The 288,358-nt window shown below is 36.6% G+C and overlaps 3 protein-coding genes across 3 annotated transcripts in view; 2 read left to right on the forward strand and 1 right to left on the reverse strand.

The window, feature by feature from the left end:
• Nucleotides 1-64,306: 64,306 nt before the first annotated feature.
• On the reverse strand, nucleotides 64,307-103,045 carry LOC132559563 (oxygen-dependent coproporphyrinogen-III oxidase-like). Its single transcript, XM_060224193.1, has 14 exons — nucleotides 102,975-103,045; nucleotides 101,065-101,156; nucleotides 88,560-88,620; nucleotides 88,180-88,260; nucleotides 86,158-86,208; nucleotides 84,630-84,704; nucleotides 83,937-84,058; nucleotides 82,656-82,722; nucleotides 81,698-81,823; nucleotides 80,951-81,062; nucleotides 80,061-80,140; nucleotides 66,542-66,621; nucleotides 65,484-65,613; nucleotides 64,307-64,425 (listed from the first exon to the last, which is right to left on the reverse strand). The coding sequence occupies exons 2-14, from the start codon at nucleotides 101,148-101,150 to the stop codon at nucleotides 64,339-64,341; spliced, it is 1,158 nt and encodes a 385-aa protein (XP_060080176.1). The 5' UTR covers nucleotides 101,151-101,156; nucleotides 102,975-103,045; the 3' UTR covers nucleotides 64,307-64,338.
• Nucleotides 103,046-103,435: 390 nt separating this feature from the next.
• On the forward strand, nucleotides 103,436-201,410 carry LOC132559564 (syntaxin-binding protein 5-like). The gene is made up of 29 exons (XM_060224195.1): nucleotides 103,436-103,579; nucleotides 103,716-103,813; nucleotides 124,979-125,060; nucleotides 126,619-126,719; nucleotides 134,845-134,979; nucleotides 148,805-148,868; nucleotides 156,416-156,499; nucleotides 159,875-159,998; nucleotides 164,545-164,620; nucleotides 168,563-168,717; nucleotides 170,217-170,289; nucleotides 170,702-170,849; nucleotides 171,071-171,138; nucleotides 171,382-171,422; nucleotides 171,582-171,784; nucleotides 172,324-172,488; nucleotides 174,533-174,681; nucleotides 175,293-175,381; nucleotides 176,366-176,481; nucleotides 180,925-181,840; nucleotides 188,950-189,069; nucleotides 189,764-189,886; nucleotides 190,833-190,964; nucleotides 191,933-192,033; nucleotides 192,729-192,819; nucleotides 197,663-197,867; nucleotides 198,638-198,762; nucleotides 199,290-199,411; nucleotides 199,722-201,410. Exons 1-29 carry the CDS (start codon nucleotides 103,436-103,438, stop codon nucleotides 199,857-199,859), a joined length of 4,188 nt encoding a protein of 1,395 aa, XP_060080178.1. The 3' UTR covers nucleotides 199,860-201,410.
• A 73,394-nt stretch (nucleotides 201,411-274,804) lies between these two features.
• The window catches only part of LOC132559567 (palmitoleoyl-protein carboxylesterase NOTUM-like), a gene marked incomplete at its 3' end in the record, with an annotated part of 38,184 nt that continues 24,630 nt past the window's right edge, over nucleotides 274,805-288,358 (forward strand). The window contains 1 exon segment of the mRNA XM_060224198.1: nucleotides 274,805-275,067. Within this exon segment, the coding sequence (XP_060080181.1) occupies nucleotides 274,805-275,067 (263 nt within the window).

The following is a 288,358-nucleotide window of genomic DNA, read 5'->3' on the forward strand; positions in this document are numbered from 1 at the left end:
ATACATTATCTGTATAATAATGATTATAATAAAACTTCCATCAAAAACTCCAACACTTCCTTAACTTTCTGATAAATTCTTTTTTTTTTTTTTTTTTTAATATCATACAATTAATTCTTTCCTGATTTAGCAACTTTGAGAAATACTTTACAGATTTCAGGGTCATTAACTCTCACAAATGATATAATTATTGAAATTTCAGACAAAACTATAATTTTGGTGATTGATTTTCTCTTTTCTCTCCCAATTGTTGTAATTACAAATTATCATGTAATGAACAATCAAGACAGAGTGCTGGCCCATGATTTAACATGAGAAACAGGATTATCTGTCTATTTGTTGTTTTTTCTAAAAATGTCTCTGTCATGTACTGTACAATTAAGATACTCACCTCAAAAATATTAAATTACAACAAAGGGACAGGTAGACAGTATGAATTCCTGATACCCACCTTTTTTTCTGATGTTCATTATAATTTGTGATGAGGAATTAAACACATGAGACAACTCTATTAAGCAAGCAAATAATTCAATGATTCAATAATATAAATTTCTTTATTTTTTACCCTAAATGCAGGGTCAATAGCTTTATGCCATTCAGGAACAATCACAAAATTGAATTTTTTTTCCAAAGGACACTTAATACAAAAATAACCATCATATCATTTACCCCTATATTTAAACCTCCCTTTTTCTCCCCAGGGTCCACCAATAATTTGAACCCCTATTTCTTTCTCTGGAGTGCTGTTATTTTTTTTCAAATCTGCATTTTTTTCCCTTCGTAAATTATCTTCATTTTTGTGCTCTCTCTAGGATGCCATAATCATTTAAAATTCCATTTTATCTCCTAAGTGGTGCCCATCTTCCCATTGAAGCTGTATATATTTTGAAAATCTCACTTTCTTGTCTGTATGCTTTCCTATTTACATGAGATTTTATTATGTCAATCCAGGGGTGGTTCCTTTTTCAACAAAATTGTCATCACATGATTAAGGCCTGCAATACCACCCTTAAATTTGTTACCAAACTTCATTAAATAATCCTAAAAGGACATGATCTTAATAAAAATCTGTTGACACTGGACTAAAAGGTATCATACCATGTCCTTAAAATGAAAAGTTGATGGACAAAACACCTATATCACACACATGCCACAAAGTACTCAAACTTTCAACAAATTGAGTAAAATCTTTGTCATAAACCGTAAAACAGATACTGTATACTGGAATGTATTCACCCCAAGTTATTTTCACTTTTGTACCATTACACACAAATTCATCTCATGCTCATTTCTCCCTCTGAGTATTTCATAGAAATGTTATATAAGAGAATCAAAGAAGTAAAAATTAAAGTGGGGTGAAAATTTCCTAGTATGCAGTAGTAGAATGTTTTAATGTCTTTATATATCTTTATCAAGGTAACAAACAAAATCTCAAATTAACCGCTGACAGATCCTAATAGCTTTTATATGACAATTTGTTCTTGATATTGCCTTCATGCTAAGTTTGATGAACTCACAAAATACCAAATCATATACAACAGGATCTTCAAAACATTTCACAGTCCTTATAACGGAAATATTAAATGAGGACAGCAGAGAGAATTAGGTTACTGCTGAATCCAGCAGCTGAAATATTCTTTTTTAATTTATTTGTCACTCTCTTCAAATGACCTAGCTAACAAATTTAGAAGTGGTAATCATTTGCTGTAGAGTATGCTAATGCTTCTATAGGTATTCATGTCATTCAACTGATGCTCCACAGAATTATTATATCATACTAGTCTATAATGTCCGCCAAGGTCTGTCCTGTCTGAATCTAACTAGATATTCACCCCACGGCAATGCAACACAAGCAAGGCCTCTCAATTAAGTGAATCCGTTAACACCAAAATTAGATTGCTTACTTGGAAGTGTACTTTCCATCTAGAATTTATGTCAGTCTCGACTACTTTTGGTAAATATGTGTCTTATGTTAGTATTATGGTGTGGCAATGAGAGATCAGCATATAGCAATAGTTTAACACTTAGTTCCAACAGCTGTCAGCCAGAGGCATCAATGCCTTCTCCTACCTCTGCTCCAGCCTTTATCAGCTGTGATGATAAACCCCCACAAACAACATTACATACAATACTTATCTTATCATAGTTACAATATTGATATTTCTCCAAAAAAATCTCCGAGAAGCATTCACAACTATAAATTATAGCAGAACATGAATCCAATTTTTTTTGTAATCAATCTTGTTATGAGATCTCTTAACTGCATTTTGGTTAGCATCCAACGATGTAATTCTGACTTGAATGAGCCGGCCCTTCTGTGAAGTTAATGGTGTTGATTTATAAATAGTTGTCCTTCTTCCATATTATCACTACCACAGAAATAACCATTGACTTCATTCTGTTTAATGTACTGAGAACATTCCAGAATGGCTTACATAAGTCTTAACATCGTGTAACCCACAGAAGTCTTACGTTTATAAACATATATCTAATACAGTTGATATACAGCTAAGTTGTATAGTGTTATTCATACAAAAGCATCCTAAAACTGTCTTTATCTAACTACAAGTATTAAGACTTGAAATCTTCGACACAAGATCCTAGGTGCATGGTTCAATAACCCTACCTATGGCAGTTTAAGTTTCTTAAGAAGTAAGAAATGTTCAGTCTGTGTTCACATGATTATATCCTTAAACAAGACACTTTACTGTAAATGACTCCCGTATGTTGTTCAGTAAAGCAGTCAATGGCTATTTCAAAGAGAACCAAACTTAAATTTGCCATAGATGTCAATCACAAGTCAGCCTTGACGCTGTGTATCATTACACACCACAAACCACTCAGTGTGTAGTCTGTGTACCATTACACATCAACACTCAGTGTGTAGTCTGTGTATCATAACACAACAACACTCAGTGTGTAGTCTTTGTACCATTACACACCACCACTCAGTGTGTAGCGTGTGTACCATAACACACCAACCCTCATTTTGTAGTCTGTACCATTACACACCACCACTCAGTGTGTAGTATGTGTACCATAACACACCAACACTCAGTGTGTAGTATGTGTACCATAACACAACAACACTCAGTGTGTAGTCTGTGTACCATAACACACCAACACTCAGTGTGTAGTCTGTACCATTACACACAACCACTCAATGTGTAGTGTGTGTACCATTACACACCAACACTCAGTGTGTAGTCTGTGTACCATAACACACCACCACTCAGTGTGTAGTCTGTGTACCATAACACACCACCACTCAGTGTGTAGTGTGTGTACCATTACATACCAACACTCAGTTTGTAGTCAGTGTGAGATTACACACCACCAATCAGTGTGTAGTCTGTGTAAGATTACACACCACCAATCAGTGTGTAGTCTGAGTGTTGATGTGTAATTGTACACATACTAGACTGAGTGGTGATGTGTAATGTCACACAGACTAGACACTGAGTGTTGGTGTGTAATGTTACACAGTCTAAACTGAGTGGTGGTGTGTAATGTCACACAGTCTGGAATGAGTGTTGGAGTGTAATGTCACACAGTCTAGAATGAGTGTTGGAGTATAATGTCACACAGACTAGACTGAGTGTTGGTGTGTAATGTCACACAGACTAGACTGAGTGTTGGTGTGTAATGTCACACAGACTAGACTGAGTGGGTTGAGTGTAATGTCACACAGACTAGACTGAGTGTTGGTGTGTAATGTTACACAGACAAGACTGAGTGTTGGTGTGTAATGTCACACAGACTAGACTGAGTGTTGGTGTGTAATGTCACACAGACTAGACTGAGTGTTGGTGTGTAATGTTACACAGACAAGACTGAGTGTTGGTGTGTAATGTCACACAGACTAGACTGAGTGTTGGTGTGTAATGTCACACAGACTAGACTGAATGGATGGAGTATAATACTATAGAGACTACATGCTGAGTGGTTGTGTACAATGATGTGTTACATAACACGTCTACCTTCTCTGTAGTCTGTGTTTTATCCAGGTTAAACGTTCAGTGTTTCACAATGAATATGTTAACACTGTCTCTGAAATTTGTGTAAGCGGGTTTATTTCAAATGTGTAATCTTAATATCAATACATGTTTGTTCAATTTCCTGAATTATAATTGTGTACAAAGCTGACAAAAAGTCAAGTAATTTAACATAATGATTTGACAATTGATTTAAGATAGGTTACAATATAGCTGTGATTTCAGCACAAGGGCAAACCAAATCAATCATGTACCGTTACCGACCCTGTCTGATCTATGATCTCACATTGCCGATGGTGATAAGACCAAAACTCAGAAACAAATTGAAAGTGATATAAAAATAATCAATTAACTGCTGGCATCATGAAAGTTTAATTTTGATGTGAGAAGAACTGCTCTGATAGTGTGATTGTAACACAGGGAATAGTGAGTTTGGTTCTTACTTGAGAGTTCTCACAAAATTAGGAAATTTACAAGTAAGTTAAATACTTTAGAAAAAAAAAACCTTGAAAGTAAATAATATGAATAATATATTTATCATTCTGCTGCAAATAAAAACTCATATTTACCTTCAATATTATCAGGTCTGAAGTCTGTGTGGAAAATATTATCCAAAGATGCAAAACAAATATATCCCTGTTTGGAGAAGAAATTGACACCAGTTCTATAACTAACTTGCACACCAAACATCCATCTTAAACTGTCACCATCTAGGTCTCTGTCCACAAAGCATGGCCTTTTATTCCTGCTGATGAAGCTCAATATTTGTCAATGTTTACAAAAGACTGCCAGGGAGAAATAAATGGTATTAAAGTTGTAGGTGGACTGAGGACCAGTGGAGGGAACTAGTACTACCTCCACAGAGAGAGCCGGTGAGCATGTGTCTCCTTGTATGCTTATGAATCAAGCTTTGAATACTGCCTCGGATCAATATCGGTAAATTGTACACAATGCTATCTGGTTTTGCAAAGAGCGAAGACAGTGCTACACATAGGATCAGCCTCTAAACACAGGCTGCTAGAGCAGCATTAGAGGACTGCGATAGTAAGGTCGTCTTACATCTAAAAGGATCCAATTAAAGACTTTCCACCATCCAAGCCTGGTCTACATCCAAAGTTGTAATGTTATATTTAACCTGTATCACACACAACGTGTAAGCTTGTAGATTCAAAGATGATGTTAATAATTGAAATATTACTTTTATCTTAATTTGAAAAGAATAGATATTAGGATAGCTGACCTCTGAATCAGTTTCTTAACCTAAATTATCCAGTTAGTTTTGCATGCAGTGCTATAACGTACCACATCAGGTTATGTCAATATAGACTTTTTCCACATGTGGTGACACTAGATTGCCATATCTAAGGTTCAGTATATATTGAGTTTCTCCCCATGTGGCAATGTTAGACTCCATTTCTGAGGCTCAGTAGATTTGGCATTTCTCCACATGTGGTGACACTAGACACCATATCTACGGTTCAGTACATACAGAGTTTCTCCACATGCGGTGACACTAGACACCATATCTACGATTCAGTATATACAGAGTTTCTCCACATGTGGTGACACTAGACACCATATCTAAGGCTCAGTATATATGGAGATTTTCCACATGTGGTGATACTAGACACCATATCTGAGGTTCAGTATATACAGAGTTTCTCCACATGTGGTGACACTAGACACCATATCTGAGGTTCAGTACATACAGAGTTTCTCCACATGCGGTGACACTAGACACCATATCTACGGTTCAGTATATACAGAGTTTCTTCACATGTGGTGACACTAGACACCATATCTACGGTTCAGTATATACAGAGTTTCTCCACATGTGGTGACACTAGACACCATATCTAAGGCTCAGTATATATGGAGATTTTCCACATGTGGTGATACTAGACACCATATCTGAGGTTCAGTATATACAGAGTTTCTCCATATGTGGTGACACTAGACACCATATCTAAGGCTCAGTATATATGGAGATTTTCCACATGTGGTGACACTAGACACCATATCTGAGGCTCAGTATATACAGAGTTTCTCCACATGTGGTGACACTAGACACCATATCTACGGTTCAGTATATACAGAGTTTCTCCACATGTGGTGACACTAGACACCATATCTAAGGCTCAGTATATACAGAGTTTCTACACATGTGGTGTCACTAGACACTATATCTGAGGCTCAATAGATATGGAGATTTTCCACATGTGGTGTCACTAGACACCATATCTGAGGCTCAGTAGATATGGAGATTTTCCACAAATGGTGACATTAGAACACCACAAGAGGTTATCTAAATATGAACTTTTACGAAATGTAGTGAAACTAGATCACTACATCAGGCTCTGTAATTATAGACTTTCTTGACATGTTGTGACACTTGATCATTACTTTTATCACATAAGGTTGTGTATATATAGACTTTCTCCATATTTGGTACCACAAGGTCAGTTAATCAAGCTCTGTAAATATGGACCTTCTCCACACGTGGTGCCATTAGAGTACAACATCAGGCTCCATTAACATAATGCTTCTCCACATGTGGCAGCATAATGTGGACCCCTTCAATATGCATGATACCAATGCCTTATAGTGTATGATAATCTTTCCTTTGGTATCATTAGAAGGACTACACTTTTATAATGACATACTATGAAATTTTCTTCCTTTATCATCAACATTAAGCTAACTAGTAAGTAACAATGACTTGTTATTACACAAAGCTCAGCTATATTGACTTAGTCAACATGTTTATTAAAAATCTTTTTCTAATTTATCAAATGATTACAGGATCTTTAGAAATAAACTTGTAAGTCTTGGACCGGCCTCAAAAACTTCTATCGTTGGATAACTGCACTGCGGGGAGACAGCAAAGCATGTGGTTTTCTTTGCAGGCTTTACATAATTGGAATGTCTGGTTCTGTCCCTATCATCTAACACAGACTATACAAGTTTAATATGTAGTATGTATATCTTATAGTATACTTTTTTCTTACACGAGAGGTTCAGCCAACCTGTAGGTATGGCAGTTTCAAAAGGTCTAAAGGATCTGTACAACAGCACCACAGTTGTTTCTTTTTACATCCAAATGACAAAGACAGTGACAGCTATAGAGGTAAAAAAATAAGTCTCTCAGTTAGCTATACTTACACAGCATTTATCAGGTTTCATAATTTAATAACATTTTTCTTCTGGATTCATGACAGTTTTTTTTAAAAACTAATCTTTGCAGTATAAAACAAAAAGTGCTGGAGCTCATAACATAGATATACCCTCATCTGCCGATCTTTTTCTTTTCTTAATTGACAAAGTTTGATCTCTGACCTTTGATCCCTTACAGATGACCATTTGAATCTTATTGATCTTAATGTTATGTTACAAAAGTAGACATAAAAATGAGTTTTACCAATAAAAAGTATAATCTAATACAGTGTAATAAAACTTGATGGTTTGATACCACAGAGTAAAGAGGGTCTACACCCCCACCTTCACCTTTTTATTCCATTACCTAGTGGATTGTAAAATAAGGTCATCCTCCAATGTTATTTACATTTTTAGATATACAACATGAAAATAGATTAAGACTTATTTTACTTTCACTTTAGGCCAGCATTTACTATTTTAGATCTGCTGGATAAAGAAGTGGACATGTCTGTATAGTAAGGAACCATATACTAGCCATACACTATGGAAAACACCAATTGTCATAAACTAGACGTAGTGGAGCTGTATAGGTTACTGGTGTGTGGAACAGAACATCCCAATTCATACATAACAAAACAGTTATTACATCCAATTTTAGGAAATAGTCTCCATGACTTTATCTGGCTATTAGGAGCGGCTCGTTTATGAGGGAAGGCGATTTCCTGTCCCTCCCAATTTGACCCTCTGCAACAGTTATTACATTTCTCTGCAATAAAAACCTTTCCACTACAACAGCAATTAGGTCTTGTTTCCCTAGCCAATCCACTGTACTCAGAGCTATTATACCCCAATGCCACACGTCCAACACTGGCCATACACATATACATAATTATGCTGACCAATATACATTTTAGTTAATCATATCCTATTTAATTAACATAATAAAGGGATCATGGACACTAGTTATCAAATCTTTACACTATTTTGATGATGTTACTATTTTGATGTTTAAAGGTGAACATATTTTCTGTCAGTAAGTAACACCATACTTAATTTGTCTACTCCAGACACAATGCGTTCAATGGCCTGGACAAGTTTGCATACTGTCAACACTAAATTTCAGCTAACTTAGAGTCAACTCCAAATACCTAACCTAAAGGTCACCTCCAGACAAAACCACACAAATACATCAGACTTATAAAATCAACTCCAAATCTCAGCTTAATGTCAACTTCAAATACTTGTGGCTAAATATCACCTCCAAACAAAGCCAAATATATGAGACTTATCATACAAATTCCAGATCTCATCTTCATGACAAATACCAGGGACTTATTGATAACTCCAAATATGACAATTCTTTAACAGATGTATGTACAAAGTTTCAATAAAAATACTGAGCTTAACACTAATTCCAGATAATAATCTCAGCATCAAATTTAAATACAAGGCATAATACTAACTCTAAATACCACATTTGATGTCAACGAAATTGACCAGCAATCCCATCGATTTCAAACACAAGTCATAACATCAATGTCAAGTGACTAGGCTTAAGTTGGCAAATCTAAATTTCATTCTTTAGTTCATCCCTAATTATGGTAATTCCAAATACCATGCTTAATGTCAACCCCAATACCAAACTTGTAGCCAAAGGCTAACTCAATATCCCACTACTCCCACATCAAAGTTATGTAAGAAAATCATTAAAGGGGCCTGGCTTCCAGGAAAATCATTAAATATGAAATAAATCACACATGTACCTAGTAGCCTCAACATGTGTGACGCTTCATGAAAAATTGGTTTAGAGAATAGGGACTATCATACAGGAAAAACCTCTGTACACAAATGAACAGATTGATGGAAAGTCAGAGGACAGATGGGTAGACAACCTTAAGTCAGTATACTCCTTGTCTGAATCTTGTTATCAATTCTACACAACAGACAAAATGTCACCTAAAATTGATCTTTAATAGGATTGATTCAAAATACCAAGGTAAACATAATTTATTTAAATACGTGTTCCAGCAACTGGATTTCTAAATCTGGAAGCATCCTACTTAATTGCAAGTTTGTGACTGGACCTTTCACTGTGTCTGTGGAATGATTTTGACACTATTTACTTAAGCAACAAGTGCCGTAAATCCCCTGAAGCCAACCTCTACAAGAAAGGACCATATTCGTTACCGACCTTCTCTCAACAATCATCCACCAGATCCTGGTATCCATACCTTCTTACCATGGTGCTGTCAGTAGTACAATGATGGCCTGATCAGTTTCTATTATCCCATTCTCTAGACACTCATCTTCCCAATTTCAATATTTCAAAAATTGACGAAGTTTGTCCCTTTTATTACCTTTGATAAAAAAGCACTTTTCATGATGCAATATCAACCATCCTTCAGGACAACTTGACAACACTTAAAAAGACATGCTCCATGTTCACCGTTCTCGGGCACAGGCTATGTAACAAGACATGTCTATGTTCACCATTCTCTGGCACAGGCTACGTAACAAAACATGTTTCATGTTCACCATTCTCTGGCACAGGCTACATAACAAAACATGTTTCATGTTCACCGTTCTCTAACACAGGCTACGTAACAAAACATGTTTCATGTTCACCATTCTCTGGCACAGGCTACATAACAAAACATGTTTCATGTTCACCATTCTCTGGCACAGGCTACATAACAAAACATGTTTCATGTTCACCATTCTCTGGCACAGGCTACATAACAAAACATGTTTCATGTTCACCATTCTCTGGCACAGGCTACATAACAAAACATGTTTCATGTTCACCATTCTCTAACACAGGCTACGTAACAAAACATGTTTCATGTTCACCATTCTCTAACACAGGCTACGTAACAAACCATGTTTCATGTTCACCGTTCTCTGGCACAGGCTATGTAACAAGACATGTTTCATGTTCACCGTTCTCTGGCACAGGTTACATAACAAGACATGTCTATGTTTACCATTCTCTGGCACAGGCTATGTAACAAGACATGTTTCATGTTCACCGTTCTCTGGCACAGGTTACATAACAAGACATGTCTATGTTCACCATTCTCTGGCACAGGCTATGTAACAAGACATGTCTATGTTCACCATTCTCTGGCACAGGCTACATAACAAAACATGTTTCATGTTCACCATTCTCTGACACAGGTTACATAACAAGACATGTCTATGTTCACCATTCTCTGGCACAGGCTACATAACAAGACATGTTTCATGTTCACCGTTCTCTGGCACAGGTTACATAACAAGACATGTCTATGTTCACCATTCTCTGGCACAGGCTATGTAACAAAACATGTTTCATGTTCACCATTCTCTGGCACAGGCTACATAACAAGACATGTTTCATGTTCACCATTCTCTGACACAGGTTACATAACAAGACATGTCTATGTTCACCATTCTCTGGCACAGGCTACATAACAAGACATGTTTCATGTTCACCGTTCTCTGGCACAGGCTACATAACAAGACATGTCTATGTTCACCATTCTCTGGCACAGGCTACATAACAAAACATGTTTCATGTTCACCATTCTCTAACACAGGCTATGTAACAAAACATGTTTCATGTTCACCATTCTCTAACACAGGCTACGTAACAAAACATGTTTCATGTTCACCATTCTCTGGCACAGGCTACATAACAAAACATGTCTCATGTTCACCATTCTCTGGCACAGGCTATGTAACAAGACATGTCTATGTTCACCATTCTCTGGCACAGGCTACATAACAAAACATGTTTCATGTTCACCATTCTCTGGCACAGGCTACATAACAAGACATGTCTATGTTCACCATTCTCTGGCACAGGCTACGTAACAAAACATGTTTCATGTTCACCATTCTCTGGCACAGGCTACATAACAAGACATGTCTATGTTCACCATTCTCTGGCACAGGCTACGTAACAAAACATGTTTCATGTTCACCATTCTCTGGCACAGGCTACATAACAAGACATGTCTATGTTCACCATTCTCTGGCACAGGCTACGTAACAAAACATGTTTCATGTTCACCATTCTCTGGCACAGGCTACATAACAAAACATGTTTCATGTTTCACCGTTCTCTAACACAGGCTACGTAACAAAACATGTTTCATGTTCACCATTCTCTGGCACAGGCTACATAACAAAACATGTCTATGTTCACCATTCTCTGGCACAGGCTACATAACAAGACATGTTTCATGTTCACCATTCTCTGGCACAGGCTACATAACAAAACATGTTTCATGTTCACCATTCTCTGACACAGGTTACGTAACAAAACATGTTTCATGTTCACCGTTCTCTGGCACAGGCTACATAACAAAACATGTTTCATGTTCACCATTCTCTGGCACAGGCTACATAACAAAACATGTCTATGTTCACCATTCTCTGGCACAGGCTACATAACAAAACATGTTTCATGTTCACCATTCTCTGACACAGGTTACGTAACAAAACATGTTTCATGTTCACCGTTCTCTGGCACAGGCTACATAACAAAACATGTTTCATGTTCACCATTCTCTGGCACAGGCTACATAACAAAACATGTTTCATGTTCACCATTCTCTGACACAGGTTACGTAACAAAACATGTTTCATGTTCACCGTTCTCTGGCACAGGCTACATAACAAAACATGTTTCATGTTCACCATTCTCTGGCACAGGCTACGTAACAAGACATGTTTCATGTTCACCATTCTCTGGCACAGGCTACATAACAAAACATGTTTCATGTTCACCATTCTCTGGCACAGGCTACATAACAAGACATGTCTATGTTCACCATTCTCTGGCACAGGCTACATAACAAGACATGTCTATGTTCACCATTCTCTGGCACAGGCTACATAACAAGACATGTTTCATGTTCACCATTCTCTGGCACAGGCTACATAACAAAACATGTTTCATGTTCACTGTTATCTGACACAGGCTACGTAACAAAACATGTTTCATGTTCACCATTCTCTGGCACAGGCTACATAACAAAACATGTTTCATGTTCACCATTCTCTGGCACAGGCTACATAACAAAACATGTTTCATGTTCACCATTCTCTGGCACAGGCTACATAACAAAACATGTTTCATGTTCACCATTCTCTGGCACAGGCTACGTAACAAAACATGTTTCATGTTCACCATTCTCTGGCACAGGCTACATAATAAAACATGTTTCCTGTTAACCATTCTCTAACACAGGTTACGTAACAAAACATGTTTCATGTTCACCATTCTCTGGCACAGGCTACATAACAAAACATGTTTCATGTTCACCATTCTCTGGCACAGGCTACATAACAAAACATGTTTCATGTTCACCATTCTCTGGCACAGGCTACATTACAAAACATGTTTCATGTTCACCATTCTCTGGCACAGGCTACATAACAAAACATGTCTATGTTCACCATTCTCTGGCACAGGCTACATAACAAAACATGTTTCATGTTCACCATTCTCTGGCACAGGCTACATTACAAAACATGTTTCATGTTCACCATTCTCTGGCACAGGCTACATAACAAAACATGTTTCATGTTCACCATTCTCTGGCACAGGCTACGTAACAAAACATGTTTCATGTTCACCGTTCTCTGACACAGGTTACATAACAAGACATGTCTATGTTCACCATTCTCTGGCACAGGCTACATAACAAGACATGTTTCATGTTCACCGTTCTCTGGCACAGGTTACATAACAAGACATGTCTATGTTCACCATTCTCTGGCACAGGCTATGTAACAAAACATGTTTCATGTTCACCATTCTCTGGCACAGGCTACATAACAAGACATGTTTCATGTTCACCGTTCTCTGACACAGGTTACATAACAAGACATGTCTATGTTCACCATTCTCTGGCACAGGCTACATAACAAGACATGTCTATGTTCACCATTCTCTGGCACAGGCTACATAACAAAACATGTTTCATGTTCACCATTCTCTAACACAGGCTACATAACAAAACATGTTTCATGTTCACCATTCTCTAACACAGGCTACGTAACAAAACATGTTTCATGTTCACCATTCTCTGGCACAGGCTACATAACAAAACATGTCTCATGTTCACCATTCTCTGGCACAGGCTATGTAACAAGACATGTCTATGTTCACCATTCTCTGGCACAGGCTACATAACAAAACATGTTTCATGTTCACCATTCTCTGGCACAGGCTACATAACAAGACATGTCTATGTTCACCATTCTCTGGCACAGGCTACGTAACAAAACATGTTTCATGTTCACCATTCTCTGGCACAGGCTACATAACAAGACATGTCTATGTTCACCATTCTCTGGCACAGGCTACGTAACAAAACATGTTTCATGTTCACCATTCTCTGGCACAGGCTACATAACAAGACATGTCTATGTTCACCATTCTCTGGCACAGGCTACGTAACAAAACATGTTTCATGTTCACCATTCTCTGGCACAGGCTACATAACAAAACATGTTTCATGTTCACCGTTCTCTAACACAGGCTACATAACAAAACATGTTTCATGTTCACCATTCTCTGGCACAGGCTACATAACAAAACATGTCTATGTTCACCATTCTCTGGCACAGGCTACATAACAAGACATGTTTCATGTTCACCATTCTCTGGCACAGGCTACATAACAAAACATGTTTCATGTTCACCATTCTCTGACACAGGTTACGTAACAAAACATGTTTCATGTTCACCGTTCTCTGGCACAGGCTACATAACAAAACATGTTTCATGTTCACCATTCTCTGGCACAGGCTACATAACAAAACATGTCTATGTTCACCATTCTCTGGCACAGGCTACATAACAAAACATGTTTCATGTTCACCATTCTCTGACACAGGTTACGTAACAAAACATGTTTCATGTTCACCGTTCTCTGGCACAGGCTACATAACAAAACATGTTTCATGTTCACCATTCTCTGGCACAGGCTACATAACAAAACATGTTTCATGTTCACCATTCTCTGACACAGGTTACGTAACAAAACATGTTTCATGTTCACCGTTCTCTGGCACAGGCTACATAACAAAACATGTTTCATGTTCACCATTCTCTGGCACAGGCTACGTAACAAGACATGTTTCATGTTCACCATTCTCTGGCACAGGCTACATAACAAAACATGTTTCATGTTCACCATTCTCTGGCACAGGCTACATAACAAGACATGTCTATGTTCACCATTCTCTGGCACAGGCTACATAACAAGACATGTCTATGTTCACCATTCTCTGGCACAGGCTACATAACAAGACATGTTTCATGTTCACCATTCTCTGGCACAGGCTACATAACAAAACATGTTTCATGTTCACTGTTATCTGACACAGGCTACGTAACAAAACATGTTTCATGTTCACCATTCTCTGGCACAGGCTACATAACAAAACATGTTTCATGTTCACCATTCTCTGGCACAGGCTACATAACAAAACATGTTTCATGTTCACCATTCTCTGGCACAGGCTACATAACAAAACATGTTTCATGTTCACCATTCTCTGGCACAGGCTACGTAACAAAACATGTTTCATGTTCACCATTCTCTGGCACAGGCTACATAACAAAACATGTTTCCTGTTCACCATTCTCTAACACAGGTTACGTAACAAAACATGTTTCATGTTCACCATTCTCTGGCACAGGCTACATAACAAAACATGTTTCATGTTCACCCTTCTCTGGCACAGGCTACATTACAAAACATGTTTCATGTTCACCCTTCTCTGGCACAGGCTACATAACAAAACATGTTTCATGTTCACCCTTCTCTGGCACAGGCTACATAACAAAACATGTTTCATGTTCACCATTCTCTGGCACAGGCTACATAACAAAACATGTTTCATGTTCACCATTCTCTGGCACAGGCTACATAACAAGACATGTTTCATGTTCACCATTCTCTGGCACAGGCTACATAACAAAACATGTTTCATGTTCACCCTTCTCTGGCACAGGCTACATAACAAAACATGTTTCATGTTCACCCTTCTCTGGCACAGGTTACGTAACAAAACATACTCCTTGTTTACTCTTCTATAACCTTTACTTTTTTTCATACAAGCTTTGATCTCCATACATATCGGCTTAATGCTTCCAGCCATTGTCTACTTATACAATGTATGTAAAAAGACAAAGCCTTTATAAGAGGCATTTATTATACTGGACATACCCCTCTCCACCATTTACACAAAAATTATTTCCTTTCACCTAAGCATGCTTTATACCTAAATGGGACAAAATCCAGGCACTACTTCAGAAAGAGAATAAATTTGAAGTATTTGCTCTATTTCCTCTATTGGTTTATGCACCTCCCACTCCAGAAGGCTAAAAAAAATACAAAATTGCTTTGCCTTCCCCAAGGATGCTTTGGACAAAATCTTATTATTCCTACAGAAGGAGGATTTTAAATCACATAATAAAATTCCACTTTTGGGTACCACTGCTCAGTCCTCTGTGGTCTGACAACCATCATTTATAAAAATTTTCATTCCCCTTCTCCATGAATGCTTCTCACAAAATTTGATCAACATTCATGTCTAGTGATTTTTATCAAAAGTTGGTGGAAGAAAGATGCCAAGGATAACAGACAGATTTAGGATGACACATCATGGCATAAGCCTTGTAGCAAGATACATCAAATATACCTCCGATATCAAAAGGTATTCACTGACTTTTTAGAAGGGAGGAATAAAACAGGTCCCTACTTCCATATCTATATATTTCCTGTTGCACCAGATGACTTTCCTCTCAAAACTGGCCCTGATAACTTTAGAGTGGAGGGAACCATTTCACTAGGTAACTGGTGTGTTTGGAGGGAACCATTTCACCGGGTAACTGCTGTGTTTGGAGGGAACCTTTTCATTAGGTAACTGTGGTGTTTGGAGGGAACCATTTCACCAGGTAACTGGTGTGTTTGGAGGGAACCATTTCACCATGTAACTGTGGTGTTTGGAGGGAACCTTTTCACTAGGTAACTGGTGTGTTTGGAGGGAACAATTTCACCAGGTAACTGGTGTGTTTGGAGGGAACAATTTCACTAGGTAACTGTGGTGTTTGGAGGGAACCATTTCATTAGGTCACTGATGTGTTTGGAGGGAACCATTTCACCAGGTAACTGGTGTGTTTGGAGGGAACCTTTTCATTAGGTAACTGGTGTGTTTGGAGGGAACCATTTCACTAGGTAACTGGTGTGTTTGGAGGGAACCTTTTCATTAGGTAACTGGTGTGTTTGGAGGGAACCATTTCACTAGGTAACTGGTGTGTTTGGAGGGGACCATTTCACTAGGTAACTGTGGTGTTTGGAGGGAACCATTTCACTAGGTAACTGTGGTGTTTGGAGGGAACCATATCACTAGGTAACTGATGTGTTTGGAGGGAACCATTTCACTAGGTAATGCTGTGTTTGGAGGGAATCATTTCACTAGGTAACTGCTGGTAACTAGGATCCATTCGACCTGGTGACTGCTGTCCTGAATGTGAATGGTACCATTTTACCAGTTAACTACAGTTAAATCACAAACTTCCTTAACAAAGCTTTCTCCATCCCAGTCATAAATAACATGAAAAAACACACAAACTACTTTTTTAACTTGATGATGAGGCAACTTTCCTTTAACAACAGTTGCTCAACAATCAGGCCCCTAGGTAATTTAGAAGGTGACATTTGTGAATACAGCTGCTTCTGCCATTGCTGATTACATCACGATTTGCTGATCACACTCTTTGCCAAAATGTCATAAACAATTCTTGTCATGAAATGTTTTTATAACTGATTAAACTTCATTTTGTAAAACACAAGGGAGACAAGTTGTCACACATCAAATTTCCTGTCATTAGCATGATTAACCTGACTGAAATATTTTTAAAGCAGAGAAGCTAGAACAGAAGGAACATCAGATGAAGGGCATTTCATTCCTGTTCAAGTATCATTAATAACACCCAAAGGAATGAATGAATGATCGTTCTATAAATAGATGTCTCTTAACACTTATTCAGGTATTAACATACATAAATAAAAATTTTAATGTGTTAAATTCAAATGTGTATGTGATTGCAACAATAAAAGAACACTAGAATAGGACAGTTCCTACTTACAAAGTATTTCCATTGTCAAGATTTCTAAAAATAGTGAATTACTGATGTAGCAACAATCTAATGAATTACTGATGTAACACCAATCATAATGAATTACTGATGTAACACCAATCTAATGAATTACTGATGTAACACCAATCTAATGAATTACTGATGTAACACCAATCTAATGAATTACTGATGTAACACCAATCTAATGAATTACTGATGTAACACCAATCTAATGAATTACTGATGTAGCACCAATCTAATGAATTACTGATGTAACACCAATCTAATGAATTACTGATGTAACACCAATCTAATGAATTACTGATGTAGCACCAATCTAATGAATTACTGATGTAACACCAATCTAATGAATTACTGATGTAACACCAATCTAATGAATTACTGATGTAACACCAATCTAATGAATTACTGATGTAACACCAATCTAATGAATTACTGATGTAACACCAATCTAATGAATTACTGATGTAACACCAATCTAATGAATTACTGATGTAGCACCAATCTAATGAATTACTGATGTAAATCTAATGAATTACTGATGTAGCACCAATCTAATGAATTACTGATGTAAATCTAATGAATTACTGATGTAGCACCAATCTAATGAATTACTGATGTAAATCTAATGAATTACTGAAGCACCAATCTAATGAATTACTGATGTAGCACCAATCTAATGAATTACTGATGTAGCACCAATCTAATGAATTACTGATGTAGCACCAATCTAATGAATTACTGATGTAGCACCAATCTAATGAATTACTGATGTGCACCAATCGTAGCACCAATCTAATGAATTACTGACACCAATCTAATGAATTACTGATGTAGCACCAATCTAATGAATTACTGATGTAGCACCAATCTAATGAATTACTGATGTAGCACCAATCTAATGAATTACTGATGTAGCACCAATCTAATGAATTACTGATGTAACACCAATCTAATGAATTACTGATGTAGCACCAATCTAATGAATTACTGATGTAGCACCAATCTAATGAATTACTGATGTAAATCTAATGAATTACTGATGTAGCACCAATCTAATGAATTACTGATGTAACACCAATCTAATGAATTACTGATGTAACACCAATCTAATGAATTACTGATGTAACACCAATCTAATGAATTACTGATGTAGCACCAATCTAATGAATTACTGATGTAAATCTAATGAATTACTGATGTAACACCAATCTAATGAATTACTGATGTAGCACCAATCTAATGAATTACTGATGTAGCACCAATCTAATGAATTACTGATGTAAATCTAATGAATTACTGATGTAACACCAATCTAATGAATTACTGATGTAACACCAATCTAATGAATTACTGATGTAACACCAATCTAATGAATTACTGATGTAACACCAATCTAATGAATTACTGATGTAACACCAATCTAATGAATTACTGATGTAGCACCAATCTAATGAATTACTGATGTAACACCAATCTAATGAATTACTGATGTAGCACCAATCTAATGAATTACTGATGTAACACCAATCTAATGAATTACTGATGTAACACCAATCTAATGAATTACTGATGTAGCACCAATCTAATGAATTACTGATGTAACACCAATCTAATGAATTACTGATGTAACACCAATCTAATGAATTACTGATGTAACACCAATCTAATGAATTACTGATGTAACACCAATCTAATGAATTACTGATGTAAATCTAATGAATTACTGATGTAACACCAATCTAATGAATTACTGATGTAACACCAATCTAATGAATTACTGATGTAGCACCAATCTAATGAATTACTGATGTAGCACCAATCTAATGAATTACTGATGTAAATCTAATGAATTACTGATGTAGCACCAATCTAATGAATTACTGATGTAGCACCAATCTAATGAATTACTGATGTAGCACCAATCTAATGAATTACTGATGTAGCACCAATCTAATGAATTACTGATGTAGCACCAATCTAATGAATTACTGATGTAACACCAATCTAATGAATTACTGATGTAACACCAATCTAATGAATTACTGATGTAGCACCAATCTAATGAATTACTGATGTAGCACCAATCTAATGAATTACTGATGTATCACCAATCTAATGAATTACTGATGTAACACCAATCTAATGAATTACTGATGTAGCACCAATCTAATGAATTACTGATGTAACACCAATCTAATGAATTACTGATGTAGCACCAATCTAATGAATTACTGATGTAGCACCAATCTAATGAATTACTGATGTAGCACCAATCTAATGAATTACTGATGTAGCACCAATCTAATGAATTACTGATGTAGCACCAATCTAATGAATTACTGATGTAGCACCAATCTAATGAATTACTGATGTAAATCTAATGAATTACTGATGTAGCACCAATCTAATGAATTACTGATGTAGCACCAATCTAATGAATTACTGATGTAGCACCAATCTAATGAATTACTGATGTAGCACCAATCTAATGAATTACTGATGTAACACCAATCTAATGAATTACTGATGTAGCACCAATCTAATGTTAATCTAATGAATTACTGATGTAACACCAATCTAATGAATTACTGATGTAACACCAATCTAATGAATTACTGATGTAACACCAATCTAATGAATTACTGATGTAGCACCAATCTAATGAATTACTGATGTAACACCAATCTAATGAATTACTGATGTAACACCAATCTAATGAATTACTGATGTAACACCAATCTAATGAATTACTGATGTAAATCTAATGAATTACTGATGTAAATCTAATGAATTACTGATGTAACACCAATCTAATGAATTACTGATGTAACACCAATCTAATGAATTATTGATGTAGCACCAATCTAATGAATTATTGATGTAGCACCAATCTACTGAATTACTGATGTAACACCAATCTAATGAATTACTGATGTAAATCTAATGAATTACTGATGTAACACCAATCTAATGAATTACTGATGTAGCACCAATCTAATGAATTACTGATGTAACACCAATCTAATGAATTACTGATGTAACACCAATCTAATGAATTACTGATGTAACACCAATCTAATGAATTACTGATGTAACACCAATCTAATGAATTACTGATGTAGCACCAATCTAATGAATTACTGATGTAGCACCAATCTAATGAATTACTGATGTAACACCAATCTAATGAATTACTGATGTAGCACCAATCTAATGAATTACTGATGTAGCACCAATCTAATGAATTACTGATGTAACACCACTCTAATGAATTACTGATGTAACACCAATCTAATGAATTACTGATGTAGCACCAATCTAATGAATTACTGATGTAGCACCAATCTAATGAATTACTGATGTAGCACCAATCTAATGAATTACTGATGTAACACCAATCTAATGAATTACTGATGTAACACCAATCTAATGAATTACTGATGTAACACCAATCTAATGAATTACTGATGTAGCACCAATCTAATGAATTACTGATGTAACACCAATCTAATGAATTACTGATGTAGCACCAATCTAATGAATTACTGATGTAACACCAATCTAATGAATTACTGATGTAAATCTAATGAATTACTGATGTAACACCAATCTAATGAATTACTGATGTAGCACCAATCTAATGAATTACTGATGTAACACCAATCTAATGAATTACTGATGTAACACCAATCTAATGAATTACTGATGTAACACCAATCTAATGAATTACTGATGTAGCACCAATCTAATGAATTACTGATGTAGCACCAATCTAATGAATTACTGATGTAACACCAATCTAATGAATTACTGATGTAGCACCAATCTAATGAATTACTGATGTAACACCAATCTAATGAATTACTGATGTAACACAATCAATCTAATGAATTACTGATGTAACACCAATCTAATGAATTACTGATGTAATGCACCAATCTAATGAATTAATTATCTAATGAATTACTGATGTAACACCAATCTAATGAATTACTGATGTAACACCAATCTAATGAATTACTGATGTAGCACCAATCTAATGAATTACTGATGTAACACCAATCTAATGAATTACTGATGTAGCACCAATCTAATGAATTACTGATGTAGCACCAATCTAATGAATTACTGATGTAACACCAATCTAATGAATTACTGATGTAGCACCAATCTAATGAATTACTGATGTAGCACCAATCTAATGAATTACTGATGTAGCACCAATCTAATGAATTACTGATGTAACACCAATCTAATGAATTACTGATGTAGCACCAATCTAATGAATTACTGATGTAGAGTTAATCAGAGAAGCTATTGATGCTGGACTTAGGTATCAAAAATACAAAGAAGAAAATTGTTAGATATTGATGGTCTTGATTAAATATTCTGATAATTACATGCATCAGAGTTGACAGCATCCAGCTAGAGTTCACAGGTCCAGGAATAGAATCTATATCCGACCCAAAGCAAGTTTCTTTTCTTGTCATACATATGTAAATTGGTGGTTTAATTATCAACTCTCATAACACCAAATAGCAAAAGTTAAGCTCAACATGCTCATGCTATTGTTCTTGGTTACAAGTACTAAACATTTTTAACGACACCCTAATGCAACATTTCAATGCTTTTTGTATTACTCCAAATGAAACTGCATGCTGAACAAATTAATCAATGCTCGACTCACTTAACAGATTTTACCATATTAATCATAATCACACAAAGATTGGCTGTGCCTGTATGAAAACATCATTACTTAACATTAACCAGTTCCCAAAAGAAGGCCTATTCTCTGGAGACAGGCATTTATATAGGAAAACCAATTGCATGTGACATGTTTCTTCATCTATTGATTTGATCACATAATCTTTCTTTTTACAAATTGCCATCTTGTTTTTCAGATTATCTTGGTGGGCTCGAAACAAAAGCTTCCTCTCTAGATGTCAGCTGGCCTTGGCTATACACAAGACTTTCACAATAATCTTTTGTTGGCTTTTAACCATGGAGACTTCCACCACAAGAAATATCTGCTAACATCTTGAATCTTCAATCACAAGAGAGTTCCATTTGACTACAATTTATGCATTGTTTCCTGTATTTTCCTCTATGTATGCATTATTCTGAAATAAAATGGCCTGTTCTATATAGGACTGCACACATGTTGATAGACAGAAGAGATCAACCAGGCCCGGCCAATACAGGCTGAAAGACATGTGAAGATAAAACGTGACCTTCAACATGACATCATTTATTTCCCGATTAGTTTGACAAAAATAAGCTGTAACTTAAATGTTACATCTTTGCATCTGTTTGCGGAAACGTATAATAGCAAACCATTCCAACGTGTGAAATATGTCATCACACCCAAGCGAGCCGTGTAACCTTGGCCGATTGCACATGCATCAACACGGTGTTATTTCGATCATTTATATGCATGGAACATCAAAGTTAAAACAATCAATACAACAGAATATTTTAATAGTTTAGTTTTTCACCTAGTGATATAAATTTCTGGCTTCACTTGAGATTTTTAATTTCTACTCTATTATCAACACAAAATTCAGAATACGAACCCTGCCCTGAAATTGCTCGGTAATAGTAGGTTATATATATGAATTTCTTTCTTAATTTGTAGTTGGTAAATAGTCACCGAGGATTTCTGTTTGTCATATACAAAGTCATATAAGAAAGTGTGCGAAATTCAGTAGTTGGCAAATATTTTTACAGTGAATCAAAATCATAGAGAATATATATTTTATGCCTTTACGCATGGATACCATATGATAGCCAAAGTCCCCCTGAACTAGCCAAAAATGGTAAAACTGGAAAAATTAGCTTTGAGAAATTTTAATAAACAATAGTATTTATATAGTATTTACAAGTACTATTTCAACCTCACAAAAAAAAATTGGTTTCGAACATCTAGTTTTAGGAATTTGAGAAACTTGGTTGCATTTTTATCAACATACACTTTAATAACAATTTAATTATACTTCTGGAATCAAATCACTGAAACTCACTCCACACACTTAATTATATTGTTGGAGTCATTCCCTAAATCTCTGCACCACACTTTATCATACTTCTGGAGTCATATCACTGAAACTCAGCACCATACTTAATCATATTTATGGAGTCAAATCACTGAACCTCAGCACCATATTTAATCATATTTATGGAGTCAAATCACTGAACCTCAGCACCATACTTAATCATACTTCTGGGTGAAATCAGTGTAACCAAAAAAAACACTTTATTATACTTCTGGGGTCAAATCACTGAACCTCAGCACCATACTTAATCATACTTCTGGGTGAAACCAGTGTAACCAAAAACAACACTTTATTATACTTCTGGGGTCAAATCACTGAACCTCAGCACCATACTTAATCATACTTCTGGGTCAAATCAGTGTAACACAGCACCACACTTAATTATACTTCTGGGTCATATCAGTGTAACACAGCACCACACTTAATTATATTTCTGGGTCAAATCAGTGTATCACAGCACCACACTTAATTATATTTCTGGGTCAAATCAGTGTATCACAGCACCACACTTAATTATACTTCTGGGTCAAATCAGTGTAACACAGCACCACACTTAATTATACTTCTGGGTCAAATCAGTGAAACTCAGCACCACACTTAATTATACTTCTGGGTCAAATCAGTGTAACACAGCACCACACTTAATTATACTTCTGGGTCAAATCAGTGTAACACAACACCAAACTTAATTATACTTCTGGGTCAAATCAGTGAAATTCAATATCGCATTTATTCATACTTCTGGGGTCAAATCAATTAAACTCAGCACCACACGTATTCATACTTCTTGAGTCAGCTCTATACATTGAGTGTTCTGTCAGAATCACTTTCACACTAAGTTATTTTTGATTCATCTGCTTTTGTATGATGTGAAAATTTCATTGCAATAATCCTTTAACTTGATTAAAGCTCATTACACATTGCTACTATTGTCCTTCTGTGTTAAAACTGCCAATGAGTCTGTTAGGTAGAATAAATCTAATCAAATTTATAGGCGACAGGATTCTAGCAAAGAAATGTCAATGTAACTTAATCTGGCTAATTTGGTACAGATATACAACAAAATTACTGCATGTGAACAGGTTTATTGACAAAAAAAGATATAGACATTTGTTACCATCATATATATTCATCTTTTCCTATCTGTGAAAAACTAGAAGCTCATTAGCTAGATAAAAATAACTGTCGGCAAATTCACTATATAGCCATATACAGCATTGTTGGAGAGGTTTCAACTACACACTATCAGCCAATTAACTGTTCACTCAACATATATTTTCAATTTGAACTTTTTTCTGCTAACAAGGAAGTCGTAATAAAGATAGGTTTCAGCCCATCTAAAACTAATTAAAACATGAAGAAAATATCCCTTCGATAGCATCAACTGGCTGTCTGCTATTTTCAACAAAACAGCTTGTTGAGAAAAAAAAACAAATTAAATTTTGTCTGAATTATACATTTTTCATTGCTTTATGCATGTGTATCATGTAATTATAGTACAACTAGTTCCTTTTTTAAAGTATGGTTAGCATACATTACATAAAGCTCACATGGAGAACAGCTGCTAGCATCAATAATAGGGATTATTTTTAATATGAACAGATGATGTCAGGTGGTTGTTAAACTTCAAGATTCTGAAAAAATCCCAGGAATAAAGATTGGCGATTGTTGATACACACACTCAGTATACTAATGTGATTACTGATAAACAACCTGAACAGCATCACATACCACCCAATACAATAAAGGTATGGTGTACTCAGATTTTGTGGATACAAGTTTTGAGTTATGTTCACACCTTTGCATATTATGGCACTGCATTACTTGATTTGCATAGTTTGTCACCCATTTTATAATACCATAATAACATAATAATAAATTTGTTAACCCTAGATCCCATTTTGTAATACTGTGATATCTGTTAACCCTAGATCCCATTTTGTAATACTGTGATATTTGTTAACCCTAGATCCCATTTTGTAACAATGATATTTGTTAACCCTATATCCCATTTTGTAATACTGTGATATCTGTTAACCCTAGATCCCATTTTGTAATACTGTGATATTTGTTAACCCTAGATCCCATTTTGTAATACTGTGATATTTGTCTCACAGTTCCAGTTTTTTCAAGGAAGGAAATACTCAAAACGTTGCCATGTAAACAGGGAAGGGAGTGACCAAAAACTTGTTCTGTATACAGCAAGGGGAGTGGCCAAAATCTTGATCTGTATACAGGGGAGGGAGTGGCCAAAATCTTGTTCTGTATACAGGGAAGGGGGTGGCCAAAATCTTGTTCTGTATACAGCAAGGGGAGTGGCCAAAATCTTGTTCTGTATACAGGGAAGGGAGTGGCCAAAATCTTGTTCTGTATACAGCAAGGGGAGTGGCCATAATCTTGTTCTGTATACAGCAAGGGGAGTGGCCAAAATCTTGTTCTGTATACAGCAAAGGGAGTGGCCAAAATCTTGTTCTGTATACAGCAAGGGGAGTGGCCAAAATCTTGTTCTGTATACAGCAAAGGGAAAGACCAAAATCTTGTTCTGTATACAGGGAAGGGAATGGCCAAAATCTTGTTCTGTATATGGGAAAGGGAGTGGCCAAAATCTTGTTTTGTATATATGGAAGGGACTGACCAAAACCTTGTTTTGTATACCAGGAAGGGAGTGACCAAAACCTTGTTCTGTATATGGGAAAGGGAGTGGCCAAAATCTTGTTTTGTATATAGGGAAGGGACTGACCAAAACCTTGTTTTGTATACCAGGAAGGGAGTGACCAAAACCTTGTTCTGTATACCAGGAAGGGAGTGACCAAAACCTTGTTCTGTATATGGGAAAGGGAGTGGGTTTTGTAATGGAAGTGACAAAAACCTTGTTTTGTATACCAGGAAGGGAGTGACCAAAACCTTGTTGTGTATACAGGGAAGGGAGGGAACCTAACCTTGTTCTGTATACAGGGAATGGAGTGACAAAAACCTTGTACTGTATGCAAGGAAGGAAATGACAGAAACCTTGTTCTGTATATGGGAAAGGAGTGACAAAAACCTTGTTCTGTATGTAGGGAAGGGAGTGACCAAAACCTTGTTCTGTATTCAGGAAAAGTGTCCAAAACAGTTTCTCTGATATCTGTAAAGGGTGACATTCTAGTTTATCTCATATGTTAAACATCTACATTTTCCAAGTGGTTGTATGCACTCCAAGGCAGGACCTCCCCTATCATGTTCCATGGGGTAGAAACCACCTACTAAAAGGAAACTTGAATGCCCTAGTGCGTTCAAGGGAAGATAAACCAAGCAAATAAATATACATGATTGTAAAACAGTAACTTACAGATAATAATTTAGACTCTAAAATAAAGGCTTGATTGTAGATCACCACTGGGATCGAAGACAAACTCTTATACATCTGACACTTTTGTACCGGTATACAGAACCAACATCTGTAAGCACTGCAGCTATCTTCCTGAACATTGAAATCTATTGTTATAGAGAGAAATATTGTTATGTTGGGTCTCTTAAAGAATCAGGTGCCATATAAAATTCCTCTGAGGTCCAGTTGGTGTCAAACTAAAATGTCACTTTTACCAGAAATAAAACACAAATTGATACTTGTCTGACATTAGTGTAAAGGCCAGGCTACTTTTCATATCAGTGTTCAGACCATCTGTAAACTCAAAGTCTTTTTTTGCTTTTTTTTCCCCTGGTCATTAGCAACAGGGATTTTTTGGTAAAATGGAAGAGAAAGGAGAAAGAAATATCAATTGTTGGGTTATATGTCCACATCTAAGAAGTAGTACCTGATCAGGTATTTTTATGTATGACTTCATTGGGTAAAAGTAATCAACATATTCAATTTGGCATGGGGCTGAATATAATGTCCCAAACATATGTAGGTAAGATAAACACAGCAGTCATGATGAAAAAGTCAACATTTGCCGTTCTAAGACTCTATCTATCGTTTTCACTGACACATTAATAAGCATCATCAATGTTTGGTTGTTCTTGTCATATATAAAGTGATCTCTGAATTGGAACTTAATTTAAATCAAATCCCTTCAAGAAACAACTTAAAACAGCCTATAACCTTCCTATTAAATCATCTATTTTTTTCCCTTCTTTTTTAAACAAAGACCTTGTCGTATACTGCTTCGTTGTAACTGAATATTGAAAATATTCTATACAGAAAAACAACAAATATTGAAAGCTGAAAAAAGGTAAAGCTGATTTCAAAACAAAATCTGCCATAGTTTTCCTCTATAATTGGACAGAAACATGCAGCACATGGAAGTCCTTCACCTGGCTTGATGCCATATTTGGTAATTGACATTGTAAGTGGTTTCCAGCCACGAGACTATGGCCCGACTACACTGTATAGTGTTTGAGAGTGTTTGCTGGAGCCACTGTACCGCCACATTTTATTCTTTTAAGCTATGTTTGTGATGGTATTTAGAAAATATTTTATCCGTTGGATAAACATATTCTTTATGCAATCTGTCCTCAATCTATTTTCTTTTTTTTTCTTTTTGTCTCTCTTTTTTATTTACAAAAATTCTATGTTTAACAAAAGTTATCAAATTATTGTTCATTAAAGATATAGAAACCAAATGTATTACTTAATAAGAGTAAAACCTCAAGTAGCGAGTCTAATGAAACAGCTGTTCTTAGAAGTATGCAGAATAGATAGGACTCCTAACATACAGTCTTCACACTGCGACAGTATCAAAACCCAGTTAACATGTTTATTATACCTCTTTATACAGAATTTAATAAATTCTTCTGTGCCCAAAATAAAGTAGAGTAGGATTTTACAGACATATTCACACAAATGAAAAAGAAATAAGCTGGGGAAACGAAAAGAGAAAAACTGTTCACTCTTTCAATTTGATTTCTTTATTATTCAGAAATATTTCACATTTTTTCTTTGTGAAAATCCACAAAATCCCTTTATGCTTTGCAACAAGAAATCGATCTGTCTTACTCCTGCTTGGATTTCATGTAGATCTGAAATGCTTTTCTATTACAGTTTCATATAAGCCCCACCACTTCACAGTTGCTGTAGACAATGGTACTAAACGGCATCAGGAAATGAGGTAAAAAGGCGTCAATCTACATTACAAACCCAGTCTACGACAATACATTTTACTTACTTTAATTCCAGTAGGTGTTTGTTAATTCCTCCCATGGGAAGAAGACTTACCAGCAATACAAATTGTTATGCAAAGAACATTAAACATTTTAACAACTCAAGGTTATAGGAGAACACATCAGCATAATTTTAAACCAGTAAGGGCATTTAAATAGTAAAGGTAATAACCTGTGTCAGGATGAATTTTTTAAGGTAAGGAGGGGTCAACAGCACATCAGAAATGCAAATATGTGTCAGAAGACAGGAATATGCATCATATTCAACAATATCAAAATCTATTTGTGATGTTTGGTTTGGTTTTGTCTAAATCACTTGTCCTCCTATCAACTGCCAGAGTATTTTGATGACAGCCTCCTGATGTTGGCAAGATGAGTACGTGTGTTGCATGTGTGTGTTTTTGAAAGTGATATGTTCTTATAGTCTTCTGGAGCAGAAATGAAGCCTACTTTATAGTGCTACCAAATTGAAGTACAGAGGCAAATGCCTCCAGGAGGACATCTCATCTAGCCATATAATATTACACTAACAACCGGCAAACCAGTCATAACCCTACTGTCATGCTGAACATTAAACAGGAAGTAGTAACTACCATTTTTAAAGACCTTGTAAGTCTCGATCAGGGGAGATAATCTAAAATCTTTGAAATGTTTGGTACATAAGGAGACATCAGTAACAAATTAAATAGTTTCTTACAAATGTTGTTGATGGTGAATTATCTGGACTAGGCAGCTACAACGCTGCTATCATCAGTGGGCACTGTCATGTGACCTTGACTGTTGCAATCATCAGTAAACATAGTCATGTGACCTTGGCTGTTGCAATCATCTGTATATATAGTCATGTGACCTTGACTGTTGCAATCATCAGTATATATAGTCCTGTGACCTTGACTGTTGCAATCATCTGCATATATAGTCATGTGACCTTGACTGCTGCAATCATCAGTATATCTAGTCATGTGACCTTGGCTGTTACAATCATCAGTATATCTAGTCATGTGTCCTTGGCTGTTACAATCATCAGCAGATATAATCATGTGACCTTGGCTGTTACAATCATCAGTATATATAATCATGCGACCTTGGCTGTTACAATGATCAGTATATATAATCATGTGACCTTGACTGTTGCAATCATCAGTATATATAGTCATGTGACCTTGGCTGTTGCAATCATCAGTATATATAGTCATACGACCTTGGCTATTGCAATCATCAGTATATATAGTCATACGACCTTGGCTATTGCAATCATCAGTATATATAGTCATACGACCTTTGCTACTGCTGTGATATTAACATGCTGAACAATCAGTTTACACAAACACATCACACAGCAGAAATTAGTAGGATATCTGATTGTGTATGGATGCCAATTACTGATTTAGAGTCCCTCCCTTTCATCTATGTATGACATACAATTTAACTAATCTATGGGAAATGTTTTATGTAAACAATGTTCTAGTTTTGTCTGGTAAAATCCAATTACTGAAAAATTCATCAAGTCTCCAAATAAAAATCACAATAAACAGAAGTAGGTCTGTAAAAATATCAGACTTATTACATGCATAAAACTTTTCTATTAACAGTTGACAATCCATGAAAAATCACCATTTTCATCAAAAACAGAATAAGTGTAACAGTGTTTAAACAGAAGTAAAATTCAAACCCACACAATTAGTAGATCAACGGACTTAGATTCATGGTACAAGAACCAATCTTGCAGCCAATGGCAGTGAAAATACAAACAGTAAAACTGAAATTGAACTCTACTTTGTATGAGGAATGAAAGGACATTAACTGTGGGCATGGCTATAAACTCACGTTATCAGTATTCACAATGGAGTAACCGAATCGGTCAAATACAGAAACCTCACTCCTCTACTGAATGTTCCTGTAACATGCAATATATCTATCAAGGTATAATTACATGCTAAACACTATACACTTTGGATGAGTTTCAAGGAATTTGGAGCAATTCATAGGAATGGTTTTACAAAGAAAACCTAAGTTTTATCATAGAATGATATTTTCATTTTATTTGCACAGCCATTAGATAAACTAAAATAGATATTAAATTATAAAATGTGAACTTCTTCCAGATGAAAACAGAAACTGAGATTTTCATTATTATTTCACTTAACCAGGAACCAATATCAATATTCCAAATGACGTAAATTCTTGTATTGGAAAACATCACCCTAGCCCGTTCCTGCAATTTCCTCTATTCCGTTAATAGGTAAAACCTATTCAAAATCAAAATTGAAAGAATTCATCTCAAAAGGTCAAATATGGATGAGTAATTTTTTATTCGTTTCAAAATTGAAGTCTAATTTCAAACCTTTAAATGGCTATGAAACTTACATATCTACACACAAATGAAGATTACTTAAAAACAAACGACAAAGGAAAAAAGAGATCAAAGAGGGATCTTGGTGCCCATCATTGTTTGATCGTTATATGTTCTTTGAAAGTTGGATCTTTTTAATTCTGTTCTCTTCTCTGTTTTTGCTCTTAATGATAAGACATTTAAACATTCCTTTGCAGAAATAAATGATAATTTTTACCTGCCAAACCCAAAATGGTCCCCTGGAAGCCATTTTGTTTCTTCTGTTCAGTTCCAAAAGCAAACAAGCACAAGGAGAGATTAAAGGGAACATAATCACGTAATTTGAGAGATATCCATTCAGTACTTATTCAGAAATAGCAATAACAATCTTTACTGGGCAAAATCTAAAATGGCTGTCTGTCAGCCATTTTGTTTTTCTAATCAGTTCCAAAATTACATGGGCACAATTAGAGACTTATTTATCAAACCCAAATTTGAAGGGGATCAACTAGGGACCAAGGGGAGCCTAAAAATGAAATTTAAGAAAGAACCAGTTCTCAAGAAATAGCAACAACAAAATTTCAAAGTCAAAATCCAAGATGGCCGCCTTTCGGTCACTTTGTTTCCCTGATCAGGTCCGAAATTACATGCACACAACTGGAGACCAAGGGGAACCTATTTATGAAATCTTAGAATGATCCATAACATACTTCTCAAGAAATAACAAACTTTCAAAGTCAAAATATAAAGTGGCCACCTGTCAACCATTTTGCTTTTTTGATCAGACCCAGAATCAAAGGTGCACAACTAGGGACCAAGGGGAACCTACATACACAATTTGAGAAATATCCATCAAGGACTTCTCAAAAAACAGCGATAAAAAAAATTGTTTATGGACAGACGGAAGGACAACTACCACGGACGCAGAGCGATCTGAATAGCCCACCACCTGGTAATTGAGGGCTAAAAATACAAGCCTATTAAATACTACATATATTCAATTATGACTTATCTTTTTCATGAAATAGATTACGTTTTAAAAAATAAATCTAAACATGTCCTTCAACAAATAACCTTGAAATAACCCTGAAATACAAAAGACGCTGCCTCAGGTAGCCACCTTGATATTCTTGGATTATAGGGGAACTGCTGTACGTGCATGATTAGAGGATGATCTATCATAGTTGTGCTGTCTTAGAAACAGTAATATATAGAATCACAAAGAGATGGATGGATCACAGATAAAAGAGGATTTGATAGGAATTAAACATCTGAAACATGATATTTTGTGCTCAAACATTTTGAGAACAAGACCTTTAAATCAGCTTCCTCTAAATGTTATTATATTAAACAGTGAGAAGACTGTTAATCCTGTTATCAGTCTCCATTACACATAAAAATGAAGATAAATCACAATACAGGTATAAAATGATTTTACCAATTGTTTATGATAAGACCACAAGTTTAGAGGGCCAACAAATTCACTATATTTGGTTGCTTGACAGCTAGAAATCCTCCCAGTACCAGAAAACTGTTTAGAAGCACAGACGTTTTTTTTTTAATTACCGGTGTATTCTATTACAAAACAGATTCAATACCATAGACTTTGCTGCCCATATGGGCTACCTTCATGAAAGAACAAATCTTAGCACCAAGCCCAAGTGGAATTGTTGTTGGAGAGGTGATTGAGTCATGATTTCAATTATGATGGCAGATTGTACAGTAGAATCAGTGTGATGGGATCAGTATTTACAGGTCAATAACTGCATGCCTTGAATTCTAATTATGGGGACTTTTTATATACAGAGATGTCTGCCACCTAACTTTGTTACCTGTTTGATAATGTGTAAGATTTTGGTATCTTGGGTGAGACCCAATCTGAGGCCCGTCACCCTTGATCAGACTGACTCTCACACATTATGGTTTGAATATGCGACAGATTACACATTCCTGATGACAATTAGACAGTCACAAAGCCACAGGTGACCTTAATTAAGTCTGGCTCAGCACCAATTTTCTACACTCTTTTGCCAATTTTCACAAATCATAGAGGTACAAGGTTTTTGATAAATTGCATTATGAGGCTTTCAAAACCTTGACTGTTTTAGAAATCTGTAATTATGGTGATTCTCCCACTAAAAAAACAAATTTATGACAAAATTTATTCCATTTTGTACAACAAATAAATAGAACAGGACATTTGGTAAGGAAACATTTGATAAGTAGAGGTACATTTTATCAGTCTGGCGGGTAGATGCAGACGGGGATTACCATGGAGACAGCATGGTCATATGACAGAATATTGATTTTAAAGGCTTTCAGATCAGACAACAGAAAAAGATTGATAAAATGAAATGAATTGTTTTTTATCAGTTGTCAGAAATGATTGTTTTTAGAAGAGATGGTAAAGGAGAGGGAACAAAATTCAATTATTTAACAGGGATTGTCATTTTTTTCTGAAAGAGTCGCATAACACCCACAGATTCTCTGACCTATTTCTATCGTGACCATTAACACTTCTCTTGTATGCAAACCCATTTACCCAACAGAATGACACATTTTCATTTTGCATCTTTTAAAAAGCATATTTTCAACATTTAATTGGTAACATGTTAGTCTGTGTTACAACAGCTAATGATGGATGACATGCCAAGATTTGATCTGAACAATTTTGTAGAAAATCAGAAAAAACAGTCTTACCAAGCACTCTGACAAAAAACAAACTGGAGTCTCTAGCATGATAGTACATGGCTCTACCAAATTCAACACAACAAAATGAGAACATTAACAATATTCTCCATAACTATCACACAAACATTCATATATCTTTTTATAAAAAGTATTAACCATATCATCACCAAGACAGAAAACTTAATACCAAACAACCAACCAGCTGTATCTGTGCTTATGTAAAGTTCATAATGTGTAATTGTGAGGTACATAATTTGCATTTATAAGGTTCACCATACGTTTGTGTGAAGTTCATAATGTGTTTGTCTGAGGTTCACCATAAGTTTGTGTTAAGTTCATAATGTGTTTGTCTGAGGTTCACCATAATAATGTGTGAAGTTCATAATGTGTTTGTCTGAGGTTCACCATAATAATGTGTGAAGTTCATAATGTGTTTGTCTGAGGTTCACCATAAGTTTGTGTGAAGTTCATAATGTGTTTGTCTGAGGTTCACCATACCTTTGTGTAAAGTTCATAATGTGTTTATGTAAGGTTCTTAATGTGTTTGTATGAGGTTCAAAAGATTTAAATCTTCAATAAAAACAGCTGGTATTTATTGGTTAAATGACTGCAAGAACAATTTAAAGAGTCTAAATGGTAAGATTTCATTATTTTTTCCCATGCATTTGATTTTGGACAAGCATGGTAATACTTAAAATTAGACCCTTCACAAAACAAACTCTGAGAGAAATTGATCAAGTTTATCAGCTTCAAACTTATACAAGTCAACACTTGTTTTGTCTACCACCCATTGCTGCTTTGATCAGAGATAGCCGAGTTCATCTGTGACCTTTCAGAGCCTCATGTTAACCCATTGTTTGGATATGATTTCTTACTAAGTATAATCATGCAATTAGCCAAAATTAGTTTGTCAGTCATGTTTCAATTCTTACTCTGTAAAATGACCTCTTCTTTCACTCTATATGCTTGACAGAGCAAAATAAATGAATTTGAATTAATCTGAATCTAAAGTTGCATGCACAAAGACATTGCTTACAATCTCCGAATTATAATATATGAGTAAGTGTTGGGTAGCTCCCATTCTATTCTAATTTTTTGATGTTGTTGATAAAATGGTTTTGCAAACTGTAAAATATTATAATTAACAGAAAGTAAACAATTTTAACAGATATTTAAATGTTATAAATCTTTTTATTAGTAATGAAATGAATATCTAACCATTTAGTCCCTTTAAATGCTCTTGCAGCAAACACCATGAAATGTTCGACACAATATTTCACATACCACAGACAAATCTTTCTAGGTACATATAAGTTGTTCTGGTTTGATCTTATAGTGATAAAATTTGTCTATAATATATGTATATCTTTATGGATTTTTCAGAAAGATAATCACTAAAACCTCTGTACCTGAAAGATGTAGGTGATCAACAGCTGTTTCTTGTCCTTAACTTGGGTCCGAGTCACTGATGCGACAATTTTATCGTCAGTTCCCTCCTCAGATTGTACTGGTCTGTAGACTTTCCTGGAATATCTATATGATAAGACCAATACCTTCACATAGATAGAGTAGTAGGTCTATATCTACCCAATATCTTTTGTCTTCATATCCCTCCAGGGTACGGAGCACGATCCGCGTCAACAGATAAATGACAACATGTGGCCCTTTATGACAAAATACTCAACATCATTCTAGCCAAGTGAAACAGATGCATATTATATCTGTAGAATTTCTTTTCTTTACTAGTATTATACTATTGTCAATACTGATTGTAGTTTATTACAATATAAATGATCATAATTCTATCAATACCAGGTCAAAGTGATAAACTCTATTTCAAATCATTATTGTTACTATCAAACAATATCTTTCAATTCTCGGGCAGGGTTGTATTTACCTACAGTATGTGAGGTGTTTAGTAATATATTCTGGTGTTGTATTTACCTACAGTATGTGAGGTGTTTGTTAATATATTCTGGTGTTGTATTTACCTACAGTATGTGAGGTGTTTGTTAATATATTCTGGTGTTGTATTTACCTACAGTATGTGAGGTGTTTAGTAATATATTCTGGTGTTGTATTTACCTACAGCATGTGAGGTGTTTGTTAATATATTCTGGTGTTGTATTTATCAACAGTATGTGAGGTGTTTAGTAATATATTCTGGTGTTGTATTTACCTACAGTATGTGAGGTGTTTAGTAATATATTCTGGTGTTGTATTTACCTACAGTATGTGAGGTGTTTAGTAATATATTCTGGTGTTGTATTTACCTACAGTATGTGAGGTGTTTGTTAATATATTCTGGTGTTGTATTTACCAACAGTATGTGAGGTGTTTATTTATATATTCTGGTGTTGTATTTACCTACAGTATGTGAGGTGTTTAGTAATATATTCTGGTGTTGTATTTACCAACAGTATCTGTCATTGTCATTTGTTGAAACAAGTGAGCTTTCACAAAAATATTACAGATAAGTATATGTTAAATATGAGCTAATTGTTACTGATGTGGCCTTGAAATGTATAGTCTTTCATTTAAGTCTGTAATTGCACTGGCTTATTATCATGACCCTATACTTCTTTATGATTTCCATATATCTGACCTATGTAAACTTAATTAACTCGATAGCCCTTTATCCCACTACATTACTTCCTTAATATCCTGATGCTGTACTCCTGGATTTTCAAAATATGCTGTGTTAAGATCCTAACAATAAAATTATTTGACCCATGTGACCTTGAAAGGAGGTAACGATCATTCCTTTAAGTAAACTTTCTAACTAATTTCATCCCAGCCTGTTTAAATGGCTTACAGCCAAGACAATATACCTCTACTGACTGTTATTCAGAAAATCTCATTTAAATAGTTTGACCCTTATGACCCCAAAAAAATTTTGTAATCAATTAAAGTTTTATGAGGGAAATCAATTAAACATATCATACAGTATTAAAGACATGTTAACTGATTATATGTTACCTCATTATGAATGCTGTATGTCCTTTGTTTCCATGCTTCAGGTGCTTTTGGAATAATTTATTAATAAACATCATACTGGTATCATGATGCAAGGCATTCTGGGTAGTCAGATGTAGTTAGTGTTTGGTTATCTTTAACATTGTCTAAGTCCTTTATTTACACAGAGTGATTATCATCCTTCAGGTTTTAGAGAATTTAATCCCTTTGATGTTAGATATAGGTCAACACCTTTTTTATCAAACTCTGTCAGAAAGAATTCTGAACAGCCATCGTGGCTTTAAACAAAATGTTTCTGTAAGAAGTAGCAGACTTTTGACAACATACATGTGACAGACTGGGGATAGACAATGAAAGCAGTGCCACTGCATAAGTTAACTTGGCCTTCGAACAGGGGAGTTGTTTCTGTGAAACATAAGGGGATAACCACATTGTTTAACAGTCACAGAACTTTTTTCTTAGATGTGAAAAATACCAGTGATCTTGACCCTGATAACACTAATTGTATGCAGACAAGATCAATCTCAAGACTGGTTAGCCAATACCTATGCTGTTGGGAAACCAACTCTTTATTACTGTAACAAAAAACTAGCCACCAATCAATCTCTACCAACCACAGTCATACTTACCGCACCATAACCTCAGAAGTGGAAGGTCAGTCTATAAGACATCTTTTCAAGAAAGATCAATCTGCTCACCATCTTTTTGAGTAAGGTCAATCTGCTGGCCATCTCCTTGAGAAAGGTCAATCTGCTGGCCATCTTTTTGAGAAAGGTCAATCTGATGGCCAGCTCCATTTGCCAGCCATCACCTTAAGTAAGGTCAATCTGATGGCCAGCTCCTGGAGAATGGTAAATTTGCCAGCCATCACCTTGAGTAAGGTCAATCTGATGGCCAGCTCCTGGAGAATGGTAAATTTGCCAGTCATCACCTTAAGTAAGGTCAATCTGATGGCCAGCTCCTGGAGAATGGTAAATTTGCCAGCCATCACCTTGAGTAAGGTCAATCTGATGGACAGCTCCTGGAGAATTGTAAATTTGCCAGCCATCTCCTTGAGAAAGGTCAATCTGCCAGCCATCTTTTTTAGTAAGGTCAATCTGCTGGCCATCTTTTTTAGTAAGGTCAATCTGCTGGCCATCTTTTCTTAGTAAGGTCAATCTGCTGGCCATCTTTTTGAGTAAGATCAATCTGCTGGCCAGCTCCTGGAGAGTGGTAAATTTGCCAGCCATCTCCTTGAGAAAGGTCAATCTGCCAGCCATCTTTTTTAGTAAAATCAATCAGTCAGCCATCACCTTATCAGATTAAGTAAGGTCAATCTGCTCGTCATCCTTTTTAGTAAGGTCAATCTGCTGGCCATCTCCTTGAGTAAAATCAATCAGTCAGCCATCACCTTGAGTAAGGTCAATCTGATGGCCATCTCCTGGAGAATGGTAAATTTGCCAGCCATCACCTTGAGAAAGGTCAATCTGATGGCCAGCTCCTGGAGAATGGTAAATTTGCCAGTCATCACCTTGAGTAAGGTCAATCTGATGGCCAGCTCCTTGATGAAGGTCAATCAGTCTGCAATTTGCCATCTCCTTGTAAGAGCAATCCAGCTTCCAGCCAAATTCTTGCTTTATCTTTATTAGCAACTTAATAAGTTTTTTTTTCTCTTTCAGAGCCTGAACATTTGTTTGTCTTGCAACCAGCCTTAAGTATGACAAACATTGATTTCTGTACAGTGTGCTAAGTTGACACTAAATGACCAACTTCCACATAAGACATCTATACAAGTTCTCCGACAGAAATGACTCAAAGTTTTAAGGATATTCTAGATCTGTAATTACGGTATAAAATCATTCAATAAACAAGAATAAAATGTTGCAGCTGTAAGAGCTATGGTGTTTGAAGTGGTGTGCCTAACAAATGGCACCCTCCAACAAACTACCAACCACTGAACATAAACCACAGAACGTCCTGAAGGTATTGATCACCAAAAGCTCTTTTTCTAAACTGACATTTTTTTCATCATTTCACTGTACTCTTAATTTTCTTATCATTTAGAATAACAAGGATTAACATGAAAAGTCAACTTCAAAATTCCCTTTTTAAAAGTCATGACAACCGGACCACTGACCCCTTCCTTAAATCAACCTGGCATTGATATGCTCTGAGCATTATTGCTTCATTACTGTTTCAAGTAAAATAAGAAAAAATGCAGCTTATTGCCTAAATTTGTAACTATTAAGACTTCAAAATAATATGGTGTTTGCTTTTAAATAAGAAGGAGGTAAGTGTAGAATTATGTACACAAATGCCTGTATAGATTAATATAGGAGAATCTATTGAGGCAGAATTGACAAGCTGACTTTGTCTAGTGAAGCAGCTGCTTGGTGTCCTACAGGGTATACAATGTCAATGAGCACCCAATATGTTAACTGTGCCGTCTAGAAAACCCTTACAAACATACTCACTGCATCAATACGGTTTGGGTAAATGTATAGTGTACATCCACAATAGGGGGCAATACATTTCCATAAATATACACGGGCAGTTGAGGCATTTCTCTTTTATTGATCTATTTAGACAGCAGGATCAGAGTCTGGACTACAAATATTGACCATCAGCTGTCACCAGAATGCCCCTTGCACAGATTATAGGGCTCACAGCTTGTAATATAACATCACTGTATTATTAGAACATCCCATTTGTCCTTATATAGGTTTTCAAGTAAGTTTTGGAAGTAAGAAATCAGTTTTGGTTACTGACAAGGGATGATAAGAATGTTGATGGTCAATAACAGCATAAGATAATGATCAGAATACTAGAGGTCACCAGTGGTAGAGGACAAAGGTCATAGTATAGGAGGTCACTGATGGTAGAGGACAAAGGTCATAGTATAGGAGGTCACTGATGGTAGAGGACAAAGGTCATAGTATAGGAGGTCACTGATGGTAGAGGACAAAGGTCATAGTATAGGAGGTCACTGATGGTAGAGGACAAAGGTCATAGTATAGGAGGTCACTGATGGTAGAGGACAAAGGTCATAGTATAGGAGGTCACTGATGGTAGAGGACAAAGGTCATAGTATAGGAGGTCACTGATGGTAGAGGACAAAAGTCAGAATATAGGAGGAAATTTATGGTTGGGGACAATAATCAGAATATTGGTGATCAACAGTGGCAGAGGACAATGTTAAAAGCATTGAAGGTCACCAATGGCAGAGGACAATGGTTAGAATATTGGGGATCAACAGTGGCAGAGGACAATGTTAAAAGCATTGAAGGTCACCAATGGCAGAGGACAATGGTCAGAACACTAAAAGGTCACTAGTGACAGGGAACAATAGTCAAATATTCAAAGTAAGCAGTCAGGAAGGACATTCATTGGTCAGAATTATATGGGTTTTTTTTTTTTTTTTTTCTGATGAATAATTCTATAAATTATTAACAAGAAATTCATGGAACAATTTAACTTCTGCCTTCATCCTATGAACCTGCTAGTGTTCAAAATAAGTTGGAAGAAAGTTGAGAAAATAAATTATTTATTGAAGAACATGCAAAGGTTGTAGAACCAATAAAAACTGTTCATTATTAAGATTTCAGTATAAAACAAGAGGCCCATAGGACTTAACAGTCACGTGGTTATAAAGATCTATGATATAACAGCAGCTGTACGAACATTAAATGATTTAATCAGTTTAGAATATTTTAGCAGTTAAAGCTATTAACATGCTTCATTTCAAATTCAGAACATTAGATTCCAACAAAAATTCAGGAAAACCATGCTTGTACAATCATGTTATAAACTGGTCCCCATGGCTGCCATATAGAAATTTCTACAAGGTGATATAATATATCACTTAGTCAGCTTCCTTTCCCTAACATCCTCAGTTTTCAGCTCAATGGAAACAGAAAAATTTGAGAAAAGATTGATCTTTAATTCATTTTAAATGGCAACCAGACCAACCCAAAAAATAACAACACTGAATCAAGACAATTCAGTAAAGTTTTGTTTGAATCCTACTGGTGGAACTTTATAAGAAGTTTAAAATGTGAAATGTTTACGCTTAGCGCACAACAACAAACAAAACATCATGGCTAATAAAAGAGAATTGGTTTCCTTGAAATTTCAGCGATGGACATTCTCATTTTTACCAATACCAAGATTTTATTGTCTTGCTTTCAGAATCTAATTTTGATGGTTTCGTACAGTAAAAAAAATCAGATTTCAGATTTGAGTCTGGAGCAAGCACAGATTCAAATAAGATGACTTTGAAAGATAGAGGTTACAAAAATAACAAGATCCCTGGGGAATCATAGTGCCTACCATGGTTTGATCATTTGTTCATCGAAAGTTTAATCTTTTCCCATCTTTTCCAATCTTTCCTTTTCTTTGCTATTAACTTTATGAAATTTGAGAACTTCTCTGAAGAAATAGCCAGTCAATATTTTGTTTTTCTGAGAGTCCCATTATCAGAACTGCACAACAAGAGACAAAGGGGAACCTACATATAAGAATTTGAGACAAATCAATCCTGTACTTCTCAAGATGGCCACCCACTGGCCAATTTTTTTCTCCAATCAGACTGAAGATTCCAGTATCTCCCAAGGAATAGCGATAATAAATTTCAGGACACAGCTACAGACCATGGGGAATCTACAAAGGAAATTTGAGGATGATTAATTAAGAACTCCAGAAAAGAAAAAAAAAAACTTTTAACTGTCAAAGATGACATAGGGACAAAGGAGTTCCTGCAGAAATAGTGATCACAAACTATTACAGTCAAAATTTAAGATAGCCCCCTACCGACCATGTGTTTTTTTTTTTATCAGTCCTTAAATGTGAAAATGTCTGTCAGCCATTTTGTTTTCTCTAGTGAACTCAAAATGACAGGACAAAACTAGGGACCCCAGTCGACTCCAAATTCAAAAGGCAAAACTAGGACCAAGGGAAGTGTGGGTGTCAAATTTGAAAAAAGTTCCAGTATTTCTCAAAAAAAAAAAAAAAAATAACAAACATTCAGATTCATAATCAAAGATGACTGCCTGTCAACCATTTTGAATTTCTGATCAGTCCCAAAATCAACAGAGAACAAGTAGGGACCAACGATTCATCCAGTACTAGTGTCAAAATCCAAAGAGCTGCCGGTCAACCATGTTGTTTTTTTTTATCAGTCTGAAAATTAGACAATGAACAACTAGGGACCAAGTTGTCCTACATATGAAATTTGAAAAAGATCCATCAAGTCCGTCTTAAGAAATAGCAACAACAAAAACTGTTTAACGAGAGATAGGCAGGTCACAGACCACAGAAGCAAGGCAATTTGAATAGATGGCGGGCTAAAAAACAAAAAATATGAAAATTCAGGGAGGAATAATGAACCTAGAAATTCCAGAAATGCTTTATCGATTCTATAAGACAAAAAAATATTGAAGGGACTGTTTAGCATAGGTTTAATACAGTCCATATAATCCCATGGTACACTGATAAAGGAGAACCATTTTTTTATGCTGCCTTTTTATCTTCATTGATTTTATTTTATATACATTTATATACATAATCCAATCCAGACAAATGAAAAATATCTGAAAACCATGCGCATAACAGATGATATAACCAGCAATGAAATTACTTCAGAGCCAGGGAACTATTGGATTAACGATACAGATTATATGTATCAATTGACAAATAGTATCACCCACGCTAAATAGCGGACCATTTGTATAACTTCGCACAATTCTGATTATATTTACCAATTTGGAGAAAGTATTAAACCAGCAATGAAAACCTACCAATGATAGAGTTTTCATGAACATTATTTGTACACTTTTAGCTTGTACTCATTTGAAGATGTGAAATAACAAGGACTTTTTCAAGATTTTCAATTACCAATTCTCTTTAATTGTAATCTGAATGTAGATCCAGGTTTAAGGAAAATCTGTACTTTGTTGTAAAGAAATAAATCTTCCTGACATATTGGTTAATGTAACATAACAGCTAGTAAAATTGCTCATTTTAGTATTTAATTTTCAAGTCTACATTTCAATCAAAACTTTGCAAACTCCCATAAAGTACTGATAGTGCATAAATATCATTTAATTGGCTATAGTTGAAAGCTCTCCATCACAGCATGTCAGCAAACAAACATTAGGATCCTCAGATGTTTGCTTATTCAGCAAAATGAATGAATTTAGAAAAGTGACCCATTTGATCTTGAAACTGGTAAATACATTTGATAAAACTGTGCCAGCATGTTACTAGCCAAAAATCATGACCACTGATCTATTGGTTTCTATATAAAGTAAAGCTGGTGTCAAAAGGACGGATGACAGACTAGCCCACATCGTCTCACTTCCCTGCTATCAGTGGTCTCACTGTGGAAACATCGTGATAAATGTCCTTCCATAAGAGGGTAAAGTACATGTTAGGTCAAGTTTTTCCAATATTACAAAAAACTGAAGATAAACACAGTTATGCAGTCACTAAGGTAGTGCGTTTATACTGATTAATCACAAAGAATGCTGCCATCTTTATGATCATAACAAATGATCACCACATCCCTATAAAAATTGCTTTTATCTTCATTATTATTATATGATTTAAGAATTATATACTTCTACATTCAAGACTACCATTTTACATTTCATAGGCCTAGCATATCAGTAAGAGAATTTACATGTTTAAATCCAATAATACTAATTTCTGAGAATCTCTTCATTGTCCAAAAAGAAAGAAAGACACGGTTATCTAAGGGAGATTACTCAGTTTTTCTAAAAGTTTCTCAGAGCAATATATAATGCTACAGTTTCTGACAGACAAATGTGGAGATGTTTCCTGTTGTTGCCAATCCTACCACTTGTGACTGACAGGAATCCAGACATTTCCTGTTGGTGGCTAGCTCTAGTATTCAGACCATTAGCTACATTTCAATTCAAGGCATTAACTGTTAAGTAATTAATTTACATATATGAAGTATAAAGTGGGTAGACTGGCATTAATGTCTCAAGAAATGCATTCATTTCCTGAAAAGCTTTAACTTCCTCACCCTGACATGGCTGCCGATTTCTATAGATGGATGCGTTTCTAAGAGTTGAGCAGTGACATAAAACTTCCCTATTTGTACCATTTCCTCAGCACCGAAAAAGCCAGAAAAAAGCAACAACTGTCAGTGCTGAGAAACCATATATATAACCCTGGTGACCTGAGATACCCAACAACCAATCTACACTTTGGTTATGGATGAGCAGTAGAAGGCAATGACAACATTTACCATCTTACATTATTCAGGTGTCTTAATATACCTAGTCAGCTTAATGACATCTCTTCATCACAACATTTTTAGACCCTTGCTCGCACCAAAACGAAAATCTACTTAAAACATTGCACTGCCATGAGAAGTTAATTGCTCATAGAAGATTTTAATTTTTGCAACTGAAATTTCAAGATATTTCCTAGATAATTTCTCCCAAATGTGGCAAACTGCATCAGCCATGCAACACTAAAGCACTTCTAGAAAACTTCACATAGGTTGATGGAATGTCGTGAAATGGATGAGACACAGAGGACTATTGAGTACTTACCATCAAACTGGTAATTACCAGAATAACCCCATACAGGCAGCTTTGCTAATACATTGAAGGATAAACATTCAAGAAAGACGTACTTAAAGAATAGAAATGCATATGAAGTTAATCAATTAAGAGAAAATGATGAAAGCACTATGTACATTTCATCCTCTGTAACTTTTGTATACCCCATTCTGTAAACTGTTTGTTTCTTGAATTTGTTGACTGATAGGCAGTTAAGTCAAAAGTAATTGGAAAATTGAACAAAATTAGATCTTTTGTCCCTCTCTCTCTTTAATTACTAAGAGATGTCACTTTTGTTCCTCTGTCTGTAATTACTGAGAGATATCACTTCTGTTTCTCTCTCTGCAATTATTGAAAGATATCACTTTTGTTTCTCTCTCTACAATTATTGAAAGAAGTCACTTTGGTTCAAATGTCTATAATTAGTTCAAAATATCACTTTTGTCCCTCTGTCGTTAATCATTGAGAGATGTCACTTTTGTCTCAATGTCTACAATGATTGAGAGATGTCACTTTTGTCTCAATGTCTATAATGATTGAGAGATGTCACTTTTGTCTCAATGTCTATAATGATTGAGAGATGTCACTTTTGTCTCAATGTCTATAATAATTGAGAGCTGTCACTTTTGTCCATCTACCTATAATTCTTGATAGATGTCACTTTTGTCTCAATGTCTATAATTAGTTCAAAATATCACGTTCATTCCGCTGTCTAAAATTATAGAGAGATGACACTTTTGTCATTCTGTCTGGAATTATTGTGCATGTCACTTTTGTCTCAATGTCTATAATGATTGAGATGTCACTTTTGTCTCTCTGTCAATAATAATTGAAAGCTGTCACTTTTGTCCCTCTCTCTATAATCCTTGATAGATGTCACTTTGTCTGTTAATAATAGAGAGGTACACTACATTGTATTTGCCTCTTGAGAGATGTCAACATCACTAGAAACACTGTGACAGCTCAGTGAAAACATGACATGGAACTGATGAGCTCTGTGCCTTACCTTGTAATACTTTACTATAAAAATGCAGTCAGATTTAATCTTAACACTGATTGTATTTTTTTTTTTTTTTTTAAACTCAGTTCCAGATATTTGAAATATGAGCAAATGTACTACAGGATTGATTTTTTAATTTGTTCAGGACAGGAAATTAGAGCAAGATTTTCTGCTGAAACAGCTCTACATATTACAGAAGATAAGAGACACACTTACATGATTCTGATGACTTTCCAACTGACTGAGCACTGATGACCTGGCACAGAGAATATCCCTTGGAGATGTATTTGTTAAGCCTGAAAAAATTGTTCTAAATACAGAGATGTCCATGTAATAAAATTCTGGTCCACACTATCTGCTGATAGGAAAGAACCACTTCCCACAGATTTGGTGTCAGGATTATCACATGTCTATATAGATGTACAAGTATTACTGTCAGTAAACTGCTTTATTTTGTGCTCATTTCATTTGGTTTTCATTCATTAATACCATACCAAATCAAAAAACTTCTAATGCATCTGTAGAGAATTAGTGATACCCAATCTTTGGTTCATAAATATTTCAAGATGGCCATTTTGTTCTTACTATCCTTAAAAGAAATTTAGCTATATAGCTAGGTTCCAAGGGAAATCATGGTGTGAATTTGCAAAATCCATCTGAAGGGTCCTCAGAACTTATGATATATAAATAAAAGAGTTATACATGGATAAATGAGGAAAGGTTACCTGATAAGACTTTAATTGATCTTAAGATGATTTTCTAAATACATTATACTAGTACAAGTTGAAATATCAAGTGATATTTACATTATTTTTCATGATCTATCTACATTTTTTTTAAAACTGGGCAAATATCCACCTGAACTAATAATGATACTTTTATACTCCTATAAATCTGCACTACATTCCCTTAGCCCAATACAACTTCACACTTAATCAAACCATGGAATGCATCAAATCCTGTAGACTTAGCACATGCATGTTACATATCAAATTAGTTCTCACATTAAGCTCTCACATTATATGGAACCTCTCACATTATGGAAGCTCTCACATTAAGGAAGCTCTCACATTAGGGAAGCTCTCACATTATGGAAGCTCTCACATTAAGGAAGCTCTCACATTACGGAAGTTCTCACATTATGGAAGCTCTCACATTGAGGATATTTTATACCAAATTTAGGTAAATCCATTCAACATTATAGACTTAACAAGAGGCCAATTGGATCTGTATCAGTCCTCGTCACAACAATGATTATGATCACTTCCATAACACTCAGGATGCATAGTACATGTGGTTTGATGTCTAGTTTTGCATGTCAAATAGCTTTCAAATTCAATGTTCCAGAAGAAATTAGGATCAAATAGTTATCGGTACAGAAAATCTGGAAAATTAATTATGTTATCTATCCCTTAATGGGCCCCGCCACTCTTCACTTTTCACCCAATGATGCCTCTGATCAAATTTGGTCAAAATCAAATCAGTCCTTTTGCCTGACTACTAATGGGATTTTGAAAAAAAAGGTGACAAATAGTTGGATAGATGATGGATGATGTGCCACAGCATAAGCTCACCATTTGACACCGGACTTGTGTCAGTGATGTGTCGGTGAACTCAAAATGATCTGAATTGCTATATACTTTATGATAATATATAAATACATGTATCATCAAGTGATGCCAGTAATTTCCCGTGACATCATAGTCAAATATAATTACTTTGCAGTATATTGTATAATCAGGTAAAGTCTAAAATTGCTTTGCTGCCTTCCTTACCTAGTGATTTCTTGCCTTTCCTAGACAGCAACATAAAACCTTTAAAGCAACATAAAGTTACCATTCTCTGCTGACATAGGTTACAGAAATTTGTGAGTTAGAGTTTTATCACATCATAAAACATTGTAGCCAAAAAAAACCACTTTAAACATGGAAGAGATTCTGCTGACAACAAAGGGCAGGTTACTCTGCATTGGCTGTGTGTAGTGAAATGCGGGTTATCGTAAACTAAAGCTAATGAGACTTCAACAAACTCAATCTGATTATCAATTACAGGTTTAGAACTGACCTTACCTTCCCGTATCTACACATGTACAAACATCCATGCTAGTGCGGCTTCTCCGTCAGCAACAACAGTTGGAAGGGTAGGTTGTTTATTACGTTCACCAATGATGTGATGATTTAATATTCCTCTGGCTCAGTTCCTATTGTCAGCCCCTGTCAACATTACTATAATAGGGGTGCCACTAAATTCTGTTAAAAATTATCCTGATAAAATCCCGCCCACCGAGGTCCAATAACTCTGATTTTCCATCTCTCATATTCCCCATACTGGTTGAATGCAGAATTCAAACATTTTTATGACTATCATTACTAATTTTACAACTCAACTCAATATGAATTTTTCTCCATGTAAAGGAAGTTAGCTTCCATGAAGAAGGGCCCCAGATGGCCTTTATGGCTTACCAAGACATTCACGTAACCATATTGTCATTAAAAGTAATAATACCAAGTTTCAATTTACATTAACTATACCTACGTCTCAAATGGGATGAATGGTTAAAAAGTTGAAAGCGGGGAGGTGGTAGGGGTGAGGGGTGTGGGGCTTCTTTCCTTGTTACAATTCAGTCTTAGACCTAAGAAGTAAGCCAAAAAATTGTACATACGGTGTAGGTCTTCATTTTTTCTAAGGTATGACCTAATTAGTCTTTATCAGCAGCACTTGATCATGGGGCATTATCCCAACAGACAAAGTAAATACAACTTTGTTTCCCCTCTAACCACATGGTAGCATGAAGAAGGATCTGTAAAGATACATGATGGACATGTAAATTAATGAAACATATTTATCTGATAGGATATCATGGTGACATTCATCTGTGAGGGTACCATGGAGACAGGTCTATCTGTAAGGACACCATGGAGACGGGTTTATCTGTAAGGACACCATGTTCACATATTTAACAGTAAGAATCACGGACATTGATTTATTATCTGTAAGGATACTATGTTCACTTGTGTATCTGTTAGGATACCATGGAGACAGGTTTATCTATAAGGATGCCATGGAGACAGGTTTATCTATAAGGATGCCATGGAGACAGGTTTATCTATAAGGATGCCATGGAGACAGATTTATCTGTAAGGATGTCATGGAGACAGATTTATCTGTTAGGATACCATGGAGACTAATTTATCTGTAATGATACTATGGACACAGATTTATCTGTAACATTACCATGGTGACAGATTTGTCTGTAGGATACCATGGTGACAGATTTATTTATAAGAATATCAAGGACACAAATTTAAGGTAACAAAGACAATTTTGTACATGAGGATGTCACCAGACAAATTTACTGAAGAGGATTAGTGGCAGGAATTGATTCTAAAAGAAGCTAAATCATATGAAATATACTGGTCTCAGGTATAACCAAACTGTGTATTTGCATTGGTGTCTAAATTGATCTAAATATGGACCCTGATATCAATTAAGTATTAACAAGGCCAGATAATAACAAATTCTTTCTGACAGCACTTGTAAATAATCCAAATAAAACATGGAAATTCTGACCAAATGCTGTTTGATCTGTGCCTCATGTGGGTCTTTATTGAAGATACAACAGCACTTTTGCTCAAAGAGAAAAAATAAATGTCACCAAAGCCCGTGGTTACATGTGCTATAATAGAAGAAGAATCCAGATAAAATTGTGCTGCAGGTTTAACAGAAAATGAACCAAATCATCTCCGCTATGTTGGAAGAATATGAGATCATAGAAAATCAGGACTGATCAATGAAATATGAAATTTCATATCGTTGTCAGCAGCATCATGCTAGTTCAGCAAAAAACAAGTTTCAGTACATTAGGGTCAAACCAAATCACCTATCTATAACTTTAACTCCAAATCTGTCTGGATCTGTGATATCAAATACACAATGGCTAAAAAAGGCCTTATTGGATCAGAACATAGTACAGCTTCCTGTTTTGAATCTTAAACCAAGACGTTTGTAAGATTTTATTCAGGAGTGAAAATGCATTATTCAACTGGATTATACACAAAAAATATTCAGGCTGTCCCGATATTTTTATTAAGCATTTATACTCCATTTTAGTACATTTTTTCTTTTGAGGAATCTATTTCTAACATTAAGGAGACTGGACCCTATGTAATACACAAATAATGTTTCCACACATGTGGTTATATAACTTTCTTTTTGTGTATCGTGCATTTTACAATTTCTTAAAGTGCAAAAGAACTCTTCTATTCAAAGAATATGGAAAATATGTCGCAATAGCAATAACAACCGCAGGAAGACATGAGAGGAGACGGTTTATTCTTTGTAATGATCATAACGAAAGTAGAATCTCAATAACTGTCATAACCATTCATATTCCAAGCTAATGTTGTCGACCCATGATCAGGCACCAGAAGTAACTGTGTAGGACGAGAGAGATACGGAAATTGACCACAGTACCCCTACTGTATTCTCGGACTGGAAAGAGAAATTTTGATTTGAGGAATTATCTGTGTTAGCAGAGGCAATATACAACCTAAATATGAACTGGAAAAAGAACAAAAATGAAGTTATAATGGTTTATATTTTTACAGAAGACAACACCTGAATACAAGTTATTCCTTGGTTGTATGATTGTAATCAGGTGGTTGGTACAGGCACACTAGGACGCTGTTTAATACGATGAATTTGTGAGGGCCCAATACATACATATGTACAAAGATCATTGTTTATCATATTGTTACAAAAAGTGTCAAACAGTGTATTAATTAGGACTATATATATGCAACAGGTAGGTGTTATGCAATAATGCTACCTACTCAATTTGAATGTTTTAGATTTTCAGAAAATCATATTCATGCACATGGTAGAATAATCGTTATATAAAGCTTCCAGAAATCTAGAAATCAATTGTGAAAGGAAGGAGTCTGCTTAAGTTAAACACATCATGAGGTGCCTGCCTTTTAGGCAAAACCAACAAGTCGCTTTTTCTTCTGTTATTTATTTACAACAATTAATGAAATCCTTAATTTTTTTGCCAGGTGCATTGTATGGATTACCTCCCTTCACTCTAGCTATGGCTAAAAGTACAGGCAGCCAGGAGAAAATGATGGCGATGTTACTTCTCTGGTGTATAAAACTTAAATCTCACCTTAAAAAGAAAGGAACTTGATAAACTCACAATACCCCAGTAAGTCATATCAGATCAGTTTGGAAAACTGAAAATCTTCAAGATAAGAGGCAAACATGACCTTACACTGTCATGTCAGAGGACCAAGTCTCCAGATAAACTACACATCAGAGAAAAACAAAACTGTTGGCTATTCTGATTTACCAAAACATTTATTAAAAAAATAAAAGAATGAAGGGAAGGAAAAAGTATGCATCTTTCTTGCTAGCATTTGCATAAGTGGTAAATTTCAATTAATTTCTGGCAAGACTTACAATGTATTGTATTTCAATTTTCTGGTATCACAAAATGTAACATATCTTGACATATGAGTCATGATACATTTTCTATAGGCACTACGCTGACAACATATAGCATAATGAAATTCAATGGAATATCACTTTCCTGGAAATGGTACATTGCATATGTCACTGACTGCTTATGATGATAATAAACCTAGTTTTGATCAACCATTAGAAAAGGAATCAAACAGGTCCTTTGTTAATGAACTAGACTTGAATCCTAAGTCCTCTCTCATCTCCATTATGGAAGCTATTGTCCCCAGCATTTGAATATTTCCAATAATTTTGCTGTCACAGGAGAATTGATAAAAATCTAAACTTTGATCAGAAAATCTGCGAATCCATTTAATATCAGAATATCCAACAAGCTCTGATTCTCTAGGGATTCATCTAAATTTGATTTTCTTCATTTCCGTGGTGAAGTGAGTTGTAGTTGAAATATTCTGATCCAATCCTATTATGCAGAGCAGTAAAATATGACAACGATGAAGAATATCATGAACTGAGTTCACTAGTAAGACAGTAGCCCACCACAAGGGAAAAGGCACTTACTTGGCCTAATTTTGGGTGTGTGTATAGCAAAAAACTTATCAAGCAGACTAGTAGGCATTGCTTTAAGTCATTTTAAAGTGGAGACAACTTGTATGTCTGTTTACTTATTATTTCATAATTCCAATTGGGTAATATTCAATACAGAATACTCTGTATAAAACTTTAAAAAAAGGGAGGGAAGACAAGACTTTTCATTGAAATATCATAAATAATTTCAGAAGATTTGGTTTTAAGATTTGAAGTGATTGTGATAACAAATATTACCTAAGCACCAACCAGTGGTATTAACTTGTCCTTAAATCACCATTTGATTTGGTTATCTGGTGTCTTCAGTCACATTGTCTGTATCTATTGTCACCATTATGATTAAGTGATATGAAGATGTAACATCTGAATTCTCTTTTTCTTTTCTTGACAACAGTATAGATCATAGCAAACAAGAACCATTGTGCAACTAGAACACTTTTGTATGGAACAAGTTATGCCTGTCACATGCCAAAGTATAATAAAAATATGGAAATGAAACATTGATTTTCTAATAAAAACTCATAAAGACAACAGAAATTTGTGTCATTATGATAAATCCTATTATAAATGTAAAATAAATCGCTTTTTACGCCATTGTTATAAAGCTTAATAAGTCTAAAAAATGATTGGTCAAAAATTATGAGAGAAGATCAAGACAATACTAAAGGTGAACTTCAGACAAACAAAGTTCCGGGCCAAAGTGATAAGGCCTATTATGTTTCCAGGCAACTGGCCGAAAAGTTTGGAAGAAGAAGTTCTCACAATTAGTGAAATTTTAAGATGACTGGAGTCAAATACAAAAATACTAAGAACATCCCATCAAAAGTTTTGACAACATGTGAAATATGAGGTGTATTTACTGCATAAAAATGTACCCTCCTGTTGTAAGAACAATAACAACAATAATTTATCTGTTAAAATACCATTAGAATTACTAGAAACACAGAGACATGTGAAATACCAAACTAGGGCTCATTTAAGTATTGATTTCATTTCTATATTAAATCAGGACAGTCTATTAAGTTCCTATCATTGCATTCTATTGCTAATCTCTAACACTACTAATGCGTTTCAGTTGAATTAATTTCCCATTTCAATTTATTTGTATTTTGTTAATGTACACTACAACTGAATCATTTTATGCTAGATTGGTAAAATGTGTTTATCAAAATCACATCCATAACAGATGAGCCATGTTACCATAACAATGAGTTCAGGTGTACTCCAGCACTACCTCATCACAGTAACGAAACATTTTACAAAACCTTGGTAGGAAAATAATGGATGATTCAAAGGTCAAACGTCTGAAGAAAATCGTTTTATCAAACTGCTACAGCAAACAGTTCAAAAGTTTTCTAAACATATAACGTCTGGGGTAATTGAGCCATCTCTGAATGAGTTTGGATGTACTTCACAGACTTTATTAAGGAAGATTTCACAAAAATGACACCACAAAAGAGAATAGAGTCACTGTAATACAATGGAATATGTACATAACATACACTTCTCACTTAAATCTGTCTGGATTAAACCCTTCAAATAAACACCTAAAGGTAGAATGCTTTTCTTTCAATATGTGTACATGTAAGCTGTGTCTGATTAAACTCTCCTTCATAGACTCCATCTTGTCACATAGAGAGCATTTGTATCTATTAAGCTGGAAGATGTTGAACAAAACAACAGCAAGTATTGCATATATAATATTTTGTCAATTATTTCTCTGTATGGAGAGGAAACATTTCTTACTTTTATTGACTTTCTTTTCCAATCATCAGCCTTGTTAACACAAATTCTTTCAATCAGCAGAATTTCTGTCTACAAAATCTTATTGGAAATCATGTAGATCTGAATAAGGCATCAAATGAACACACAAGAAGCTGTATATAGAATACCAACTGTCATTAAGATCTCTGACTGGCTTCAAAGATAAGACTAAATGTCTTGTTGGTATCAAATTACCAAAGAAATAAATCAACTCAGTGTTAGAACTCAAAACAAGAGGCCTAATGGGCATGCATCACTCACCTGGTATTCAATATTCATAAAAAATACAATCAATCACAAATACATTAACACAAGCACCATTGGCATTCAGAGTTGGCACATCCAATCAATTTTAACCAATTTCCACAGCAAACATTAGCTTAGCTTTAAACAGTGGCAGTTATGATGTCGATAAAAGGTTATATGTCTTTTTTTTATTTTTATTTTTATTTTTGTTTGTTTGGAATTTTTGGGAAATGTGTCAGTCTTTGACCTAGAAACACCTTTCTGACAGATACTCTGGTCCTTAGACTTTTGGTTTACCAGAAAAAGTCTTTTACATCTGTGACCTTGAATATGGTTAAACATCATTTCTTTTTTGGCAAATTTTGTCTCCAGCTTCATTTCAGAGACCTACCTACAAAATATAGTGCTTCTAGCACTTTTGTTTAATCAGAAGAAATTTTTTCAAAGTTTTAACAAACTCGCCCTATTTGACATTGAATAGTCAAGATCAATTCTTTTCGCAAACTTTGTCAGGCTTCATCCCATGAACCCACTAGATAAATATCATGCTTCTATGTCTTTTGGTGAATCCGGAAAAGTTGTTATAAGTTTACAAAAACTCTGACCCCTGTGACCTTGAATATGTGTCAAAGAACTACAGCCCCTCAGGGATGGTGAATAATTCTTCATCCTTCATACCAAACATCTATCACTTATCAACAAATCACCAATCATACCACATTTCTATCAATCACCCAGCTAACACACTTCTACCAATCACCAAGCTAACACACTTCTACCAATCACCCAGCTAACACACTTCTACCAATCACCCAGCTAACACACTTCTACCAATCACCAATCACCCAGCTAACACACTTCTACCAATCACCCAGCTAACACACTTCTACCAATCACCCAGCTAACACACTTCTACCAATCACCCAGCTAACACACTTCTACCAATCACCCAGCTAACACACTTCTACCAATCACCCAGCTAACACACTTCTACCAATCACCCAGCTAACACACTTCTACCAATCACCCAGCTAACACACTTCTACCAATCACCCAGCTAACACACTTCTACCAATCACCCAGCTAACACACTTCTACCAATCAACCAGCTAACACACTTCTACCAATCACCCAGCTAACACACTTCTACCAATCACCCAGCTAACACACTTCTACCAATCACCCAGCTAACACACTTCTACCAATCACCCAGCTAACACACTTCTACCAATCACCCAGCTAACACACTTCTACCAATCACCCAGCTAACACACTTCTACCAATCAACCAGCTAACACACTTCTACCAATCACCCAGCTAACACACTTCTACTAATCACCAATCACCCAGCTAACACACTTCTACCAATCACCCAGCTAACACACTTCTACCAATCACCAATCACACAGCTAACACACTTCTACCAATCACCCAGCTAACACACTTCTACCAATCACCCAGCTAACACACTTCTACCAATCACCCAGCTAACACACTACTAATATAGCATACAACACTTCTACCAATCACCCAGCTAACACACTTCTACCAATCACCCAGCTAACACACTTCTACCAATCACCCAGCTAACACACTTCTACCAATCACCCAGCTAACACACTTCTACCAATCACCCAGCTAACACACTTCTACCAAACACCCAGCTAACACACTTCTACCAATCAACCAGCTAACACACTTCTACCAATCAACCAGCTAACACACTTCTACCAATCCCCCAGCTAACACACTTCTACCAATCACCAATCACCCAGCTAACACACTTCTACCAATCAACCAGCTAACACACTTCTACCAATCACCCAGCTAACACACTTCTACCAATCACCCAGCTAACACACTTCTACCAATCACCAATCACACAGCTAACACACTTCTACCAATCACCCAGCTAACACACTTCTACCAATCACCCAGCTAACACACTTCTACCAATCACCCAGCTAACACACTTGTACCCATCTCCCATCTTACACTCTTGTACCAATCACCCAGCTAACACACTTGTACCAATCACCCAGCTAACACACTTCTACCAATCACCCAGCTAACACACTTCTACCAATCACCCAGCTAACAATCACAATCACCAATCACACAGCTAACACACTTTACCAATCGCTAACACACTTCTACCAATCACCTGGCTAACACACTTCTACCAATCATCCGGCTAACACACTTCTACCAATCAACCAGCTAACACACTTCTACCAATCAACCAGCTAACACACTTCTACCAATCACCCAGCTAACACACTTCTACCAATCACCCAGCTAACACACTTCTACCAATCACCCAGCTAACACACTTCTACCAATCACCCAGCTAACACACTTCTACCAATCACCCGGCTAACACACTTCTACCAATCATCCAGCTAACACACTTCTACCAATCAACCAGCTAACACACTTCTACCAATCACCCAGCTAACACACTTCTACCAATCACCCAGCTAACACACTTCTACTTTCAGCCTAGCATACAACACATGTACCAATCAATAAGCAATAACCAAACTTTTACCAAAATAACAATCCATCACAGGAAACTTCTACAATTTTGGGCCCATTGTACCAAACTTCTGAAGAAGCAGTAATAATCTGGTGTTGTCAACGTGTCCCGATCCTGAGGCATAATTGGAGGACTGACAAAGTTATCGTTCTGTGTTCTGGTGTAATATCTGATAATTTCTTTAGTTATGATGATATAAGCATCATAATTCTGAGAAAGAATTGTCTGTCTTGTGATGTAATTACGATTAGAAGAGCGACTGTTCGCCTGTGATAAGGTCCCATTATTTAAGCATTAGAGACTCTATTCTGGACATGAAAACACAATAAAACGGAATGCTAATACACGCAAACTACATGTTTAATCAATATGCGGGCATCACGTTTCTTGCTTTGCATGCAGCCATTTATACAGACTTTATATAAATTGCACAAATAGCAATATTTCAATCATCAATACTTGTAATTAAGTTTCAAAAACTTCATTTTACCAAATAATTCAAATATTTTCTGAAAGAAATTAGATGTTTATTGAGAAAGGAAAGCTCTGTTTTTATGTAAATTTGAATATGTGGTACAAGCCTCCCCATCCTTATGATAATTTGTCTCATATATATACAAATGTCTCACAAGAAGCAACATTTTGGCTGCTTAAGAAGACATAAATATGGTCATAGATTACATAAACAGGCCTGCAACGCTAAAGTTCATCTGTCTATTTTTCTGCTTTATACTACCTTTTGGCATTGAACTCTTATACAAGGGCTGATTTCCATTGCATTAATATAGACTGCAACTAACCTTCAGTTGTGTTATAGTATATTGAGTGTACTACAGAGCTCCCAAACCATTGTATTGACTTACATGCAATGAATAGATAAAAAAATCCCTGGTACATTCTATGTCACACTGAGGTCCTAAAACCTTAGTCCAGACTTGAATCCGGTCAAAGACCAAAAATTATCTCTTATAGTACAAACTTCAAGTAAATTCGGGAATGCCATAAAATATATTGTCTTTCACAGTAATTTAAGGCCAGTGCCTTGCCTTTAGGTATATATCATCAACTGCACAATGTCTTTTATTTAACACTGCCTTTACATTGGCTTTCACAACTTAGAACTTAAAATTATAGCCGTCAGTTTTCTTTTATAAAAAATTCCTCAAATATTTATTTAGAAAATGAAACATCTCATCAACATTTCATTAAGAATTCATTAATTTACATTTGTCTCATTGTTAATGTGTCATTCTCTTGTTTAATATTACAGGCAGAAAAATTCTATTGAAATTCTTGGAAAATATGAAGTGGCTTTATATAGAGTCAGATGTAACAAATAGGGATGAGATATGTAAAGGCTGGGGACACAAAGAAAAATGGTACAGGAGGGAATAAAAAAGTGATGGATAAAAAATCTAGATTTTATGTAGACATGATCATGCAGGTACATAACCAATTTGATGCCGAAAGTAAGCTGAAGTACTGGAATTAGGAGATGGACAAGTGGAAATATGTATGGATTAAAATTACAGCGAGAACAACTTCCTGTCTACTTATAACAGATGACCTTCATATAGCCAGTAGCTAGTGGTTAGTCACCACTTTGGCATATAATCACATTTGGTAAAGAAAATTTATTGTCCAGTTGACTTTAGTGCCTGGCATCTGGTTCTGGTAATGTTTTAAACTCAATCATATCTCTAACTTCTTCTTCTGAGGATATGCTAACCTTCAGATTATCCGCTGACTTCATGATCTATTTCCCAAAAAGGTCCTTATCTTTGGCATTTAAAAACCTACAATATCAAATCCCCTACTCCTACTCACCCCTTCATTCCTAATTTTGAAGACACAAAAAAATAAATTTTCACACATTTAAGTTTGTAAACCTTAAATCTTCACCTTCATAGAACTGCCTGTCGTTTCAACCAATTCGATACCAAAACAACAACATATTGTTAAATGTGATTAGCTAAAATAAAAGATTATTCTTCTGAGATCTCGTAAAATAAATCCCTAATATTCTCACTGGGTTAACAGATAACATTTCAAAGCCTTAGTGTGATACAGTTAAATTACGCTGAAGGCATTCAATCATTAATAAACAAATATCACTACCCACACGTGAGAGACTAACATTATTAATGTTAAATGGTAATGGGCATTACAAAAGTTTTGAGTCAATTACAATGATAGCTGTAAATGTTTGTTATTATCATAATACTTTGTTTCTGAGGGTAATATACTCATTGTGCACAATTACTTCATAGGGCCTTCATTTAAAATACATCAATACGATATGCATAACATGATTGAGAAAACTCTCGAGACAAAATGTACTTTACAACTTTCTGCAATCAATCATAGGAACGTTTGAATATAAGAACAAGTAAATTATGCGAAAGAACAGGAAAAATACACATTCCTGTCAAGTGTCCTGACCAGAAATCAAACCCAGGTCTCCAGATTCCAAATAAGTATGCTCAATCAGCTGAGTGACAGAGAACATCCTTAACAGCACATCCACAACCCTTTCACAATTAGATATCTTACTCGTACAATATAATGTAGCTTAACTCAATTTGATATGAAGACTTTCAAATGCATGCGTTTCAATCTATAACTTTTATTCTTGTGACAAAATGAACAGCTCTTGCATAGTTACTAACCTGATTGTTTACAAAAACTGGTAGGCAGCTGTGATTACAACAAAGATGAGCAGAACACATCCACTTTATGTAGAGATTACCAAAATATGATACATTGCTGTTAATATTTCTCGAATTGCAATGTAAAATATAGTATTACAATCAGTCAAGTTATCATAGCCATATGTTTGGGTTTTTGCTTGATCAGTTGAGGGTAGGACTAGTAAGCTAGAGGTAAAAATTTTGATCCTTCTTGGAGGCAATGATATAACTAATAACCTCAGCTACATATATAGCATTCAACCTCAGCTACATATATAGCATTCAACCTCAGCTACATATATAGCATTCAACCTCAGCTACATATATAGCATTCAACCTCAGCTACATATATAGCATTCAACCTCAGCTACATATATAGCATTCAACCAAAAACTATAAAAGATCGTCTATGCTTTTCCATCCATTGACACCACATATAAACTGAAATCAACTTGTTCCCACGGAGTTTGTGCCACAAAACAATTCAAAATGGTCTTAATGATTAGCTGCCTTTCAATGACTTACCTATATAACAACTTCCTGTTTCAGTTGCTCGCATACGGAATAATCATAAAAAGTGCACCAAAAGACATTTACAAGGGCCTACTCCCGAGTTCTGACCAATGGTCTACCGTTAATTAGGTAGGGAACAATAGGTGGTGTAAAAGGTTGCTCCCAAGTATAGCAATCAATTAGAATTAACTGGAATGGCCGACACTAATTAGATAATTGGTGGTGTACTCACCTAGCTAAGCCTTAATTATGTTGGCAGGTGGTCAGTCTGACCAATTTGACAAATAAAGCAAGGTAACTTATGACCTACCTTGTGGGATCTCTAAACTTGGGAGACTACCCCAACTTTGATCCATACCATCGGGAGGCGGAGATGGGGAGTGAAAATCGGGAAACTCTCGACTGAATTGGGAAAGTTGGCAGGTATAAATATAGTATCACAATCAGTCATCATGTGGCTATGTTTGGGTTTTTGCTTGATCAGTTGAGGGTAGGACTAGTAAGATAGAGGTAAAAATTTTTATTCTTCGTGGAGGCAATGATATAACTAATAACCTCAGCTACATATATAGCATTCAACAAAACTATCAAAGATCTTTTATACTTTTACATTCATTGAAACCACATTGAAACTGACATCAACTTGTTCTCTTGGAGTTTGTGCCACAAAACAATTTAAAATGGTCTTAATGATTAGCTGCCTTTCAATGACTTACCTATATAACAACTTCCTGTTCCAGTTGCTCGCATACGGAATAATCATAAAAAGTGCACTAAAAGACATCAATCCAAAAAGCAATTTCATATACCATTTGTTGAAAGTTAAAATTTACAATCAAGCAATAAAAGTCATATCGCATGTGGAAACTTAATTTCCTACTCATAACATAAAATTTTACAACAGAATTTAACCGCTCAAAACCAGACCATAAAAGTAAAGTTAAGAATTCTACTGCATCTCCTGCTGTCATAGCTATTTTAGTGACAAAGCTGCAGTGCAGTTTACATCATATGGACAAGTGTAAACTTGTGCCTTGAGCTGAAAAATTGCCAGTGATATATCATGTATGTGTAGTCTACCTGTGTGATGTGTTGTCCACTACCTTTACACTTACACTTACCTTTTTACAAGTCGGCTGCTTTATAACTCCTCTATTACAAAATGCCAACATCTACGTCTAAAAATCAGGCCTGTTCGTAGAGATATTTTCTAAAATGAAACCCCATTCTACCATATAATTCCCTTCAGTGGTATATCTTTGTAACTAAGGCAGTTTTCATATTCACAATATATATGAAATGTCGATATAGTCGGAAACAATTCAATACACAAATAAACTAAGCTGTTATAGCATTTGTAAGTACTAGTAAAAGCATGGGGATTCTGTGACATGGGTAAAAACTAGTCAGGTTCACCACTACTTCAGAAGAGTGCTGTGATATTTTACTGTCTTTAATCCAAAATCAAATGGAATCTAGGACACTTCATAAATGATGTATGGTATTTTCAGATTTTTGTGACAATAAAATCTTTACAATGCTACACAATAATTTTCTATGAGTATTTTGCTTTACTCAGATTGTTGAGCACTGCTATGTAAGTCTTGAAAGCTAAAATGATTAAAAATTATGAAAATTCCAAATCCTATTTTTTCTGTCAAAATCAAATTGTTTCATGATATGCTTAATCTTTTGCCAGTCCACAACAGTAATAAAGTTGTGATTTTTCATACAGACTTGGTCAAAGATCCATTATCACCAATTCCTATGACTAAAAAAGGTAAAACTGGCGAGATACAACATATTAAAGGAGATAACATCCTTGATAACAAGAGTATCAGTGAAACTGATGAACGCTTCCAAAAAGTGACTTTATTGGACAAAATATTTTAATAAGGAGTAATGATTCTGCAATCAAGGGTTTCCGGTTCTGAATTCAGTACACTGCACAGAATGACCAATATAGGCACCAAGTTTCTTTATCGTAGTTTAAATGCAAGCATTAGCAAAGTTATAATGCAGACAGGAAATTTTAACAAAGGGCAATAATTCTGTAAATGTAAGGGCATGGGCCCTGAATGTTGTACACTGTGCATTGTTACTATGACCATTGTATACATCAAGTTTCATTATCCTAATTTAAATGCAAGCAAAGTTATGCTCCAGATATGAAATTTTAACAAAGGGCAATAACTATGTATTTGAGAGGTCATGGGCCCTGAATTTTGTACACTGCACATTGCCTTAGTATGACATGTGTAATATAGCAACTATATGCTGCCCCAAAAATTGTTCAGGAAGCATAATAAGGAAAAGCTCATTGTAATATTACATAAAACAGATTGTTCTATGGCATCAACCAATTAGAGGAAGTGCCTGTTATATCATAAAATATTTAAATTTCATCTTAGTTTCGCTTTAATAAATCAAATGATTAGGCCTGATTAAAATATATTCATATTTGACAGTGTTGATGAAATTTGTTAAGAACATAATTGGAACCAAAAGCGGAATAAAATCAATATCCCATGTTGATGTAGTTCCTCAATAAATCCAGATGTCAGTGACTTACTACCATTTCTATTTAATTCATTGCTTGGCTCTACTGTATCAAAATCTATTGTGTTAAAATTGTTATTCACTTGTGTGTCATTTGTACTAGATTTGTATCAGTTTTCCTTATAACCATCATCAATATATTTCCCTAATATTATAGGAAGTGCTGTAGATCAGGCTGTATCAGCGCAGACTGACAGAGAAATAAGCCTGAAGGAAGAATATCAAACAAGAGGCCAAGTTGGCCTGTATTACTTGCATATTGTTATTAAACGTTGAATAATAAAACACAACACATAAATAATGATCATTTACTCGGTCTATACCAACGAGTCAGCATTTATTCACTAGAGGGCACAGTTTTAAAGTCATCAATTGATCTCATCTATCATAACCTGCCAAAGACAATCACTGTTCATATTTATAACAAAGTGTTACTTTCATACTGAATCACACAATGATACTGGCATTCTTAACAGATTACATATTGCCCATACACCCTTTTTATTACTACACATACAACTACCTACTATAATTTGTAAACCAATACTGCTCTGTTAGGAATCTGAAACTAGATGTCATTGTTTAAAAGCTACAGAAAGCACCTGCCTTTAATTGATACTTGTTTTATACAGATAAAATTTTATTCATTGTTCTCCAATTATCAGGAAAATAATGTTCTATACTGAACTTGAAAACTACTACATACTTAAATACTTTTGATCTAAGGTTGTATCAAGCCAAGCGTCTGGCCATATAATATTACTATAGAAACATACTCTATTCATACACATTTGATAACCTTCCCTTTCAACAATCCAAGCTTAATCATTATACTGAAGCATGTAAAGAAATCCATTGTACATTTGATGGTAGTCATTTATTTATTCTTATTATCAAGTCACAATTACTGTACACTTTCCATTCTCTACCTTAAATTTTGCAAGGGCACACAACTCAAAGGAATTAAGGAACTTGGCATTTCATTTAATTGTTAAAAGAAACAATTTTGTTTTGAATCATTTAAATGACAATAATGACTAATCACATGATCATGTCAATCACAAAATATCATGGCAATAAAATTCATCCAGAAGCAGATGTTTATTGATGTGATATGTTACCCTGATGACCACCAGAATAATTCAAGGTTATTCATTGGAATGATTTAGCACACATGGCTGCCATTAACTAAAACCCAATATCCTTTCTGTTGAAGGGATTGTTTAATAATTCTGCATTTTAGGAAGTGTTCAAAGGTCATCATATTTTAACACACTGCAAGCTAAATGTTATTAAATACTAACCTCTCAGTCTTTCATGAGCAGTCGTTTAAAGATTAAAGAAAGAAACCGTGACCTCTACGACTTCAAAAATGGCTCAAGGTCATGGTTGATACCTCATTTCAGCACACTTTACAGCACATATCCTTAGATAAAATATACACCTATAGAAATGTTTATTTTCATTAAAGTTGAAATAAAATGAAAGATGCAGCACCACAGTAAAAGATTCATGACAGATGAGATGATAATATTTACCATCAAGTTAAAATAAACTCTAAAGTCAATAACAAGCTGTCAAAAATTCATAAACTTTCCATCTATCAAATGTCATGCATGGTCAGTAAAACAAAACAAACAGGTAACATGTTCATGGTTATCTCCTAGAACCTCACCAAGACAAGTTTATCCACTGTTGAGACATCGAAAACAGTCTTTTTCTGAAGCAACTGTAGTCACAGAGAATCAATTTCCAAGACGACAGTAGTCAGAGAGTCAATCTCCATGACAACTGTAGTCAGAGAGAGTCAATCTCCTTGACAACTGTAGTCACAGAGAATCAATCTCCATGACAACTGTCAGGGCTCTCGATCTGCCCGATTTGGGGCTGAATATCCCAATGCAAAATGGTGTCTTTTTTTCCCAATTTAGACCCCAAGTTTTCCCAATTCTAAGGGCCCCGGGCCCCAGTCCCAAAATGGGGTGTGAGAGCCCTGACTGTAGTAACAGAGCGTCAATCTCCAAGACAACTTTAGCCAAAGAAAGTCAATCTTCTAGACAACTAGCCAAAAAGAATCAATCTTCCACCAAACAGTTGTCACAGAGAATATTCCAGACTATTGCAATCACAGTGATGAACTGGCTTAGAAAAGTTCTAGGAAGAATGGATGGATTAAAAGTAGAACACAACTTGATATAAAAATATACGAACATTGCATTGAGTCCAACTGTCCATTATCTATAGCCATTTTCACATTCCAGTTTTGTGTAAACCTTGGGAATATATTCCACCTTGGCAAAACTGCATTTGAACAAATAACGGTCTCTCTTCAAGGCATACAAATCCCATGCCAACAATTTTGTAAAGTTTATGTATCCGTTTCCTTGGTGACGGCATTGAAGGCATCCACATAGTCTGTGAAATCCACTGTACATATATATCTTTTAAAACACCCATACAGTCCTGTAATCAAATCTATTTCTCCCCATCTTCCTTTAAGAAAATATTCTGATTAAATAAAATCCATTAAACACTGTCTGATGAATTCATTCAAGATCATCATTAAATGCTCACTCAAATCATTTTTGTCACATGACAATAAAAAATGCTTGTCATAACAGGCCACCATCAACCTCTCATTTACTGGGTACCATGACATTTGATTTATTGGATGTCAAGCCTAATTATCTGTCCTATGATGACATATCCAAACTAATTCCAGTTACATCTAATCAACTGCACTTGTTCTGTCATATGACGTCCTTCTTGTGATAACAACGAATCCCTGGACTTTGCAATCATATCCTGGTCATCAGATTCTATAGCAAATAATTTCTAATCCAAGGAGCAAGCTGTTCAACTACCATCACACCAGACTGTGCATCAGACCCAGTCCTGTGGATTTTTGAGTACATTCAATAGCTCTTCTTCCTTGGAGCCTGCACTGGGGGAGTGGCAATACTCCCATTTCTGTAACATACAGTAGGAATAACATTAGTACATAGTAATACCCTGTAACGTTTAACCATAAAGTAACTAATTCTTCACTTACACCTAATCACCCTTCAAATACACCCAGCAACCCTATGTATATACCCAGTAATCATACACATACAAACAGTTACCCCCTCCTACATTCAGTAACCCTACATATAAATCCAGTAACCCAAAACATACACATTGCCCATTATCCCTAAATATACACCAAATTACCCTATACATAACCTTACAACCCTACACAGAGTCACCCAATGACCACAGTCGTACAGACAACAGCATTGTACATACACACAGTAACCCTTGCATACAGTGACCATGCCAACATCCATTAACTTATACATATGTAACATTACACATATACTCAGTAAACCTACATACACACTCAGTAACACACTCAGTAAACCTACATACACACTCAGTAACACACTCAGTAAACCTACATACACTCTCAGTTACACACTCAGTAAACCTACATACACACTCAGTAACACACTCAGTAAACCTACATAACCACTCAGTAACACACTCAGTAAACTTACATACACACTCAGTAAACCTACATACACACTCAGTAATACATTCAGTAAACCTACATACACACTCAGTAACACACTCAGTAAACCTACATACACACTCAGTGAACCTACATACACACTCAGTGAACCTACATACACACTCAGTAAACCTACATACACACTCAGTGAACCTACATACACACTCAGTAAACCTACATACACACTCAGTGAACCTACATACACACTCAGTGAACCTACATACACACAGTAACACACTCAGTAAACCTACATACACACTCAGTAACACACTCAGTGAACCTACATACACACTCAGTAAGACTTACATACACATGAGCTTTCTACTGATACATCCAGAATTTCCACTTATGTCAGCTTAGCCATTGACAATTTTCAATTCAACCTTATATATGGTAGGTCCACCCAGTTACCTCTGATTGTATGTACAGTAAGCATAGTCCAAGAAAACCAACAATTTGTGTCACTAATACTTACTGCATGTAGAGGTAGGGACATGAGTATACTTTCAAATCTTGCCCCTGGTGTCATCAGCCCAAACTTGGTACCTCTGTCATAGATAAGGTTAAACTCCACGTACCTCCCTCTTCTCAATAGTTGCCACTGTCTATTGGGAGGGACAAATTAAATGGTTGATGTAAAATTTTGAATGGCAGAAGGGAGATTACTCTCACATGTTTTAACGAAAACCTCATAAGACATCTGTAAACAATTTCATCAATCTCATTTGAGCTTAATATCTTTTATAAATTTAAAAATGATTTGTTTTTTCTATTATTCTACCTCACATTATCATTGATAGCAAAATAACATCATTATACCAATTATTCTTAAAGACATTTGAGTATTACGGTTGACAATTTTTGACAACCAAGTAATGCTTTAATAGCTACACTAACCTGATAAAGAGTTTGCCTACATGCAAATTATTTTAAGCTCCTTCACTTATTTCACTTAGAAATGGAAAACATTCACTATTCGTCTGTTACAGGTCTCTAGAATCATGTATTTGTATCAAAAGTCAATGCCTCGGTCTGCTAGAGATTCAATATGGGACATGTGGCATGATTTGCAGTCAAATGATCAAGAGAAGACCCTCTAGCTGAGCCATATTTTGCAGTTAAAATTTACCAGGGTCACATACTTCCTATTTCAGAGAGAACTCATCCTCCTGGTGGTTATAGCAATGCTTGTAAGACATGGATAAATATAATTCCCTAGGTTCCTAGAGTCCCTATATGGGCACCAATCTAACTCAGGTCTTCATTTATGTAAGAATCAAACCTGGGATCATCTGCTATGCTAGACTTCCGCAAAACTGGTCAAGTGAAAGTGGGAGATCTCTCTAGCTGAGCAGCATTTTACCAGAGTTATATTAATAACAGTTTACAAAGGGGCACAACTCTTGCAGATTTACTCTTAAATTTATTTACCAGATTTCTACACCAGACACCATAGCCATATACAGACTAATTCAATTAACATTTTCTTACATAAACGTTATTATTTTTTCCTGCCCATCCTACCAAGCATACCTGTCTGCATACGAATATCCATCATTTTTGTGTTTCTGAACAATGGGTAGATAAGATGGTAGCACAGCTTCAGCACAGCTCTGCAACAAAATAATATAAAATATAAAAAAGGAAAACTCTTGGAGATAAAAGCAATGCAACTATTTTCAGTAAATCCTTTCCATTAATAACAATAAGAATTAAAACTAATATACTGCATGTACACAAAAAATCAATGACATTGTACAGCAACAGTACAAAATCAACTATGTAACTAATTTACACAATGTACATACAGCCCCAGTACAAAGATAAACAATGTTATTAACCTAAATAATGTAAATATTGCCCCAGTACAAAGATAAACAATGTTACTAATCTAACAATGTACATACAGCCCCGGTAAAAGGATAAACAATGTTACTTATCTACACAATGTACATACAGCCCCGGTAAAAGGATAAACAATGTTACTTATCTACACGATGTACATCCAGCCTCAGTACAAAGATAAACAATGTTACTAATCTAACAATGTACATACAGCCCCGGTAAAAGGATAAACAATGTTACTTATCTACACGATGTACATCCAGCCTCAGTACAAAGATAAACAATGTTACTAATCTACACAATGTCCATCCAGCCTCAGTACAAAGATAAACAATGTTACTAATCTACACAATGTACATACAGCCTCAGTACAAAGATAAACAATGTTACTAATCTACACAATGTACATACAGCCCATGTACAAAGATAAAGAAATCTACACGATGTAAAAACAGCCTCAGTAAAAAGATAAACAATGTTACAAATCTACACAATGTACATACAGTCCCAGTACAAAGATAAACAATGCTACTAATCTAACAAAGTACACAGCCACAGTACACATGTCAAAATTCCAACTTATCCACACATTTTAGTTCTCAGCTTCAGTACAAAGGCATAACATATCTACCATCCCACCCAAATGTCAAACCTATGATATCTATGGGCTCACTCACTTTTTAGTTTAAATTCCTTTCATTTCATTACACCTGATTTACAAGGGAATGGACCTTACGACAAGTGTAGACTTATAACAAGCAAAATGTAGAGTAAACAGTTTTACATTTCTTATTCAATGTTTTTGTATTGTTTAAACACAAAATGATTCTTTTTTTAATACAAATGTTGTATATATGCCTAATTAAGTGTTTGAAACATTTAAGATAGTGATCTTCTCATTTAAATACTCAACAATTCAAACTCCAGATTTTAGATAGATAAAACTTTGATTGTGTACCCATTAACTTGTAACTGTATTGATCAACCCTGCCTATTACAATGGGTTTAGATGTAACAAAAGCTTCGCAGGTCCAATATATATTTAAAGGTATATCAGGTTATCTTTCTTCTGTATATCTATCATAGTACACTTGGTTGCCAAATACGTACATACCACCTCAAGTGCAGTACGTCTCACGGTGAAGAACTGACTTAATTTCTCGAACGAAGAATATAAACTCAGAAACTCTCATTGAAGGAACAAGCATGTGTTTGTAGAAGTCATCAGATTTATAAACACTAAATATATAAGACAAAAGGAAGGATTTAATTTCTTACAAATTTCAAGCTGATATTTTGGAGTGAACTTAAGGATTTGAATAAAAATTCAAATATGGCTTATCGAAAACCACTGCCACTTCCTGTGAGAGAGAAGGGTAGCTCTCTCTGTCCTTTCCATAAAGGCAAGGAGACTGTGTATTTCTGTCAGGAGGTTGCCTGTGATGGAGAACTTATTTGTGCCAAATGTCTTCAGTCCAGACACAAGGGTCACAAAGTGTCATCTCTGGATGAGCTTGTTGCCATCAGACAACGCAAAAAAATTCAAATCTTCATTAATCAAGCGGAGAAAATTGAACAACAAAAGATAAGAGCTGAAATGAGGTATGTTGAGGGCATACTAGATGAGAAAAGAAAACTGTTTCCAAATATTATCTACAAAATAAGACAACAGAATGCAAAACTGAAAGAGGAAGTTGACAATATGACACAGCCTTTAATAGAAACAGTGGAAAAGCTGGAGACAGAAACCATGGACCTGTTACATAAATACAAGAAGGAGTTAGTGACAATGTATGCCAAAATCACCTCTTTGCTACATGACTGTAATAAAGCCATGCGTGTTGGAAGTAATGTTCAGGTGTATGACACCCAACGAGATCTATACGGGGCATTCAACCTGCCCTACTTCCCAAGTCTACGAGTGCCTGTGTTTGAGCCAATCAACTACCCTCAAGAGCTAATTGAAGCTGCCACTGGCACAATAAGGATCAAGCATGATATGGGCCCAGAACCGACAGAACCATCTGAAACAGGTGATGAACTGGCATTGGCAGAGGTTCAAAGTCAGGCAACTGATGATGACCAAAGCCAATCACTTGATGCACAGTCCATTAGGTCTTCACTGTATGAAGAGATCCAAATATTATCTGAATTCAACTACCCATATGAAATAAGCAAAATTTGTCCAATATCAGACCATGCCTGGGTATCACACTGGGAAGGGAAGCGACTCCTTATGCTCAACCAGGCTGGAGAGGTGAAACAACAGATGCAAACATCAGTTGAGGTATGGGACATCACCAAATCTCCAACAACAAACAACCTATGGATGTGTAGCCGCGATGACAACTCTGTGCGAGAGCTGACCACCACACTGGCCAAGGAGCCACGTCTCCGGTTCAAGTGTAGCCGTGAACCATGGTGTATCTGCTGCACAACTGACAACAAAGTGTTAGTGGGAATGACAAAGGAGATACGGTTGTACAATCTCCAGGGTAAGGTCATTCACGCAGCCACCATCGATAGGGAAGGGGAGAGAATTGTTGTCACTCCCCGCAGCATCACACAATGTCGTATTACTCGCAACGTTGCTGTAGCAGACTTTGATTGGGTTGAAGATGAGGGCAAAGGCAAACCACGAGTTGCAGTGATGGACAACCAGCTTAATCTTCTGTTCTACTATCGCCGTAAGACAAAGAAACTTCCAGATGACTCTCTACTCAGACCAACACCATTCGAGCCCTGGTCTCTTTGTTATGACAGTAAAGGGGACCTGATAATCGCAGACTTTAACAACGACTGTATACTGTTGGTAAGTGGGGAAGGGCATTTCCTCAAGACCCTGCTGGTTGACTGGACCAATAGCCCTGTAGCCTTAGGTATACAGTCGGACAACATCATCTGGGCTATCTTCAACTATGAAGATGTCAAAGTGCTCAAATATGAAGACACAGGGGTTTTTAAATGAATGGTGTTCCCTTTAAAGACACATTATTCTCAAAAAAATGCATCATATGGACAATGTAGACTTCACAGGAAGAATAGCCTCCCCTTGGATTTCCTTTGTCTTAACAAGGTTCAGCAAAAAGATTCATGTAGTTTATGCTTACAATGACCTAATATAGACAAATCCAAAAACAGCATTAACAAAACAATGATAATGTGTGTGATAGAATAGAAGTTGTTATAATACAAGTGTAATGTAAGTGTGACATTTCCAAAATGACTGATATTGAGTGGTTCATCTAAAGCATTTCACATCTGAATCAGAGAATAGATTATGCTACCATTTTAGTATTAAGACTCTTAGGACATTGATTGGATCTTAAAATGTATGAATTAATTAAACACAAATAAAAAGCTGTTAATGCAGACTCCATGTGTTCATCTTTGGAATCAATGTATATATTGTCTTTGTGGCAATGTAGAGACATTCAGTGTGTATATTGTCTTTGTGGTGTTGTAGGGACATTCAGTGTGTATATTGTCTTTGTGGTAATGTAGAGACATTCAGTGTGTATATTGTCTTTGTGGTGTTGTAGGGACATTCAGTGTGTATATTGTCTTTGTGGTAATGTAGGGACATTCAGTTTGTATATTGTCTTTGTGGTGTTGTAGGGACATTCAGTGTGTATATTGTCTTTGTGGTGTTGTAGGGACATTCAGTGTGGATATTGTCTTTGTGTGGCATTCAGTGTGTATATTGTCTTTGTGGTAATGTAGGGACATTCAGTGTGTATATTGTCTTTGTGGTGTTGTAGACATTCAGTGTGTATATTGTCTTTGTGGTGTTGTAGGGACATTCAGTGTGTATATTGTCTTTGTGGCAATGTAGGGACATTCAGTGTGTATATTGTCTTTGTGGCAATGTAGGGACATTCAGTTTGTATATTGTCTTTGTGGTGTTGTAGGGACATTCAGTGTGTATATTGTCTTTGTCGTAATGTAGGGACATTCAGTGTGTATATTGTCTTTGTGGTGTTGTAGACATTCAGTGTGTATATTGTCTTTGTGGTGTTGTAGACATTCAGTGTGTATATTGTCTTTGTGGTGTTGTAGGGACATTTAGTGTGTATATTGTCTTTGTGGTGTTGTAGGGACATTCAGTGTGTATATTGTCTTTGTGTGGCATTCAGTGTGTATATTGTCTTTGTGGTAATGTAGGGACATTCAGTGTGTATATTGTCTTTGTGGTGTTGTAGACATTCAGTGTGTATATTGTCTTTGTGGTGTTGTAGAGACATTCAGTGTGTATATTGTCTTTGTGGTGTTGTAGGGACATTCAGTGTGTATATTGTCTTTGTGGTGTTGTAGGGACATTCAGTGTGTATATTGTCTTTGTGGTGTTGTAGGGACATTCAGTGTGTATATTGTCTTTGTGGTGTTGTAGGGACATTCAGTGTGTATATTGTCTTTGTGGTGTTGTAGGGACAATTCAGTGTGTATATTGTCTTTGTGGTGTTGTAGGGACATTCAGTGTGTATATTGTCTTTGTGGTGTTGTAGGGACATTCAGTGTGTATATTGTCTTTGTGGTGTTGTAGGGACATTCAGTGTGTATATTGTCTTTGTGGTGTTGTAGGGACATTCAGTGTGTATATTGTCTTTGTGGTGTTGTAGGGACATTCAGTGTGTATATTGTCTTTGTGGTAATGTAGGGACATTCAGTGTGTATATTGTCTTTGTGGTGTTGTAGGGACATTCAGTGTGTATATTGTCTTTGTGGTGTTGTAGGGACATTCAGTGTGGATATTGTCTTTGTGTGGCATTCAGTGTGTATATTGTCTTTGTGGTAATGTAGGGACATTCAGTGTGTATATTGTCTTTGTGGTGTTGTAGGGACATTCAGTGTGTATATTGTCTTTGTGTGGCATTCAGTGTGTATATTGTCTTTGTGGTGTTGTAGGGACATTCAGTGTGTATATTGTCTTTGTGGTGTTGTAGGGACATTCAGTGTGTATATTGTCTTTGTGGTAATGTAGGGACATTCAGTGTGTATATTGTCTTTGTGGTGTTGTAGGGACATTCAGTGTGTATATTGTCTTTGTGGTGTTGTAGGGACATTCAGTGTGTATATTGTCTTTGTGGTGTTGTAGGGACATTCAGTGTGTATATTGTCTTTGTGGTGTTGTAGGGACATTCAGTGTGTATATTGTCTTTGTGGTAATGTAGGGACATTCAGTGTGTATATTGTCTTTGTGGTGTTGTAGGGACATTCAGTGTGTATATTGTCTTTGTGGTGTTGTAGGGACATTCAGTGTGGATATTGTCTTTGTGTGGCATTCAGTGTGTATATTGTCTTTGTGGTAATGTAGGGACATTCAGTGTGTATATTGTCTTTGTGGTGTTGTAGGGACATTCAGTGTGTATATTGTCTTTGTGTGGCATTCAGTGTGTATATTGTCTTTGTGGTGTTGTAGGGACATTCAGTGTGTATATTGTCTTTGTGGTGTTGTAGGGACATTCAGTGTGTATATTGTCTTTGTGGTAATGTAGGGACATTCAGTGTGTATATTGTCTTTGTGGTAATGTAGGGACATTCAGTGTGTATATTGTCTTTGTGGTGTTGTAGGGACATTCAGTGTGTATATTGTCTTTGTGGTAATGTAGGGACATTCAGTGTGTATATTGTCTTTGTGGTGTTGTAGGGACATTTAGTGTGTATATTGTCTTTGTCGTAATGTAGGGACATTCAGTGTGTATATTGACTTTGTGGTGTTGTAGGGACATTCAGTGTGTATATTGTCTTTGTGGTGTTGTAGGGACATTCAGTGTGTATGTTGTCTTTGTGGTAATGTAGGGACATTCAGTGTGTATATTGTCTTTGTGGTAATGTAGGGACATTCAGTTTGTATATTGTCTTTGTGGTGTTGTAGACATTCAGTGTGTATATTGTTTTTGTGGTGTTGTAGACATTCAGTGTGTATATTGTCTTTGTGGTGTTGTAGGGACATTCAGTGTGTACATTGTCTTTGTGGTGTTGTAGGGATATTTAATGTGTGTATTGTCTTTGTAGTGTCGTAGGGACATTCAGTGTGTATATTGTCTTTGTGGTAATGTAGGGACATTCAGTGTGTATATTGTCATTGTGGTAATGTAGAGACATTCAGTGTGTATATTATCTTTGTGTTTTTGTAGGGACATTCAGTGTGTATATTGTCTTTGTGGTGTTGTAGGGACATTCAGTGTGTATATTGTCTTTGAGTTTTTGTAGGGACATTCAGTGTGTATATTGTCTTTGTTTGTAGGGACATTCAGTGTGTATATTGTATTTAGTGTGTATATTGTCTTTGTGGTAATGTAGGGACATTCAGTGTGTATATTGTCTTTGTGGTGTTGTAGGGACATTCAGTGTGTATATTGTCTTTGTGGTGTTGTAGGGACATTCAGTGTGTATATTGTCTTTGTGGTGTTGTAGGAGACATTCAGTGTGACATTGTCTTTGTGGTGTGTGTAATATTGTCTTTGTGGTGCTGTAGGGACATTCAGTGTGTATATTGTCTTTGTGGTGTTGTAGGGATATTTAATGTGTGTATTGTCTTTGTGGTGTCGTAGGGACATTCAGTGTGTATATTGTCTTTGTGGTAATGTAGGGACATTCAGTGTGTATATTGTCTTTGTGGTGTTGTAGGGACATTCAGTGTGTATATTGTCTTTGTGGTGTTGTAGGGACATTCAGTGTGTATATTGTCTTTGTGGTTGTCAGTGGTATATTGTCTTTGTGGTGTTGTAGACATTCAGTGTGTATATTGTCTTTGTGGTGTTGTAGGGACATTCAGTGTGTATATTGTCTTTGTGGTGTTGGACATTCAGTGTGTATATTGTCTTTGTGGTGTTGTAGGGACATTCAGTGTGTATATTGTCTTTGTGGTGTTGTAGTGACATTCAGTGTGTATATTGTCTTTGTGGTGTTGTAGGGACATTCAGTGTGTATATTGTCAGTGTGTATATTGTCTTTGTGTGGCATTCAGTGTGTATATTGTCTTTGTGGTAATGTAGGGACATTCAGTGTGTATATTGTCTTTGTGGTGTTGTAGGGACATTCAGTGTGTATATTGTCTTTGTGGTGTTGTAGGGACATTCAGTGTGTATATTGTCTTTGTGGTGTTGTAGGGACATTCAGTGTGTATATTGTCTTTGTGGTGTTGTAGGGACATTCAGTGTGTATATTGTCTTTGTGGTGTTGTAGGGACATTCAGTGTGTATATTGTCTTTGTGGTGTTGTAGGGACATTCAGTGTGTATATTGTCTTTGTGTTAATGTAGGGACATTCAGTGTGTATATTGTCTTTGTGGTGTTGTAGGGACATTCAGTGTGTATATTGTGTGTATTGTCTTCAGTGTGTATATTGTCTTTGTGGTGTTGTAGGGACATTCAGTGTGTATATTGTCTTTGTGTTGTTGTAGGGACATTCAGTGTGTATATTGTCTTTGTGGTGTTGTAGGGACATTCAGTGTGTATATTGTCTTTGTGGTGATGTAGGGACATTCAGTGTGTATATTGTCTTTGTGGTGTTGTAGGGACATTCAGTGTGGGACATTCAGTGTGTATATAGGGACATTCAGTGTGTATATTGTCTTTGTGGTGTTGTAGGGACATTCAGTGTGTATATTGTCTTTGTGGTGTTGTAGGGACATTCAGTGTGTATATTGTCTTTGTGGTAATGTAGGGACATTCAGTGTGTATATTGACTTTGTGGTGTTGTAGGGACATTCAGTGTGTATATTGTCTTTGTGGTGTTGTAGGGACATTCAGTGTGTATATTGTCTTTGTGGTAATGTAGGGACATTCAGTGTGTATATTGTCTTTGTGGTAATGTAGGGACATTCAGTGTGTATATTGTCTTTGTGGTGTTGTAGGGACATTCAGTGTGTATATTGTCTTTGTGGTGTTGTAGGGACATTCAGTGTGTATATTGTCTTTGTGGTGTTGTAGGGACATTCAGTGTGTAAGTTGTCTTTGTGGTGTTGTAGTGTGTAGGGACATTCAGTGTGTATATTGTCTTTGTGGTAATGTAGGGACATTCAGTGTGTATATTGTCATTGTGGTAATGTAGAGACATTCAGTGTGTATATTATCTTTGTGTTTTTGTAGGGACATTCAGTGTGTATATTGTCTTTGTGGTGTTGTAGGGACATTCAGTGTGTATATTGTCTTTGAGTTTTTGTAGGGACATTCAGTGTGTATATTGTCTTTGTGGTAATGTAGGGACATTAAGTGTGTATATTGTCTTTGTGGTTATGTAGAGACATTTAGTGTTTATATTGTCTTTGTGGTGTTGTAGGGACATTCAGGGTGTATATTGTCTTTGTGGTGTTGTAGGGACATTCAGTGTGTATATTGTCTTTGAGTTTTTGTAGGGACATTCAGTGTGTAATATTGTCTTTGTGGTGTTGTAGAGACATTCAGTGTGTACATTGTCTTTGTGGTGTTGTAGGGATATTTAATGTGTGTATTGTCTTTGTAGTGTCGTAGGGACATTCAGTGTGTATATTGTCTTTGTGGTGTTGTAGGGATATTTAATGTGTGTATTGTCTTTGTGGTGTCGTAGGGACATTCAGTGTGTATATTGTCTTTGTGGTAATGTAGGGACATTCAGTGTGTATATTGTCTTTGTGGTAATGTAGGGACATTCAGTGTGTATATTGTCTTTGTGGTGTTGTAGGGATATTTAATGTGTGTATTGTCTTTGTAGTGTCGTAGGGACATTCAGTGTGTATATTGTCTTTGTGGTGTTGTAGGGACATTCAGTGTGTATATTGTCTTTGTGTGGCATTCAGTGTGTATATTGTCTTTGTGGTAATGTAGGGACATTCAGTGTGTATATTGTCTTTGTGGTGTTGTAGGGACATTTAGTGTGTATATTGTCTTTGTGGTGTTGTAGGGACATTCAGTGTGTATATTGTCTTTGTGTGGCATTCAGTGTGATTGTCTTTGTGGTGTTGTAGAGACATTCAGTGTGTATATTGTCTTTGTGGTGTTGTAGAGACATTCAGTGTGTACATTGCCTTTGTGGTGTTGTAAGGACATTCAGTGTGTATATTGTCTTTGTGGTGTTGTAGGGATATTTAATGTGTGTATTGTCTTTGTAGTGTCGTAGGGGCATTCAGTGTGTATATTGTCTTTGTGGTAATGAAGGGACATTCAGTGTGTATATTGTCTTTGTGTGGCATTCAGTGTGTATATTGTCTTTGTGGTGTTGTAGAGACATTCAGTGTGTATATTGTCTTTGTGGTGTTGTAGGGATATTTAATGTGTGTATTGTCTTTGTAGTGTCGTATGGACATTCAGTGTGTATATTGTCTTTGTGGTAATGTAGGGACATTCAGTGTGTATATTGTCTTTGTGGTGTTGTAGGGACATTTAGTGTGTATATTATCTTTGTGTTTTTGTAGGGACATTCAGTGTGTATATTGTCTTTGTGGTGTTGTAGGGACATTTAGTGTGTATATTATCTTTGTGTTTTTGTAGGGACATTCAGTGTGTATATTGTCTTTGTGGTGTTGTAGGGACATTCAGTGTGTATATTGTCTTTGAGTTTTTGTAGGGACATTCAGTGTGTATATTGTCTTTGTGGTAATGTAGGGACATTCAGTGTGTATATTGTCTTTGTGGTAATGTAGAGATATTTAGTGTTTATATTGTCTTTGTGGTGTTGTAGGGACATTCAGGGTGTATATTGTCTTTGTGGTGTTGTAGGGACATTCAGTGTTTATATTGTCTTGGTGGTGTTCTAGAGACATTCAGTGTTTATATTGTCTTTGTGGTGTTGTAGGGACATTCAGTGTGTATATTGTCTTTGTGGTAATTTAGAGACATTCAGTGTGTATATTGTCTTTGTGGTAATGTAGAGACATTCAGTGTGTATATTGTCTTTGTGGTAATGTAGGGACATTCAGTGTGTATATTGTCTTTGTGGTGTTGTAGGGACATTTAGTGTGTATATTGTCTTTGTAGTGTTGTAGGGACATTCAGTGTGGATATTGTCTTTGTGTGGCATTCAGTGTGTATATTGTCTTTGTGGTGTTGTAGGGACATTCAGTGTGTATATTGTCTTTGTGTGGCATTCAGTGTGTATATTGTCTTTGTGGTGTTGTAGGGACATTCAGTGTGTATATTGTCTTTGTGGTGTTGTAGGGACATTCAGTGTGTATATTGTCTTTGTATATTGGTAATGTAGGGACATTCAGTGTGTATATTGTCTTTGTGGTGTGTGGCATTCAGTGTGTATATTGTCTTTGTGGTCAGTGTTAATGTAGGGACATTCAGTGTGTATATTGTGTTTGTGGTGTTGTCGGGTCATTCAGTGTGTATATTGTGTTTTGTGTGTCATTCAGTGTGTATATTGTCTTTGTGGTGTTGTCTTGTAGGGACATTCAGTGTGTATATTGTCTTTTTGTGGTAATGTAGGGACATTCAGTGTGTATATTGTCTTTGTGTAAGTGTGTATTGTCTTTGTGTGGACATTCAGTGTGTATATTGTCTTTGTGGTAATGTAGGGACATTCAGTGTGTATATTGTCTTTGTGGTGTTGTAGTGGCACAGTGTGTATATTGTCTTTGTGTTTGTGTGTGTCTTTGTGGTAATGTAGGGACATTCAGTGTGTATATTGTCTTTGTGGTGTTGTAGGGACATTCAGTGTGTATATTGTCTTTGTGGTGTTGTAGGGACATTCAGTGTGTATATTGTCTTTGTGTGGCATTCAGTGTGTATATTGTCTTTGTGGTAATGTAGGGACATTCAGTGTGTATATTGTCTTTGTGGTAATGTAGGGACATTCAGTGTGTATATTGTCTTTGTGGAATGTGGCATTCAGTGTGTATATTGTAGGGACTTTGTGGTAACATTCAGTGTGTATATTGTCTTTGTGGTGTTGTAGGGACATTCAGTGTGTATATTGTCTTTGTGGTAATGTAGGGACATTCAGTGTGTATATTGTCTTTGTGGTGTTGTAGGGACATTCAGTGTGTATATTGTCTTTGTGGTGTTGTAGGGACATTCAGTGTGTATATTGTCTTTGTGGTGTTGTAGGGACATTCAGTGTGTATATTGTCTTTGTGGTGTTGTAGGGACATTCAGTGTGTATATTGTCTTTTGTGTGGCATTCAGTGTGTATATTGTCTTTGTGGTAATGTAGGGACATTCAGTGTGTATATTGTCTTTGTGGTAATGTAGGGACATTCAGTGTGTATATTGTCTTTGTGGTGTTGTAGGGACATTCAGTGTGTATATTGTCTTTGTGGTAATGTAGGGACATTCAGTGTGTATATTGTCTTTGTGGTGTTGTAGGGACATTCAGTGTGTATATTGTCTTTGTCGTAATGTAGGGACATTCAGTGTGTATATTGTCTTTGTGGTGTTGTAGGGATATTTAATGTGTGTATTGTCTTTGTGTGGCATTCAGTGTGTATATTGTCTTTGTGGTAATGTAGAGACATTCAGTGTGTATATTGTCTTTGTAGTGTCGTAGGGACATTCAGTGTGTATATTGTCTTTGTGGTAATGTAGGGACATTCAGTGTGTATATTGTCTTTGTGGTGTTGTAGGGACATTCAGTGTGTATATTGTCTTTATGGTGTTGTAGGGACATTCAGTGTGTATATTGTCTTTGTGGTGTTGTAGGGACATTCAGTGTGTATATTGTCTTTGTCGTAATGTAGGGACATTCAGTGTGTATATTGTCTTTGTGGTAATGTAGAATAGCTGTTTATCAATTGTAAGTTATATTTCAGGATATAAAGGGTTTTAACTAATTTTTTCATACATACAATATGATCACAAATGTTTCTGATTCTTATCAGCATTCTGCTTAACATAAAGCTTTGTAAGAAAGGAAACCTAAGACAGGAAACTTTTTAAAATATTTTTTATCTTAACCACTTTTTTAAACTTTACGTATTCACCAATTTTTTCACTATTACAGACAAATCAATACCATGAAATTCACTATCTGCACAACAGTAAAATCTACCATCCTCAATCTATTATTCTACTGCCTCATACTGGCTGGAATTTGTTAGATTGTTTTTGTGGCCTGAAGTGACATTGAAAAATGTTGGCATAATGGTTACCGATCATGAGCAAAATTCTCTCAAAACAACCCAAAACCTTGTTTTCCAGACAGTGTAGTTTGAAAAAAAACTGCCTTTCATTAATAGTAAAAATTCCAATTTCTAATGGCAAACTGCACACAAGTGAATGCATAGAGTTAGATATTTATGACCACTAGTTAAACAGGCTGATTACGTAATCACTAAATATAACTAAATGTCATGCAGTTAGACAATAATTTAGTCTTTGACTGGGAGATATGGCATGTACAAATTTAATACTGGTTATACTGGAGAATGTCAGTCAGCCATTATCTTATTTCCATCATTTGTCATATCATTTCTAAATTTCAATACAATATGTTAAATACATAAGCTAAAATCTAGATTGAGACTTAAAAATTTAGCAATGTAACCATACTTCCATTTAAAACAAGGAAAATGAGCAAATCGCTCACATGTTCTGCACCTTATATAGTCTATTTATGCAAATTTGAAAGTGCATTCCCCAAACCTGCGCCAATACCTTAGCTCAAAGCCTATTAATTATTAAAAATAATTTCTTGACACATTTGACCCGTGACCTTGAACAGAGTTGGTAGTCTTTCATCAAAGCATTCTATTGGCCCATTATTAAGACTCTCTTGAATTTAAACAACCGTATTAACTTTTAATCCCTGTGTGCACCAAGCTACGAATCAGTGCCGTGGGCATTAGGTTATTGAGTAGTTGTTTGAAAATTTTACACAATGGGTCTCTTAGACCTTGAGAGTGGACAAAGATCAGTTATTTTACTGAACTTAGTAGCTCTTCATCCTTACATGATATGGGTACAACATTAGAGCCCATAGCCATTTGGTCATTGTGAAGATGTTGTTTAAAGATTTTGTACCCTTTTGACTTTTAAAGTGTGTCAAGGTCATTCCTTGGAACAAATTTGGTAGCTTTTCATCCCAATATGCTGCAACCCCAATATCAGTATTTGGCCTTTTTGTTTATATAGGAATAGTTGTTTAAAGGGAAAAGTTGACATCAGACAACAAACAGACTGATAGATGAAGGACATGCCACAGCATAAGTTTATTTGCACTTCATGCAGGTGAGCTAATTAATAAGTTAAAACAGGTTATAATTACCATGAAACCTTTCACCACTTACTGTTACAAACTTGAAAATCTCTGCTTGTGTTCCATTATCGAGGTCATCAAAGAAAATGCCACCGACTCCTCTCTTCTCACCTACAAAATGTAACAACACTTGTTCTTCAGGTTACAATGGGCACTGGTTTGTAAGAACCTTTTTTCATTAAAGTTTCAATTAAACAAAAGCTAAATAAAGGGCATAAGTTTCATCTGTGAGAAAATGATGGGTAATGACATTCAAATGTTACTGGTGTAACAAGTAATAACAAATGTATGTGATAGTCACCTATAGTGTATTTGTTCTGTTTATTAAAATACATGCTGGTTTATCATTCTGTCAACAGCCAGCCATGTTTTGAGATTGTGTCTCCTTATAGTTACTACAGTTGCTTAATGGATACCTCACTGAACATCATAAGGGAGGACATTTGCATACTGAGCTATTGGACCCCCAACCCCATTTCCAACCATTGTATGATTCAATGCCCATCCCTCCCCCCACTTTCAACCATTGTATGATTCAATGCCCATCCCTCCCCCCACTTACAACCATTGTATGATTCAATGCCCATCCCTCCCCCTACTTCCAACCATTGTATGATTCAATGCCCATCCCTCCGCCTACTTCCAACCATTGTATGATTCAAAGCCCATCCCTCCCCCTACTTCCAACCATTGTATGATTCAAAGCCCATCCCTCCCCCCATTTCCAACCATTGTATGATTCAATGCCCATCCCTCCCCATACTTCCAACCATTGTATGATTCAATGCCCACCCCTCCCCCCATTCCACAAGCTGTACCATAATTCAATGCACTTGCCACCCCCCAAAACCTATTGTATATAATTAATTCAAAGTGTGCTATGTATATAATTCAATAAGAGATAATGCTACATGAACTTACCCCTGTGTTTGATTGTGAAGTAATCGTCACACCATTTTTTAAACTTAGGATAGTAGTTTTTACTGTGTTTATCGCAGGCTGTCTTCAGTGTTTGGTGAAAATGGATGACATCCTGTAGATAAAAAATGGACACACCATCTGTTTAATTACTGATTAACATATCCTCTCCAATTTTCAGATTGGAGTAACCTGTGTTTTGTCCTCCTACTTGTACAAAGACAGTAATGTCTTATTCTTCAGTTAAAAATGTATACAAATTACGAAGAAGAAAATGATCTTCAGGGTTGCCAGCTGTCAGATCTCATTTCTTTTTTTTTTTTTTCAATTATCAAATTTTTTCAAATTATCTCTCTTCATATCATATGATGCAATGTACATATATGGCTACACCAAGGAGTATAACTATTGGTCTGAATATTCTGGATGTGCCATGGTTTGAGGTAAAAAACTGAGCATCAGACCAAAAAAAACAAGTTAAATAGGCCATACAGATGTACACTGATAGCTGGAAACCTAAATTTTTCTATAAACCAGTAGTAATTTTCCATAGACCAGAAATAGGTATGGCCCTAAAACTGATCCTTGCCTTAGCCTGTAAGTTTTTATTTCATAGACTGTTTACACACTTTTAAACTTTCAGATTAATATCATACATACTGTAGAGATTGACTACTTAAATCATGGTAAGATGTAATCTGTAAGCATAACGAGTCAATCAGGTAAATGGGAATTGAAGTCAATACTTACCTTCTTATCCAGGTATGATGGTGTAAGATCAGTGCCACCTCCAAACCACCACTGAGTTTTACCTGTCTTATCTGTTACCTCAAAGTAACGGTAATTAAAATGGATTGTTGGAACATTAGGATTTTTCTACAAAACAAAGCATAGGAAAAAATTAATATGCATCTTTTTCTCATCAAGCACTTTTACAAATGAATCACACAAGGATTCTTTTATCTGAGAGATGGGGCAGTGATCTTAAGCATAACATTATCATTCATTTTCTTAAGCATAAATAGCTCTACATCAACAAAAGGTCGGAAGGGCCTGAATCACTCCCAAAGATATATATTACCTAAAAAGTTTTTCAAACATTATCTCTGCCTCATCAAGATGTTTTCTACCAAATTATTTAAAATATTAACAACAGTATCTATGAAGACTGAAAATGGACCACAATCACCATGGTTTTTAACTAAAACTGTCCATGGAGAGAATTGAGGCTAAAATCAAGGAGCGCAATGGTACCACATAATCTCCAAATTGAAAAGAAGACTTTTTCAGCTCAATCAATTTTTCCCAAGCATGCTACAACACCAATTCCATGACTCAGGGCCCATTGACTTTTGAAAAGAGGAAGTTTCAAGTTTTCAAAACATTTGACCCCTGTGATCTTGAAGGTAGGTCAAAGTGATTCCTTAGAACAGACTTCATAGCCCTTCATTCCAGCATGCTGCAGGCCCATATCAAGAGCCTGGGCCTCTTGGTTGTTGAGAAGAAGTTATTTAAAGGGAAAAGTTGACGTCAGACTACAGATGCTGTGCAACAGCATAAGCTCACTTGCCCTACAGGCAGGTGAGCTAAAAAGCATCCTGTAAATAGGTAGAGAGAAAGAAAGTTGACGACTGTTATTTATTGTTTGGTTAAGATGTCTTCTAATAGAAAATTCAGATTGTGTAACATTAGTGACCATTAAACATACCGGATGTATTACAGCACTGATTCCAGTTGCAAAGAAAGGTAAAGTGGTGCCCTCAAGAATCTTCCCTCTAAAAACAAAGGAAACATATGTCAAGCTGAATATATCTTACTGCCTTCTGCATACCAAATTCATATGTCAATAATTGCACACTTGATAACAATATCACCTATTTCTACTCTGTTCAGTAGTATTTTTAAGAAAGAATCCTTTTTATATCTACTCTTGTTCTGTAGTATTTCCCAAAACAAAACTATTTCAACATCTATTGCTGTTCAATACCTACTACTGTTTAATAGCATTGCAAATAAGTACCAGGTTGTTACTATTTCAATATCTACTCTTATGTGTTTGTCCCAGCGGCTTCTTGCAATTCACAATTAAAAGAAGTTGTTTGACAATTTTGAATACATCATACTCATGTTCTTAAAACATTGGTCAATTGTCTTATTAAAATGAAATGTTCACTGATTCCAGGCTATCAATCCTGAAGACTAGCTTTAGCAAAAACTGCAACTACATCTTTTGCCTCAGAATTTTCGAAATCTTATTAAATAAAAAGTATGATAAGCAATCAACATAAATATAGAGGATCATGATGATATATTTAAGAATGCAACACTTATGTCATTCTAAGATACATATAAGTTTGATGATGAAATTCAATTCTAAACAGAATATCCCTGACATAAAGCTGAATGAGTTTTGTTTCCACCCTTACCACTATATCCCTGAAGTTCTATTTCAACACATACCAATACATCTATGACTAAAATGTTGTAAATGCAACAACAGTTAAACAATTTGAATATAATCTAGATGAACATTGGAAAAACCAGCCACAGAAGTATTGTTTCAAAGAAAGAATTAAGCTGTGAACTTTATTTTAGTATAAATTGTATAAAGAGCTGACTATCAATGGATTGCTAATCCTGTACATAGTTTCTGTACCTTGTCAGAATAAATCTATGTATCTATGTAAAAGCTCAATGAAGCTTGTTGATGAAATTCCACTCTAACCACTATATCTTTGACATTAAGCTGAACAAAGAGACAATATCAATGCACTAATTTGCTTACACACCACCTTACAAAGTAGCATACTTTCTCAATTTACAAATAAACTGAATCAGTTGTCACACACTTCAGCAGAACAATCCTTCCTGCATGAATTTATCTATTATTTTATGATCATTATTATCCAGCAGTATAAACAAATGACCAAATGAATGGACTGACCTTGTTTCAACATTCCCTGTGAACTTGATTAGTGGAGAGTCTTACCTTTCTGCTCTCATTTGCTGAACAGCACCTGGAGGTAGATTGCCATGAACAACAGAAATATTCACTCCAGCTTTCTCAAACACATTTCCATCCTGAAGGACACAGGATATTCCTCCTCCTCCCTACAGAGAGATATCACATTGAATCACAATGACATAAGGCTGAAACACAAAAATTACCTCAAGGACAACAGGCCATACAACACAGCAACAACATTCAACACAAAGACAACACCTACTACAACACAGACAACACTAACAAGAGCATATGTATGAACAACGATCACTTAAACAGGGACAACACTCATTACAACACAGAGACAGATAGAACACTCTCTAAAACAAAGGGGAAATACCCATTACAACACAGGAGAAAAATGCCAACAACACATGGACAACACTCACTACAACACTGTTACAACAATAAATACAAAAAGGGACAAAAGCCACCTCAACATCGGTACAACAATAACTAAAACATAGGAAAAACACCAACAACAAAAGGACAAGACTCATCTCACAACAGTGTAACACTCATTTAAACAATTGGTACAACTTAATTTTCATGATCTATCAAGAGGAAGAAGGTGATTTTGACATGCACTTGATAGTTACACAGGATGAAGCCAAGATACCAGTAATTTGAGTAAGCTATAACAGAAGACAATGATGGGAGAATCTAGTTATAGCTTACCTCTTTTCTTTGCCATCGGTCCACCAAGAACTTTTTATCACCATCTATATCCTCCAGGGCTTTACATATTTCTCCCTTTAACAACAACATTGTTTCATATGACAAATCACACATGCAGTAAACTTTCATATTATGATATTATCAATGACTTAACTATGATGTTACTATCTAACAACAGTAAATCAATTATACTTTTCTAATTTAAGCCGACATAAAGGGAAACTGTTCAAGGAATTTAGATTTACATGGTAATTAGCAGAATTTGACATCAAGTATGTTTGTCTAGGTTTCTTTACTATTGAAGATGCAAGTCTGATAAGTATTAAAGTTTTCATAATAAGCTGCATAGAATGTTTTCATAACTCTGACCTCTGTGAATTAAAATAAGGTAAACGTCATTTTTATTGGCAAAATTTACAGCATTCCTTAATGGTCATACACTTTGGTCTTCAGAAGTGGAGTATTTTAACAAATTTCAGCCATTTTGTGAAATGGAACAGGGATAATATACTTTTCTTGAATAAACTCTGTAATACATTAATCCATATTATCATCACTACCAATAAGCTTGATAACATGTTTAACTACAGTCAAACTTCTATTAATCAAACTTTGATAATTCAAATTTCTCTACATGTACAAGTTTTTTACGGTCCCGAATTTTATTCTTATATATTACAACTAACTTACCCCTTTATGAATCAAAGTTTTACAAATTGGACTTATCGACGAATCAAAGTTTTTTCATGGACCGTTAGCTATAACACAGTCATTGACACATCATGATTCAAACTAAACATTTACCTGAACAGTACTATAAGGGTAAAATTCATTAGTACCTATAATGTTTTAGTACCAGTCTTAAAATAATTACTGTTACTTGTGACAACCACTTTAATGCTCTGCGTCATTTCATCTAAAACTAAACCGTAAAATACATATACTGTGTGACATGAAGGCGAGAATGTAAATGTCAGCATGTGTTGTCTATTTCTCGTTGATTTCTATTTAAAGTTTTGTTCCTATTTTTTCATGAATGAAAATTTCTTAAGATCAAAATACATCTTTTCATTTAAGCTTGCGTTTGGGTATTTGTTGTGTTCATTCAAGTATGAATATTGTGTCATCAACTATATATAGCCATGAACATGAAAGTGTTGATATAACCCACCACGAATGATTCAAAGTCTCAATGTATCAAAGTTTCTTTTGCAGTCCAGTTAACTTCAAAACATTTAAGTTTGACTGTATATCATTAGAAATTAATAACATTTTATTATCATGTAATAACATGAACCCATCTCCCATTTTAGATTTAGGGACACAGTTACTTGGGATGTACATTCTAGAACAAATACGGTACACTTCTAGTAAATTTATGATCCATAAATGAACAAGATGAATCAGAAAACTGTACTTTAAAACCTAATGTATCAATGTTTACACATATGAAAGCTGTGATACCTATATGTTACTTACTATACTTATATTACTTACCTGTATCCTTATTATCCTTATTAAAACCTACCTGTATTCTCATTATCATCATCTCCATCTTGGTTCTCATTGAGGTGGGATTCTGTACAATGACACAAAATGGAGATGCTATTAAGATATGAGAAGCATTTAAAGCCATTAGTTATAACATACTCAGCAGTATTGAATTTGATAGAATATGACCTTACCAACCATCACAACTATTAGTCCTACAATTACCACAAGTATAAACATCAAAGTGAAAGTAACACTAATGTATAAACACAGATACCTGACACTGATAGTTTGTGTTTTACGATGGTATATCAGGGATGTCAAGTTTATTGGTATGCAGACTAATTCAGTATCAACAGAGTCACCATCTCAAGCTGTTGTTTCTTCCGTCATTCATTCAATTTACCATATCCATCATCAATATTCATATGCATGGTCATGAACACTCTTAAATGTTTATTATTGGTATCAGTATACTGAAATAACTTGCCTCAAAATTTGTCAAATAAGTTAGAGCTTGTGACCTATCTATGAAGCCTTAATACACTTTGTAACCTGCAAAAGATCTCTTCTGACATTTCCTTGTCTTTTATCGACGTCAACACCATTCATTTTTAAGTATCAATATTTCATTATCAATTACTATAGAGAATTTTAACGCTTTATTATAAATGGAATCGATAGTTGCAAAGCAAAGATACACAGTATAACTACTGGCTTTCGAATTACATTTACATGCATTGTTGTGTACATCTTTTGTCTTTAATAGTAAGGGTAGACTGATGAGAATATCAAAATCAATGACTAATGAAACAATTAGGAGTATTCTACTTTCATTTTGTAACTCAAAGTCCCAGAAAAATCTTAGTACTAGCCATTGGTTAGTTATTCATTCTTTAAAGCTTAATCTTTCCCCTTCTTTTCTATTCTTACCTCTGTTCTTGCTCTTAATTATATGGAATTTCAAAACACTTCTTTGAAATACCTCCAAAAATAGGGATAACAATCTTTATCAAATTCAAGATAATTGCCTATCAGCCAGTTTGCTTTTCTGATCAGTCCCACAACAAAAGGGCACAAGGACCAAGGGGAACCTATATATAAAATTTTAAAAAAGATCCATCTAGTACTTGTTATGAATCTGAGATAATAAACTTTCAAGGCTAGAACACATGACAGCCATCCATCAGCCATTTTGTTTTTCTAATCAATCCCAAAATCTCCAGAGCACAACCACAGACCAAAGGGAACCTACATACAAAAATTGAGAAAGATCCTTCTAGTACTTCTCACAAAACAGTGATAACAACCTTTCACGATAAAAATCCACGATGGCTACCTGCAAGCCATTTTCATTTTCTGATCAGTCCCAAAATTGAATGGGCACAACAAAGGAAGAAGGAGAACTTACATACTAATCCTCCTGTATTCTTTGAGATACAGTGATAACAAACTTTCAATATCAAAATCAAAGATAGCCACCTCTCTGCCAATTGAATTTTCTGATAAGTCCCAAAATTATCACAGCAAAACTAAGAACAAACGGTAACATACATATGACCATTGAGAAAAATCCATCCAGGACTTCTCAAGATAAACCAATAATAAAAATTGCTTACAAATGGATGACACATCCTAGATGTAGAGCGATTTGAATAGCCAACCGTAGGATGAAGGGTGGGCGAAAAGGTTGACTTTTCACTCTTGTTTTACCAGTCAAAAAATGCAACTCTAGTAATTAATTTTTATGTGTCATTGGCGAAGTTTATACTGTTGTATTATTCCACGAGTTGGGGTATAATAGCTCATACACTATAATATCATTTCTGCTTTCTGTTCCTGTGGCATCTTTAGCAATGCTGATTTCAGAAAATATAACCAAACCTCTTTAAATAGCATTCCAACTGAGGTGGCCAAATACCCAAGTATTTTGAAGTTGATTTTAAAATTCTACCCTTCAAATTTCATGTTGATCTTTGACCCTAGATTTAGCTGAGAATATATATTTCTACACAATAACCCAAATATCTTGGCTCTGAAGCTTGCGTGGATCACTCACCTCCTCTAACGTAATGACATCTGTGATTGGATCCGTCATCCAGGCCGACCTTTTGATATCTGTTTTGGATGCTGCATAAACCTAGATATAGAGACATGTTCCCTAAAAACATTTTTGCTCACCAGAGTGTGTTGGTGTAGCTTTCTTTAAAGCAAATAAATGTTCCATGTTGAAACACAGACAAGTAACACAATATCACTCGTTTTCCATTAAAAAGCTTAAACAATGAAGCAACTTTTATGCATGATATAACAAATGAAATATGCAAAAAATTCGAACATTTAAATGATTTATGTCTCATGATTTTCATTTCAGTTCAAGTGAAATTCAAATAAATGATTTTAGACCAAATTAAAAACACATCATTAATCTAACCCTACCTGCAAACCTTTAAGATGAAAGATTGTCGCTGTTCCAACAGTACCTCCCAAAAGTAATGACCTGTAACAGTTTAGAGGTTTTTCTTGTTAAACTAATTTCCATGCTGTTATATGCATTTATTCACCATTACCATGGATGTCAGGAATACGAATGTTTTAGAGCTGTTATTCTCATCGAAAGATCGGCATGATATTGAAAATATCCAAATTAACAGTTACAGACATAACAAATAAATTTTCAACTTCTAGATCAATAGAAAACAGCCCAAGAAGTGGTGGGCGCTTGCAGTAAACTGTCATGATTATCGAAAATTGGAATGTTTGACCAAATCAAACAGAATGGATTCTCAACGAAAAACTACACACAAAATTGCTTCAAAATGGACTCTTAAGAAAAAATTATGTAAACAGGGTGCTTGATGCATTTCTAGAAAGAAACTTGTTGTGCAACAGGTAAATCAGATGAAAGACTTGCATGGTATAGGGAATAATGGACATCAAATGAGTGGAAAAACATTACTTCCTCCAATGAAAGAAAGATAGTTATTAGAACTACTTTATATATATTTGGAGGAAGCAAAGCAATGAACGGAGACCTAATCTCAAAAAGCCATGGTCAGCCCAAAATAGACAGGAAGTCATCATTTCAGGGTGCATTTGTTGAGCTGGTGTATGTGTAATAGGCTTCATCTTTACTTATAAACTTTTGGCCTAATTATTTGAAATTATTTACCTTTGGTTTCCACATATTGTCCTTCGATATTCTATTTGCCAATTTTATGAAAATGAGAATTCTATTTTGTCATATTCACTCTCTCTCTGCAGTCAAGTTTATAGTATGGTAGAGAACCAATGCACATACAGAGACATATTTGAAAACAAGAATGAAATACAGAAATGCAGGAGTGGCAGTGCATGCCAGGATTTGAAAACAGGTATGCAATACAGAAATACAGGTGTGGCAGTGCATGCCATAATAGTACCAGTGTGAAACACTGATCACAGAAAGTACTAATGGATTTTTCAGTGTACTTCACGTTAGGTTAATTTGCGTGCAAATGTGCTTCATTCAGAGTGTCATAAACAATGTATTGTGGTATATTAACGCCTACATATGATCTTGGTCAGGTGTTTGGTAGTGTGTTACTTATAGGTAAGTAATACATGATGAAGGTGACCAAGTAGTAGTATTCTATGGGGTACAAGTTGTTTACAACTATTTGAATGTCTAGGGATATTGTCAGTGACAATGTCCTACATTTAGGTTCCAAGGTTTAGTTCTGATGTTCATGTGCATGCACATAGATAAAGTATATAATATATAATATGAAAGTCCACACAAATATTGAATATAATATATGTATATATCTATTAGGTAATGTAAAAGTTCACAGTTTAGAATGCTATATTTTGATGAATATATTGGTAACATTATTATAATTAGTCATAGGACCTTATTAATCTGTTGTAGCTTTTACCAACCCCATGATTCCAATGAATACCTATTGTTTGACTGAGAACTATGGAAGCCCATACTGCTCAGAGAGATCTTCATATGTGTATTCAAGAGTTTATGGAGGTTATGGAAACCTGTATGCTACAAACTCAGTGTAGCGTTGTACAAAGTGGTCATCATTTATGACCATTGTATGCACTTCATAGTTTATAGAAGCTGTACATACTCATCATCATGGTGTTGTCGACACTTGCCATGAAATTCTGATACCATAAGGCAGATCAGCTCCATGAAATTCTGATACCATAAGGCAGATCAACTATGTTGTCGACAGAAGCATTTTGACATCATATAATCATTATTTGATGTTGAGGAGAGATTCTTTCTTTCTTTATGATATCAAGCTGTGGGACCTTTGAATGAAAGCTACAGACTGCATTCCCAGATTTGGTAGTTAGACCATACAGCATACAGATATATACATAAATATTGTGTGAAATATTATATGCTGTTGTGTTTGTGAGTAAGGTATGAGATTATGTACCTGATACATCTGTTAGAGTTGCTAAAGCTTTGTGTAAGAGAATAAATGTTTATAGATATAATCAGCTGTTATTCATTTGTTGTTTTGTATTAACAACATCATGTACCCTCAAAACTGATTGGTCTGTATAAGCCCTGGCCTTCCTGAGACTCAACAGAGGTTTTAATTAGATTTTAAACATTATCCCTCTAAAATATTAAGTTTGGCATCATGTAGCATGACAAATATTTCTATAATTGATCAATAAATAACTGACTTTAAGAGTTATTTTCTGAGACAAAAAAAGGCATTCTTATGAATGGGACTGAATTGCTGACTTGTCATCCGCCTGCATGACATTCTGATTGGGTGAAACTTGATGATAAAGTCACTTTATTATCATTCCACTGTCAATATTTAAGGGTAGATTGTCTATTTTGTTGCTTGCATGAACTGATGAAGAGAAGTGAACCTCATGCAAACAAAGTGAACTGCAAAGCAGTTCATGAAACATTTGCAAAAGGTGCAACAAAACTGACCATCAATCCTTCTATGAACATTGACCATTTTTTAAATCCTACCACATACATGCACCTTCAGATTTCACCTGCAGTACAATGCAGTGCCACTTTGCAACACTTTACAATCAACATACATGCTTACACACATACAAAACTGCTACTAGCTAGCTTGATGAAAACAAGTTCTGAAATATTATTTAATTACTATAATATAAATATCCTGAAACCAGACATTTCAAACTTTCATTTTCATTTCAATGAAAAAGAAATAAGATTTTCAGAAAAATGAGTCCACATAGGCTTAAGCAGGATGTAAAGAATGCTGATGTGAAAACTTTATGTTTTAGAAGGTTTAGTTCAGTGGCTTGTCATGCACTGATATGACCAAAGCAGTCAAGAATGCAAGCTTAATTAAGGGAAGGCAAACATTACAGTAGGGTCATGAACCCTAGGGCTGGCTCAGCACTCCATGACATCGCACTAACAAGAATACCTTGAAGCAGAACAATACACACACATCCCATGCCAAAGAAAAATAATAAATGGTAAAAATGAGTCAAAGTATCGAGAGCGAAAATAGTTTTAACAAGAGATGGGTGGAAAATTAAAAGAAATCTCCGTACAAGAAACAAAAAATTTCATCTCATGATGATTAAACCTATAAAGTTTGAAAAAAAATGGTTGCAAACTGGATGAGGTGATTTTCAGACAAGATTAACACGATGAAAACAGCAAGAGGCAGTAAATCTTCCAAATACAATGGAATCAAAGTGCCATTCATGAAGACAGAATTTCATGTCATAGTGATTAGGCCTTCCAAGTATGAAAGCAGTCAGTTACAAACTGAGAGACAAGATCTCCGGACAACATTAACATTATGAAAACAGCAAAGGGCAGTAACTCCTTCAATACAATCAAATCAAACTGCCATTCAAGAAAACATAACTTCATGTCATGGTGATTAAGCCTATCAAGTTTTTGAAATGACTGATGGAAATATGTGGGAGGAAATCTCTGTACAAATAAAAGTTTAAAACAGACTGACAACACCATACCACAATAAATCCTGTCTTTTGGACAGACATATAAGAATTAGCTGGAAAATATGATGCAAATCATATCACACTATGTGATACTGATAAACTACATCTAGTACTCCACAACAGTGATGCATGAATTTACAGTGCCAAAACCTGAAAACAAATTGAAGATAAAAGCAGATTTTATTTCATAGAAATTACATTAACTCTTTAATGGGATATTCCACCCAAGTTAGGATTTCAAAAGATGCTTTTTGAGAAAAGTGTCCTCCCAAAAAATAAACTTTTGCCATTTATTTGTGGAAATACCATTTAGGTCTAGCTAGATCTGATTACAAATTTTCATGCTGCCCTAATGACATCACAACAAGCTTGTGCCTGCGTAATAACTGTAAACAAACAAAAATAGCGACTTCAACCGAGACACATTTAGGGCAAAGAAAAAACGTTTCTACGTGAGAGAAAAAGAGAAAGTTGAAATGGACAAGAAAAAATCCACGCATCACGACTGGGAAACAGTAAGGGAGATTGCTGCAGTTTATGGAAGAGAACAGCCAATGAAAAATGTGGTTTTGTTTTTGCAACCTCGCTTTCAAAATGATCACAATATAATTATAAAATATACCAGTCTGGGGGGAGGGGGGGGGGTGATCAGTTCCACCAATTTCTGCCTGTCCAACATGACCGCAAGAAGTATACATCAGTAATTCCAATAATTTGAATAGTCATAAGAGAAACATTAAAAATAAATGGAGCAACCAGACATCTTTGAAACTTGGGCAGAATATCCCTTTAATGCTCAAATACTGTAAATTTGGTAATGGATTCAAAACTGGATTATAATGAAAACTACAAACAAGTCAACAATCAAAAAAGCTAGAGTCACAGTAACAGAAATAACTGAAAGGTTTGATTTGATGGATATCTATAGAAAAAAGATGATAATCCTAGAAAACAAGCATGATAAGATTTTTGTTTTTAAACCGAGAAAATTTGTTGCCTTGTATAAACACTGCTAATAAAGAGCCGGGGTATAGATCAGACTATTCAGCACCATTTATATCGAAAAAGCTTTTGAATCATTTTCTTGGAAATTCATAGATAAGGTATCGTAATCTCTGGGCTATAAACTGCACTTAAGTATAAGCAGCAGGGCTGGTTTTTAGCGATTTTTTCGATCTGTTCCAAATATAAGTCACACCGAAACATAAGCCACACCCTTTCTTACCATACGGTGACCACTATTGTTGATGTTTGATATACCAGTAACAGATAACAGAAGGCAGGTTATCAAGATCGTCAGTGTAACATTTAATAAACTTTACTGATGAATTTTGCACAAATAATCCTTTATTTTATGGATGTATTTTAAATTATGCTGATCACTTAAAATACATAAAATATTGAACTTTTTTGGGGCCTCAATGATTGCCAACGCACAGGCAGGGTCTGACTTACGTCCAATATTACAACCATCATTGTTTGGTCTGTTAAAGATTAACAAAGGCCATTCATGTTGATAAAGTCCCTATAATCCTGTAATATGCTTTCTTACATATATTGTTGTAAAGTTAAGAATATGATATTTGTGTTTCATATTAACAGGTATGATTAATTAAATAATTGGGAATGTTATTTGATTGCAAACTTCAAATCATTTAGTATATGATTGCAATTGGCTCCACACAATTTGCTTCAGTCACAAACATGGGGTACTCATTAAAACCAGTTTATGACATCTCATACTGGTATGTTATTTTCTTTGTCCCCATTCTGTCATTTGTTTCATCCACATATAAGCTGCACCAGTATGTAAGCTGTATACCCAGCTCAAAAGAGAAGAAGCCGGGACTTATAACCCGGAAAATATGGTACTATGGGGAGAGGGGGGGTAAGGTTTTTTACGTTTATAATTTGAAAGATGATGTAGACAAGGAGACTCTATTGCACCATACATCTTTATCCTTTGTGCATATATCCTAACAATCAGAATTAGAAATAAAGCAAATGTCATTGGAATAAGTATTGTTGTCACAATATCCAGTGAATACATCAATAATTCTTGATGGCTCAGAAAACTCACTGAAGGAATTTATGAACTTAACCATTAGCAAAGATCTCTTGACTTGAAATTAATGTAGGAAAAACACAAATGATATAGCTAAGCAGCAGAAAATAGAGTCAAGTTATTTATTTTTCTGAATGGATTTTGCAGTGGGGCAATAAAAAATTTACTGTCTTAGGTATTGAATTTGATGTGGATTTGCACTTCGTCACCAAATTAAACTTCGATAAAAAAAAACTTATAAAGCTAAAATCTATTCTAAACTCTTGGAAAAGAAAGATAATTATTCCAGTTGGAAGAGTACACATAATAAAATCAATTATCACAATTTAGCCATCTATTTATAGCTCTTCCAAGTCCAGATCGAAATTTTCTTCAAAAGTTAAAAACAGAATTATTTAACTTTCTTTTGAAAAGTAATGGAGGCAAAAAAAATGATTTTGTAATTAAAAGTTTTCTGGAGGATGGGCTTAATATGATAAAAAAAAAGTTTTGTGAAAGCACTAAAAGACTATATAGAACAACCAGTAAATGTCAAGCTATTTTTAAAACTTTTTATTGATTTAAACAAACTGTCAAATTGTGAAACAGATTATATTGTACAGTGGCGAAAACAAATTAAGAATCTATTTTGGGCAGACATTTTGAAGGTGTGGATCAAGTTCGAGAAAAACAATTTGTATTGGAAAACAGAATCTGTGTTTAAAATGTCAATCTGGCATAATGAATCGTTAAGAATAGAAAATAAATGTATCTTCTACCAAACATGATACAATAAAAGAGTTTTCACAGTTAAGGACTTGCTTAAAGGAGATAATACACTGTATAACTATAAAGCATTCAAACAGATTTATAGAGTGAAAACAAACTTTCTTCAGTTCCTTGGGGTTATTAACATAATAAGGAGATATATATCCAAGAAAGACCTTTCAAACCAAATCATTACCGATTTATACCTATACATTACTTTATCTTTTTCAATGCATATATTGGTCAAAGGATTTTTGCAAAGTCAAAAAACAACACTTTCTCTACTGCAGGAAGAAATTGGAGCAAATGTTTGATTTTGATTATACATTTTGGAAAAATATATACATAAAAGACCTTTTCAAATGACTAAGAACACTTCAGTGGTTACAATATAGAATTAATGATCATGATCAAATTGTTATCGGTTCAAAATTGGATTAGTAGAAACATCTTGCTGTTTTGAATGTGAAAATGAAATTGAAACAATAGAGCACACTTTCTAGGAATGTGAAAAAGTGCAACAATTTTTTTTACTTTTTGAATTTGTATAAGATGTCTTACTTATTCAGTTTGAATAAATAAATATTACTATTTGGCCATCATTTTGAAAATGGTGATTACACTTTAATAGATAATGAAATAATTCTTAAAATAAAACAATATATTCACAAATCTTGATGCATCCAAGTTTCACTAAATATTATTGCTTTAACTAATACAATAAACCAACAGTATCATGTCCAGTGATGTATTGCAAATGGTAAAGATGATGATTTTAAATTTAAATGCAAAATAAGATGGGAAAAATAGATCAAATTAGTTGACACTATTTTATAAATCTGGCATCAATTTTTATTCTTACTTCATTATTACACGAACTTTAAGTTTTCAAATCCTAACTGACAAAGAACTTCCGCTCTATATGGAAGTGCACAACGGGGTCTTACAATATGAAGAAACTGGAAAAGCCCAAATGATTCAACAGGTAATCTCTTACCTTTTCACATCCATTTCAGGAATTAACCACCGCATGGCTAGGTGAAAGGCAAGTGTTACCACTCTGCCACCAATACTCACCACAAAAAAATTGTCAAAAAATAATCCTTCATTAAATCATTGAATTTATACATTTATTTGTTGTTTTTTGTTTTTGAAATATATCTAGGAAATTAATTATAAGCTTTTAAAGGTATTTTTTACTTTCATGATGGATTTTTAAGCTGTTTGAATTCAAATCCTTCGCTATTATTTGTATGAAAATAAATCTGGATGGCATTCATGTTGTTTCAGTTATCCATATTTAGAGTCTCAAAGAAACCAGGTCTCTAATATCTCATCAAAAACAGTCATTTCTAGAGCAGTTGTCACAGATTTATGTATTCGAGAGGTATATTCACAAAAGAGAGTATTCATGAAATCTCAGTGATTTACAGTTATCATTAGGTACACTGTACATAATGGAAAGGAGCATTCCAGGACAATAACTATACAGGGCTCTCGATCTGCCAGATTTGGGGCCGATATTCGGCCCAATTCCCAATGCAAAATATTATCTTTTTTTCCCAATTTAGACCCCAAGTTCTCCCAATTCTAAGGAAAACACCATTATTTTTCCCAATTCTAAGGGCCGCGGGCCCTAGTCCCAAAATGGGGTGTGAAAGCCCTGCTATATATATACTGCTGAACTTTCACCATAAACACTTGCAGTCTAAAATAATCATGACATCAAAACATGCGGGAATAACATCAAAACAAGTCCAAAAACAAAGTCAATTTGATTACTCATTGTAAAGTCATCATAATAAGGATTCAAAAATAGCTTCAATGTGAAACATTTCAAAGAAAACATGACGTCACTGCTTTATTAAATTGTATTGTTTTCACAGTTTACACAAAAATTTACTAACACATACATTGGAAATGTTAACAATTTATCACACTGGCAAAGCAGATCATATTTCATATCAAATCTGTAGAGTAGATATCTTTCCTCAGAAAATTATTAAGTTCAAATAAATGTTGATGTGTCTATGCTTTAGAGAATGTCAGTGTTTTGTCAGATGACATGCAGTTTTAAGCTGTCTGTTTCATACCAGTTGGCATTTTTCATTGGCTTATATAAATGCTGTATTACATGTGTACACATGCTGTACAGTAGACATGTATGTACAGCAATGTTACAAAACAATGTAACTTTGTATATCTTTTCACCCAGAACAAAAGCATTCATCCGATTTATTTAGGAAAATGTCAATATTTCTTATTGAAATATCTTAAGACTATCCAATTTGATAAAATAGAAGTTTGTAGAAGTGCAAGGTCACGCAGGCCGATAGTGCATGTGACATGCCTCGACAAAATGGCCGTTCTGAAATATATAATGGTCTGGAACCGATTTCTAGTCAAAACACTTCATTTTATTTTCCATTTCATTTTTCACTTCATTCTGCTGATTTTTTTTTGTCCATATTTAAGCCGCACCGGTATATAAACCGCACGTCTGACCACCTAGAGAAAAAGCTGCTCCTTATAACCCGCGAAATATGTTACATATATTCTGAACTGCTACCACTTACCATTACAATTAAGGGTTACAGCAATTTACACAAGGACTGAAAAGGATTTCTCACATGCAGACTTTACTATTGAGCAATTTAAAATGATCTAATAAAAGAAAAATGTGTGAAAATCATTCTTGACAACCAACTGAGCATTGCTATAAACTGTCAACCAACTTTCTTTCATATGTGATATTTTTTTGGGAATTTTAAAATTAAAACATATTGGCAAAAAGTTTACTGTTACAATTAAGACATGAATGAAAAAAATATGATCAATATTAAGAAAAAATATGTAAATGGACTAAACAAATCATTTACTGTAAATCACTTTTAATTTACGTGAGGCGAATCAACCCTGAATTCAAATCCCTCGCTATTATTTGTATGAAAATAAATCTGGATGGCATCCATGTTGTTTAAGTTACCCATATTGGAGTCTCAAAGAAACCCTGGTCTCTTATTGCTCGTCATTCCACAATAAAAACTATATATATACTGCTGAACTTTCATCATTAACACTTGCAGTCTAAAATAATCATGACATCAAAACATGCGGGAATAACATCAAAACAAGTCCAAAAACAAAGTCAATTTGATTACTCATTGTAAAGTCATCATAATAAGGATTCAAAAATAGCTTCAATGTGAAACATTTCAAAGAAAACATGACGTCACTGCTTTATTAAATTGTACTGTTTTCACAGTTTACACAAAAATTTACTAACCAATACATTGGAAATGTTAACAATTTATCACACTTCTTACCAGCAGGTTGGTATTTCTTTTTTAGATGAATTCACATTGTAATTTTATTCTCCTAATAATTTCTCATTTCCAAATATATATTTTGCATTTATAAAGAAACAAAACAAAAGGTTCAAAGTGCCTTTATCACTAACCTGGCTTTGTCTGGCTGAAATTGCATCATCAAAACTAAAGGAAAAGGAATTCTAAATAATTCAAGTATACAAGCAGTCTGTTCAAGACTTTTTAGAGTACATGGATGATAATATTAAGTAGGTGGTCAAGGGCTATCGGCCCTTGTGCGAGCTGCAGGTGGAAAGTACGAGAAGGGGTCTTCCCCCCCCCTTGTTGGGGAGTCCGGGGGGCCTCCTGTGGGAAAATTTTGAGAATGAGGAAGCTCTGAGATGCATTTTAAGACAATTTTTTGATGAAAAATAGTGTCTGTCTTTTTTTAATTTTAGTCATATTTTTGTGTGTAACCAGTTATGAAATAGGTATCATCTGTGGACAGGAAAAAAGGCAATTTGGCATACATAAATTAACCTAAATGGAAAATTCTGTGTCTCTCTATTAAACCATAGGAATCACCAATAACTATTATATCTGATGAGATTATTTGAAAAAATTCCGGAAATAAACGTTGACCGTTTACTTTTGTATTAGACTATGCCATGCGGTAAAGATACGATGTAAACAGGCTACATGTAAAATGCTATATTTTAATAATTGTCAGTCAATGCCACAAGTATAGCTCTCAAGAACATTTATGGGCATTATTTGATATGTTTTTCATTCACAATTACTTAGATTTTTATTACAGAAGATCTTTATTCTAGCGTTAGCTGGTCAGGGTGAAAGGCGATGACGTGATGATCGTTGGAGAACCAACAATTAAATGTGATAATGACATACTAGTCTGCTTTATTAAATGCTAGGGGAATACAACAAAATATGTAAAATGCAATTATTTTTAACATCAGCATAGGCATACTTTTTGGCCGCTTCAACCCTTAGCCAAAATAGTCTTCAATAGACCGCTTCCTGTTTATATTCCGTGTTCTCCGTCAGGCAAGCGTTTGCTATAGCCAGGCCTACCGTGCTCATTTTTTGTAAGAAAAGCTTATCTTTAACAAAGAACAATTTCGGACATTTGCATCAGGATGAAGCAGACGCTCACACATTCGATTTGAATAAACTTGCGTTCTCGAAGGTTAATGATGCATAAACAATGAAAACATTTTAAATCAGGTAGGAGAATTTTTTCATTATCTCTGAAATTAAAATAGCCGGCGCCGACATCAAAATAGACGGTCAGATTCACCGGCTGCCGGCTTCTATTGAATACACTGTACAGGACACCATCTATCTGTTTCCCATTTGGTCCTAACTTATGGGGATCTGCCAAACCATTCATGCCTGAGACAAAATTGAGAAAGAACCCTGCTACTTCTTAAAGGAAGGATTCTGAGGAAATTGTTCTATTTCCCCTTTCAGGGATCCTGCCCCTCCTCCTTCAGGGGGCTGAGAGCCATCATTTATACAAAATGATTCCCATTCACCCAATAGTGCTTCAAACCAAATTTGGGAAAAAAACCAATCATTCCTATAGGAAGAGTAGGATTTTAAAGAATCGGCTCTATTTCCAAAATTGGACCAGGCTTCAGGGACTTAGATGTACCATTATACAAAAACTATTAAGAAAATACCAACATGTTAACATAATCATAATCTAAACTCAATTCCAGAAAACTAGGGAAAAATATGAACAAAAGAAAGACTACAAGGAGACTCCTGAAAAATTCCAAGGAGAATAACAAGACCAGGTGTTCTGGAAAAGTAAGCGCCTTCTGTTTTATCGACCACACATGCCATACAAACCTTGTTCAATTTAAGCAAGTAATGTCGCAGTTTTTAAATGAGAACAAGGAGCATTAAAGTGTGGCATTATCCCCCATACCCAGCTGTTGGTGTAAAACCAAAATATGATATATGTACTGGTATAACAATTTGATGTCACTCAATTATGTACCACTACTACCATCTGAAAATCTAATTCAGTGTAAGTGCTAGTACAAAATGTAACATCATCTTTTGTCAATTTTCAATAAATTTCCTTGCATTTCCTGAACTTCAACATAATATATCAACCTTACAGTAAGAGTTTATATCTTGATGTAGATACTGTGTGTTTGACTGTTGACATTTGAATAGAGCTTAGAATGAACAAATTTCTGCAACACTCTATAAGCTCCGCAGTAATACACGAAGTCACAAGAAATTGAACTAGAGATCCCAGATAGATCTTGGCGTCCACCGTTGTTTGTTCTTTATTTGCTCTTTGAAAGTTGGATCTTTTCCCTTCTTTTCTCTTCTCTGTTTTTGTTCTTAATGATAAGAAATTTAAACATTCCTTTGCAGATACAGTGATGATAATCTTTACCAGCCAAATCAAAAATGGTCACCTGGAAGCCATTTTGTTTCTTCTGATCAGTCCCAAAATCAAATGGGTACAACTTGGGACCAATGGGAACCTACATATGAAATTTGAGAAAGATCCATCCAATACTTTTCAACAAAAAGCGATTACAAAAATTGTTGACGTACGGATATATGCCAGGACGGATGATGGACAAACCATGGACAGACAGTGGAAAGACCATAGAAGTAGGGCAAATTGAATAGCCAAAATGATGACAGGTTAACAGACTCCACACCATACTGCCACTCTCAACTTCTCAAGCTTCCCTCATGCGTAAAGATTAGATGGAAATGTTGTGAAGATTCACACTATGCACATGCGCTATATATGAAATGTCATTAATTTCAAATAGTTTAACATACTCACCATGTTACTTTAGAATGACATATAGATATTGAAGTTGTAGCCTTTAAGGCCTTGAACATTGCCAGGCCTGCCTTCCAGTTCTTCATTATAAACTGCAAAATAAAATATACTATAATCAACAAACAGTAGTATGTATTCATAAACTTGTCATGTTCACTTTTCAGAAAAATCTAGGAACTAAAATAATCTGTGATGTTTTCACCAGAATAGAGTTCTGCCTTGATGTTAAGGCTAATTAGCTTGGGTGCAACTTCATGTATATACATTATTTTGATTAAGATGAAGGGTACTATCTTAAGACTTAAATAGCCGAAAGACCAAAAGGCATCAATTGTGGATATAAGGCAAGTAAAATAAAACTGACATAAAGGATACTATCAAATTATGATGTACTATCGCATTGATACTATAATTTCCACATTAAGTCCTTCTTAAAGTCATGGCTGCAGTAAAACAACATAGGAAGGGGCACAAAAGAATCACTATACAGCAATGTTATTGCTTAAACATCTAAGCTAAACTATATAACTGACCTAATAAAGATTTTATTAGAATCAGTAAAAATTGCAATATTCCATACATGAGAATACAGCATCTAAAAAAGTCTATGTTTATATGGGGGGTATATTCATATGAACAAGAGGTTGAAAACACCAATACCTGTTGCTAAGTTTGCATGGCTGCTACATTTTAGAGGTCACTCTGATGAAAGAAACAAAAGGTAGTCTAACTGGTAATTGGTTTCTGGAAATAATTTGTTCAAATCATTGTCTTTCTAAAATGTGCTTTGGTAGAATCAAAGTTCAGGGCTCTCACACCCCATTTTGGGACTGGGGCCCGGGGCCCTTAGAATTGGGGAAAATAGCAGCGTTTTCCTTAGAATTGGGAAAACCTGGGATCTAAATTGGGAAGAAGGATACCATTTTGCATTGGGAATGTATTCGGCCCCAAACCTGGCAGATCGAGAGCCCTGAATTTTCAATCGTGCACAGTACAATCTGCCAATCAGCATACAGATAAGACCTGTGTATACCAAATATTTTAACCTACAGATAACAAATATATCTACCAATCTGAAATAGCTTATATCATATTTATACTGAATTTGGGTACCTTGGAGACCATGAGGCCCTGTTAGTTTACCTTTCACAACATTAGCAATCACACATGAGGTTCAGGCCACTTTCCCTTACAATGTGGGTTCGAGATGCTTTGGCAGCAGAGGATGTGTTTTTTTATTTCTTCAGCTAGGAATGAGCATGACAGGATATGATGGACTGAAGGTACTAATATGGAGTTAGCAAAAGGTTCATCAATAGGGACAATTTATTCACAAAAGAACTAAGCCAGACATGTGCTGTGTGAGGACTCTATGTATGGTTTTGAAATTTGCCATGTAAATTTTCTTGACTCGTGAATTCTGACTACTAGCCTGACAGCGAAGTGTTTTAGAAAGTTTTTATTGGGCCATATTTTATTGAATCAGCCAATTGTGCATGATATGTACATAAAACATCGGTCCGAAAGTTGATGAAAGTGAATATGCACCGATGTCTTTCACAAAATAAAATATCACACATTAATAGGACATACAGACGTCAGAATTTAAGGAAATACCTGGAAAATACAACAAGATTGATGAAATACCAAAATATCCCACATTTCATTTACATAATCAAGTATCAGATGGGCCGTATGGTTAAACGATAAGAAAATCCTAGGGCAGGTACTTAGAGTCTGGTTGCGCTGGCAGTATTTGTATGGGGCCGTTTACCTGTGCAGCAATGCAATGTGGGGGGAATGTGAACCGGTGGGTTCCTACTCGGCCATTGCCCAATTTTATCGATATCAGAGGGGTACAATCATTATGAAATGCAAGTTTAGAAACATTTAAGTCATACGCATACTACCTGAAAAGCTGTCAGGTTAACTTGCACTGTGAAAACCAGCTAGTAGCATGTGATACACAAGATGTTTACATGCGGTGTAGCAGAAGATAGAAATGGCAGGTGCTTGTCAAAATAATTTTACAAAATACACAAATCATACGAAACATGTCGTAGTTGTTAAACATTGATTTAACAAGATAAGCCAATATATTAGCAATCTTATAAAATATACAAAGACCTTAGTTTGTGTCATATCTGTTCTGGTTTCAAGAACAGATTTCTTATTCTCTTTGCTTAAAAACAATCCCGTCAAGCTCTTCCGTATAAATCAAGAGCAGTCGTTCCGTAAAATGAAAAAATCAATATTTAGAGCATAGCGGGATATCCATCCGGGATCTTATTCATTCGCCAGCTAAACCGCATAGAAAATACTGCATAGTAGGCGATATGAAGGGAGTATATGTTGGAGTATGGGGACTTAAATGGACGCAAAACACAAATCGAAGATGAAGAAGTTCACTCTAAAGGGGGTGCTTGATGGCATAAGGTCATCTGTGAGTGCACCCCCGAAATTTGAGAATGAAGTCGAGGAGACATTGAGAACGGACCACTTTCAAGTTTGCAAGGTTGGTGAACATAACATTAGAAATGCTAAATAGTAAAACGTATATGTTGTAATGACATTTTATCAAGCATAAATTATAGAAATTCCTGGTTCATATTTCTTTTCTAATGTTCTGATTTCTGTTGTTGTCATTACAGACCGTTCGTCATGGGTTTCCTTATCAACCTACTGCGGTTGCATTTGATCCTGTTCAACATCTTTTAGCGATCGGAACGAAGACAGGTTCTTTGCGGATGTATCCTTTTAAATGCTTTTGCTGGTGATATCGATTTACATAAATCTCAGCCCCTACCTTAATATTAGTGTAAGTATATTCATTATACTATTATACGCACATACACACACTGGTGTTATATTAAATTTGATGTTGGTTAAGGGTACATTGATGCTGAATGCTGCTGTAGACTTTGTGATGGTGGATATGAGCAGATGTATCCTGTGATTCTTCCCTTTTCTGGAGGCCCTACACATGGCAGTGTATGCTGGTCGCCCAGATCAATAATCTGTGTACAGTTCATTGCTGCTAACAGGGCCTTTATTATTTTAGAATAATATTCGCAAGAATTATTGAACATTTTTTCATCACTGTTGTTCTTGTGGCTTTTGTAGATTTTTGACCACACAGATATTTTAATGCATCTGGCATCATAACAGACAATACAGTTTGTTGCATTTCATGTTATGGTATTTTCTGTTTTCCTTTCAGTGCAGTGTTTGAATAAATTATTAATGTGATTTTGATTTTAATTTTAATTTATGCTATTGTATCACCCATTTAAACCCAGGAAAGTCTTTATAAGAAAATTTAACATTTGAAACCCTTGCAAAAGTTGTGTGAATGTGAACAGATTTGTCACTTGATTAAAGGAGTGTTCTTTAAAAAAAAGTGCCTCAGTACTATTCTTATTTATTCTGACCTTTTGTAAAAGCTATTCTGATTTAATAATCAAATTAACTGAGCATTTGTTAGTTTGATATCAATTTTTTTTTGTCCATTTTGGGTCCCTGCAATTTTTTTTTTTTTTTTGTAAACTGATGTGTCATTCAAATCACTGTGTGGGAATTTGTATTGGTCTCATTATTGTGCTTGTTAACTTCATTTTCAAATCTGCATGTTTAGAAAATCATCTGCTCTAGTCACACAAATCAATGTTTGATTGTGAAGTGATCAGTTGTGATTGTTGGTAATGGACATACTACTTCACTAAATAGCAATATCATGAGGATAAATTAGAGACTGTCTCAAGTGGTATTATTTGTATTTCAAGCTATGCTGGTGCATTACAGTCCGATGTCATTACAGATAATGAATGAAAACAACAACAGAATACTAACATGCTAGCAAAAAGATAATTAGACCAAGTGTTCCAGAAGTGCAAGTGTCATTCATCACCTGACATGTTAATCTTGTTCAATTCAAGTGTAATTTTGCATTCCCAAATGACAACCAGTTTTCTGAGGGCAAACCACCTGGCATACCTATTATAATGAGTATCAAACACACTGAATTTTATATCACATATCAAGATCATGATATAAGGGCAATGAGGCAGACATGCCAACCATAAAACATCTTCATACTCTTTATCAACTAACAATAATTTGTTGTTTCTCTTTATAGTTACAAGCTCATATTTAATGCAAGGAAAATGATAACATGCTATCATCAACAAACATTGTCTAGTGTTTTGATTTTTATATCCCCCATCCAGTGACATAATTGGTTCATTGTTTTAACTTACAGACATTTTAAATTGGGTAAAATACTTAAGGTAAGACATTACATTTCAAACTCATGTTTCAAATTCGGAGTCTCCATGGGGCCAAAATTCTCAACTTGTAGCAGCTCTAGGAAACAATAGATTTTTTTACACTCTGAAGGAAGCGGAGGTAAATATTTTCAGTTTGAGGAATTTTACTTCATTTAAGTGTGAAAATATTGATTCAAGCCAAATATGAAGACAAAGAAAGCACATGTTGCTTACACATTTTACACTTAATTATTTTCAGTATTTTCATCTCATCCTGCCACTATTTTTCTAAAACAGGTTCAATATGTTTTGACTGCATGCTTCTAATCTATATTATCTGAAAATAACTTAGACAAACCAAAACCCTTGATAATACTTTTCTGCCTTACAGAGTCCTGTAAACTCGAAAAATCTTATGTACAGGAATATTGATCTGCTGAAGTTACACACTGTGATATATATTCATAATCCAACATGGCTACATGAGGAGGAGATTTGGTTTTACACTCTGCATTTGTGTAATAATTGTTCATTTGTTTGGGGTTTTTTTTAATATGTAGAAGTATATTCCACTACAATTACTGGACATTCTTTTTTATTGGACTTAGATTAAAGGTATAAAGTTAGTGTACATATGCCTGCAAATGGCAGTATTGCCATTTGTATTAATGTTGTGTAGTATCCATTAGAATTACAATCAAATCTATAGATTCACATTTTGTTGAATTGTTAAAGCATTTGAAATATGACTGTTGCAACTTCAGATTTTTCTGAAATTAATTATCATTTCATGATTATCTTAATCTGAATCAGCCTGATGATGTGATAATTTTCCAATGCACTTGATGCCTCTCTATAAATGCAAAATTTGTTGTACTCATGAATTAATTTTTTATGCCTTCAGGAGATGGTCATAGTTGAAGGTCATCTTTTCAGTTCAAGTTCACAGATTTTTTTACAATAGGAATGTTAAAACTGTATAGACTTTGGTTGTCTGCAGCTTCATTGATAAGGACATGTTTTGATCTAGATATCTTGAAAGTGACATGATCTCTTAAGACTGTATGGGTTAAAGTCATTGTCATTAAGTAACATCAAGGTCAGGAGGTATAGGATTGGCTTGTGCATACTTTCACAGCAAATTTTAGACTTAAGTTGTAATTTGTTAAAGTTTCTTTATACCAGCCTTCAGTAGTAAATTGCAAGTTTGCACATAACTATTACAGAAACATTTGTTTACTATATGTGCAATACTGACTTAAATAATTACGTCAGAAGAGATGGGAAGGAGGGGGGTTAAAGTAATGCTCTTGTTTTATTTATATATTTCATTTTTTGTATTTGATTGTAAACGGAAAAATGGAAGCAATCTTGCGAAATATAGGATTATGTGCACACCTGAAGAAATTAACATGTTCTTCCTAAGGGGCATGGAAGATTTAATTAATTAATGGAAAAGAAAAAGTACTATACATGTGAGAAAAAATAAAGAAAGCCTGAGGTTATTAGCTAGAGAGTAATCACAGCTGGATACTGAAATAGATTTTTTAAAAACAGTAAATGTTGGTGTAAAGAAATTTGAACCTTAACTATGAATCATTGACAGCTTCAGTATCGCGTATACACAGGAATATGTCATATATAAATCCTTTGGTTATCTTTATTTCTCAAAGTATATTTGTTAACTTCATTCTCATTTGAAAATGTATCAAAATTCAGACGAGTGGTGTTCCATTGTGACATGTAAATGCATCTAGGAGCTCACCCACAGTGAGCTTTGAAACTGAAACCCAAAAGGTTGTGCTGTCCTTCAGACATGGTCAAATAAAATAAGCCATTTGATTGGTCCCATGTTATTTAGGGTGACCTTTTTCAAAGCTGAAACTTTGAAAATGAAATAGAGAGCTGCATCTATGGGCTAGTGAAATCCTTTCAATGTAAGTCTGTGGTTCTGAACTTTTTGTGAAGTATTGTCAGGGTTGGACAGCTAGTTTTCTAAAACAGAATTCATGTATAACACACAAAAATTGTCCCTTGTATGCAGGCAGTCCTCATGGGAGTATGCAGTACATGATTGAGATAAAAATAGATTTGGAGCTGGTCACAGTTATATTGATACTTCTTTATATCTTCTGTTAAAACAACCACACATAATTATGAAGGAAGCAGAAATTTTGTAACAATCAATAGACACTGAAATGTATTTGTAAGCCTGGATTTTACCAAGAGCAACATAATTAACAACTGTTGCTACTTCATTAAGATCCAGTTGCCTAGTTGCTAGCTATGCAAGGTCACAAAAAAGGTAAAAAAATCCGAACATCATATATTTGTAGACTTTTCACATTTCCGAACTTACATCTCAATTCACCATTACCTCCATCATGATTTTTATAATCTAGATTTACTTATAGCATTATTTTGAAAGTTGTTTTAATTTGTTGATTTTAACAGTTTTATAGAAAGTTTATGACTTTCGAGTCAAAACAACATAATTGCAATTAAAAGGGATAAAGCGTTCATAAGTAAAGTTTGTTTCATTATTCATCAACCAAACAATACAGAACTAGTAATGATATGTAGATTGTGTATGGTGCTATTATGATATGTTAAATGGTAACATCTCTGTATAATACAGTATTAAGGATAATTAAAACCTACATAGAATTGCTTTTTCATTTTCAATACATTTTTTAGTTAGATGGCCGGCAGATGAAATGCCATCCACATGTCTTTTGTTATCTTTGATAATTACTCGTTAACTGTGTCGTGTCATAACATTTGACTTAAAGATATATACTTTTAAGTTGGAATTAACTTTTGGTGACAGTTTTTGGTATTCATGACTCTTCCTATTTCTATGTGACATTCTGATGTCTCGTCTTTACTGATGGTAAACCCAATGAAAAACTAGCCTTTACTTTGATTAATGTTGTGAGATAGATTGACCACACAAAAATTTAGGATGTTGATCAGATTGGTAGATTTAATCAGTTGATTTATTCTCTTAGGTGTCTCCCGTCTTGATGATAAATGAGGGTTTTATAGATATAAACCATTGATTGAATCCAGAATTCTACATACTGACACATTATTCAATATTTGGCCAGTATTGTCTTACGTAACAGAAATTGTATAGATAAGTGTATATATGGTGAACAAACACTGTGTCCTGCTTATGTATTTTAAATGAGAAATAATTTTCATTTTTGTTCGGAAAAATATAATATAAATACTAAGTACCTACCTATTTTGAGAAGTTGTGAACAAGATATAAAGATACACTTAACCATGATTTGACAAGTTCCTGAGTGCTGTATTATTTTCTCACTTCTTTCTCTTTTTTATAACTTTGAATAAGGAAAAATATGGCAAAGATGTTATATTAACTAGAGCTGAAACAAACAGCAGATTTTAGTGTAAAGGCATTTGTTCAATGCATCTGAATGGTATTCAGTTATATGGATTGCAATTTCATATACTCTACTAGATACCAGTTTATCTGAGTAATGTTAAATTTAAAAAAAACAACTTCCAATTAAAACAAGACCCAAGGTGGTAGTCTACCTGACAGCCTACTTGTTTATCTTTTGTCTCCAAAAGTATTTATTCATGAATGTTTTGATTTTTGTTTCAGTTCTAATAATAATCCTTTGTTTTTAAAAATAGGTAAAAAATTATATGACTTACTTGATATATATCTGGCAACAGCTCAAGGAAGCCAGTTAGCACATACCCTCTGATATAACTCTACAATGAAAAAGTAGTTGTTGATATCAATGAAGGTCAGTGAAATAAATGGGAATGCTGTGGTTGTGAAAGAGTTTAGTATATTAATCCCTCTAGTTGGCCATGATGGAAATTTTCAATAGTAATAACAGATCAGAGAGTTCAGTAACTTGACATCTTCGATGTAGACTAGTGCTGCCAGAAGATCTGTAAATATGATACCAAAAACCATGTTAGTTGACAACATTCCACTTTGTGTTGGTAAATCATCACTAAACCATATGTTTTAAGACTGACACTGGATCATGTGGTTTGTAGAAAGTATCAGACAATGACTTGTAGACAACACTAAACCATATGTTTGAAGACTGACACTGGATCATGTGGTTTGTAGAAGGTATCAGACAATGAATTGTAGGCAACACTAAACCATATGATTGAAGACTGACACTAGATCATGTGGTTTGTAGAAAGTATCAGACAATGACTTGCAGGCAACACTAAACCATATGTTTGAAGACTGACACTAGATCATGTGGTTTGTAGAAAGCATCAGACAATGACTTGTAGACAAGACTAGACACTGTGTTGAAACACAAGACCAATTATATTTGTAGACAACACATGAACAAGAGTTATCTCTGGAACTGTAGACAACACTAGACCATTTATTGTACACAACACTTGGCTAAAGACACAATTAGACATCTGCAATCAGTTGTAGATAACATGAGACCATGTGTTTGTAGAACAACACCAGAACAAGTATTTGTATACAACACTTTCCCATATGTCTGAAGACAAAGGCTTGACCTTGTGTGTTCATAGACAAAACAAGGCCATGTGTTTTTAGACAAACACCAGACCAAGAATTTGGAGACAATGCTGGACCATATGTTTAGACTACATGGTATTGATATTAGACCAGGGTTATGGAATGACTAGACCATGTGTCGTAGACCACTATTAGACCATATGTCTTGTAACCTGACAATAGACTATGTCTTGTAACCCGACACTGGACCATATGTTTATATGCCAACAATAGACCATGTGTTTATAGACAGCACTAGTCTGATATATGTTGTATAGCAACACTAGACCATTGTTTTACAGACCATGTGTTGAGATCAACATTAGACTGTGCTGTAGGCAAAACTAGACCATGGTATTGTATAGCAACACTAGACCATGGTTTTACAGACCATGTGTTGAGATCAACATTAGACTGTGCTGTAGGCAAAACTAGACCATGGTATTGTATAGCAACACTAGACCATGGTTTTACAGACCATGTGTTGAGATCAACATTAGACTGTGGTGTAGGCAAAACTAGACCATGGTATTGTATAGCAACACTAGACCATATTTTGTAGACAGACTTTAGACCATGGTGTTGTATAGCAACACTAGACCATACGTTGTAGACAGACTTTAGACCATGGTGTTGTATAGCAACACTAGACCATATGTTGTAGACAGATATTAGACCATGTTTTGTAGACAACACTAGACCATATGCTGTAGATCGATGCTGACATTATGTTTATAGACTGATACTAGACCATGTGTTTATAGACCAACACAAGATCTTTTGTTTATAGACTGACTCTAGACCACATGTTGTAGACAGACACAGGACCATTTGTTAGTTGACAACACTTACTAGACCTTATGTTGTAGACTGACACTAGACTACATGCTGTAGACTGACACTAGACTATAAATTGTAGACTGACACTAGACTAAAAACTGTAGACTGACACTAGATCATATGTTGTAGACCGACACTAGACTATAAATTGTAGACTGACACTAGACCATATGTTGTAGACTGACAATAGACCGTATGTTTGTAGACTGACACTAGACCATATGTTGTAGACCGACACTAGACTATAAATTGTAGACCAACACTAGACTAAAAATTGTAGACCAACACTAGACTTAAAATTGTAGACTGACACTAGACCATATGTTGTAGACTGACACTAGACCATATGTTGTAGACTGATAACACAGACTTCTTGTTGGATGTTTCTATAACGACTGGTTCATTGTTCACACAGACAGCAGGGCTAGAGATCTGAGTGTGCTGTACTGGAATCTTCCTCTACCTCGACTCCAGGTCTCCAAATTGATTGTGTTTCATAAAGTCAGCCGGGACTGTCTTCCCAGAGTACTGATGTTTGTAGAAACAGCAAGGCATCCTTTCATTCTTATACATACTTTTTTTTTGTCTCGTTCCTTAGAGTTGGTAGAAATTAAACAAAATGTAGCACAGAGAATTTGGTGACCTTATGACCTTGCAGTCTTTGTGGTAGTATCCAGTGTAATATTGATTTGGAGTTGGCGGAGATATGTGTTGTAGTTGGTGCGGTATGTGCGAGTGTTGTAATGGCTCCTTACACACACGATCACCCACACCAATCGAAGATAATTGTGGCATTACCCTTGACCAGTTCTCTCAAGTCAACAGAAAAACATTATGCAAATGTTATGTACATAAAGGTTACAAAAACAGAAACATGCTTCATCTTCACAAGTGGATTGGACAGCAGTCTGTTAGCTAGTTTTTAACTATGCCATGCAACTGCTGGAATTTTCAACTCAAAATGTAATTTGAAATGCAAATTCAGAATAAGTCCTTTTCATAGGAATGCAAGAAAAATCAATATGATATTCTGTCAGAGATGTGCATGAGGAACAGGATGCATAGAAATGGTGATATTGGAAGGGCACTTGGGCACTGTGCAAACCCAACCTGACTGGTAATGACAGCTGTAGGTCATACAGGACCGTATATAAAGGGATCAAGACTGCAGACTAAACAGCTATTTAGATTTCGGCTATTCTTTTTTAAGTGATGTGTTTTTTAGAATGATTCTCAGACTTTCTATATTTGTGGCCGATACATGAAGGTCTCAGTATTATAAAAGAATTTAATTGATCAGGTTTTCATTAAGCACTTTTATATATACAGTAGCATCTCTGCAGTCATGCCTTATCAGCATTTATGTCTTACAGGGTTGTGCAGGCTTATTGACCCAAATGCCTATGGGTTACCTTGGAAGGATTGTTGATAATTTGGTATGAATTTAAGATCCTGCAGTGTCAGAATTCAGATAAAACAGCCTAAGTGTAGCTTTAGTCACTTCCTTTTCATTAGACAATACGCTTCAGATCTCTCAGTTTGTTTACTGGTTGTAACTGACCTTCAGACCTGCACTTCAGAGTTCATGGAGTTACTAGCCACAGACCTGTTCACCAGTAAATTTGAACAATACACTAGTAGAGTCCTAGTGGTAACAGACCCTCAGCCCTGCCAACTGGTTATTTGAAAAACATTTATCAAAACCAGGGCTCTCACACCCCATTTTGGGACTGGGACCCGGGGCCCTTAGAATAAGAAAAAATAGCTGCGTTTTCCTTAGAATTAGGAAAACTTTTGGTTTACATCGGGGGGAAAAGATACTGTTTTGCATTGGGAATTCGGCCCCAAATCTGGCAGATAGAGAGCCCTAAAAACAAATGAAAATAGAATTGAATTAAAGTGGGTTCCACTTAACGTACAAACCAATGTTATAATAAGTTCAGAAGGCCGTCATGAAAAAACTATGTGACAAACCTGCATACTTGAATGTACAAATGTAGTAGGAACATTTGCAGGTAAAGTTCGATGTTGCACGTGCTGCCTGCTATTTTATGTGTATAGTCATTAAAGGGCTTGCTGTATAGTCTGAATAGCCTGTGTGTACGTGTTTATAGTAAATACTGACCTCTCACGGAAATGTCTAGAAGATTGATTTGCCGACTTTGGATCATCAAAGATCGGAAATGGAGGCATGTTTACAAAATGTGAATATCAGCTGCTTTTGAATAAATGCTAATGCGTGATATCGTCTAGAATATATTTTCTCCTTGATTTCACAGTGAGAGTTGCATATATTGAGGCTTTAAGGTGAAACCCTTATCTTAACATTTTCTATTGGAAAGTGTTTCAGAATTGATGAATCTTTACAGATTTTTATCCTTATACTCCGATGATGCATTTATATTCATAGAATTATGTTTAAAGCATTTACTTACAAATAACAGGACATTCCTAAAACTATGGCTAATTGGATATGATATTGACCTTAATATACATTTTATGTTTACCTATTTAATTAGACTGAATATTGTCCAGACATGGCAATGGTCAGCTGTTAAATGGAACACTGACCACCAGCTGTCAGCATTGATTTTTCAGGTAAATAAAGTTGGATTAATAATTGAGACTTACCTGTAGTACCAGCTTATAGGTGATAAACAATTGCATTCCTTGGAGTGTTTGATTTACAGAACTTTAAAATAAACAGTCTCTTACTAGACAGACTTGACAAGATATATATAACCACAGAAAAACAATGCCAAAAATGGTTAGCATGTGACTGTATTAAAACGTCACTGACCTAAGATGGTTTACATGTGACTTAAGTAAAAAGTCACTGACCTAAGATGGTTTACATGTGACTTAAGTAAAAAGTCACTGACCTAAGATGGTTTACATGTGACTGTATTGAAAAGTCACTGACCTAAGATGGTTTACATGTGACTTAAGTAAAAAGTCATTGACCTAAGATGGTTTACATGTGACTACAGTAAAAAGTCACTGACCAAAGATGGTTTACATGTACATGTGACTATATATAGATTTACATGTGACTCAGTAAAAAGTCAGACCAAAAAAGTCACTGACCAAAGGTGGTTTACATGTGACTATATAGAGTACCTCACAGTTAAGTCACTGACCAGGATGGGGTGACTACAGTTCCACACAGTAAAAATTCACTGACAAGAAATGGTGTGACTGCAGTTCCTCACAGTAAAAAGTCACTGACTAAAGATGGTTTACATGTGACTACAGTAAAAAGTCACTGACCAAAGATGGTTTACATGTGACTGTATATAGTACCTCACAGTAAAAAGTCACTGACTAAAGATGGTTTACATGTGACTACAGTAAAAAGTCACTGACCAAAGATGGTTTACATGTGACTATATATAGTACCTCACAGTAAAAAGTCACTGACCAGAGATGGGGTGACTACACTTCCTCACAGTTAACAGTCTCTGGCTAGAGATGGACTATAGTACCTTTTTCACTATTTCACAATAATGAATCCCTTTTTGTTGACAAACTGTCTCTGGTAGACCTTTATTGTCTCTGACCTGATAGGGATGGGGAATGTGAGGTGAATCTGAATAAACAGCTGCTCTCACTGGCAATTGATTGCCTTGGTACACAAGTAGCCAGGTAACCATGTGTGATTTACAGGTAATATTTCCAAGGTAAATCAGTAGCTTTATATAGGTCAATCATTTTCAGACCTGTAAATGATACCCAGGTTAAATTTAGTCAACTGTGTATGTTGATAGAAAGTATTACCAGCATATTATTGCAGCCCTTGAGCTCAACCTACCATGATAAATTCTATATTTAGATCCATTTGAAAATATATATTACCAGTACATTAGTGTTTTTTACCGTCTGATAAGTTATGGTATGTAAGATTGGGTACTGTCAGTAAATTATTTAACTATTAGATTATGGTATTGCTGAACTATTATGCTAGATAACCTTCATTTGGCTTTTTTAAGTTGTTTATTTTCAGCTTTGATTATTGGTCTATAAACCTATAACCTCTTCAATAGATTTATTTTTGTGTTCAGAATCAAAAAATCAAAATTGATTTGGTCACAATGAACCACTCAATAATTATTGATTGGTGACATTTTTTTTCAATTTCGAGCCTGTACATGTGTAAGTGTTAAGATCAGCTGTATGTGTGTGCATGGCCATGATCTCCTTCAATCGAGTAGGAGGTAATATTATCCAATTTTTTTATTTCATCTGTTCTGCGATCAAGATCATATGTACTACATGATGAAAACTAAATCAATATTGAAAGATGAATGTATATATTTCCTATATTTCTGCCCCAGATTGTCCATTTTGTTCACTTTAAAATCCTGATGTACCATTTACAATGTCTCATATATATAAATCCTAAGTATCTGTGGACATATTCTCTTGGAAGATTGAGAATTTGCTAAGCATTTCTTATTCCATTGCCATGGATCAAGACATTATAAATCAGTTATACATGTACAATCACTGAATACATGTTGATGCCTACAGGAATTACCAGCTTTAAGTTTAATTATATTGAATACATTAAATACTGAACATGCATCAGACCTTCAAACATTTATGAAGAATATGATATTCTTTCCACAATATAATTAATTTTAATGAGTGAGATTATTTTTTCTTTAGATTAATTTTGTTTAAGATGATATATCAAACGAAAGGTTGTCTGTTGCTACTGTAAATTGAGCATGCAATCACATGAAAAATATGATTGCAGTTATAAGATATTACTTACAAAAGGATGATTCATTTTGTAGAAGAATTTGGATGATGAAAATAAGCTCTTGTAACTTTAAAGGTAATCGTTCAAGTCTGAATTCGGTCAGATTTCTAATATTTAAAGTATTACTTTGTGTCAACATTACTTGTTTGAGACCTGTTTTTATATGGAACAATGATTACATGTGGACATTAGGTGTGAAAGTGGTATGATTGTAGGGAAAGAAAACATTCTAATCCAATAGGTAAATGTTTTCTTACAACTTGGATCAATTTTACGTTAAATAATGAATATTACATTTATTGACTTTCCCCAGTCCTCAGCTGTGTATGCATGCATGTATTTTGTGAAAATTTGATTATGTCCCTCTCCAGTAGTTTGTCAGTTTCTCAATGGTTTTTATATTGATCTGTTTTACATTGTTCATTGATATTTAGTATAGTAACTTATACACTGATAACCATATTTGGAATTAGCTTAAGTGAGTTTATTCTGCATATTTATTGCACAGATTCCTCAAATACTGGGCAACCAACATGACCAAGTAAACATTTTATGATGTTATTACAAAATTGGACCATACTAATCGATAAAATATTGGTAATACATAACATGATGGATATGTGATAAATGACCTGATTTACACAGAGTTTCACACAGTCAAAAAGCTGTCTTTAGATAAGCCAAAATCATTTAATCAAATGAAAACAAGGTAAAGCAAATTAGATTTGTGTCATTTTAGATTATTTATATACATCAGATTTAATCAAAAACATATTCAGATTAACATTTAATATCACGATAATAATAAAGTCATTCTACATCTATGTGAAGCCAGCTGATTTAAAATGCTACATACATAATTTGAAAATTAGTTAAAATAAAAATTGCAGCCGATGAGTCAGCGTGGGTTTCTGGCATAGTGGCTGTATATATTGATACAGAGATGGAAACTCAATGTAAAATATGGACACGTAACAATACAAGTAACATTTGGTAGTGAGATCCTGCTGGTGTACTGAGGGTACCTTCAACAGATGGTCAGTCGTGCTCTTTTTATCTATGCAGAAAAGTAACCAACATTTTCATGGTCTGTATTAATCATATACCGGTATGTAAAATATATGTATGAAACATGAAAGTGATATTTCTTAAAAAGTTTATTGAATAGATGACCTTGACCCAAACAAGTCGAGTTAGAATTTGTTCTGAACTGGATAGCAATACGATACAGAAATCACAATACAACATATGACATGATATGCTTAATCTATTCAACTGGGGTACACTGCAGCCATTTGAAATTTCAAATTTTCACATAAATGGATTTAACATGTCAATCTCATTTTCTATATTCTTTTGATTTTAAAGATTCCCTTTTTGTCAATATCAATGAAAAATGATTGAACTGCATTGCTTTGAGAATGTGAAATGGATTGACAAGAATTCTTGATGATCAGCCATTTAGAATCACTTTGATGGAGACAAAATTACTTGTATAACAGAAAAATGACAAAAAGTTTCTGTCCAATGAACACTTGTTTTTTATGGTGATGATAAATGCTTTACTGTGTCCAAAAATCACTTAAATGGCATAATGAAATACTTAGCTGACCAGGAACACATTGCACATTAAATTGTATACCTATTTTGTTTTAAACCGTATATATTAATATACAGTGGTCCCTCAATAGTCCAGACACCAGTCTCCATTTCCTTCTAAAATCATCTGAATCATGAGTTTTCCATACTTCCCAGTTTGCACTTATGACCATTCATACAGAATTATCTCCCTTGATAAAATAATGACAGATGTCTGTTTTGCCAGATAGATGTTGAATTTCAGCATTTGAATGGTTTCAGATATCTATACAGAAAACAACAGATGTCTGTTTTGCCAGATAGATGTTGAATTTCAGCATTTGAATGGTTTCAGATATCTATACAGAAAACAAGTGAAATATTTCCTTTGTTAGCAAAGAATTTCCATTTTAGGAAATTTCCTCAATAACTGAGCTTGTGATGAATGTCGCATCTTTCTTCTGTCATTGCAAATGTACAAGCTCTATTTTTTAAGCACATATTGAAAGGGTCAAGGTCAAACACTATCTTGAGAAAGTCATTATCAAAGTTCAAGCAGCATCACTCCTTAAGGAGTTTTTGTAAAAGAAACTTACACACTTTGGAAGTACTAAAAAAAAATGTTTAGAATATTGTTATTAGAGCTGTATCAGCATCATTCCTCATATGATTTTAATCAATCCTTGCAAAATTTAATGATTGTAACACATTATTACACATAGGTGATGAAAATGTATTGTCATATTGTCATACTTATTTATTACATTATGATATTAAAATCAGTTTCAAACTATTAACTGTATACTTTTCCCTCCCAAATTAATCCCAAACACCACCATCTTTATCAATTATTACAATATAATTACCTGTGGGGGCCGATATTGCTTTAGCAAAACTCAGTATGCTTGTTCACTTTAATTATAAGCTTGTATTTTAAAGGTGTGTGTTTGATTTATGTGATGTTTTAAACAGACAAAGGTATGTCCTTCATATGATAAGTAAAGACTATGGTTAATGACATTTTAGAGTTAAATGAATGTATTTGGTTGTAGGAGGATCTTTGTGACTGCTTGTTCACTCATCAAATACAGAAAGTATGCCAATATCTCACAGTCCATTCAATGATATTGTAATTTATTCATTCTGGGGTATTCTGAGGACTACATTGCCAGAACATAAAGGTATATCTGTGCTAAGCTAGGGGATGATGTTTATTGGGTTGGTATCACAGATTTTAGCATGTCTGGCGTCCTGGTGTCTGTCTATCTGTCGGATTTCTCAGTTCTTGTGTTTGTGGGTCGATGATGCAGTTATCTGGTGTGTATTTGGATCTGTAGTGTATGAATAGGTACAACTGGTACATTACACAGATCATGGTCACGTATAACTACCATGTGCAATGTTGCAGTTAATAAGTCTTAACTACAATTGTTGATTCATTATACCTCGACACTCATGAAAGTCTTTCAATGAATTTATTTAAGAACTTTTTGTGCTGTCCATTTTCTAGGAAATTGGTAGAGGGATCACGGATCATGCTTCTATGTTTTACACAGACAGGGAAATATCTGCCTGCCTGTTCCTTTGTATATTTCCAAATTTTTCAGGTCATCACTTGGCGGATATTTTACCACTTTCCTTCATTAAACACATATTGGAATGGTAAGAGAAAAATTTCTGTTATAAGTAATTTATGTGTATAAAGGTCTACAGCTGTTTTATCTTCAAAAACAGAATTTAAAGAAAAATGTTCAGTTTTTCATTTTCAAGAGTTACAACCCTTTTCATTGTGATAAATATATATGGATCTTGGGTATGGATCTTGTGCGAAGAACTTTTCAAGTAAACTCACAAAATTGTGTTGTACCAAACTGATAATAGCAGGTATTTGTCAATCTTTCGAGGCATGAACATGTCTTTTGAGGTACAATTTATAGGCATGTAGGAGGACTTGACAGAGGAAAACAATTTGGCATTTCACTTTACTGTTTGGATGACATTTTCAGGACCAACACATTTCTTCAAACAAAAGCCGCACCTTGTAAGTCATCCATCACAAGCCTAAGTAGCAGTTTTATACTGTGTCTTTTGTAAGGGTTGACCTTTCCTTACTCCTCCAGATAGCTGATAATATTGACCAGAAAAAACAGATCCCTGCAAGAGGCAATTAGACACTGTAAATTGTGACTTATTTAAAAATCAATGGACCCATTGTATACCAAATAAAAGGTAGTGGAAGGAATTTGGTGAGAGAGTGTTAATTGGTTTTTCTTATAGACCTTTGGTATTTCCCTCTGTTTCAAATGAAAGGTCAACATTTTGTGTTTTTTTTCATTTTCCCTCATCATATGCATGTTTTTCCTTCTAAAGTGACAATTTCTAACTCCCTCTGAAATTGAGATGATGACAGTTTGTGATAACTATTTCTCCGGAAGGATGGGATTGATCTTTCTCAAATTCCATTTGTAGTTTTACCTTGGTCCTTTGTTAAGGAAAACAAAATGGCAAACAGGCGACCATCTTGGATTTGACAGCTGAAGATTATTATTACTATTTAAGACTAATAAAGATCAAGCAATGGCAGGTGCCATGATTCCTCTTGGATCTTTTGTTTATTTTAAAGTTTATGGATGATGATCACAGCAAGGTATGTCAAGGCTTTTGATCACCACCAGTAAGTTTTGTATATTGAGGCAGAACTCAAATAAATTGTTCGGATGACATCCTGATTAGTTGACAAACATGGTCACCTTGTATCAGTTTCCATTTCAGCTGATGTGAGAAACAAGATCCTTCTTACTACACATATTGGTAATGAATAGTGGTACGAGTCACGTTATAACTATAACAAGCCATTGGAAATGGTTAACGTATCATTTTGAAGTGTACTTTATAAAATGCTTTATAGTGATTAAATTTTGTTAGCTAATTAAGATGGCATTTCATTTAACATACCAAATCACTTCCATGATCTAATTCATATCAAACTGCAACAACAAAAGGAAACCATTACTAGAATTCTGTTGGAACTATTGTTTTATGTGTCGGTCTCACCTTTTTTTCATTCTTGGTAATGATTTTTTAATTTTTTATTTTTTTTTTTTTAATTTTTTTTGATGTATACGTACATGATTAGGTGTTGTGCTTTTGTGGTCTTACCTATAATGCATGTCTCCCTTGTCCTTATAATGAATTTATAGACAACTTTTGTTACTTGCTCCTGTGAAGTCTTGCTTTCCTAGGTTTTCTTTAATGCAGGTGTATATATGGTAGAAGAGAGGCCATTATTGATTGGCTAACTTCATGGGAAAACTTCAGCTCAGAAACACTGCCAAATATGTACTACAGTATCACAGAAGGGAAGGAATGTACAGAATACAAAAAGTTGGAGGTGAGGATAGGAATAAGCATAGGTTAATTAGGATGGGGACAGAAGGGCTGAACGGTGTACAGAAAGACAGAGGATGGAGGGGAGCAATAAACATGTATGGAGAAGGAATGGACAGTGCAATAATATTGGGAGTATGACATCTGTTTTTCACAGAAATTCAATCTATTAGTTGTACTATTCCATCATATGTGTCACAGCCAGTGTTCCCCAATATCTCAACAATTTTTTTTTTTTTGGTCTTCAAGAGCTGTTCTTTGATCAGTGACAGAGTTCCAAGAAGCATACAAAATGTAAAAACATTTACTCTAGGACTTGTGTTTGACAATATTTGTAATTGTCCAAACTACTTGAGCAGAGCAGAAAATTGCTATCTCTATCTGTTTGCTTGTGTGCAATTTTGTCCAAACCATGTCTGTTCTATTACACACAGCTGAATTTGTAGACTGGTATCTGGTAGGATGAAAGAGTTTCAAATGAAAGTCAGGTATCAGGACACACAAATGCAGAGTTTACAATATCCCTTTCTTCGACCTTAGACATATTTGATCTTTTAGCAATACAGGGTTATCTGCTCTTGTAAACAGGTAAAACTTGTTACATGTTACATCATTTGTTTGTGAAAGTATAGTCATGGCAGACAACATAATTTTCTCACACAAACTGATGACATAACTATCAATGCCTGCTTACAAGACAGCTCTGCATTACAAACTGATGGAATTCTGAAAGAAGTGCTAACATTATGTGAAATATCTCCCATTGGGACCAAAACTATAACATGTGATGTGATTCACACTGTATGTGGCCACTTACCTTTTATGGTAACTAAATTTCATCACTTTTTTCTTACGGTGGAGGTGGGGAAGAATCTCCTTTTGTGGATACCTGTGTATATTGTACACTGAAAGCCGTGATATATCTTCATTCATAGCCAGAGAACCAATGTGACTACCTTAAAATCATTCATTTACATCCGATGTATTTAATTTGTTGATTTTATCAACAAATTTGTTTGTCTATGAAATGATAAACAGAAATTTAGGAAATATTCTCTTGGTACCAATGAATCTCATGAGTACCATTTTTATACAAATCAAATGTCACTAAAAATTTATTTACATAGAAAACCACAAAATTTGAGCCCCCACAAGCACTAAGAGACAGGATACTTGTCTTTCTCACTCATCTCTCATGGGAAAGTAGGATTAAAGTTAACAAGGAAATAAATTGTTTGTACAAATTACACAAAAATAGCCACTGGTAATAAACATCAGTGCCAAATTGAAATAATGTCATTTCCATTGAAGCACATGATGTTGAGCCTTATTCCAGATATAGAATGTTTTGTTAAAAGCCAGAATTAGTTTATATATGATTTGTAACTGACTTTGAAGGCCTGCAGAGAGAAGATGAATCAATTTACATGACTGACAGACAAAAATATATCATTATACCTCTTACATTATACCATTGATAATTTCCAAAAACAATCTGCAAAATCTGCACCTACTGAAGTTTTAAAAGGAACAGCTGACATACAAATAAATCAAGGTCGTGTTATGAGGAAATAGATGATACGAAATCAATGAGATTACTGCATGGTCTATTTGGTTCCAGTGGATGATCATTCGGCTGAATGAATTTGTTTTCATGCCTAGATAGGTAGGCATCAATAACATAGATTTTACCTTGTATTTGAATTAAACATTGGCCGCAATGTTCCGGTGTTTTTTTACCCTGATGCTGTATTGTTTCATGGTGTTTGCACAGGTAGATTCATTCTGTAGCACTCCAGTGTGGACATTGATTTTAGATGTTGTGTAAGGTGACTGAACGATACTCAATTATCGATGCCTTCTAAGGTGATAGATAGTAATTACTGCTGGCTTCCACACCTGTACAGCCAGGCAGGTAAACTTTACTCTATCACAGTTTAAGGTTTCATTAGTGAGAAATTAGGCTGAGATAAGACCTGTTGGCTCCATCCTAGAATGCCTTATATATGTAAACATTGGAACATCTGAACAGGAACCTTGCTGAAAATTAAGCATCCAGCACTAAGTTTCAGTTTTTGTACTTTTGGACTAATAGTATAACAGATAGTGCTATTCACATCAGAGCAATTCAATCATAGAAATGAGTGTTATAAGAAAATGTGTCAAAAATCATTCAAGTAGATCATTTAAAGCTTGCAATAACACACAGTAGCTGTCCAATTGAGTCAGTAAAGATCCAAAGTTTGTGCTTGGACAGTCCCTACCTGTTTGTAGATTAAGCATAAGTCTGTTGTGGTTTCATTTGTCTTGGAGCAATGACACCTTACTCCAGTTCCTTTTGGTGGCATGGTATGGGCCTCCGGTATGTTGTTCAGTGAGGTAGTCACCAAGTGTCTACAAGGAGACCCCAAATCAAATGACCTTGACTCTCAAAGTCAAATGATGCTGTAGTATGTACTCTCACAGTTTAAGTGCATATAAAGTTGGGTGATAGTTTTGAGCCACATCCTATATACCCCAGCTACACCTTGAAGTTGGTATTTTAAATGGGTACTGAATAATGTGTACATATTCAAGGGAATAAGTTTCTATATGAGCTAAAATATATTGTCTGGCTGTGATCAAGCCACATTGACATTCTGTTGCATTTGTTTTTTATTTAATTATATTAAATATTCTTTCATGATCAGTTCATAATGATATGCATGTGTGAGTGGGTGTATGTGTGTGTATATGGATGTACATTGGCAATATTGCAGCTTAAATGGCATAGTGCCTTCATTATTAATGTATTGTTGAAGCACTTATTTGAGTCTTAATCAAGAGATAATAAACACTCAATGTTTTGGATTAGTTTCAAAATGAGCATACTTATAGTGTTGATAAGTGTATCAGTGTTGTATCATCAGCACCTGACCATTACTTCAGAACGATGACTCAGGGGATGATACAAGTTGTCATCAACAATATCTATTTTGATGAAAGGAACCCTTGTAAGCACATAATATAGTACGGTCACTGTAATGAAAGATGACTTTTTGCTTGAATGACACTGAAATATACATGTGTTGCTGCTGTTGACATTTAAATGTATGTTGCTGTTATCATTAAAAGGTATACATATGTTTCTGCTGTTGACATTAAAAGGTACACATATGTTTCTGCTGTTGACATTAAAAGGTATACATATATTTCTGCTGTTGACATTAAAAGGTATACAAACATTTCTGCTGTTGACATTAAAAGGCATACATATATTGCTGTTGTTGTCATTTTAAGGTATACATACATTTCTGCTGTTGACATTAAAAGGTATACATATATTTCTGCTGTTGACATTAAAAGATATACATATATTTCTGCTGTTGACATTAAAAGGTATACAAACATTTCTGCTGTTGACATTAAAAGGTATACATATATTGCTGTTGTTGTCATTTTAAGGTATACATACATTTCTGCTGTTGACATTAAAAGGTATACATATATTTCTGCTGTTGACATTAAAAGGTATACATATATTTCTGCTGTTGACATTAGAAGGTATACATATATTTCTGCTGTTGACATTAAAAGGTATACATATATTTCTGTTGTGTACAATAAATTGGGAAAATGTTGCTGCTATAGATATAGATGGAATCATGTTAAGCATTAGATTTGAAGAATTGTTGCAGCTTTGTACAAATACTGGTGAATGTTTCACCACCTTACTGTCACTTGTGACAGTATTATCCACAACATGTCATATGACCCCTGACCCAGCTTCTGAGGCAATGGAGATGAGAACACTGATGGCTCACAGTAGCTGGACAAAGATGGATGGATGCAGAGGCAAGGCAATTTGAATCATTGCTTTGAAAATTTAAAATCAATATATTGATCCTGAGAGAGGCAGGATGAATGTAGAGGTTTTCATTTGCACAATAATGTAGCAGGACTTGCCTGTTTCTGACAGTGTACAAAATAGAAATTCCATTGATGAACATCAAGTGTACCACACTGCAGAACAATTAATGTATCTTCTAAAGCTTATCTTATTAGCGTGTCTTTATTTTGAGATCATATGCAGTATATCTAATGATTTATCAGTCGACCAGCCCTTCTTCATCATCCAGAACTTAAGTCACAAACATTCAGAAATGTCTTGTATGATTCAATAAACAATGTAATGTAATCAGTATCTATATAATTGATACATGAATAACCTTTTTTTTATTTATTATTATGAAGTTAACTTCTGACAGAGTTAAGTTTGGATGTTCAACTCCAAATGTTGCTATCAAGAGATCAATTTACAAACAGAAAACCTGAAGATTGCTGTTTGTAAGGAAAAAATATTGTATCTTATATCTCTTATAGCTCCTACCAACATTTGTGCTGATATTTCCTTTTTCCATTACTTATCCAATGCACGTAATGTCAAAGCTTTCCAAAAATATTTGTATACATTATCTTGTATATATTTAATGAATTAACATGCATTTATTCGTAAATGCCAAGAGAGTCGACTTTGTCCTTGACATTCAATATCAGATTGGGACGACCAGGTGTGGACATCCATTGTAGTCAGGATGGAGATATAGCCATTACACAGATACTCTTCCTTGTCAATGAGGTAATTATATATATATATATACAAGTCCCATGATGTCATTGTCACTGGTAAGTTCCAGAATGTGATGCTTATTGTCAATAAGGTAAGTCTCAAGGTGTGATACTCATTATCAAGGAGGTAAGTCCCAAGGTGTGATACTCCCTGTCAATGAGGTAAGTCCCCAGGTGTGATGCTCATTGTCACTGAGGTAAGTCCCCAGATGTGATGCTCATCATCACAGTGGTAAGTTCCAGATTATGATGGCTTCCTTGTCGGTGAGTTGAGTCCCAAGGTGTGATACTTCCTGTCAAGGAGGTAAGCCCACAAGTTAGATACTCTGTGTTGCTGAGTAAGCCCACAACTCTGTGTTGCTGAGTTAGTCCCCAGATACTCTGTGTTGCTGAGTCCCCAGGTGTGATGCTCATTGTCAATGAGGTAAGTCCCCAGGTGTGATGCTCATCATCACAGTGGTAAGTTCCAGATTATGATGGCTTCCTTGTCGGTGAGTTGAGTCCCAAGGTGTGATACTTCCTGTCAAGGAGGTAAGCCCACAAGTTAGATACTCTGTGTTGCTGAGTTAAGTCCCCAGGTGTGATGCTCATTGTCAATGAGGTAAGTCCCCAGGTGTGATGCTCATTATCACAGTGGTAAGTTCCAGATTATGATGGCTTCCTTGTCGGTGAGTTGAGTCCCAAGGTGTGATACTTCCTGTCAAGGAGGTAAGCCCACAAGTTAGATACTCTGTGTTGCTGAGTTAAGTCCACAGGTGAGATGCTTCTTGTCACTGATGTTAGTCCCGAGATGAGATGCTCTCATTGAAGTAAGTCTCAAGGTCAGTTGCTCTTTGTCAGTGATGTAAATCCTCTGGTGAGATGTTCTTTGTCAATGAGGCAAGTTCTAGGTGTCATTGAGGTAAGTCCCCAGGTTTTAATACTTCTTGTCATGGATTTAGATCCCCAGGTGTGATGCTAGTGCCTGTCATTAAAAATGCAAATATCACATATACATAATAACAGTTGTGATACATTGTGTCATATGTCATATAGCTGGCACACATTTTCTACAACATGGATACTGTCAGTAATGTAACACATATGTCATACAACTGTCACACATTTTCCACAAAATGGATACTGTCAGTAATGTTATACATTGACATACAGCTGTCACACATTATCCACAACATTTATACTGTCAGTAATCTAACACATTGTCATATAGCTGTAACACTTTTTCCACAACATCAATACTTACTGTAATGTAACATTGTCATACATCTGTCACACATTTTCTACAACATGGATACTGTCAGTAATCTAACACATTGTCATACAGCTGTGACACATTTTCTGTAAGATCCTTCAGGTGTGATGAAGAAGGAAAAAAATTGCTTGATACGCTCAGACTTCAGTTAGAATATATGTTGTTTAGTTTAAGTACTAATGTAGTACTTATTAGTACATTTGTTTAATTATTGATTTACTGCTACTGGTATGTACAGGTATGTCAATTAAAACAAAGGTCTGTGTTTACATTATCCATGTGAAACTTTTTCTGAATTACTGTGATATGTTTACAGGGTGCACTTGTTACAGTGTGTAACGATGATAGTCTGCATTTGTGGAACTTTCGCCAGAAGCGACCAGAAATTGTGCATACCCTCAAGTTTCAAAGAGAGAGGTGAGAAGGCCAATAGTTATTCATTCAATTCTCCTGATATTGATTTATGCTCTTGTGAAAATTAAACATTTAACTCTTCAAGAAAGAGACACAGTGTCATGGAAACACTGTCTAAACCCAAATCCCTTGGCGACAAAATCTGTAAGTCTTGATCAGTGTTTATGAAGCTACATATTTCATCAACAACACATTAGTCTATGATGCTGAAAACATGAGCTAGGCTCTTGGTATGAAGCATTAAGCTTTAAACTGTGCAGAACCTATATAGATCCAGAGAGAAGATAGTTTATGGGAAAAGTGTTGGCCATGATAGCTTATACTGCATTAACATAACATATAATAAAGTCATTAGTTCCCACATGAAAAGCCAAGTGTATCGATATTTTCCATTTCATTTTATACCTGATTACCCACAATCAGGTGAATTAGCCCGAGGGTCCATTGTACTCCGATCCACATCACACTGTTACAATGCACCTACTATACCTACACAATTTACTATTGATTTTAAAAAATTCTTACATCAGTCCAGATGCTGTGGAATGGGAAAGGTCAGAGGTGACAGATCTGAGGTATATAAAAGATAGCCACACATGCTTTGTCAAAGAATAATTATAGGTAAAAATACACCAAACCTTATAACACTACATCAGAAGTATTTATTACTGGTTATCTGGGAAGAAAATAAAATCTTTGTGATCAAATCCTCAAAGAGTTTTCCTAGAGGAAAACATGAATGATATTCAGAATTTACATTCACAAATTGATAGACTGTAAAGTAATGATGTTTATTTGGTCATAAATTGACTTATCAAATTTTTACCATACTTGACAGTTTTCACCTTGAGGTCAATGGAATCTGTCATTTCATCAATTTGATATAGACTAATGTCAGGGTTCAAGCTCATGGATGCAGTATCTAGACCGTGACAGACTGTACACATGTACTGAAACACATTTAGTCATTGTTGAACCAAATTCAAAGCAGGGTCATACATTTAAGAATTATAAACACTGTCATGTAAGTAGAGGAATCATCCGACTGTGAGAAATGGCACTTTGTACAAATTACTTCAGTATCCTTGTCATCTTGTCCCATGGCTAGATATTGTGTAAGTTACCATGAATCCCAGTTAAGATACAGAATCATCTATATATTTAATCTTACATTGTAGGCATAGAAAATATTAATCTGCATGTATGCAGTAGTTCATGCATTCTGAAGTCTTTGCAGAAGCTGTAGTATAATTCTTTATCAGTGATTAATCAAGAGTTCCTCACACCCACCAGTCTATCATGAATAAAAGCTGTTCTACTTAGACAACTGCTGATGACCAATAGCACGCAATACATGATCTCAACCTCTAATATTGGCTACCTACCTGATTGGGTAAAGCTTCACAGTATGCAGTTTCACACCCAGACTCTCAGCTTCCAGTGTATCTTACAAAACTCTGCACCCTAAATATCTTACAGAATGTGGCTTTTTATGTAACCTATCAGCTACCTATGGTATATTATAGGATATATCTCTACACCCTTATTATCTTACAGGACAAAGTCTTGTAACCCAATTATCAGCTAGTTAGTAAATGTTACAGAACAAAGCTTCATGCCCTACTTATCAGCCAGGTAGTGTATCTTAAAGAACAATGTTGACAGCCAAAGTTATCAGCTAACTAGTGTATCTTACGGGGCAAAGCTTTTCACCCAAGTATCAGCTAACTAGTGTATCTTACAGAACAAAGCTTCATGCCCTACTTATCAGCCAGGTAGTGTATCTTAAAGAACAATGTTGACAGCCAAAGTTATCAGCTGACTAGTGTATCTTACAGGACAAAGCTTTTCACCCCCAAGTATCAGCTAACTAGTGTATCTTACAGGACAAAGCTTTTCACCCCCAAGTATCAGCTGACTAGTGTATCTTACAGGACAAAGCTTTTCACCCCCAAGTATCAGCTGACTAGTGTGTCTTACAGGACAAAGCTTTTCACCCCCAAGTATCAGCTGACTAGTGTATCTTATAGGACAAAGCTTTTCACCCCCAAGTATCAGCTAACTAGTGTATCTTACAGGACAAAGCTTTTCACCCCCAAATATCAGCTAACTAGTGTATCTTACAGGGCAATGCTTTTCACCCCCAAATATCAGCTAACTAGTGTATCTTATAGGACAAAGCTTTTCACCCTCAAGTATCAGCTAATTAGTGTATCTTACAGGACAAAGCTTTTCACCCCCAAGTATCAGCTGACTAGTGTGTCTTACAGGACAAAGCTTTTCACCCCCAAGTATCAGCTGACTAGTGTATCTTACAGGACAAAGCTTTTCACCCCCAAAGTATCAGCTAACTAGTGTATCTTACTGGACAAAGCTTTTCACCCCCAAATATCAGCACACTAGTGTATCTTACAGGGCAAAGCTTTTCACCCCCAAATATCAGCTAACTGGTGTATCTTACAGGACATAGGTAAGGGCCCAGCTAGCTGGTGTATGGTATAAGACAAAGTTCCATACCCAAAATATCGGTCAGGAATTGTATCATACAGGATAGTTAGCAGGTGTAACACTCAAGTATCTGATGCCATGTATTTTTATAAATTCTGATATTCTGTTTACAAATTCATAGCGACAACCCTTATTTTGGGAAAAATATGATCAGTAGTGGCTGACATACCCCAAAATTATTTTATTTACTGTTTGAAATGATAATCATTGATATATTGTCAAGAGTTGGATAGTGTTTGGGTAATTAAGTGCAAAGAAAATTAGATGTAGCTTAAAGATTAAGAGCAAAGTTTTGTTTCTTAAATTAATTTTTAGTGCTTTTGTTGAAGTTCCATTTTTCACTCTGACACTATCTGGAGCAGAATTATTTTATATTGTGTAAGGAATTCTTAAAAGAATAATTTAATCTTTGTTAAATCAACTTTTCAGAATCAAATATCTATTTCTGGAGTTTGATAAAATAATAACCATTTCTGGAAATCCATAATTACAACAAGACTTAGTAACTAATTTCCTTTGGCAATCCTTAAAGTTGAATACTAGTTTTATTTTAAGATAATGAATTGTTCAGCTTTGTTCTATTTTAGAATAAGATTTGTAATTTTAGTAACTCAATTTTGAGGCAGTATGACTGAATGTTTTTGATTATATGTTAAATCTTTTGTATAATCTCTTTGATTATGTCATTGAATGGTCATAGGAGTTTGACTTCAGTGAAAATGTCTTGATGTACTTGTTAATTGTTAAGAGTATTTGTGTATATATATAGATACAATAAATTTCTCTTGATTAAGATTTTTCGTCTTTCAATTCGGAACATATTCCAAAATCACTCAATATCATATATCAGATCTTTAAAAAAAATTAGGGCATACATTTTTGTGAATTTTGATGGATCTGTGAACGTATCGAAATTAAAACTTTCGTGTTATTAGCAGCTTATACACTATTTATATCTAATCAAATTTAAGTACTCACTTCAGAGCTTCATTTAAGAATATCTTACCAAAGAAAAATCGAAGTTTCCAGTATTGATTGTGGTTTGCTAGGGGCCTTGTACTACAACAGCATTTCAAACTCTGTTACAGTGTATTCCCAAAGTCTCTACAAGTACATTCAATTCCATTTGCATGAAGTATGCATTAGTTGTAATATGTTTATGATGTAAATTGTGCATGTTTCCGACACACTGGGGAATTACATCACCCTAAATATAGACAGCGATGACAGGCGGGGGTCGTGGACAAATTGGATTATATTCGTGTACATATGGGCACCTGAAACATATTGAGGTTTTCATCATCTCTGTATTCTATACCTCACTTGATTGAAAAGGCAGGATTCCATTCAATCGCCTTTCTCTGACTGTGTCAATATATCATTTGTAATAGGTGACATTTAATTATTCCATAGAGGATTTATAGCCATCATGAAGAGAGTCCAAATATCCTCTTTAAGGATAGGTAAAGTACTGTAAAAATCATGTCTTTAACACATGCAAATTATAGCAGAAATATTATTAACATTAAGTGTATTAAGGAAATGCCATCATTCCCCAGAAAGACATGTATATACTTAGTGTAGGTTTGGACAATGATAGCCTGTGAGACGACTAAACGCTGGGTCAGTCAAACAGCAGACAAAAGTTGGACAAGCAGATAAGTGAATGCTTGATTAACATGATGGATTGTTGGACCAGAAAATTAGTGTTGATTGGATTAACAGATTAGTGATCAGGAAACAGGATTCAGACTGGATAGTAGGATAAGGTCATCAAGTTGTTTCTATACTGAATAGTGTGATGTCAAACTTTTTACTAGAGACTGGTAGTCACTGTCTACTTTAGGTTGTGGTGTTGGCACTGTCTACTTTAGGTTGTGGTGTAGTCACTGTCTACTTTAGGTTGTGGTGTAGTCACTGTCTACTTTAGGTTGTGGTGTTGTCACTGTCTACTTTAGGTTGTGGTGTTGTCACTGTCTACTTTAGGTTGTGGTGTTGTCACTGTCTACTGGAGACTGTGGTGTCATCACTGTCTACTGTAGACTGAGGTGTCATCACTGTCTACTGTAGACTGAGGTGTCATCACTGTCAACTGTAGACTGAGGTTTCATCATTGTCGACTGTAGACTGAGGTGTCATCACTGTCTACTGTAGACTGAGGTGTCATCACTGTCTACTTTAGACTGAGGTGTCATCACTGTCTACTGTAGACTGAGGTGTCATCACTGTCTACTGTAGACTGAGGTGTCATCACTGTCTTCTGTAAACTCAGGTGTCATAACTGTAGACTGAGGTGTCATCACTGTCGACTGAGGTGTCATCACTCTGCTGTAGACTGAGGTGTCATCACTGTTTACTTTAGGCTGTGGTGTTGTCACTGTAGACTGAGGTGTCATCGCTATCTACTGGAGACTTAGGTGTCATCATTGTCTACCTGAGACTGAGGTGTCATCACTGTCTACTGTAGACTGAGGTGTCATCACTGTCTACTGTAGACTGAGGTGTCATCGCTGTCTACTGGAGACTGATGTGTCATCACTGTCTACTTTAGGCTGTGGTGTCATCATTGTCTACAGTAGACTGAGGTTTCATCACTGTCTACTGGAGACTGAGGTGTCATCACTGTCTACTGTAGACTGTGGTGTCATCACTGTCTACTGTAGACTGAGGTGTCATCACTGTCTACTGGAGAATGAGGTGTCATCACTGTCTACTGGAGAATGAGGTGTCATCACTGTCTACTGTAGGCTATAATGTCATTACTATCAACTGTTGTCATGTGCTCCTCTAATGAAGATTGGTATGATCACAAGGGAAGTTGAAAAAGGATAAAAATTTCAATGGTTATTAATATAAACAGTTTGATGAGGGTAGCATTGTAAAATGGAATACTTTCCAGATGGGAAAATGAAAAGGACTTTTGTCTTCAGTTATTAGATGGCTTACCTACTCCAAGTAAGGATTGATAAAGTTCAATCTTAAAAAGTGTCTGTAACATGTACAAGCCTTGTTTAACACCAGTGGTATATCATAAACATCAGTATTATTGACAGATTAGAAAATCATGCCAGGGACCAATTATTTGTGCTGCTTCGTTATGCTTACAGATCAACCATTTTAATTGATTTATCTGGGTGGTTCCCCGAGGAGATGAGGTTGACCTTGCCCGCCTGTAAATAGCCAAGACAGCAGGATAAATATGTCAATCCAAAATCAATATCACTATCACCAGCAGAAAGAGTGCCATTCCACTGGATGTGTTTACCATCCACTAGTCAATGTGTCACTGCCAGGGGAGGGGGTACTGGAAAGGGCCAGAAGGTGGTAACAGACAACCACCAGGGGAGGGGGTTCCAATAAGGGCCAAAATATGATTACAGAGAGCAGCTTGGGGAGAGTGTACCAAAAAGGGCCAGAAAATGGTTACAGACAACAGCCAGGGAAGGGGGTACCAAGAAGGGCCAAAATATAATTACAGACAACAGAAGGTGGTACAGACAAGGGCCAGAAGATGGTAACAGATAACAGCCAGGGAAGGGGGTACCAAGAAGGGCCAAAATATAATTACAGACAACAGAAGGTGGTACAGACAAGGGCCAGAAGATGGTAACAGATAACAGCCAGGGAAGGGGGTACCAAGAAGGGCCAAAATATATGTACAGACAACAGAAGGTGGTACAGACAAGGGCCAGAAGATGGTAACAGACAACAGCCAGGGAAGGGGGAACAGACAAGGGCCTGTAGAGGGTTACATACAAGAACCATGCGTATGGATAAGGACTAGGAGTCTGGCTGCAGATCAGGATAAAAAAAAGTGCTAGAGACAGGACCTGAGGGAAGGGGTTAGTAAGAAAGGCCAGGAGAAAGGGTATGGAGAAGTGCTAGGGATGGAGCTACCAATAAGGACCAAGGATGGTTTACATATAAGGACCAGGGAGGAGGTACAGATAAGGACAGGAGGATGGGATACCATTAATTGGTATAATTGTAGAAAATGAGGTGGAAGAAAAAGAATGGTTAGAGTTCGTGTGAGCATAATGAAAAAGAATGATAGAATTTGTTTAGAAGTTTAATAATGTTTAGAGAGGACATATGATAGAATAAGGTATAAGGGAAGGGTAAAGGTGATAATAGAAAGGGGATTATTACTGTGGGGATAGGTCGAGGAACGGAAGGTATGGGGGGGGGGATGGTATATAGGAAGAAAATAAAGATAGTAGGGATTGAAGATCTGACATGTCATATGTAGAGCTCACTGAATATTGACATTAAAACTGATAGGGCTGTTTAAAAGTTTATGGAGAGCTTTGAGAAAGTTGACATAATCAATGCTGGATTTGAAAGGTTTTTTTTTCCCCCCCCCCCCCCCCCCCCCCCCCCCCACCCCTCCTTTTCTGTAAATAAGGGAGACAACTCTTATTTACCTCATGCTCTGGAAAGAATACTTTTTTAATTTGTAATTTTTTTTTTTTGAAAAGTTTAATCTTTCATTCCTCTTTCTATCTATGAAACAATTTCATAATATTTTATTGATTATGTTGATAGCAATAAAACAGTGCAATCAAACGCTGAAGTATCTGATTAATGTCTACATATCAAGGTCTTCAGTCATTACAGGATGACTTCTGATATCTCTGAAGCCTAAATGGTCTGGGGAACTTGACTAGCTACAGCTTGTGATGGGGATTCATGTCCCATAAGGATTTGGGGTTGACAATGCAGCTATGCCTACAGTGGTTAAGGATTGGGGGATCGACATAAGATAAGGATCTATATTGCAGAGGTCGCGTCCTGTTGTGTGAGATATCCTTGGTATCTATAATTCAGGAAATGAAATGCTGTGTTGTATGGAGATTGGAGTCTGTGGTGTTGTCTTCCCACTGGAACAATCACATGTCTGCATCTGATAAAAAATATCTTTATCTTCACTTGTTGGTATATTTCAAAGATTTGAAAAAAAAAATCACAGGCTGGATGTTTTTGTTATTACTTGCTATGTTTCTATGAATGTTTCTGGAAATGAAATATTAAGTGAGGGTCCACATTTATTGAGTTTCCTCTAGATTCCTCTTGAAGTCCTCTTGAACACTTAAGTATAGAAATACAACTAAGTCATATTTCAGGCAGATCCCTTGTCATTAATTGACTTCAGTTGTTGCCGTAAAATGTATCCAAAATAAAAAGGATAGTGTTAGATTCATTTAAATTTGCTGATTTTTTCTTTTGATAAATAATATGTTGGTGTTATAGTATGAAAAATGAAAAATAAGTTGGTTACAGAATTGTGATTAATGATCTGTGATCTGTGTGAAGTAAAGTTGTCTGTAGAAAAGCTTTTCTTTCATTTGTTGAGAGGTTTTAGGTTTGTTTTTTTGTTTTTCCATCTTCTTTTTAAAGTTTTTTATTAACTTTAAACATACTCAATCTTACAAATTCATTTTATTTCTTTTAGCAAATAGGCGGGATGATAGATTGTGAGTTCACAATAATTATTGTTCTAAAGTACTAAAATACATACAATGCTAACCACTAAAATATGTATGTTTACAGAATGTTAGCAGATTTATTGATTAATTAACAGAGGTAATGGTTAATGTTAGTGCCATTTCATGTGTTTCAGGATTACCTATTGCCACCTGCCATTCCAGAGCAAGTGGCTGTACATTGGGACAGAGCGAGGAAATGTACACATCGCCAACATAGAGTCCTTCGTCCTGTCTGGCTATGTCATCAACTGGAACAAAGCCATTGAGCTGTACGTAACTGACCTTGACCCAAAAAACAACAATAACATTTAAAAATCTCCATGATACAAGTAAACAATACTTGGAACACTTTTTGCAAAGATGTTCGTTCTTACCCAGAGAGTTTTGACTCCTAATGGATGTTCACATACATGATGATCACATTCCACAGAATAGATTCAGAAAAAGGATAATTGCATCAATTCTCACAAGTTCTTAACTTAATAATTGCTTTCCTCAAAATTTTTAAAGGTGTCAAATGTACTCTATCTGTTGCTTTGTTCAATATTTGTGTCTCTTTTCATCAGCTGTAGATATTTCTGAATATGAACATGATTTAATTGTCAAAAAAAATTTAAAGAGATAGCAAGCTAATCCGAGAATAGGTGCAGAATTACACAACATAGATCACTTATTTTGTCTGCTTTTATGACTCAATCAGCTGACTATATTGATGATGGTGACATCAGATACTTATTGTCGTCATGCATAATCATCGTAAAGGTTCTATATATATATATATATCCAACAGGATAGCCCAAAGTGTTCGCTCTCATTTAATAAGTCTACCCCTTGCCCGTGTATAAATTTTGTATTTCAGAAAATGTAATATTGCAGCCCAGGTGATCATTGTGACATTTAGGGCAATACGTAATAGAGCAGGATTCAAGGGTAAAAATAGCAAATAACATAAAACCAATGTGATTGCTCTCTTTTAGGGAAATAGTTTCAAATAAAGTGTAATGTTTCAGGAAACAACATGTAGAAATGTCAGAATCATGCAGATCAAAAGTGGTCACTGTGACATTCAGGAAAAAGCAATGTAATTCAGGATTTTAGAGATAAAAATGGCAATATCACAAACCCAAAGTACATGTATTCCAATTAGTTCTTATTTTTAGCTCACCTGGTCTGAAGTGTCAAGTGAGCTTATGCTGTTGCATATTGTTAAAATCTGTGTGGTTTCACCAAAAAAGTTGAGGCAAATGTATTTTAAAGGATTAAAATCTTTGTGGTTTTATCAAAACGGCTGACACAAAAGGATTTTTTTTTTTTTTTTTGCGGAATTTATGAAATTCACTTTTCCTTTCTCTGTGTTTTCACTGTTAGAGCTATATTCAAGGCCACTTTTGTTTTCACTGTTAGAGATATATTCAAGGTCACTTTCCTTTTCCCTGTTAGAGATATATTCAAGGTCACTTTCCTTTTCCCTGTTAGAGATATATTCAAGGTCACTTTCCTTTTCCCTGTTAGAGATATATTCAAGGTCACTTTCCTTTTCCCTGTTAGAGATATATTCAAGGTCATTTTTTCTTTTCTCTATTATATGGAAGTATAAGTGAATGTATTATATCAGAGTTTGATGTGTAAATCCAGCAAAATCACACCATTTTAATGAAACATACAGATTTAGATGTTTGTTGGAGAAACCTCTATTTCATAAGAACTGTTTGTTCCAGTGATATACTATTTTGACCTAATGTTGATATAGAGTAATAGCCAGCTAGACCTTCTGTCAGGATGGTTTCAAAGTGTAGAATTTATGTACATGTTAATTCACATTGAAGATTGTTGTAGGTTTTTGTTGATGTTCTGTTTACTGTTATTAGATATTACTGTATGAAAGTGGAAGTAGAGTTTTCCATCTGATGGACAGATTGATTGAATTTCTTTTAACCCTGCATTGTGGTGAGATTGACATTTTGGGGAAAAAACTAATCTGGATCTGCAATCCTGTATGTCTTATTGTCTAGACAAGTGTAATCAGTACACATGGACAACCTCGCCATATCACAGAAAATCACTTCATGTGTCAGTGCTAGAATTTTTATGTATAAGATGATGAAGAAAATTTATCAGTTGTTGGTACAAAAGCTCTAGGCCATGTGTTTGTCAAAATTGTACTTAGTGAGCACTCATGTGATTGTGTGTATTCCAGATATAATAGTGACCTCTCTGGTGATAACAAATATCCCAGGTGTATTGAGCCCTCTTATGATAATTTTAACCCAGATGTATTAATGAGTCTTATGGTAATTGTATGTTACCAACGACTACTAGTAAGCCTACTGATAATTGTATGTAACCAGTACAACTAGTGAGCCCTGTAGTAATTGTATATTATCCAGGACTACTATTGAGCTCTCTGATGATTAACCCAGGAGTACTAGTGTGCTCTCTGGTGATTGTATGTAACCCTGGAGTACTAGAGTGCCATCTAGTAATTGTATATAAACCAGGTGTAGCAGTGAGCTCTCTGGTAATCGTATATAAACCAGGTGTGGCAGTGAGCCCTCTGGTAATTGTATATAAACCAGGTGTAGCAGTGAGCCCTCTAGTAATTTTATATAAACCAGGTGTAGCAGTGAGCCCTCTTGTATTTGTATATAAACCAGGTGTAGCAGTGAGCCCTCTGGTAATTGTATATAACCGAGTACTACTTGTTAGCCTTCTTGAAATTTTATGTAACCCATAAGTGTTAGTGAGCCTTCTGATGATTGTATGTAACCTTGGAGTACTAGTGAGCCCTCTGGTAATTATATATAACCCAGGACTACCAGTGAGCTTGTTGATAATGGTATATAACCCAGGGGTATTAGTGAGCCCTCAGGTAATTGTATATAACCCAGGACTACCAGTGAGCCTGTTGATAACAGTATATAACCCAGGACTACCAGTGAGCCTGTTGATAACTGTACATAACCCAGGGGTATTAGTGAGCCCTCAGGTGATGTATAATCATTGGTTTATTGATTTGCTTTCTTGTATTGCTGCAGAGCCCAGGTACATATAGAGAGACCTTGTTTGATGGCATGTAACCATGATGTATCAGTGGACCCTCTGGTTTTGGTGTGTAGCCTGAGTGTACTAGCGAGCAGGTTCCGCAGTGAGCTCTCTAGTTAGGATGTGTAACCAAGATGTTAAAATGAGCTCTCTGCTAATGTGTTCTTGTGAGCCCTTTAATATAACCAGTATGTACAAGTAAAGTCTCTGATAATGACTACATCAGCTCATTGGCTTAACATCTGTATAAAGCCTTAACATTAAAGTACTTTGATGAGTGTCTCTAAATTATCTATTCGAAAAAACTCCATTTGATATTATAACATTATAATGAGTATTTTGGAAACCACATAAATTTGTTTAAAATGTGACTCTTTTGAGGATTGGATAGCAAGCAAAATCAATAGGAAACCAAAAAAAGAAGAATTCTATTTGAAAAAGATTTCTGATTTCCACTGGGAGTAAATTTTTGTCAGAGTTGCAAGGCAATATGACATTTTTTGGCTTGTGATGCAGTTGAAACTGTGTGGGCTTATAACACGTGTTGCAGATCTGTGCATGGCTGACTGTTTGTAAGAATGTGTCAGACAGTACTTTAACAAACTTCCAGGTACTCTACATTTGAAGCTGGTCTTAGAATGAGCTGAAAGAGACTTAATTAGCTGCCTTTTAGTTAACTTTTGTGAGGTTATTGCAGAGAATGCCCCATCACCTTTCTGTCCTTATCAGCATTTATAAGCAACGTCAGGCTCTATGAATTTGACATTATCATGCCTCACATGGCCTGTTAGCGAGTCTGACAGAACAACTTACTATGTTGATGGTTTAAGAGCTAGGAAACACTCTACCACGCCATCCTGTTCAACCACATGATAGGCCACAACAGTTTTCATTAAGTTGATCAATTGTATTTTTATGCAGCCTCTCAAGAAAAATCAATCATGACCATGTAAGTTGTAAACTGCCTTCAGTGAGTTTCAAAGAATATTACTCGCTTGTTGCTTCTTGGTACTGTGGCTTAATTAAATTGGAGTCAATAGTAAATCATCACAGTAGTCAAGCCATTGATAGACTCTACCAGAACCCAAGGATAGTCAAGTATTAGTCAAGTTAGAGTCAATGATGGACACATTTCTTATGCATTAGTCTTGTTTCAATCAATGGTGCATATATTGGTTAGGCATGAGTCAAGTTGGGGTCCATGGTGGACATATTGGTTTAGCATAAGTCAAATTGGAGTTGGTGGTGGACATATTGGCTTGGTGTAAGTCAAGTTGGAGTTGGTGGTGGACATATTGGTTTTGTATAAGTCAAGTTAGAATCAAAAGTAGACATGTAGGTTTTACCAAAGTCAAGTTGGAGTTAATGGTGGACACATTAGTTAAACAATTCTGTCAAATTAGAAATAATGGTGGACACATTGGTAAGGCAATTCTGTCATGTATACCAGATTTTAACATAGTATTCACTAAATGCAGCCATGTCATGGATTTATGTCTTGAATTTATAGTAATGTGCTTGTACTTAATTTATGTCTTAAGACTCATATTTTTCAAGTGAAAAAGTAATAGTAATTTATGGCTATTAAGATTGAACTTTAGTAATTTTCCACCATACTAAATTAAAAAAAGGCAGTAAATTTCTGTGGACTCCAGAACAGAAATGTTGGATCAATGTTTGCATGGTTCCAATCCATTATTATCAGAATTTGGATTGCTTAAATGATGAACTAGTATGGATATTGGAAGATGGATATCAGGGCTCTAGACATTTGCTTTACCTCATGTTACAAGATCCTTGATTGGCCGTGACAGAGAAGAAGAGCGATTTGTTTCTCAGTTGACATATTGCTCGAAATTGATGTGATCAGCTGTCAGTTTTATTGAGCGACAAATGATTATGTAAACATAGGAAGTTCCATATAGATACCTTGTTACTGTAGTCTATGTCTACATCTTTGATAAAGTCGGGTATGTGACCTACAATCATAATCTATTGGATTTTCTCTCTTGTAAATATGATAGGACGGGGTTTGGCCTGAAATGGGTTGTATGTCATATGTGATTAGTGAGAATTCTGTCCTGTAAGGATGATCAATCAGGGTTCTTAAGTGAACTAACAGGGATTCTGTCTCTGGAGTGATAATATATATTACAAAGCTTACTATGTAACAACTAGGGTCTAGCTAGGATGCTAGGGCATCTTTAAATGTGGACCTGCACCATCATTAAACTCTGAAGTGTCATTGGTAAATATTGTTCACTTTTGTGAATACACTGTTGTCAAAGCAAAATCCAGGATGTTCTTGCTTCATTTTAGGAAGTCAAATTTTAGTCTGTTGTTTTGCTGTCAGGTAAGTTTGCTTCAGATCTTGTGAGGAAGCACTTGTTAGTTGATGATCTGATCATTTTTATACTTTTAGCATGTTTTAACATTTCATTGACAGTAAATATAACATGATAATCACATGAATAAACCAATGTATAAAATCAGGCATTCTATATTCCAATACCCTAAATAAACGAACAAAATACACAATCGGACACATTAATAAATATTTCTGAACTTTAAATCAATAAACTATTATATAAAATCAAATATCATATAATTTTTATACTTCATGGCTGTGTATTGATAGATTCAATGTGAAGTTCAGTCACCAATGGTAAAAAAAACTTACAGCTTTGTATACATGTTACCCCTACTGACAAGCACAGAGATGATCTTTCCCTGAAGGTACCAGACATAGACACCTTAGCTTTGGATTAATTTGGGAGAGAGGTTTATACAAACAACTTGCATTATCACAGATCCATATTGAAACAGCATCCACAATAAATACCAAAGTAAGATAATATGGTTTGTAAAACAGAAACCTAGATAAAAAAAATCTCCAAACCATATCATGTTTATTCCTATCTACAAGTTTTGTATGTGTCATTTGGAAACAGCAGCAGCTATACTGTTGTGTTCTGTTGGCAACTGTTATTCTCAAACACTTCTGCACACCTAAGCAAAAAACAGAGTCATTTTACTTGGGCTTCCTGACAGATTTCTATCAAGACCCTTTTGCAGTGTAGTACAAGTTTTATTCATATTTAATTAAAATTTAGGAAAAATTTAATTGAAAATTAGTTTCCATGTTTATATAAATCATTCGCCATTATTAAACTTTCTGTGAAAATATCTTCATTTAAGAAGTATTGTTATAGGATACATTTTAATGTAGGTAAACTCTGAAAATGCAGGTCATTATTCATAGATCTTGATAAACTTTTAATTGGTTAAAATTTTCTTAACATTTCACTGAAACTTTTTTCACCTGTATAAGTGAGATAGCTGTATATTGTAAATGTTTCAGTGCTATGTCTTCATGTCTATTGTATATATGGTAGTTTCAGAATTCCTAAGGCAAGGGAATTCTGTAAAAGGGAGCTAACTCAAATAATACATTATCTGGTCCTCTTAGATTACATTTCTTAGCTGACCATCCTTTAAAACTTTGTGACCATGGCTTCTTCCATATTTATAACTGAGCTAGTGTCTGTCCAAGGATTCCGTGTCTAAAACCTGTATGCGTGATCTAGTGGGATTCTGTTCGTATGATCGACTGTCTGCTCGTATAATTTGTCCCGATCAACACATTTCATTAACCAAATCTCTTAAATACACACAACTTCACTGCAACCTGTCAACTTGTCTGTAAATATTTTATTGATATCAGGATTGTGTTCAATAGTTGTATGTAGATTGTGGTTGGGACTCTGTCATGTCAATCAATGCTTATCCATCATTTCGTGGATCAACATGTCCAGAATCAATTTTTCCCTCTGACCATTTTCTTTTCCTACTCTTTACTGCAAGGCTTATCTTCAGAAAGAGAAAGATGGTTAATTATGGTCACCCTTATATATAGTTGACCATGTAAGTAGGCATCATCTGATTGGTCAATCTAAGAGACCTAGAGAAGGATGTATATATGTTTTTGTTATACATGAAGCTTTAGATTAGTAAAATCTTAGTAGTAGCAGTTCCTTGTTATCTAAGAATCTTGGAAGCCTATCCCCAAGTCTTGACTGCTAAGTTTTGTCCTAAAACCCTGGAGTCTATCTCAAAGTCTGACCAATCAGTTTATTCATAGCTTGTACTGTTGTTGGTGTGATGAACGACCAGTGTGTGAAAGGTCTGTAGTCACCTCGCATGGACTTGACAGTGCAATCATTGTCAGGCCTCTCTTCTACTGGCACAAGGACCAGATATCCATCTATTGGTGGATATTTTCCAAACATCTATTGGCTCAATAATTTTATAATTATAACGGTCATCTGAATATTATGATTTATAGTCATTCACTGAAAGCTAGTTAAAGCAACATCACAGTAAAACAATTTTTTTCCGTTGCTGTTAAAATATTATTGCATATGTATAAAACAAATGGTTCAGCTTATGAACAATGATAGATGGTTTCTGCTGAAATATGCACATGAAGATGTTAATTAATAATTATAAATGGAAAATCTGTTGCAGTTGATGGACTATTTGTGCGTGTAAATTTTTACATTATAATTCATATAAAGCAAGTGCACAACACACTACACCAGTAAACAAGAATGGCTTCGACGGTTAAAAATGTTAAAATGTCTGCCACAAAGTGAAGAATGGCCAAATGAGCAAAAGAAGACCTCGCAATTTCGCAGGGGAAGCTTACCATGGTAGATGGGAACTTATCAAATGAGAAAGCAATCAGAAGGGTTACGGTATCCTGCTGAACTGACGGACTGACAAAGTGGAACTTGGGCAAAGCTTTTCATGTCATTTACATTACATGTACGACTGGAGTAAGACTTTTATCAAAGAAATGGTTATGAATGTTTCTTTTTTGTTAATTGTGAATTAAAATTTAGTTATCAAGCAATGTCTTATCCATAACAAATTTGGGTGCCAAAAAACGTGTATTTTTACTTTTTCGCTATATTTCTCCCCACTATCACATGTGTTCATGTAAATAAATGAACTGCCTCATTTTCAAAAATTGTCGCATGATGTTATCTGTTGGCTCTGACTTTGAGACTGGTTTCCTGAATAAATTGAGTGGTCAAAATGGACTTCAAAAATTAAGTGAAAATATCGGAAGAGCATAGAAACGTAACTGCAAGTGTATGAAATAAGCACAATCATTAACAAATAGCATTTGTAGTGGTACAGAAAAATTTAAGGTCACCATTGGTTATGAAAATCCAATGAATACAAAGTTTCTTGTACAAGCTACAGACATTTTATTGTTTTATAAATCAATGTCCATGTGTTATTTCTTCTAATTTTTTGACATCAGATTTTTGTTAGAATTAGTTCCACCTGATGCACCAGTTATTTTTATAACAGATGTTTTAATTACTGAAATTATATCAAATTTGATTCTATTTTTCATTTTTTTATAATGGCTGCTGTTTGTTAGCTTCACAATCATTAATTGTGTTTGATCAAAGATTCTGTTTTATCATTATCAGCAATTAAAATGTTCATGTAATTAGGCTATTACGATGTTGAGATAGTCTGAAACTTTCACCACAGCAAGGATTAATCCTATCATTGTCAAGTCAGCCAATATTAATATGTTGATACAATCCTTCAGAAGACATGATGAAGGACTTCAATCTAGTCATTTGACATATGGGTGTGTCAGTTAGAAACGAGGTTACAGGATCACTGTCCGGACCTAATACAGGTCACCAAGACTCTACAAAGGCACGAAAGGTTACAGGGCATTGGTATCTTAATTTAAAGAAAAAAAAGTATAGATTCTGTAAGATGTAAAGTCATGACAGAAGTCTGTGGTATAAATTTTGCCTGTGTCAGGCCAGTCTTATCACTGGGTAAAATCGTTCAAAGGTCGAATGACTTGTGTAAAGGTTATTCCTGCTCCTGGTTACCTTATTGGGTTATCACATCATTAGCAGGTAATTAATGGTGACGTGCCCATACTAATGACATGATGGATCAAATTGGTGCTGTCAATCAGTGGGCGTCTGTGTCTTCATCTGATGTTCCCATATATAGTATAGCATATTAGGCTTGGAGTACGCTGGATTGGCCCACTCAGGGTAGCAGGACAATTTCAATGCTTTCAAATGTAATAATATTAATCGGATAGCTAAAGTGTCTTTCCAAATTTAGTGTTGTTAAAGAAATATATTGAATCCTTTACATCAAATAGATGTTGCAAATGTGATTATAAAAGATAATTTTGGAGATGATGTGAACTACAGTGTATTTAAGGAGGTGGTTGATATTTGTGTGTGGGTTCTTTATGTATTTGGAATTGAAATGATTTAGCTTATAATGGTATTGTGAATTTTATCACTTAACAGCTACACTTTCCTTATAGAATGCCATGTATTTTTTCATAGTACTTGATTTAATGAGTACATGTTCCTAATGCTGGCAGATGTGACAGTCCCACTGTTGTGTTCCTCAAATGTCATATGACGAAAATGGTGACAGTCCTACTGTGTGTTCCCCAAATGCATTGTGACTAAAATAGTGATAGTACAACTGTGTGTTCCCCAAATGTCATGTGACTAAAGTGGTGGTAGTTCCACTGTGTGTTCCCCAAATGTCATGTGACTAAAGTGGTGACAGCCCAACTGTGTGTTCCCCAAATGTCATGTGACTAAAATGGTGGCAGTCAACTGTGTGTACCCCAAATGTCATGTGACTAAAGTGGTGACAGCCCAATTGTGTGTTCCCCAAATGTCATGTGACTAAAGTGGTGATAGTTCCACTGTATCTTACCTAAATGTCAGATGACTGCCCAGTCTATCCCACTCTGTCCACCCTAAATGTCAGATGACTGCCCAGTCTATCCCACTCTGTCCACCCTAAATGTCAGATGACTACCCAGTCTATCCCACTCTGTCCACCCTAAATGTCAGATGACTACCCAGTCTATCCCACTCTGTCCACCCTAAATGTCAGATGACTACCCAGTCTATCCCACTCTGTCCACCCTAAATGTCAGATGACTACCCAGTCTATCCCACTCTGTCCACCCTAAATGTCAGATGACTGCCCAGTCTATCTCACTCTGTCCACCCTAAATGTCAGATGACTGCCCAGTCTATCCCACTCTGTCCACCCTAAATGTCAGATGACTACCCAGTCTGTTCCATTGTGTCCACCCTAAATGTCAGATGACTACCCAGCCTATCCCACTCTGTCCACCCTAAATGTTGGATGACTACCCAGTCTGTCCCACTCTGTCCACCCTAAATGTCAGATGACTACCCAGTCTATCCCACTCTGTCCACCCTAAATGTCAGATGACTACCCAGTCTGTCCCACTCTGTCCACCTTAAATGTCAAATGACTACCCTGTCTATCCCACTCTGTCCACCCTAAATGTCAGATGACTACCCAGTCTATCCCACTCTGTCCACCCTAAATGTGGGATGACTACCCAGTCTGTTCCATTGTGTCCACCCAATATGTCTGATGACTACCCAGTCAGCCCCCCTTTGTCCATTCCAGGATGTCAGGGGACAACTCAGATGACTACAGTAAGTGTTACTGGTACTTCTTGGAATGTCATTTGAAATGTGTTGGTGTCATACCACTCATACCAACTTCTGTGAAATGTTAGATCAACTAAGGTCTGACATCTGCTGGTACGTAGTAGTTACTTCTACCAAAAACCTTCTACAGGCACAATTATGAAGGTAATCAAATACATGGAATTTAATAATTCATTGAACTTCAGCAAATATATCGTACAAGCTTTGTCCAGACACACCATATACAAAAACAAGTGCTATTGATTTTACCTGTACAGTGATATCATTTATGACCCTCTATTATGTTAAAGGTGTTGTTACTAAATTTAGTATATCCCAAAGGAGAACTCTCAGGTTACAGAGTACAGCAAACTCAACTGTAATTGAAGGAATGACTAGCATAAGTTGAGAGAAGAGGCTGGATCAGCTTTTAAATCCTTTGTCTTACCAATGGCTATGTCTGGATCATTCATTTGTATTTCTAATTTTCATCTTTTGTGATTTTAGTATCAAAAGGAATCTTATCAGTGCCATGTGAAATAAAGGAGACATTTGATATTAGTATAGTAATACTATTACGGAAATTTTACAAACATACAGATTCTAGTTGTTATTAGATTATCAGAGTCAATATATAATCATCAGAAACCAGTAAATGACAAAATAATAGATAGGATTATCAATTATCCTCAGAAGTCATGGTCATCTGACTAAGCTCTGAAATGGTCAGCAGTAGTTAAAGAAGGTTGATAAAATGAAAGCCACTGCTGCTGAAAGATGTCTAGTGTTAAAAGGTTTTTGGTTTAAGGTCAATATTACCGTTACTATTTTTATAGAAAATCGTAGTCAGGACTTTCGCGTCTTCATTCTTTGAAGGATTCTCCTCAAACTTTACATACTTATAAACCATCAAAATATCTTGGACAGGGGAGAGTTTTGAGGTTATTAGGTCAAGGTCACTTATCATTTTTAGAATTTTCAAATTCTTCTAAATCATTACAGTTTAATTAGTTGTTAGGGCCAGTACAGAACCTGTATAGCTTCAGCAATCCTCAGTTTTACCTGAGCCACCAACACCAAATACAAAGGTAATTAGCTAATAGGTTCTCATGTTTAAAACATAGAGAAATGAACGACTGTGGCTACATTAGAGTTTCCAGTGTTCTCAATGACAAAGAAAAACAGTCGCTCCAAAACTACTATCACCTCTTAAACAATGCTTTGTTATAGTCAGGTATTGATCAATAATTAGCAGGTTTTGTTAATACATAGCTTCAAGATGTTATCTCACACTGTTTTAGATATCGTACAGTTTGTGGTAATGGCAGGCATCTGTTGTAGCTGAATGATAATTGCCCAAACTTTTCTCATAGTGATATATAAACTGTATAGTTAAATGATGTTGGGATACCTAATGTTATATACTTAATTAAGAATTAATGTAACAAGTTTTTATATGTGATTTTGTTGGTCATGGGTCGAAGCAAATATTTACCCCAGTCATCTACCCTGGGTTTATCTGACATCATTCCATACAGAACCATTTTAGAATAACCAGAAGATATCAATATTCTGGGGTACTACCACTGCTGAATAATTGGCATTTGGTACATATAATATGTGTTAGCCTACGTAATATCAGATTCAGATCTAGTGTGTGAGTTTGACGTTCCCTACCCAGGCAGTTTGTATTTCTCAGGAAGCTTAAAAAAACAAACAAGGTATATAGCTAGATCACATAGACATCATCCACATCCATCATTTAGAGAATTTCCTCCAGGTTTACAGACCAGTAACTCTGAAAATAGGGATACTGACAAGCTGGACTTCAAAATTTTGCATTTAGCTCTCTTTCTCATGAAAAAATGTTATTCCAATCAAACCTGGAACTCATTAAAGTATAGACATAAGAACCTATCAAATGGATGACATCAAGATTTTTTTTTCTCGGTATTTGGGACAAATACTTTACATGTTGAGAAATCAAATTTTTTGGGTGGAAATGTCACAATTAAGTAAATTTTTAGAATTAAAGAATTTGTAAAATTTCCATTTCTTACAGTGCATCAATATTTGAACATACATATTATTGTTTAAAATTCAGTTGGTGAATTTGGTATCTATGAAGAGAGGGGAAAAGTAATTTTTAGTATATTTGACATTTTACTGAAAGATTACCATACCAAATAAAGTGGAACAGAAGAGACATATGATTATAGGTAGTTCTTGACATCTGTTGCATGTTGGTACAAGTGTTTTGTGAACAGGGTTTGTTTGACTGAGATTCATATCCACTTCTCCCTTCTGACCCTATTTTAGAAAACCCACGAACTGACCTCCACTTATACATTGTATGAGACAGCACACTTGTATCCCTCCTAGTTCGTGGGATATCTTTAAAGTGCATTTTACTTATGACCAATCACCAGTAACAAGAAATTCAAACTGTCATGCAAAACAGTACTAGAATGTTATCATTAGTTGGTTGATGGAGCCATCCCATCACATAAACCTTCCCTCAGTGTCATCATCAACTACGCTGTGTAATTACGCAATAACCGTCCACATTACTTAGGCATTAGTTTGTCTGCTTAGTTTACACAGCTCCCATCAATCTGGATCTGAGTTGTGTGTTGTAGAGAGTTCTTCATTTGTCTATTCAATATTTCACATTTAATTGCTCCTGCTGGAAATGCTTGGGACATAATGTTTTACCGAGACATTGAGCAATGTCACAGGTTGTTTGTGCACATCAACTTTAAAATCTATCATCGTAGTCCAAAATAGTATGATGTGATCCCATAACACAATACTAATTAAAAAAAGTAAGAAGGAGGAGGAAAAACCACTTCTTTTTATATTGATATACAGCATATATCCATTAATATTTCTGAACTAGGAGAAAGTAATGGAATAAAATCAATCACTTGACCATGTGCTTTCTCAAATCAAAGGTCTGGTAGACGTCTGAGAAATTTTAATAGTACAGATCAGTTATAAACCAGAAAACACTTGTTTTCTCCATGATATCAAAACAGTTAAGTTTTTTCTGAACAAGATGATGCTCTCACAGTGGCAGGTCATTGCATTGTGTATTTAGACGTTTATGAAACTTGTGTTTTATATTGAGATATTGGAAACAGATACCAAAAAATGTAGACTTCTGCCTGCTTACAAACTTGAGTGTGTTAAATTGTACTGACAGTACGTGTAATTGGACACAATTCATTTGTTTAACAACTCTATGTAATTCTTGTTTATTTGATATCCACCTTCCACTATACAACATTAGGATCAGTGGCTGCATCAGGGCGTGTCTTACCAACTTGATCTCTAAATCTCTTGGTTGTTTGTACTGTCGTTACAGATTCATGGTTATCTGTGTGATAAAGTATTGAAATTCAGATGTTAATGTACTATTGTATTTGTAAATTTGCTGCTGATGATGAATGAATGATTATATGTGGCTATTTGACATTGAAGTATTACACTATATTTACAGGTCAAGGAAGACTCACCCTGGCACAGTGGTACACTTGAGTGATAGCCCTGTAGACCCTAACAAGGTTTGTATTTTCTCTTACCAACCGACCTAATGGTCTGTGGTCTTTTCCTTCACAAAGATCATCCTCTTCCTTTCTTAACCTTTTCTCTTACCAACCAACCCAATTATGTGTCACCTTTTCCTTCACAAAGATCATTCTCTTCCTTTCTTAACCTTTTCTCTTACCAACCAACCCAATTATGTGTCACCTTTTCCTTCACAAAGATCATTCTCTTCCTTTCTTAACCTTTTCTCTTACCAACCAACCCAATTATGTGTCACCTTTTCCTTCACAAAGATCATCCTCTTTCTTTCTCAACTCTCCAACTATTAAAGCTTTATATTCCTCAACCATCAGCCTGTCATCTGATTATTTTATTTACTTCATGATCTTTAATTGCTCCCTATCTTTGTCTTCACATCCTTCATTTACCTCTCCTCCCACCTTTCCAGACTCTTTTACATTTTCTTTCCTTCCCTGTCCTTTTCATCTGTCCTGACTTCACCCCTTTCCGGTTTTGCCCTCATGCCATTTTTCACTTTGATAAAACATTTTTAGAATTAGTATCAAACCATAACTAATTTATAAGCTTCCAGATATTTTGTATTGGTAATACCTGTGTACCTGAATTTACATTTTCCCACCTACCTGTACGGATGACAGAAAACATTGACAGTGAGTTAATTAGTCCATACCTACCTTTTCCTTATCACAGGTATGACATTAATTCAAATAGGATCCCTGGGAGACCTGTTCCATTTACCTGGAACTCCTGGCAGTAACTATTTAATGACTTGAATATTATGTTGCTGCATTGATCTTCTATCATGATGTTTCAATTTTGCACACCAAGAGTTTTATTTGATCATCTAACACCATTCGCTAAGATGAGCTAGAAGAAAATCACTTTGTCGGGTTTAGAAGCTGTTCTTTTATCTTTGCCATGTCTTAGGGGCTTTGTTTAAGAAACGATGTAACAATTACAGTTGATTCTATTGGCCTTATATGAAGACATTTACTTTTTAAAACATGCCCTAAAATCATATTGATGATATAATTGCACCTTGGTACCATGTATGAATTGTCATCATTGATGATTTAGAGAGATAAAATTCCTCCTGCTTGTGGAGGAGTAGACTTAAATACAAAATTATGACAGTCTGTTATTCTTGGTTTGAAGTATTCTCTAGTCTTTATTTCTTTTTTCTTCTTTTTATGGGGCCAACATTAAGTAGCCCCAAGTCTTTGTTAATCTCTTTAGCCTTTCCTAGATTTATAGAGAAGATGTAAGGTAGCTGCCAGCCATGGCTAGATTCGTATACATTTAGACTCCTTTGTAAGTCATTCCATTATAGATTTTTTTAAAAAGCGTGTTTGGATTTATTGGCCTGGCTGTAGGTTTATTGCCAAACATTTTCTATGTACCTCTGCTTTTATCCCCAAGCCTGTCTCATCTGATTTTTCACCCAAGTCATAAGTTATCTGCTTATGGTCCAGGGAGGAATTCTGCACCAAATTTTAATTTCACTTTGATTATTTGTTGATAGTTTTTAGGAAAGATATTATCTTAGTGACATTAACTTCAGTCATAAACATTGCACATCTGCTCACATTTGAAGATCTTGACAGCAAGTTTGTGGTGTAATATGCAGGAAATTAAAGTTAGAGAAACATGAAACATCAGCTGATGTCATGATCAATTTCCGAAACATTTCAGAAACCTTTTCCAAGAATGCTACCGTTCAAGTCTAGATAATTATTGCTTTACAAGCTTTGAGGAAATAGTGGCATGTCAACTAGATTTAGACAGTAAGATACAAAATTAACAACAACAAAAAAACCAGAAGTTTACATGCTGGGAAATCAGCATGATGAATATAGTTTCATTGTTTCAAAATCAGAATTGCTTTAATTGATATTAACACTAGATAGTGACATTTTAAGAAAGAGAAAAAAAAGAGATTTGATCATACACAAGAAAAAAAAGTATCCTTTTGTGTTCTAAGGACTGTTATAGGTTATCCTAAGCCCACATTTACTGCCACTGTGTCCAGTGTCTGATGGAGCGATCAACAGATTTACTACAGCTGACAAGTAGTAAATCTCTACCAAATTACAGCACTGAGGATTTATTTGGAACTTTGTGTCCTAAACCTTACTGAACTTGGCTAGGTTGGCCCAGGCACAGAGTCCGTGTTGGCTTGGTTATAGAGATAAATTAATGGTGAGGGGGCCGAAGTAATGGTAAGGGGCTGGAGTAGGTGCCAAATCAATCTTCATTCATTTCTCACCAAACTGTGGCGAAGACATAACAGTGATGGTGCAGCTTTAAATATTTCTTTAGAAAGGACCATCACATTTCCAGCAGTGTCAGTCTTTACTACTGAACTGACATGTATCTGCAACTCTGTTTATAACTTTCTTTAAAACATGCTGCATTTTTGTTTTATGGGAGGGTGAGTATGGCAACCAACATGCTGTTTGCTGCATGAGCACAATCCCTGTTAGGGATGCTGAATGGATGGTCCTACTGAGAGGTGTTGCGACACTACATATAAGCTATATATGGGGCTTTGGTCTGTTGCTCACCTTTGACAAACTGAATACTGGATTTCTTCTAGGACAAATACAACACTAACATGCTTTATACTCCATTAACATGTAGTGTACTGGGGCCCTAAAATGTGGACAAATGAAAAGGCTGACATGTTGTATGTTCTATTTGAATGATATGTACTAGGTCCTTCAGACTAGGGACCAGTGAGACATGTTGAATGCTTTGTTTGAATACTGTGTCGTGGGTCTCTATGAAAGGGGGTTGGAGAGGCACAGACATGCTGTATGTTTCATTTGAAGCATATGTACCAGGTCCCTAAGACTGTGGCTAGTAACACACTAACATGCTGAATGTTCCATTAGTATGGTATGTACAAGGTCCATAAGATATGGCACTGGTGAGGCACAGGCATGCAGTATACTCCATTTGACTTGTGTACTGGTACCCTCAGAATGGTAGCTGGTGAGACACTGACATGCTCTGTTGGCATTTTGCCTCTAGAACAAGGACTGGTAACAGACTTACTGAATGGTCCATTTCAGTGTTGTGTGCTAGGTCCCCGAGAATGGGGCTGGTGAGACGCTGACATGTTCTGTTTGCATTTTGCTTCTAGAACAAGGACTGGTAACAGACTTACTGAATGGTCCATTTCAGTGTTGTGTGCTAGGTCCCCGAGAATGGGGCTGGTGAGACACTGACATGCTCTGTTGGCATTTTGCTTCTAGAACAAGGACTGGTAACAGACTTACTGAATGGTCCATTTCAGTGTTGTGTGCTAGGTCCTTGAGAATGGGGCTGGTGAGACACTGACATGTTCTATTCTGGTTTCCTTTGAACACTAGTGTTGAATACTGTTTTGTTGTGTAGTGAATTCATGATGCCAGTTTAACTGCTAGACTTAGGCCAAGGGATCAATAATTGGCATGTCTCAATTTCAGCTTCCTAAGTAACATACAGTAGTACATGCAGATTAATTCCATTCAATTTGTCTTCTTACTGGAAGATACAATAAATCATTTACAGAAATTAAGAATTCAGACCCTACAATTGCCTCTCTTGTACACAGCCCTACAAGAAACAGCAGCAGGAAATATCCTGTAATTATACTACAGTACATTACTGAGTATTTTGCGTGATTGCCCACACCCTTACCATAATCAGATGATGACTTTTAAAAATTGATTTACACCTATGATCTGTCTATCTGGCCTGTCAACAATTTTTTGGTTAAAATTTTTCTTAAGCAACTAAAGATAAGCTCATCTTGAAACTTCTTGAAAAATCCTAACCAAGTGCTTTTAGCTCTAATGTTAACCCAGCAACTTGTACTGAACCAGGATTTCTCCTGTATCCTGTAGTTTACTGATGAACAGGACTTTTCCTGTATCCTGTAGTTTACTGATGAACTAGGACTTGTCCTGTATCCTGTAGTTTACAGATGAACTAGGACTTTTCCTGTATCCTGTAGTTTACTGAAGAACCAGGACTTTTCCTGTATCCTGTAGTTTACTGAAGAACCAGGACTTTTCCTGTATCCTGTAGTTTACTGAAGAACCAGGACTTTTCCTGTATTCTGTAGTTTACTGAAGAACCAGGACTTTTCCTGTATCCTGTAGTTTACTGATGAACTAGGACTTATCCTGTATCCTGTAGTTTACTGAAGAACCAGGACTTGTCCTGTATCCTGTAGTTTACTGATGAACAGGACTTTTCCTGTATCCTGTAGTTTACTGATGAACAGGACTTTTCCTGTATCCTGTAGTTTACTGAAGAACCAGGACTTGTCCTGTGTCCTGTAGTTTACTGAAGAACCAGGACTTGTCCTGTATCCTGTAGTTTACTGAAGAACCAGGACTTGTCCTGTATCCTGTAGTTTACATATATTCAACATTCATTTATTTAAGCAGGACTTCCTGTATATATATCATGCTAATAACCCACCAATCATTACTTTATAACTACCAGAAACCATTTGTTAATTACTCAACTCTGTCTTAATGCAGTGTTGGTGAAATCAAATGACAGTTGAAAATTGCAACTTAATCAAAAGATGTGAGTAAATAAATCACCTTAGAATTCTTTCTTGAGAAAAGTAATCCTGTCAGTGGAAAACAAAATTGGAACTAAATGGTTTAATCATTGGAATGTTTGGTATATCTCTTTCGTGTAGACCGAAATGGTTTCTTTCATAATTGATTGGATGACATTGTTTTGCTTGAAAAGAATAAAGAACTGAAAATTGCCTATTAAGGTTGAAATTATGGGTCTGCTGATTCAGATCTTGTCCTTTGTGCACACATTTAGAAACAAAATGACTAATCTCCATGGAAGTGACATTTGTGAACTGCTCCAAACTTGTTTTAGTTTAGCTCAGAGGTGGTTGTACAGTGGTCACTGTGATAACTTTACATTTTTATATGTGATTAATAAAAATAATTTGGCAGTCTGTAGAAAATCAAAACCACAGAAAAATACTGACAGTTAATTATATATGATAGCTTGAATTATGCACTAATTCAGCTCCTTTCATCTGTACAGTTGCCATAAATAGCTCCCAGACAATAGATAGTATTTTAGGTACACAGATAGTGCCCAGACAATAGAGAATATTTTAGGGACACAAATACTTCCTGGACAATAGATGATATTTTAGGTATGCAAATAGCTTTCAGACAATAGATAATATTTTAGGTACGCAAATAGCTTTCAGACAATAGATAATATTTTAGGTACGCAAATAGTGCCCAGACAATAGAGAATATTTTAGGTACACAAATATCTCCTGGACAATAGATAATATTTTATGTACGCAAATAGCTTTCAGACAATAGATAATATTTTAGGTACGCAAATAGCTTTCAGACAATAGATAATATTTTAGGTACGCAAATAGTGCCCAGACAATAGAGAATATTTTAGGTACACAAATATCTCCTGGACAATAGATAATATTTTATGTACGCAAATAGCTTTCAGACAATAGATAATATTTTAGGTGCACAAATGTCTTCTGCACAATTGATAGTATTCATACCTGCCAGTGTTAGTCAAGCAAATTATATTAATCTCATGGAGATCAGGTTAGCTGGAATCTTAGTTATTACAGTGGTATCTGTAGAAAATTTCCTTTTAAATCAGTGACATCTTATATTTCACATGATGAGTTTGGTAGATGTAAAGTAACAAACTACATGACCCTGAATAACTTCTTGGTGATTTAGTTCAGTTTCTATACTTGCCGACCATCATTTCCGACTCCCGGGGGACTGACTCTCATTACTGATCATTACCGCCAACCCCAAAGGACTGACCACCACCTCCATCCCCCAAGAACTGACTCTCATTGCTGACCATTACCACTAACCCCAAAGGACTGACCACCTCCCCGATCCCCCAAGGACTGACTCTCATTGCTGACCATTACCGCCAACCCCAAAGGACTGACCACCACCTCCATCCCCCAAGGACTGACTCTCATTGCTGAGCATTACCTCTGATCCCAAAGGATTGACCATCACTTCCGTCCCCAAAGACTGGCTCTCATTGCTGAGCATTACCTCTGATCCCAAAGGATTGACCATCACTTCCGTCCTCAAAGACTGGCTCTCATTGCTGAGCATTACCTCTGATCCCAAAGGATTGACCATCACTTCCATCCCCAAAGACTGGCTCTCATTGCTATACCTCTGAACTACCAAGGACTGACTCTCATTGCTGAGCATTACCTCTGATCCCAAAGGATTGACCATCACTTCCGTCCCCAAAGACTGGCTCTCATTGCTGAGCATTACCTCTGATCCCAAAGGATTGACCATCACTTCCGTCCCCAAAGACTGACTCTCATTGCTGAGCATTACCTCTGATCCCAAAGGATTGACCATCACTTCCGTCCCCAAAGACTGGCTCTCATTGCTGAGCATTACCTCTGATCCCAAAGGATTGACCATCACTTCCGTCCCCAAAGACTGACTCTCATTGCTGAGCATTACCTCTGATCCCAAAGGATTGACCATCACTTCCGTCCCCAAAGACTGGCTCTCATTGCTATACCTCTGAACTACCAAGGATTGACTCTTATTTCTGACCCTTATCTGTTTTTTATGCTTCCTTTTCATTACTGACTGTCACTTCAATACCTTTTCACTATCTCTTTTGCTTAACCATCACACATAACCCTTATACATGGTTTTCTTTTATGCACAATCCTGTCTTATAACCTCCTGTCTGGTATCCAACCTTCACTTCAATTGGGTCCTCAATTCCATTTGAATCTTCGATTTCCATTTCAGGCCTCAATTTCTTACTTTTAATTGCTTCTCATGGATATCTCTAGCAATAGATTTTTTTCAGTAGCATTGCCATTTGTTTTAGAATTAGCAGGTAAGTTTAGACAATAATGTAATAAAGATATATTGGACAAAAATCATAACTGATAGTAATTGACGGTATTTTAAATGGCAAATGCTTCCCTTACATTGAAAAATTGACCTCCTGTCCCCTTACATTCAGTGTTAGTTTGCACATTAATGGAAACCAAATGCCATTTGCAGGCAAGTAAATTTGGTTGCTGCAATGCAATAAGGAGAAAATTTAATATAGACACCAGTTTATCAAATTCTCTGGAAATGGAGAACATTAATTGTTAGAGAACTTGGCTGATGGGGTTTTAGTGGACATCACTGAAAGAATTTTAAGAATCTTCATACAATTAACTTTCAACCTGTCGATATAGACCATAATACTTAACTCTCCACTGTCAATGGTAGAGGCCATGATGCTTTTTATCAATTCTCCCCTCTCAATGGTAGAGGCCATGATGCTTTTTATCAATTCTCCCCTCTCAATGGTAGAGGCCATGATGCTTTTTATCAATTCTCCCCTCTCAATGGAAGAGGCCATGCTACTTACAATTAACTCTCCCCTATCAATTTTAGAGGCCATGATACTTTTTCTACTTTTTGTTTATTTGTTTTTTTTGTTTCCACTGACATTTTTTTACTTTAATTTCCAGCTTTTGATTGGATTTGAGACTGGTGCTATTGTGTTATGGGATCTCAAAACTAAGAGTGCAGAATGTCGCTACACCGCCCCTGAGGTAAGTGACTCTCCTACTAAATAAGGACCTTGTGCCCTTAAAATGTTCATACTGTGCACCTAAGTTGAGTGCCTCTCCTACTAAATAAGGACCTTGTGCCCTTAAAATGTTGCTACTCTGCACCTAAGTTAAGTGCCTCTCCTACTAAATAAGGACCTTGTGCCCTTAAAATGTTGATAACTGTGCACTTAAAAATATTGATACTGTGCACTTAAGTGCCTCTCCTATTAAATAAGGACCTTGTGCCCTTAAAATGTTGATAACTGTGCACTTAAAAATGTTGATACTGTGCACTTAAGTTAAGTGTCTCTCTTACTAAATAAGGACCTTTTGCCCATAAAATGTTGATACTCTGAACCTAAGTTAAGTGCCTCCTACTAAATAAGGACCTTGTGCCCTTAAAATGTTCATACTGTGCACCTAAGTTGAGTGCCTCTCCTACTAAATAAGGACCTTGTGCCCTTAAAATGTTGCTACTCTGCACCTAAGTTAAGTGCCTCTCCTACTAAATAAGGACCTTGTGCCCTTAAAATGTTGATAACTGTGCACTTAAAAATATTGATACTGTGCACTTAAGTGCCTCTCCTATTAAATAAGGACCTTGTGCCCTTAAAATGTTGATAACTGTGCACTTAAAAATGTTGATACTGTGCACTTAAGTTAAGTGTCTCTCTTACTAAATAAGGACCTTGTGCCCTTAAAATGTTGCTATTCTGCACTTAAGTTAAGTGTCTCTCTTACTAAATAAGGACCTTGTGCCCTTAAAATGTTGATACTCTGCACCTAAGTTAAGTGCCTCTCCTACTAAATAAGGACCTTGTGCCCTTAAAATGTTGATACTCTGAACCTAAGTTAAGTGCCTCTCCTACTAAATAAGGACCTTGTGCCCTTAAAATGTTGATACTCTGAACCTAAGTTGAGTGCCTCTCCTACTAAATAAGGACCTTTTGCCCTTAAAATGTTGATACTCTGAACCTAAGTTAAGTGCCTCTCCTGCTAAATAAGGACCTTATGCCCTTAAAATGTTGCTTCACTGCACCTAAGTTAAGTGCCTCCTACTAAATAAGGACCTTTTGCCCTTAAAATGTTGCTTCACTGCACCTAAGGTAAGTGTCTCCTTCTGGATAAGGACATTGTGACCTCATCATTAAACATCAGGTGCAAAGTGTTTCTGTGTTGCTCATGGTATACCTGGTGAAATAGTGTATTTTGTGTTGGATGTGAGATTATGGCCAACTTGTCATGAAACATTGACTGAGTGTTGAGCCCTGTATATGGTTGAGTAAGTTGGGACAAGATTGGTGTTGCTTGTCCAGTAGACACATTAGCCACATATTACTGCCTAAATCTGAACCATTACAGGGTTGGTTGCCCCACACTGACATAGACACCCATTGCTTTGGAGGTTGTTATTAAAGCAGTCAAATGAATCTGGAGCATTAATCGACCAATTAACTACAATGTCAGATACATTAACAGCATGACAGCACTGTGTCACGCTCACAGTTACTTCTAATGCTGAATACAAATCATTTCAGGATTCTGATTACTTCTTTCAACCGTTTCTGTAACAACTCTAAAATAAATTGTCACTCCACAACATCTTCATATCAGACCCTTCATCAAACTTTCTGTCACTCTATAACATCTCCATATCAGAACCCTCATCAAACTTTCTGTCACTCCACAACAACTACTGATCACACCCCTAATCAACCTTATTGTCTCTCCACAACAACTACTGATCACACCCCTAATCAACCTTACTGTTACTCCTCAACAACTCCAGATCACACCCCAAATCAACCTTATTGTCTCTCCACAACAACTCCTCATCACACCCCTAATCAACCTTACTGTTACTCCACAACAACTCTTGATCACACCCCAAATCAACCTTATTGTCTCTCCACAACAACTACTGATCACACCCCTAATCAACCTTACTGTTACTCCTCAACAACTCCAGATCACACCCCAAATCAACCTTATTGTCTCTCCACAACAACTCCTCATCACACCCCTAATCAACCTTACTGTTACTCCACAACAACTCTTGATCACACCCCAAATCAACCTTATTGTCTCTCCACAACAACTCCTCATCACACCCCTAATCAACCTTACTGTTACTCCACAACAACTCTTGATCACACCCCTAATCAACCTAATTCTCACCCTGCAACTCCTGATCACACCCCAAATCAACCTCATTCTCACTCCACAACTCCAGATCACACCCCTAATTAACCTCATTCTCACTCCACATCTCCAGATCACACCCCTAATCAACCTTATTGTCTCTCCACAACAAATCCAGATCACACCCCTTATCAACCTCATTCTCACTCCACAACTCCAGATCACACCCCTAATCAACCTTACTGTTACTCCTCAACAACTCCAGATCACACCCCTAATCAACCTTACTGTTACTCCTCAACAACTCCTGATCACACCGCTATTAAATTTTACCGCACTCACAGCTTCATGAACCTCACTGTGATTTCTCAAAAAATCCTGACCACTGATTTACACTACTCTTACATTCACTTTCACCTCCTTCAGCATAAAACCATTGTTACTACCAAGCTGTGTCCTCTACCAGCATCCTTACTTTGGATGATCTTCAAGAACTGACAACAATCAATTGATTTTCCCTGCACCATGTCACACTGCAAGTATTCTATGAACTCTGGAATCTCCTAATCAATAAAGTTTCCTGTGATTATCAACCAGGCTCATATATGGATACCAAATCCTTTAGATTAATTTTGGACCAACAGGTTGAAAGGCCAAGGATTCCATATCTATTAATAGTGATGTAGTCTTTTCTGATTTTGCCTTTAGGATTGATACTCAAAAGATATTTATACAATGATCTGAAAGGCAGAGTCATCACTTACTGAAATGCTGAGTGTGCATTAGTTCATAACCAATAGCCATTATCAATCAAAATTCATCACACCAGCTAAGTTTGCAGAAAAAATGTTCATGATCAATTAACTTTCCAACTTTAAATAAACTGAAATAGAAATTAATCTTGCTTAATTAATCTTGTTTAATGTGGTGCTTAGCTGATTTAATGTGGTGATTAGCTGAATCAATACCCTCCTCATCACCTCCTCTCAAAGTATATGGAGATTGCATATGTAGAATATGATTTAACTTAATTCAAATTTTGTCTCATCAATCAATGAAAAATAAAAGATTTTTAATTATTGTGAAGAATGCCCAAAAGATATCATTCCAAGGACATGAATCTTTGGTCAGATGAAGTTGGCAAAGGAATTTAGGATGTGTAATTATATTGGGTCACTCTGTTTTATGTATTTGAAAACAATGTATTTGAATGTTTATAATATATATTTGTAGGCCCTGCGGTCCATATCCTGGCACCATGAGGGAAAGCAGTTTATGTGCAGTCACACAGATGGTAGTCTCACTACGTACAACCTGAAATGTGCCAGCAAACCTGTCAGTCTAATGATGCCCCATGGTAAGTGTTGTGTCTAATGATACCCCATTGTATGTCCTGTCTCTCTCCCATGATGGGCCATGGTATGTCCTGTCTCTCTCACATGATACCGCATGGTATGTCCTATGTATCACATGATACCCCATGGTATGTCCTGTCTCTCACATAATGGGCCATGGTATGTCCTGTCTCTCTCACATGATGCCTCATGGTAAGTCCTGTCTCTCTCACATGATACCGCATGGTATGTCCTATGTCTCACATGATACCCCATGGTATGTCCTATGTCTCACATGATACCTCATGGTAAGTCCTGTCTCTCTCTCACATGATGGGCCATGGTATGTCCTGTCTCTCTCACATGATGCCCCATGGTATGTACTACGGCTCACATGATACCCCATGGTATGTCCTGTCTCACTCACATGATGCCCCATGGTATGTCCTGTCTCTCACATAATGGGCCATGGTATGTCCTGTCTCTCTCACATGATGCCCCATGGTATGTCCTATGATGATACCCCCCTATGTCTCACATGATACCTCATGGTAAGTCCTGTCTCTCTCACATGATGGGCCATGGTATGTCCTGTCTCTCTCACATGATGCCCCATGGTATGTCCTATGTCTCACATGATACCCCATGGTATGTCCTATGTCTCACATGATACCTCATGGTAAGTCCTGTCTCTCTCACATGATGGGCCATGGTATGTCCTGTCTCTCTCACATGATGCCCCATGGTATGTACTACGGCTCACATGATACCCCATGGTATGTCCTGTCTCACTCACATGATGCCCCATGGTATGTCCTATGTCACACATAATGCCCCATGGTATGTCCTTTGTCTCACATGATACCCCATGGTATGTCCTACGTCTCACATGATACCCCATGGTATGTCCTGTCTCACTCACATGATGCCCCGTTTGTCCTATATTTCTCGCACATGATACCCCATGGTATGTCCTGTCTCTCTCACATGTTGCCCAATGGCAAGGCCTGTCTGTCTCATGGTACCCCATGGTAAGCCTTCTGTCTCATGGTGCCCAATGGTAAGCCTTCTCTGTCTCATGGTGCCCAATGGTAAGTCCTTTCTGTCTGTCTAATAGTGCCCCATGGTAAGTTTTGTCTCTAATACTGGATCACTTACACTCGCTTTGTAGAATTGCAGGGACACCATGCACAGTTCACACAAACTTCTTTTATGTCAGACATACTGTAAATCATTTAGACTTTGCAAATATTTTTTTTTCGGCAAATTTTTTTTTTTTTTTGAATTTGAAAATGATGAGCTATTAGAGATAGTGACTCTGGAAAGCAACTGATATGGCAATCAATAGCTTCATATTGGCTGCCATTTTGTTTATGAAGATCATGTGACTATACCTGAAAAGTGATTCAGTCATGTGATACATGTTGTGTCCATACTGAATCATATCTCTGCTGGAGCACAGACTAGTGTATAGACAAAAGAAATGAACATGAACTCCACATGTGTCTATGTTTGAATAGTAAAGTAAGTTGTTTTCATGGTAAGATTACACTATTGTCAATTGACCAGGCATATTGTGCGGTGTTTAGCTTCGCAAAATGTTTATACTAATGATATGGTGGTGTCCAAGCGGTGACAACTTTGACAGTTTCCTACTGTTTATTTTGTAATTTTATAAAATAGAAATTTTGTATGTTAAACTGTTACTTTAAATATTTTAGCACCTTTCCAACAGAAAAATAGCATCGGATATTAACAGTTTAGTCTGTTGTGACAAACATGCTCAACCTTTGACCTATAGCTGTACATTTGAATGATGCCATTTAGTAAAATTCTGAAGTAATTAATATAGGGATGTTGTTAAAAAGCACACAGTTTTGAAGATGTCTGAAAGGAATATCTGTCTAGCAGTTTTGTTTGTGATATTATGTGGTGTATGTAAATTCAACAGAAGTATGAATTAAAATAAAATCAAGTTAATGACAGAGTAACAAGGATGTCATTAAGAGATTCTTTAAAAAAAATAATCACAAGATTTGAATTTGCAACTGGCTCTCCTGACATTAATGCCAAAATAAATACTACATGAAAAATAAGTGATTAACAGTACATGGTAAGATTACTACTGCAAGGAAGGTGTCACACAGGCATTAATGTATAGGATCACACAAGTACAATCTAGGATCTCTCAAACATGTTGTATATAGCATTCAGGAAATAAAATGTAGGATTTAGACGTTGAGGACGAAGGGCTAACCTGGATCTGGTGAGACAGCAATAGTTGACACAAGATGTTGTCAACGGAAGAGAAGATGATTGGTTTATGTAGGATCATGTCTGCAGTGTCATATATCTACTTAATCATAACACAAATCTCTGCCTTGTAGCAGTATCCTCCTCCCTAGATTGTTGTAACTCGCATTGTGGGTCCAGACAGGTTCTGTCTGATGGGCTAGATAAAGGTGTGATGAGACATCAGAATGTGTAGACACGTCTGGGTAATTGATGTGAAGTTCATCAAGCATTATCACTTATTTACAGCCTTTTTACAATTCATATTGTGAAAACCTATTTTTCCAAATCACTTATGTCACATTATAATCACTGCTATTTATTTTTAGCCAACTATTATCAGATAGCTTGTTCATATCATCTGTTGTGCATTGTCTTTTCATAATGCAGAGTCATCTGCTATTGTGAGCTAGTATTGATATTGATTGTTATGTAATTTGTTTGTCAGAGTAATATCATGAGAAAACAATGTAATGTTCTCATGCAAACTGACTGAAGAACCAATACCTGTTCATGAGTAGATAACTCTGCATTAGGAAAAGATGGGATTGACGATCCATCCTCTGGCAATTCTTGTAATTCGTCTTTCTTTCGATGCTTAGTCTATAATTTTCAAACTGATTAATAACAAAAAGCAAAAAATTTCCAATGGCAGACATCTGACTCCATGGATAGTTCCCCATTGTACGTTGTGAATGAAGTGAAATTACTTACAGCTGACCATCTTCAATTTCAACACCTCAGGATTGGTATAACTATTTCACAAGTTGCACTCGATGGATATTTCTTAAACTGCATTTGTATGCTTCTTTTTGTCTTCAGAGTTGTACATGTTTAATTTTAAAACTAAAACAAGCAGCTGTACTGGATTTTGATATTTGCATATTTTGTTGCTTTTTGTCATGCAGTCAACTTTGAAGAATTTTTCTTTAGTTGCATACTGGGGTTTTCATAAAAGGGAAACAAAGTCAGCAGCATTGTATATCTTCACCACACTGACAGAACAAAAAAAATATCAAATTGTACATAATCATGCCAATTTCCTATGCTAAATCTAGGTATGAAATTTTTTGTTTGACAACAAATTGACACCTTTATGATAAAAATCCCTTTATGAATAAATAGTTTTATTTATAAGTTAGTAATAACAAATGGTGTCCAGAGCCAGTACTTAAACTGAAGCTTGTTTTTACCATTGTTTGTAATGATCTACGTTTCTGAGACTTGGCTATGTATACAGAGACAGAGGTTTTTTTTAGTTACCTGCCAGATAGGGGACTAAAGGCTTTGACTGTGTCCTTCCATCTTTCCATCCTTCTGTCCCTCCTTCTGCTAGTTTGTCCAGGCTCTACATGTCTCTAGAACTTCCTACCTGGGGTATGGGTTCACCGTGGTGAAGCAATGTGTTGTGTATTTTTTAAAAAAAAGGTCACTCTGACCTACACTGTTATCTTTGACTTTCATCAAAGAAAAAGGTTGTTTGGGCTCTCTTTCCTGCATTACTTGTCACTGAAATGTCATACTTTGGGTATAGATTCACCTTTGTGTGACCATGACTCATGACCTACATTTTGACCTTTGATCTACATCAAAGAAAAAGTTTGCTCAGGCTCTATCTTCTATACTAGTCAATTGAAATTCATACCTGGGGTAAGAGTTCAATGATGAGGTAGTGTTGTGCATCAAAAGTAGGTCAGTCCGACCTACTTTTTTTATCTTTGTCCTACCTAGAAAAAGTGGGCTTTGTCTGGTTTCACTCTTCTACACTAGCCCACTACTAGTCATTGGATTTTCATACTTGGTGTGTATGCTCACCTTGTAGCGTTGTGTATTGTGTATCAAAAGGAGGTCACTTTGACCTAAATTTCAACATTTGACCTACATCAAAGAAAAAGTTTGTCTGTACTTATTTTTCTTCACTACTAATCACTGGAACTTCATACTTTGAGAGGCAGTGAGTCATGTATCAAAAGAAGGTCATTTTGACCAGTTTAGCCATCGGCCAATGTCAGAGAAAAAGTTTGTTTATTAGTCACTGGAACGTCTTAGTTGGGCATAGGTTCACTTGCAGTGAATTCTTGGCATATAATTTCACATTCAGTGGATAATTTGTTACCTTCTTTTTTTTATTAGAATTATTTGAGTGTTATTTTGCGTCAGTTAAAGGATAGAGTATTTTGGAAAAATTATGCGTAAATATAAGATTATTTCTCTGCATGTGGCCTATTTGTATATTGAGATAAACTCTGATAATAGTTTATTTGTTGTTTCTTTCAGCCAAAATTGGCAAAGAAGGAAAACCTGACCCATGTAAGCCTATCAATAAAGTAGAATGGAAGTCGGCCAGAAATGGGTAAGTAGAGTTGATCGAGGCATATACTCATTGATACTTATTAAATTCTATGTTCTTAAATACAACACTATTGATACATCAAGGGAGACAACCATTCCTACTGTGAAAAGTCTGTAGTCTCTATTGGTGTGCCATAATATTCTGATGCAGTAGTAGTATATATTGGTTAAACACAGAAATTATGACACTCATTGCAATTTTTAAAGGCACACTAATGCAGCATACATAATGGAACCTCACTAAGGTTGCTGTAAATTCTAATAAGTTTATTAGTTGATGAAGATGAGTAGGATGTGCACAGTGTCTGGTATAACTTTGGTGTAAATTAATTGATGTTGTATAGTGTAAATTAACTCTGTTAGATTGACGTATTGGCTGTATGTCAGTATGGATTTTATTTTGTAATGGTTATTATAATACAAAATTTTGAAAGTATTTGCAGCTCACAGTGTCATTTTGCTTTATTTGATAAAAAGTAAAAATCAATCTTAAGTTTCTTTGCTCAGAATGATACCTTAATTTTCAAAAAATTCTATTCTGTGCATTGAGGATTTTATGTAGAATTCATGTTGAGAAAACTTTGTTGAAAATGCTATGTTAATGATTTATTCCTAAAATTAAGTGTTCCTTTCCATTTGCACTGAAAGGGTTTTTTTTCAAATTCCTAATTAAGAAAAATGAATTAGAACATAATTTTGGTTTTAAATTGCATGCATTGTTAATGACATGACATCAATTTTCTTTTTCTAAACATTGGAAGTGTAGAAAATTGAATGAAATTGTTGAAAAGTTAATAATTCGTGCATTACTGAAAATGCATGCTTGCTTATGAATATATTGAATTGTCATGCAAACACAGCATTATTCAAATATTTTAGAAAGTTTTGATGCTGTAAACATACTTAATTTAGCGCAGTGACAATTTAGCACATTACTGCTTTTGTCAAATTAGTGCATTGATGAATTACTAATTGTAATTAACAAAAATCATATTTTAGTGTAATACAGTGTAACTTCTCCAAACAGACCATGGATGGGACATGAATATTTGGCCAGTTTTTGGAGGTTTTGGTTTGTAGAGCAACTCCAGTCTGTGATATAATTGAACCTAATTCCATTCCGTCAGACTGTCGAAAGAAACATTACATATGGCCCAACATAGCCCTGGTCAGATGGTCAGATGGTCAGCTTGTCTGAAAGTGTTACCAAACATATATCTGATAAAAAGGTGTTTGCTGACTAGTATAGAATCTTATCTTGTAAAATAACACTCAATTATTATATCCATTTTGTATGTGTTAAAATAGTATTATTCAATTACCCATGATTAGAATGCAGAACTGTGGCATTCTAATTCTGCATCAGTAGTTATTTTCACTTCATCTATAGCCGTTTCTCTCTTCGGTGAAACGATGGACTTATTCAGTATGGTTTCAATTTGTCATTGGATATAACTATACAATATGTCTATCATAATTCTCCCAATGAGGGTAGGTATTGTGTACAAAACCTACCCATGACAGGTGAACACCGGAGCTGAAAAGTTTGCAACTATCACAGGTACCACAAGTGATGATTTCAGGGTCCACTGGTCACAACTCAGTATATTTCAATCATTTCGGACACGTATTCTGTTCGGTATTTGAAATTGAGAGGGATCAGTATTAGAAAGGTTTTTATTACAATCATAAAGAGGATGTCATTCCGTACACTGCCATTTCGATTGGTTTCAAGAGGTGATCTGTTCTAAGAAGGATCGGTTTAGGGAAGTAACATTGTACAAACAATATGAAGAGTTCTGAAATAAGTTACTGCTATTATATGTGGATTTATAGTTGTGATTATAAAGCAGACAACAGATATGAAAACATGGCCACAACTGCTATATTATATAGAATGTTTCATCTGTTCTATATTTTATGTGGCCTCCATATACTTTTATCCGTTTTATTTTCATGTACCTTCTGCCTTACCTAAAACTACTCAGGGCCCATTATCCTTCTGGCTTGTAAGGTTGACATGGAATCAGAGTTTTTTAGAAAAAAAATAAATAACAAAAGCCAAGAAAAATCCTTAAAATGTTTCTTGCAAAAACCAAGATAAGTTTACAGTTATTCCTTGGGGGCTATTTTTCTTAAATCAATTAGGAGAAGAGAAGACAGACGATGGATTATCATAGACAAAGCCTAAGTGTCAACCAAAAACAAAGTAGGTCTAATTTAAGCATTGAAGACGAGCCACAGACAACTGTAGATCTCCTGTGATTGTATTTGTATTGATCCCCAGGAGCAGGGGATACAATTATTTTCACATTTCACAAACCCTGTCAAGGTCACGCCATAACCAACTGCATATTGTCAAGGTGACATGCTTTTACATGATTACTGGTGGAATGTGAAGTTTGGTCATAACACAAAAATCACTGGTAAATAATGAGATTGGCTGACAAAGGAGACAACTGGTATTTACAGTGGTTTCAATCACTGTTGATCAGTGATGATTGATAATGCCTTGTAATGCATTTTCTATCATAAGATGATCTGTATATTTAATTTAATATTGAAAATCGAAATCAGAATTTTGATACACTAATATTTTCACACAATAGACATTCTGCATCAACAGCAATACAATTTTGATCTATTCATGCAAAATCCATGTTTGATTTTCTACGTTGGGATTGGATGTAAAAAGATCTAGACAAGTGAAGTTTTTTTAAAAAATAGGGGTTGGTATATTAGATTGAGCTAGTAGTACTATGTTAATGTTGGTTCTTATTTTACGGTAGTAGCCCCACGAGACAGACCATCTCTGTAAATGTCAACCGCAAATCTAACTCGATGTTCTCACTTTATGTGGTGAGGAGTGTTAGGTGCGTGGAAGGTCTGCTTGTATTAGCAAGTCCTGTCTGCTAATTCATTCTTCTGCAAGAGCTGTCAATATTAACACTATCACAGTTGACATCAGAGGTTTGAATGCCTCTGTAGGAGTGGCTGAATTATTCACAAAACTAAGAAGTTTCAACTTTGTTATTTTGTTGAAGGCTTGTGAGCCACACATTTTTAGCATTTGGAAAATTTCAGAAAACACTCATAACAATGGAATTAAAAGCAAGATGTTGTTATATTGTTTGTTTACATTTAAATTTTAAATGGAGTTGGATCACTATACCAGGTTACTATACACAGGTTTTCATATAAAGTGCTATCACTCCTAGCCTTTTGATTATTGATTTTATGATCAAGTGCTACAGCTAATTAAAGCCTATAATTTGATATATAAGGTGTTCCAAAACCTTTACCATGGAAACACATTGGAGGCTTCTGATTAGTCGAAATTAAGATATTATCTGAATAAGTTGAAAATTGGTATAAATAGGTTTAGAGGTATGACAAATACAATGATACTATTTTCATGGGGGAAAAAAAACAATTTCCATTTGGTGGCCATGTTAAATTGAAGGCCACTTGGATGAATTTTGTTGGGACAACCCCTCCAAAACTATTGTTGATAGGGATGGGGAGGGTTTTTAGTCAGCCATCCTGGTGACCGTTCTAGTTCTATTTGTGTCTGGTATCATCTTATTATGTCATGAAATGGGGCATTTAGTGCTGCCCACGTCTATCGTGTCCCATCCTGATTCAATGTAAGCTTCTAACAAAATCTGCCGAAGAATAAACAACTTTATTTTTTGACAGATTTTGGTCAAACTTTATACAAAAATCAATCATGATTGTACTTTGGATATCAAAGGTCACCCTTGCTTTGTATAGATAATCATTCTTTCATTAAAAGGTTCAAACTTGATGCAAAGATGAAGTATAAGCATACTTTTGATATTGTCGTGTTCCACGGGCCCAAGGTCAAGGCCTTGCGACAGGGACATTTATGTCTTACAGACATTTTCTACTTTTTAAGACTTTTTACCTTTATGTATTACAGTGACCTGTTAGTGATATTTTCTGGTGGTATGTCCTACGACAGAGCAGGGCGCACACCTAGTATAACTGTAATGAATGGCAAGAGTACCACAGTCCTGGAAATGGAACACAATGTGGTCGACTTTGTGGTGCTTTGTGAAACACCGTGGCACAACGGTATGTAATACAGGCTTCAAATTTATTTTTCTCAAAACTAGCTTTAGGAGGAATGACCTGGCATAGTAGTGTGGGACTGATAGTGTAATATGTGTAACTACTATTGTCACCTATGACTGACACTTATTTGTGACAATGTCATGTTTCTGACATACTGTGATATGTTTCTAACACTTCTATGTGACTGACATGAGGATACAGGATTGACTCCTGGATATAGGAATGACAATGGGATATGTTATGGGCATTGTGATATGTGACTAGCACTGATATATGATTGCAACAGGGAGATGTGACTGACATTGTGATATGTGACTGACATTGTGATATGTGACTAACATTGTGATATGTGATTGCAACAGGGAGATGTGACTGACATTGTGATATGTGGCTAACTGTAATATGTCACTGACCATGTGATATGTGACTAACACTGATATATCACTGACACTGTAATATGTCACTGACCATGTGAGATGTGACTAACACTGATATGTGACTGACATTGTGATATGTGACTGACACTGTGATATGTGACTGACATTGTGATATGTTACTGACACAGGGATATGTCACTGACATTGTGATATGTGACTGATATTGTGATATGTGACTGACACTGTGATATGTGACTAACATTGTGATATGTCACTGACATTGTGATATGTGACTGATATTGTGATATGTCACTGACACAGGGATATGTGACTGACTCTCACTGTGATATGACTGACAATGGGATACTATATGTGACTGACACTGTGATATGTGACCGACATTGTGATATGTGACTGACACTGTGATATGTGACTGACATTGTGATATGTTACTGACACAGGGATATGTCACTGACATTGTGATATGTGACTGATATTGTGATATGTGACTGACACAGGGATATGTGACTAACATTGTGATATGTCACTGACATTGTGATATGTGACTGATATTGTGATATGTCACTGACACAGGGATATGTGACTGACTCTCACTGTGATATGACTGACAATGGGATACTATATGTGACTGACACTGTGATATGTGACTGACATTGTGATATGTGACTGACACTGTGATATGTGACTGACATTGTGATATGTTACTGACACAGGGTTATGTCACTGACATTGTGATATGTGACTGATATTGTGATATGTACTGACACTGTGATATGTGACTGACACTGTGATATGTGATGTGATATGTGACTGACATTGTGATATGTCACTGACTCTCACTGTGATATGACTGACAATGGGACACTATATGTGACTGACAGTTTTATACATCGAACACTGATATTGGATATGACTTGTATGATTGTCACTGATTTTTAGCAAATTGCTTTTGTACTTGAACGTAATGGTTGGTGGTTGATACAACACCATGGAGCAGTTGAACCAGATTTTGTGTGATAACCTGTTCACATTGTTTTCTATGTAACAACTAACTGTATTGCTGTCTGCCAGTTTGTAGTGTTAGGAATTGTGTTATTACAGATTTCCAGGAGCCATATGCCATAGTGGTACTACTACAGAATGACTTGGTAGTGGTAGATCTCACCAGTCCTGGGTAAGTATTGGTCTGACTGTCTGGTACTCACGTTTTGTGCTGTGTTACATATGGCTATCCCCAAGACTACTTAAATTTGTATGAAACCTCTGCTGGTAATGATGTGTGTAACATGTTTGCATGTTTCTACTACGGCAGTAATCCTCCCTTGTATTACAGTCCCCCTAATTATGTATTTATATAGGAGAGTGTTTGAAATAAGGGGTTAATGTTTTAAATATTACCAATATTGTGGGTTTTGTACACATATGCAAGGTGGAACACTAGTGTCTCTATTGGTACCCCTCCCTGCTGTACAGTCTTAACGTGATGATTCCACTACTAGTACCCTTTTGTATGCATGTTAATTCCACCCACTGGTACTCTTGTTACGTTGTTCTGATTAACATGTTAATTGTTAATTCTCCCACAGGTACCCCTGTTTTGAAAATCCATACCCTATGGACCTACACGAATCACCAGTGACAGCGTGCCAATACTATGCTGACTGTCCCCCTGATCTCATACCTGCATTTTACTCAGTAGGCTCAAAACACAAACGCACTGGATTCAGTGAAAAGGTTGGTATGGCTATCTCTAGTCACCAGATTATTTCTTTATTACTTATCTTTAATTGCAATATTTTAAACCAAGTAAGAAATAAAAGAAAACAATGCTATTTTCAAGATTACTGAGAATTTCATTTTTAAGAATTTTTTTTTTTTTTTTTTTTTCATTTAAATTACCTTTAAAAAACTAATTGCTCTTGTCATGGTGATAGTAATGCTTATCAATTTTGTAGAACTGGCCGGTGAAAGGAGGCGAGTGGGGGACCACAACATGTAGTTATCCAGAAATACTTATCACAGGGTAAGACAGTCCAGTATACTCACAGCCAGAAATACTTATCACAGGGTAAGACAGTCCAGTATACTCACAGCCAGAAATACTTATCACAGGGTAAGACAGTCCAGTATACTCACAGCCAGAAATACTTATCACAGGGTAAGACAATCCAGTATACTCACAGCCAGAAATACTTATCACAGGGTAAAAGTTTAGCATGTTTACAGTATTGTTACAAAGTCTTATATCACACATTCTATTTTGTAGGCATGCTGATGGTTCTATGAAGTTCTGGGATGCTTCCTCAGGTGGGTTATTTCAATTTGGTTCATAGAGAACATCTGTGTCTTGAACATCAAACATTACAGAATTGTAATATAAACACTAATGTATTGTACCTCGGCAATTTGATAATAAAATTATGCTTCTAAAATCTGTATCTATCAATTGTCCTCTGTTTGTTTCAGTGACATTACAAGTGTTATACAAGTTAAAAACTGCCAAAATATTTGAAAAACCAAAATTCAAGCAGACAGAAGGACAAGATGATGACCCATTCGCAATCTATTTGATTCACCTGTGCCAGGAGAGTCGGATGTTGTGTGTGGCTGGGGCTACTCATGTGATTCTCTTCAAGTACTCAAAACAGGAAATCACAGTTGATGTTGTAGTAAGTTTGGAAGAAAATTAGGAATCAGTTTAGGCATTGGGGAGAGTTTACACTCACATGCCCTGTTAGTAGTGTCCTGTCATAGGGATGAGATTGGGACTTGCATACAGGACATAAGTGTCCTGTGAAAGGTCTGAGATTAGAAATTATTGACTGATTATAGGGTTAAAGGTCAAATTTGATGATTTATTGAAATATTTCTTTATCAATATATCAGTCACCATTTGCTGAGGAAGTTTTAAAGAGAATACTGACTTGAGCCTTTCCCATTTTCAGGCTCAATTAATTTAATATTGATATAAATATTAAGCTTATGATGATAATGTCCGTTTGAAATTACCTGAAACCCATTAAGCTTATCTACCTAACAAAGCTCTCTAGAATTTCATAATAATTATAATTAGATGCCATGTAGACAGGTAATGAATACATTAAATCAGAATAGTTATGTTGCTGAAATATAAGTAATAATTTTTTCTGTTTAGAAGATCAGAATATCATGTGTCCCTGTTCTTATGTTTCTGTTTGCTGTTAAACAGGGTTTAGATATCTCCATTATATACGAGGTGTATGATGACCTAGATTCTCCCGACTACTGCGATTACCCCAAACCAAGTTTGGCGGTGGTGAGCCAGCAACAACACAGTGGTAGTATGGGTTCCTACTCGAGTAATACATCTGACAGCGTTAAAGTAAGTAGCAAAGTAAGTAGTCGTCGCACCCCTCGCTGAATGCCTGCTCGAGTAGCGTAAGTCTAGTGTCCAACCTTGTAAATATGAACAGGAAAAATTCAATAAAAAATTTGGCTGTACTTCATCTAATGCTAAAACTGACCTGCTTTGCTAATGATTGTCCTTATATTTTCTTCCATAAAAGAATCAAATTTTTTCAATATATTTTGTTCTATGTGAATGTCATATGATAGTTTACTGACAATTGTACTTACAAGGTTGGACTTGTAGTGGTAGTACAAACACTACTTAGTTTATAAGATAATTACCGATATCCTGAGATTGTTTCGAAATGAAATAGCATGTGGTGGCAGTCGTTTTACCAAATTTATGGTGTAGGTATTTTTTAGGTTCTCTGAAAAGCACGTTCCATCAGACAGTTATATAGGACATACACATATTATTCACTACCAAACATGGGAACTGGTTTGAACAGAAAACATATCCCTTGACAAATGCTTGCATGCATGATTGAGCAGCCTTTAGTAAACAATTGCATGATCTACCCCACTTTATAGTTTAGCACTGAAGCCTTCAATAAATTCCATGTGGTCTAATAAAAGTTATCACAAGTTCACAATTTGTAAGAGGGTACATCTTTAAACGTGTTTTCCCAAGATTTATTGATATTAACTATATTTTGAACTTTGATCTTCGTTTAAGAAAGTATTTTCCAATGGTACAAAAGATTTAAAGCAAAGAGCACTAACTGGTATGACTTGGTGAAGTCTATCAAAACATGTCAGGGCTCATATGAAATAAGGATATAGATAAAGTGTTACAAGTGTATAAAATCAAAGGTTTATAATTCAAGTTTCTCGGTGATACAAGTTGATTTTCAATCTGTTATACATTATAGTGAGCTAGATTCAATTAGGATGAGTGAGGGATGCTTATTATTGAACAGGAAGCTTATTTCGATGAGGTTTATTTATGGTGATAAGGTAAATAATTTGATGAGGTTTATTTATGGTGATAAGGTAAATAATTTGATGAGGTTTATTTATGGTGATAAGGTAAATAATTTGATGAGGTTTATTGATAAGGTAAATAATTTGATGAGGTTTATTTATGGTGATAAGGTAAATAATTTGATGAGGTTTATTTATGGTGATAAGGTAAATAATTTGATGAGGTTTATTTATGGTGATAAGGTAAATAATTTGATGAGGTTTATTTATGGTGATAAGGTAAATAAAACACCAGCAAGGGTGATTCTGCTTTTCTCAATAGTCCAGTTGGTTTCCTATATTATTTCAACTGCATTCTGTATTCTAATATTATACACTCAGTCATGGCCATTTTATAGCAATAATATGGGATTTGTCTGTTAAAAACTGCATGGTTTTGCAATTATCTCTCAATCAACAGCATGGTATGGCAATTTTCTTACTATGCACAGCATGGATATGAAAACTTTTTTTTCCAGTATGCGGCATGTCATATCATTTACCTGACAATTTACTGCATGTAATGGCAAATAAGCATACAGCATGTCATTGTCTTTACAATGTACAACAGGATGTAGTGTATATCTATTAATACATACCACATGTTGAAGCAGTTTTCCTACTATTTAATACTATAGCTGAGTACTGATCTTACAATATTTAGTTTTGAAATTGGTTCGGTCAAAAAAAAATATTTTGAAGTTTTACTATTTTGTTTTATGTGTATGAAGTCATTTGTATGATTCATTCCTTGTTGATGTTAGGATGAGTGTGTTTGTGTATATGTGTGTGTTAAATCCATCTTGTCTGTATAAATGAGAATCCTCCGGTAAAACGGATAGGGTTTAGATAGTGACAATCTACAGGGCATTACAGTACCACATGCTTGAATATATCAACATGTCACAAACTGTTTCAGACATATGTTAAACGTTAATTTTATACAACAGAAATTGTTATATATTGCATACTGTTTTGCACGACTTGAAATTGTCAAAATATTGCATACTTTCGTAATACGGCATACTTTTGTGGACGTGATTACACTTGTTTCTGTTGTGTTGCAGATAGAGACGGGAACGTCATTAAAGGTGCGGCCGGGCAGCAAGAAGTACAGTGCAGGCTTTTACCCTGATCTTGTGTGTCTGCTCAACTGGCTGGACAACGAACACCCAGGCAACATCACAAATATTTCCATGAATTCTTCCTATGGTTTGTAAGTAAATGTAGAATATCAGGCACTGTTTGATCTTGGCTAATGTTTGCATTCAACATATACATAAAGAGAGCCTGTTGATGTTTGTAGTTAACATATGCATGAACAGGGCCTGTTGATGTTTGTAGTTAACATATGCATGAACAGGGCCTGTTGATGTTTGTAGTTAACATATGCATACACAGGACCTGTTGATGTTTGTAGTTAACATATGCATGAACAGGGCCTATTGATGTTTGTAGTTACCATAAAGATGAACAGGACCTGTTGATGTTTGTAGTTGATATACCCATGGTCAGGGTCAGCTGAAGATGTGGTATACATTGAGAAATGTTTATTGTTATCACATACATGGGCAGGGCCTGATGATGTTTATTGTCAATATAATAGACAGGGCCTGCTAATGTTCATAGTTGGTGTATGCATTGACAGGGCCTGTAATGATTTCATTCATTTTAATTTTTAAGACCATTCATATAGACAGTATGGTAGAAAGTACTGTTGATCACTACTGTTACAAGACTGAAGGTTAATATACATCATCTTGTGTTTTACAGACATGTATGTTTGACTTTGTGTAATCTTTATATTAATCTGTATCTTATTTACAGACTTGCATTTGGTAACGAATCTGGGCTTGCAATAATAGATTATCTACAGAAAACATGTTTGCTAAATTTGGGGACACCTGATTTATATGGTAAGTGACTGAACACCTTCTCCTCTATTCCATGTCAGAATTTTTTTAGACGGTCTTATTCAACGATCATTTCCATAACACATTCTAATTATACCAACCATAGTCTGTGCTTAAGCTGTATATATTGAAAAGCTGTTCATAATCTGTATCTGTCGTTAAAGATATTTTTGAGGTCACTGATGTAAAAATTTTCTCTGGATTCCTGTATAATTGTACGCATCATTTCAGTAATCATGTGTGACCAAAATAAAACTGATTCAAGTATTTCTAAATGAAATGGTTATGGTATCCCATCAGCAGGTTATTGTTGGTCTGCCACCTTGACTAGTGCACTGTTATATGTCATCAGTGAAATAACATCATACATGTTAGCATCTGTGAAATAGGCTAGGTGCAATTTAACAAGCTTTACAACACAAATACTATTAGGCCCATAAACCACTTGTCAACAATATTTACTATATTTTTGTGATACAGAGACAGGACTTGTGCGAATGAATAGGATATGGTTCATATATGGTCTTAAGGAAATTATTACCTATTTGATGTACCAGACAGCTGCCAGCTTAATAATCTTTTTCTTGAATAAAGAACTGTATCTAGAAAGCAAATTCACTGATCAGTAGGAAATGGTCTGCAGATTGAGACTCACTCCACATTAAAGATTTTAAAACTTCATTATAACTATAATCTGCTCTGTGTAAAATAGCACTGACACAATACCTCTTCTATTAACTTGTGGGTACAGTCACAAACTGTTCCAACTCATATTTACATCCAGGCCATAGAAAAAGTGGCTTCCATCGATAAATCCTTCCGGTATCTTCTCTTGATGAAGTTGTAAAGAACAGAAATTGTCAAGTGCAAATAATTCCACTAATACGGTCAAATCACAGCTTCCCTAGTTTATGCACATACATAATCAATGCCTTTGAAGCCTTTGTGACTTTATATTAGCTGAAGAATTTTTTCGTTTTTTAAAAGGGTCAATGGATCCTTATCAGCGGGCTCCTCGGTCCCCAAGGGGCAAAAAGTTTCCCCAGCCAAATACGGATGGATCAGGAACAGAAGATGGGTGTCGCTCCCCCATCAATGACCAAGTAAGTGATCTATAGGTATTCTGGATAGGACATGCTGAAATGATGTGATGTAACTAAGGATAAATAAATAAAACTGCTGCATCATAGCTTAATTCACAACACACACTTTTTGGTTTCATTTTCTGAAAATGAAAAAAATGAAATTATACACAAATTGGAATACATTTAAAAAAAAGAAGAAAAAGCATTAACTTTTTATTATTGCTGCATTAATCAGTAATTGTTAATGTAGGCGGTTTAATTCATCTTTGACAGATTGTACAAAGATATTTCTGTTAATCAAATATAGATATACTAGAGCAAAAAACTATACGTCCAATATAGATGAAGTATGGTAGATATCTCACTACATCTGATATAGATGTTCTGTGGTAAATATCTCACTACATCCAATATAGATATACTGTGGTAGATATCTCACTACATCCAATATAGATGTGCTTTGGTAGATATCTCACTACATCCAATATAGATGTACTGTGGTAGATATCTCAGGACATCAAATATAGATGTACTGTGGTAGATATCTCACTACATCCAATATAGATGTACTGTGGTAGATATCTCACTACTTCCAATATAGATGTACTGTGGTAGATATCTCACTACATCCAATATAGATGTACTGTGGTAGATATCTCACTACTTCCAATATAGATGTACTGTGGTAGATATCTCACTACATCCAATATAGATGTACTGTGGTAGATATCTCACTACATCCAATATAGATGTACTGTGGTAGATATCTCACTACTTCCAATATAGATGTACTGTGGTAGATATCTCACTACTTCCAATATAGATGTACTGTGGTAGATATCTCACTACATCCAATATAGATGTACTTTGGTAGATATCTCACTACATCCAATATAGATGTACTGTGGTAGATATCTCACTACATCCAATATAGATGTACTGTGGTAGATATCTCACTACATCCAATATAGATGTACTGTGGTAGATATCTCACTACTTCCAATATAGATGTACTTCCAATGGTAGATATCTCACTACATCCAATATAGATGTACTGTGGTAGATATCTCACTACATCCAATATAGATGTACTGTGGTAGATATCTCACTACATCCAATATAGATGTACTGTGGTAGATATCTCACTACATCCAATATAGATGTACTGTGGTAGATATCTCACTACTTCCAATATAGATGTACTGTGGTAGATATCTCACTACTTCCAATATAGATGTACTGTGGTAGATATCTCACTACATCCAATATAGATGTACTGTGGTAGATATCTCACTACATCCAATATAGATGTACTGTGGTAGATATCTCACTACATCCAATATAGATGTACTGTGGTAGATATCTCACTACATCCAATATAGATGTACTTTGGAAGATATCTCACTACATCCAATATATGTACTGTGTACTACATCCAATATAGATGTACTGTGGTAGATATCTCACTACATCCAATATAGATGTACTGTGGTAGATATCTCACTACATCCAATATAGATGTACTGTGGTAGATATCTCACTACATCCAATATAGATGTACTGTGGTAGATATCTCACTACTTCCAATATAGATGTACTGTGGTAGATATCTCACTACATCCAATATAGATGTACTGTGGTAGATATCTCACTACATCCAATATAGATGTACTGTGGTAGATATTTCACTACATCCAATATAGATGTACTGTGGTAGATATCTCACTACATCCAATATAGATGTACTGTGGTAGATATCTCTGTAAATCAAGTTTTTTTGTTAGAAGAAATATTACATAAGTGTTGACATTCACCATATCAAAATTCTCTTTGAATTAAACTATGAGCAGCTGTTCTTAACTTACCAGAACTGCATTGAATAAGATTTAATATTCATTGCTACATTGAAAGATATGTTTGATGTTGATTTGTTTTGAATGGCTACTTTACAATATTGAATACATTAAGTTATGTCAATATCTACCCAACTGGTATTCAATAGATTTTGATTGAATATGATCAATCTATATTAAGCTGAATAAATTAATAAGGTCTAAATTATAAATAAATAAATACTTGGCAGCTTGTTAAACACCAAAAACAGTTATTTGTAGCCATTTGAGGTTAGATTTAAAAGCTAGGATTAATCAAATTCTGACTATTGGAGGTTAAATTTCAGAGCAAGGACTATGCAAATTCTAATGGCGGTTAAATTTGAGGGTTAGGATTAATTTGAATTCCAATTATTTAAAGTTAAAATTTGAGAGCTCAAACTACTCCAATTATTGAAAGCTGAATTTGAGAGCTGGAACTCCATTTTATTCAGATTATTTGAAGTTAGATTGGAAAGATAGGATTGCTTTGATTAGGCATTTTAAGCATACTTATGTATATGGCTTCTGCTTAACATGCAGACTAACCTCTACAAGACTTGGTATGAGCTCTATCTGAAAGAGTGTAACAGATTGTTGTCAGTACAGATCTCACCTATTAATGATTCTTAGATCAAAATTAACAAGCTTGTAGATGGAACTTACCTTTTTGGCCTGATTTGATGCAATGCAATTTAATAATAAATCTAAACTCATATCAAGTCATTTAGAACTGAACCTGTTTGATTGCTTGCCATCACTAACATTGAAAGAAAAATAGCATATTAATTTTGCAATTTTGTTTGTCATACTGAAGTAGTGGAAATGACTAACAAGTGCATTTTGAAGCTTGCTGCATCAATTAACAGCATAGTTTAATCATCAATACAGGTTAGAAATAGATAAATTGTGTATGTGTGTAGATTGGTATCACACCATGGGGTACAAGATGGCATCAGTTGTAATGATGCATGTGTAAAATCTACAGCTTCGTTAATCAGTATTACTTTGTAGCCTGCGACAATGACTGCTGTAACTATAAGTAGATGTGACCTTCCTTCAAATTTCATTGTGGAAGTGCTACATGTTTGTAACACTTAATGAATCGGTCATCGAGAAAAAAAAATTGTATCGGCTATTTCTTCACATCTGATCACAATTCTTAATTTTCCAACTTCTTCCTCCATAGATGGCTGTTCTTGCAACTTCTCGTTTATCAACACACTGCTATTATTTCTTTTGCAACCTTGATTTTGATATACAAAAGTCTGAATTATACTCTATTCAGGATATCAGGGTATATATCCTTGTACAGAAATGTCTAAACCAATTAACCTTTTTGTGTATTATGATAATGCATTACTTACAGTACATATGTCTACATTCCAAAAGTCAAGGTCATATTCTAGTATGTTTCTCTGGACTCCTGTTCTGAAAGTCCCGTGTACCAATATTCTGTTGTAGTATTTCTATGTTGGTATACTCTGTCGCTGTATAAAGAGAAAAATGTTTTTAAAGAATCAAGTTTATTTGATACACAACTGATACAATTTTAAGAAAAATGAATTGTTACTGTTATTGGTCACATTGATACAGATTTACATTAAAAAAAATTAAAAAAAAAATGGTACAATTCCAGTTGGTTGTGCCTCTAACAATACCTTAGAGCCAAAAATATCTGCTGTATACTTATCTAGGACAACTCCATCTGCTGCCATTGTTGTACCTCATGAGGTGAATATCAAAACATATCACAATGTAAAAGATACCATGTCTCTGGAACATAGGAAGTATACGTGTGAAGAATTACAATGCTCTGTGATTAGGTAGATGGTCGGATTGTACTTAGGATTACAGCCTGTGATTGTCAATTACATGGAGTAAGAAGATAAATTTGTAATCAGTTATACTCATAATGATTGCAATTTTTTCAGAGATGAAATATTGCTACTATTGATTGATGTATTTAGACATGTTTAGAAGTGTGTGAAAATCATCTTCAATGGAGAAAGCCCCAATCCAAGGGAGACAACTCCAGTCCTTGAGGGGTTCTATTGAGTTTTTTTTTCTTCGGCAGCTTTTAATTATTCTTATTTGATTTATTAATTATCTTTCAATTTGCTGGCTTGTAGATGCATAACAATTTAAATATACAATTTAGTTTGTTGGCTTTTATTATTGGTCATTTTGTTATTATCATCTCCACAAAGAACTGTCACATTGGGATTAATCTGCAGAGAATGAGAAACTCGTATTGCCAGGGATATTTTGATGAGGTTTTTCAGTTTATTTGATTCCTTGTTGCTATGCTTTTGTATAATGTTGATGTTTACATGTCGCAGTGTGCTTATAGCTGGCTTAGCCCCACATCATCCAAGAATGTTTTCTATATTTAATCAGAAATATTTTTGTCTTGTCAGTCTCTCCAGTAGAAATCACATTGCACCTTACCTTATGTTAACTGTGCTCAACATGCTTTGTTTAGTTTTTATTATTTTTAAAGCATTCATATTTTAATTTCATTTATTTTTCTTTTTAGTTTGATTTCAATTTTGTTTTCCATTGTTGTTTTATTTTCTGATGTTTTCAGTCTAGCCCCCCCTCCAGCCCAAACCCCAACCTATCAAGAAAGAAAATACACTCCCATTCCGATGTTGGTCTCACTGCCATACAGGAGAGTACTACTCAGGATAGCGCTTACAAAGAAACTCAATTTATCGTTAAAGACATTAATTGTGCAGAGGAAGCTACAATGGCAGAAGATCTGGACAATAATAACAAAGAGATGCGCACAAACATGCAGGACCAATCAATGCTACAGGAAATAGAAAATATAGCTGATGAACCAGTCCCAACTAGGCCCCCAAGACATCGTAGGATTTCTATGCCAGACTCGAAACAACACCTGCATTTCTCCTTGTTAAATCCACATAAGTCAAATTCAGAGAATACACTAAAGATTGTGCAGAAACAACCAGCTTGCAAAACGCTGTCCGACCCAAGTCGTATCCGTCATGCATTTGAACTATCGCAAAATCAGGACAATATTCCACTGAATCGGGAAAGGTCATGCTCTGACCCTGAAGTAGAAACAACATCCTCTGTTGAAGTTCAAAAAGACCATCACAGACATCGAAAACTTTCAATGAAAGGATTTAAATTTTCACGAAAGAAATCAAAAGTCAAACCCCCAAATTTGACCGATCTGTCATTGACAAATGAAGAAATTGACCCCCATCTCAATCACTCAGGAGATGAAGGCATTGAAAATGGGGGTGCGAAAGAGGATGTTGATTCTCATGGTGATACATATGATGTTGACCCTAGTGTTCACTCTGGGGGCTTCCTACGTAGGATGAGTGTTAAAGTCAAATCCATAGTGCTGGGCAAGGAGAATGAGGAGAGGACTCATCCTAAGATTGAGGTCATTGACCTGTCAGATGATAAAGGAAAGACCGTCATTCGTCAGATGTCTGTTCAAGAAATATGTCATGGAGGCGGGATTGGTATGTCTACTGCTGACGATATAGCTGCTAGCTAACTAAATAACTCACCTTTTCTCACACCATCTTTCTGTCGTTTCAGCATCTCATCATATATTTGTTCCCTTATAACCCCTTGTTTTGGTTGGATGACTTGACCTGGAGCTTGTATATATACAATATGTATTTCTCATTGCACACGACTAATGATCATGTCTTTGTATCGTTTGTTTGATTGTAATGTACATGCGGTTGTTCTTTTTCCTTACAATATTTTTTCCATCTCTTCTTTTTTCTCTTGGATTTTTCAGGGTAAGAGAATGTGGCCCAAATTGTAAATGCATGCAATAAACAAGGCACGACGTCTGACATAGGACTAACGTGTGTTTTTTTTCATTTTAGTTATAGAGGGTAGTTTAGTCTGTACTAGATTATCTTCAGCATCTTTGTCTCATTGAAATGGGGGACACCTTTGGGTTTAAAACAAAACAAATTGTTAGATTGGTATTAAGAGTACCTTCTTAAGTCAATTGTACCTGCTGAAGGTAATCTACATGGGATGAAGGGCAACTGACAGATCCTTCTGATGGGGTAGCATGACAACTTCATGTAGATGCATGCTCTTTTTTTGTGATTGTCTCCCTTCTTTTGTGTGCAGCTTTAACCTATGTTCCTACTTTGCTTGTAAGTATTGGCTTTCCAATCCTTTGGTGTGTTAGCTGATCTAGCTTTGGTTTTCCCGTCCCTGGTAGTATTATACATATATAATGTAGAAAGGAAATAGACCTCCCTATCACCCTTTTTTTTTTAACTAACTATTTATACTAATGCTAGGCGTACAGTTATGCATCAGGTATGGTATTCAAAACCTTTATTCATTTTAAATGCAAATTTTCATGAGGAAGTTGTAATCTTTAAAATAAACTTCCAGATGAGAACTTGCTTGATGTCAACAGGTGTTATTTTGGTGGTGAGAAATTTTCAATTTTTTTTTGTCCTTTTTTTTTTTCTCCCCGCAACTTCATTACTAGATAAATGGTGTGTGTATGAGTCCAACCTGCTTAAAGCAAAAACGACCACATCCTCCCGAGCTGAAGCGGACAAGGTCGCAAGGCAACCGAAAACTTCAGAAGGCACAGAGTGTGGCGTCGATGGAGGAAACAAATGGAGGAGGTGCTTCTGCTCACCCTACTTAATTAGTTTTTGAAAAACCAAAACCCTTCCAAACTCTTACAGATAGCATGCCTACCAGTCAGGAAACATTTTTGATCCTAAGTCAAACAAAATCGCTAAAATTGTAGTTATTATGATATCACTTAATCACCATGAATCTCGTCTCACAGATTGATTAATGTCTTTTTAATGTCACAATTTTTATTTATAATTCTTAATTCTTTTGGTAACTTCTTTTGTAGATATAAATTTTGCACTGTGTGTTTCGTATAACTTGAAGATGCAGTAGGATTTCAAACTTTTAGATAAAACATAAACTGACTCTTGTTTGAACATGCAGAATTTCGTGAAACAATGTTAAACAAACTTTTCGAAGAAACAAATGTTGTGACTAAATGTTCAGATTGTTTCATGAATGGCTGGCCAGAAATATTCTAGATTAGCTGTAGACTCAATGATCTTTATAACCTTTATAGTGTTAAAGCTTAAAACTTTTAGTGTTGGGTCAATTAAAGGGTAATGTTTATTTCCATTCATAGACAGAACGCAGTCTCTCTTAACCTCTGTCTCTCTTTCTTCCGTCATTATATGCAATCTTTTAAAATCATCATATTTTGGGGTTGTTTTTTTTTCATAAAAATTGTTAGTGTTAAGATTTAAAATAAGTTTAAAATGGACCCTGCTGAGATGATGAAACTGTTGGACTTTTGTCTGTGAGAGGTTCTTTACTTAGAAATTTGTCATTTGTTTTCATTTGACACTTACTTTTAATGCCAACAAAATGCAATGAAACTACCCCCAACTGATCACCTCTTGTTACCAAATGAAATGGCAGTGTAGGGAATGGTGGTCTCTTCATTATAATAAAAGTTTGCAGTTTCACATCTTATTAACACCAGCTATGGGACAAGAGGCCAGGCTCTGCCATGTGTAACGTAAGTGCCAACATTGCTGGGCAATGCACAAAGCAAATTTCTTTTCTAAATGAATTCACATATTGTATACACATATCGTTGGATTTTTAAAATTTGTTTTCTCAATTTATCAAAACATTTCTACCCTCTGAATTTCTGTCTTAAAGCAAACAGATGATCAATGTAATGTTTTCATAACAGAATCTATTCAATTATATCCGAGTCAAAATGGTGAAAACAGAATCCTCCATATACTGGCCAAATGTTCATGTCCCATGCATGGTCACTTCCATTGTACATGAAATTTTATTGAATAACAGCCGAACCAATTGGGGTTTTTTTTTTGGCTAAGTTAAAAATTTATGATGACCAGAACTTTTTCATGCTAGTGGTACAATCAAATTTTTTGATTGCAAAAAAAATTGACCCTTAATAGATAAAGATTGTTAAGAGTCTACTAAGCATTAAGAAGATGACTGTTCTGTCTTTATATTTGCCTTTAACTGTTAGAATAGCAGATTTATTTTTATATAATTGATTAAAATATTTCTTAATTCACTCATTGATGTTAAGTATTAGTCTGATAAACTAGTTCAAAACCTTTTAACAACTCAATCATTTTGCAGTCCCTTAGAGATGTTTAGCATTGTGTATTTCCCAATTTCTTGAAGATAAATGATAGATAATTTTGTTCTGATTGATGATAAACGATTGATCATATAAGTGTCTACGTTCAGGAAATTGGGAATCAATATTGAAGTAGATTGGAAGGGTTTTGTTCTTTTGGTTGTTGTTTGTTGTGGATTGGAAATATTTCAACTGGCTCAGGACACATTTGAGTAACAATTTCAAATCTGAAAACGATGATACAGTATATAAAGTTTTATTTGTAGAAAACATCACCAATCCATATTTGGGAATTTGAGAAATGATAACCAACAACGTAATTAGGGGAAGCCATACATGATTTAAACTTCTATTTATGAAGTTATCTGTTATATTGCTTTACAAGATGTATCTCTTAAGCAAGTTAATTACGATAGAAGGTATCGTGGCTACTCAATCAAACAGTTGGAATATTTCTGTGTTGTGTTTTAAGTTAGCTTTTTTAAACAAGAAAGCAGCCATCTAGTTAAAGTGTATGCTATATATATAGTGTGTACAGTCTGTAGAAGTTTGTGCTGCTGGCCTAAGATTGAAGGTCAAAAAGGAAGATACAACTACTATAATACACAAACCTATTTACCAATGTAACTACATTTTCATCATCTTGATCATTAACTTATACATTTTTTGGAAAAAAAATTAAGTTGACTCCAAAATAGAAGTAGATTAATTTTATATATGTGTCATTCTGTTTTTATACTTGGTGTAGTTTTAACTTACCTAAAGATTTTAGACTGACTTTGATAAATGTCAGAAAGATCATAAAAGAACTTCCATGATTTGTAAGGTGGTAAAACATGTACTAATTTTATTTATTATTAAGATGGCAAAGTATTCCAAATTAAGCTTTTGTTAAAAGTGTTTTTTGTCAAAGCTATCCTAGGATTTATTTAAAGAATATTCTCATTCAATGCTTTACATATTTTGCATGTTTTGGGGATATGCTATAATTGGTAAGAATGTGGTGAATTAGGTATAATTGGATGGTAGTAGTCACATACACTTATAATGTTTCTTATTCTTTATAGTGATGATCATCAATAATCTGTAGAAAGAATGTGAAAATGTCTAAATAGGATGACTGTTATCCAAACGAACAATTCAGAATTCATCAATCCTTATTTAACAGTTTGTCTAATTCTGTTCTGATCTCACATATTGTGAACTGGTACCATTGTGCAGTGCCCTCCGTCTTCTGGTGAAGCTGTAGTTCAGGGCAGTCAGATTTCTTTAAGTGTATTTTGTAAATGACCTGGGCCTATATGCAAGATGACTGCTTTCAAAAAAAAAGTATTTCAACAAGAATCACAGTGTCCATTAATATAGAAGCTTGCTATGGTAATTTCCTTTAAAAAAAACTGGGTCAAACTCACAGTTCTAAAGGTTAAGTGTTTTTTGAATACTCAATGGATGTCTTCCCAACAACCAGTAGACATAATGTCATGATATTTTACTTGTAGCTTGCTGTACTCAAAGATAATTAGTGTCCTTGACCTAAATTCAAGGTCACGGGTCAGATGTGTAGACTTTTTAAAATAAGTTGCAAGAAATCATGATAGCTGAACTATGGTAATCAGTGTGTAGCTTTATTTAGAAATGGATATTTGATCAGTTAATGAAGTATACTTGTATTCATGGTCACATTAAGTAGTGTGCTAAAATTATCTGATATGAAACGGGGAGTACTTATATGTGGACCCGCTCAATCTATTTGCAAAAGGTGAAAGAAGCCATCAGAAGATATTGCAGCAGTTCTTAATGGAGATGAGGTCAAGGGAGGGCAATATAAATTGTATTTAATTAATTACCCCACAATCAATGCCAGAAGGCCACAACATTTCTTAACTGTAATTAAACGAGTTTTAATACCAACCAAGTGAGCAATACAGGTCCAAAATGCCTTTTGTAATGGAATGAACCAGTAATTCTCTTATTGTATATTTGTCCTAGCTGAACAATCTTTTCCAGTGGTTATCTATGATGAAATACTGATAGTTTAAGAAATTAATCATTTCATGTTGAATTTTAGTTCAGGTGGGAAATTTATACTTTGCTGTAGCTTTAAATAATTCCTCTAAAATCTGACATATCACCTGTATGTTCCCTGTATGTTTTGGAGGATTCAACAAAAATTGCTTTTTCTATCTTTTCTCTGACCATTTTCATTAACTCCTATAAGGAAGAATTAACCCAGATATCATTGTGTACCTTTATGTTATTTTGTGGCGTGTCAATTGTTAGTAAATAAACCAATCACATGTAACTTCTTGATAGATGTGATAAAAAGATTTTATAATAATCATTTAATATTGATTTAAAAGTTCCCGGTTAAATGTAATTGAAAAGGTGTAATGGATTATAAACACCTGCACTGCCCATCTGACACTGACCAGGACACCCCGGTGTGAATGGTGCAGTTCATGGGACGTGCCTGGGTATGCGTGTAAGGGTGCGTCACTGTGTGTAACTGTGTGTGTTTTTTGTCACCCCTCAGTCTATCTCAGACCTGACATGTGTTGTGGTAAGTCAAACAAGAAGAAAACATCCTCTTTTCCTCAGCAAAACCCTTTTCTACAAGCCCTGCTGAAATTGATCAGTTCAATTCTATTTACAGAAGCTGGCTTACTCTTATATATTTGAATTTCACTTTTAAAAAAAGTTCAATAATCAGACTTTGAAATCTTTTAAACTTCAAAATATGAAATTAAACAAATCATTCAGTGAAGCAGTCTGTTTCAGCAGGGATTGTCTAATTGTCGTTTAACTTTTTTTAATACCAAACCATTCTTCAATTTTGATTAATATTTCAACACGTTAAAATGTGTCAGATGCAAAATCTGATGCTATAGGGGTCTGATTATAGTCAGGTAAATGCTACCACAGCTAAAAATCTCTTAGGTATGGAATATAAATTTGTGCAGCAGGCCACAGGCTCTTCTGCTGGTACAAGGTTAAAATGGGACAAGCTCGTTATAAATGGGATAGAGTAATTATTATAACATTAATGACTTTTTTCTAGTTTTCATCACACTAATGCACAGCTATTTTTTTCAGCATGATGTTTATAACAGTTTTTGCATGAAAATAAACTTACAAGGTCACAAGCATGTTTTAAAAGCAACACAGTTGACTCCCTTTATTATATTTCTAATATGATTGTGTTTTTATGAATCTGTCATTTTCTACAACTTCAAGCCAAATTAAAAAAAAAAAAAAAACTTTATTTGGCATGACAATTTTCCCTGATATTTCAAACACTGCCTCTCAGGGATGAGTGTATGATTTATAAAGAAAGTAACTACAACTGTGTTTATCTGAAGCAAACATTCTTTGGTAATGAAATTTGACCGTTATTTTTTAATATTCATTTTAACATTTCACATTTATGAAAGTTGCTAGACCTGGTCATTGTGATTTTAAACAAAGCTTATCCCATCGGCAGTAAAAAAAAAAGCACCTCTCTCACTCTTAATTCATGGCAAGATAACAGTAAGGTGTTTACCAGCTCTTACGTTATCTAGCATGCCATACATAAGATTTCATTCATACTTTTTATATTTAATTGTGAATGTCATTTTTCTCAGTTCGTAAATTTGCTAAATGTTACAAGAATTATTTAATAATCAACAATTTTAGGAAATAAACATTTTTTAGCTGTACTGTCTTAGAAATGATGTATGTAATTATGATTGTATGGGATTTTGTTTACATAGGTTTTTCCACAAGCTAAAATAAAACACATATGAGGATTTTATGGTATATGATATGGTGACAATGAGATCAAGCTGTGTACACTTGTATATGACAAATATCTGTTGAAATATGTTAAATTCATTTCTTTATCTTCTTGCATCACTCATTCAGCCCTATAATGTTAATATACAATTATGGTATCTTTTTCAACACATCCATTTTGTCCATTTACCAAACTCCAGCTTAGTCAATTTTGACTTTTCCCATATGCCCTACTTCTTGCACAACCAAATTTTTCCATATTGAAGCCCCTTGTAAATGATATGGAAAGAGAAAGGATCATTTCCTGGTGAATTCATCAATATTCTATTTAGAAAGATAAGTTGGTAACATTGTATTATTCTTGTAACTTTTAAACATTGCTAAGTTGTTAACTATTTCCAGTTATTTTTTTCAGGCAAATGATTTATAAATTGTCAAAATAATATCTTTTAAATTTTACTGATCATTATTTATGTTAAAGATTTTAAAAGCTGTTAATGGGTTAAAGAATTGCAAATGAATAAAAAGATTGAATAACTATGAAATCAAGCTAAGTAATTGAAAGCTCTCAAGTTTTGAAATGTGACAATTTATTATGACTGTGATATTTCTTTTATTTTGTTTTTATACTGATTTGAATTTCAGATAAATCTGACGGGGCATCCTTTTCAAGGTCTCGGAGTTCTAGCATGTCAAGTCTAGAAAATGTTTCAAGGGAGGCTATCCAGTCTTTAGTGTTTGCAGATTCCTATGCTAGAAAAACAGGTCTATTTTATTTTGTTAGTGTGTTGTCTAATTATAAAATGGTAATGACTTAGGATTACAACATTTTTCCCCTCTCAGAAGCACTTATTGTTGATTAAGAACTGCTCTGAATTTGACCAGGACATGAAAGTCTGGGATGATAACCTATACATCTTCTTAAAGCGATTGTGAAGTCTGGAAAACTTGGCTAAGATAGTCAAACAACAAGTCAGAGTCTAATCTAACAGATCTGTTGTTTGTGATCATCTATTAGATAAAATTCTGTCAAAGTTCAATGAAATAGAAGTTCTTGTAACACAACCAGTAGAAGATTAGAGGGTGACATTTTGATGACTTCATGGTCACCTTCATCAGACAAATGACCAGAGTGGAGCGTACTAGCACTGACATACTATAATCCTATGTACGCTAAGGTTGAAAGTAGAGTGACATTATAGTAAACAGATTATAGTCAGTTGGTGTCAATTCAGCTATGCTTTGTTTAACACTTGGTCTGTAATGTGTTGTGTAATCTGTGTAGTCATCGAAACATCACGCTAATCTTCTACTAGTTGTGTTATAAGAACTTCTATTCAATTGATGTTGCTAGCCTAAAGAAAATGTTCTAAATATGTCAAAATTCATATATTTATATTATATTTATGTTGGTTTAATCAATCAATCCAATATATTGTTGAAATTATTTTTGTTACAGATAATTTTACAAGTCCGTGTCTATGGGTAGGAACCAGTTTAGGTTCAGTTATAGTGATAGTGTTAAATCTACCTCTACAAGGGGACCAGAGAGGCACACAACCTGTCATAGTGTCCCCCAGTGGTAAGTCTCTCTTTAACTTCCCATTAACATACTAAATTTACCTCTACATGGAGACCAGAGAGGCACACAACCTGTCATAGTGTCCCCCAGTGGTAAGTCTCTCTTTACCTTCCCATGAACATACTAAATTTACCTCTACATGGAGACCAGAGAAGCACACAACTTGTCATAGTGTCCCCCAGTGATAAACGTCTCTAACTCATCCATCACACACTCTGTCAACTTCTACAAGGGCATCAGAGAGGCACGCAACCTGTCCCAGTGTCACCCAGTGAAATAGCTCTCTAACTCATCCATCACACATTATGTCAACTTCCACAAGGGCATCAGAGAGGCACGCAACCTGTCACAGTGTCACCCAGTGAAATACGTCTCTTAACTCGCCCATCACACATTATGTCAACTTTCACAAGGGGCATCAGAGAGGCACACAAAGCCATGGTCATTTTATGTTGAACAAATTATATGAATTATCTGTGTGGCTTTTAAGGCTGTTGCTCCAATAGTGGAATTTTATACATCCAGTTGGACTAGAATAATGATGTATGTGAAAATGATTCACTAATAAATTTTGGCTATATGTACAATTGGCATGAAGACAAGTACATTTAGTTTAACCATAAACACAACCATGTTTTCATATTAGCCCAACCGTTTACCTTCTCTCAATCCACACCACATACTGTAAACATACCGGTATATATTATAGTGGTTATTTTGCTTTTTGTGCTGAAAGTATCGTGCTAAAGTATGATGGCACTAATTATTGTTTCTAGATATTGTTTATATATAGCAGTAATTACTGACATGTGAACTCATCATTGCTTTAATTTGCCGGAAAGTGATATGTACTTAATTTGATTGCCCTAAATTAATTACGCTTATAGTATTTTTGTGGCCACAGCCCCAGTTAGGTTTTTACAGTATCCTATGTGTATTTGTACAGGTACGTTAATCCGACTGAAGGGTTCAGTATTAACCATGTCTTTCCTGGATTGTATGGGTACTTTGATCCCCACACAGTTTGAACAGTGGCAGGAGAAGAAGGAAAGCAAGGACAAAGAGAAACGAGATAGAAGTAAGTGGAGACACAAGTCAGGTTGTTGTTAGTGAAACAAGCTAGACTTTTAGGGAGATAAACATCATGATTGTGTGTGAAACAAGCAACAATTTTGTGTTAGGGAGACAGACATCATGATTGTGTGTGAAACAAGTCATACTTTTGTGTTAGGGAGACCGACATTGTGATTGTTAGTGAAACAAGCAACAGTTTTTTGCTAGGGAGACAGACATTGTGATTGTTAGTGAAACAAGCCACACTTTTGTGTTAGGAAGATAGACATCATGATTGTGTGTGAAACAAGCAACAATTTTGTGTTTGGGAGACAGACATTGTGATTGTTAGTGAAACAAGCAACAATTTTGTGCTAGGGAGACAGACATTGTGATTGTTAGTGAAACAAGCAACAATTTTGTGCTAGGGAGACAGACATTGTGATTGTAAGTGAAACAAACCACACTTTTGTGCTAGGGAGATAGACATTGTGATGGTAGGTGCAACAAGCAACAATTTTGTGTTAGGGAGACAGACATTGTGATTGTAGTTAAAACAAGCAACAATTTTGTGTTAGGGAGACTGACATCGTGATTGCAGGTGAAACAAACCACACTTTTGTGTTAGGGAAGTATAGGTCCTTGCTGGTAGTGAAAGAAGATGTGCTACTTATTAGTGAAACAAACTTTTTGCCAGAGAAATAGATATCCTGGTTGTTAAGGAAACAGGCTATATTTTTGTGTATGTTACACATTTTATTGGGTTTTTTCTTTCTTTTGCAATACAAGTCGTGAGCCAGACAGTTTTGTTATTCATGCATTATACATAATTCAAAGTCACCCTGCACCAACAATACCAGACCGACCCTTTCTACTGGCATTTCTAGCTCTTCGTTCTGCTATAGCAGTGTTCTTATGACGACTGAAGAAAACATCAGTTTTCTTTGCATAAGCATTGAAGCATTACTAGAAGATGTTTTTCTCTGTCAACAGATCCAACACCTACCACTCCAAAGCCAAGAATCTCTCCATCCCCGTCAACAGAAATCAGTGATAAACAATATGCCATAATCTGCTCAGAAAAACAAGCAAGGGTAAGTATTGGGATTTATCGTGTATTTATTAGGTTCATTTTAAAACCAAAACCTTTACAATAACGATGAGTATAAAAAACATTATTTTGTATTTGTATGTGTAATGCCAAAGCATACATATGAAGACATTACCCAGTCAAGCCCTTTGTTCATTAACATTTAACCAACTGTCTGTAGCACATTAGGTAAAGGATATTATAGATCTAGATTAAGTTTTATGGTTTATGTTATCCTTGCTTCAAGTCTTTAAATTTGATGATGTGCATGGTAAGTATGGCTCAAAATAACTATTTTCCAAAATCTGTCAAACAACACCAGGTGAATCACTTTGCTGATTTTAGTGGATCTTCACACAGTTGGTCATTGTGTGAAGTTTTTCAGCTGAAGTTCAATTTATGGTCATTCACAGAAAAGATAGTTTAAATTCATCGCCTCTATGCCAAGCTATAAAAATTTAATACAAATGTATACACAAACTATGATTGGGTTTTGAACCAGGTCAGCTTTAAACTGAAGATTGTTGAACAGTTTTTTGATGTGTTACATGTTCATACAAGTACAATATTAACATACTTACATGTTGAACTCCTACCACTGTGATTAGAAAATACAAATGATAAGTTAGCACTCTTAATTTCTAACTAAGTTTTTTTTACAAAGTTTAATGAAATTGTTTTATTATAAAAATATTACAGGTAGTGTCCCTGCCTTCTCAAACCTGTCCATATAAGACACGAATAACAGATGCTTCCTTTGTGGTGAGGGCAGATGTGGTTTCATTACGTGGTAAGTTACAACAAGGCTGTTGTGATCTTATTATGTGGTAAGTATAGTATTAAAGGCAGATGTGATCTCATTATGTGGTAAGTTGTATAAGGTATGGGCAGGTGTGATCTCATTATGTGGTAAGTTGTATAAGGTATGGGCATTATGTGGTAAGTTGTATAAGGTATGGGCAAGTGTGATCTCATGTGGTAAGTTGTATAAGGTATGGGCAGGTGTGATCTCATTATGTGGTAAGTTGTATAAGGTATGGGCAGGTGTGATCTCATTATGTGGTAAGTTGTATAAGGTATGGGCAGGTGTGATCTCATTTTGTGGTAAGTTGCATAAGGTATGGGCAGGTGTGATCTCATTATGTGGTAAGTTGCATAAGGTATGGGCAGGTGTGATCTCATTTTGTGGTAGGTTGCATAAGGTATGGGCAGGTGTGATCTCATTTTGTGATAAGTTGTATAAGGTATGGGCAGGTGTGCTCTCATTATGTGGTAAGTTGTATAAGGTATGGGCAGGTGTGATCTCATTATGTGGTAAGTTGTATAAGGTATGGGCAGGTGTGATCTCATTATGTGGTAAGTTGTATAAGGTATGGGCAGGTGTGATCTCATTATGTGGTAAGTTGTATAAGGTATGGGCAGGTGTGATCTCATTATGTGGTAGGTTGTATAAGGTATGGGCAGGTGTGATCTCATTATGTGGTAAGTTGTATAAGGTATGGGCAGGTGTTATCTCATTATGTGGTAAGTTGTATAAGGTATGGGCAGGTGTGATCTCATTTTGTGGTAGGTTGCATAAGGTATGGGCAGGTGTGATCTCATTTTGTGATAAGTTGTATAAGGTATGGGCAGGTGTGCTCTCATTATGTGGTAAGTTGTATAAGGTATGGGCAGGTGTGATCTCATTATGTGGTAAGTTGTATAAGGTATGGGCAGGTGTGATCTCATTATGTGGTAAGTTGTATAAGGTATGGGCAGGTGTGATCTCATTATGTGGTAAGTTGTATAAGGTATGGGCAGGTGTGATCTCATTATGTGGTAAGTTGTATAAGGTATGGGCAGGTGTGATCTCATTATGTGGTAAGTTGTATAAGGTATGGGCAGGTGTGATCTCATTATGTGGTAAGTTGTATAAGGTATGGGCAGGTGTGATCTCATTATGTGGTAAGTTGTATAAGGTATGGGCAGGTGTGATCTCATTATGTGGTAAGTTGTATAAGGTATGGGCAGGTGTGATCTCATTATGTGGTAAGTTGTATAAGGTATGGGCAGGTGTGATCTCATTATGTGGTAAGTTGTATAAGGTATGGGCAGGTGTGATCTCATTATGTGGTAAGTTGTATAAGGTATGGGCAGGTGTGATCTCATTTTGTGGTAAGTTGCATAAGGTATGGGCAGGTGTGATCTCATTATGTGGTAAGTTGCATAAGGTATGGGCAGGTGTGATCTCATTTTGTGGTAGGTTGCATAAGGTATGGGCAGGTGTGATCTCATTTTGTGATAAGTTGTATAAGGTATGGGCAGGTGTGATCTCATTATGTGGTAAGTTGTATAAGGTATGGGCAGGTGTGATCTCATTATGTGGTAAGTTGTATAAGGTATGGGCAGGTGTGATCTCATTATGTGGTAAGTTGTATAAGGTATGGGCAGGTGTGATCTCATTTTGTGGTAAGTTGTATAAGGTATGGGCAGGTGTGATCTCATTATGTGGTAAGTTGTATAAGGTATGGGCAGGTGTGATCTCATTATGTGGTAAGTTGTATAAGGTATGGGCAGGTGTGATCTCATTTTGTGGTAAGTTGTAAGGTAAGGTGTGATCTCATTATGTGGTAAGTTGTATAAGGTATGTGGTAAGTTGTATAAGGTATGGGCAGGTGTGATCTCATTATGTGGTAAGTTGTATAAGGTATGGGCAGGTGTGATGTAAGTTGTATAAGGTATGGGCAGGTGTGATCTCATGTGGTAAGTTGTATAAGGTATGGGCAGGTGTGATCTCATTATGTGGTAAGTTGTATAAGGTATGGGCAGGTGTGATCTCATTATGTGGTAAGTTGTATAAGGTATGGGCAGGTGTGATCTCATTATGTGGTAAGTTGTATAAGGTATGGGCAGGTGTGTGTAAGTTGCATAAGGTATGGGCAGGTGTGATCTCATTATGTGGTAAGTTGCATAAGGTATGGGCAGGTGTGATCTCATTTTGTGGTAGGTTGCATAAGGTATGGGCAGGTGTGATCTCATTTTGTGATAAGTTGTATAAGGTATGGGCAGGTGTGATCTCATTATGTGGTAAGTTGTATAAGGTATGGGCAGGTGTGATCTCATTATGTGGTAAGTTGTATAAGGTATGGGCAGGTGTGATCTCATTATGTGGTAAGTTGTATAAGGTATGGGCAGGTGTGATCTCATTATGTGGTAAGTTGTATAAGGTATGGGCAGGTGTGATCTCATTATGTGGTAAGTTGTATAAGGTATGGGCAGGTGTGATCTCATTATGTGGTAAGTTGTATAAGGTATGGGCAGGTGTGATCTCATTATGTGGTAAGTTGTATAAGGTATGGGCAGGTGTGATCTCATTATGTGGTAAGTTGTATAAGGTATGGGCAGGTGTGATCTCATTATGTGGTAAGTTGTATAAGGTATGGGCAGGTGTGATCTCATTATGTGGTAAGTTGTATAAGGTATGGGCAGGTGTGATCTCATTATGTGGTAAGTTGTATAAGGTATGGGCAGGTGTGATCTCATTATGTGGTAAGTTGTATAAGGTATGGGCAGGTGTGATCTCATTTTGTGGTAAGTTGCATAAGGTATGGGCAGGTGTGATCTCATTATGTGGTAAGTTGCATAAGGTATGGGCAGGTGTGATCTCATTTTGTGGTAGGTTGCATAAGGTATGGGCAGGTGTGATCTCATTTTGTGATAAGTTGTATAAGGTATGGGCAGGTGTGATCTCATTATGTGGTAAGTTGTATAAGGTATGGGCAGGTGTGATCTCATTATGTGGTAAGTTGTATAAGGTATGGGCAGGTGTGATCTCATTATGTGGTAAGTTGTATAAAGTATGGGCAGGTGTGATCTCATTATGTGGTAAGTTGTATAAGGTATGGGCAGGTGTGATCTCATTATGTGGTAAGTTGTATAAGGTATGGGCAGGTGTGATCTCATTATGTGGTAAGTTGTATAAGGTATGGGCAGGTGTGATCTCATTTTGTGGTAAGTTGTATAAGGTATGGGCAGGTGTGATCTCATTATGTGGTAAGTTGTATAAGGTATGGGCAGGTGTGATCTCATTATGTGGTAAGTTGTATAAGGTATGGGCAGGTGTGATCTCATTATGTGGTAAGTTGTATAAGGTATGGGCAGGTGTGCTCTCATTATGTGGTAAGTTGTATAAGGTATGGGCAGGTGTGATCTCATTATGTGGTAAGTTGTATAAGGTATGGGCAGGTGTGATCTCATTATGTGGTAAGTTGTATAAGGTATGGGCAGGTGTGATCTCATTTTGTGGTAAGTTGTATAAGGTATGGGCAGGTGTGATCTCATTTTGTGGTAAGTTGTATAAGGTATGGGCAGGTGTGATCTCATTATGTGGTAAGTTGTATAAGGTATGGGCAGGTGTGATCTCATTATGTGGTAAGTTGTATAAGGTATGGGCAGGTGTGATCTCATTATGTGGTAAGTTGTATAAGGTATGGGCAGGTGTGATCTCATTATGTGGTAAGTTGTATAAGGTATGGGCAGGTGTGATCTCATTATGTGGTAAGTTGTATAAGGTATGGGCAGGTGTGATCTCATTTTGTGGTAAGTTGTATAAGGTATGGGCAGGTGTGATCTCATTTTGTGGTATGTTGTATTAATTTAAGGCAGATGTAGTCTCATTTTGTAGTAAAACAGCAGATGTGATCTCATTTTGTGGTAAGGTGTATCAATTAAGGGCAGGTGTGATCTCATTTTGTGATATAAGGGAAGATGTTATCTCATCATGTGATGTGATCTTTTTATGTGGTAAGTTGGATTCAGAGCAGATGTGATCTTTTTATGTGGTAAGTTGTATTGACAGCAGATGTGATGCATTACATTATAAGTTGCGATGAGGGTAGATATTGTCTCCTTACATGGTAAGTTGAAGTGAGGGTAAAGGTCTTATTATATATTATCATGGTATATTGTAGATGCCATATGTAGTCTCATTACATGGTAAGATACATCCTCGCTTGATTTTGTCTCTGTCAGTCTGGTCAAAGTTTTCCGCTAGTTTCCACAAAGGCCTACTTTACTGATCAGTCAAATATGCGTAGATGTTAACTGATGTGTTAATTCTCTGCAGGAATGTACTTCTACAGCAGTCAGTCTTGCATTTCATTTATCCATTTGCAATGGTCTTGTTTAGAATTGGCAAGATATACCAGAGTTCTCTATTTTGAGAAAATAACCCATTGGTTTGAGAAAGTAGTTTGAGCTATAAAACTAAACAAGAATCACAGATGATGTGTTTATTAGATTTGGTAAGACAAAGATATTGTATTGTCATTGTCAGTGATATTTATGAGTATTTGTTGCAAAAGTAGTCTGTGCAAATGATTTATTGAATAACATTTACATATATGAAATAGATCAGAAAAAAATGCAAGCAGTACAGAATACAAATGAAATGAATACGTTGACAAGGTAAACATCTGAACACAACAAAAAATTAACTGTTGCTTCATTTCAAAGAGCTGTAAAATGAACATCTTCATAGTGGTATACCTGGCACCCATTACTAAGCATTCATATTGATTAGAATCATACTGAGATGTGTAAATTATTATGCATATGACGGTAGAATAAAAACACTGATTTGTCTTAATTTTCAGATAGTGTATGTTTAGCATGTTATATAGCCAATGGTCATATAACAGTGTTCAGTCTACCCAGCCTTAAGCCTCTACTTGACATGGATTTCCTGCCACTTACCGATCTCCGGATAGCCCGAACATTTGGCTTCAGTAGTAATGGCCATGCTTGTTATTTGTGCTCACCAACAGAGATCCAGAAACTGTCCTTTTCTGCTGATATAAGGTACGTCTCTTCTGTTAAAACAACAATAATCATCAGTTCTTTGCTGATACCACATTTATGAAACATGTATCCTACATAACCTTACACACATATCAGGTTAGTGAGCATTTTCTCTTTGGGGAGATTTTATTTCTGAAATACCATGCCAACAAATTTCAGAGCGTTTCCTAGCTAGAATTTGAAAAATATTGTACCTGTCTCAACAATACTCAGTACACGATCTTACATCACAGTGAAGTACCTTCGTTGTGCTGTTCGCTATCATTTCAGCAAAATGTAATTTTTTCTTCCCCTTTGGTTCCTACTTATGCACTTTAAGTCTGATCAGGAAAATAACATGGCTGTGAGACGGCTATCTTGAATTTTGACAAAGAAAATTTGTCATTATTTCATGAGGACTGGACGGTTCTTTCTCAAATTTCATCCGATAGTTCTCATTAGTCTCTAGTTGTTGCATTTTGATTTTGGGGTTTATAAAAGAATGGCTTACAGATGGCCATCTTGGATTTGGACATTGGTAGTTTATCTCTTTTTCTTTTCTTTTTTTATTTTTTTCTTTTTTTAAGAAATACTTGACAAATCTTTCTCAGCTTTCTAATTAATGTTCCCCTCTTACACTATAGTAACTAAGACGTCACAGGTTTTGTTGATGACATTAACACCTTGAAAACCTACTATTGTTTAAGGGATATCAATAATTGTCCGTTATAGGACTTTTCTGGTTAGGCTGGTTTTTGTCTGACATTGGTTGTACTCTTTGTTTTTTCCAGTGATAATCTGAATGAAATGTTGGCTGATTTGTTTTTACCATGTGAGACCCCTGAAGCTCCAAAACAGGGCTTTTTAAAGAGTTTGTTTGGAGGAGGGACATCCACACTGGACAGAGAGGAATTATGTAAGTGAAAACATCTTCAGTTTTTACTAAAGTAAAAGCTGTAAAAAACTTATAGTTCATTGCAACTTAAATAGCTACAAAATGTTAATACCCTATATTAAACAGTCCATCTTAATAATATCCAATATTTAACACTGTATTTGCAATGTACATTCCCATGTATACAATATACACCTGTTGTTATCCTCACAGCCCTATATATAATACACCAGTCCTGCATATGTTCCCATCTTAGTTTGATTGTGTTTTAAGTGGATATCTGACTGTGAAATGTTTCAAATCTTCTCAGCCAGTAATATCAAACATATTCTGCTGTCCTGTAGCCAGCCTGAAAACTGGTAAAAGATACAGTCAATAACTATTTAAAACTTGAAATGAACATCTTTTTTGAGATTTTCACATGATTTCCTTTGTGTTGCCACTATGACTGACACATCATCATGCAATATAAACATGATATTGCACAGTCACATGACAAGATATCATAAAATGGTGTTATGTTCTTATAAGGATGTATTATGTTGTAGTTGGAGAGATGAGTGGGAAGGGCCCACGGGGACTGGCAACACGGTTACCAGGGACTGGGGGCATGCAGCATCTACAAACACAGACCACAAGTGCCACAGGAGAGGTTGGACGGGCACACAAGGTCAGTTGTATACATGTCTCGGTGTTCATGGATAAATCTACAGCTTATTGTGTGAACTCATAGATATAACTAACCTTTGTGTACTAGGGCGGTCATTGGGAACACCAATATCAATATATTGTGATGCTCAGGAAGCTGATATTATCAACAATTATCAATCATTTAACAATGATCAATATTATTTCATTATTGTTGTAGGTATCAGTAATAAGCTACCAAGACCAGTTTCATTTATGTTTAACTGTAACATAATTCCGTATGTCTATGTCAGCATTTGTTTTCAATTATAATTTTGGTTTCCAATTTTCAGGCCTTCATTGAGCGTGGTGAGAAGTTGTCAGATCTTGGTGAGCGGACAGAACAGATGGCATTGCAAGCAGAGAGCTATGCTACTGCTTCGCATCAACTCATGTTAAAATATAAAGACAAGAAGTGGTACCAGTTCTAGCACTGTCTCACCTACTCCCCACCTCAAGGGGAGACAACTCACTGGAAACAGATCTCACTATTGTCAGCCAAATGTTACTGTACCAATCAGTTTAAGATGAGGATGTTCTTTGGACAATTTAGTCATCATCTGTTCAGTCCATATTTCTACCTGACCTAAAATGATAATACCTAGATTTTTGAGGTACAGATTATCAATAGCTGGAAGGGCATTATCTGGTACTTGAAAGTGACTCCCGAGAATGTGTTTGGATCGGTGTTGCTTTACTGTACAAGACTCGTGTTCTTTCAGATTTGGTGGTCTGGGTTGAACAGTTGGTGGTTAAGATGACCAAAAATTCCAAGATGGAATTGATTTTAATGTTAAAAGTTTTGTGTAGTCAAAGTAACTTGACTTGATTCAGATGGAGGCTGTTGTTTAGAAGTGGGTGACCTCTCCTCTAAAGTTGAGGCAACCTTTGCCTTCTTGGCCAAGGAATAATCACTATTGATAATAAAAGTGTGATTGCCTGAAAATTTAGGCAGATGTATTCATACCAACTCCAAAGAAGTTGATAACGGAGCTGGACTTGATCTACAAACCACTGCATAGAAGACAGATGGGATAAATAGTCCCTTGATTTGGAGGGCAGGGCATGGTCACTTTTGAGAATCTGTAGAAAAGGTATATTTACCAATCAGAGAATGTTGTATTTTATGAATGATTTGCTAGAAATATCTTGAATGAGTGGAAAGTTAGGAATGAGGATTTGCCTGAGGTGGTGCTGATGTTACAGTATGTTGGACATAAATGGACATAAATAGAATTACAAAGGTCAAAGCATGATAGAGAGATATATTGTTAGTTGCTGTAGGGTTTTTGTCAAAACCTGGAGCTATCAGGTATTGTGACCCCAGAAGCCTACAGAGTAGGTCTGTGATAGTTTTAACTTAGTTGTTGAAGGGACCAAGTGTGTATCTTTGAATTGTTGGGCCTTAGTTTTGTCAAAATATATAATTTTGTTGAATATTCTTATTGTGATGAAAGATAGCAATATTTATTTGAAAGTTTATTTTTTGCCCCAGAAATGGCACTATCCATACATTTTCTTTCTGTTCAATTACCTGCATATATAATTGTTAATGACAAATGTTGCTTGCTTTTATATTTAATAGTCATTCCATAGTGCAATTCAACAGCAATCACCTAATTCCTTGGCTAGAAATTAATTTATAAAGAAAAATGGGAGAACATGCAATCTATTGACTGATTTGCTTGATATATGTATTCCACATCAGTTGTTATATTTCTGATTTTTATATATCTATATGAAGGAAAAAGACAAGAGATGTAAAGTAGTGTTGTTTTTCTGTTTTATAAAGCCCGTGTTATGTATGTAAACTGTATAAGTAACTCAGATTTGTTACTTGCTATGTTCTGTAAAATTTTACCTGTACTCCAATTACAAATGTTTTCTGGGCTCTTTTTTTTTGGTTTTTTTTTTTTTTTTTGTTGGTTTTTTTTCAACTAAAATTGTTATTGTTTGAAAATGGATCCTTTTCCCTATTTAAGTGCAGATATACAAGAAAAAAATTTTCATAAAAAGTTTTTTTTTTCATGATACTTTAAAATAGAAATGAGAACACTGTATACAGTTTTTCATGAAACCAGATATCTACACATGTATCTGTATTATTAAAGTTCAACAGACTTCTTTGAATGGTCATTTTGTAAATTTATTGATAAGTAGCAAAGCTGTGATTGGTCAAGTCTGAAATAAGAAATTTGAAGTAGCAGTGCCAAATCTTACACTGTTTATTATTAAGGTTACTTATCAAGGGTGTAAACCTTAAGTGTTCCTTTACACTTCATACTTGTTTCTGTTACTGTGTTTTTCTTGCCACAGCCTCTGTAAAGTCAGCTAGAAGTTTTCTAGTGATTTATCAGGCTCAAGATTCTGTCAAAACAACACCAGTCTTTATGTAGATCAGATTTATACAGATCACACTGTAGGTGTTCTATAGGCTTCACATTTTGTGATTTATGGGGTTTTAGAATATTTTTTTGTTAGGAGTTGTTTGAGAGATTAGAGCCAAGTGACAGTGTTCATCTCTGCATTTTAAGGTTGTAATGTTACAGGCTAGACCTGGTACAACACCTTCACAGACATGCTTCATACAAATGTGCAATAACATGGTTACAGTAATTTGCATTTAATATATATTTTTTGTAGATTTTTGCATCATTTATATTCTTTAGTCACAAAAAGCAATGTCAGACCATTTTTATTATTGATTTTACATGTCTTTCTGTTTCCCTGTGGGCTTAACTTCTTGTTTGTTAATCTCAAAATTACAGTTATTTCCCTTTGACTAGGATTTAACTCCCACAATGAACAAGAATGAAAGGATTTAACCAAGTAGACATTGACTGTGGTCTGACCATCAAATATCAGTATTCTGGCAATGTTCAGGTAGGTGGTAATCTTATTGGACAAGGAGGGTGGGCCAACAAATTACAGGGGTTGATTGGGCAGAGAGAGTTTAACTAATGCAAAAGTGCTCCATCAATTGATGACTATATAGTGAGATTGGAGGATAGTCTGTTCTGTCTCAATTGGATTCTTTATACCAGATTACTAGTTGGCCAACCATTAATTACAATTTGACTCTTGATAGCTGTCTAATTAAAAGATGGATATGGAGTGCTAGCCACTAATTACAAGTTGTCTGGTATGCTGGATATGGTGGGCTAGCCAATAATAACAAGTTGACTGACATTGCTTGGAAGCTGCTGTGAAATGATAGTTTGTTTAACTAGTCGCATAAACAGTGAGATGGGATTCGCATATATCAGTATATGAAATAAGAATTGTAAATAAGTAATGTAAATAAAATCTGTATATCTAATTTGTACAATACTGTATATAATGTAATTTTTATTAAAATGTTAAAAATATAATAGAGGACAAAGACTGAGAAGGGCCATGTGATGCCTCTTCAGACTTTTTTTATATCACAATGCCAGATCACTTTGTGTTTATCATTGTTATTTATTCTGAGCAGATGTTGTTTATTGGACCCTACAGTCACCCTTGATTCTGTCAAAGTAAATAAGCACACTCCAATTGGAAATCATTCCAAAAATTCCACAAAGGTCTTGAAATGATAATGCAGGTGTTTTTAGTAAAATTTAGTTACACCAAGAAAGATGCATTTTTTTGAAGCAAAAAATTGTTTATAATATGTTTCTCCTTTTCTAAAAGACTAACATTTGTAAGGTAACCCATTGGAAAGGATACTTGAATGCAAATTATATAACTAATGATTTAAGATACCTTGAAATAATATCAGACAGGATGAGGGAGGGGATATTCCAAGTTTGAAATGTTAATGATTATTGAATTACAAACATAACTCATAACAGCAGTTGCAGGTGTATGGTACCATATGGCTTTAACTCTTAAACACAAATTACAAAATGTGTAATGTAGCATATAGCCTTAACTCTTAATATACAGGCAAAATGTGTGAAGATGGTATATAGCCTTAAAACTTTTACACAAATTACAGGCAAATTAAGTAAGGTAGTATATATCCTTTACTAATGTATAAGGTAGTATATAGCCTTAAAACTTTTACACAAATTACAGGCAAATTAAGTAAGGTAGTATATACCCTTTACTAATGTATAAGGTAGTGTATAGCCTTATAAAACAGTGTTTGATGGATAGTATCCAAACAAGGTTTCCTATGATATTAACTTTAGATATTTATGGTGGTAGATGATTGAGATACTGCTAGTTGAACAAATTCTTTGTTATTGTTATTGTCTTGTTGCATAAATTATCCATTGTTATACCCTTCATTTCTAATTGTTATTTTTTTTCTGTGATCTTTGATTTGAATGGAAGAAGCTGTGCCACGCACAGAGTTGTATGTATGTTGATGGATAAGAAGTATTTACTTTCAACAGGTTAATAGTGGGCAAGGGGGTATTCCAAAGAATAACATGGATTAATCACAAAAGAATATATTGAAATGCTTTTTAACTGGTATATCATGTTCTTGTAGTGCAGCCTTCATTCTTTAGTGTTGCTACCATCAGTGTTAATGAAATTGTACAAAGTGCAAAGAAATAATTAAAAGTCAATAAATTAAAACCAAAATTTGACCAAGATAATTTGATTATGAAAGAAAGTCAACTTATGATCCTTTCTCAGTATAAGACACAACTGTCACAGGAAATATCATGAGATCATCTATATTTCAAAGCATACATATATCTTTTGCTGCTGTTCTCTTGAGATAATTGATATAATCACATTTTCACAAATGGCTGTGTAAGTGACAGTTCACAATGAACTGTCACCAATGGCTGCGTGTTAAGTGACAGGTACCAATTAACTGTCATCTATGGTTGTGTGTTAAGTAACAGGTACCAATTAACTGTCACTAATGGCTGTGTGTTAAGTGACAGGTACCAATTAACTGTCACCTATGGTTGTGTGTTAAGTGACAGGTACCAATTAACTGTCACCAATGGCTGTGTGTTAAGTGACAGGTACCAATTAATTGTCACCAATGGCTGTGTGTTAAGTGACAGGTACCAATTAACTGTCACCTATGGTTGTGTGTTAAGTGACAGGTACCAATTAACTGTCACCAATGGCTGTGTGTTAAGTGACAGGTTCCAATTAACTCTCAGTAATGGCTGTGTGTTAAGTGACAGGTACCAATTAACTGTCACCTATGGTTGTGTGTTAAGTGACAGGTACCAATTAACTGTCACCAATGGCTGTGTGTTAAGTGACAGGTACCAATTAACTGTCACCAATGGCTGTGTGTTAAGTGACAGGTACCAATTAACTGTCACCAATGGCTGTGTGTTAAGTGACAGGTACCAATTAACTGTCACCTATGGTTGTGTGTTAAGTGACAGGTACCAATTAACTGTCACCAATGGTTGTGTGTTAAGTGACAGGTTCCAATTAACTGTCAGTAATGGCTGTGTGTTAAGTGACAGGTACCAATTAACTGTCACTAATGGTTGTGTGTTAAGTGACAGGTACCAATTAACTGTCACCAATGGTTGTGTGTTAAGTGACAGGTTCCAATTAACTGTCACCAATGGCTGTGTGTTAAGTGACAGGTACCAATTAACTGTCACCTATGGTTGTGTGTTAAGTGACAGGTACCAATTAACTGTCACCAATGGTTGTGTGTTAAGTGACAGGTACCAATTAACTGTCACCAGTGGTTGTGTGTTAAGTGACAGGTACCAATTAACTGTCACCAATGGCTGTGTGTTAAGTGACAGGTTCCAATTAACTGTCAGTAATGGCTGTGTGTTAAGTGACAGGTACCAATTAACTGTCACCAATGGTTGTGTGTTAAGTGACAGGTACCAATTAACTGTCACCAATGGTTGTGTGTTAAGTGACAGGTACCAATTAACTGTCACCAATGGTTGTGTGTTAAGTGACAGGTACCAATTAACTGTCACCAATGGCTGTGTGTTAAGTAACAGGTACCAATTAACTGTCACCAATGGCCGTGTGTTAAGTGACAGGTACCAATTAACTGTCACCAATGGTTGTGTGTTAAGTGACAGGTACCAATTAACTGTCACCAATGGTTGTGTGTTAAGTGACAGGTACCAATTAACTGTCAGTAATGGCTGTGTGTTAAGTGACAGGTACCAATTAACTGTCACCAATGGTTGTGTGTTAAGTGACAGGTACCAATTAACTGTCAGTAATGGCTGTGTGTTAAGTGACAGGTTCCAATTAACTGTCACTAATGGTTGAGTGTAAGTGACAGTTCACAATGAACAGTCCACCAGGACCTGTCACCTTTGGCTCTGTGTTATTCTACTGGTACCTGTCACTAGTGACTGTGTGTAAGTGGCAGTCCATCAGTACTTGTCACCAGTGGCTGTGTGTAAGTGACAGTCCATCAGTACTTGTTACCAGTGACTGTGTGTAAGTGACAGTTCAACAGTTACTCACCAGTTTGTGGGTGTGTGTTATTCCACTAGTAACTGTCACCATGGTTGTGAGTGTCAATCTACCAGTAACTGTTTCCTGTGGCTGTGTTTGAGCAAAAGTCACCCAGTACCTGTCATCAGTGGCTGTGTTTAAGTGACAGTCCACCTGTACTTATCACCAGTGGCTTTGTTTAGATGACATCCCATCAGTACCTGTGTGTAACAGTCCATCAATTATTGTAACCTGTGGCTGTATGTTAGTGACAGTACATCAGAAACTGGAAATGTTTCCAGAAGGGAAGTTAGGTTCTCAATAGTATTAAAGCGTGTTTGTATGTGTGGCTGAGCTTATGGACCAAGTACATCTGAAGCCATAAAAAAGTGCTATAGTTTTTGTGTATTAAGTTCCCTGTTCAATGTCATTTCTATAGTCATGTTCACTTTTGACAGTATGTGCAGTTTCTGTTCAAGTAACTAGTTACTGGATGATCTGTGTATTCCAAGCTAAGCATTCAAACACTGACAGATTAAAAGTGTTATTGCTTCATATAATGTTTTCAAAGATGGTTTACATTCCAATTTTTTTATTTTTCTTTTTTTTTTCTTTTTCTTTTTTTTTTCGTCATGTTGATAGCTTAACTGATCAATTCTAAATAATAAAAAGTTGAATAAATGCTACTGGAACAATTCTCAGATAATGTATACTAATGAAGAAATTGGTGTCATTTAAATAACAAGCTGAAATATAGTCACCCAGGAATACAGTGGTTTGTACATCTTTTATGAATGAAACAAGTACTGAATAAAAATAGACATTGTTTGCCATGGCAACCAGGTTGTGAGGTAAATGATCTTAAAATACTCTCTGTGACGTCACCTGACGTGTATGATATTAGTTTTACTTCAGGCATAGACACTTTTCATCTTCTGGCTGTATTTTACACACCAGTTTGGTTTTTTTTTTAACATGAGACAAGTGAAGACCAGTGAAACCTATGTTGAAAATCGGCCACACTTGATGTCGGCTACAAACAAGACCACGTGTCCTGTGTATTAAGACCTGTCACATGACTGGTGTAATAAGACCTAGTGATTACTTGTATGATACATGTTTTAGATCATTTGCACACAACATATTAAAAAGATCAGTTACATGTGGAAAGTGTTCGACCATTTAGACCAGTGATGTGTGTACAGACAGTTTACGTATGATGTGTATTTAGATAATTTAAATGTGACAGGTATTAAGACCAGCTACATTTGACAGGGATTAAGACTAGTTACATTAGACAGGGATTAAAACAGTTACATTTGACAGGGATTAAGACTAGTTACGTTAGACAGGGATTAAAACAGTTACATTTGACAGGGATTAAGACCAGTTACATTAGACAGGGATTAAAACAGTTACATTAGACAGGGATTAAGACTAGTTACATTAGACAGGGATTAAGACTTTGACAGGCGTTAAGACCAGTTACATTTGACAGGGATTAAAACAGTTACATTAGACAGGGATTAAGACCAGTTACATTAGACAGGGATTAAGACCAGTTACATGTGACATGTGTTAAGACCATTGACTGTGAATTAAGACCAATTACCTGTGTTGTAACTTGAACGTTTACAGGTGTACTAAGGTCAAACTGTGCGTCTGAGTCAGAATATTGTATATCATTGTTTGTAACTCATGTGATACCATTATTTCATTTTTCTATCCTCGTCTTCTTGCCATTGTTGTCATGATCATTTTATCATTCCAAGAAATAAAAATCATTTTCAGCAATCATTTTGAAACTTTTTTTCATCATTTCATCATCAATCATAGAAACTTGCTGCCTGAACTTGAATGAATGATAAGTTTACTGTTTTCATCTAAAATCTAAAAGTTGTCCATGAGTAGAAGTTTGAAAAGGCATGATTTTCTTTTCAGTGTTAAGGGCAATAGGTGCAGGATCTTACTTTTTGTAGGTACCACTTTGAATATGGTCCAAGTAGGTACAAATTTGAACAAAGTACCATATGTAGGTTCCACTGTGAACATGGTCCCATGTTTAGGTATCAATGTGAACAATGCACCATATGCAGGTACCACTGAGAACTAGGTACCATACACAGGTACCACTAAGAACAAGGTATCACACCTGTATCGTTCTGTATATGTGCTGCCAATAACTATTTTGGTGATTGTTTGGAGAAGGGCTGCTTACTTCCCCTTGTCAGGTATCCATGGCTACTGTTAAACTAATTACCATAATGTATGTATGGTATGTATTATCATTGTGATAACTTTTACCAATGTTATCTAGATTGTAAATTATGTAGATTACTAACATAAAATAAAACAAATCCTGTAATTTTTCTAACAGTTTTCTTTGTTTCTTTCAAGTGCCAACTCCTACAATAAAAAATGGGATAACAGAAAGAGGTCAACAGGTCGTTGTAATGAGTCTGACTCATTATAAATACCTGAATTTACTGAGGATGTTGCAAGTTCACAAGAAAAGAATCAATCTTAGATTGAAGGTGATACACAAGTGATATTTTAAAAAATAAAAGTAAAAAGTGATATTTTACACTTCCTTTGTTCAGAAAAGCATTGATGATCCTCCAGATTGGTTTTCGTGTAACAGGTTCTTGATTTCCAGACTTTCAAAACATAATCTTTATATTGTCATAAATTCTAATGAATTAAATGGTCAACAAAATTTCCCCAAGAAAAAAATCTTTTACTGATGCAGCTATTCATTGTGTATACCCTTTATAAATTATCTTCATTATATATTAACATATCTGAACTTTTCAAACATGTTGCCCATGCTCTGCTGATTTTATTAAAAACCTCAAAAACAAAGTTCAGTTAAGTCGACTGCGTTATAATGTCATCATGGAGTATAGATATAACATGTATCTTCCAAGGGTATATGATTTGGAATCGACCATAATGGGTATGAAGTAGTTTTTCTCTATATCAATGTTTCACTTTATAGGATCTAATCACTACGGTAATGGATATCACATAAAAACATCTTCAGAATATATCTTTAGAAATACTTAGAATAATAAATCACATCAGACGACAAAGCAACAGAAAAGAGCAGAGGATAACGCTAACGACAATAACAGAGGATCCTGCTTGTGGCATCACTGGATAGCAGAAGGGAAATAGGGATATAGGAGATAAAATAGACGATAAAGCAAGTGACATTGTATGTCAAAACAAGTGACATCAGAGGTTAAAGCTTTTGGTAATTAGAGACATGAATCAAACCCAATCAGGGATATGAATCCAACCCAATCAGAGACATGAATCAAACCCAATCAGGGATATGAATCCAACCCAATCAGAGACATGAATCAAACCCAATCAGGGATATGAATCCAACCCAGAGACATGAATCAAACCTACTTGGAGACATGAATCAGACTCAATCAGAGACAAGAATCAAACACATTCAGAGACAAGAATCAAACACAATCAGAGACATGAATCAAACCCAATCGACGACATGAATCAAACACATCCAGAGACATGAATCAAACACATTCAGAGACAAGAATCAAACACAATCAGAGACATGAATCAAACCCAATCGACGACATGAATCAAACACAACCAGAGACATGAATCAAACACATTCAGAGACATGAATCAAACCCAATCAGAGAATCAAACACAATCAGAGACATGAATCAAACCCAATCAGAGACATGAATCAAACCTACTTGGAGACATTAATCAAACACAATCGACGACATGAATCAAACACAGTCAGAGACAAGAATCAAACCCAATCAGAGACATGAATCAAACACAATCAGAGACATGAATCAAACACAATCAGAGACATGAATCAAACACAATCAGAGACATGAATCAAACCTACTTGGAGACATGAATCAAACACAATCAGAGACAAGAATCAAACACAATCGACGACATGAATCAAACACAATCAGAGGAATGAAACACAATCAGAGACATGAATCAAACCCAATCAGAGACAGGAATCAAACACAATCAGAGACATGAATCAAACACAATCAGAGACATGAATCAAACACAATCAGAGACATGAATCAAACACAATCAGAGACATGAATCAAACCCAATCAGAGACATGAATCAAACACAATCAGAGACATGAATCAAACACAATCAGAGACATGAATCAAACACAATCAGAGACATGAATCAAACCCAATCAAAGACATGAATCAAACACAATCAGAGACATGAATCAAACCTACTTGGAGACATGAATCAAACCTACTTGGAGACATGAATCAAACCCAATCTGAGACATGAATCAAACCCAATCAGAGACATTAATCAAACACAATCAGAGACATGAATCAAACATACTTGGAGACATGAATCAAACACAATCAGAGACATGAATCAAACACAATCAGAGACAAGAATCAAACACAGTCTGAGACATGAATCAAACACAATCAGAGACATGAATCAAACACAATCAGAGACATGAATCAAACACAATCAGAGACATGAATCAAACCCAATCAGAGACATGAATCAAACACAGTCAGAGACATGAATCAAACACAATCAGAGACATGAATCAAACCCAATCAGAGACATGAATCAAACACAGTCAGAGACATGAATCAAACCCAAACAGAGATATGAATCAAACACAATCAGAGACATGAATCAAACCCAATTAGAGACATGAATCAAACCCAATCAGAGACAGGAATCAAACACAATCAGAGACATGAATAAAACACAATCAGAGACAAGAATCAAACACAGTCAGAGACATGAATCAAACACAATCAGAGACATGAATCAAACCCAATCTGAGACAAGAATCAAACACAGTCAGAGACATGAATCAAACACATTCAGAGACAAGAATCAAACACAGTCAGAGACATGAATCAAACACAATCAGAGACATGAATCAAACCCAATCTGAGACAAGAATCAAACACAGTCAGAGACATGAATCAAACACAGTCAGAGACATGAATCAAACCCAATCTGAGACATGAATCAAACCCAATCAGAGACATGAATCAAACCCAATCTGAGACAAGAATCAAACACAGTCAGAGACATGAATCAAACACAATTAGAGACAAGAATCAAACACAATACAGTATCAAAGTGGCATCGCATACATTAACAAAGTGGCATCGCATACAGTAACAAACTGGCATCGAATACAGTAACAAAATGGCATCGAATACAGTAACAAAGTGGCATCGCATACAGTAACAAAGTGGCATCGCATACGGTAACAAACTGGCATCGAATACAGTAACATAGTGGCATCGCATACAGTAATAAACTGGCATCGAATACAGTAACAAACTGGCATCGCATGCAGTAACAAACTGGCATCGCATACAGTAACAAAGTGGCATTGCTCAGCAAGACGGTAAACTGGTATTTCCTGACAGATCAGGAATCTGACGTCACTACACATCAAACTCACACACTGTCATCACAGAACAAAATTATTATTGACATTATACAACGGGGTAACAACCTGACATTATTCGACGATGACATCAACGTTAAAAACCGACATCAAAGAACAAAATTACAACTTAACGTCACAGAGCAAAGTAAGCAATTATTGATTTACAATGCTGCTGTGTTTGAGTGATGGTAGCAAAAAGACAACCCTACCACTGAATCATAAACATTAGCTGCGAACAAAGCGCACGTAACAAAGTTAGCGTAGACCTACAATACCAAACAATGTTACAAATGGCTTACAGCTTATACAGAGTTACTAATGGCCTACAACTTATACAAAGTTACTAATGACCTACAACTTATACAAAGTTACTAATGACCTACAACTTATACAATGTTACTAATGACCTACAACTTATACAATGTTACTAATGGCCTTCAACTTATACAAAGTTACTAATGGCCTACAACTTATACAAAGTTACTAGTGGCCTACAGTTTATACAAAGTCTAATGGCCTACAACTTGTATCTATAGTGATTTTTTCTTGTTCATATGGGGAAAAATAACAATATGTGGTGTATTTGGTGTGGCATTGAAAGGATACAACACGAGAGTATTCACAACTTCCTAGAGAACTAAACCAATCCTAACACTAGAGTTAACTCCCCTGTACTGTAACTGTCATATTTGTGTTCTTCCCATATCTATGTATCTTATATATAACAAAAACTCGAGGGGATTACTTTACTGCAGCTTTGCTGCATATGCCATGTTTATCTAACTTTAAACTTTTGACAATTCCCGTATGCGAGACGATAAAATGACCAAGCCCAACGATATCAGCGTTAGAAAACGGTGACAGATTTCGCTACTTTGTTCCGTGCTTTTTAACACGCATATTTTTCATGTCTGATGGCATGTACGGCTTTCCAAGAGGCTAGAGGTGTGAGTATTTGTAACATGAACAATGCAGGGACAAAGATATTTCAGTGTCCAACTGAATTAACACACATATAGATACTTAGAAATGAAATACAAGTCTTGTTTACAACACGTAAAGAAGAGTCTCAACAATAGTGAGACGATTAAAACGGGGGAGCGATACATGCCCTAAGTAGTTCTTGTTTGATACTTGAAAATCCACGCTTATGTCAACTAATCCATGTACCTCAGCTGAAGTGATTTTTTATTTATACAGATATAGTGTATCGATTGATATGTATTACGATGTTTTCCGATAGAAGCTGAAGTCTTATTATTCCTCTTTGAGTTTGATAACAGGTGTGATGATCCCGTGTAGACACACCTGCAATACCTATCAGTCTATTTATCTCTCAGACAAACGTCGATTGTGATGCAACCGTGTAATTGACAAAAACATGTGGCTGTGTTATAATATATCCACACTCGACGTGGTTGAGTGGTTTAACTTTGAAAATTCTTATTTCGGAATGTGCCACGCCCACAGAGTTCGGGTCTGTGTGCCGTGTTGATATTGGAGGCACCGTTCTCCTCAATATTTACAATGCTACAACAGCGTCTCTGTTTCCGAGCTACGGTACTCTTTTTACAGGTTTTATTTTAGTAGTCGTGATAATGATACTAGTCAAATTAGTGAACAAAGCTACAGACAACAACGAACTAATGAAACATCAAAGACAAGCGCTATTATTTGATTAATTTGTGTCAACATACTTTGAATTCCTACACCGGTGACAATACCTACTGAATGAAAAAAAGTGTCTACCCAATATATACCATATCTGTGATCAGAACAGGGGCAAAATATATGACATTCTCCTAATCGGGCGAGAGACTAAACCCTAACATACCCGTGATCTAACGAGAGACTAAATCTGTAACATACCCGTGATCAAACGAGAGACAAAATCTGTAACATGCCCGTGATCAAACGAGAGACAAAATCTGTAACATACCCGTGATCTAACGAGACTAAATCTGTAACATACCCGTGATCTAACGAGGGACTAAATCTGTAACATACCCGTGATCTAACGAGGGACTAAATCTGTAACATACCCGTGATCTAACGAGACTAAATCTGTAACATACCCGTGATCTAACGAGAGACTAAATCTGTAACATACCCGTGACTAAATCTGTAACATACCCGTGATCTAACGAGACTAAATAAATCTGTAACATACCCGTGATCTAACATACCCGTGGAGACTAAATCTGTAACATACCCGTGATCTGACGAGACTAAATCTGTAACATACCCGTGATCTAACGAGAGACTAAATCTGTAACATACCCGTGATCTAACGAGGGACTAAATCTGTAACATACCCGTGATCTAACGAGGGACTAAATCTGTAACATACCCGTGATCTAACGAGGGACTAAATCTGTAACATACCCGTGATCTAACGAGGGACTAAATCTGTAACATACCCGTGATCTAACGAGGGACTAAATCTGTAACATACCCGTGATCTAACGAGAGACTAAATCTGTAACATACCCGTGATCTAACGAGGGACTAAATCTGTAACATACCCGTGATCTAACGAGACTAAATCTGTAACATACCCGTGATCTAACGAGACTAAATCTGTAACATACCCGTGATCTAACGAGTGACTAAATCTGTAACATACCCGTGATCTAACGAGAGACTAAATCTGTAACATACCCGTGATCTAACGAGGGACTAAATCTGTAACATACCCGTGATCTAACGAGGGACTAAATCTGTAACATACCCGTGATCTAACGAGGGACTAAATCTGTAACATACCCGTGATCTAACGAGAGACTAAATCTGTAACATACCCGTGATCTAACGAGGGACTAAATCTGTAACATACCCGTGATCTAACGAGGGACTAAATCTGTAACATACCCGTGATCTAACGAGGGACTAAATCTGTAACATACCCGTGATCTAACGAGACTAAATCTGTAACATACCCGTGATCTAACGAGAGACTAAATCTGTAACATACCCGTGATCTAACGAGGGACTAAATCTGTAACATACCCGTGATCTAACGAGAGACTAAATCTGTAACATACCCGTGATCTAACGAGAGACTAAATCTGTAACATACCCGTGATCTAACGAGAGACTAAATCTGTAACATACCCGTGTAACATACCCGTGATCTAACGAGGGATTAAATCTGTAACATACCCGTGATCTAACGAGAGACTAAATCTGTAACATACCCGTGATCTAACGATCTGTAACATAGACTAAATCTGTAACATACCCGTGATCTAACGAGAGACTAAATCTGTAACATACCCGTGATCTAACGAGAGACTAAATCTGTAACATACCCGTGATCTAACGAGAGACTAAATCTGTAACATACCCGTGATCTAACGAGACTAAATCTGTAACATACCCGTGATCTAACGAGAGACTAAATCTGTAACATACCCGTGATCTAACGAGAGACTAAATCTGTAACATACCCGTGATCTAACGAGAGACTAGATCTGTAACATACCCTGTAACATACCTGTAACATGATCTAACGAGAGACTAAATCTGTAACATAATCTGTAACATACCCGTGATCTAACGAGAGACTAAATCTGTAACATACCCGTGATCTAACGAGACTAAATCTGTAACATACCCGTGATCTAACGAGAGACTAAATCTGTAACATACCCGTGATCTAACGAGAGACTAAATCTGTAACATACCCGTGATCTAACGAGAGACTAAATCTGTAACATACCCGTGATTTAACGAGAGACTAAATCTGTAACATACCCGTGATCTAACGAGAGACTAAATCTGTAACATACCCGTGATCTAACGAGAGACTAAATCTGTAACATACCCGTGATCTAACGAGAGACTAAATCTGTAACATACCCGTGATCTAACGAGAGACTAAATCTGTAACATACCCGTGATCTAACGAGAGACTAAATCTGTAACATACCCGTGATCTAACGACTAAATCTGTAACATACCCGTGATCTAACGAGAGATAAATCTGTAACATACCCGTGATCTTACGAGAGACTAAATCTGTAACATACCCGTGATCTAACGAGTGACTAAATCTGTAACATACCCGTGATCTAACGAGAGACTAAATCTGTAACATACCCGTGATCTAACGAGAGACTAAATCTGTAACATACCCGTGATCTAACGAGAGACTAAATCTGTAACATACCCGTGTAACGAGAGATCTAAACTGTAACATACCCGTGATCTAAATCTGTAACATACCCGTGATCAAACGAGAGACTAAATCTGTAACATACCCGTGATCAAACCTGAGACTCAATCTGAAACATACCCGTGATCTAACGAGTAACATACCCGTGATCTAACGAGAGACTAAATCTGTAACATACCCGTGATCTAACGAGAGACTAAATCTGTAACATACCCGTGTAACGAGAGACTAAATAACATACCCGTGATCTAACGAGAGACTAAATCTGTAACATACCCGTGATCTAACGAGACTAAATCTGTAACATACCCGTGATCTAACGAGAGACTAAATCTGTAACATACCCGTGATCTAACGAGAGACTAAATCTGTAACATACCCGTGATCTAACGAGAGACTAAATCTGTAACATACCCGTGTAGACTAAATCTGTAACATACCCGTGATCTAACGAGAGACTAAATCTGTAACATACCCGTGATCTAACGAGAGACTAAATCTGTAACATACCCGTGATCTAACGAGAGACTAAATCTGTAACATACCCGTGATCTAACGAGGGCCTAAATCTGTAACATACCCGTGATCTAACGAGAGACTAAATCTGTAACATACCCGTGATCTAACGAGACTAAATCTGTAACATACCCGTGATCTAACGAGGGACTAAATCTGTAACATACCCGTGATCTAACGAGAGACTAAATCTGTAACATACCCGTAATCTAACGAGACTAAATCTGTAACATACCCGTGATCTAACGAGAGACTAAATCTGTAACATACCCGTGATAACGAGAGACTAAATCTGTAACATACCCGAGAGACTAAATCTGTAACATACCCGTGATCTAACGAGAGACTAAATCTGTAACATACCCGTGATCTAACGAGAGACTAAATCTGTAACATACCCGTGATCTAACGAGAGACTAAATCTGTAACATACCCGTGATCTAACGAGAGACTAAATCTGTAACATACCCGTGATCTAACGAGAGACTAAATCTGTAACATACCCGTGATCTAACGAGAGACTAAATCTGTAACATACCCGTGATCTAACGAGAGACTAAATCTGTAACATACCCGTGATCTAACGAGAGACTAAATCTGTAACATACCCGTGATCTAACGAAATCTGTAACTAAATCTGTAACATACCCGTGATCTAACGAGAGACTAAATCTGTAACATACCCGTGATCTAACGAGAGACTAAATCTGTAACATACCCGTGATCTGAGTAGAGACTAAATCTGTAACATACCCGTGATCTAACGAGAGACTATATCTGTAACATACCCCTAACGAGAGACTAAATCTGTAACATACCCGTGATCTAACGAGAGACTAAATCTGTAACATACCCGTGATCTAACGAGAGACTAAATCTGTAACATACCCATGATCTAACGAGAGACTAAATCTGTAACATACCCGTGATCTAACGAGAGACTAAATCTGTAACATACCCGTGATCTAACGAGAGACTAAATCTGTAACATACCCGTGATCTAACGAGAGACTAAATCTGTAACATACCCGTGATCTAACGAGGGACTAAATCTGTAACATACCCGTGATCTAACGAGAGACTAAATCTGTAACATACCCGTGATCTAACGAGAGACTAAATCTGTAACATACCCGTGATCTGACTAGAGACTAAATCTGTAACATACCCGTGATCTAACGAGACTAAATCTGTAACATACCCGTGATCTGACTAGAGACTAAATCTGTAACATACCCGTGATCTAACGAGGGACTAAATCTGTAACATACCCGTGATCTGACTAGAGACTAAATTTATAACACCTTTATGCTTCAGTATAAACACCTAAACTTTTCGTTATCAACATACATCAATTGATTATATACGTCTTAACAATTTATTATTAACACTTCAATAATTTGGCCTTCGTAACCTCGTGTTCCTTTGTCCCCTACCCTTGAAGAGACACTTCGCCCTAATTGATCTGGGCGGATTTGGGACGGCCCTCCTGTATGTTGCTCGGTGAGGTAGCCACCATTTCCTTTAAGAAGATCATACCTTAAACTCAACACACAAGCTTCAACAGTTCATTTTGTTATCATTTTCGACTTTTTCTCGGTAAAAACCACTCAAAAATCGAACCAAGCAAGGTCAACAGTGACTGCGGGAACCTATTTCCCCTTTTTGTTGAGACCAACCCAACGAACGATTTGTCTCCGCCTGCACCTTCCGGAAAATTTTCACCGTGTTGTTCCCAACACCTGAAGGAAATGTGTGTGATTGTTGACTAAAATGGGCTTCATGTTTTTCGTGTTACGTTTGTCGTTGATTGCGAAACCAACACCCTACTTCCTCTCTCCGTGTAATTACAGATGAAAAACTTTTCGTGAAGTCACATTTCCAGGGTTCTCGGGCATTACCATTTTTCTATTGTGTGTGACGTCGTCCTTATTACATGTGACGTGTTATGAATCGAAACCCGAGGGATATCAGAGTAACCATGAAAATGTTCGGACGGGAGACAACTCCGCGAATGGCGGAAGATGAGAACCTACCTATTCCTTCATTAGTCCGTACCCCGTGGTTGTTGACTAAAGGAACATGTCTAGTTTAGCGTCGGTTCCTTTGAAGTGCGGCCTCGCCTTACTAGCGGTAAACACCTATACTAGCCTGCCTTTGATCAACGTTATAGATTATATTGGTCCGAACAAACCAAGTTTTGGGGCGCTCAGTGCCTTGTTTTTGGCTGTAGAATGATGTTTGTATATTTGACTACTTGCCTTTGATGTTAGGCGGCTTCGTCAGAGCGGGAGACCACAACACCGTGTTAGAGAGTGCCTGGTGCATTAGCAGGCCGAACAGTGTGACCAGGCCGATTATCACACATATATTTCACTACAGTTTCCTTCCCTCCCATGTTTTACGTCTCTACAGCAGTTAAAGTCATTGGACGTAATGAGAACAAACATGAAACTGTCCACTCGCCATTAACAGTACAACTGAACACTTTATACTATTCAACTCGCCATTAACACTACGACTAACAATATGTACTTTTTAATATTCAACTGGTCATCAACAGTACGACTTAAAACTTTTTACTTTGTAATATTCCACTCCCCTTTTAACAGTATGACTTAATACTTTTGTTAATACTCCACTGGTCATCAACAGTACGACTTAAAACTTTTTACTTTGTAATATTCCTCTCCCCTTTTAACAGTACGACTTAATACGTTCGTTAATATTCCACTGGTCATCAACAGTACGACTTAAAACTTTTTACTTTGTAATATTCCACTGGTCATCATCAGTATGACTTAAAACTTTTTACTTTGTAATATTCCACTCCCCATTTAACAGTACGACTTAATAATACTTTTGTAATACTCCACTGGTCATCAACAGTACGACTTAAAACTTTTTACTTTGTAATATTCCTCTCCCCTTTTAACAGTACGACTTAATACGTTCGTTAATATTCCACTGGTCATCAACAGTACGACTTAACGTATTTTATAATATTCCACTCCCCTTTTAACAGTATGACTTAATACTTTTGTTAATGCCCCAATGGTCATCAACAGTACGACTTAAAACTTTTTACTTTGTAATGTTCCACTGGTCATCAACAGTACGACTTAAAACTTTTTACTTTGTAATATTCCTCTCCCCTTTTAACAGTACGACTTAATACGTTCGTTAATATTCCACTGGTCATCAACAGTACGACTTAACGTATTTTATAATATTCCACTCCCTTTTTAACAGTATGACTTAATACTAATGTTAATATTCCACTGGTCATCAACAGTACGACTTAAAACTTTTTACTTTGTAATATTCCTCTCCCCTTTTAACAGTACGACTTAATACGTTCGTTAATATTCCACTGGTCATCAACAGTACGACTAAAAACTTGTTACTTTGTAATATTCCTCTCCCCTTTTAACAGTACGACTTAATACGTTCGTTAATATTCCACTGGTCATCAACAGTACGACTTAAAACTTTTTACTTTGTAATATTCCACTGGTCATCATCAGTACGACTTAAAACTTTTTACTTTGTAATATTCCACTCCCCATTCAACAGTACGACTTAATAATACTTTTGTAATATTCCACTGGTCATCAACAGTACGACTTAACGTATTTTATAATATTCCACTCCCCTTTTAACAGTATGACTTAATACTTTTGTTAATGCCCCAATGGTCATCAACAGTACGACTTAAAACTTTTTACTTTGTAATGTTCCACTGGTCATCAACAGTACGACTTAAAACTTTTTACTTTGTAATATTCTCTCCCCTTTTAACAGTACGACTTAATACGTTCGTTAATATTCCACTGGTCATCAACAGTACGACTTAACGTATTTTATAATATTCCACTCCCTTTTTAACAGTATGACTTAATACTAATGTTAATGCCCCAATGGTCATCAACAGTACGACTTAAAACTTTTTACTTTGTAATATTCCTCTCCCCTTTTAACAGTATGACTTAATACTTTTGTTAATACTCCACTGGTCATCAACAGTACGACTTAACGTATTTTATAATATTCCACTCCCCTTTTAACAGAATGACTTAATACTTTTGTTAATACTCCACTGGTCATCAACAGTACGACTTAACGTATTTTATAATATTCCACTCCCCTTTTAACAGTACGACTTAATACCTTTGTTAATATTCCACTGGTCATTAACAATTTTCCCGAAATTTGCACTAGCATAAGGTGAACAACCAGACCTACCAATGAGCATGGAACACGTCTAACTTTATATCATACGATGGCGACCACGGAACTTCCGCCATATTCTTCATCAACCTGCATAATTATCACCTGTTACCATATTTCACTGAAGTGGTAAAATTGCGATAAATAGATAAGTAACTTTAACATAGAAACACGGAACTAACATCAAAATGAGAGACAAAAAGAAATCTGAATATTTTACTGAATGGAGAAAACAAAAAAATATAGAATTTAGCGATATGTCATAATCATAAATCTTAATCTGTGAGACAAAATATGAACAAAAGAAAAAGCACTCAGAATAAAACCGTATGTGGTTCCCTGTACACTATGCTAATTGGTGGTGTGTGTGTAGGGTGAGAAAGTTGGTGTAATATTGTTCATACCTGTATATGTCATTCTGAACTGATGAGCTACCAGGCTCAAGGTGATAAAGAGTTGACTTGAACTGTATTTTTTAACCAAACACCAATACAAACGGAGAACAAATTTTAATGTTTCTTGATTAACAGTTTTAACAATAATTGTTTTCCGTCCACGGAAAAGCGCGGAATATGTTTCCATTGCGGGAAAGGGATTTTTGAATTTCGAAACTCTGACAAATGTAAATATCATTGTGAAATTGCGAGCATGGTTCATGCCATTTTCCAGAAATGCAGTGGGCGTTTACATCACCTATCAGTAACCCGAATAGGAAAGCAATGCAATTGTTAGGTAAATACTTTATTTTGTCAATAAAAAAACTTAAGTGTTATGTTGTTGCTGGACGTATGGGTTGATGTCTGATGTTATAGTAATATACTCTTATAACAATATAATTTCTTTCCAGTCCGAATCCCACAATCCTGTTATAATAATTGGGATAGTTTATCAAGTTTAATATTGGTCTGGCGTCGATGAAAGTCGGAATAATTTGGACGACTTATATCGCATGAACGGGTGGGAGTCCAACTCAAACTGCTGTATGTTTGATGTAATACAGTTGTAAAGTCTGTTATTTGAATACATTTATACTTTTAAATATCACCTTTCTTGTTCATCTCCGATTTCTTCAGAAGATTGAACTTCACTCGATACCTAAATCGACGTTATGGTCGTTTTTTGTTGGAGCTTTAAGAGGTATATTCTGTCTGATCCATTTGATGTCTCGCGGTTGTCCGTTGATGTATGTTTGTCCAGTACTTAGTAGCAGCACCTGTAAATTACCCTAATTAGCGAATCCCCAGATCTATCATACAAATGACCCGTAGATCTGCTGGTCTGATACTGTCCGCTGATTGCTCCGCGCTCTGTCATTATCCACCGATGGACAAGATAGCATAAACGGTCGATTACATACGTTTGGGGCTAGGTGCAAAATACTTCAGATAGGTTGTCAGTAACGACAGACTTCAAAGCCTATGGGCGGGGCACTGGAATATCTCACACAATATACCTTCGTGGCCGAGTTCAGTAAGACAGATCAGCGATCTAACGATATTTGATAGTCTTGCTCCCTAAAACGATCCTCCAGCCACCCGTTCTTGTTAACACTTTATACATGCTTTGAGTAATCACCTGGTTTGGGTTAAAAAGACAATACGCAGAATATAATGATGAATGGTACATTAGTTATATACGCCCACACTACAGATGTCTTTAAATATATACAATCAAAACATCGATGACTTATCGTTCATGCTTTGAACGACGGCCGACAGGTGGCGTTACTAGTTTACGAATAAATATCCTATTAATAGGAAGAAATGTTCCGATTTTACAATGGTTTTAATTTTGATTGCTGGGAGATTTATTTGTATGTCACAGTTGTTAAATAATAACTCAATTGTATGTAATTATATGTACAGTTACCTATAGTTAAGTGTGAATAATTCTGTACATATCACTACTTAGTATCCTTGTTGGCTTGTGTGTATCGATACTTATCAATTATCGCGCATTAGATATATCGTAATGACATTTTGGTCAGTCTGAAAGCATGAACGCATCAAGGCAGAATTCCTGGACTTTCAACAAGATCAAACTCACAGACTACAGATTCGATCTCCGATGCATTACGTCCAAACTCTTGGTAAAAAAGCCATAAGGCAGCGTATCCACATTCACGGGATATATGTCCAATACCTTGTGGTCAAATTTTCTCGTATCAGACAACAAGTATAAGACATATTCACAGACACCCAACAGGCAGTTAGTATACGCTCTTAGACACCCAACCAACACTCGTGGGCAAAAAGTGAAAACAAAAAATCTTAGACAACTAACATGCAATAAGTATAAGCTCCTAGACACCAAACGAACACTCGTTTGCAAAATGTATAAATGACCAAACACCCGACAGGCAATAAGTATGAACTCCCTGACATACAATTAGAATACCCATATGAATCGCTTGCACTGTGAGACCAAGCTCTCCAACAACAGTTGGAATCCCTTGGAATCAGGTACCAGGTTAAAGTCCCAGTCACACCTAGCATCATGACAGGAACTGTAACAGAACACTACTTCAAACATAGCGGAAACATTGAATACAACACTAGGCACCCCATGTTTGTCTGTTGTCGACCATCACATATTGTGAAGAATCTGTCTACACGTACACAAGAAGATATGGTCTCTGTGATAACAACCAAAAAGTAAGGTTTTGTTCCGCTGGTAGGACAGAAATCTCTCCGCCAGGTGGCGCGAGGGATTGATGTGCCGTTTGATGTTGTCTGAAATACCATAACTTCTGTGGCCTATGATCATTTTACTTCTGTTATGAAAAATATATTCGGACGATCCTCCGCTCATAAAATTCGTATCTATATATGTTCTGTATACATGTGACGGATTCTAAATCTAACAGCTACAATATGTTTACATATATATTACCAGTAAGCATAAACCACGACGTATAGATAAAGGCCGTCTGCTTCACGTACATTCTCCTACCAATATACCTTTCAGAGCACGTGTTTGACTCGTTCTAACGTCTCTCTTCAAAAAGTCAGCATGTCAAATTAATTTGGTGCTTAGTTGCTGCCTCAAAAGTCATTCATGGTATTGTTCTATACACCTCCCTGTACTTTCCTTGGAAGTGATTTTGGCCATATCTACATCGACTCTGGTTGTGTGTTTGTGGTATCTTCTCACTAAGAGCTCGTGCTGGTGTGCTATCTTTCTTAAAGAAATTCGACTGGAGTTCTTTGATCTTACCGAACCCCTCACTGATTAATACGTTACAAAATGTTTATTGTAAACGTTTGGCATTTCCTGCCATTTTCTACGTTTTAGTTCAGAATATTTCCAAACATTTTTGTTTGACTAGCAAGTCATCAACCAACAGCGTTTGAACTTTTTTATGCAGCACGCACGCTATGAAAGGGTGTAATTGTACTTGACAACAACTACGACGTGTGTTGGTGGGTCTCGGTTGGTACACTATTCTATGCTACACCGAAAAGCACATGAAATATATATGGAATTATCAAATAGTGACGTCACAACTGATATCTCAATATGTAGTTATGATATATTTATGGAGGATGTGACGTAACAGAAAGCCATATTTCTGGTTGCCGACGATCACGTAAAAAAGGGGAGCGGATGAAATGTCGCCTATTTACTACCGCCTACCCACCTAAACGTGGCCATGAGTATTCTGTACTTGAAATTAGGTACGTAAAAGCCACCAAGAACAAACCCGTAAAACCGAACTTATATTTTCAAATGACCAAAGCGATTTCTCTTTTAATCTTCCTAGTTTTGTGTGTTTGTAGCTGCCGTCTTGACTCTTTGATGTACTCCTTTAAGTTTGTTCGGATTTGAACGATCGTGTAAGTTAATTTCAAATCTTCAAAATGGCGCCAGACTGGCAAAATGGCGTGCAAAATGGAATAATGGGCAGACGTTATTAGAAAGGAAAAGCGCTTGAAGTTTGCGTTACTCAAACAGATGCAATCAAACGCCGGGCCGAAGTATCGTGCTCCTCTCCTGGTCTAGAGAAACAATGTTTTCCGAGTCACGTCCTACTAATGAGTGTAGTTACCTTGATCAAAGTCTGCTAAAATAGCCTAACCGTATCATTACAAGCCTATTGACGGAAAGACTTACCATCGCTCACACGGTCATCTAAACGGTGATGTATAACGCTACGCAGGGGAGCAATGCGCAATCAACCGTGAAAGAGTTTAAGACTGATACTTACAGGTTTAGGAAACTCCTGACTTCTAGAGGTATTGTTACAATGTATCAAATGGACGTGGTTAATCGTAACATAACTATAGACAAGTTTGATGCAATGTAATATCAATGTAATGTATGGAATTTTACTCTTAAAATTATACTTCATATATATATATATATAAGTGTGTAAGACAAGAAAGTTACATACGGTCAGTGACTTAAAATATAAGCTGTATTTTGGCGAGGGTGAAGAATGACCGAAGTGGCGAATCATTTAGCCGTGTATTCTATTTATCCTTCTTACAAAAAAAACCAGACTTATGAATCCTCACCAGTGCTTTAGTCCTGTTCATTTTTTTACCTGACGTTGACGTGACACTGAATTGTGCCCGTTGACGCACGTCAAAATAATCCTGCCGCGCGGAAATATAGTTCCACGCATCAATGGATATAAAAAAATATCACAAATCAGGATAAAATGTGATAAGAAACAATGAGTTTATTTAGTTTGATTTATCATCAATATCCGCGTTGAGGATATTTTTCACGAGGGTTGCAACCCGATGGATGAAGGATTGTAACAGGATTTGTATATCTACCCGAGATTATTATGAGGTTTTGTTTTGTCTTGATAGAGGTTAACGATCGTCAATTATTTTGACACCTTGTCAATAAAACTTCGGAGGGATGTACGAAGTTTGTATGAAAGAGATGTAATGTTTCGCATGGGTACTTTAATCATTGTAGTTTTTCAAAGGTGCGCAGTTATTCCCTGAGACTCGCCAGCCACTGAGTTATATCAATGTATTGACAATATTGCTGTACTGTATCACCATAACAAACTATAAGTATGACAAATTTATAATCCCTTGTCATGTCATGAGAGTCATGACATCAGCAACATTAACATCATACGTGGATCTTTAAAACTGGTCTGAAAACATTGTACAACAATCTGACATATTTACATACTATGATGCTAAAAGGGGAACAAGTTGTATACAACAGTAGCTTTTGGATTCTGACCTCTCATTCAGGGGTTTAAATATGGATTGTATTTTGGTGAGCGTGAAGAAAAATATAAGAGGCGAGCCTCTGATGATTTAAACATATTTTATTATCAGTAGCATAAAAAATGGATCAGAGACAAGTTCCAGCAACTTATGAACTCTTCTCCATAAATAAAATTACAAATAATTAATATATTGCACGTGACACATATTTATAAACTTTTTATATACAACATACAATATTGCTTATCTAAATAGCTATTTATAGTTTTGAAGTAATAAAAATTCAGAAAATAATTCTGTCGATTTCATGGGCGTGCTAAAAATACATCCATTTTTCGTCACTGCCGACACAGCAAAAATAAATATATATATAATAAATAGGTTTACTTTGACCCTGGCAATTATAGGATACAGCTGTTTATCCTGGAACTGACACTACCATTGTTGTTTATTTACGAAATTCATAAAAATGTTTTTGATATTGTAGAAATACATTTCCACACAAAACAATTATAAAGTCGTGCGTCACCAGGCACGATTCAGCGTAACGTCAACGTCGGGTAAACAAGGAATGCATGGACCTAAAAAAACTGTCACGATCGTTTGAATTTTCGCCAAAAGCTCACCACTTTCATCTTTCTTCTTCCTCGCTAAAATACAGCTACTACTTCAAGACACTGACTATGTATTCTCTATATTCTAGATTACAAGACAATATTATGACTTAATATAATACGATTTTACCCCAGCGCTTTGCACATTGCCTCAGATATCACACATAGCATTCAAAGTTCTAGAAGATCATGATTATGATGAAATTCTTTCAGTAACTGCAGGGATCAAATAAATAAGATGATATTCTAAAATTAAAATTTTAGACGTAAATTTATTAAATTTTGCCAGCGAAATATATATTTATATCACAACTAGTAATGATATAACATTGGCAGTTTTGATCAGACGAAGCGGTGCTTTCTAGTCACTTTTAATGCACTTACAGTTAGTTTCATTTCCATAAAATAATTCACATTTCTGGTTTTCTTTTATTTGATATATAAAATAGATTGGAAGCGATTCTTACCGTGAAACAAATATAGTGTAAAGTAGCTTATTCAAATTGGCGTCTTGTTGTCAACGGTAACGTCAAAATATATGACGTCATGCAACATGATGATATTTCCTAAACTTTTTGAAAACGACTTTATTTCTTTTACATATCATCATAAAATACAATCTGACAGCCGTCTGTATATATCAGACAAGTTTACAAATAAGTTATTAACTTAAGTCAATACAGAGAACCACACCCGCTGGTAGGATATATCATCCGGGGCTTTCTTGTTGTCGAGGAATTTAAATAATTGACATTTTGTAATTAATTAAATGCATAAATTAGATATAAACGCTTTAAAAGAGTTGATGTTTTCTGATAACTCTTCTAAGAAGCAGCGTTTCCCAGTCATTATTCAATAGGAATGACCCTTGTTTCTGTTATATCGGAGTCGGGGGGAAGCTAGTAGTACAAGCTTCATTAGCCGGGGGTCTTGCTCTTTCTCTTTGATCTCAACATACGGAGATTACAATTCAAAACGTCAGGATAATGAAGAGACAGGGAATAGGAAGTCTCTGTCTAAATAACTCTGTCAATTAAAGCAAGTAGTATTTTGACGTTAAGTCTTCCTTCCAATATTCTACATCACCAATGCGTTTTACCTGCATGCAGACAATATTATGTAGACAATACAAGCATACTTGTGACAATGAAGTGCCGACAACATCAAAGGATACAAAACTCTGATATAGCTATAATTTGGCTGAGCGTTTGGGTATTTAGATAACATTAACAGCCAATTATTGGGGCCACCACTGAGCGTCAACCTGGAGACATAGTATCGTAACGAAGGATTTTTTAAACATGAAATTGGTTTATAATCACGTTGAAACGAGAATCTGGGCGAGACTGTATTTAGCATGACGCGCCGCTAGAGAAGGGTGTCTTTATTGACCCCATCCTTTGATCAGCCGGGGACAGAAAGTCCACGTGGGGCTTTATAAACCCACAAAGAATCTGTGATGAAAGTGAAAGTGGACTTGAAATGAACAACCGTATTATGTAGGCATATCGCCAGCATAGAAACGGGAACAGGCGATCAGAATGAGGGGTTAAAAGCCAGAAAAACAAACTAATAATGATAGAAATATTGATAAGTTTGGCGGTACGACATGAGCTGGTCACACTCTTGCCGGTATTTACCTGCGATACGGCACTATTCCACACACAAAACCGGTTCGATGTGCTGCGTGGCAGAGAAGTTATTTTTTATAACAAAAATCTGAATGGTCAACAATAAAAAGTGCGGATTAAGGTCAACCGCCCTTTGATACGAGGCTATCAATCACTCGCATGTCTACACAGAGTTGTCTCCTCCTACCGCACACTAACTATACCAATACGGCGGACATTCAAACCGGGAACGCAAACTCACTATATCGTACTTAGTTTTGAAAGTTAAACATGTTAAAGTGGTTGGCAAGATACACGAGTTGTTAGACATTAGATATCACGAATACCTAGTAGGACCGGTAATGAAACATAACTTTTTTTCATCACGTATATCATGATTGGTGACGAGGTTTGAACATAAGTCAATAGTCTCGTTCAGTTTGATTTAATCACTTACTTCTGTTAGACTCATTATTTGGTACAAACGTGTGAATCAAATGGAATTTTATGAAGTTCTGCATGTTTTAAAACCACCAAAATGGCGGTAACGACAATATTAAATATTGTGGTGTGATATATATGACAGAACACTGTGACCTCTAGAGAGAATAGCTACGTGATGTATTTGACTGACCACCGTGACCTCTAGAGAGAACAGCTACAAGATGTATTTGACTGACCACCGTGACCTCTAGAGAGAACAGCTACGTGATGTATTTGACTGACCACCGTGACCTCTAGAGAGAACAGCTACGTGATGTATATGACTGACCACCGTGACCTCTAGAGTGAACATCTACAAGATGTATATGACCGACCACCGTGACCTCTAGAGAGAACATCTACGTGATGTATATGACTGACCACCGTGACCTCTAGAGTGACTGACCACCGTGACCTCTAGAGTGAACACCTATGTGATGTATTTGACTGACCACCGTGACCTCTAGAGTGAACATCTATGTGAGACAGCGATTAATCAGCTGACAAAGTAGTCACACCAGAAGCAAATAGCTCCCAAAATGTTCACTATCATTATTATGTAAACAGCAAGTTTGATGACAATTATTCTGTTGGAGAGTTTCATGTCAGTGATAATTCATGTGGGATAGTGTGTGATAGAAGGAAAGGGGTCTGTTATCTCAGGGGACAAAAAACTAAATTTTCACCGTTTTTGAATTCGTATATATGTTGACCTGACTATGGTTTCGGTTTAAATGTTCCGACAAAATAGTTGTCATTCATTTGTTATTTGGATTGGATTTATGATTTCGTTTTTAATTTCTGCCATTTTTGATTGCAAGAGACCAAAGAATACATGTAATAATAAGACATCGTGATAGCACCTTTTGTGTATCTTTAATAAATATTTAAAACGAGGCTCCAGCGAAAAGTAGTACATTCTATATCTTCTTTAGAATATCACGTCACTGCATTCCACAGTTTCCGATCTCTCGAATAAAATTTAAACTCCGCTGAAAATTTATCTCGTTTTAATTAATAATATTTTGTAATCAAATTAAAAAGTACTTAGGTGAATTTCCCCTCTAGTTTAAAGCCGTTTAATGTTTGATACTGTGGGTTTTAGATGAGATTATAGTAATCTGTAGATAAACCGTTGTTAATCAGGTGCTGGAGCGACATCTGGCGGGCTTTACCGGATCACGGTGTTATTGACGACGCTAAGCCTGGGATAAGTCCCCTTACTATAATTGACTTTGTTTTGATATTCCTTCTATGGGTCGAGTAGATACAGTTGACTCAGTTATGATATATGTATCGGGGCGTTCATGTCTTTATTCATAATAAACAAAAAATAGGACCTGATCGAGGAGCAAGCAGACAAGCTAAGTATAGTGTATTCCGCTCTGTACCTGTTTTGCTGGTAAAAGATTTGCTAATAAAAGCTTAATTTCCTGTCACTGTTTACGAAGAATACCGTTGTATTATCTCACTTTGTGTTTGTACAAGGCGCCTCTTGTCATTTTTTAACGAATAATACCATTGATGTGCCTTACTTTTTAAGGTGCCCTCCTCACGCACACCCACTACTCGGTACCTACGATACACAGACTACCCCCAACTAAATGGTATGATACCCGTGATATACGGACGATCCATGTTTACACTGTACCCACGATATACAGCTGACTCACGTCTATACTGTACCCACGATATAATGACGTTTGATGTCAACACGGTACCCACGATATACAGACGACCCAAGTATATACTGTACCCACGATATAATGACGTTTGATGTCAACACGATACCCACGATATACAGACGACCCACGTATATACTGTACCCACGATATAATGACGTCTCATGTCTACACGTACCCACGATATACAGACGACCCACGTATATACTGTACCCACGATATCATGACGTCTCATGTCTACGCGATGTGCATTCTTGAAATCACTGAAATATTGTACATTCCTCTTAAGTATATTCTTTATTACTAAAGACACTGTTGAATATAGTGTACATAGTAGATGTGTGTAATATGATTGGCTGAAGGTTACCATCGTTTCCATCTGACGTCATAGCTTCATGACGTTATATGTATAGTGACGTTAGCAAAACGAGATACAGATGGGGTTTTAGATTTTGTATCAGTCTTATACATATATAGGATCGTACATGAGTGTCCATTTAATATGTGGATTTATAAAACGAGTCGAGGTATTTTCCATTTCAGCGAACCTTTAGAAAGTTAAAATGAAAAAATCGTGACGAGTTTCTTATATCACATACCTTATGGAAACGAATATAAGATTTTTTATCACATGGTCGATATGACATTGGTATATTTACTGAATAAGAGGGAATCACGCGATATAAAGTTTTATTTTCTCGAATGGTTGAAAAAAAGTATCTAAGATATATATAGTGATAAACAAAATATTACATCCGTTTCCATTTCATATCAAATTTATGTAACGATTCTTTTTAAAAATACATAAATTGATTAAAAGTAGATTTTACCTTGACTCTGCATCATCAATTTTACTTCCTACCAAAGTCAACGATAAGGAGACGATAACGTCAAAATCGAGCCTTAGGGATGTCAGATCAAGTTGACAGTTCTAACTAACTTAAATATCATATAATCATAGAGCTGCTTTCATTCTTGTACCAACACAGCATCAAAATAGACAGTTGTGATCCGATTTATCAGGAACTTAATCTAGAATTTTTAGGGTTATAGCCTGCTTAGATGTACTTAAATACTAAACGACAAAATCAGGGTGATACATTCTGTAATATGTAATTACCAAAAAGCCAAATTGGTCATCAATGGTCTCTCCTGTCAGCAGGGTGATGGGGTCCTCCCTAATTACTGGGAACACTAGCAAATGAAGGTCACTCGCCGGAGTGAGAACCATATCGACGGTCCTGATCCATAATTACAAGGCGAGACGGAAGACTTCATGTGTTATGTTTAAAGTTATTGTGTTACGTGTTTGATCTAATTGATTTTTTCACATCATTTTGATGTTTATACTTTAGTGTATTAACAAAACTGGTATAATCATTAGATCTCAGTATTAACTAGCACAAAGCTTGCTGTAATTCTGCAGGAAATCTTGAAAATACGTTAGAAAATTATAAGAGTTTAGATCTTTTAAAATCATTTTAAGGTGACAAGTTGTAAAAAATAATTACATTGATTGGATTGGTAAGGGTGTGTATAATTACCTTTCTGTATAATCAATTTTGCGGTCGGTGTATCTGCCTTTCTGTATATCAAATATTAATATAAACTTTAAGTAACTACTGCTAATCACTCTTGTTGGCCTGAGCGGAAGCGCACGAGTGTTTTCAATGTGGGAAGAAACCGGAGTATTCGAAGAAACTCCACTGGTCGGGTTGATAACCCCATTCATGTGCATGTCTGCGCGGAGATTCGAACTCCGGTCGACTTGGTGACAGAAAGTGAGTGCGTTACCACTGCGCCATCTGATAACCCCTTTCTATCTATATATTTTGTGGATTCAGTGTACCTCTTTATATCTTAAATTTTGATGTCAGTGTATCTGTGCTTAATATCTTAAATTTTGGTGTCAGTGGATCCGTGTTTCTGTTTTTGTACAATTGTGGGGTCAGTATGCTAACACATTTAACCACTAAAATGAAACACAATGATCAAATCGTTTGTGTCCTTTGTAAGATATTCTACGGTACGATAGAATTATACGTCGTTTTCGTGTTTTATGAAAGCTGTAACAAGTCATAAGACCAAATATCATCGTGCAAAATATCTAGCTCTGAACAGACGTAAAGAATATTCTACTTGGAATCCCGCGTAATTTGTTTTCATCGGATATAGCAATGCCGTGTGAATTCCGTGGTTAAAGACGCGATGGGGTCGTTGGAATGCACTTTTTTGAGAGGTTTTATTGTCCATTCGATCCAGTAGTCGACTGCCTGGGGCTAGCAGGACACTCAAGGACGCCGAGGACAGTCCAGGGCAGTCGAAACCAATCGGAGATGGTCGAAGACACTACAGCATAGCCGAGAATACTCGGAGATTATCGGGAACAGTCGGAGGCAATTGGCAACAGTCAAGACAAAGTTCATTGACACTTAACTATCGGGGACTGCTGGTTAGAGTCCATGCGGTTTCTCATATGGTGACATCAAATTATGCACGGACTGAACCAGGAAAAACCATGCAAGTAAGAAAATGTACACTGAAGAGAATGACATCTTTACCTGGAGGCGAGACGCTTTGATATTGTTGAGAAAGCTTCACAACTGCATCGAAATGCCAACAAATAGGCCTTCGGCTTGAAGAAAAAAGATCAATTCAAGTGCAATCACACGACTCAGGTGTAAACATACGACGAGAGCATACACCCTATGCACTAAGAATATTTTAAGAATTTCGTGGAATTCTTTTAAAAGATGGTTGTCTGATATTCCAGTGCTGCGCGATTACCAGCTGGATTCATAAAATAGACAACAAGAGAATGTGACGTATCAGGTCGTCAGAAGTACATATGCCTAGATTGACTTCAGATTGTTTGTCATTGTATATTGGACTACAGATTTTCAACTGGTTGTTGGATTGTAAATTGTCTATGATTGACTGTTTGACTGTACATTGTCTGTGATTGACTGTTTGACAGTACATTGTCTGTGATTGACTGTTTGACTGTACATTGTCTTTGATTGACTGTTTGACTGTACATTGTCTGTGATTGACTGTTTGACTGTACATTGTCTGTGATTGACTGTTTGACTGTACATTGTCTGTGATTGACTGTTTGACAGTACATTGTCTGTGATTGACTGTTTGACTGTACATTGTCTGTGATTGACTGTTTGACTGTACATTGTCTGTGATTGACTGTTTGACTGTATATTGTCTGTGATTGACTGTTTGACTGTACATTGTCTGTGATTGACTGTTTGACTGTACATTGTCTGTGATTGACTGTTTGACAGTACATTGTCTGTGATTGACTGTTTGACAGTACATTGTCTGTGATTGACTGTTTGACTGTACATTGTCTGTGATTGACTGTTTGACTGTACATTGTCTGACTGTAGGTTGTCTGTATTGACTGTTTGATTGACTGTTTGACTGTACATTGTCTGTGATTGACTGTTTGACTGTACATTGTCTGTGATTGACTGTTTGACAGTACATTGTCTGTGATTGACTGTTTGACTGTACATTGTCTGTGATTGACTGTTTGACTGTACATTGTCTTTGATTGACTGTTTGACTGTACATTGTCTGTGATTGACTGTGTGACTGTACATTGTCTGTGATTGACTGTTTGACTGTACATTGTCTTTGATTGACTGTTTGACTGTACATTGTCTGTGATTGACTGTTTGACTGTACATTGTCTGTGATTGACTGTTTGACAGTACATTGTCTGTGATTGACTGTTTGACTGTACATTGTCTGTGATTGACTGTTTGATTGTACATTGTCTGGGATTGAATGTTCGTTTCCTGTAATCAGCTGTATGTGATTAACTTTATTGTTACCTGTGATTGATTTAAGGTTGTCTATAATTGACTGTAGGTTGCCTGAGATTGAGTGTAGGTTGCCTTGATTGACTATGTTGCCTAAAATTGACTTAAGGTTGTCTGAGATTGAATATAGGTTGTCTGAGATTGACTGTATGTTGCCTGAGATTGACTTTAGGTTGTCTGAGATTGACTGTATGTTGCCCGAGATTGGATTATGTTGCCTGAGATTGACTGTGGGTTGTCTGTGATTGACTGTAGGTTGTCTGAGATTGACCGTAGGTTGTCTGTGATTGTTAGGTCTGTGACTGTAGGTTACCTTGATTGACTGTAGGTTGCCTGAGATTGTCTGTAGGTTGTCTTTGATTGTAGGTTGTCTGAGATTGACTGTAGGTTGTTTGTGATTGATTGTAGGTTGCCTGAGATTGTCTGTAGGTTGTTTGTGATTGACTGTAGGTTGCCTGTGATTGACTGTAGGTTGTCTGAGATTGACTGTAGGTTGTCTGTGATTGACTGTAGGTTGCCTGAGATTGACTGTAGGTTTACTGAGATTGACTGTAGGTTGACTGAGATTGACTGTAGGTTGCCTGAGATTGTCTGTAGGTTGTCTGTGATTGACTGTAGGTTTCCTGAGATTGACTGTAGGTTGCTTGTGATTGACTCTAGGTTGCCTGAGATTGACTGTAGGTTGCCTGAGATTGACTGTGGGTTGTCTGTGATTGACTGTAGGTTGTCTGAGATTGACCGTAGGTTGTCTGTGATTGACTGTAGGTTGCCTGTGATTGACTGTAGGTTGCTGAGATTTGTAGGTTGACTGATTGACTGTAGGTTGCCTGAGAGATTGATTGACTGACTGTAGGTTGATTGACTGTGGGTTGTCTGTGATTGACTGTAGGTTGTCTGAGATTGACTGTAGGTTGTCTGTGATTGACTGTAGGTTGTCTTTTATTGAATGTTGGTTGCCTGTGATTGAATGTAGGTTGGCTTTGATTGTCTGTAGGTTGTCTGTGATTGACTGTAGGTTGTCTGATTGTGTAGGTTGTCTGTGTGATTGACTGTAGTTGTCTTGATTGACTGTAGTTGATTGACTGTAGGTTGCCTGAGATTGACTGTAGGTTGCTTGTGATTGACTGTTGCGAGATTGGATTTGTGCCTGAGATTGACTGTGATTGACTGTAGGTTGTCTGTGATTGACTGTAGGTTGTCTGTGATTGGCTGTAGGTTGTCTGTGATTGACTGTAGGTTGTCTTTGATTGACTGTAGGTTGTCTGTGATTGACTGTATGTTTGCCTGTAGGTTGTCTGAGATTGTCTGTAGGTTGTCTGTGATTGACTGTAGGTTGACCTGAGATTGATTGACTGATTAGGTTGTCTGGTTGCCTGAGTCTGAGATTTGTAGGTTGTCTGATTGACGAGATTGTAGGTTGCCTGAGATTGACTGTAGGTTGTCTGTGATTGTGTTGTTGATTGATTAGGTTGTGATTGACTGTTCTGAGATTGACTGTAGGTTGTCTGTGATTGACTGTAGGTTGCCTGAGATTGACTGTAGGTTGTCCTGTGATTGACTGTAGGTTGTCTGAGATTGTGTAGGTTGTCTGAGATTGACTGTAGGTTGTCTGTGATTGACTGTAGGTTGTCTGTGATTGACTGTATGTTGTCTGAGATTGACTGTATGTTGTCTGAGATTGACTGTAGGTTGCCTGAGATTGACTGTAGGTTGTCTGTGATTGACTGTAGGTTGCCTGATATTGTCTGTAGGTTGTCTGTGATTGACTGTAGGTTGCCTGTGATTGATTGTAGGTTGTCTTTGATTGACTGTAGGTTGTCTGAGATTGACTGTAGGTTGCCTGTGATTGACTGTAGGTTGTCTGAGATTGACTGTAGGTTGTTTGTGATTGACTGTAGGTTGTCTGTGATTGACTGTTTGACAGTACATTGTCTGTGATTGACTGTTTGACAGTACATTGTCTGTGATTGACTGTAGGTTGCCTGAGATTGACTGTAGGTTTCCTGAGATTGACTGTAGGTTGTCTGAGATTGACTGTAGGTTGTCTGTGATTGACTGTAGGTTGCCTGAGATTGTCTGTAGGTTGTCTGTGATTGACTGTAGGTTGTCTGTGATTGACTGTATGTTGTCTGTGATTGACTGTAGGCTACCTTGATTGACTGTAGGTTGCCTGAGATTGACTGTAGGTTGTCTGTGATTGACTGTAGGTTGTCTGTGATTGACTGTATGTTGTCTGAGATTGACTGTATGTTGTCTGTGATTGACTGTATGTTGCCTGAGGTTGTCTGTAGGTTGTCTGTGATTGACTGTAGGTTGCCTGAGATTGACTGTGATTGACTGTAGGTTGCCCTGTAGTCTGAGATTGACTTTAGGTTGTCTGTGATTGACTGTAGGTTGCCTGAGATTGTCTGTAGGTTGTCTGTGATTGACTGTAGGTTGCTTGTGATTGACTGTATGTTGCCCGAGATTGGATTATGTTGCCTGAGATTGACTGTGGGTTGTCTGTGATTGACTGTATGTTGTCTGTGATTGACTGTATGTTGTCTGTGATTGACTGTAGGTTGTCTGTGATTGACTGTAGGTTGTCTGTGATTGACTGTATGTTGTCTGAGATTGACTGTATGTTGTCTGTGATTGACTGTAGGTTGCCTGAGATTGACTGTAGGTTGTCTGTGATTGACTGTAGGTTGCCTGAGATTGACTGTAGGTTGCCTGAGATTGACTGTAGGTTGTCTATGATTGACTGTAGGTTGCCTGAGATTGACTGTATGTTGCCTGAGATTGTCTGTAGGTTGTCTGTGATTGACTGTAGGCTACCTTGATTGACTGTAGGTTGCCTGAGATTGTCTGTAGGTTGTCTTTGATTGACTGTAGGTTGTCTGAGATTGACTGTAGGTTGCCTGTGATTGACTGTAGGTTGTCTGAGATTGACTGTAGGTTGTTTGTGATTGACTGTAGGTTGTCTGTGATTGACTGTTTGACAGTACATTGTCTGTGATTGACTGTTTGACAGTACATTGTCTGTGATTGACTGCTTGACTGTACATTGTCTGTGATTGACTGTTTGACTGTACATTGTCTGTGATTGACTGTTTGATTGTACATTGTCTGGGATTGAATGTTCGTTTCCTGTAATCAGCTGTATGTGATTAACTTTATGTTACCTGTGATTGATTTAAGGTTGTCTATAATTGACTGTAGGTTGCCTGAGATTGAGTGTAGGTTGCCTTGATTGACTATGTTGCCTAAAATTGACTTAAGGTTGTCTGAGATTGAATGTGGGCTGTCTGAGATTGACTGTATGTTGCCTGAGATTGACTTTAGGTTGTCTGACATTGACTGTATGTTGCCCGAGATTGGATTATGTTGCCTGAGATTGACTGTGGGTTGTCTGTGATTGACTGTAGGTTGTCTGAGATTGACCGTAGGTTGTCTGTGATTGTCTGTAGGTTGCCTGAGATTGACTGTAGGTTGCCTTAGATTGACTGTATGTTGCCTGAGATTGACTTTAGGTTGTCTGAGATTGGCTGTATGTTGCCCGAGATTGGATTATGTTGCCTGAGATTGACTGTGGGTTGTCTGTGATTGACTGTAGGTTGTCTGAGATTGACCGTAGGTTGTCTGTGATTGACTGTAGGTTGCCTGAGATTGACTGTAGGTTTCCTGAGATTGACTGTAGGTTGTCTGAGATTGACTGTAGGTTGTCTGTGATTGACTGTAGGTTGCCTGAGATTGACTGTAGGTTTCCTGAGATTGACTGTAGGTTGTCTGAGATTGACTGTAGGTTGTCTGTGATTGACTGTAGGTTGCCTGAGATTGTCTGTAGGTTGTCTGTGATTGACTGTAGGTTGCCTGAGATTGACTGTAGGTTGCTTGTGATTGACTGTATGTTGCCCGAGATTGGATTATGTTGCCTGAGATTGACTGTGGGTTGTCTGTGATTGACTGTAGGTTGCCTGAGATTGACTGTAGGTTTGATTGACTGTATGTTGCCTGAGATTGACTTTAGGTTGTCTGTGATTGACTGTAGGTTGCCTGAGATTGTCTGTAGGTTGTCTGTGATTGACTGTAGGTTGTAGGTTGTCTGTGATTGACTGTAGGTTGCCTGAGATTGACTGTAGGTTTCCTGAGATTGACTGTAGGTTGTCTGAAATTGACTGTAGGTTGTCTGAGATTGACTGTAGGTTGTCTGTGATTGACTGTAGGTTTCCTGAGATTGACTGTAGGTTGTCTGTGATTGACTGTAGGTTGCCTGTGATTGACTGTAGGTTGTCTGTGATTGACTGTAGGTTTCCTGAGATTGTCTGTAGGTTGTCTGTGATTGACTGTAGGTTTCCTGAGATTGACTGTAGGTTGTCTGTGATTGACTGTAGGTTGTCTGTGATTGGCTGTAGGTTGTCTGTGATTGACTGTAGGTTGTCTGTGATTGTCTGTAGGTTGTCTGTGATTGACTGTAGGTTGCCTGAGATTGTCTGTAGGTTGTCTGTGATTGACTAGGTTGCCTGAGATTTGTACTGTAGGTTGCCTGAGATTGACTGTAGGCTGCCTAGGTTGTCTGTGATTGACTGTAGGCTACCTTGATTGACTGTAGGTTGCCTGAGATTGACTGTAGGTTGTGTGTGATTGACTGTAGGTTGGCTGTGATTGACTGTAGGTTGTCTGAGATTGACTGTAGGTTGTTTGTGATTGACTGTAGGTTGCCTGAGATTGACTGTAGGTTGCCTGAGATTGACTGTAGGTTGCCTGAGATTGACTGTAGGTTGCCTGTGATTGACTGTAGGTTGTCTGTGACTGTAGGTTGCCTGTTGTGATTGTAGGTTGCCTGTGATTAGGTTGCCTGTGATTGACTGTAGGTTGTCTGTGATTGATTGACTGTAGGTTGCCTGAGATTGACTGTAGGTTGCCTGAGATTGACTGTAGGTTGCCTGAGATTGACTGTAGGTTGCCTGTGATTGACTGTAGGTTGTCTGAGATTGACTGTAGGTTGTTTGTGATTGACTGTAGGTTGTCTGAGATTGACTGTAGGTTGTTTGTGATTGACTGTAGGTTGCCTGAGATTGACTGTAGGTTGTCTGTGATTGACTGTAGGTTGCCTGTGATTGTCTGTAGGTTGCCTGTGATTGACTGTAGGTTGCCTGAGATTGACTGTAGGTTGCCTGAGATTGAATGTAGGTTTCCTGAGATTGTCTGTAGGTTGTCTGATTGACTGTAGGCTACCTTGATTGACTGTAGGTTGTCTGTGATTGACTGTAGGTTGTCTTTGATTGACTGTAGGTTGTCTTTGATTGACTGTAGGTTGTCTGATTGACTGTAGGTTGCCTGTGATTGACTGTAGGTTGTCTGTGATTGACTGTAGGTTGTCTTTGATTGACTGTAGGTTGTCTGTGATTGACTGTAGGTTGTCTGTGATTGGCTGTAGGTTGTCTGTGATTGACTGTAGGCTGCCTGAGATTGACTGTAGGTTTCCTGAGATTGACTGTAGGTTGTCTGAGATTGACTGTAGGTTGTCTGTGATTGACTGTAGGTTGCCTGAGATTGTCTGTAGGTTGTCTATGATTGACTTTAGGTTGCCTGAGATTGACTGTAGGTTTCCTGAGATTGACTGTAGGTTGTCTGATTGACTGTAGGCTACCTTGATTGACTGTAGGTTGTCTGATTGACTTTAGGTTGTCTGTGATTGTCTGTAGGTTGTCTGTGATTGACTGTAGGTTGCCTGAGATTGTCTGTAGGTTGTCTATGATTGACTTTAGGTTGCCTGAGATTGACTGTAGGTTGTCTGATTGACTGTAGGTTGTCTGTGATTGACTGTAGGTTGTCTGTGATTGGCTGTAGGTTGTCTGTGATTGACTGTAGGTTGTCTTTGATTGACTGTAGGTTGTCTGTGATTGACTGTACGTTGCCTGAGATTGACTGTAGGTTTCCTAAGATTGACTGTAGGTTGTCTGAGATTGACTGTAGGTTGTCTGTGATTGACTGTAGGTTGTCTGATTGACTGTAGGCTACCTTGATTGACTGTAGGTTGTCTGATTGACTGTAGGTTGTCTGTGATTGACTGTAGGTTGTCTGTGATTGTCTGTAGGTTGTCTGTGATTGACTGCAGGTTGCCTGAGATTGTCTGTAGGTTGTCTATGATTGACTTTAGATTGCCTGAGATTGACTGTAGGTTGTCTGATTGACTGTAGGCTACCTTGATTGACTGTAGGTTGTCTGATTGACTGTAGGTTGTCTGTGATTGACTGTAGGTTGCCTGTGATTGACTGTAGGTTGTCTGTGATTGTCTGTAGGTTGTCTGTGATTGACTGTAGGTTTCCTGAGATTGTCTGTAGGTTGTCTGAGATTGACTGTAGGTTTCCTGAGATTGTCTGTAGGTTGTCTGAGATTGACTGTAGGTTTCCTGAGATTGACTGTAGGTTGTCTGAGATTGACTGTAGGTTGACTGTAGGTTTTCTGAGATTGACTGTAGGTTTCCTGAGATTGACTGTAGGTTTCCTGAGATTGACTGTAGGTTGTCTGTGATTGACTGTAGGCTACCTTGATTGAGTAAGTTCTGTGTGATTGACAAAAGTTATAAATGATCAACTCAGGGCTATAATAGATTGACTTCCTGAACATATATCCGATCTTGTAAAATGGTTTTGGAACATATTAATAATCTTATCAGGCAACTTCGTAATGTATATCATTGAGTTATTTAAGGAATATTTCAGAACATATATCTGTGGTTGTAAAATGAGTTTTTATATACAAAAAAGGAATACGACATCTGGTTAACTAAAAAAAAGGTAACTTAGAAAACGTATTCAACCTGTGAACTTAAAGGATATAAGGTTCTAAACCAGGATCTCTGGCTGTCGAAATACAGGACCGCCATCAGTGGTATTCCTAGTATTGCTGGTCTACTGTTACTCGCCGTCTAATAATGAAGTTTATTCGCCTTGGGTAGTAGATGGTCAACTAGCTAAAACACATTTAGATAAAAAAAATGCATTTATTTTATGTCACTGGAGTAATACCCACCTGGTCGAGATCTGTATCAAACAACTTCTCTCCTTTCGTTAGGTTAATTGTTAGGGACACGCGAAAGGACCTCCGAGTCTCTTTGATGTTACCAACCAGGCCCAACTACCTGTAAAGTTCGGCCCTAGGTAAACCACGCTAAATTCTGTGACTACGACCTTTCACCGTGGGAATCCCAAATCAAGGTTTTGTTTTCAAGTTTAAACATAGTTTGGACCTGGAACGATAAATCATCTGTCAGATAAAAAAGTACAGGTTTTGACAAAAGTGTTAATTGGAAGCCCGATGATAGATGTACCTGGGAATGCCAGGTGGTAATGCGAGGATGTAGGGCGAGGCCCGGATTGACGGTAACAAGGTAGTACATGTATGTACTATATACGTATATGTTACAGGTGTGACATGGCTATGTTGGGCACCATGTCAAAATTGCGTTTAAAAGCAAAGTGATACGAGGTATCTCGTTCTCTATAGTCGTAGCTTTGATCGCAAACCATGTCGAGTGAAGTTACATCACCATCATCTCATCGAACTCTCCCCTTGTCCTCGTCCAACGGTACGATGCATTCCTACACAGGGAACACGATCTTCCGACACATTTTCCTGTCAAACCTTTCATGAATAAAACATAACCATAACAGAAGCATGTTGATATCTACACAGGATTGTAAATAGACAAAATTTACACTTCCGCTTAAAGCCTCCTTCGACGAGTCATTTGGCAAAATTTACGTAATTCAGAGAAATTGCTGAGAAAATGGCCACAATTTGATTATGCAAAAGATGACATTAAAATTTAAACATACGAATGCAGAAAACTACATTTAAAAAAACTTAGTGAGGATATCGTAACAACTAGAGAGTAACAAAAGTGGTTCCAGCAGAAAATGCAAACCTTCCTAATACGAAGGTCACCACGGGAAAAAAAGACCACGTGACCATTCTGCATACTCGGCATAGGAGTGTTCGCACATGCTACGCCCTTTTCGTGACGTCATATCAGAGGTAAAATGTCGGTATATAATAAAGTCATAGTATGATGTTCAAGCCCTTTTATACCAACGCACGATATTACCTTGAGTATTGCTCAGATAAGTAGTTTTTACTTTATCTATATAGATAAATTAAATCTCCTCTTCAAGTTTTAGTGAAAGTTGTGTATATTGGAGTTTTAATGAATATTGGGCTCTGAAAAATTCGAGGATGATTAAGAAGAATGAAGGAGGTGCGAGGTTTTCATAGGTAGACGAGGTGGGATAGACAAGGAATCTTGGGATGATGAGAGAGGTGATTTCTTGCGGGCTACTCTCGATTACACACGCGTTTTGTGGTCTTCCAACCGATCGTTTAGTTGTGACTGATTACGACACAATGTACAATGTTATTGTATTAGATGTCATAATGTTCCCTATATAAGATTTAAACAATAATACAGATATCCTTATATTGTTTATATTTCTACATATATGGGCCGTCTGATGCAAGTCGCTGTCAGTAACTTAGCAAACATATCACATACGAGGATTGTACTTAACGGAGATGTCATAAGGCCTAACATTATGTCCTGAATGGTGAAATTGACAGTAGATTTTGGTAGTCTCCTGTGAGAAATAAGATGATCTTTTGGATATAATGGAGAAAAACAATTAAGGACAATATAACCTGATATACGGAATTTCTCGACATTGACATGTCTTTTATTGAGACTAAATATCACTGAATATTGTTTTATTGTTTGTTAATATCAGTTGCACCTTTCAGTAATCTAAACTGTTCAGCGATAAGCCGTGTCTGTGAGGACAAACTCGGCTACGATAACATCACAAACGGCTTCAAAGTGTCTAAATAGGCGGCATCTGTAGTATGAAATCTACGAGTGGGACCTTGTTGTATTGATTAAGCTTTCTTAGAACTCTGTAATGCTGTTGACACTGTAAAACTCATCATGCAGACACAACATTATAGGTATACAGGACCTAGAACATCATAGACCTATTTTGGCCAAAGGTTTCGCGTTATACAGCGCATCAAAGACCTTCCCCTGGCCCAGCCTAGTCATGTTATACCGAATCAAAGATCTTCCGATAACCCAGCCTAATCATGTTATTCAGAATCAGAGGCCTTCCGATGGCCACGCCTAATCATGTTATACAGAATCAAAGGCCTTCCGATGGCCCAGCCTAGTCATGTTATACAGAAACAAAGGCCTTCCAATGGCCCAACCTAGTCATGTTATACAGAAACAAAGGCCTTCCAATGGCCCAGCCTAGTCATGTTATACAGAAACAAAGGCCTTCCGATGGCCCAGCCTAGTCATGTTATACAGATTCAAACACCGTCCAATGGCCCAGCCTAGTCATGTTATACAGAATCAAATACCTTCCGATGGCCTAGCCTAGTCATGTTATACAGAAACAAAGGCCTTCCAATGGCCCAGCCTAGTCATGTTATACAGAAACAAAGGCCTTCCGATGGCCCAGCCTAGTCATGTTATACAGATTCAAACACCGTCCAATGGCCCAGCCTAGTCATGTTATACAGAATCAAATACCTTCCGATGGCCTAGCCTAGTCATGTTATACAGAATCAAATACCTTCCGATGGCCCAGCCTAGTCATGTTATACAGAATCAAATACCTTCCGATAACCCAGCCTAGTCATGTTATACAGAATCAAAGACCTTCCGATAACCCAGCCTAGTCATGTTATACAGAATCAAAGACCTTCCGATAACCCAGCATAGTCATTTTATACAGAATCAAAGGCCTTCCGAAAACCCAGCCTAGTCATGTTATACAGAATCAAAGACCTTCCGATAACGCAGCCTAGTCATTTTATACAGAATCAAAGACCTTCCGATAACGCAGCCTAGTCATTTTATACAGAATCAAAGGCCTTCCGATAACCCAGCCTAGTCATGTTATACATAATCAAAGACCTTCCGATAACCCAGCATAGTCATTTTATACAGAATCAAAGGCCTTCCGAAAACCCAGCCTAGTCATGTTATACAGAATCAAAGACCTTCCGATAACCCAGCCTAGTCATTTTATACAGAATTAAAGGCCTCCCGATAACCCAGCCTAGTCATGTTATACAGAATCAAAGACCTTCCGATGGCCCAGCCTGGTAATGTTATACATAATCAAAGACCTTCCAATAGTCCAGTCTAATTATTTGATACAGAATCAAAGGCTTTGGAGCGGGATACTCCTTTTATAGCTGACAGGAAACCTGTCCTATATCGAGTACAGATATATATATATCTTATAGCCGAAATGTCCGCGCACGTCTGTAAATGTCCGCGCACACGTCTGTGAATGTCCGCGCACGTCTGTGAATGTTCGCGTATGTCCGTTAATTGGGTCATAGGTATATTGAACTGCAAACATAATCTCGGAGCTGATCACCTAAAATCGGTTTGAGTATTAGGCTATTTACTAGCATACTTCAATACCCTGATAACCGGATTGTTTTTATAAATATAATCAATATTTCCTATGACGTAATGATTGTTTTGAGACCTGATTCGATTACCACGTGGTGTTTTGGTGCTAATTATGTCAAGGTATTTGTATATACGTCTACTTGACATTTGATTGTACTGGAGACATCAAAAGAAGCCGCGGATTAGGGAAACAAACAGGATATATAGTTGTAAGGAGAATGGTCCGATCGAAGGCGATGGTCAGATGGTGTGCCCATCCCTGACATTATATTCCAGTGCTTGTGTGCCCTCCCCAACATTATATTCCGGTACTGGTATGCCCATCCCCGACATTATATTCCGGTACTGGTGTGCCCATCCCCGACATTATATTCCGGTAATGGTGTGCCCATCACCGACATTAGATTCCAGTACTGGTGTGCCCATCCCTGACATTATATTCCGGTACTGGTGTGCCCTCCTCGACATTATATTCCGGTACTGGTGTGCCCATCCCCGACATTATATTCCGGTACTGGTGTGCCCACCCCCGACATTATATTCCGGTACTGGTGTGTCCATCCCTGACATTAGATTCCGGTACTGGTGTGTCCGTCCCCGACATTATATTCCGGTACTGGTGTGCCCATCCCTGACATTATATTCCGGTACTGGTGTGCCCATCCCCGACATTATATTCCGGTACTGGTGTGCCCATCACCGACATTAGATTCCGGTACTGGTGTGCCCATCCCTGACATTATATTCCGGTACTGGTGTGCCCATCCCCGACAGTATATTCCGGTACTGGTGTGCCCTCCTCGACATTATATTCCGGTACTGGTGTGCCCATCCCCGACATTATATTCCAGTACTGGTGTGCCTATCCCTGACATTATATTCCGGTACTGGTGTGCCCATCCCTGACATTAGATTCCGGTACTGGTGTGTCCGTCCCCGACATTATATTCCGGTACTGGTGTGCCCATCCCCGACATTATATTCCGGTACTGGTGTGCCCATCCCTGACATTAGATTCCGGTACTGGTGTGTCCGTCCCCGACATTATATTCCGGTACTGGTGTGCCCATCCCCGACATTATATTCCGGTACTGGTGTGCCCACCCTGACATTAGATTCCGGTACTGGTGTGTCCGTCCCTGACATTATATTCCGGTACTGGTGTGTCCATCCCCGACATTATATTCCAGTACTGGTGTGTCCGTCCTTGACATTATATTCCGGTATTGGTGTGCCCATCCCCGACATTATATTCCGGTACTGGTGTGTCCATCCCTGACATTATATTCCGGTGCTGTTGTGCCCATCCCCGACATTTTATTTGTCTGTAGGTTGATGCTGTATCGTTACACGAGTATGAACAGAGAACTGTCTATGGTTAGCTCCCCTGGAAATTTGGTAAATAATTGAAACGTTTAAACTTTTGGGAGATATTTTTTGAATGGTTGATTTTAGCTAGTTAGTGACGACATTCGATGTCACTTTCCGTGTTCCCTGTGGTATCAAACGATAAAGGTCAGTCATTGCTGCATGTGCACCTGTACAGCTTATCACATTTCAGCATGTTAACTTGCCTTTCCACCAGCTGTGTATCTTATTAAGGCGTGATGAGCGGCTAATTGTTTGCGATGAATTATTGGTGTGAAGCAGAAACTATGGAATGTCTGGTGACTATAGGATCTCGCACGTCAAACTGTAATATATTTAAGTCAATTACATCACGTGCTCCTCTGTAAAACCGTATCATCTTGACAGTGGGGACCTCACCATTGTCTTGTGTTACAGCTGTTCCGTTCAGGACCCTTGTTAATGTGACATTATCGTCTCGTTGCTTACGTTTCGTGCACTCTTACAGACAAAGATTATCCGCGTAAGTCTCCAACAATTAGACAGGAAGGACGTTAAGGGAAAATTATCTAATCGCTTCTGATTGGCTAATATGTCATTGAAACAAGTAGGTTAACGAGATGTGGTCTTAGGCCTTTCTCATGACCATTGACATTACTGACAGGAAGAAATACCCATCATCTAACTAGCCAAAGATAGCACCTGTTTAATTCTCGTAAACCTACTGATATACCAAGGCCGGTACTGTAATACAGGGAACCACGGACGGCTCCGCGATAACGATGTAACAGCGCAGGTTTTAATTTCCCATTTGACGGAATGAAGCTAAGTTTGTATTAAATGGACCCTCCTCCAAGTTCACCTAGTACAGCTACCGTGAAACAACATCCTATCAGAGTGACCTCCCCTCTTATCTCCCTTACGTAATGTACGCTGATAAGCTGACGATGTGATACAGTGAAACGAGAGAGGGGTGTCAATGCTTAATATAATAATCTGACTCCATATGATTGTTTAGACTAGAGCTGAAACAAGCAAACACATCGTGAGTAAACAATTTAACAAGTGCAAAGAACATCACTATCAAATAAAGTAACTCACGATACCAACTAATCTACGTCTTTATCTATATTCATATTTGGTCTGTCATATGAGGTCACTTCCGACTGAGTAATGTTCCTTCCGGCAACGTTTCACGTTCGGAACATCTCTGGGGGGAAACCTGGCGAACATGGTGTTTATATCTGGGTAAGACCTGCCATAAAACAGCACTGCCGGTGTTTATGTGTACATTATCTGGGTCTGTATCCGGTGAATTATTATCCATATTGTTGTAGCTTCTGTGTCGGTTAGAATATCTTACCCCGTTTTTAATGTATTTTTCCGTAAAATTTTAAAAGGAGTAAGATTAAAGCGGAACATTAAATCACTGAAACAGAAACCCTCATAGAACATATAAAAAAGGAAATATGGTGCTTCAAAATATACGATACCAGTTTGTTATTTTGATAATTTCGTCTGGACGGCAACAGCTAACAGCGCTTAATACATTCTGACGATCAGGCAGGTCAAATCGCCGAACTACAGTAAACATTTACCTTGTCTGATAGCCGACACACTTGAGCCCCCCTTGTTTCCCCACTTGAGCCGTGACTTATGACAATATCGAACGATAACTTTACGTCTGGTTTTCTGTAAAACAATCGCTTTTATGTTTGAATCGCTAACATTACCAAGACTTGTAGTCAATAGACAAATTATCGGAATCCTAGAGCCTTTAGTATGTTACATTTTTTCGTTCCATATGTTAAGGAGTATGGCCTTTAGTATTTGATCCGTGCCAGAGGTGTACTATAAAGAGAACGCAGAATCTATACAATATTCACAGTCATCGTTTATCTATTTATTACATTTTCTTACATTTCTAGCCAGTATTGTAGCTTTCAGGCATACCTTTATAAAGTCTGTCGAATTCCGATAAATCATATAACATGGAAAAAAATATCAGTACCCAGTGCTGGTATTGTTTCCTTATGATTTTTTTTAGTGTCTATACTGTTCCAGTTACGTTCCTAATGTTTTGGTGTCTATACTGTTCCCGTTACGTTCCTAATGTTTCGGTGTCTATACTGTTCCCGTCATGTTTCCTCATGTTTTGGTGTCTTTACTCTTCCCGTCACATTCCTAATGTTTCGGTGTCTATACTGTTCCCGTTACGTTCCTAATGTTTTGGTGTCTATACTGTTCCCGTTACGTTCCTAATGTTTTGGTGTCTATACTGTTCCCGTTACGTTCCTAATGTTTTGGTGTCTATACTGTTCCCGTCACATTCCTAATGTTTTGGTGTCTATACTGTTCCCGTTACGTTCCTAATGTTTTGGTGTCTATACTGTTCCCGTCACGTTCCTGTTTTGGTGTCTATACTGTTCCCGTTACGTTCCTGTTTTGGTATCTATACTGTTCCCGTTACGTTCCTGTTTTGTTGTCTATACTGTTTCCGTCACGTTCCCAATGTTTTTGTGTCTATACTGTTCCCGTCATGTTTCCTCATGTTTTGGTGTCTATACTGTTCCAGTCACATTCCTAATGTTTTGGTGTCTATACTGTTCCTGTCACGTTCCTACTGTTTTGGTGTCTATACTGTTCCCGTCATGTTTCCTAATGATTTGATGTCTATACTGTTTCCGTCATGTTTCCTCATGTTTTGGTGTCTTTACTCTTCCCGTCACATTCCTAATGTTTTGGTGTCTATACTGTTCCCGTCACATTCCTAATGTTTTGGTGTCTATACTGTTCCCGTTACGTTCCTAATGTTTTGGTGTCTATTCTGTTCCCGTTATGTTCCTAACGTTTTGTTGTCTATTCTGTTCCCGTTACGTTCCTAATGTTTTGGTGTGTATACTGTTCCTGTCACGTTCCTAATGATTTGGTGTCTATACCGTTCCTTTGTGTTTCACTCTGCCTCGGTACCAAGTCCAGTTGTTTTCTAATTAAAGGCTGTGGCTGGTGTACTCTTTTAATTTCTGAATATTGTGGACGTTGTCATGAAAATTTATTAAACAGAGTATAATTAATGCCCCCACCCCCTCACACCCACCCACCCACACAATAACCGGGAATATTCTTAGACATCCTATATACGATGGCAAGAAGACCACGCCGTTTAGAGTTTCGAGAAAACCCGAAATGTACAAAGGAATGTTTTTGTTGATAACCAACTTTTTCAACTTTCGCTTCATTTCCGAAGTTGGAGAAGCTCTCTGCTAGAAAGCATTGCTCTGATTGGTCAGACCTACAAAAAAATATCACTACTCGTGATGATACAACACTTCACAAATTGATAATACCTATATTTCACTGACAGAAAAATGTAATAAAAATATCTGTATCATGATTTCAATGAAAAAATTCTTCAATCTGTCAGTGAAATAACATGCACAGTGTTTCTCTTTTGTTAACAGTATGTCCCTTTTTATAGGATAGTGTACCAACGATAGACACTGAATGTCACCATTGTAGGTAAACAGATATTAATTGACGGGTCACACACTGCACTCTAGCCTTTATCCTGTCATCTATTAGGGCTGTAGGGCAAACATCTCACAAACAGTTGATCATATGGAAAAGGTCTGCACTTAAAAAAGATAAAGCACAAAAATTAAAGGGTAAAACTATCTCTGAACATTAAGTGTGGCCCTTCGTGGCGCGACCTTAGAGTAGCAGTGCTCCTGGCTAAGATTTCTACCAGGTAAGTCGCTGTCTTCATCAGTCTCGCTTTCACGAACAAACTTATCGCCAAGCTTTCAAACGAAATATCTCTATCTATTATCTCAATTTCTAAATTCCTGTATTTAAATGGGTTTTGCAAAATGTTATAGGTATGGTTTGATAATATCGGAACACATTGGTAGCACGCAGGGGAAGAACGTTGTAAACTTCTATCTGTCTCCTCGAAAACATACTATCGTCAATCGATATTAGATTGGCATATTCCGGAACAGACAAAAAATGTGTAATGTCTATGTCTGAATGGAGGGATAGTGTCGGCATCTTGAACTATAATGAATGGTACAAATCTCGCTTGCCATAACAAAGTGTCAAGGAATTTCTTACAAACTGTCCCCGTGTTAGAGAGTGACCTTTGTTGGCGAAACAATCTGTTTTTCTGTACCAAGTCGTCATCTATGTTTTCTCATTTCTTTTATCGTTTGAAAAGGTCAAGAGAACCATGTATCCTTCTAACACTACGGAGACAGCCTAATGGCCATACAAGTTACGTTTAACCCGCTAACAGACACTCATACTTCCAGGTACAACAAGTAGTCCTCCGGGGTTTGGTGTCATACACATTTTTTCCGAGACTTATTTGTGTGCACTCGACGGTATGTATTGAAACTGACCTTTGACCCTTTCAAATGCAGTGATACCGTTGTTGTTATCCGGTCGTCTGCGGAAAGTGCCTTTGAAGGTGTTCAGGTATTTTTGTTCTGACGATACCACTCTCCACACAAAACAAAAAATTATCGCCCTTATGATATTTACTTGTTTATCACATTTCCGATACAGTGTAACGATATTATCTGTAAAATAATGGAAAGCATTTTTGAATCATATGATATCCGGTTTGATAACGAAGCAGTGATGTATTAAGACTTCCAAAATTGTTATAAAGACAAACAAGTTACAGTACAGTAAGCTAGACAGGTAAGGTAATGTTAACAGTACGGTAAGCTAGACAGGTAAGGTAATGTTAACGGTATGGTAATCTAGACAGGTAAGTAATGTTAACGGTACGGTAATCTAGACAGGTAAGGTAATGTTGACGGTACGGTAATCTAAACAGGTAAGGTAATGTTGACGGTACGGTAATCTAGACGGGTAAGGTAATGTTGACGGTACGGTAATCTAGACAGGTAAGGTAATGTTAACGGTACGGTAATCTAGACAGGTAAGGTAATGTTAACGGTATGATAATGTTGACAGGTTAGGTAGAGTTGACCGGATTGGTAATGTTGACAGGTTAGGTAGAGTTGACCGGATTGGTAATGTTGACAGGTTAGGTAGAGTTGACCGGATTGGTAATGTTGACAGGTTAGGTAGAGTTGACCGGATTGGTAATGTTGACAGGTTAGGTAGAGTTGACCGGATTGGTAATGTTGACAGGTAAGGTAGAGTTGACCGGATTGGTAATGTTGACAGGTTAGGTAGAGTTGACTGGATTGGTGATATTACAGTGTCTTTTTTGACATAATGACTTTTGTCGTATATATACGTGATCTTAGTCTTTCAGTTTAAAACGTTCCTCTAACTGCATGTGATCTTAGTCTTTCAGTACAAAACGTTCCTCTAACTGCAAGTCATCTCAGTCTTTCAGTACAAAATGCTCATATAACTACATGCGACACTCAGGTCTCGAATGTACAGTGGTTAAAACTTCACTTGTGCTTTTCATACTGAATTCTATTGGTGATTGGCGATAGAATAGATTTTCTATAATGGTCGGACGTTTAAAGGAAAAATCACACGGAAACGGATCAATTAAAATACATAGGGCGAGGGTTGACCTTTGGGAGGGTTGACCTTTGGGAGGGTTGACCTTTGGGCCGTGAAGTAACATGATTCCGTGATTGTCCTAGCATGTTACCATGTTCAAAGAAGGAGAAAGTGTGTTCATGAATTGTGTAACCTGAAACTTCAATCAGGGTTTCGTTAAACTCTATTAAATAATTGCTGAACTACAAAAGAGAAAGACCTAATGTTTGGGAGTTGCCCTTTAAATCGGAGCAATTTATTAAAACATTTTTTAGTCCTTTATGCAATGACTGACAATATTGATTTTAATCGATGATCGATTTTCGACTGATTAGTCAATGAGTTCCATGTTGATTTTAGATACCGTGTCCAACGTGAGCGTAGTGAGCGATGTACCTTTCACATGCTCCACCGTAACGACCCCTTCACGTGTCCTCTAGTCATTAACGATATTAACTAGAGGTGTTGAAACAGGCTCTATAAACATTCTAATCTACAGGTACAAAATTGTTCTTCTCTTTTTCATAGTTTATTGCATGTAATCCAAGTATAGACTACATGTGATGAAAATATACATATATATATAATTACACACGTTTAAGATTACACAGGGGGAATGTCCTGATGGCGTCCTCGAATTCTTTGTCCACGGAATCAGTAGATTATTTCATTTATTTATAACTATTTTTTTCGCTTTAATGAAATCTCTCCGTCTCTTTTGTCTTCTATAGTTAAATGAAAATATTGACCGTTTAGAGCAGATGTGCATTGTTGATATCGTTTGACACGACACGTAGCAAGTCCGATGTGAAGAAGTGAAGAATGTCCGATTTCATGGATTAGACGTTTCTACTTGGGCCTTAAACAGGTAATCAATTTGTACACGTAACGCACCTGGCGGAGAAGTTACCTGTACACACCAAGTCGTGACCTCGGAGCTTTAACTATAGACTTCTACAATTGTCACCGAAAATCAATAAGATCAATTTTAATTGGACTGAAAGATTTACAGTCGTGTACTTTAAATCGTTGATATTGTGTGACTATTGGTAACTTTTTATCTCCAGTCTGTCATATTTTGGTTAGGGATAGAAGACCGTACGGCATCCATCGCAACATTTCTCTTTTCAAACACTTCAACTTGTTTCTCCTTCGAAACGAAAAAGGACAAAAGTTAAAGAGAGAAACGATAATTGTGGCGACACCAAAGGTACACACAAGGCGACACCTAACGGCACACACGGCGACACCTAACGGCACACACGCGACGATAACTAACATTACACACACGGCGACACTAAACAGCACACACGGCGACACCTAACAGTACTCACACGGCGACACCTAAAAGCACATCCATGGCGACATCTAACGGTACACATAAGGTGACATCTAACGGCACACACACGGCGACACCTAACAGTACACACACAGCGAGACCTAACAGTACACACATGGCGAGACCTAACAGTACACACACAGCGAGACCTAACAGTACACACATGGCGAGACCTAACAGTACACACACAGCGAGACCTAACAGTACACACATGGCGACACCTAACAGTACACACACAGCGAGACCTAACAGTACACACATGGCGAGACCTAACAGTACACACACAGCGAGACCTAAAAGCATGCACACACGGCGACACCTAAAAGCACACCCATGGCGGCATCTAACGGTATACACACCGCGACACCTAACGGTACACACACGGCGACACCTAAAAGCACACCCATGGCGGCATCTAACGGTATGCACACACCGACACCTAACGGTACACACATGGCGGCATCTAACAGTACGCTCGTGGCGACACCTAACAGTACACACATGTCGATAACTAACAGTGCACATACGGCGACAACTAACAGTACAAATACGGCGACACTTGACGCTACACATCTGACAATACTAACAGTATGTCACACATGGCGCCAACCACTTTGCAAGATCGGACGAGCCGGCGTCATTTCCACAACCAAATAGAGAGATCAGTGTACATGTTGGGAGTATTCTGTGGCATTTGCTCTTAAAGATCGGACGAAATTTAAAGAAATCGGGGTGAAAGTTTTTTTGTCTTAAAAATTAATTTAAAAAAAAAAACACTGGCACCGACAAACGATAAAATATGATAGGAAATGTTACTGGCAAGACGAATTGAAACGGTTAAAATATATGTAAACACGTTATATGAGGGTCAAAGTCGACATGGTTAAAACGTCTCTAAATATATTACACACTTAAGACCTTAAAAGATCTCTAAATACTTTCACACGAGTCGACACCTACCAGTTACATTATCTCTTAATACCTTTACACTGGGCGAGACATAACGGTTAAACTCATTTGTAAATACGTTTTTCAGAGTGACATCTGACGGCAAAAATATAACTAAACATGTTACTCATAGGGAGACATATGAAAGGGTTAAAACTCTAAAGGTTCTCACGGACGACATCTAATGGTCAATATGAAAAATCTTAATATGTTTCTCACTGGGAGACAGATACACGCGTGGTTATTGGTTAAATTATCTCTAAATACGTTACTCACGGGGCGATCTCTGATGGTTGTAAAATATCTCTATATAAGCTTCTCACGAGAGGACACCAAACGCTTAAATATCTCTAAATATAAGCAAGTTACTAATGAGACGATGTACACGGGGTATTCTTATATTACAATGCCACATACGAGGAAGGACATGGGGTTCATTTTGGTATAGATACATGATCAGTGTCTTAAAACATAAACTGTATTTCGGCGAGGGTGAAGAAAGACAAAGCGTCTGGCTCGTCTTTCTGCCGGAGCCAAAATACAACTTATATTTTAAGAAACTGACCTTGTATTCTATCTATCGTGCAGCATCGATTGAAAATCAGACTAGTCTAACTACAACAGTTTTATTCAATCTCTGTTTACCTGACATTGACGTTACGCTGAATTTTACCTGATGACAAACGCCAAAATAATTGCTCCGCGCAGAAATATAGTTACATACTTCATCGGATATAACAGCGATTTGATGATTTTTCATAAATGAACTTTTTTATTACAAGTCGAAATTTAAAAACAAAGTTACACAATCTAACGACAAGCTGGTATACCTACTGGTGTTACAGGGAGAGAGCGACACCTAACGGTTAAAGTTGGTATCACTAAATATATTACAAAGAGGGCGACACCTAACGGTTTAAGTTGGTATGTCTAAATATGTTACAAAGGGGGCGACATCTAACGGTTTAAGTTGGTATATATAAATATGTTACAAAGGGAGCGACACCTAACGATTAAAAATATATATTTAAATATGCTAGAGAGAGAACATCTGAATCAGTGTCTCAAATATTTAGTATGAATCTGTTGGATATTACTGGTAACACTGAAACGTTTCGCATTGTCCTAGCACGGACTTAGAGTCCGTGATCTCAGTTACCAAAGACTTACTTCCGGCTAGGACACATCTTACTAAACGGATATGTGATGGTATTCTGCGAATATCTATTATCTGTTAAAAATTAACAAAAACCTGGAGTTACATCTGTTGTTAAGCCGATGTTGTTTGATGTCCCAATAGTATTGGTACATGTATACACACCACGCACCTGCTAATTCCAGCATTCCATTGATATCATATTTCAAATAATAATCCGAATTATCGATCATCGAGTAAAATCGATTTGAGTCATTGATCACATTGATCTGCTGTTGTTGAGAGGAGGTTGTACCCGTTGACCCTTCTGATAACTTCGGTAGCTTTGTGGTCGTCCTCAATGGACGACAGTAGACACAACAAGCATGTGTGCTGGACTTTTGTATTTTACCAACAATAGATTGTTGAAATTCTTTAATTTTTTTTCGGTGTAGTTGTATTATTCCATTATGACAGGGAGTCTTCTGATGTTTTGTAAATCTTTCCAATCACCTAGACTCCTGTTTATTATCAGGTGTGCTACCCTTCTGGGCCTAGCTATGGATAGCCTGGCCCTTATTGTCTGTCGGACCCTCCCCACTTAACGCTGAAACGATCAACAACCAATTCATCTACAACAGGTAATAAAAAGGTGTAGGTTGAGTGTGTTTATTATATATACAGGGATTTGTAAGTTGTTAATTATGATGATAGATACAACAAGTTTATTGTAAAACGATTGGCATTGTTTGAAAGTCCTTAAAATTTGTGTTATAGTAAAATTATTTCAAGATGTTTGAATATCATCCGCCAACAAAATGATTAGCAAATAGCAATATTGCTTTTCAAAAAACTTAAGTTTCTTTGAACACAACTGGAATAAACAAAAAAATGAAAAATGATTACTTTCTATAAAACATCAATTTAAACATTATGGTCGGGTAAACATGTTAGAAAACTTCATTTTGTTATGAGAACGAAAGTGTTTTTGGGCCTTCTGTACTCATCACAGCGGAACATTATTTATTAGCTAATATTAACACTGTCAAATAATTCGCAATAAAAACATGCAGAGTTCAAAATGGTAACAAACATATGTTTTTAAATTTCAAATTCAATTATTTTTTACTTTATTTAACAAAGTTGACATAAGTTGAATATCAGATTTACGATTATTTAATTTGATAATGTTATTAGATTAGACGAGAAAAATTAAAATTTATATTTTATGACGCATGAAGAATTATATCCAATACTTAGTAGATAATGCCACACATTATTATCACTTGTAAATCTACCGTACAATCCTGTATTACAACGACGTTGTCAGACCGAGAGATAAAAACTGACGGACGAAGGTAGATCATTGCTGGTAGACATTAAAGGACAAATGGAAGCTAAAATAACGAAATAAGATAAAAAGCGATGTAAGGACAAAGTTTTAAAAAAGTTAAGCAGCAAGAAATTTCTAAACTGACACGAACATAAATAGTGATCAATATAAATAGAGATACAGGTAAATAAACCGAGATTCTTTATCTTCGTTTGTAAATATATCATTTTATCTCTACTCGATATTGGTTACTTTTGTCTGTCAGTTTGCCTCTTTATCCTTGCAGGACATTATACTCGTTACCATTATCCTTCGTCTGTCAGTGTATTACTTAATCTCTACTCGTTACCATTCTCCTTCGTCTGTCAGTGTATCACTTTATCTCTACTCGTTACCATTATCCTTCGTCTGTCAGTGTATCACTTTATCTCTACTCGTTACCATTATCCTTCGTCTGTCAGTGTATCACTTTATCTCTACTCGTTACCATTCTCCTTCGTCTGTCAGTGTATCACTTTATCTCTACTCGTTACCATTATCCTTCGTCTGTCAGTGTATCACTTAATCTCTACTCGTTACCATTATCCTTCGTCTGTCAGTGTATCACGTAATCTCTACTCGTTACCATTATCCTTCGTCTGTCAGTGTATCATTTGATCTCTACTCGTTACCATTCTCCTTCGTCTGTCAGTGTATCACTTTATCTCTACTCGTTACCATTATCCTTCGTCTGTCAGTGTATCATTTGATCTCTACTCGTTACCATTCCCCTTCGTCTGTCAGTGTATCACTTAATCTCTACTCGTTACCATTCTCCTTCGTCTGTCAGTGTATTACTTAATCTCTACTCGTTACCATTCTCCTTCGTCCGTCAGTGTATCACGTAATCTCTACTCGTTACCATTCTCCTTCGTCTGTCAGTGTATCACTTTATCTCTACTCGTTACCATTCTCCTTCGTCTGTCAGTGTATCACTTTATCTCTACTCGTTACCATTATCCTTCGTCTGTCAGTGTATCATTTGATCTCTACTCGTTACCATTCCCCTTCGTCTGTCAGTGTATCACTTAATCTCTACTCGTTACCATTCTCCTTCGTCCGTCAGTGTATCATTTGATCTCTACTCGTTACCATTCTCCTTCGTCTGTCAGTGTATCACTTTATCTCTACTCGTTACCATTCTTCTTCGTCTGTCAGTGTATTACATAATCTCTACTCGTTACCATTCTCCTTCGTCTGTCAGTGTATCACTTTATCTCTACTCGTTACCATTCTTCTTCGTCTGTCAGTGTATTACATAATCTCTACTCGTTACCATTCCCCTTCGTCTGTCAGTGTATTACATAATCTCTACTCGTTACCATTCTCCTTCGTCTGTCAGTGTATCACTTTATCTCTACTCATTACCATTCTCCTTCGTCTGTCAGTGTATCATTTGATCTCTACTCGTTACCATTCCCCTTCGTCTGTCAGTGTATTACATAATCTCTACTCGTTACCATTCTCCTTCGTCCGTCAGTGTATCATTTAATCTCTACTCGTTACCATTCTCCTTCGTCTGTCAGTGTATCACTTTATCTCTACTCGTTACCATTATCCTTCGTCTGTCAGTGTATCATTTGATCTCTACTCGTTACCATTCCCCTTCGTCTGTCAGTGTATCACTTAATCTCTACTCGTTACCATTATCCTTCGTCTGTCAGTGTATCACTTAATCTCTACTCGTTACCATTCTACTCGTTACCATTCTCCTTCGTCTGTCAGTGTATCACTTAATCTCTACTCGTTACCATTCTCCTTCGTCCGTCAGTGTATCATTTGATCTCTACTCGTTACCATTCTCCTTCGTCTGTCAGTGTATCACTTTATCTCTACTCGTTACGATTCGCAGTACTTGTTATCTTTCTCTTTTTTTTGGTCATTGCATTACTTTATCTCTACTTTATTTTCTTATGTCAGCGCTGGCGTGAAACTTAGGCTACTTATCTTATCGCAAGTGAGAAATATGTCTTTATCTTTCCCTAATAAACACGGGAACCCATGTGTGAAGTGTGAAAGAGTGTGGATACATCTGCCTAAGGTGAGAGAAATCGGTTTGTGAAGGATTGTCGGTAAATTTTTCACTGACCCATATAGAAGTACTGATCGATACTCACTGACCCAAGCACGGAGTACTGAACGATAGTCACTGACCCAAGCACGGAGTACTGATCGATACTCTATGACCCAAGCACGGAGTACTGATCGATCTTTACTGACCCAAGCACGGAGTACTGATAGATAGTCACTGACCCAAGCACGGAGTACTGATAGATAGTCACTGACCCAAGCACTGAGTACTGATCGATAGTCACTGACCCAATCACGGAGTACTGATCGATACTCTATGACCCAAGCACGGAGTACTGATCGATACTCTATGACCCAAGCACGGAGTACTGATCGATACTCTATGACCCAAGCACGGAGTACTGATCGATCTTCACTGACCCAAGCACGGAGTACTGATAGATAGTCACTAACCCAAGCACAGAGTACTGATAGATAGTCACTGACCCAAGCACGGAGTACTGATAGATAGTCACTGACCCAAGCACGGAGTACTGATCGATAGTCACTGACCCAAGCACGGAGTACTGATAGATAGTCACTGACCCAAGCACGGAGTACTGATCGATAGCCACTGACCCAAGCACGGAGCACTGATCGATAGTCACTGACCCAAGCACGGAGTACTGATCGATATTCACTGACCCAAGCACGGAGTACTGATCGATACTCTATGAACCATGCACGGAGTACTGATCGATACTCTATGAACCATGCACGGAGTACTGATCGATACTTTATGACCCAAGCACGGAGTACTGATCGATATCCACTCTACTAATCGATTATTAATTCTGATTTGTATTTTCTTATCCGAGGCATGTTTAATCAGCGGATGTTGGGTCTGGGATCGTTGTTTTAACTTTGAAGTGAGCCGATCGTGTAAAGGGGTAAACTGTTGTTTTTGCTATAAAGAGGTATACGATGTTAAATGATTTTGCACTGAATTTGCTTCTTTTTGATGCCGCTATTTTCGGCAAGAGTTGCTTCTAGGTCAAACGTGTGAGAGAAACAAATAGCCCTTTAATATATATTGTATGACGATACGGTGCTGTTGTCATTGTTATCGGGTCAGTGTTAAAAAGACCATTCTCGCTTAATCACCAGTAATTATACACGTAGATACCACGAGGCGGCCTTTGATGTACAGGAGGCAGTTGTTTGGACCAATCTCGTATTCGGTATCACGTGACATCCCGGTTAGGCGCTTAATGTCCGACACGTTCCTATGTGTCAAGATCGTGCAGTGTTTTTGTATAATGTGTATACAACAATAGTTTACACGATTTTTTTTCTGCTTTGTCCAATGTGTCCAGTCATGTGACATCACAATTAAACTGACGTAATATCCAAATGTCTTTCGGGAGTTGAACCCAAAAAGGCAGTAATTCTGTATCTAACAATTAGAAAGTTTTAACATTATTTAGTCCCAGAAAAAATATATATTACACGTAAAAGGTTTAGATCTACTGGTGAATTTCATTTTCGGGTGCGCTATGAACAAGATTTTCTGACATAAAATGTACATTCAACAGAGAAATAGCGGTCTCGAACACATGCAGATAAACGTAAAACAGAGAAGAAAACAAACACAAAAACCAAAAAACAAAACAAAAGTGCAATGTGGAATTTCATTTCTTGTTGCAGCCTTCGCACTGTCAGGAGATTTTACCCTTTGGCAACGAACGAACTTCTTACAGAGGGTATTCAAAGTAGATGAAAACAGAATCCATCAAAAACTAACAATTTACATATGTGATCAGCCTTCGACAGCTGGATCACTGGAACATTCGGCAGCATCGACTACACACCTATCCATTCATTTAAAAGTCTCCTGACATATACAAAACGTCTTCAAGCATTCTTGTTGAAATAAATATTTACCAATAGGTTCAAATAACACACTAACAACAATATACATTAAAAAGTTCATTTCTGTAAAGCAAAAAACCTGTTCCTGAAAACATATTATCAAATCCGGTTTAAAACGTAAGACATACTAAAATACGGAACGATACGACCGGGAACAAAACTTTGTTAAAATACAGAACAGAATTATACTAAGGCAGGTGACTATTGCCGCTAGTGGCTGTGAGCATTACCGTGTGTATTTTACATTCAAAGTGACGTCTAATTGACAAAGAGAAAATAACATCTTTATAAAACAAGAACCAAGCTAAAATGTCATAAGATTATATTGCAGGCGCTCTTAGTTCCTCTTTACGACTTTTTGGTCTTAAGCCTTGCTACCCCCAACCCCTTAGCCGACCCCCACTGTAATTTCCGTTTTTAGTATATATGCTCTTTCACATCGTGATTGAGCTAATAAGATGATCGTGTGTCTAAACCTAACAGTCAGAAACGTGTGAGCGCAATCAAGGGTAATGTGGTCCAGTGTGGTCGGCGAAAGATCAAAGGCCCAGGACGTGTTACCTGTGTCACTTAATAAAGTATTTCTGATTATCGTGTCAAAAATCTCGGGTAGGCCGGCCAAGATGAAGGCTAGTGTGTACATTCAATTTACTAATAACGCTGTTTCCCAGCTCTGGCGATATTTCAAATCGGCGTCATTTTGGTCAAATCTGAAGACGGATGAACTGCCTTTGAAGTATTGTTTCACCTGTTCGCCCGCCCCAAATGAGCTCAGGTGTGCTACATGTCGATCTATGGTTGAAGGGACAACCTTATGACTTCAAACATAGGATAGTGTTCTGTACTGGACAGGGTTTCTTGAGGCGTCGACATCATAAACTCTGAATGACTATTTCTCTAAATTAACAGTTCACCATGTGCCCCCCTTTCACAGAATTTGTCTAGTGTGTAACGTTTGTTCCTCTGCTATCGTCCTTTAAATTACATTAAATCAGGACTTGAGACTTATTGTGATGCTGTTTACTGAAGAAGTCGAATTCATGGTATGTGAAATTTAAAGAACTCCAAACAGAGCTTCTGACCCATCTTCAACACTTCCGTGTACTAGTATATGATTGTGAATTACTGTACTTAGGCATAGTTCGTGAATAAACGGAGAACGAAATCATAGAATGATCGAACTTCTGGTTCATAATATCTTGGTCGAGTTTGATGGTAGGATCTTCCAACACACTCTCGGCATGCTGATGGAAACTAACTCTTCGCTGATTTTTTTAAACGAGGCTGAATTTGTCGAAGAGCTTACCAAAACAAGTCTGAAAGACCTTGCGAAGTCTTTCAATTTCACTCTCAGAAATGTAGAAGTTTTTTTGTCTTTCAATAACAATTAAATTTATGAACAATGCCCATCGTATATACCCACAACAGCAATGGAAAGCAAACACACGACAAATTCTTCTATATAGAAGCCGCTTACCTATATTTTTTCGAACAAAGAATCCAATATGAACATGTTTTCACCAAACTGTATGATAAGCGTAATGATTTCATTTACCCCGTTGGGAATTTTCCCTTTCTGGACAGCAGCATTCCTGTATCCCCGGTCTTCCATAATCTTTTGTCTGTTCCTGATATCATAATTTCCGTGTAAAATGCCGGTAACCGAGAGAAAAACTAAGAACAAAGACAGAGTTTCGAGAGATACATGTTGAAGACGATTATAGGGCTGTTTTACAGCCGTCAACATGATGTCATTGAGAAATATACATGTTTTGTGTTTTATGTCCTTGGTCCATAGCCATGCTAATGTTTGATGTCCATGTAAGTGTTTGATGTCTGTGTTAGTGCTTGATGTCCGTGTTAGTATTTGATGTCCGTATCAGTGTTTGATGTTCGTGTTAGTGTTTGATGTCAGTGTTAAAGTTTGATGTCCGTGTTAGTGTTTGATGTCCGTGTTAGTGTTTGAAGTCCGTGTTAGTGTTTGATGTCCATGTTAGTGTTTGACGCTCGTGTTAGTGTTTGATATCCGTGTCCGTGTTTGATGTCCGTGTTAGTGTTTGATGTCTGTGTCAGTGTTTGATGTCTGTGTTAGTGTTTGATGTCCTTGTTAGTGTTTGATGTCCGTGTTAGTGTTTGATGTCCGTGTTAGCGTTTGACGCCCGTGTTAGTGTTTGATGTCCGTGTCAGTGTTTGATGTTCGTGTTAGTGTTTGATGACCGTGTTAGTGTTTGATGTCCGTGTTAATGCTTGATGTCCGTGTTAGTGGTTAATCTCCGTGTTAGTGTTTGACGCCCGTGTAAGTGTTTGATGTCCGTGTCAGTGTTTGATGTTCGTGTTAGTGTTTGATGTCAGTGTTAATGTTTGATGTCTGTGTTAATGCTTGATGTCCGTGTTAGTGTTTGATGTCCATGTTAGTGTTTGATGTCCGTGTTAGTGTTTGATGTCCGTGTTAATGCTTGGTGTCTGTGTTAGTGTTTGATGTCCGTATTAGCATTTGATGTCCGTGTTAGTGTTTGATGTCCGTGTCAGTGTTTGATGTTCGTGTTAGTGTTTGATGTCCGTATTAATGCTTGATGTCTGTGTTAGTGTTTGATGTCCGTGTTAGTGTTTGATGTCCGTATTAGCATTTGATGTCCGTGTTAGTGTTTGATGTCCTTGTTAGTGTTTGATGTCGGTGTTAGTGTTTAATGTCCGTGTTAGTGTTTGATGTCCGTGTTAGTATTTGATGTCCGTGTTAGTGTTTGATGTCCGTGCCAGCGTTTGACGCCCGTGTTAGTGTTTGACGTCCGTGTCAGTGTTTGATGTCAGTGTTAGTGTTTGATGTCAGTGTTAGTGTTTGATGTCAGTGTTAGTGTTTGATGTCCGTGTTAGTATTTGATGTCCGTGCGTTTGTGTTTGATGTCCATACTTGTGTTTGATGTCCGTGTTAATGATTTAGGTCTCCGTGTTTTATTTTCGTGTTCGTGTTTGATGACTGTTTCCATCTTTGATGTCCGTGTTTGTCACGATCTGGAAATTTGCATTTTGATCTAAATATTTGTTTTGACAAATTAATGACACTGATAAAAAAAACCAACAATTGTGATTTATAATATACTTTTCGAGGTATTTGAAAAGAATAGCTGTTTAAGGTTCCACAGAATGAAACTGCGAAAGCCAGTACCAAAAACAAACACTAATTAGGGACACAAGGTGTGGACTTGGGTACACCAGGGAAGGGCCAAGGCATCGTTTTAGTCTCTTTCATAGTTTGTTTTCCTATGTAATGTAGGTTGTTTATCTCATTCTGTGTTTAAAATAGATAAAGCTTCGTTTTATCTTCGACCCGAACCTTTTCAAAGTAATGAACGAATTCTCCATCACTTAAATACTTATCAAAAAGTTCCTCTTTTTTTCGTTTTAAACAGAGACTGTTTTGTGTAAAATTCCGGTGCAGCCTCCTCCGTGGTCTCAGTACAAGTCCATCACTTACTGGATCAATCAGGGGTACTGTTGTAAGGGCCTAGTAATCATCGGGTAAGAACAGCCATGCTAGCTTTAATCAAAATGAAAACAAAAAACCCTAAATTAATTTAATTTCTCCAACCACAGTCAGATTCTTGCGACTTTCCCTTGAAAATAATTTTTTTATATGAAATGACATAATTATTATCTCATTGTGAAATATCTATGAATTGAACAACTTAGTGTTCTGAAGAAAATGACGTCAGGACCAATTTTGTCTTCCATTCCTTACCGGCACATTGACGAGTACTACAAGATTAAAGGCTTTGATACCAAGCACAGATGGCCTCCGACACCATCCTAGCATTGTAGTGTCTCCCCAGAACATGTCGGCACCGCCAAACAGACTCCTAAATGTCTCCAGGGGCTCCACGTTTATTTAGAATATACTACAACGACATAAAAACTGGGATGGTCGGCAAAAGTTAAACTCGAAAAGTGCAAAAGTAAGTTTGATGCGCATTGTTAAATCTGTGTTACCATATACTATGTTACCTGTACTAAAGGGATGGTCGGGTTTACATTAAACCGTAAAAGCATTCATAAAACAATGAACGACTTTGCAATAACCCATAGAACCATTCGTACAGTGATCGCCGGGTCTACAATAACCTGTAAATCGGTAACCCGTGCAAATGTTCATAAAGTGATGGTCGGGTTTCGATTAATCAGTAAAAACATTTGTAAAGTGATGGTCGGGTTTCGATTAATCAGTAAAAACATTTGTAAAGTGATGGTCGGGTTTCGATTAATCAGTAAAAACATTTGTAAAGTGATGGTCGGGTTTCGATTAATCAGTAAAAACATTTGTAAAGTGATGGTCGGGTTTCGATTAATCAGTAAAAACATTTGTAAAGTGATGGTCGGGTTTCGATTAATCAGTAAAAACATTTGTAAAGTGATGGTCGGGTTTACATTAAGCTGTAATCAATTAGTAAAAGCGTTGTCCTACTTAACATTCGTAAAGTCATGGGCGACTTTCCATTAAACCAGTCAAGCATTCGTTATATGATGACCCGTATCTGTACCCTGTACAAGACTGATTTTGTCCTGTACCCTGTATTAGACTTTTTTGTCCTGTACCCTGTATCAGACTGATTTTGTCCTGTACCCTGTATCAGACTGATTTTGTCCTGTACCCTGTATTACACTGATTTTGTCCTGTACCCTGTATTACACTGATTTTGTCCTGTACCCTGTATTACACTGATTTTGTCCTGTACCCTGTATCAGACTGATTTTGTCCTGTACCCTGTATTACACTGATTTTGTCCTGTACCCTGTATCAGACTGATTTTGTCCTGTACCCTGTATCAGACTGATTTTGTCCTGTACCCTGTATTACACTGATTTTGTCCTGTACCCTGTATCAGACTGATTTTGTCCTGTACCCTGTATCAGACTGATTTTGTCCTGTACCCTGTATTAGACTGATTTTGTCCTGTACCCTGTATTACACTGATTTTGTCCTGTACCCTGTATTACACTAATTTTGTCCTGTACCCTGTATTAGACTGATTTTGTCCTGTACCCTGTAGTAGACTGATTTTGTCCAGTACCCTGTATTACACTGATTTTGTCCTGTACCCTGTATCAGACTGATTTTGTCCTGTACCCTGTATTACACTGATTTTGACCTGTACCCTGTATCAGACTGATTTTGTCCTGTACCCTGTATTACACTGATTTTGTCCTGTACCCTGTATCAGACTGATTTTGTCCTGTACCCTGTATTACACTGATTTTGTCCTGTACCCTGTATTACACTGATTTTGTCCTGTACCCTGTATCAGACTGATTTTGTCCTGTACCCTGTATTACACTGATTTTGTCCTGTACCCTGTATCAGACTGATTTTGTCCTGTACCCTGTATCAGACTGATTTTGTCCTGTACCCTGTATTACACTGATTTTGTCCTGTACCCTGTATTACACTGATTTTGTCCTGTACCCTGTATCAGACTGATTTTGTCCTGTACCCTGTATCAGACTGATTTTGTCCTGTACCCTGTATCAGACTGATTTTGTCCTGTACCCTGTATTACACTGATTTTGTCCTGTACCCTGTATTACACTGATTTTGTCCTGTACCCTGTATCAGACTGATTTTGTCCTGTACCCTGTATTACACTGATTTTGTCCTGTACCCTGTATCAGACTGATTTTGTCCTGTACCCTGTATTACACTGATTTTGTCCTGTACCCTGTATTACACTGATTTTGTCCTGTACCCTGTATCAGACTGATTTTGTCCTGTACCCTGTATCAGACTGATTTTGTCCTGTACCCTGTATCAGACTGATTTTGTCCTGTACCCTGTATGAGAATGATTTTGTCCTGTACCCTGTATGAGAATGATTTTGTCCTGTACCCTGTATCAGACTGATTTTGTCCTGTACCCTGTATTACACTAATTTTGTCCTGTACCCTGTATCAGACTGATTTTGTCCTGTACCCTGTATCAGACTGATTTTGTCCTGTACCCTGACTGATTTTGTCCTGTACCCTGTATTACACTAATTTTGTCCTGTACCCTGTATCAGACTGATTTTGTCCTGTACCCTGTATTACACTGATTTTGTCCTGTACCCTGTATGAGAATGATTTTGTCCTTTACCCTGTATGAGAATGATTTTGTCCTGTACCCTGTATGAGAATGATTTTGTCCTGTACCCTGTATCAGACTGGTTTTGTCCTGTACCCTGTATCAGACTGATTTTGTCCTGTACCCTGTATCAGACTGGTTTTGTCCTGTACCCTGTATCAGACTGATTTTGTCCTGTACCCTGTATCAGACTGATTTTGTCCTGTACCTTTGTATTACACTGATTTTGTCCTGTACCCTGTATTACACTGATTTTGTCCTGTACCCTGTATTACACTGATTTTGTCCTGTACCCTGTATCAGACTGATTTTGTCCTGTACCCTGTATCAGACTGATTTTGTCATGTACCCTGTATCAGACTGGTTTTGTCCTGTACCCTGTATTACACTGATTTTGTCCTGTACCCTGTATTACACTGATTTTGTCCTGTACCCTGTATTACACTGATTTTGTCCTGTACCCTGTATCAGACTGATTTTGTCCTGTACCCTGTATTACACTGATTTTGTCCTGTACCCTGTATTACACTGATTTTGTCCTGTACCCTGTATTACACTGATTTTGTCCTGTACCCTGTATCAGACTGATTTTGTCCTGTACCCTGTATCAGACTGATTTTGTCCTTTACCCTGTATCAGACTGATTTTGTCCTGTACCCTGTATTACACTGATTTTGTCCTGTACCCTGTATCAGACTGATTTTGTCCTTTACCCTGTATCAGACTGATTTTGTCCTGTACCCTGTATCAGACTGATTTTGTCCTGTACCCTGTATCAGACTGATTTTGTCCTGTACCCTGTATTACACTGATTTTGTCCTGTACCCTGTATCAGACTGATTTTGTCCTGTAGTTTGTTTTAGACTGATTTTGGAATTTTCTATGCTAAACTTACATTAGCATTAACCACGTCTATGATGACCGACAGTATGCAGAATCTAACTAGACTGGTGTTTGTATTTCACCATAGGTAGGTACAGTGACAACCCAAGAGAGATTATCGACAGTGGCAGTCATTATAAATAAACTGGAGAGTAAAGTTGTTGGAGAAAATGAGTGGAAATATTTAGTTTACAATCTTCAATTATTTGGACACATATACAAGCTAGTTGAAGCGTTGTTGTAATCTAGTTAGATTAAAGCTTCAATGGCGACCCTTGAAGGATACACTAGCTTGACTGTACCCTGTACCAGACTTACTCGGACTATAACGTGTATCAGACAAGTTTGGTCTGTATCCTGTACCAGACTTACTCGGACTATAACGTGTATCAGGTGTTTGGTCTATAACCTGTATCAGACTTACTCGGACTGTAATCTGTATCAAACAAGTTTGGACTGTAACCTGTACCAGACTTGTTTTGGTCGGTAACCTGTACCAGACTTGTTTTGGACTGTAACCTGTATCAGACTTGTTTTGACTGCAACCTGTATCAGACAAGTTTGGACTGTAACCTGTACCACACTTACTCGGATTTTACCGTGTACCAGACTTATTTTGGACTGTAACCTGTATCAGACAAATTTGGTCGGTAACCTGTACCAGACTTGTTTTGACAGTAATCCGTACCAGACTTGTTTTGGACTATAACCTGTTCCAAACTTGTTTTGACTGTAACCTGTACCAGACTTGTTTTGGACTGTAACCTGTACCAGACTTGTTTTGACAGTAACCTGTACCAGACTTGTTTTGACTGTAACCTGTACCATACTTGTTTTGACAGTAACCTGTACCAGACTCGTTTTGCCTGTAACCTGTACCAGACTTGTTGTGACTGTAACCTGTACCAGACTTGTTTTGACAGTAACCTGTACCAGACTTGTTTTGACTGTAACCTGTACCAGACTTGTTTTGACTGTAACCTGTACCAGACTTGTTTTGACAGTAATCTTTACCAGACTTGTTTTGACTGTAACCTGTACCAGACTTGTTTTGACAGTAACCTGTACCAGACTTGTTTTGGGCTGTACTGTGTAGCAGACTTAGTTTTGGGCCGTACGATGTATCAGACTTGTTTTGAATGTAACCTGTATCAGACTTGTTCTGAAAGTAACCTGTACCAGACTTGTTTTGACAGTAACCTGTACCAGACTTGTTTTGACAGTAACCTGTACCAGACTTGTTTTGACTGTAACCTGTACCAGACTTGTTTTGACAGTAACCTGTACCAGACTTGTTTTGACAGTAACCTGTACCAGACTTGTTTTGACTGTAACCTGTACCAGACTTGTTTTGACAGTAACCTGTACCAGACTTGTTTTGACTGTAACCTGTATCAGACTTGTTCTGACTGTAACCTGTACCAGACTTGTTTTGACAGTAACCTGTACCAGACTTGTTTTGACAGTAACCTGTACCAGTAACCTGTACCAGACTTGTTTTGACAGTAACCTGTACCAGACTCGTTTTGCCTGTAACCTGTACCAGACTTGTTGTGACTGTAACCTGTATCAGACTTGTTTTGGACTGTAACATGTACCAGACTTGTTATGACCGTAACCTGTATCAGACTTGTTTTGACTGTAACCTGTACCAGACTTGTTTTCAGACTTGTTTTAACCTGTATCAGACTTGTTTTTTGTACCAGACTTGTTGTAACCTGTACCAGACTTGTTTGACTGTAACCTATACCAGACTTGTTTTGACAGTAAGCTGTACCAGACTTGTTTTGACAGTAACCTGTACCAGACTTGTTTTGACTGTAACCTGTACCATACTTGTTTTGACAGTAACCTGTACCAGACTTGTTTTGACTGTAACCTGTACCATACTTGTTTTGACAGTAACCTGTACCAGACTTGTTTTGTTTTGACTGTAACCTGTACCATACTTGTTTTGACACCTTGTACCAGACTTGTTTTGACAGTAACCTGTACCAGACTTGTTTTGACTGTAACCTGTACCAGACTTGTTTTGACTGTAACCTGTACAATACTTGTTTTGGACTGTTACATGTACCAGACTTGTTCTGACTGTAACCTGTACCAGACTTGTTTTGCCTGTAACCTGTATCAGACTTGTTTTGACTGACTTGTTTTACTGTCTGTACCAGACTTGTTTTACCTGTATCAGACAGACTTAACCTGTATCAGACTTGTTTTGGGCTGTGACTGTATACCAGACCTGAACCTGTATCAGACTTGTTTTGACTGTAACCTGTACCAGACTTGTTTTGACAGTACCCTGTACCAGACTTGTTTTGACAGTAACCTGTACCAGACTTGTTTTGGGCCGTACTGTGTATCAGACTTGTTTTGGGCTGTACTGTGTATCAGACCTGTTTTGACTGTAACCTGTACAATACTTGTTTTGGACTGTTACATGTACCAGACTTGCTCTGACTGTAACCTGTACCAGACTTGTTTTGACTGTAACCTGTACCAGACTTGTTTTGACTGTAACCTGTACCAGACTTGTTTTGGGCTGTACTGTGTATCAGACTTGTTTTGACTGTAACCTGTACCAGACTTGTTTTGACTGTAACCTGTACCAGACTTGTTTTGGGCCGTACTGTGTACCAGACTTGTTTTGACAGTAACCTGTACCAGACTTGTTTCGACTTGTTTACCAGACTTGTTTTGACTGTAACCTGTACCAGACTTGTTCTGACTGTAACCTGTACCATACTTGTTTTGGACTGTAACCTGTATCAGACTTGTTCTGACTGTAACCTGTACCAGACTTGTTTTGGACTGTAACCTGTACCAGGCTTGTTTTTATAGTAATCTGTACCAGACTTGTTTTGGACTTTAACCTATATCAGACTTGTTCTGACTGTAACCTGTACCAGACTTGTTTTGACTGTAACCTGTACCAGACTTGCTCTGACTGTAACCTGTATCAGACTTGTTTTGACTGTAACCTGTACCAGACTTGTTCTGACTGTAACCTGTACCAGACTTGTTTTGACAGTAACATGTACCAGACTTGTGACTGTAACCTGTACCAGACTTGTTTTTTAACCTGTACCAGACTTGTTTTGACTGTAACCTGTACAATACTTGTTTTGGACTGTTACATGTACCAGACTTGCTCTGACTGTAACCTGTACCAGACTTGTTTTGACTGTAACCTGTACAATACTTGTTTTGGATTGTAACCTGTATCAGACTTGTTCTGACTGTAACCTGTACCAGACTTGTTTTGACTGTAACCTGTACCAGACTTGTTTTGACTGTAACCTGTACCAGACTTGTTTTGACAGTAACCTGTACCAGACTTGTTTTGACTGTAACCTGTACAATACTTGTTTTGACTGTAACCTGTACCAGACTTGTAACCTGTACCAGACTTGTTTTGACTGTTGTACCAGACTCGTTTTGCCTGTAACCTGTACCAGACTTGTTGTGACTGTAACCTGTACCAGACTTGTTTTGACAGTAACCTGTACCAGACTTGTTTTGACTGTAATCTGTACAAGACTTGTTTCAACAGTAACCTGTACCAGACTTGTTTTGACTGTAACCTGTACAATACTTGTTTTGGACTGTTACATGTACCAGACTTGCTCTGACTGTAACCTGTACCAGACTTGTTTTGACTGTAACCTGTATCAGACTTGTTATGACTGTAACCTGTACCAGACTTGTTTTGACAGTACCCTGTACCAGACTTGTTTTGACAGTAACCTGTACCAGACTTGTTTTGGGCTGTACTGTGTATCAGACTTGTTTTGTGCTGTACTGTGTACCAGACTTGATTTGGGCTGTACTGTGTACCAGACTTGTTTTGGGCTGTACTGTGTATCAAACTTGTTTTGGGCTGTACTGTGTATCAGACTTGTTTTGGGCTGTACTGTGTACCAGACTTGTTTTGGGCTGTACTGTGTATCAGACTTGTTTTGGGCTGTACTGTGTATCAGACTTGTTTTGGGCTGTACTGTGTATCAGACTTGTTTTGGGCCGTATTGTGTATCAGACTTGTTTTGGGCTGTACTGTGTATCAGACTTGTTTTGGGCTGTACTGTGTATCAGACTTGTTTTGGGCCGTATTGTGTATCAGACTTGTTTTGGGCTGTACTGTGTATCAGACCTGTTTGGGCCGTATTGTGTATCAGACTTGTTTTGGGCCGTATTGTGTATCAGACTTGTTTTGGGCTGTACTGTGTATCAGACCTGTTTGGGCCGTATTGTGTATCAGACTTGTTTTGACTGTAACCTGTACCAGACTTGTTTTGACTGTAATACTTGTTTTGGACTGTTACATGTACCAGACTTGTTCTGACTGTAACCTGTACCAGACTTGTTTTGGACTGTAACCTGTTTGGACTGTAACCTGTATCAGACTTGTTCTGACTGTAACCTGTACCAGACTTGTTTTGACTGTAACCTGTACCAGACTTGCTCTGACTGTAACCTGTATCAGACTTGTTTTGACTGTAACCTGTACCAGACTTCTTTTGACAGTAATCTGTACCAGACTTGTTTTGGACCTTAACCTATATCAGACTTGTTCTGACTGTAACCTGTACCAGACTTGTTTTGACAGTAACCTGTACCAGACTTGTTTTGACTGTAACCTGTATCAGACTTGTTATGACTGTAACCTGTACCAGACTTGTTTTGACAGTAACCTGTACCAGACTTGTTTTGGGCCGTACTGTGTATCAGACTTGTTTTGGGCTGTACTGTGTATCAGACTTGTTTTGTACCAGACCTGTACTGTGTACCAGACTTGTTTTGGGCCGTACTGTGTACCAGACTTGTTTTGGGCTGTACTGTGTACCAGACTTGTTTTGGGCTGTACTGTGTATCAGACTTGTTTTGGGCCGTACTGTGTATCAGACTTGTTTTGGGCTGTACTGTGTATCAGACTTGTTTTGGGCCGTACTGTGTATCAGACTTGTTTTGGGCCGTACTGTGTATCAGACTTGTTTTGGGCTGTACTGTGTATCAGACTTGTTTTGGGCTGCACTATGTATCAGACTTGTTTGGGCTGTACTGTGTATCAGACTTGTTTTGGGCTGTACTGTGTATCAGACTTGTTTTGGGCTGTACTGTGTATCAGACTTGTTTGGGCTGTACTGTGTATCAGACTTGTTTTGGGCTGTACTGTGTATCAGACTTGTTTTGGGCTGTACTGTGTATCAGACATGTTTTGGGCTGTACTGTGTATCAGACTTGTTTTGGGCCGTACTGTGTATCAGACTTGTTTTGGGCTGTACTGTGTACCAGACTTGTTTTGGGCTGTACTGTGTATCAGACTTGTTTTGGGCTGTACTGTGTATCAGACTTGTTTGATTGTACCCTGTATTACGCTGATTGTGGGTTGTGTTTTATGTTGTCAACTCGGATGACTCGGAGGATGTTACCTGTAACAAAATATTGAATGATAAACTTTTTTGGATGAACATGTTTCCTTTGATCAACCTATATAGTGTACATATATTGTGTACCTTTTTTCTGAACGACTCACTTAAACTAGATCGCGTTTAAGAACGGGAAAATGAAGTTTAATTTTCAAAATCCAAATGTAATTATGTTGGAGTAACTTGACAGAATGTTCGTCATTTGGCAACGACAAAAACCAACAGCTTCACCAGCACAAAAACACAAACAACTTATCAAATATTGCGTTACCACAACAGCGACGGATGAATTTCGTGGTACTTTGACATGGTTGTAGCGTACCAGACCATCCTAACAAATAACTGTTTTATATTGTAGGCTGGTCCAACCGTTCTCGATTACCATGATGTATAAGACCTATAAATCGATAGGCTATGTCAGTTTACAGACGATCCTACTCTCTGCCACGTTTTCATCAATGAAGGTCAGTTTAGCCAGCTGGTCGTTTGATGTATGTTCGATATCAGCGATGGAATGTCCAATCGAAAGTTGTGACGATAACAAGATTCAATTCATGAAGAAAACATACCATATTTTTTTACTAGAGATGGGAGTGCTGCGGACTCAATAATTCACTGTTTTCCACAAGGCGACAGCAATTAAATGATCTGAAAACATCGCTTTATTCCTTGAGGCCTGCAAGGCAGACAATGCGAACGTAATGTTGAAGACATACCTGCAATGCTTCGTAATACCAAAATAATGATATGTACAATCTATCGATCGATTGACAATATATCAATGGCACGTGCAAATTACGATAAACCATAAGGTGCATTACCTCTCTTGTATTCATTTAAGCGCACGTGGTATGGTCCGAGAGTTATCACAAGGGTTTAGTTTTGGTTTCTGCCAGCGATCATATGCAGAAAAACAACTGGTTGTGCCAAGCAAGATCTCTTTGATGTTTCAGAGACATCGGAACATGACTACATCAAACGGCCGCTGTGAAACAGTGCAGAGTACTCTCTCGGAGGGGCCGGTGCATCATCACCTAGGGCAGAGGGCCATGCTGGGGGCAGGTCTCAATCACAGAAATTATCATATCTTTCCGCCGATTTATGAATACACGAAGTCGTCTGCTGATGTATGCGTATGCGAAATCTACCTATCGTTATACGGTTTAATTCAATTTTACTCTAGGGTCACTGCTCGTTTTTTTTAGTTTTCTTCTTCGTCAAATGGTTAAAATTTTATTCAAATTGTAATAAACTCCTATTCAAATTGTAATAAACCTTATGACCCCGCGTGTTTGACCTTCGTTCATGTATCATTTAACTCTGTAATTATAAGCCTGTCAAAGATCTCATAGTCAGTTTCCCACTGGAAGTGATAGGCTTAGTCAAGTATACTGTATTTACTAACGGAGTTTTAGCACGTGTACAACACTACGTAGTCACACAGAACCGTCTCACCTACCATCAAAGTGATTGTACCGAAAGAACAATCACATGCATATCATTTATCATTCTAATCAATGCTAATCGTGCGAATAGAATTGGGATAGAGCTCAGTCTTAAACGAACGAATCAAATACGGTCAATTGTATCCGGAAAATGATTGACAGGTTACCTTCCGAAAAAGGGGAGGGTCTCCAACACCTATCTACGAAAATGACGTTTGTTTGCTCCAGTCACAGGTATTATATATGTTATAATACAAATACGGAACTCTTTTATCAAACGTACAACATAAAAAACTTATACACTACAGTTAACATAGGTAAAAATGAAATTATTAGATTAAAATAGTATTTAGGCCGAGTAAGGCGAGTAGTTGTCGAGGGATCAGTGGAGCGAGCTGGCGGTTCCTTTGATGGTGTGGAGCGCCTGATCCCCCTCACACGTGGAGCACCAGTGACCGTTGTCGAAGTCCGTAGTAGGTGCGAGAGCGAGAGTCAAGCCGTTAGTCTCGGCTCAGGGCGGCCGTGTTCAAAGGGCTTTAAACCCGCGATACGTACAGGTGTCTCCTCGCTGTGTGTAGCCCAGCACATACTATCGTCGTCTACTGCAGCCGGAGTTTTTTTCATTTTCTTTTTCTCATTTATTTTCTTTGCAGTGATCTGTGATATGTTTACTTTTGAAATGTTTACGTCTGAAATATTTGCCGAGTTTGAAAACCAAGTTTAATTTTGTATTTTCTTACGAGGATATGTGTGTGTGCTGTACCAGGGAGAAGTACTATGACGGATGCATATCAGCTGCTCAAACTCATCTTAACAGATGTAAATGTTCTAAAATCGATCGCAGAGTCTTTCCAAGATTTATGTAAGAAAAAATAATTCGATTTCGCACGCGTGTGAAAGAAGTGTCCAATGGATAACCGCACGTTAATGACTGCATGCGACCTGGAACATATTTCAGGATTTAACCCAAATTGGTGTACATTAATACGCGGAATGGTCTCGTGACATTAGGAAAATATACCGGATTCTACGTGAGCTGTATATAAACAATTTTACAAATCAAAGTTGTATTGATCACTCAGGAAACTTATTTCGTCGATCTTGTTTGATTTGACACAATCATTGTCGGATTTAAAATAATACTAATTAAAGACATTGTCGACCGGTCTGTGAGTTATGTGAATTTTGACACGTTAAACATTGGTAAAGTTTTGTAGGCCCCTGACTTACTATGACGAGGGTTGCCTCGTCTGCTGTGTGGATTCTAGTCCTACTACAATACGTCATGTGTCGCCCGGACAAGTCGCTAAGTCGCCATGATATGGCCCTGGACGTAAACAAACTCGAGAGACTGGGCCGTGTAGATACCTTAATGAAATCCCTCAAAGATATCGCCCAAAAATCTCACAACTGTGGCCTAAAGGAAATCCCTAGACTCCAGAGGCATCATCTCAAAAACGCCAGCATCACGTGTAACGATGGCAGTCGCGCAGGGTAAGTTACTTTCGCTTTCCTAGTATTTATTTCTTATACGTTTTTTATCGATATGTATTTCATGTATGTCCTTTATGTTTCATGTTACGTTTACATCTTCCTGCCAACTATATATATCTTCCCTGTATGATAAATATCCACACAATACAATACACTAAAGCCTCCACACAATTTGATACATTTTTCCCGTAATAAAAACGTCTCCAACATGAGATTTTTTCCCATAATATCTTGCCCACATTAATGTAAGTTTTCCTCGACAGATAAACGATGCTCACATTAAGATAAATCTCCCAAATAATATGATATGTCTTCTCCACCAGAAACCTGCTGTTAAGAACATTGACGTGATAAACTAGAAAAGTGTACAGATTGTTTTAATATACATCTCCGAAAACGTACAAAAGTCGTTGTGTAAACAAAATGTGAACAGAGATTCAGAATTGCTTCAAACATATTTACGAAATAAAAATGAATGAAAATAAATGTGGCTGTGGTATCGATTAGGCCGGATTTGTTGAGATTAGACAGATTAAACAAGGAAAGAAAGCCAAGTTATACAGTAGGTGGTGCCGCCCTGAATCGTGTGATTGACATCACAGCGATCAACGCCTTCCAACAGGTGTAACACACCTGTACCTGAATACAGGTAACAACTGCGACTGATTGAGTCTACCTGTAATTAGCAATACGGGTACTATCTGTAATCATTAGTGTCTTTAAGTGAAGTAAGGACGGAGCAAAGGCTCGCTCATATCCCTCTAGTATAGATCTGGATAGAGCTACAGAGCAAAGGCTCGCTCATATCCCTCTAGTATAGATCTGGATAGTGCTACAGAGCACGGACTCGCTCATATCCATCTAGTATAGATCTGGATAGTGCTACAGAGCACGGACTCTCACATCGCATGAGCTCAATTTGGTATATATCTGGACAGTGCTACAGAGCACGGACTCGCTCACATCCCCTGAATTAAGCTCGGTATATATCTGGACAGAGCTACAGAGCACGGACTCGCTCACATCGCTCCAGTTAAGTGTGGTATATATCTGGACAGTGCTACAGAGCACGGACTCGCTCATATCGCTGCAGTTAAGTGTGGTATATATCTGGACAGTGCTACAGAGCACGGACTCCCTCACATCGCTCCAGTTAAGTGTTGTATATATCTGGACAGTGCTACAGAGCACGGACTCGCTCATATCGCTGCAGTTAAATGTGGTATATATCTGGACAGTGCTACAGAGCACGGACTCGCTCATATCGCTGCAGTTAAATGTGGTATATATCTGGACAGTGCTACAGAGCACGGACTCGCTCATATCGCTGCAGTTAAATGTGGTATATATCTGGACAGTGCTACAGAGCACGGACTCGCTCACATCGCTCCAGTTAAATGTGGTATATATCTGGACAGTGCTACAGAGCTCGGACTCCCTCACATCGCCCGACTTCTACCGTATGCGATACTAATCTAATGTACACGCGCTTATTTCAGATTCTATCTTTCATTACAGACCATTAGGAGTTAGAAATATCGCCTTCTGGTAAACAGGGAGGGGGTAAAACAAATAGACAAAATAGAGAAATCTAATTGCGTTCTAAAACTAGAGAGAAGTTTGGGATCATACCGCCCGGGAAGTTATGTCGGGGTAGGACATTGTCCTGAAACGTAACCGTATTGAACAGCATCAACATATCTTGCTATAGTATGTAATACACCATCCCAACAACCGTTACAAGTATAAACAAACACACGGGGTCCATGTTAAAACAAGCGTTATTACGGGGACGGTTTTAGCTTTTCGCAACTACATTTTGTTGTATGAACAGTTGGATATAAGATAAAGAGTGTGGTGAGAAGGATGCGGGATGATTAGGACTGATTTATGCTGTGTAGGACGAGAGTTTGGGTGAATAGGTACTTGCCATTAGCAAAGATACGCTCCATTTACAAAGCTAAACGTAACACGGACAGGAATGTGTTGGTCGTCAACGATACACACTACGCTATGTCAGGATTCACAGAATGTTAATTATCACGTAACTTGACAGGGTTCTAAGCTACGAGGCTCTTGGAATGCACTAAATGTATTTTGACAACTTTCATGCGATGACGTCCAATATAGGCAAGGTTTATTTGTTGGTATTACGTCACGGTTACTTAATGTTAAGGCCTCTAAATCATATTCAATGACATGATATGGTGAATAGACGGAATTGTTGTGAGGGGGACTGGTTATTGTAAATGACAAGGAATCGTAAATTGACGGAATGTTGTGAAGGAGACAGGATATTGTCAATGACAGGGAATCGTAAATTGACGGAATGTTGTGAAGGAGACTGAATATTGTCAATGACAGGGAATCGTAAATTGACGGAATGTTGTGAAGGAGACAGGATATTGTCAATGACAAGGAATCGTAAATTGACGGAATGTTGTGAAGGAGACAGGATATTGTCTATGACAAGGAATCGTAAATTGACGGAATTGTTGTGAAGGAGACAGGATATTGTCAATGACAGGGAATCGTAAATTGACGGAATGTTGTGAAGGAGACAGGATATTGTCAATGACAAGGAATCGTAAATTGACGGAATTGTTGTGAAGGAGACAGAATATTGTCAATGACAAGGAATCGTAAATTGACGGAATTGTTGTGAAGGAGACTAAATATTGTCAATGACAAGGAATCTTAAATTGACGGAATTGTTGTGAAGGAGACAGAATATTGTCAATGACAAAGAATCGTAAATTGACGGAATTGTTGTGAAGGAGACTGAATATTGTCTATGACAAGGAATCTTAAATTGACGGAATTGTTGTGAAGGAGACAGGATATTGTCTATGACAAGGAATCTTAAATTGACGGAATTGTTGTGAAGGAGACTGAATATTGTCTATGACAAGGAATCTTAAATTGACGGAATTGTTGTGAAGGAGACAGGATATTGTCAATGACAAGGAATCGTAAATTGACGGAATTGTTGTGAAGGAGACTGAATATTGTCTATGACAAGGAATCTTAAATTGACGGAATTGTTGTGAAGGAGACAGGATATTGTCAATGACAAGGAATCGTAAATTGACGGAATGGTTGTGAAGGAGACTGAATATTGTCTATGACAAGGAATCTTAAATTGACGGAATTGTTGTGAAGGAGACAGGATATTGTCAATGACAAGGAATCGTAAATTGACGGAATTGTTGTGAAGGAGACTGAATATTGTCTATGACAAGGAATCTTAAATTGACGGAATTGTTGTGAAGGAGACTGAATATTGTCAATGACAGGGAATCGTAAATTGACGGAATGTTGTGAAGGAGACAGGATATTGTCAATGACAAGGAATCGTAAATTGACGGAATGTTGTGAAGGAGACAGGATATTGTCAATGACAAGGAATCGTAAATTGACGGAATGTTGTGAAGGAGACTGAATATTGTCAATGACAAGGAATCGTAAATTGACGGAATGTTGTGAAGGAGACAGGATATTGTCAATGACAAGGAATCGTAAATTGACGGAATGTTGTGAAGGAGACAGGATATTGTCAATGACAAGGAATCGTAAATTGACGGAATGTTGTGAAGGAGACAGGATATTGTCAATGACAAGGAATCGTAAATTGACGGAATGTTGTGAAGGAGACAGGATATTGTCAATGACAAGGAATCGTAAATTGACGGAATGTTGTGAAGGAGACAGGATATTGTCAATGACAAGGAATCGTAAATTGACGGAATGTTGTGAAGGAGACAGGATATTGTCAATGACAAGGAATCGTAAATTGACGGAATGTTGTGAAGGAGACAGGATATTGTCAATGACAAGGAATCGTAAATTGACGGAATGTTGTGAAGGAGACAGGATATTGTCAATGACAAGGAATCGTAAATTGACGGAATGTTGTGAAGGAGACTGAATATTGTCAATGACAAGGAATCGTAAATTGACGGAATGGTTGTGAAGGAGACAGGATATTGTCAATGACAAGGAATCGTAAATTGACGGAATTGTTGTGAAGGAGACTGAATATTGTTAATGACAAGGAATCGTAAATTGAGTGGTTCGAATGGTTGTTAATGACTAAGAATGTAGAGCGACGGAATCGTCTTTCAGGAATCTGAATAATTGTAAGTGATGAAGAATGTTAAATCAACGGAATTGTCTTTTAGGGGTCTAAAAAGTTCCCCTTTAGTGAAGCGGTAGAATGTCCGGCTAGAGACTGAACCTGTTACAGATTTGGTGCCGTTGATCACTCTAAAGGTAGAAGCTATAGGAGATTGAGATGCTTCCTTGCAGATATCGAACCAGGTTGTTGTTGTCTTTGAGGTCGAAGACTTTGTACAGTAGTGTAGAAGTTAGGAGTACACGTAGCTTTACTATCCTCAGCTAGTGTGAATTTCCCTTAGTGGAGTGGTAATATGTCTGGCTACAGATCGAAGGGTCGCTGGTTCGAACCCCAGCGGTGGCACAGTCTTTTTCATTACTCCTTCCTATTAAACTATATACTGGTATATAAAATATAAGGCATTGACATTATCGTTTAATAATACAGTTCAACGCAATTCGTGGGCAACGGAACACACGCTGTAAAGACTCTTCAGGCTGTGGGAATGCCTAAACGGTGGCGACAGTTACGTACAGCTGTGTCAGAGTGCTGCACATAGACTTACCGACCTCAAGCTACACACCTGATATCACGGGGACATCCGACATTTACATATTTATTTAAATATCAAGAGATCTTGAAGTATGTTACGCACGCGGCGCTTTGCGAAAAATCGACTGATTGAGAGGACGGTCTACGTGCTCTATGACGAAGAGAGAAAACAGCGCAACTTTGTACGGAATGACATGTAGACGGACGGACGGACAGAAAACGGAGTGACTGTGGACGGATTCACAGAGGAAAACATTTATTTATTTATTTTGACTTATTTAGTATCCAATAGAACATGTACAAAGTATACAGAAGGATTAAGGGAGTTGTAGAGAACAGAGGGACAGTAGACGCAATGACAGAGTATGTGATGACTGAAGACAGGAAGGCAGTGAAACAAATCCCTGGGGGGCGGAGTGACCGAAGGATAAAGGGGTGACAATTACAGGTAGTTCCTTCACATGGGGTTACAATTAATTCAGAAATCTTGGTTGGAATGAAAAATGAAAAAAAAGCAATGCTTATTTCCATAAAAATAGTGTTATACATATAAAACTACTTCAATGAATTTACTGTGTTGGGTGATATATGCAGTCCGAAAATGAAATGAGGATTATAGAAAACAAACGGAAGAATGCGCTCCGATTTGTGTATAATAGTGTTGACACGTTAAATACGTGTATGAACGCAATGCAGCTTATGTCTTAAACAAGGCTAACCACTTCCGTTTGTATTAAATTAATGCTGCCCGCCCCCGGAAATATTATCACACTGATGTATAGGGGAAGGTGAAGAAACAGACTCCGTAATTATAGAGACCATAAACAAGCCTTGTTAATAAAAAGCACGCTAGCGCTGAACTGTACAGATCACTGTTAGCTTTTCGGGTTGAGACATGTGACGTCAGATACAAAATGACAATAAGTGATGAACACCAGTTTATCGGTCCGTTTTTATTAGGAAAGTGGAATAAATGTGTTATCGTGAAGTCACTATATTTACTCGATAGACTGACAAGGGCTGTAGTCTGTTAATGAGAACGAAGTATACAATTTTCTAGAAATGAGTGTGTAATTATTTGAATTAGCCTCTGTCTTATCAAGGACGTAATGACATTATGACGTCATTTTTGATCGAGTGACTATGTTATTGGCAGCTGTGGGGATACGTTCTCACTGTTAAGTATGCCAAAAAATATCTTACTGGTGATGACACGATCAGTAACACTCAACTTCTGACCTCAACTTCTGACCCATCAGCCTCCACGGCGACGTCATAGGTCACGTTTTCATAAAATTGGGAAAATGGCAATGTTTATAGTACGTTGACTTAGTGAGAGGTCGATGTCAACTTATTAATAAAAGTTCACATACGTGAAAAGTGAACTTACAGTTTACGTTGGCGCAAATGGAACCAAACGAATCCTGTTTCTGTGTCCTTACCGACGGGACGACATTCCACTTTCATTTACTTCAAAGGGAGTCCTAATAAAATATAATCTGAAATGTCATGTGCAATATTAGAGAAAAAAAATACTGCAAAAATATCGTACCTCTTCCATCCTCTTTACAAAGAGTTACGATTTTGTTTTTCGTTTTTCTATTTTTGTTTTTCCGAAAACAGAACATTGCGAAGGAATGTCAACAATTTCGTTCTAAAACAGTTGGAGGTACAAAAGGAAGGGTAGGTAGCGGAGTTAAATATCAGGGCTATGGCAACAAATCAAAGAGTGCTATTTTTCCCGTATTAAAATATAGGAAACATAGCGTGAATTTCCTAATTATGGAATATTCTATATTTACTGTGTACGCCATAACACGTGAATATTTCCAGTGGGTCTGTGTTCGGCTATTTCCGTCAGAGTGTAACAGTTTTGTATGAGTTTACGGAAATCCTCGAACCGTTTAAGATTGCTGTTTTTCGCCTAATGGACTCACAACCATCAAAAACACGACTTCCTTTCCGCGTCGATCTTAAAATGTTTTTCTTTTCAGTATAAACGACCAAATACTTTGTGAAAAACGTTTGAAAGCGAGCGAGTAACATACGAGTAAAACAATGTATATCTATTTTTAGATGCAAATTGTAACAGTTCTCCATTCATATGGTCAATGCGCCTGCAGTGCCGACATATCAAATGAACGATCCGAATATCGTTACCTGTGTCGATACATCAGATGTACGATCCGAATATCGTTACCTGTGTCGATATATCAGATGTACGATCCAAATATCGTTATTATAGTCGACATATCAATTGTACGATCCGAATATCGTTACCTGTGTCGATATATCAGATGTAAGATCCGAATATCGTTATTATAGTCGACATATCAATTGTACGATCCGAATATCGTTACCTGTGTCGATATATCAGATGTAAGATCCGAATATCGTTATTATAGTCGACATATCAATTGTACGATCCGAATATCGTTACCTGTGTCGATATATCAGATGTACGATCCAAATATCGTTATTATAGTCGACATATCAATTGTACGATCCGAATATCGTTACCTGTGTCGATATATCAGATGTAAGATCCGAATATCGTTATTATAGTCGACATATCAATTTTACGATCCGAATATCGTTACCAGCGTCGACATATCAATTGCATGGTGCAAATACCGTTATCAGTGTCAGCATATCAGATGTACGATCCGAATATCGTTACCTGTGTCGATATATCAGATGTACGATCCGAATATCGTTACCAGCGTCGACATATCAATTGTACGATCCGAATGTCGTTACCTGTGTCGATATATCAGATGTACGATCCGAATATCGTTACCAGCGTCGACATATCAGTTGTATGGTGCAAATACCGTTATCAGTGTCGGCATATCAGATGTACGATCCAAATATCGTTATTATAGTCGACATATCAATTGTACGATCCGAATATCGTTACCAGCGTCGACATATCAATTGTATGGTGCAAATACCGTTATCAGTGTCAGCATATCAGATGTACGATCCGAATATCGTTACCTGTGTCGATATATCAGATGTACGATCCGAATATCGTTACCAGCGTCGACATATCAATTGTACGATCCGAATATCGTTACCAGCGTCGACATATCTAATGTACGATTTGAATATCGTTACCAGCGTCGACATATCTAATGTACGATTTGAATATCGTTACCAGTGTCGACATATCTAATGTACGATTTGAATATCGTTACCAGTGTCGACATATTAGCATTGAGATAATATTTACTGAGAAACTACATCTTAGCGAATCCGACAGCAATATGATAGCGAATACAGTTGTACATAGGATACAATATACAATGATTTAAGTAGATCAATGAGGGCAGGCTAGCCACATACATATGCTGCCGAAACGGAGAAATTATCTTTGATTTCCTTCTCTTTCATGTTTGAGTAAAAACAAACGAAAAACATGTTTGAATCCTTTCCCTTTTGAAAACCTCGCCAAAAACTGAGTAGTTTTTGTATATGCATGGCATCTGGATACGCGTTACAGCATGGAGCTGGCTAAACATTATATCCACCATTTACTGAAGTAGACAACACTCTTTAGGAAAAAGAAAAAAGAAAAAAATGTATTGGCAGAAATAGTTATATTGCGTGTCTTGTGTGTACAGATGTCTTAAGTATTGTTACTATTCTTGTGATAAGCTTTGCACATAACCGGAAGTAGTATTTACAAACAGATGCTTACTCGCATCGCTGCCTTTTATTTTTGTTGCGGTACAACAATCTGAATTAGATAGCAGTCAAAACATCACAGTTGTTGTGTAACACAATAGTCACGTGCTGAAGTAGAAATTCAGTCGTTTTCTAATGTGAAATGATTAGTAAATCACACAGTGCAATCATATCACTTCCAGTGGTAGAATTAGTTGTGTAATTTCCCCCACATAGGGACAGACAGACTATCAATGTTCAACAACACAGGACTAGACAGACCTTCAATGTTTCCCGACACAGAAATAGACAGATTATCATTGTTCCCCAACACAAGATCAGACAGACCATCAATGTTCCCCGACACAGGGCTAGACAGACCATCAATGTACCCCGACACAGGACTAGACAGACCATCAATGTCCCCCGACACAGGACTAGACAGACCATCAATGTTTCCCGACACAGGACTAGACAGACCATCAATGTCCCCCGACACAGGACTAGACAGACCATCAATGTCCCCCGACACAGGACTAGACAGACCATCAATGTTCCCCGACACAGGACTAGACAGACCGTCAATGTTCCCCGACACAGGACTAGACAGACCATCAATGTTCCCCGACACAGGACTAGACAGACCATCAATGTCCCCCGACACAGGACTAGACAGACCATCAATGTCCCCCGACACAGGACTAGACAGACCATCAATGTTTCCCGACACAGGACTAGACAGACCATCAATGTCCCCCGACACAGGACTAGACAGACCATCAATGTCCCCCGACACAGGACTAGACAGACCGTCAATGTTCCCCGATACAGGTCCCAACAGACCGTGTATATCATCTATGTTCCCAGACTCAGGATTCAACAGACCAGCATTGTTCCTCTAAGCATTACAACTGAACTGAGGGTTAAGAATGTTTACTTGCTACAGCGTAAAGACATCGACCTCTCGAACATGCGCAACACGTTCAAGTACTATACCGGATATCTAGAGACAAAGTATTGTCAATCCGGGTCTTTGATCTTGGCAGTTTGTTGATCCAGAAGGGTCTATTTATTTACAAATACTTATCTAAAATAAGGACTACCCGACAGTGTACAAGGACCGGGTTGTTTGGTAAACAGCGATACAGATCAGCTTTAGGAATGCTAGTCTCTGTGATGTTACTGATTCAAAGTAATCCGGAGTTTAAGTTACCGTCGACAACGGTATTAGAATTTCCCCCTGTTAAACACTGCTTCATTTCAATCGCCATGTAAACATGCCTGTTATTGTCATTTATTGAACTGATTTATTAAAAGTGCCCGCAACAACGGTTACCCTCTCAAACTGAAGCTATGACAATATCTAACAACACGTGTTGAAATCTTCAGTCAGTTTAGTGGTAAATGTGAAATCCCAGTGCCTACAGAAGGACCTTAATACTGTTATATGACCCAGGTAAATGTGGCGGTGTTATTTCAACCAAATCCCACATTTAGTTTTCCGCTTTACGGAGATATAGGTCAAGATTAATGTTTGATGACAATCTAGATATATTTCTTCCAGTCATGGTTTTGTCAGTGTTATGTAACTGATACTGTTGTACCTCAGCCGTAAGACTTACGGACGCAGCTTATTAAGATATAAAATATATCATTTAGATGATTTTGTTTAATTCCGTAGTTCCCAGAAGCAGCCAATGACGTAGGCGTGGTATTAGAGACGTCACTGGTTTAGCTTTAGTTTGTCATACACATGGGAACAAATAACAAGTCTGAGATACGTATCTTTAATATCATATCTTGATTTGCTGTTTCTTCAATTTTCCTGAATTAATCTAGACGTTTGATCAGGGAGTACAATCAGGCTATTTGTTGCCTTCCACACCTGCAGAGTACGGACAGGCACTCATTATCCCTACCCTCTTTAATCAAACGTTAAACCAACTCTAACAGATTCAAATGATTTCTTTCCGCGACAATAATCAGTGTTGCGCATGCGTGAATATTTTAACGATCGTTTTCTATGATGATTGGTTTGATTGACAGATGTAAATTGGCAATGGAGTACCTTTCATTTGAGGTAACATGTTTTCTGTTGTGTTTGGCCTCCATTCACACGAATTGACTACAAAGAGGAGAAGATGAAAGAGTCCTGCCTGTGTATTGTTATCCGCGCGATCATCACTAGGGCCGGGCTCCGGGCCCTGATAGGACCAGTTTAAGCAGAGCAATGTAAATAAGTTTACCTATCTTCAAAGACGTACGGCATTGACGACGTTCTTTTTTTCTACTTGATTGGCATTTAGTGAAAACTTCAAACAAGGTTCACATACAGAGGAAAGGAGTGACCATTTCAGATTATTTTGGATGCTAAAAAGGTGTTCCAGATAAGACTATTTATGTTGACGTTTGTAGGCAAGGTTTTACTGGAGAGCTCAAACGAACTCTTGTCAATGGGTCCCACGTATGGTCTCTATAAAGAGCGGTGGAAATAGGCTACAACATGAAATCAGAACATGCGATAATTTGTTTCTTTATTTAGAAATAATCTTTATTTTGAACCAATATCTTAGAGACAAGCACACGTATAGATAATGAGGTTTCAAGACAAGGAGGGTAACATAAGGGTCAGAGGTCAAATAGTTCAATGTTTTTCATTCTCATATTAAAAGAAGATATTGGTCTGATGATAGAATACACCCTATGTACTAATTTATCTTACCACTGGTTCCTCTACATGTCCGATTGGTCACGTTTTCAACGATGAGGACGGAGACAGAAGATGCTTGTGGACCCCTTGGGAACCGCTATGTCAAGATGACAGGCCGGAAGTGTCGGTTTGTGTAAATGATAACCAAACTGTCCTGTGCTGATTTAATATGTATGTGCTCTACACCGTAAAACATTTACATTTTAAAGTAACGGTGTAAAATAAACGAACGATTGTATATGCATTTTTTTGCTATCGTTTCTTCATCATAAGGCAGAGATGAGAAGGGTCCAGTTATATAGAACACGAGAGAATGTGTATCGCACTCGGCCTTATGCAATAAAGAGGGAAACGACTTGACGCAGATGAAACGACACATATGAACATTGATCTTTATCTGATAATAAAGATGAAACATGATGGCTACATTTGGCGGTACGATCAAAGGTACAGGTAAAACTGACAGGTGTGAAGATATTTCTTTAACACGTATCTGGTCAATCACTACGGAGAGAAAGTGGATTGATCTTTATGAGAGATTTACAAGACTCAGACGACGGTTTCTTTAGATCCATGTTTAAGGATATATCTGTGTAACTGTGATGAATTATAACGGTGATATGATAAATGGTGGTCACGGTCACAATTATACAGTGAATCCATTTTTTTATTTAGTAAAACGTTACTTGATATCGTCTTCTTCAAGGTCACCGAAATAAAACGAATCCATAATTATTTAACTAAAAAACCATTCATTCTTTCCATGTGTTATGACCCGTACCTCACGATAAAACATCGTATGGTCAGTTTTGAAAGAAATCCCAGATCGTGGTCAGACATGTGACACGCTACCCTATCTTGTCTGACCAGGAAATCAAACCCCGGCTATTCTTGGGAACATCAGTGTCCAGTGTGTCATCTGACCGCTATAATCTCACGAGATCGGGGCGAGAAGTAGACTGAATTGACGTATTAGCTCCTATCTGACTGTATTATTTATAAATGGTATCCGCCGAGTTTCTGAGTGATCAAATTGGACAACATGCGGGGTTATTGGGATGTTACTGGAAACTCGCTGATAAAATAAATGTTAATTTTCTCATGAACATCTCAATGCTTAGAGGGCTAACTCAAATCAAAGTACTGAGAGTACTGACTTACAAGCAGCGAGATATATACATACACTACCCTGTAACAAACGGTTAAATGGACACGTTTGTATATACCATTCACTGATTCCCACCTACCTCCATTGTAGTAGACGTTATCAATATACTCCTACACACCTCATTCAATATCAACACGTGTTTTACTTTGTGTCGACCGAACATCAGTCATTCTTGGGAATACCAGCCCATTGCACAACAATCTAGTCCAATTCTCGACAACCCATTGACAATGGGAAGAAAATTTTCGCAGATTCCTCAGTGTACCTTCGTAATAAGTTTTTTTACTTACATCAAGAGACTTGAGTTCCTTTATTCGGAAGTAGGTCATCCCTTTGGATAAACCTGTGTACTTTTTACCGGATCGCTACTTACTAAATATCGTGTTCAATCTACTTTTTTGTATTTTTCTTATTAAGGAATGTTTCTAAAAGCTTCGATGTAGGCCATTCAAAATGATCTAACTGATCCATTTAATTATCTTGGATATCTTGCACAATATTGTTTGGAAACACAAACCTATTTTACCTGCGACATTGAATGCAATATGACAGGGCTATGCTTGATGAAATAACCAGGCTTGACGTTGTGAATGTCATGAGTGGGATACTAGATATGACGTCAACCAATGAATGACGACATTACCTCAGTAGATTTTGCCTTCAAATTGGAAACAATTAGTTTCAAATTTGTTAATTCTTCCTGATATGGCAGAAATATCCAAGCATGTATACTTATAAAACCATTTCAGCCGGACGCAAACCTCTGATTCGAGAGTTTGTTTGCGTAGTATCAGGGACTGAAACGTTGTCAAATTAAGGATTGGTATCGCAAAGTGTCAGCGTGAGGTCGCTATTCTTGAATCGTCACAGATTTAAAATATAACAATTATACAAAATGGAATTTCTGAATAATTAATGTCTTTTTTTCCCTTAAGATTACATTGCTGTTCGTTAGTTAGGCTGTTAAAACAGCTAGCTTAACTTCGAAATTTCGATTGCTGTCGCCTTTCCCTATCAACATGTTTTTGTTTAATCACGTGATGTCTATACATTAAGAAAGAACACGACTTACCTA

This window comes from Ylistrum balloti, unplaced genomic scaffold, assembly GCF_031769215.1.
Source record: "Ylistrum balloti isolate Yb309-2 unplaced genomic scaffold, AGI_CSIRO_Ybal_v1 Utg370934, whole genome shotgun sequence".
In the NCBI taxonomy this organism is placed as follows: domain Eukaryota; kingdom Metazoa; phylum Mollusca; class Bivalvia; order Pectinida; family Pectinidae; genus Ylistrum; species Ylistrum balloti.

Excerpts from the sequence above, each read along its gene's own strand:
- LOC132559563 (XM_060224193.1), bottom strand. The coding sequence starts at position 101,150 with ATGAAGAACTGGAAGGCAGGCCTGGCAATGTTCAAGGCCTTAAAGGCT. Across the intron at positions 84,705-86,157 it reads TGATGATAATGAGAATACAG|GGAGAAATATGTAAAGCCCT; the intron begins GTAGGTTTTAAT and ends TTGTTGTTAAAG. Across the intron at positions 81,824-82,655 it reads TCAGTGCTGTAATACATCCG|AAAAATCCTAATGTTCCAAC; the intron begins GTATGTTTAATG and ends TTTGTTTTGTAG.
- LOC132559564 (XM_060224195.1), top strand. The coding sequence starts at position 103,436 with ATGGACGCAAAACACAAATCGAAGATGAAGAAGTTCACTCTAAAGGGG. Across the intron at positions 134,980-148,804 it reads TGGAACAAAGCCATTGAGCT|GTCAAGGAAGACTCACCCTG; the intron begins GTACGTAACTGA and ends CTATATTTACAG. Across the intron at positions 189,070-189,763 it reads TTCCTATGCTAGAAAAACAG|ATAATTTTACAAGTCCGTGT; the intron begins GTCTATTTTATT and ends TTTTTGTTACAG.